The 288,358-nt window shown below is 43.8% G+C and overlaps 2 protein-coding genes and 2 pseudogenes across 3 annotated transcripts; 2 read left to right on the forward strand and 2 right to left on the reverse strand.

Moving 5' to 3' along the window:
• Positions 1-6,868: 6,868 nt before the first annotated feature.
• Positions 6,869-171,695, reverse strand: LAMA1 (laminin subunit alpha 1). Of its 2 annotated transcripts, none has more exons than XM_001118617.5 (63): positions 171,549-171,695; positions 132,666-132,836; positions 132,354-132,466; positions 110,919-111,161; positions 109,275-109,454; positions 106,493-106,582; positions 104,910-105,027; positions 103,373-103,551; positions 102,283-102,388; positions 100,180-100,340; positions 98,916-99,056; positions 97,686-97,859; positions 96,098-96,199; positions 94,571-94,782; positions 93,048-93,159; positions 92,125-92,235; positions 90,006-90,133; positions 88,393-88,479; positions 87,253-87,464; positions 81,167-81,273; positions 80,369-80,549; positions 79,610-79,746; positions 78,248-78,484; positions 76,446-76,589; positions 75,751-75,930; positions 74,595-74,780; positions 73,604-73,731; positions 72,833-72,953; positions 71,510-71,647; positions 66,655-66,776; positions 64,359-64,445; positions 63,901-64,094; positions 62,412-62,554; positions 60,055-60,144; positions 58,327-58,438; positions 57,247-57,406; positions 50,778-50,988; positions 50,181-50,297; positions 49,891-50,054; positions 47,475-47,610; positions 46,874-46,967; positions 44,857-44,973; positions 42,912-43,094; positions 42,443-42,597; positions 40,671-40,814; positions 39,638-39,771; positions 37,455-37,605; positions 36,255-36,379; positions 30,464-30,614; positions 29,605-29,749; positions 28,982-29,123; positions 26,484-26,598; positions 26,125-26,298; positions 23,576-23,727; positions 22,714-22,899; positions 21,166-21,295; positions 19,904-20,016; positions 15,749-15,938; positions 14,123-14,281; positions 13,435-13,588; positions 12,206-12,339; positions 8,221-8,443; positions 6,869-7,286 (listed from the first exon to the last, which is right to left on the reverse strand). In XM_001118617.5, exons 1-63 carry the CDS (start codon positions 171,619-171,621, stop codon positions 7,126-7,128), a joined length of 9,240 nt encoding a protein of 3,079 aa, XP_001118617.5. In that variant the 5' UTR covers positions 171,622-171,695; the 3' UTR covers positions 6,869-7,125. The 2 variants fall into 2 exon arrangements, with proteins under 2 accessions (XP_001118617.5, XP_077830902.1); XM_077974776.1 differs by having other exon boundaries at positions 21,136-21,295.
• A 17,473-nt stretch (positions 171,696-189,168) lies between these two features.
• LOC100423394 (mitochondrial nicotinamide adenine dinucleotide transporter SLC25A51-like) lies at positions 189,169-190,614 on the forward strand (annotated as a pseudogene).
• Positions 190,615-204,492: 13,878 nt separating this feature from the next.
• Positions 204,493-204,950, reverse strand: LOC144336462 (small ribosomal subunit protein eS17 pseudogene; annotated as a pseudogene).
• A 71,301-nt stretch (positions 204,951-276,251) lies between these two features.
• LRRC30 (leucine rich repeat containing 30) lies at positions 276,252-279,783 on the forward strand. The gene has a single exon (XM_077974777.1). It carries the CDS (start codon positions 278,181-278,183, stop codon positions 279,084-279,086), a length of 906 nt encoding a protein of 301 aa, XP_077830903.1. The 5' UTR covers positions 276,252-278,180; the 3' UTR covers positions 279,087-279,783.
• Positions 279,784-288,358: the final 8,575 nt, after the last annotated feature.

A 288,358-nucleotide genomic window follows, 5' to 3' on the forward strand; every position in this document is an offset into this window, starting at 1 on the left:
ACAAGTGTCCCCTGAGTGGTGCAAAGCATCCCTTGGTTGAGAATCACTGAACTAGATATATTATCTCTCTCATGAATGTTTTATGTCTGGTGCTATCATGTTCTGTTCATGTTCTTACTGTTTCCAGAAAGGGAACCACCATATAGATTGACTTCCTTTCTGTTATTTTGTATCTATTTCCTAAAGAAAAGTTTTATAAACTTCAAAAATAAAGAAAAACAACTAAGAAAAAAGACTTAGCTTTGTGTAAGTGCAGAGCCCCCATGATTAGGCTGCCACATCTCAAGGCAGGTCATTCTCCCTTGTGTTTCTTGAAAGGGTAAAGGTGAAAGAAAGGGATTTTCATTTGCAAAGGATTTTTCTCAAGAGGTCTTGTGAGCAACTAGAACAATAAAAACCCCAGATGCTATTAGATGAAGGGCAGGTCTTACAGATCAGTCTATCACACTCAAAAGGGGAAATACAATTTTCTGTTTTAGAAAAAAAGAAAATCTCTAGTGTCGAGAGACCTCACAGATTTAATGACCATCTTGCCAGGCACTGCTTTAAACAAGTAAAAAGAAACATACTTATTTCCAGCCAGGAGCCTGGAGTTCCATGGTGAGGTCACATACATCTAGTTTCTATGTCCCACTTTCTGCCTTTGCTGACATCTGATTGAATTATTGAAAGAGTTCATCGACATTAACCCTGGACAGCCTCTTCTACCTAAGGGAGTAACTTGGAAGTGTGACCCAGTCATGGTCTGAGCTGCCAAGACAATAGCAGGGGAAGAATGCTGCATTGGTGTACGTCAAGGTAATTAAAAGGTGTTTTGTTATCAGCTCATTAATATTGATTATACCTTTTTCCACTCCATTAGAGCCGATAATTGGAGGTGGTGCTAGGTATGTTCAATGTTTCCCAACTACTCTGCTACTGACCCCGGGAAGAAAAACGCTTTGAATATTAAGCGCTTACCTTGCTGTTTACAAGCTATAGTTCATTGGCATCCACCTTGGCAAGGCTGATCCCCAGAAGGATGCCATTTTCTGAGAAGGTACAAAACTCAAATGTGATGTTAGCATCTGACCAGACTCTGTAGCCCTCTTTGACTGAAACATACAAGGACAGCCCCAAGTCAACCTCAGAGAGGCATGGGCTGGGCTGGGTGGCTGCTGTGCATTTGGGCTCTCTGGCTGGATCTAGCTCTTCCTCAGGATCCAGCTGCATCCCCACCAGCAGGTCAGTCCTGCCCTCTGAGCCTCAGCTTCCACATCTGTGTGATGAGGTGGAGCTTTTACAAAAGACTCAAGCACTCAGCTGGGATAAGCCAGACCAGAGCAAGAATGGGCATATCCCTTCATCTACTGCCAGGCAAGCATTGGGTACTTGGCATAGGTTTACATTCTGGACAGCTGCCAATCTTGAGTCTACGACAATGCTGTTCAAACTGTAGTCTGTGGTCTGGTGTCAGTTGGCAAACTGTTACTGGTCAAGACAAGATAAGCAGAATGAATGGGAGGAAGCTTTGGGAAAGTATGTAACAGTCTGACATGTCCTGAAGCCCCCAACATATCAAAGAATCTGCCTCACTGATCAGAGGATAGGCAGCCTGGGTGTGGTGGTACCAGCACTGCAAGGTGGCCAGTGTCATGTGGCAAGAGCTGTGTATTTGTCATGCCCACAAGGACCTCTTTACAATGTGTGATGTTTGAAGGCTTGTCAACTGTAATCCAACACTATATAATCTGTATGTATTTACAATTTCTGTTTTTATAGTCATTCTGATTTTTAATGACTTTTAATATACATATACGCATATATATTTGGTAGCTGCATTAGGCAAGTAAATTTACTGTAGATGGCAAAGTGCGAAAATCATAGTGTCATTTAGGGAAAAGCACTAATGAAACCATAAATGAAACTGGTACTTAAGTGATATTTACTTATTACACAAATTCAAAACAAAGAATTCTTTGTGAAAGAATTTTGAGTTGAAGGCAGATAGAAGCAGATTTTCGGTATTTCACATGCAAACTTTACAGTTTTGGGGAGCTTCACATGGACTTGCTTTTCAGGTTGCTAAAACTAAAAACCATTTATCACTGCTGAGAGATTAGCAGCAGAAGATTGTATTGCAGCTGTCTGCATACACTTACGCACCCACAAAAATTTTAAATAGTCATTTAAAACATTATTAAAACAAATGAATTCTAAATCGGCCTACCAGGAATTTCCACCCGTTGGGTCTAGGCATGCTCTCTGAAGCAAGAAAATGAAAGAGGTGCCTGACCAGATCCTCAAATCCAAGAAGAGAGCCCGCTCGTCCCCAATTCCACACTGAATTTCTGGGGTGTCCCCGCCGGGGCCACAGCCGGGCCCCCACCGTTCTCAGAGCTGCCCTCATCTGAAGACCACAAACCTGGGACCTGGGCTTCCTCCCACTGCCCCGTGACCTTTCGCCCGCATTCCCCGTGACTCAGAAGTCAGGGCCAGACTACCCAGAGCGAGAGCCCTGTAGGGTCCCCGCCAGCATGCCCACCCAGGGTTCCCATCCAGCGTCCCCGCCCAGGTCCCCGCCCAGCCTCCCGGGGACTACACCAGGCCACCTGCGCTCGCTCATTGACAGCACAGCCCCTTCCAATCTTGACGGCCTCCGCCCAGTCGACCCTGCGTGAATACAATTATTTCCCTCTACCTTCCACTCGGAGAGAGCGGCCAGGATGCCAACTGGCTTCTCTGGAAACACCCCGGCTCCCCAGCCCTCCTGGGGCATCTCTAGGTGACACCCCACAAGGCCCGAGGCCGCTACTCCTTCTCTCCCGTCGGCAGTGACCCTGCCTCGCACCTGCCGCGTGGGTCCAGCCACACTGTCCCAGCAGACGCTCTCACCTTAGCCTAGGGCTTTACTTACTGCTTCCAAAAGCGCTGGGCGTAGCCTTTCTACGTCTGACCCCACCCCCAAGTCCCAGACCACCCCATCCAACCGCCCAACGGCCCAACCGCCACTCCAAAGCTCGCCAACCGCTGCTCCAGGCCACGGGCTGCCCCTCCCCACGGCTCTGGGACCCCGCCCCTCCACCGCTGGCTGACCCAGCTCACCTCACCAACGGTCACGCCCACCGCCAGTCTGGCCCCGCCCCACCGTGCTCTCTCCCGGCTCCACGACCCCGCCCCTCAGTGGCAGGTCTACCCCGCCCACTCCAAGAACCACCACTTCCACAGCCAGGCACCGTAGCTCGGGCTGAGGTCCTCTTTGGCTCCTGGCAGCTGTTGCCCCTGCAGCCATCTGTACCGGGTGTCTGCTGTGTTTTGTCCCCCACATGTAGTTCTGATATGTTTTTAAAACTTCATCTATATCTCACTTACTCCGCTCCCTGCATAGTAAGCGCCGTGAGGATGGGCAAATGCCTGTTCAGCTTAGGATCAGATCCTTAGCACGTGATACGGGGGCTGGTGCTCTACACCCACACCTGCTCTGCCGGCTCTCCTGGATCATCGTGGCGAAATGAGATGGTCTATGTAAGAGCACTTGTAAATTTTAGAACTCTTTCCATACCCCTGAAACCCCAGAAACGTAAAGAATTATTTTCATTATTATTGCTTTTCCGTACATTGATCCGGGCCCCATATTTCCAGCTTATGGTTTGGTTACAGCTCTACATGACCCAAATGGAAAGATAAAAATATTCTCCTTTGTTCATCTCCCTTTTAAACATGATTTCTCCTTAAAGGTGCTTAAAAGAATTTTATATGCAATGAGTCCTTTTATCATCTATCTCTAATGTTTTACCTGGCTGTTCATTGGCTATCGTGCAGCAATGTTTCTTAGTATTTTATAAAAGATATTTACATCTAAGTCCATAAGTAAACTTGGTCTATAATTGTTTTATACTTGTCTTGTTTCATACGAAGTTATTCCACCAGTGTTAAATGAGTTGGTCAGTTTTCTTCTTTTTTCTCATGTTTGCCAATGCTTGCCTATAAATCCATGTGGTTGTTGGACCTTTTTGGAAGGCAGGTGTGACTGAGGATTAAATTTCTCTGTGGCCAATGCTACTGGCTTATCCAGGTGCTCTCTTTATTTCTGAAAAAAAATTTAATACTATTTTCTAAATATTGTGATACCTTTTTGAGGTTGTTATCACAATCTCTTTTACAGAGGAAGAAACTGAGGCTTGGAAACAGTGCCGCATGCTACGGAAAACAGTATAGTTCTTTCTCAAAAAATTACAAATAGGGGCCAGGCGCGGTGGCTCAGGCCTGTAATCCCAACACTTGTGGATCATTTGAGGTCAGGTGTTTGAGACCATCTTGGCCAACATGGTGAAACCTGTCTCTACTAAAAATACAAAAGGTAGGCAGGTGTGGTGGCACCCGCCTGTAGTCCCAGCTACTCGGGAGGCTGAAGCAGGAGAATTGCTTGAGCCTAGGAGGCGGAGGTTGCCACGAGCCAAGATCGCACCACTGAACTGCAGCCTGGGTGACAGAGTGAGACTGTCTAAAAAATAAAATAAAATAAAAATAAAAAATTACAAATAGATTTACCATATGATCCAGCAATTCCACTTCTGGGTATATACCCCAAAGAATTGAAAGCAGGGACTCTGAACAGATACTTGTGCATCCGTGTTCATCATGGCACTATTTACAATAGCCAAAAGACGGCAGCAACCCAAGTGCCCATCAAGTGAATGGACAAGTAAAATGTCTGTACATACAATGGGATGTTATTCAGAATTAAAGGGGAGGAAATTCTGACACATGCTAAACACAGATGAACTTTGAAGCTATTATGGTAAGTCACTTATATGAAGTACCTAGAGTGGTCAAATTTGTAGAGACAGAAAATAAGAATGGTGGTTGCCAGGGGCTGAGGGAAAGAAGGAATGGGGCTTACTGTTTAATTGGTACAGGGTTGCAGGTTTACAAGATGAAAAGAATTCTGGAGGTAAATGGTAGTGGTTGTACACCATTATAAATGTATTGAATTTCATGGAAAGGTACACTTAAAGATGGCTTAAAATGGTAAATTTTATATTTTTTATATTTTGCCACAATAAGAAAAAGTACTACATTAACTGACAGACTAAACAAGGACTTTTGGCACCAAAATTAGACTTTGGAAAGAAATCAGATATCTCAGTAAAGGCGTCATGAGAAAAATATGATAGTCAATAGATTTTGTTGCACGTGCTTTAAGACATAGATTTGCTTTTATTTGGAATCACTTGGCAGTGAGGGAAAGGGTGTCATAATCTTTTTATGCCCTTGAGGCTCCAAAGTAGGGTTGCCAGATTTAGCAAATTAAAAACACAGGATGCTGTGCAATATTTAGCATGTGCTTACACTAAAAACATGTCTGTGGTGTTTATCTGAAATTCAGATTTCCCTGGGTTCTGTGTTTTATCTGGCAACCGTCTCTAAGAACCTGAGTCCACACTTGGTGAGAGGAGTTAAGGAATCAGTGTGAGAACCCGAAGTGGGAACCACAGTTGGTGTCTGACCTGGGAGTGCAGGCTCAAGGTCACGGGGACAGATCTACACCCAGGTCACTCGACTCTGTGCTTGTGAAAGGCCAATGGGGAGCTGGTGGGTTTTCCTGAGGAATCCTTCGGAGAGACCTTGTGAACAGCTGTCCTCATGAAAGGCCCATGCTCCGTTTTAACTCTGTTAGAGCGGGGGTGGAGGCAGGGCTGGGGTGTATAGCTCAAGGCAGCTCCACAGTCTGTGTTCTATGTCCTGGTTTTGGTCACTTCCTCACCCAGCATGGTAGACCAGGATCTAGAATGTCTGAGCCTTCATCTCACATTGTAGCTGGTTTCCACAGAAACATGAAACCAAAGACCACCCACGGCACAGCAGAGGTTCTTGGCGCACGTGCACTGCTGCTGAGACGGGCACGTGCCCCTTCTGGGCCCAGCTGCCCAGGAGCTGCCTTTGAAAAGTCTGCTTTCCTTCCATGGCTTGTGCTATAGAACCATCAGCACGTCCACAACTGGCAGCTGCCTTTCTCTAAGGAACATCTTCATGCAGGTATTTAAATGGGAAAGAATTACAAATTTCAAATATACCCATCAAGAGGTGTGAATCCCCCTAAGGGTTCAAAAAACATAGGGAAGGCACAGAACAGGGACAGGGACCAGGAGCACAGCTGCCTTCCTTGTTTATCCAATCAAAATCGCTCAGAGACACAAACTCTGGCCTCCTCCATGTTGGAAAAGCAGGTCATGGCTAAGACAGGTGGAGACCGCTCAAGTGAGCATTTGGAAAATGGGATCATTTTTCTAAACGATTGGATAGTGGCCACTGTGACCTGAGCTGCAGCCACAGAGCAGAACTAAAATGAATGTGGAGGGGACTGAATGCAACTTCAGAAATCTGGGTCTACAGCTGCTTGGTCCATTAAAATAATATACTTACATGGTTTTTAAATGTTCCCTCTTTTCAAATTACACACATTATCCCAGAAAAGTAGCTGATTAAGGCAAACTGTTTCATTCCAAGTGGTGAAAATAAAATTGACAATAAAGGAAGCACTAACTTAAAATGATGCCATCTTTTCTTTTTTTCTGTCCTGCAAAATGCGCTGTTAGGTGAGGTCCTGATAGCACAAGGCCACGTCCAAGGAGGGTCCAGCTCCTTCCTTTGCTCCCTTTGCCCCTGTGACTTGCTGGAGCCTCCTTAAAAGGTTATGTGGCCAACAGCTGGTGTGCTCATCTGGAATTAATCCATGAATATTGCTTGTCTGTTGTAGAAACTGGAGCTTAGAGTTTTCTTGAAGAAATAAAAGGCTTCATACTCTAATCTGTTATCATCTGTATTGACACTTTTTTAAAAGCTCAAAATGAAAAACATAAAACACTATCAAGTAATCAACAGAACATTCAATGTGTATAAAGATTTATTTTTTAAAAAAACATGTTAAAAAAGAGAGCCAGGGAATTCAATGTACATTTTAGACCATTTAATGGAGGTATTTGTTGCACATGTGGTTTTAGTGTAACATAAACACAACATCTCTCCCCAGAAACACTTAACCTGAGTTGGAAATGAAATATGAACTGAGGAGACTCTTAATTCACACAAACACTTCTTTTCAAAATACTAGCAATTACTCCAACTGCGGATTCTGCTTGAAGTTCAGGACTCCGTCCCAGGACAGGAATGAAGGAAAACTCCATGCCATTCAAACGCTCTGCTGAAGTCAAAGGATTGCACCTGCGGCCTCTTAATCAGCACTAGCTTCCTCAAACACCCGCGGAACGAGGTCTGGCTGCTCAGGCATTTTTGCTTCACGCCAGCTGTTCAGGAAAGAAGAGAAGACAAATCTTGCTTAATTTTGTTGAAATGCGATCCATAGCACAAAAGGAACAGAAATAATCTCAAGTGGGTTATTTTGTTTTTAAAATTTTTCACTATTAAAATTAGAAGAATATTTTCCACATATGTGGTGTCAGTGAATAGCAGAATTCAGAGAAAACTTTTTTTTTTTTGAGACGGAGTCTCGCTCTGTCACCCAGGCTGGAGTGCAGTGGTGCGATCTCGGCTCACTGCAACCTCTGCCTCCTGGGTTCAAGTGATTCTCCTGTCTCAGCCTCCTGAGTAGCTGGGATTACAGGCACCCATCACCACGTCCAGCTTATTTTTGTATTTTTAGTAGAGACAGGGTTTCACCATGTTGGCCAGGCTGGTCTCAAACTTCTAACCTCAAGTGATCCACCCACCTTGGCCTCCCAAAGTGCCAGGATTATAGGCGTGAGCCACCACACCTGGCCAAAAACTTTTAATATATAAAATTTTAAGACATAATTATAACTTAAGTCATACAACAGGTGTTTATTTTATTATTTGCAACAATTCCTTGGAACATCTAAAATACATAATTCTAATCCAAAATTGACCAGAGAGATGAGTCACGAGTTTATTTCCTAAAATGATTCCCTAGCCCTAAAATGACTCCCAAGTCTGAGAGTCATGAAATTTACTTTGGTAAAGTCATCCAGCTGCCTTTATATCATGTTCTCACAGTCTTACCCAATGATTAACTTGTGTGTGTAGATTATTTTAAGTTTTCCAAGAATTCTTAAGTATTTGAAATGGCCTTTCTAAAATGGTAAAAGATTTGTCAACCCAAACCATGTACCTTTCTCAATCCCTATTCTACATCCACCTGAACTAAGACTTCCTCCAGGAACAGTGCCCCTTTTGAGTGGAAGAGCAGGTACCCGTACATACCAGGATAGCCACCAACATAAATGGGATTGTTGGTGTCCACCGAGGTAGACCGGGTGTGTGGACTTTCAGCGCCAACTGCATTCCCATCGACAATCAGAGTGATACGGTGTTTGCTTTTGTTAGCTTGAAGCATGTGCCATTTTCCATCACAGAGTGCAGTGGCGGTTTTGGGCTCATACGTGGCTGTTATCCTGCCAGCACCATTGTTGACATGGAACAAGACCTAAACAAAGCAAATATCTTGGTGAGTTTGTGTATTTAAGGAACACAGTCCATTTGTACAAGCTCTTGGAGTGAATAAAATTGCAGCATTATGTTTAAAAGGAGAGCTAACATGAGAAACAGAAAATAATTTTGAAAAAGAGCCTTTTAAAGGATTCAGATGATGGCCGAGCGCGGTGGCTCACGCCTGTAATCCCGGCATTTTAGGAGGCCAAGGCAGGTGGATCACCTGGGGTCAGGAGTTCAAGACCAGTGTGAGCAACATGGAGAAACCCTGTCTCTACTAAAAATACAAAAAAATTAGCCAGGTGTGGTGGCACATGCCTGTAATCCTAGCAACTCGGGAGGCTGAGGCTGGAAAATTGCTTGAACCTGGGAGGTGGAGGTTGCAGTGAGCCAATATCATGCCATTGCACTCCAGCCTGGGCAACAACAGCGAAACTCCGTCTCCAAAAAAAAAAAAAAAAAAAAATTTCAGATGTTATACTATTCCCCAAATTCCAGAAAGGGCAAATGGCCACCTTCAGGACCACAAGTCCGAGCACATTGCATCCTTAAATGCAGGCCTCGTTTTTAGGACATTTTAGGAGTTAATAGCCTTATTGGAGGTGCTGGTCATACATTTTTTTTTGTTTTTTGAGATGGAGTTTCGCTCTTGTTGTCCAGGCTGGAGTGCAGGGGACATGGTCTTGACTCACTGCAAACTCCACCTCCCAGGTTCAAGTGATTCTTTTGCCTCAGCCTCCCGCATAGCTGGGATTACAGGTGCCCGCCACCACGCCCTGCTAATTTTTGTATTTTTAGTAGACAGGGTTTCACCACGTTGGCCACGCTGGTCTCAAATTCCTGACCTCAGGTGATCTGCCGGCCTCGACCTCCCAAAGTGCCAGGATTACAGGCATGAGCCACCACACCTGGCCCGGTCTTACCTGTTGATAGCACCTATGAGCGAATATTTACTAACTCTCTTCTGATGAACTGTAGATGCTCTCCCACAGCGAGTAAAGAGATCTCAGCTTTGCAAAAGATAGGAGGTGTTATGGGCTGAAGACCGCCCCCTCCAAAATTCATATGCTGAAGTCCTAACCCCTAGACCCTCAGAATGTGATTGTATTTGAAGATGGAGCTTTTAGAGGTAACTAAGTAAAGATGAGTCACCGGGGTAGCCCTCATCCAATCTGACTGTGTCTTTACAAGAAGAGAGTAGGACACAAACACGCACAGAGGGAAGACCACGTGAGAACATAGGGAGAACGAGGCATCTGTGAGTCAAAGAGAGAGGCCTCCGAATAAAGAACCTTACCAACACATTGATCTCGGACTTCTAGTCTCTAAAATGGCAAGAAAATAAATTTCCATTGTTTAAGCCACACAGTCTGTGGTTCTTTGTTCTGGTACCCCAAGCAGACTAAGACAGGAGGGAAGATTTCAAATGCACTTTTTGAAGATTGTTACACTATATATGAAGCTTCTCAGTATTATTTCAAGGTGGACTGTGACAATTAAAGATACAGGTCATAAACCCTTAGGCAACAACTAAAAATGTTAAAAAAGAACTATAAATAATAATCCAATGAGGTAAAATATATAATACAACAGAAAATTACATTGTTTGCAGCAGTTACACTTCTGATTGCATTTAAAATTTTTTATTTATCTAAGTAAAATATTTTTCAAAAACAGAGATGGGGGTCTTGCTACATTGCCCAGGCTGGTCGCAAACTCCTGGGCTCAAGCAGTCCTCCTGCTTCAGCCTCCCAAAGTTTTGGGATTACAGGCGTAAGCCACCGTACCTGGCCCCTGATAACATTTTTTAGATATCACATAAAAACATGCAAATAGATACAAAAGTTTTTAAAGTATAGATGAGGGAAAAAGTTGGCTGTAAGTCAGTGTAGAGAGGCAGCAATATGACATCAAGTTAGTTCTGTTTTGATATGAATTGGAAAAGAGGTGAAGGGCAAAAGGTCAGACATGACCTTTCAGATCCTCCCCACCCCCACTCTAGGATACCATAGGGGGTGGTCAAAACCCAGCAGGGAGTAAGTAGGGAAATACTAGAAACAACCACTGAGTCCCGGGGAATCTAGAACATGGAGACTTGTTCCTTGCCTTCCAAGAGGCACTAGTGTTGGAAAATTCAGGCCTCTTACTCCCACAACAACAAGCACTGACCACAGTGCTGCAGAAATGCTGGTAAAACGTAGACAGAGGACCAGAGAGGCACCATCCCTGATTCCCCACGGCCTCTGTGTGGCTTGGCAGAAATCCCCAAGTTTGCACATGACCCCACGGGGAAGGGGGAAGATGAAGAGGTGGCACTGCCCGTGACAACCAGGATGAGAGGCCTGAGCTGAAAGGGACACTGGCCAAACTCTCCAGGAGCAGCCCCCACGCAGGGGCAATGCTGAGACCCAGGACCACTCACTGTAAGAGGCTGCCTGAAGCCCAGGAGACTGAGCTGTGGCTCAGCTGCTGTCCACGAGAGCGCCCACAGAAAGGAAAAGGGTCATCGAGACTCCCTGCCCTGCATCCTGCCTGTGCCCAGACAGCCCCAAAGGGGAGACGAAGGAAAGTGAGAACTGGGAGAAACTGCGAAGGAGGTGGTTTCCAAGCAGGAGACTAAAGGATGAGTACTGCAAATTGTTGACTTCATTTTGTTGCCAGCAGGAGAGGGACATGAGAGGCTGAAAGGCAAGAGCAGATAGTCACAGAAAAAAATAACGTGTTTTACATTAAAAACAATTAGAGCGTGGTACGTCTATCCCATGGAGTAATACTCCACCACAAAAGGGAACGGACTGCTGATATGCACAACCATCCAGATGAACCTCCCGAGGTCAGGCTAAGTGTGAAAAGCTGATCTCAAAAGGATACCTACTGCGTCACTTCATTGATATAACACTGGCGAAACAGAAATTAGAGGGACAGCAAACAGATTAGCGGTTGCCTAGGATTAGGGCAACAGGAGTTGGGTATGGCCATGATGGGGTATTAAGGGGGAACCTTTTGGTATTGATACAATTAAGTATCTTGATTGTGCTAGAAAAATGCATAATGTCTGTAATCTGTAATCCCAGCACTTCGGGAGGCGAGGCAGGCAGATCACGAGGTCAGGAGTTCGAGACCAGCCTGACCAACATGGTGAAACCTGGTCTCTACTAAAAAATACAAAAATTAGCCTGGCATGGTGGTGCATGCCTGTAATCCCAGTTACTCAGGAGGCTGAGGCAGGAGAATCACTTGAACCTGGGAGGCAGAGGTTGCAGTGAGCTGAGATTGCATCATTGTACTCCAGCCTGGGTGACAAGAGCAAAACTCCGTCTCAAAAAAAATGCATAATGCTACCACTGGGAAACCTGGGCCTGGGTGAAGGGTGCATGGGGCCCTCCCTGTACATTTCATTGCAACTTCCTATGAATCTGTAATCATTTCCAAATAAAAAGTTAAAAAAAATTATTAGAAGGGATAGGGCATCAGGTCAGCAGCTTATTCTCAGATGGTTCAGGAAAAAAAGTTATTTGTATTATAGTTGTAATTTTGCTGAAAGCTTACTTTCAAACATATAAAAAGTTATTTTTGAAAAGCTTTTAAAAAATAAACAAAAATGGTTTTTTTGTAGCCATATCTGTTTTTTAAATAGTAATGGGACCATTGTTTGACTCCATAAAAATAGACAGTTGTGAATTTGAATCTGCTGTTTCTCAATTGCTCTGTCTCTGACACTGGGGGGAGGAAGACCCCATGGAGAAGAAGCACCCACCTTGCCGTCCACAAGCTCTAGTCCGATGGCATCCACTTTGGCAGTGCTGATCCCCAGGAGGATGCCATTCTGCGAGGAGGTTCGAAACTCCAGTGTGATGTTCACATCTGTCTGGACTTTGTAGCCCTCTTTGACTGTAACACACAAGGACGGCCCAAGTCAGGGTGAGCGCTGCCAGGCCCAGGTTGAGCATTTGGGCTCCTGGCTAAGGGTCGGGGGACCTGGCTCTAGCTCTTCCTTTGGATCCAGCTCCATCCCCACCAGCAGGTCACTCCTGCCCTCTGAGTCTCGGCTTCCACATCGTGGAGCTTTTAAAGAAGACGCGTGCAGCCAGCCAGGCCAGAGCAGAGCCAGGCGTCTCCTTCATCTGTGGCCGCAGAAGCACGTGGCCCTGCCTCACCCTGTGGACACGTCCTCCCTGTGGCAGTCTTTTCCGTGGGCTGTTGGGATTTGATCCCTGGAATCCCTTTATCATCATCCAAGAATAGTCCACTTTATTTTCCTAGTATCTGTGTACTTGGAGGAATCATCATTTACTGAGTGTATCAGAGTCCATACTAAATTTGTTAAAGGTGGGGACTGAATGGAATGATTTTTTAATTCAGGTGATAAAAAAAGCTGAGCAGCCACACTGGGGCTATTGGCCACAGCAGGCAGCTGTTACCATGACCAGGGCTGAAGGAAAAGGGGGGAAGGTGGTATCCCCAGAGCATACCCGGGGGGTGCGAGGCATACTGAGGCCACGGAGGGCCTGCCCAGCAGGGCTGGAGCCTGAGTCCCAGGAACAGGAGACAGGAAGCGCAGAGTGAATGAGAGATGTTCTGCTGGCTTCCCCCTCTTCCCCACCCAAACTTCTGCATAGCCTCCCTGGCGCCAGCTGGTCTAGACATTTTATGCTGCTGATTTTTAATTCAAAGTCCTTTCTTAACTTGGACACTGAGTGTGCATTACAGAACCTGGGGAAAGCACAGATGAAACTAGCACCCCGTGTCTGGCCTCTGTCAGGAGTCACACTGCTCCTGGCGGGAGACTTTGTCAGGCCATCCAGATAGCACAAGACCTGAGAAGGCTTTTTACGCCAAGAAATTAGGAATCAACTGGAATACTGAACTCAATGTGGTTTTCCTGTAGCCTTGTCCAGTGGGTCCTGTCTCATACTCTCAGATCCACATTGCTTTATAGTCCAGGCTCCGCCGGGGACTGCTTTCCAGAGTGTTGCTAACACATACCAAGAGCTGCGTATCCGCTTCCATCAAAGAACGTTCCCTCCTGGGCTGCTGCGTAGCACCTGTTCACCGTGAAGGTGGACACCGGGCTGTCCTTGTCCAGCTGTTTGCTGTTAACCGTCACATCCCCAATGCAGGCAGGGATGCTGTGGGTGATCTAAGCCAAATGACATGCAAGAGTAGACGGTGGTGACTCTAACGAGAAGGGCCTGGACACATTTTCCTTCCACTTCATCAGATTGGTCTCAATAAAACACATTAAAATGTTATCTTTTTTAAAAAAAAAAACTTCGCCACAATACTTCACATGAATGTCTAAGTTAGAGCTACCATTTGAGTATCTTTGCTAATAATGCCGTGGAAGTGTTTTCTATTATTTTAGCGAAATATCGTGGAAATCAAAAAATGCCGAGTTTACTAATGTGCGAATACGCATTTGCTGGGCTTCCCTGAATTGTGCTGTGGCCATGTGGCCGCGGAAAGGGCGATGTTCATTAACTAAAAGGCTGATCGGGTTCTGAGGGGCGGCGCTGGCACATGATCTGTGGACATGCCTGCAAAGTCAACTTCTTTACGAGCCCCAGGTTCAAACAAGGTAATTTATACATAAAGATGCCGTGAGCTATGCTCTTCTACAGAATAAGCACAACCACAACAAAGGTAAAATGTCAGTACAGAAAATGCTGCTTACATTTCCAATTTTCCTGGCCCGGTACTGGGAGGGCAGGCCTCCTAGGTAGAACAAACCCTCCACATCCAGCGTGGTTCCGTCTCCCACCACGGTCACCATGGGGGACTCTTGGCCGTCAACCGTTATGAGGCCTTTTCTTTTAACATAGTCTGTCTTGACCTACAGCGAAGTGAAAACATGCATAATTTTTAAGGAACCTGAGAAAACTTTAACAGATGTATCAACTTTAACAGATGCAACATCTGTTTCTGAGAGCTGTAACAACCTGAATGCAATGCTAAAGGGTGGTTCAAATTTTTAGACAGTTGGTGATGAAAAGCGGCTGAGCCTGGCAGAAGAAAGGAGGCAGGTATGAAACTGCCTTTGCAAAAACTGTAACAGTGAAAGAAACCTGACATAGAAAAATGATGACAGTAAGAGGAGTCTGACATAACTGACTCTATCTTGCTTCTGACCTCATAAGCTGTCTTTGCTAATTCAACCTAGCTATGGGAGGAATTTAGCTGACAGTTTAAAACAAAGATGGTAACAGTGCCTTCCGGAAATGGGAGGAATTTAGTGGATAGTTTAACTTTAAAACAGATGATAATGGTCCCTCCCTAAAACTGATTCCCTCCTTGCTCAGGGACCAAAATCACCTCTGTAAAATTAAGGAAATGCCACAAGGTTGGAATTGTGATAGGGGCCTGAATTCTGCTAAGATACAGGCATAAACTCTAACCAGCCATTGTTTCTTCTGCTAAGACGTAGGCATAGTTAAACCCTAACCAGTCATTGTTTTATAATTTGCCTTTTTAAACTACTTATTACTTAGGAATCACATAGCCAATAGTCACAAACTTTATAACTTCCCCAATTGCCCCTATAGATAACATTGCTATTGTAAAACCTAAGACTGGCATTTGAGATATTTTTCAGACTTTGCATTCAGTATGAACCAACTGGCGCCACCCAGAGCAGTAACCCCTACCCAGAAACTGACTCAGCACAAGAAGACAACTTCGACCCCCTATGATTTCTTCCCCAATCCAATCAATCAGCATTTGCCATTCCGTATCCCCTGGCTGCCAAACTATCCTTGTTTGCACAAGGTTTAACCCTAGTCTTTGAATTCTTGGGGAGGCAGCTTTGACAATTATCTCCTGGCAAGTTGCCTCTGCAATAATGAAACTCTTTCTTCGCTGCAAAACCTGCCATTCCTAGTGCATTTGCTTTCCTGGGCAGTGGACAAGAACAACCCAGCTGGACAATTACAGGCACAGGTAAAGCCTGCTGCACACCAGAAAGTGGTCCAGAGTCCTGGTTATCAGAAAGCAAATGCCATGAGGGGAGGCTAGGCTTTACATACTCCTTGCCAAGTTGAGAACATGTCTAGTACCTTTTGTTCATCCCGCCAATGTTTGCTGAGTGTCTATTTCACGTCAGGTACTAAGCAAGGCCCTGGGGGTATTTCAGAAGCAGAAAAGATCCCTGCCTTCAAGACTTGCAGTCTCTGGGGGAGATACCAGACACGCACGGCGAGATAGAGATGAACGGGGATAACGTGCCTTTGAGAAATGGAGTGAACCCCAGTGATACATGGAACCAAACTCAGAAGCAGCCAGCACAAGCCTCCTGAGAGCGTACCATGTGCCACTTGCCATCGCTGAGCAGTGCAGGGTGAGAGACCTTTGTTCTGCCTTTGCCGAGGTCAAACATGAAGTGGAGGCGGCCCCCGTGCAGCTGGAGCACGGCGTAGTCTGCTTGGTTCTGATGAGCCATGTAGTAAATCAGGCCGCTGGAGGCGAACGTGCGGATACTTAGCTCAACCGAGAGCCTGGAAAAAACAAGCGCTGAGCGTTGAGAAAGAAAACTTTAACTTTTCATTTTTAAAACCTCAAAGAGAGGACTCCACAATTGTTTCGGCGTTTACACTGAACATCTCAGGAAAGAGGGGAATTCATTCCTTCATCCATTTACACATCCATTCATTTAACTGCCTACCTCTGTCTGCCAGGCTGTTTTAGGATGAGGATAGAGCCATGAACAAAGAGGAAGATCAGATCCCTTTGCTCATGAAGCTAATACAGAAACACACCAGAGAGTTAAAGTGGGTCCTGTAGAGGCCAACCGGTGGCTACCTTAAGTAGTCAACGCGGGTAGCTCTGTAAAGCAGATATTTCAGCCCAGCTCTGAGTGACAGAAAGGGGCAAGCCCCTGCAAAGTAAGGGGCTTGATGACAGTGGGCAGCAGGAAGCCCACCTGAGGCCGCGGGGGAACCACAGCCACTGCAGGTGTGCAGGAAGGCTACACCTGGGTGGGCCCCGTCAGAGGGACCACGGTGCCACGGGAGCACCCCGGGACAGGTGGATGTGGCTCCATCATAGGGAGGAGGGGCTTTGAGAGTTGATTTTCAGCACAGTGGGAAGTCACAGGAAGGCTCTGAAAGGGGGAGTGACCGAGAATCCCTTTCAGAGATCCTCTGTCTAAACTGCAGAACGGGTCAGGGGTCGGGGTGAAGCGGGCCCCATCAGGCAGCTGTTACGACAGCCAATAGGGAGGAGTGGGTGGCTTAGACCAGGGTGGCGGCGGGGACTCAACAGATTCAGGAAACATTCTGGAGGAAGAAGCAAGAGGATGTGCCAATGGACTGGATTTGAAGAGTGAGAACAGGTGAAATAAAAAATAGCCTCTAGGCTTGGGCCTTGGGCAACCAGGTGAATGGTGATCGTGCCCGCGGCAACGGCAAAGAGCAGGAGAGCAGGACTGAGGGAGCCTTCGAATTCCATTCGGGGCGATGAGGCCCAGGAGCCTGTTCCAGTCCACATAGAGGTGTCGAGTGGCTGAGGAACCTGTCCCAGTCCACACAGAGATGTCCAGTGACCCTGGAACCTGTCCGAGTCCACACGGAGATCTCGAGTGGCCGGTGGGCCCACAAACCCTGAGTTCTAAGTGGAGGCCAGAGCTACACGGGTAGGTGCTGCCATATCTAGGTGGCATTTTAAGGTGATCGGAACATAGAAGGCCATCCTGGGAGAGCGTGTGGAAGGGCCCAGCACTCTCAGCTGGGAGACTGAGGAAGGCGGGCCGAGAGAGAGCAGGGAACCAGGACAGTGTGGGGCTGTGACAGCCAAGGAAGTCCACGGGCTGCTGAGAGCCCAGGGCAGGGGGCCCTGTACCACGTAGCTACATGGGGGTCTTCAGTAATTCTCTCAAGAGCAGCTGGGGGTGTGCGGGAGGCTGACCAGATGGTTAAACGAGGAAACAGTCCCTGAGGAAAGGGCAGCTCTTTTGAGCGCCTTGTGGGAAACAGAGCCAGGTACTGCGCATGTGTGTGCAGGGGGATGTGGCGTCTCCTGGGGGTTCTGCTATAGAAGTCAAAGTGAGAGAGGGAGTGCAGCGTAGAGGTTACAGCAGTCCCTTCTTATTCGCGGTTTTGCCTTCCAAGGTTTCACTTTTTAAGGTTTCAATTACCTGCAGTCAACTGAGGTCTGAAAATATTAAATGGGAAGTTCTGGAAATAAACAATGCGTAAGTTTTAAATGGGGTATCACTCTGAGTAGCGTGATAAGGTCTCATACCATCCCACTCGGTCCTGCCCAGGAAGTGAATCCCGTCTGTGTCCAGCGGTTCCACACCATATGAGCCATGTGCCCTTTGGTCACTTTATAGTCGTCTCGGTTCACAGATCGACTGTGGCAGTACAGCGGGGCTTGTGTTCAGGTCACCCTGATTTTACTCAATAATGCCCTCGAGGTACAAGAGGAGTGATGCTGGCATACTGTTATAATTCTTCTATTTTATTATTAGTTACTGTTAATCTCTTCCTGTGCCCAATTTATAATTCAACTTTATCATAGATATGCATACATAGGAAAACGCAGTGTATATGACGTTTAGGTACTAGCCGAGGTTTCAGGCAACCACTGGGGGTCCTGGAATGTATCCCCCAAGGAGAAGGGGAAACTACTGTACAGGCACAGACTCTGAAGCCACAAGGCCTGGGTTTGAATCCCAGCTCTACCATTTACCAGCTGTGTGACTTTGAGCAGATGTCTCAGGCTCCCTATACCTCAATCTCCTTATATGTAAAACGGAGATAATAACAACACCTTCCTCCCAGGAGAATTATGAGGAGTAAATTAGATCATCTGTGTAAAATCTCTGTGTCAACCTCCAGTACAATTGTTTGCTGCTCTTGCTGTCACTGCTGACGATGGGGTGATGGTGGCATCTGTGTGCTGGTGGGAGTGTGCACTGAGGAGTGAGGTGTGGCTGCTGTGCATGTCCTAGGAAGGAGAGGGCGAGTGGGATCCAGAGGACAAGCTGGGGCTGGCTGGGTGGGCTTTGCTAGGAACAAAGACCCCTTCATCTGTGGTAGCAGAAGAAGAGATAGAGGGTCAGGAACAAAAGCAGGGGCTGGTCTTTTTGGTGGTGGACAGATGAAGGATCTCTTTCTTCTCAATGGGGCAAGTCATCAGCTGGGGTGTGAAGAAAGACTGTGGTGCACAGGGCTCTGAGCTGAGAGCAGCTATGAGCAAGTCGTCATGGAGAATAAAAACCATAAGCATATTAGAGCAATGCACTGGTTCTCTATGTTGTCTGGAGGCTCCATCTGAGATTGACGGCCATGATATGCAGCTCAAACCAGCTGGGAAGGAGACGTCCATCTCCTCAGCCTGGTCTCCAGTGTGGGTTCCGGCACAGAGAACGTGGAATGTTGGCTTTTACCTGGGCTCGCAGGAGTGGGAGAGACAAAGGGGTAAGGGAGTTTGCAGAGGAACACCTGTAACACTGGCCTGGAACCTACCTGGAGGATGAATTGTGATGTGGGGCTAGAGAAGAGGGGAGATGGTGGTGGGAGGGCATTAGGGCTAGTGGCTTAGAGGTCTCCAGGGAACTGACAAACTGCAGGAGTGGGGAGGCACAGAGTTGAAACGAGAAGAAAGGGATTGTCTAATAGGAGGCTTTTAAAGTCGAGACTGAGAGGGATGGATACCTGTGAAGAAGTCAAGGGTATGGTGATGGGAGAGGCTGGCTGAGGAGGGAGTAGGGAAGACGTTTCACAGACCACAGTTTGAGCACGGAAAGGTCAGGGGTTAGGCAGCTGCTGAATTCACAGAGAGGGATGGCAGGAGCTGCAGAAGACAGACAGGAGCCCAGGTCAAGGGGTATGACGGGGTGGCACTCACAGCCAATGACGACAAGACAGGCAGGGCATGGCAGAGTCTGCAGGCAAGCCTGGCAGGTGAGCTGGAGGACCGCAGGAGGAGAGAGGAGCAACATGGAGTCTGGGAGCCCCAAGCTCCAGGCCTTAAGCTCTTCCCTTGGCAGAAGGGTCCCAGGGACAGGCAGGTATGAGGGCCAGAAGGCGCACAGAGGGGTAGGTGTGGCACCCAGGACTTTGGCCACCACAGTGTAAGAGTTTGGGTAGACAAAGACATCAGACTAGGGAATGCGTAAAGTGGAATGGGGTTGAAAGTCCAAACAGTAATAGATCCAGGAGGCTTGATTTAGACGCCCACACGCTTAACTTACGTGCACACAGAGAGGGGAAACCAGCCACCCTCCAGAAGGGGAAAGGCAGAAACCACAGACTCCCCCGTGAACCACCGTGAAAGCGTTGTGATTTGCACCAACGCTGAATTCCTATCTCTTTGCCTTCTCTTTGCCATTTGGTTGCAAGTCAAGCACTTCATCATCAAATAGAAGCACCTTCTTTTGGAAGAGACTCTGTGGCTGGAGAACACCCCGTCCATCCAGCAATGAGACACCGCGTAAGGACATTAGAAAGATACCTACCTCTTTCTGACAGCCGACTGGTTAAAAGGCAACAGGAAATGGCTGTTTTGTGAGAGACCAAACTGGTGGGCGCCGGGAACGTACTCCAGAGCTGCATCCACCACACACTGTTCCTGTAAGAGCACAGGAACACTCAGCCGCCACCGCAGCCCGAACCCCACTGACCCACGTGTTCCGCCATGAAGAGCCATCTCCGAAGCAATCCCATCAGAACAGCAGCCACCACCAATGCTTGTTGGTGCTCACTCCATCTTAGGTTTAAATGATGCACTTGCCAGCCCTTCATCCCCCTGAAGAAGGCACTTAGAGCTTCCGTCTTTCACCTTAATCCCACTCAACTTCATACGGACACTGAAGTCTCTCCTATGAATTTTCATCAGGCTTAAGGGGCAAAGGCCTTGCTGTCTTCCTAGGCCCCTGCCATGACCTGAGGCTCTGGGAATGGCCCTGAGGATGCAGCCGCCGAGATCAGCTGCGGCCCAGCACCAGAAAACTGGAGGTGCCCACAGGTGACGTGCTTTGCAGGGCCTCAGAGTGTGAACCTGTGAACCTAGGTCCACAATGACAGGGCAAGGTGCAGACAAGAGGAGCCAGGTGGGAAGGGCCCCTGAACCCCCTGCAACCATCCGCGGGCTGCCCTGACACTGCCCAAGTCACGGGGGTCCCCGCTGCTGTTTTCTGGCTCAGCCTAGGCAGATGCTGCCAAGAAAACTGCCCTGAACTCGAAGCCTGGGCCTGCTCAGAAGGTCCTGCTCTCAAATGCTTCTGCCATCTTCTAAATTATTAGAGCGCACACTTTACACCAGGGCAACAGAGAAAGCACAAGGGGAGAAAATGAAAAAGAACAATGGCTGCCATTCAAACTCTTTGGCCAGAACTGGCTTTTCCTAAATGAATTGAATCTTTTTTTTTTTTTAAAGCAACAAATATGTGCACGATGGCTTTACATGAAGTACTTATTTTCATGCTTTCTCAGCTAAATGTAAATTGATAATGAGTCCTTATGGAAGCTCTGCCAAAAGCATATTCTACATCAGCCTGATGCGCGGCCGGGGTGTTGGGGCCAACAATCTATGAATTGGGCCGTGTCATCCGAGTTGCTTGGGGCACGCTTTCCCACCCTATCCCTGCTCTGAATTTTAGCACAGCTCCAGCTCCAGCTCTCGCAGCACCTTTACAGCAAGGCCCCATTTTAACTCCCTCTGTCCTGGGCCCTCCTTTGCTGACTGGACCTGACTGATAGTAAAGGAAGCCGCTCCTACTGGAAAAGCCCGGGGCTCTGGCAAGAGCTCGCTGTCCTCTGCATCGGGAGCCGGCTTAGGCCTTTCTGACAGCCAGCAGGTGTCCAAGTCGACTTGCTCATGGCCAACTGCGCTGTTGAAATCCAAAAGTCTAGGCAGAAACAAGAGCGTGTTTTCAAAATTAGGCTATCACAAACCAGTCCATGAACCCAAGTCATCTGGTAACTGTACAGTGAAAATCAATTAAAAACCATGTATATATTTCTCTTAGAGTAACCAAAGTGCCAATCCTTCACTGTGACTCGGAGTCCAGACATGTTATCTTAGATAATTCTTATCTGATGCTTCTGCTTGCAGTGGCACCCAGCCTAGCGTATCCCCATGTTAGACCCTGACCATTCCCGAGCACCCCCCAGGTCGGCTTTGATGCTGTCGCCTCCTCCTGCAGCCTTGACTGGACTGCTGCAGGGACACGTTTTTGTCTCTAGTTCCCAAGCGCTGCACGGTGACCTCCACGAAACACTGACTTCTCGTTTACATGCTTCCCCTCGCCAGGAGGTCATGGGTTACGCTTGTCACGTGCACCATCACTCTGCAGCTCCTGTGCTGTGTCCTGTGCCCACACAGGTCCCCCTGGCACTTTCCCAGGCACAGCTGGGAACTTCACAGAAACGTTTCTGCTCTACTGAGTTCACAACCCCATGACTTTCAGGAGCATGAAGATGCCTCATGAATGAATGAACAGACAACTAGGGGAATAAACATAAACCTGTACAAAAATCTAAACCAGAGCTCTGACATTATGATTGTATTGAAACCCAATGCTAGGTTTTACTCTTGCAAATTTCAGGGAGTCCTAAGAGGTAATTTCACAGAGAAGAAGACACTGTGACCATGAAAGATCCAAGTCCTTGTTCAAGGTCACTAGGCAAGTCAGTGACCCAGCCAGGAGGGAGCTTCAATTTCCTGATGCCCAGGGCACTTCCAGGTTCTCCTGGGCAGATGCTGGTCCCAGAGCACAGCTTGTCTCCCATCAGCACCCTGTCCAGAGGCAGAGGGTGAGCAAGGAGGAATGAACTGCTCATGGGCACATGCCAGTTCTCTTCTTCATCATGAGCTCCACACAGGGAATGGAGGCTTCCAGTTCTTAATTACACAGTAATTGTCTTGGGAGAAGCCATTAACAACCTGAAGCTGCTAGTAGCCCCATAGTCAACAGCTCCTTCAAAGCAATGCTCTCAAGACAGCAAGAGACTTACATCACAAAATCCCTACGTTCCTTCAAATGCATGTCAAAAATGCATTTAAATCCCAGCTCTTTATGGACAGTCACAGAGAGCTAATGTTCAGCGATGGTTTTTAAAGTATGATGACCAGATCTGTCTAACATTCTAATCCACTAAAATCCATGTGGGGGGCCTTTCATGATAGAATAATGGGGTTCACTCATTATTTGGGAACTTGCAAAATTTTCAATCTCAAACAGTAAAATTAGATTTCAGATTAATGTTAGCACTCACCATGAAAGATCAGAAAGTGCAAGAACATGCAGAGAGCAGGTACACTTACTCCAAATTAAAGATCAGGTCTTTGATACAGCCATGGAACGATCTTCTTGTTGTGAGCAGCGATGTCCCCTCTCCCTCTGGAATTCCCCCGACGTACAGATTGGACATATTTATCGTCCTGCTTTCTACTAATGGGCCCAACTTCATTTCCACACGATTGTTCTCATCCAATTGGACAGTGATCATTCTAAAAGTCCAACAGAGAAAATAAATGAAAAGCTTTAAACATAATGAAATAATAATTCCATTTTAGTTCATAATTCCCACAAGTTCTCACTGAAAATAAACGTTCCCTAAAGGTGCATTTTAACAAGATGCTGTCTGTGACCAAAAAGGTGAATCTTGAAAATTAAAACTCACAATTGAACATTTTTCAGAAACGAATGGAATGTTATTAAATATCCATTGAATGAGATTGCTTTTTGGAGAGGTTTTCTTTTTTTTTTTTTTAACCTCTTAACCTATGATGAAAATGTCCAGTGTGCTTTTAAAGCATTCAGTCTACAGTTTTGGAGAGAAATATACAGGAATGTTGATATAATGCTATTTACTATTGATATAATACTATTTACTAATAGTGTAGTACTATTTGCCACAGAATCAATCCAGTGTAAAGACAATTTATGCTGGGCCCCAGTAAAGGGCAGAGTTAAAGTTGTTTAATTATAAAAATTCTACAAGTATCTTATTACAAAGCAGATGAAATTGGTTCCCAGGAAACAATCCTAGCAAGGTTCTAGAATTATTTGGATGCCGATGACCCCAGTCATCTAGCCGCCCAGGGCACCACCGCAAGGTTCCTTCCACATTCCCTCTAAGCTCACCACACCCTTATTACACACTGCCTTGCCGCGTACAAGTACCTCCGATTCCTGACCAAGGAGATGGAATGTGCTTGTCCGTCGCTGCATGTACCCGTGGGAGCGTGCAGGAGAGCTTTTCTCAGGCCTGTGCCATCCCCAGGATTGACATGTACCTCGATGTTGCCTCCAATCAGCATGATGGAAAAGAAGGGCTGCGGAGGTTGCATAGAGAATTTCCCGACAAAACACATCACTATGTGATTTAGAAAACTTTCGTCTTATGAAGATAATGTGAGAAGATTAACATCAAGTCAGTAGAGCAATTCCTTAAGAATCTCATCAGCTGTCACAATTTTAAATTTTGTATGTTACTTTCTAATCTCTGTTCATATAATTTATGTTCCGCATTATGCTATTATCACTGAAGATGTCAAAGATTTCCATTTCTGCATTGCCTCATACTTATTGTTTATTGCTACATTAGATACCATCGAGTAGGTATATTGTAATTTGTCTTTTTATCCATGAAATTTAGTTTCCAACTTTTTATTACCATACATATGAATATTTAATTGTTTTGCCTGTGAGGTTGTTTCTAACATTATGAAAAGTAGAATTAAACATTTGAAGGATGTGAAAATATTTAAAGCTTTTAATTTTTTTAGACATTGAAAAAAGGTAGTTTATACACCAGAAGGATTGGAATGTGAGCATCTCACAACACTCTTGCTAGCAATGGCTAATATCATTCATTTTTGCTGACTTAGTAAGCACACTTTGATTTGAAAGTAATTTTACTAAGACTAATGGAGAAAAAGTTTGGCAGTTCCTCAAAAAGTTAAACATAGAGCCAGGCGTGGTGGCTCAAGCCTGTAATCCCAGCACTTTGGGAGGCTGAGACGGGCGGATCACAAGGTCAGGAGATCGAGACCATCCTGGCTAACACGGCGAAACCCCGTCTCTACTAAAAAATACAAAAAACTAGCCGGGCGAGGTGGTGGGCGCCTGTAGTCCCAGCTACTCGGGAGGCTGAGGCAGGAGAATGGCGTGAACCCGGGAGGCGGAGCTTGCAGTGAGCTGAGATCCGGCAACTGCACTCCAGCCTGGGTGACAGAGCGAGACTCCGTCTCAAAAAAAAAAAAAAAAAAAAAAAAGTTAAACATAGAATTACCATATAACCAGTGATTCCACTCCTAAATACACACACAGAAGAACTGAAGACAGGGACTCAAACAAATACTTATCCACCTATGTTCATAGCAGCATTTATTCATAATAGCTAAAAGGCAGAAATGCCCCAAAGTTTATCCATGAAGTAACTGATGAACAAACTGTGGTATGTACATACAGTGGAATGTTACTCAGTTGTAAAAAAGAATGAAGCACTGATCCATACTGCAATGGGGATGAACTTCAAAGAAATGCTAAGTGAAAGATGCAAGACATCCTATGATTCCATTTGTACAAAATATCCAGAATAGATAAATCCATCTATAGAGACAGAAAGCAAATTGGTGGTTGCCAGGGGTGGGGAGAGAGGAGAATGGGGAGTGACTAATTAATGGCACAGGCTTTTATTTTGAGCGATGAAAATGTTTGCAACCAGATAGAAAAGGTGGCCTCATAACATTGTGCATGCACTAAATGCTGCTGAATTGTTCACTTTGAAATGGTTGATTTTAGGTTATATACATTTCAGCTCAATTTAAAAAAAAAAGAGAGCGATCAATGGAGCTCCTTAACCAGTCTTAGTCACTGTTAGCCCTTCCCCCAGTATGTCATGACATGTTTGGGTTCTGCAAACTGGTGTTCCAGTCCTGACTCTGACTCATACCAGCGGTGTGACCTCGAGCAGGTTTACGAGGCTCTCTGAACACATTTCTTCCTCAGCAAAATGTAGCAGCATTCCCCTTGCAGCAAGGTTGTGATGATTACACAGCAATGTCTGTAAAGTACCTTGCAGAGTACAAGGTGGCATTCTACAGATTTTAGCTGCATGAACTCAACTTGGTTAAGACAGTTTGCTAACATTCTGTAAAGTCTCTTCAAATCATGTGATAGACACACATTTGAGCAGAGGATGAGGGAAATATCACCTATGCTCTTGAAATGGAATATAAATAAGGAAAATGGTTGTCATTTCTCTTCTGTCCCATGTTAGTTTACTGTGCTTATTACAGGCCACATTTCTCTTGCTGCTCCTTTCAATCCTATAATAGATAAAGAAAATCTTGCTTCATCCAGCAGTAGACTGAAGACCTCAACAGGATTTAAGGACTGCTGTTTTAGCCTTGGAATGAAGAGAAATGACCACAACATGGGGAAGAAAACTCAGTATATGCTTTCTGAATGAGTTTTTAAAAAATTAGAGGTAGACAGCAAATAACTTTTTCCTCAGTCACTAGACAAGGAAGATGGATTATGCAATATAAGAAATCATTGATTCATAAGGGGATGACATTCAGCAATAATAACTTTTACTTTTTGAAAATGCACATCCATAAACAACCAGGAACACAGCGACAATAAATGTTTATGAGTACGTCATTTTCCATTCATTGTTTCCCGAAGTCGTTTCCTGAGACTGGGGCTCAGGAGCACCTACTCACCACGTGTGACTCCTCACGATCGCGCTGCTTCTCCGCATCCCCGCCGAGGGCAGCCAGGATGATGCCACTGCTGTTCTTGGTGGCAAATGTTACCAGCCATTCCGATTCTGGTGACAAAGACTTGGGTGGCAATTCAATGTAGCCGCCTTTCAAGAAGCTAACACTCCGGATGGGCTGGTCACAGAGGAGATGAAACAGCATGGTGAGTTCCCAGCTGCGGCCAAACCTCCCGTGGGGAGGACACTACTGGTCTCCCCATCATCTCTTTCCTATCCCCACTGGTTTGTTGCGTTAGGATGTTGATAAATCAATGAACACTTAAGGAAACTCATGTGAATATTAATAACAATGTTCCCTACCTCCAGTGAGCAGCCTTTTCTCACTCCATAGGAATTTCGGAGTAAGTCAAAGGTTGATCTGGATATTTCCAGGTTCTTGATGCAGCCCACAAAGCTTTTGGCGGTGACACCTCTCCTGTAGGGAAGGGCATGAGAACAACCACAAAATTTGGATTTTCAAATTCCATTTTTGAACGAAGGAATACAAAGCCACTGGGCAAGGCACAGTGACTCATGCCTGTAATCCCAGCACTTTGGGAGGCTGAGGTGGGAGGATCACCTGAGCCCATGAGTTTGAGACAAGTCTGGGCAACATAGTGAGACCCTGTCTCTACAAAAAATAAAAAATTAGCCAGTCATGGTAGCATGCACTTGTAGTCCCAGAGACGGAGGCAGGAAGATTGCTTGAGCCCAGGAGTTTGAGGCTGCAATGAGCCATGATTGTTCCACTGCACTCCAGCCTGGGTGACAGAGCAAGATCCTGCCCCCCAAAAAAAGAAAAAGGAAAAAAAAAAACCCTATACTTCTGGAAAACTTGTTTCCATGTGTTACTCTGCAGAAATATCTTGGTCTCCCTCTAAGAACAATATCGATAGTGAGAACTTTAGGTCAAACAAGTACTCTCCTACTCTCCTTAGGACTAGAGAAAGGGATCAAACTTAGTGAGTTTGGCTACTTGGATGGCTACCCACAGAAAACACAGGCCAATTATAAGAAAGACAGTGCACAGCGCCTTGCAGCACACCGATTCAAATCCAGTCTCCATGTAGAGCAGAAAGTTTGCTTCCCATGGGGACCAGTGCAGGTAATGCATTTCCCAGGATCTGACTGCTAAAAAAGAAAGTCATTGGCTGTTGTTTACATTGCATATCCATGAACTTTATCCTAAAGGAAGTAACTGCATGTGGTAAAGTCTGGGACTATCCGAAACTCTATTTCTCAATGTTCAAGTCAATATCACGTTTTTCTTACCAGAAGTCTCCACACTCCTGGCTAAGGTCAGGCTATAATGTAGTCCAGCTCTCATTTCCAAATCATGGAGACCACCGAACATCTCCCAGCTGCACTCTTCTGTACCAGCTCTTCACAGGAGAGCTTTGCAATAACATGGTTTCCTGTTACAGTCACAGCTCATTTTTTTTTCTCATGTTGAACAATGAGCTATGGACCGCTAAGCAACTACATGATTTTGGACAAATTTCAGCCTTTCTGGATCTCGAGTTCTTTCCATGTAAATGAGGAGGCTGGCTTTGATGACACCTAAGTGCGTTCTACTGAGAACATCTGTGATATGGGCTTCTGTCCTTTCCTGCATTGTCTACACTGGGCCATCAGGGCAAAGTCCAGATGTACTACGACATAGCTGAGGCTACAGGAACACCCCAGTCCTGGTCCCAGCATGACAGGGCATGAATCTGGGATGGGATCCGGAGACAGCTTCCAGTCCTGGCTCTGTCTTGGCAGGGAGGTAAGACTTAGCAAGTGACAAACTCCACTGAGGTTTAAATGGATTCAGTTCTAAGATCAGGAGGTGGCTGTGGTTGCAAACTGTGTTCTTTGGGACTTTCCAAGATTCCTGGCAAAAAGAAGGGGCACAGTGGAGAAGTGGCTCTCTCTACGAAAGGCTGCTCATCATAGCAACTGAATGGCTGCAGTTCTGTGCCATGTAAGAGGATTCTATAAAAGAACCTGACCTAAAGACGTTGTAGCACTGCTACAAATGGACATTTGCTGACCACTACGCTGAATGGCCCAGTTTGGACATTTAATGACCCCACTCCCGGCAAGCCGTCTTACCTTAACTATCGGACTTTCATAAGTGTCTTTTTTTAATGGTGTGAAAGAACCTTAGAGTTTAATTACAAACCAAAATTACAAAACTGAGGACAATGAACCAGCCACACAAAGTTTCTGTAAATCATTCAAGTCATAAAGCAAGTATGACAGCAAGTGGGGTCTCCAAAGATTGCATGGTAACAGGATTTAGATGTTCTAAAGGCAATACATATAAAATCACTAATATTTCTGCAGAAGGTCTGCTTTACTTCTCAAGTCACACGGCATAGAGTACTTTGAATAAATAAAAGCAGATTACAGGTTGAACTGTGTCCTCCCAAAAGATATGGCAGTCTTAATCCTCCTTATGTGTGACTGTGACCTTCATTTGGAAAAAGGGTCTTTGCAGAGGTAATCAAGTTAGGATGAGGTCATTAGGGGAAGTCCTTATCCAATGTGACTGTTGTCCTTATAAAAAGGGGGAATGTGGACACAGGGCACAGGCCAAGGAATCCGTGAAGCGACCAGAAGCTAGGAGCATGGGACAGATTCCCTCTCGCGGCCCTCAAAAGGAAGCAAGGCCTGCCAACACCTTGCTTTTGGATTTGCAGTCTCTAGAACTGGGAAATAATAAATGTCTGTTGTTTAAGCCACCTGGTTTGTGATACAATCCATTCGCAGCCCTAGCAAGCTAATACGGTTGGAAATCAGGGACATGAAAATTCTGCAGTTTAATATCATACCTTACAACTCTTGACCTTGGTAATCCACCCACATAAATCGGATCCTTGTCTAGACGGTTGAGGTCGGAAGACGCTCCCGGAGTCTCGCCCTGCTTGGTTTCTTTATTACTGGTGTTATAGGCATCGTTAACTGCTAGGACTCCTAAAAGGAGAGCACAGACAAGAGATAAGAAAAGGGAAATCCCTTTCCATGTTAAGGTAAAATGCAAACTTCTGGCAACAAAGTTCATTTACAAAGGCATATTCTTCTAGATTCTATGAATTTGATCAGCTAACGTTCTTGGTTATTGAAGGACAAGTGAAAATCCTCTCTATCAAAGTAAATACCCATTGCTAAATGAGAGCAGTGTGTGTGTAGAAGAAAATAGAATGGATTTGATTCTTGATTCTAATTTAGCATTTAATGTTAAATAACACACTTGGAAATCACAGGCAAATACAAGTATAACACTCCTCCAGCAAAATGTGAATCCTGTTGCTTAGTATTCCAAAGACAACACTGGCTTTCAAGTAGACTATCATCCAATACCCAGGAGACTACTGTGGAATAGAGATTGCTGATTTTGACAAGATTTCTATTCTTATGAGGGTGACCGCCATCTGGTGAGTCCATCTGTCTCTACCTTGCTTCCGGTTTCGCTGGAAGGCAATTTTGTACCAGGTTCCATTGTTATAACGTCTGTCTGTCAAAAGGGTAAGGGGTCCTGAACCCAGGTCTGTCGTAACCTTCACTCTGCCATGGAACAGCTCGATGGATAAAAAGTCTCTCTGTAAAGAAGAGAACACAGTTCCCCAGGTTATAGCTTTATCCCAAGTTTCCCTTTCCCTTCAAGTCAGGGATGGCTGAAACCTTCTAAAGTCAAACTGAGAAAACTGGATCTGGCCCCACAGCCAGAGGTCTATCGGCGATGAAACCAAAAATGCCCACGAAGGCTTTCTAGAACACTACACTAATATAAACGAAACACCATCCGTTGTTACCAAAATCTACAATTCAGTAAGAGAAATGGAATCTCCTTGTATCTTTTTCATTCAGACTGACAAGGGGCCAGTTCTAAAAAACAAAACCAAAAGATTGAAAGACAGAAATCACCAGCACATGAGATGCAAACAAGAACATGAAATTCCCATGGATGGAATTCAAACAATGTCACTGCGGTCACAGTGAACCCAGAACAAGACATATTATTTGAGCTCAAAATTTAATAACAAATGTTGAATTGACATCTATAAAGACTAGAAGGCCAGTTTCTACTCGCTGTTCTTCTATATTTTTCTAAAGGTTCTACAATGATAATAAATAATTTTAAATGAGGAAATTGTTTAGCACACAAATACATTGATACTAGCATATGCGCATAAAAATTGTATGGCATACCTATGTACATATTTAATTAGTAAATCCTCATTAAACATAAACAACCACATAGCAATCTAAATGTGTATATATAGTAGGGCCTAGGGCCCCATAAAGACTCTTACTATGCCGTATGAACCCAGGTAGAGAAGAAGTCCATTAGGTGAAAAGGTATTAAAAAGCATGATTATCTGGGTCACGGTAGCCGGAAGTGACTTCTCCACGACAGAGTACCCACTCCCGTCAAAATGGAAGGAAGCGTCTTCATTCTGGGAGCTGCAAAGCAGAAGAGATGAAATGGAATCCATTCTCAGGAGGGCAGAAAGAACCAGGAACACACTTACTGAGTTCTTCACAAAGATCACCGAGAGCTATTAGTTCCATACTTTCATAACAAGTGTAGATGATAATATTTAAAAATATGCTTTTGCCATGTGAAGATGCAAGACAAATGCCCAACTGCTTTATAAGGAAAATAAAGTTAATGCAGGCAGTATTCATTGTGATAAAAGACATTTCTTTATAGGAGGATAACTGCTATAAATATTTCAGTTTACCAACTGGATTTGTTTGTTCTAATCTCCTTTAATGTAACTGTCCTCTCTTAACTCTGGTGTCTTCGGAATAATTTTTATATTGACATTTTCACTCTGCCAATGAGGTTTTAACTAATACCTCAGGGAAACTAGAGTTACGATGGAAAGCAAGTTTGTGCCCATATACCAGAATCATCACTTCACAAAACAATCACTGACATCCTCAAAAATCTGCAGGATGAGCTTAAAGACCCATATCATACTCAGAGATGAGTACATGGGTTACAACAGGGATATAATACGGCCCAGGGCATTTTCAGGTGAGTGTGTTTCCTGGTCTTCTCCCCCAAGACAGCAAAAGGCTGACTTGACTCGCTGTTCAATTACAAAGCCATTCATCTGGAACAGATCAGAATCATGTATGTTCCAAAAATAATTTCCTGGAATATCATAAGGCTTGAGAGTGAAATTTGGATGAGGATGGTTTTTGGGTAAGAATTTGAACTTCTCCCAGTTAGAGGTGTAACAACCAAACTCAGTGCCACATTTCCAAGCAAGGCAGTCTAACCAAACAGTAAAATCATTTCCATGGATGATAAAACAACACAAAACAAAACAAAAAATAGTGCTTTGTGAAACCTGAGGTTTCAAATGGATAACTACCTACTCTTGCTTTTTCAAAAATTTCCATCATGTGGTCTCTTTGAGGAATTACAACTTAAAAGAAATGCACTCTGCATAAATTCTTCAACTATGGTTTAATTCTTTAATTCTTAAGCCTTTGGCTTCCTAGCCATATGTTCCATTGTTCTACCTCTTGGCCAGCCACAGTGCATGTGCCTGAGGACAGAGACTCTAGAGCTAGACTACCAGGGTTCAAATCCCAGGTCCCCAACATACTAGCTGTGTGAACTTGGAAAACTCACTTAACCTCTCTGTGTGCCCTTTCCTTCATCTATAAAACACAGAAAACCATAAAACCTCTCTGGGAGCGCTGCCCCAGGCAGTTCTTAGAACAGTGCCTGGCACACAGCAGACGTGCTCTCTCATTATTCTGCTGTGTTTGGAGGTCCTCGATGGGCTGGTCCCCCTTTCCGCCTATGAAAAGCTGAGCCTCAAAGATTAAAGTACCTTGTTCAAGGACACACCCCAAGAAATCACAAAGCCAGGTTTCAAACAAAACTCCAGAAATCTGTCCTGGTCCTCAGTGCATGGCCCTTCCCTCCCCAGAGCCCGTGAGCCCTCCTCTCTCAAGAAGGTGGGGGCTGTGCTCCTGGGTTCTCTCCCTCAACAGGGCCTGCTGGAGTGAAGTGGCCACGAAGAGGGGGGCCTCAAATGAAATGATGACTGAACACGACCGAAGGCTGTCCCCATGTCAGTCACTTCCCTGAACTCCTCCCAGAGCCCCTGCCGGCTTCCCCACTATGACCAGAGGCACACGTGCCTCAACAGTCGGCCCAGGTGCCTGTTCCCCAAGTGGGTCCCTGCCTTGGTCAGGGCCCAGGACAAATGAAAGCTCGGTTCATCACAGCACTTCGTGGACAGCTCTGTTCCAGCCTTGGAAATGCCCCCATTACCCACAGGTTCAAGTGGGAGCCTGCAATCAGGAGGGCGTCCGCCCTCCCCAGTGCTCAGCCCTGTGAGTCTGGAAGAATCACCAGACCTCCCCAATCCTCCGAGGGCTCCCTCATGAGGTTTGGATAACCCTGAGCTGACCTACTAGCGTGCCCTGCTGCCACCCCGCGAGGGCGTGAGAGAACCCTGGCTCGGGCTTGGGATGCTGCTTCTCCAGCTCTGGCCCCTTGCCACAGCCCATGCATTTTCTGCTTTCTATACAGGCATTTTCCCCTAGGCCATGAGATGTCTGAGGACACAAACGTGTGATGTACGTGGACACGGCTGGTACCTAGCAGAGGGCCCGGAGCACAGGTAACTGACTCGTGACAAAGGCCAGCCGTGTACCCAGCACTCAGTCACAATGTCCACTTGTAAATAACGCAAGGATTATGCCTGTTAATTACATAAAGGGCCTTTCCATATTGATTTTGATGAGGACTGTTAGAATCAGTGGTTAATTTTGTAGTATCCTTTGAGAACATAAAAGATTGCTCATAATTACAGAGTGACACCATGTACAAGTATAATAATATATTCAAAGAGGAATAAAAAGGTTTCAATTCATTTACTTGGTAATATAAATCACATTTAAGAGTAAACGGTCAAAAATTTTTTTAAAATTTAGAGGACACTGATGGGCTACACTAATGATTTAATAATGGCAAATTATACACAAACTGAAAGGGACAAGGAATGATCATCTAAGTCTGCTAAAATGGATTGTTACTAGAATTAGGGTATTAGCTCTTTGAACTAAAGCTTTTGTCTAACAGGAGAAGGGGCGCAGTGGTGGATGTTACCTAAACTGAAGACAGTTCAATTTACGAACAGACATAAAGCACCAATCTGTGCCTGTACCAGCACTTCACAAAATATGTTTTATGAAGCAGAAGAAACTCCAGATGCCCTTTTTTTTTTTTTGAGACAGGATCTCACTCTGTCACCCAGGCAGAAGTGCAGGGGCTCAAACGCTCCTCCCACATCAGCCTCCGGAGTAGCGGGGACTACAGGCGCACGCCACCACGCCTGGCTAATCTTTTTCAATCCACCTGCCTTGGCCTCCCAAAGTGCTGGGATTACAAGCGTGAGCCTCACCCAGAGGTACCTTTTCAAAAAGGGTTCAAGCTCAAGTGAGTTTGGGAAACGCTGCAACTCTGGCCTCTCCCCAGGACAAGGCTACCATACATGTTAGCATATTAATGCTAATTAAAGGCTCCGATAGCCTCGCAACCAAGGAACATGCTTATTTTTTTAACTCAGTGTTTCCCAAACATTTATGATCAGTACACAATACCTATTAATACCCTACGCCAAACTAGTATTCTTTACAAACACCTATTTTTGGAAATGTTGGCCAATATAATACAAGAATAGCCAGCGGATTTGTTCAGTCCCCAGAAAAACATATTTAATCAGACCCTAGTTTGGTTGAGCTGATCAGTCAATGTGGTTCTACTACTCAGCTGGGTGGCCAGCCCTCCGTCAAACAGCCAGTCTCAAGTTGGCAGGAGGGGAGCATCTTTGACCCAGTCAAAGGTCCAGGTGGGTGGAAATCCGGTGGCAGGCCAGGTATTTCAAGGGGAACAAAACATGCGACCACCTAAAAAGCTGACTATCCTCAACCCAACAAGAAAAGAAGAGCCGGAAATCATTCAATTCATTCGGTGCTGTAGTTTGACCGTCAATGGTTTCAAAACACCTCTGGAAATGACTGATGAAAACAGAGGATACTGTCACAGGTAAAGCAGGGGGACTTTTTCATACTAGAAATGTTTAATTTCTGTTAACCATTTCTCTTTCTATCAGTGAGGTTAATGATCTGGGGTCAGTGGAGGGGACAGAGTCTAGGGGTGGGGGTGTTTCTCATGTTAGAATGTCTAAATTGCTGGAAGAGTTCCTTGCTGGAAACACAGGATAAGGAAAAAGTGACGGATCAGAGAGCCTGAATTCAGGTGCTCATTCCACTGAAGTTCTAGAGCAGGGCATGTCATTACCTCATGAGGCAACAGCATTTTTTATCATAGTTGCCAATTACAAAGCCATGCTTTTTCACATGTTTACTGTCAGAAAAAAATAAAATCCTGTGACATTTACCTACAAAGCAAAGCCACATCACTGTAGGAGACCAGTGGTGAAGACTGGTGAAGTGTTTCCAGTTTATAAAGCACTTTCACACACATCATGTTGTGTGTTCATCCCTATTATTTATAGAGGTGGGTAAGACAAGTACGATGATCATTTTTCTTTTCTGGAGAAAGAAACCAAACCTCAGTGAGGTGAAGAGACTTATTATCCAAAGTCAGGGAAAAAAAAATTGGTGGGAGACCTGGGCCAGAAGCCTGAGAAACCCAAGACTCCAAACCCTATATTCTTTTTCAATCCTAAGGCTACAATCACCAAGCCTCCAAGTCTCTGGGCCCAACTTTTTTCTTTTTTTTTTTTTTGAGACGGAGTCTTGCTGCTCTGTCACCCATGCTGGAGTGCAGTGGCACAATCTTGGCTCACTGCAACCTCTGCCTCCTGGGTTCAAGCAATTCTCCTGCCTCAGCCTTCCAAGTAGCTGGAACTACATGCATGTGCCACTATGCCCAGCTAATTTTTGTATTTTTAGTAGAGACAGAGTTTCAACATATTGATCAGGCTGGTATCGAACTCCTGACCTCAGGTGATCCGCCCGCCTCGGCCTCCTAAAGTGCTGGGATTACAGGCATGAGCCACCATGCCCGCCTGGTCCTAACTTTTTACGGGGAAAAAGAGAAGGCTTAAACTATAGACCTGACAATGACAAAATGAAAAATTCACCCGTGGGTTTCTAAATGTGCTGTAAGTTGCTTTAACTGATCTTGCCACTGCTCACTGTTAATTGCAGATATCCATCTGGACAGAGCAGCCCATTAGACAAGAGAAATTATATCAGATGTTACATTTCTCTAATTGAAAAAGGCAATTTATTGTCTTAATTACTAAAGTGATGGAAAACAGGTTTTATATACTTAAGGGGTTGCAGTTATTTTGTTATAAAATAATGGGTGGGGGGTGAAGATGTTGCACTTGGTAAGGTTAAGTCCTTGAATGCCTTTATATCAATATATGCAGAAAGATACTCGTTTTTCTCTATTTCCTAATGCAGTTTATTTCTGGAATTACAGAACTTGGTCCGGAATTGGGAAGTACTTGGTCCGGAATTGGGAAGTACTTGATCCGGAATTGGGAAGTACCTGGTCCGGAATTGGGAAGTACTTGGTCCGGAATTGGGAAGTACTTATCTGTAAAAATTGACCACACAAGAAAAAATTCTTATCCTTGGAGATGTTTTCAAAATAAAAATGTACAGTGATTTCTAAAGATTTGGTTGTGGCTCTCTGAGACAGAAGGCCGTTCGAGAAATTGTCTGAAACCTTTAGGGTTTATGATTCATGATCAAAGCATACAAGCCACAGGAAAAAGAGCACTTCTTTTTAAAGGATTAAAAATGATACCCGTGCTTCTCTCAGTAACTAATCTACATTATACCATTTGACAATATAATATAATAATATAATGTAGATTGGTAAAATCTACATTATACCAATGTCACAGGATGATTTTTTTTGACAACAAACGTGTGAAAAAAAGCATGGTTTTGTAATTGGCAGCTAAACACCTACCAGTGATATCACAAATTCTGTCCTCCCTTGAGGTACATGTATTAATAAATTATTTCAGCACTTCTCAGATGTTAACAGAATGGCATACTATGTGCTAAACCATGAGGACATCTTACCTTCCAAAGCACCCGTGGCACTTGCCTTCCCTTTCGATATAGTTCCATAGGCCGATGGATTTTCCATTCAGGAAGGCCTCTCCCAAGCAGCCTTTAAAATGAGTAACCTTCACAGCAGGAGATTTCTAATGCAAACAAGCAAACATAACCAATACATAGCTGACGAAGCAAAATACATTCTCCAAGTGCACAAAACTTCTCCCTGGGAGCTTCAATCTAACAGATCCAAATTTTGAGAGAACAACATTAGAAAAAAGGCCAGTTTGTAATCACTGGATTTCCTTCCAGTTATGAAGTGGAATCCTAGAATGAGTGACAACTGGGCAGGATCTTAAAGATCATCTCAGTGACTAGGGTTGATGGAGAAAACCGTGTTGCATGGGTGAGAAAACAGACAGCCAAAGAATGTGATTGGTAGTGAGGGCCCAGCTGGACCTGAGACCTGGACTCCACTTCAGAGCACTGATCCAGGTCCAAAAAATGCAATTATATTTGGAGACAGGAGAACTGATATAATAAAATAAATATGGAGGGCTTTCTTGCTAAACACTAATTAGTATTAATCAACCACTAACTAGAGCTAGACTAGAGATAAAGAAACCTTACAGAAATTAACATGGAGCATTGAATTTCCTGTTCATCACTGGGAAAGAAACCCAAACAGCAAGATGAGCCATTGGCTTTTTCTCCATTTATGCTACTGATTAAGCATCACCCTTTACTATGCAAAACCAGCCTAATTGTGCAGAGGAACTGTCAGGCAGCAAAACAAAAGAAGCAGAAACATCTTCATCTGCCTAGTATATATTCAACCATCTAAACATATGCCTTTTTTTTTTTTTTTTTTTTTTGAGACGGAGTTTCACTTCTGTTGCCCTGGCTGGAGTGCAAGGGCACGATCTCAGCTCACTGCAACCTCTACCTCCCGGGGTTCAAGTGATTCTCCTGCCTCAGCCTCCTGAGTAGCTGGGATTACAGGCACGCACCACCACCCCTGGCTAATTTTGTATTTTTAGTAGAGACAGGGTTTCTCCATGTTGGTCAGGCTGGTCTTGAACTCTGGACCTCAGGTGATCCGCCCACCTCAGCCTCCCAAAGTGCTGGGATTACAGGCATGAGCCACCACGCTCAGCCCATGACTTTTATACATAGGTAAAATCAGTCAATCAGTCCTGTTCAGAAGAACTTTCAGAATGTTACCTTGATTTGTCCTCCAAGACCTCCAACAAACATGAGTGTTGAATTGTTTACATCCAGAACATTAGCTGTCCCAGGGGATTTACTTGTTTTTGCTGGTGGCTTTTGATTTGAGCTCATTTCCTTTACACTCAGTGAACCAATGTTTCCAAATCTAAGGGTCACAAAGAATTGCAAAAGGAACTTTCAGAATTTCCAGTTGGCGCACATACATCCCCATGTTTCCTTCACACCCACCATCTGCTTCTCCCCAAGAGCCCTGCAACAGCGCCCCCTGCTGGCCTCCTGGCTTCCAGTCTTGCCTACTGCCCCAAATCTTCAAGAGTCGCTCTTCTGAAACAGAAATTTCATCATGTTGCGTCCCTGCTTAAAACATTTGACATGAGCTAAACTGTATCCGAGGACATGTCTACTCCGTAAATACTACCCCACTTTGTAAATAAAAAAAAAATCCCAACAAACCATAATATTATAGAAAAGTGAAAACATATACTTAAAGCTGCTCAAAAGTGATTACCTCTGGAGAAGGATTTTAAAAGAAAGAATTTTGCGTTGTGCCTGAATTTTAAGAAAATGCACCCCCCTACCTGCATCATTATTTTCGGTCCTTGTCTACGTGCAATGTGCTGCCAGCCACATGCAATGTCTACCATGCCACACCTTACACCTCTCTCCTGAGGAAGTTTACCAGGTTGGCTGCCTTACACATAGACTTTCCAAAAGTAACATTCTGTATTTTTAAATTTTTTTAGAGGCAGGGTCTTGCTCTGTCACTCAGACTGGAACACAGCGGTGTGATCATTGCTCACTGCAGCCTCGACCTCCTGTGCTCCAGCAATTTCCCGCCTGAGTCTCCTGAGTAGCTGGGACTACAGGCACACTCCACTGTGCCTGGATACATTTTTAATTTTTTTAGAGACAGGGTCTCACTATGTTGTCCAGGCTAACCTCAAACTCCTTGTTGTTCAAATAATCCTCCCTCCTCGGCCTCCCGAAGCACTGGGATTATAGGAGTGAGCCACCATGCCTCGTCTCTAAAGATAACCTAAACTTTTAGACATTTTAGACATTCTAAGGGTAACCTAAGCTTTTCAGTTTTTTCTTCTTCTGATTGTTGATTTTGGTAAGTTTGTTTCTCCTGCAGTAAGAAAAAAATCCAAACCTTAATGTAAAAAAATTTTTTGAATTACTTTTTTTTTTTTTTTTTTTTGAGACGGAGTCTGGCTCTGTCGCCCAGGCTGGAGTGCAGTGGCCGGATCTCAGCTCACTGCAAGCTCCGCCTCTTGGGTTTACGCCATTCTCTTGCCTCAGCCTCCCGTGTAGCTGCGCCTGTACTACAGGCGCCCGCCACCTCACCCAGCTAGTTTTTTGTATTTTTTAGTAGAGACGGGGTTGCACGTGTTAGCCAGGATGGTCTCGATCTCCTGACCTCGTGATCTGCCCGTCTTGGCCTCCCAAAGTGCTGGGATTACAGGCTTGAGCCACCGCGCCCGGCCAAATTACTTTTTATTATATATTGTCAAATTATAGTTGTATATACTTCTGAGATGCAAAATGATGTTATGATTTTTGGATATGATGTAGAATGATTAACCATCAATGGATAAAGAAAATGTGGTTTTGTACACGAATGGATAAAGAAAATGTGCTTTTATACAAATATACACAATGGAATACTATTATTCAGCCTTAAAAAAGAAGTTCTGTCATTTGTAACAAATGCTTATTTCTTCTTTTTCTTTGTTTTTTGAGATGGAGTCTAGCTCTGTCGCCCAGGCTGGAGTGCAGTGGTGCAACCTCCACTCACTGCAACCTCCGCCTCCTGGGTTCAAGCAATTCTCCTGCCTCAGCCTCTTGAGTAGCTGGGATTACAGGCACCTACCACCACGCCCAGCTAATTTTTGTATTTTTAGTAGAGATGGGGTTTCACCGTGCTGGCCAGGCTGGTCTCAAACTCCTGACCTCAGGTGATCCACCCGTCTCGGCCTCCCAAAGTGCTGGGATTACAGGTGTGAGCCACCGGCCACAAATGCTTACTTCTACAGCTAACCTAAACCAAGTATTGTTTGGTTATAATCTGACTTTCCAGAAGTTTCAAAGCCTATTATATGACGTTACAAGCGTGTAATTACTTATGAGACACACTTTAAAAAAGAGAGGTGCTCTGAGAGAACATTCTCTACTACCTGGCCACATAGATACTGTGCCATCTGCTGTCATCAATGGGAAAGTCTGGAAACTCCAAGCGTGTGGAGCCGGAGCCCAGGTCCCACAGGAAGGCCACTTTCCCTCGCCGCATCTCCACTGCAAGGAAATCAGACTGGGGGGCGGGGCATGAACGGGGATCAGTTTACACACTGTTTGCCAACCACCACCACACTTTACAGAGTCAATTCTTACGGTGTTTTCTCTATTCTGAAAATTAAATAAATAAAAAACAAAACCCCCAAATCTATTTTCTTTTGTTTGAAATGGTCCCCTCCCTGGAGCTGGGGCATGACTCACAGCCCCGGGGACATTAGCGCCTCCCTGCGTGCCTGGCCTGGTCCTCCTCAATACCTCCCATAGAGTCCCCGGGAAAATTCGCTGCGGGTCACAGGCAGTCCAGCAGGAGCACCAGGGAAGGCACTGAGCTTGCTTGTCTGCCCAGTGTCCGAGGTAAGAAATGGATGTGAAACATGCATTAACACAGGAGCCATGAGGTCCCACCCCTGTCACAGGCTTGCCTGTGCTTTGCATCTTATCTCCTGAAGACATTTCAGACACTCTATGTGCTTGTTAACATTTTCTGCCCTACACACCCAAGGCTTCTGACCTGTTCTCACTGGCACAGCCAAGGTATCAAAGACCTTCCACAGGCACTTGCCATCTGGGGACCACTGGAATTCTTGGCAAGAAAAACCTGACAGAAGCTTGACAATTCTGATAGTCACTCCAGGGGTCACTGGGGGAATCACAAAAACGTTCCATCCCCAGGGCTTGCAGTTAAGATGGCGTCCTTCAGAAATGTCACTTCCCTTCTCACAGGCTTTCAATTTGGTCGTTTGCTCATTTGTAACCTAATGCTACCATTTTAACAAAGGTTAGTCCCTATGGGAGATTTAGAGACTTCGCTAAGGCCCCCCCCTTTTTTTTTTTTCCACCAAATAAGTGAAAATTCAGAAAAATCTAGAAGTGCATAAAAAATTCAGTGCTGCTTTCCAAATGTCCATCACTTACAGAGGTGCTACTACCGAGGTAGAAGAGAAGGTTGTCGGGTTCTTGTGTCTTAACATTTAGTGTTAAGGTGTTGTAGTTAGTAGAGGAAATCTGAGGCTGGTAGGCCCGGATGCAACCTCTGTCTGCAGACACGGCGACTTTAATCTGTAGAAGGAAAATGCAAGTGTCCTCATCATTTAGTGACGCACACCAGCAGCTCACCAGCAGCTCAACAACGCTATTCTGTCATGAATTTTCACTGAGGCAGGCTTCCTCTCTTGTTAATACACAATGGTTCATGTTTCATGAAGTGACATATCAGATGGTAATAAAAATGATTTCATTTGGTAAAGTGTTTAAATATGAGAAAATCAGTGTTAGTTTTTAATAAGTTATTTTATATAGGAAACTGTCTTGCTCACATAAGATTTAATTCCTTAAAGACAAGGATTTTATCACCTTGGAATCTTTCTGCCTGACACAAAGAGGATATTTGATAATCATCTGGTGAATAAATGGAGAGGTAATATATTTATTCACTCAGCAGATATTTATAGAGCAATTATTGTACTTACTACATATTTCTTTGATTAGTAATTCTTTGCATATGTATCTTACATTAGTCTTAAAGAGTCTAAGTTTGGTATTAACCATAGCATCAAGAAGCATTCCTTGGGCTTACATTTATTTATTTATTTATTTATTTATTTATTTATTTATTTAGGGTCTTGCTCTGTTGCCCAGGCTGAAGTGCAAATGGCGTGATCATAGCTCACTGCAGCCTTGAACTCCTAGGCTCGAGCAATCCTCCTGCCTCAGCCTCCTGAGTAGCTGGGACTACAGGTTCACACCACCAAGCCCAGCTATTATGATTTTTTTTTTAGCAGAGACAGGATCTCATTATGTTTCCTAGGGTCATCTCAAACTCCTGGCCTCAAGCAATCCTCCCACCTCAACCTCCCAAATTGTGGGAGTTATGGATGTGAGCTACCATGCCCAGCCTATATTTATTTAGCAACTGTAACTGAAACAGATGCAAGCCAGAGCTCATGGAAACCAACATTCCTTTTCCAATAGCAAGGACACTTGAGAGGAAAAGACAGAGCGTGTGCTCCTTTCTCTTCCCTAGAAAGCCTGAGGTGGACAAATGCAAGCCCAGAGGCTGCATTCATCCTCTGGAAGTCCCCAGTCACATGACGATTGCACATTCTCTCAAAAGGAAACTTTTTCCCTTAGGGCACAGCCAGTGCCATATGCCACAGGTAAAACATCTTCTCACGTGTGAACTGTTCTAGGTGGCCAGTGCCTCAGGCACTTAGTGACCTGGATTTGTGCAGCCTTTGTTGCATACAAATTGTTTTCTCAGACACCTCAAGGATGACGCCCATACTACACAAACACTTTAAAGAATACTTGGATTATTAAAACTAAGTTGGTAAAATGAAGAAATAACACCATATGCAACCCATAAACTTAGAGTAATGTTAACATGTAGATTCGACATGTTCTGCACTATCCAGTCTATAATGATAAATCTCCATAAAGACATGGAAATCTCTTTGCTAACAACATTTTGAAGCATGTTGAATAAAAGCAGAACTCAAAGAAAATGAAGCTAGTTATTGGCTTTAAATATACCAAGACAGGGCTGTGAGGAAGCCCGGATTATTGGGATCTGGGTCTTTGGAAGGCCTAAGGGACGTAGTGTGGCTGAGAGCCACGTCTGCCTGAATTCCCTGGGATTCCACATGACTGAGAGCCCAGTGATGAAAGCCACGGGGCCCCAAACTCACAGAAGCTGCTTGTTTCCGGGCCTGGCTGATGAGCAGTTTAATTTCTGATAAGTTTCTGCTCAGATTCTCTTCTAACATCTTCAAAGGCTTCAACCGATCAAACAAAAGGTTGGCTTGAGTTTCCACGTCTTTGACTTTTCTTCCAGCCAACAGAGCTAACAAATACAAGAAGGCAAGGGGTGGCAAGAAAGTTGGGGAGAGGGAAAAACAAGATAATTAATTGTCCATTAAGAATGCACTGGGTAAAACAACACCCTAATAATCAAATCCATGACATTTTGGTACTAAGATGAAAACTGCACCAGTAGCATGCATAGACTAAGGCCCTTTTCTTTATAAAGGCTAATCCAGACATTGGCATACTGCTACTTTTCAGGAAAGTTGTGAACAACGCACCACTGTGTACTTAGCTAGCTCCATGTCTGCATGACACAGATGGTCATGACTGGAAGGAAGGGCACTGACATACTGGCCATGGTGGAGTCCTGCAGAAGCTGGTGTGTCTCTTGTAATGTGGCGTTGACCCTGGACAGGCTGGCAGATGTGCTCAGCAGCTCCTGGCTCAGCCCTGCCACGTCCCTCAGCGTGCTCACCGCGCTATGGCTTGCAGACGTGGCCAGCTCTTTGGTTTTGGCTCCTTTGTCTCTTGTATCTAAAATAAATGTATACACAAGCATGCACTTTTGCTGCTTACACACAGAGAAAAGAATAAAACTACCACAAATGTAATTTTGCACAGAAATACATTATTGTCATATTACTGATGCTCAACACAAACTGAGGCTGGCTTGTTTGCTTTTTTTTTCTTTCGGGCAGGGGTCAATGACCTAAGAGCTTCTTGTTTCTAATGGCAATATTAAAACTGCATATCTTATGCTCTACTATCCCCTTTTAGGGACAAATGAAATAATTTTTGTTAATACTTCTCTGGAATATGATTTCAGTACACAATGAGATCACAAAAGTAATGACCAATCGCCGTGTGATCTGTGTCTTACATCTTAATCAGCTACATTTCTTTATTTGGGTCCTTTTCCATCACCCCCTTCTCACCTTCATGAAACATGTTCTCCACCTCCTTTCATGTCTGGATACTAAGGATTTGGATCCTAGTTCTGCAGCTGAGGTGGGAATGTCTTAAGTTACAGGAAGAGGTATTTGCCCATAGCATCAACTGGCTGCTAGAAGTGACAGCAGAATAAAGGCTAAACAGCCACTCAAGGTAAATTAGAATTCAGTTATTCTAGAAAATCTGGGTGAGGATTTTTAAAAGACACTATCATTCATTTTTGAAGCATTTAATCACAAGTGGGGCAAAACATTTACCGCAGAAAAAGCTGGAAAAAGGGTATACAGGTGGCCTTTTTACTTTCCTTGCAACTTTTCTGTAAGCTCAAAATTATTTTCAAATAAAAATGTTATTAAGCATTTAGTCAAAATATACATGGCATCCTTATAAAAAAAGAAAAGGAAAAAAAAGTCTTCCAGATCAGAAAATGCTTCATTGTTTCAAGGCAAGAAGTAAGCCCAACGCAGCATGCCCAGTTTCCCCAGGTGACTCCATGCTTACACACAGAAGCCCTGCAGACAGGACTTTGGGCTTCTTGTTTTTAAGGGCTTTAAAGCACTTTTAAAGTGCTCCTTTGAGCACTTTATAAAACTTTTTCAAAAGATGTTTATTAAGCAAAAAAGGAGGATGGGCACAGTGGCTCACGCTTGTAATCCAGCATTTTGGGAGACCAAGGCAAGAGGGTCGCTTGAGGCCAAGAATTCAAGGCCAATCTGGGCAACATAGCAAGACCTGGTCTCTATAAAACAATAGAAACTTTAGAAGTAAAAGACAACAAAAGAACAAAAGAGAAGTTTGAGGTGTAGCGCAATTCATTTGTATTAGACTTAAAAAAATTAACCTATTTAAAATTTTCAAGAATACCACATTTCTAAACCATCAGTATTAAAGTGATCAGTGAGCCTAATGTTTTACTGCCTCGCTAAGGAAGACGGCCAAGCAAGCAGTCTTCAGTTTGCCACACTGATAATGAATCTGGCATTTTCCCCTTAGGCAGGTAAAGCACATTCCAGCTTCTTTACTTGCTGACTTCTTTCAATGGTCCTTCTTCCTCTAAGCAATGTGTCAAGCATTTCAAAAGTAAGCAATTCAGATGGTACTACGCAATCTCTGTTTTTAAGATTATAAATTCTAGCAGTTTGATGCAAGTATTGTGATGTTATTTTAAAAACCAATGATTTTCATTTCGAAGTCTTATTCCTTTCCAAGTAAAAATTTTGTCAATCTTAGTCTCATTTTTGAGCTAGCGCCTTGACCAGTCTTGAGGCGGGACTTCCTTACGCTCCTGAGTGATGCTTTTACAGTGAGAAGACGTGATTTAAAGAAGAACGTCTTTTCCACTTACCTTCAGGAATTGCTCTGAGTATCAAGACTGATTCATTGGTCTGCCTGGTAATTTCATCAGCATTCTCTTGAAATCTGTTTGTCTTATTTCTCAGTTCACTCAGTTCCAATGCAATAACTATTTAAAGGGAGAAAAATGTTTCCTTTCAGGTTAGCCTACTAAAAGGTTGCCTAGGCAACAGCTTTGTCATTCTTGACCATCTACAGAATTCATAGCTTTCTAAAGAGACTCCCAATATTGACAGTTTTTCCAGCAAGACTGAGCAACATTCATTATAGAAATTAAGAGTGTGGGCCGGACGCGGTGGCCCACGCCTGTAATCCCAGCACTTTGGGAGGCTGAGGCGGGTGGATCACGAGGTCAGGAGATTGAGACCAGCCTGGCTAACACGGTGAAACCCTGTCTCTACTAAAAATACACACACACACACACACACACACACACACACACACACACACACAAAATTAGCCAAGCCTGCTGGCAGACGCCTGTAGTCCCAGCTACTCGAGAGGTTGAGGCGGGAGAATGGCGTGTACCCGGGAGGCGGAGCTTACAGTGAGCCGAGATAGCGCCACTGCACTCCAGCCTGGGAGAAAGAGCAAGACTCCATCTCAAAAAAAAAAAGAAATTAAGAATGTGTTTCTAGCTTGCTCAATCATTTTCTCTACTTCGCTTGTTGACTTTCTCACTAATATTTCTACTTAAATTTCATGTCCAATTTTACTAGAGCTCAAGGACCAAGAGCTGTGTTTAAGTCACTCAGTCTTAATCAGATGCACTAACTTTCTATCCCCATCTGAATCTTGGTCACCTTTCTCCTCTGGGTTGTCAAACCCCTAAGGTGGGCTCCCACCTGGGAGTCTTCCTCATAGTCTCCCACCTGCATCTCTGGCCAATCCTCCATCCCCTTCTATTCCCTTCTGGCCACCCAACTGGAACTCAACTCAACCTCCTTCTCAAGTTTGATCACAGCTTTTGCTTTTAAAATTTCTGTTCATAACATATAATCACATTTTGATTTTGAGCACATGGTGAAAACATGAAATTTTAATTGCCAGCAAGCTCCCAACTTCACTACCTATGAAGTACCTCTAGTTGTACAGACTGAAATTACAGCCCATCAACACATTATGCATTTTCGATACTGTGAGATGCCAACACAAATTTTAAATTGTGTCACTCAATGAGAAAAAAAATTTATGCACATATCCAAGCCTTTGGTTCAGACAGTTGTGGAAGGATCCAGTGTTAGACTTGGAAGTAAGTCACCTGTAAAGGGAATGAGCTGTGAGTATGGCCCACTATTTACTCCTCCAGAAATCTTGGTATTTTTGATCTATTAGAATATATTAAGATGGAAAGCGTGTTATTTGTTATTAAAAAAGTATGCCTACATAGTTTCTCTTTCATAACAGATTCCTGATGCCATTTTGGTTTATGTTTATTGGATGGATTGCTCTTACATATGCCAAGTCATTCTTTCTTGAAACTTTAGGACAAATTAACTGCATAGATATTTTTTTGAAAATGGCTAAATCAATTATGATTTAATGTAATAATTATTAAACGAGAACCTACCATGAGTCTAACATGATATTAGTCCCATGAGAAAGGTAAAACAAATATCAAGCATAATATATCTCCTCAAGGAAAAATAAAGGAGCGCACACAATCAAAGATAACCCAAGAGACACTAGGAAGAACAGTGAAGGCTCCAAGCTAAGGCGACGAGTGGAGGATTAAGGACAGGTTAAAGATAGAGACGACTGCACAATAAAGGAACAGATATCACTAGAATAAAAATGCCAAATTATATGAAGTTGATGTGATAGGAAGTTTATACGATAGGAAAGTTTACATGATAGGAAAGTTTATATGATAGGAAATCGGAATATAAATAGGACATAGAAATGCTAAGTTTCAAGTTGCTGCATGCAAAGAGAACGTTCTTAGAGGTTGCTCAGCGAGATGCTCACGCTCACTCTGCCTGTCTACACCGTCCGAGCCACACGCTGACCTGGAAGCTTCCTGCTGAGGTTGTCGCCTTCATTTAGAAATCTGGAGCTGCGCTGCACGGCCACTTTCCCATTAGAAACAAGGGATTCTGAGAGCTGGAAAACAGAACCGCTTAAGCATGGTGAGAGCAGGGCAGATGGAGTCCTGCTGGAGATGGAGGAAGTGACTCCATCAGAGTAGCCCCCAGCCACATTCCCAGCAAGAAAGTCAGCCAGGTACCAGGTAGGGACAATTTCAAATGGCTGAGGCAAGAGAACACAAAGACATTTTTAAGTAGATAAGGAAGGAAACTAGCCATTCAATAGAGATTTTCACCGTAATTAAAGAAAAATGTCTCCAGTAGGTATCAAGTAGCATTATCATTTTTAGCTCAAGGAAATGTGAGATTGTTCTCATCTCTACGCTGGTTTCTAGTCTGTATAAAGAAGTATTTATGATCTTAAAAAATTAAAGCACAGATCACATGATGACAGAAGCCAGAAACAGATTCCACCAGAAAAGAATGTTAATAGGCAGAATTGGGGGCCACTGATCTCTGTTCAAACCGGGTACAGAACAATCTCCCACAGAGCCCAGAAAAAGAAGCCCACGGCATTTCCTACCAGGCTCATCTCAGTCACAGTCCTGTGAGCATCTTTGGCCAGTTCCTCCGATTCTTCGATCAGGTTCTGGATGTTGTAATGGACATAGGCTGCACTGGTGGCATTCAGGGACACATTTCTGACATTTTCAAGGCCACTATCAAAGCAGCATATTTAGATACGTTATGATAAGCTAAATCAAACTTGCCGATTCACTCACAAAAATCATAAATGCCTACTAGTCTTGAAAGCCTCCTATCTTCTTTCCCCTTAGAAGAGTATCATCCATAAAAAATAACAACCTGTGGGTTCCCATGTAACTTCAAAAGCAATTTTTGAGAAGCCATAGCCACTTTGTCACAATAACACTCAGAACTGCTATTTAATCAATACCCAAGAAGAGACTACTGCTGTTTCCCTTAGACAACCATTCATCACTTTCCACAAGCTGCCCTCAGCATTCCTCAATCTCTGTTCCAACTCCCTGTGCATGTCTGGGGTGCCGTTGTATGTTTGCATTGGTTATAAACTCCCTGCAACACACTTGTTAACCTCCAAGAAGTGTTCCTAAGCATACTTGAGGTCGCTGAATCTTATCCCTCAAATGGCATGACAATTTTACAAAATTCACTAGAAATTCTGGAGGAAGATCAGCTAATATTTCAATCAGCTCAACATCATTCTAACAAGTGGGCACGTCACTTAGGAACTTGGTAACCGGTCATGGCACAAGGTCATCCAGTGCTCTCGATCTTGAAAATAAAGTCTGGCAATGGGCACATCTTTGCCTGCTGAGTAACTCACTTCATTTTCTTTCCAAGGTTATTGAGTCGGGCAATTCCCAGACCAAATATTAGCAGTTATTGCTTGTTACTATTGGATGGGCAAAATTCTATGATTTATAAATAAAATATACTAATTTAACTTCGTGTTATCACAACAAATTGCTTCTACTAGTCATACAAAGTAATAAAGATTTTGTTTTAGCTAGGTATGGAGTCAGAACATGTTTTTCTCTGTGGGGGAAATGATGAAAACTGATGAGAAGAGAGAAGCTAGTATCTCATGCCATTTTCCACTACTGATCCCCAAGACATATTAGGAAGCAGTACTCAATTTAGCACATAATTTATGCAATATTCTATCATATCATTTTTAATTGCTTTTGTTGTGTGAACTAATCTTTTATGTCAGCATTTTTCAAATAAGGAGATACGCATCTATCTTTCCCTTTCCACAGAACACGCACACACAAGAACATACATCTTCCCAGTGTGGCCAGCTTTGTCACCCATAATGCATAGCAAATTTTAAGGAAAGAAATTTACCAATTAACTCACAGTATTGTGTAAATCACTGGTAACACCTAAAACTTCAGGTCCCACATTTGCTGCACATTAGAATCACCTTAGGGTTTAAAAAAAAATCACAAAACCCAGGCTACATCCCAGTCCCATTAAGTCACAACCTTTGTGGGGGAGGCAGCTAAGGAACAAAGGCATTGGCGTCTTACGAAGCTCCCCAGAAGATTCCAGTGTGCAGACAAGTTTGAAACGGCTGGCTAAAATTGTGCTTCTCATTTAAAGGCATTTTTAGCAAGTTGAGTACATATTTTTCAAATATCCAAAAAATATAAGTTAAAGTAATTGTATTACAATGGCAGACTTTCAGGCAGTAGAAAATAATTGGAGGTGGTATCTCTCAGGGATTGGAAAAGAGACTCTCAACACTTCTATAGGAGAGAGTGGACAGCCACATCCTCCACCCAAATAATACACTCCAAAAAGGCCGGATCTGTAAAGAAATTAATAACCTCATTCTGTCCCACCTGCAACCTAACAAAGCTCTGAGCACTCAGTAGGTGCTTAATAAAGACCTGATGGCTTGAAACTGTAGCCTACTATGTTTTTTTTTTTTTTTGAGACGGAGTCTCGCTCTGTCACCCAGGCTGGAGTACAGTGGCACAATCTCAGCTCACTGCAAGCTCCGCCTCCTGGGTTCACGCCATTCTCCTGCCTCAGCCTCCGGAGTAGCTGGGACTACAGGCGCCCACCACCATGCCCGGCTAATTTTTTGTATTTTTAGTAGAGACAGGTTTCACTGTGTTAGCCAGGATGGTCTTGATCTCCTGACCTCATGATCTGCCCGCCTCGGCCTCCCAAAGTGCTGGGATTATAGGCATGAGCCACTGTGCCTGGCCGCATACTATGTGTTTTAAGTCTTATTCCATTATTTGCATTTTTCCATCAGATATGTAGGCCAATGGTAAACTATGTTAGCGGACACGAGGGAATCCAACTTGCCAGGTAAATAAAACAGGAGTGCTCATTTTTACACAAAGGAAGAGTGACCCATCGCTGTGAAAAAAACGTCCATCTTTGTTTTCTCTAATCAATAGATTGCAAACTCTTGAATTCCCACAAAGGCATGTTCCTACCTGTCCAGAACGTCTGCCAGTCTCTGGAACTCAGCGGCATGGTCCTCAGCGCTGTAGACCAGGTCAAGCGCGTTCCTTTGGGACATGTGCATGACCAGGTCATCTACGTGGTGCCTGATTCTGGCAGACCATAAAAGTAGCGTATCCTGGTGATGCTCTAAGTGCTACATGGAGAAATTAATATTGTAAATATATGCACATCTATTTAATAACAGATACAGGTGCACATAGACAAGATGTGTGAAGATTCTTTAAAAACTGTACTGTGGCCGTGCTGAGTGGTAACTCACCTCTAGAGCATCTTGCACAGCATCTGTTTGCACAGCAGCAGTATCTATCAGTCCTCGTCCTTGGGCAATGAGCTCTGAGGTCAGATTTTGTTCTTCTTGAACATGTAGCTTTTTATCCTGCAGCAGAAACGGCATTTTAAGGATGTTTCATAAAAGCAACTCTGCCTCTGACCTTTGGTGCCTAATGCTATGTGCAGAAGTTAGTGCACGGGACTCCCTTTTATTTTATTTTATCTTTTGAGATGGAGTCTCATTCTGTCGCCAGGCTGGAGTGCGGCGGTGCAATCTCGGCTCACTACAACCTCTACCTCCCGAGTTCAAGCGATTCTCCTGCCTCAGCCTCCCGAGTAGCTGGGACCACAGGCGCGCGCAACCACGCCCAGCTAATTTTTGTATTTTTAGTAGAGACGGGGTTTCACCATGTTGGCCAGGATGGTCTCCATCTCTTGACCTCATGATCTGCTCGCCTCGGCCTCCCAAAGTGCTGGGATTACAGGCGCGAACCACCTGGCCAGACCAGGGCTCACTTTTAATTGCTTACGTTGGAGTATTTTGTTACCCGTTATAATTGAGAAGGAGAGAGAGAGTGAGACTCACACTGAATTCTCTCAGGTTAGCATTGACCATGAACAGCAGGTGGTTGCTTTCCTCGGTCTTTGCCTCGGCTTCCCTCACAAGCACCTCAGCCGCCTGTAGTTCACTGTTGTGCCTTGAAAGGAGGTGGCTTGTTGCTTCTTTTAATACCTCCAATTCTTCCAGCGGCTTTTGGTAATTTTCCTGAATTTGTGACAATAAATCTTCAGCAGCCCTGATAAATATAAATGGTTCACATAGTAAGTAAATGACCAACAAAACTCCTCTCTCTGAAATAATAGTGGAAAAAATTTTTACATATTTATGCCTAGTCTCTTTTTGAAATTGTAAGTGATACATCATAACTTCTTAAGAATGGAAACAATTTTTCTAAGATAGCTACTGGTATGGCAGGTTTATATTTTATCCTTAACAAATTGTCTTTTTTTTTTTTAAGTGGTGCATCTCACAGATACATTTATTCATGCCAGGAAGTAAACGGTATTTATACAAGTGCACAGTGACCTTCCATGTTCCCATATAGTTTCCTGAAATGTACAGGCACAGTGACCTTTCATCTCAGGTGTATTTCAAGTTAAGCTGGTTAGGATGACCATGAGCAGGCACAAGTCTTGAAGCTTTCAAAGCTTTACTTCTTTTTTTTTTTTTGAGAGAAGTCTCACTCTTGTCCCCTAGGTTTCAGTGCAATGGCTTGATCTCAACTCACTGCAACCTCTGCCTCCCGGGCTCAAACGATTCTCCTGCCTCTGCCTCCCAAGTAGCTGGGATTAAGGTGCCTGCCATCACACCCAGCTAATTTTTGTATTGTTTAGTAGACACAGGGTTTGGGTTTCACCATGTTGGCCAGGTTGGTCTCAAACTCCTGACCTCAGGTGATCCGCCCGCCTTGGCCTCCCGAAGTGCTGGGATTACAGGCGTGAGTCACCGTGCCCGGCCCAAAGCTTTACTTCTTTTATCAGCTCTGATGATTTTATAAATGATGAAAGTCATTAAACCCCTCCTCCCCAAATTTCCTGGTAAACTGGGGTCCAGTGGGCTTTGTGAGAATCTGAACACTTAAACTTTCTAATACATTTTAGTAATGGAATTAAAAAAGATCATCTCCATGAATCTGGATTCAGGAAATTGGGACAACATTCTGTGTTGATGGGAACTGCCATCTTTCATTATATATAATACAGCAAGAAATTGAAAGAAGGCTATTCAGTGAATTTACCAATTTATATATATGGTAAAAGGATTTTCTGCAGCTAGTTAAGAAGCAGCAGATTTCATAAAAGCTTTCAAATTCAAAGTGACAAAAAGATATGATTTGTACCATGGATAAACGCAAGCTTTAGAATATCAAACGATTTTTTTCCTATGCCTTTATAAATATGCCATCAAACTGCTTATTTAAATCAATTTTGAATTTATAGCTGCATAGAATAATAAAATTTCATACTACAAATCCTTGCAGTGGTGGGGAATATCCTATGAACTCTTCATTTCAATTTGTCAGGAGAACTTTGAAAAATTCTATGGAAAATGCCTTGTAAAACGCCCTCAGCTTTCACAGGTGTCAGGTTACTGGGTTAAGACACGATCAAAAACATTTGTCAAGGATATAAATTTGAACTCTGACATTATTAGAATAACATCAGGACTTATAGTTTTTAATGATATACTTACAATTTTTAATGATAATAAAGACTTTGCATTATGAGCAGGCAACAAGAACTAAAACACATACATAAGAAAACACGAATAAACCCAATATATTTCTAATGTCTGATCATGAATCTGTTATTCCTTTTATTAAATGAGATAGCTCTCTAAGAAAATTTAAAATAAATTAGCCAGGTGTGGTGGCACATGCCTGTAGTCCCAGCTACTCAGGAGGCTGAGGTAGGAAAATCACTTCAGCCTGGGAGGTGGAGGCTGCAGTGAGCTGAGATTGTGCCACTGCACTCCAGCCTGGGTGACTGAGTGAGACCCTGTCTCAAAAAGAAAATAAAGTTCAAAATAGAAACCAAATTTTCATCTATAAGGTAACTCTACTATCTAAACTACAATCATGTGAATGACATACTCCTCAATAATTTGAACAAGATTAAGCAACAAAAAAAACCCACTCAGCACTTCATTAGCTTCTTCTAGCAAAATTAACAGAGGAAACTGGTGTTTCCCAAACTATGTTCCTCTACAACACCAGTGTCCCAAGAACTGCCAGGCAGATTCCTTGAACAAATATTCCAGGGTGAAAGAAGCGTAGCTGGATCCTCCACGGGGCTGCTGATGGGCGTACTAAAAGCTTTGAGTGTACTAAAAGCTCTGAGAAGACCTGCAGTACAGAACTTCTCTCTCCTAAGCAGACACTGTGTCATGGAATGTGCTTCTTTAATGAAGTATCTTTGGTCGGTCACAGTGGCTCACGCCGGTAATCCCAGCACTTTGGGAGGCCAAGGCGGGCAGATCACCCGAGGACAGGAGTCCAAGACCAGCCTGGCCAACATGGTGAAACCCTGTCTCTACAAAAACACAAAATTACAAAAATTAGCTGGGCATGATGGCGGGCGCCTGTAATCTTAGCTACTCAGGAGGCTAAGGAGGGAGAATTGCTTGAACCCAGGAGGCGGAAGTTGCAGTGAGCTGAGATCGTGCCACTATACCACAGCCTGGGAGACTATAAAAATAAATAAATAAATAAAAATATTTTAATAGGTCTGAGATACCAGCATGGAAATCATCTGAAAAACAGCTACAAACAATAATCCAAAGTGTGTAGCAAAGAGTCAACGTGGCAGGCTGGAGCCCGCTCTCCTTTGAAAGGCCTGCTGGTGAGGTGGGCTGTGTTCCCACAGATCCCTAACTGCTAAGAGTAGCTCACTACCTGGGCTGTTTGTGCAAGCAACGTGGTTTATGCTGAACACCTGCTTTCCTTCTGGGAGTCGAGTTCTGCTATGTGCTAGGCAGAGGGTGCCTACCAGTACAGCTCCAACAAAATCCCCGGATACAGAATCTCTGACAGGCTTCCCTGGGCACAAACATCACACACATGGTGCTGCATTTTTCTTGCTGGGGGAGGAGTGCTCTCCGGGATCCCACACGGGGAGAGGACTTCATGGATTCCTCCAGACTCTGCTGTGTCCTTTTGTCCCATCTGGCTGGACCTCCTTAATAAATCTTAGCTGTAAGTACAGTTATATGCTGGATCCTGGGGGTCCTGGTGAAACTCTGAATGTGGTGGTAGTCCTGGAGACCCCCAACCCACCATGCAAAGCAATCCGTCTGTGTGCTAAACTTTTCATCTATATGATTGCCATGCTTCAGCATGAACCACCAATTTTCTAAGAATTATTATTAAAAAGCAGATAATTCCTAAAATCATCCATGTAACTTGAAATGGCATATATATAGGGATTATCTATGGAAAATTGGAAAGTGGAGGCCAGAGAATACATTTTAAACTCTTGACTTTTAAAATAAAAGGTCTCTTTAGTAATATTTTTACTTGCAAATTAGAGAGATCAGCAATCTTATTAATAACTTTATTCCAAGTGAAACCATAACGGCAGTGACAGAGAAAGGGGTCGTAGAGGCCGTCGCCAGTAGGGGAGGGTCAGGAGGCACTGAGGGGAACAGGTGGAGGTGGGGGCTGGCCCTGCCTCTCCCCCTCCTTTCAGGCTATTCAACCAGGTCTTCCCGGAACCATCCACCCTAGAGGCGGCGCCCTAGGGCTGGGCTCCGCTCCCTAACCTTCCTCAGCCACCCACACATCTGAGTTGCTGGGGAGCTTGTTAAGGATGGAGAGTCCCAGGCCCGCCTTGCAGATCCTAGGAAGGTTAATATTTGTTTAAGGAATCTGCCTAGGAGTTCATGGGACACTAGTGTTGTAGAGGAACATAGCTTGAGAAACACCAGTTTCCTCTGTCAATTTTGCTAGAAGCAGCTAATGAAGAGTGCTGGGGTTTTTTTGTTTTGTTTTGCTTTTGGGGGTTAATCTTGTTCAAGTCATTGAGGACTGTATCATCTCATGTGATTGTGGTTTAGATAGTAACATCATCCTATAGATGAAAATTTGACCTCTATTTTAAACTTTCTTATTGTATTTAAAGTGCATATTCAGAAAATAAACTTTCCCCAAATGGACCACGAGTTCCTAGTGGGCAAAAGGCTCTATTGTTCCCCTGTATGTCCCCAACTCCTGGCACAATGCCAGGGTTCAGGTCACTTTGCTGAATGAATGAATGAATGAATGAATGAATGCACTGATCTCAGATGGGTAACGGTGGGAAGGGACAGCCTCACAAAATGATTCTCTAGGATCTGCAGGGTGGGCCTGGGAATCTCCATCCTTCACATGCTCCCCACCAACTCAGATGTGTGGGGGGCTGAGGAAGGTTAGGGAGCAGAGTTCAACCCAGGGGCGTCACCTCCAGGATGGGCAGGTCCTGGGAAGACCTGGTTGGAGATGCCCAAGAGGAGCACAGCTGAAGCCTCAGTGTGCAGTTGGGGCTGCAGGACTAACGTTCAACTTGGCTTCTGTGACCACTCCCCATTGCCTCTCAAATTCGATGCAAACTTCAGCTGAGCTTCTTTGGCTCCAGTGTTCCCTCACTCAATGGCTCTCCACCTATGCTAGACTGAGATCTCGTTTCCCTGCCCCTGAAAGGCCCTCGATGTCTCTGACTGTCCAAATTCCACCTGCCCATCTTTTATGGATTGGGTCTCAAATGGTACTTCCTTTTGTTCTGGGTGGGAAAATAATAGGGTTTAGACTCAAACAGATTCAGGTTTGTGGTCAGGTTTCATATTGTCCTGGAGGCTTAATTAACATAGGGCAAGTTACTTATATTCTCTGGGCCTCAGTTTCCTCAACTGGATTCTACCCTACCTGGAAAGACTGAGATGATCACAGAGCACAATGTGAGAAGAGAAGCTGGCACTCTCCTGGCACAGAGGAGGGGCTCCACAGACAGCTGCTCACGCCCGTCTCCTGGCACCACACCCTCCTCTCATTTCCCCCCAAGGCCTTTAGATCTTAGTTCTCTCAGAGCCCTTTCCAGACCCTATTATTCTAGTAATTAGATTACTAGTCCTCTCTCCAAACTCCATCCAACCGTAAACACCTCCTTTTGTTTTTCACCTAACAAATCAACAACGTCAAAAATTATGTTCTACGATGAAAAAGGCCACATGCCCAACCCTCTAGTGTGTTGCTGGTGGCAGTGCACATTGTTTTTAAAAAATATTTAAAAAATTATTTGGAAGCGCATGTTAGGAATCCTCAAAATGCAAATTCTTTGACTAAATAATTCCACTTCTTCTTCTTCTTTTTTTTTTTTTTGAGACGGAGTCTTGCTTTGTTGCCCAGGCTGGAGTGCAGTGGCACGATCTCAGCTCACTGCAACCTCCGCCTCCCAGGTTCAAGCAATTCTCCTGCCTCAGCCTCCTGAGTAGCTGGGATTACAGGTGTCCACCACTATGCCAGGCTAATTTTTGTATTTTTAGTAGAGACGGGGTTGGCCTTGTTGGCCAGGCTGGTTTTGAACTCCTGACTTCAGATGACCCGCCTGCCTCAGCCTCCCAAAGTGCTGGGATTACAGGTGTGAGCCACCGTGCCCAGCCAATAATTCTACTTCTTAATATCTACCCTGATAATAATCTGAAATACAGAAAAAGATGAGATATATACAGTATAAATAAATATTTGATATTTCAATATAGAAAAAGAGATAAAGCATTTGCATAAGAAGTCCATCACAACATAATTTAAAATAGCAAAATATTAAAGTTTAAATATCTCACAGGACTATATCATTTCATCTGATTGTAGTTTAGATAGGAAATTCAAGAACAAAGTTTTAATGAAGTGTCAAGTAACTATTTATAACAGCACTTCAGACATTCATTACAACCTGGCAGAAACACAGCCTGTGCTAGTAATACCTGTATGGAAATGCTAAGATAAAAGCTGGAAAGGAAACTCCAAACTCCTTGTGACTGTATGTAAGAATGTTTTGTGATCTCTGTGTCACTTCACATCATGGGTTTCAATGTAACTGTACTTTCGTATAGAACTGAGTTCAATTATTCTGGCATAACATTGACCTGTCTTGGAGTTCATGGTATTGGTGGCCACCAACGATTTTTTTCTATGAGAGTTTACTGCCTTATCCTTGGTCTATAGTACCATGAGGCTCTGCTGTTTGTGCTAGGTGGAAACATCCAGAATCACAGAAAAGGACAGAAGCCACTGCATGATAGCACAAAGATAGATTATATGAGCTGCACAGATTACACCGTTCTATATTTGGAGGGGTCAGTAACCACCTCTTCCTTTACTTGACCACAGGGCCCCTTCTCCTCTCTTAGGATATTCCATTCCCAGTGAGCACTTTTCTTCCAGGATGCCTCCTTCTCCTTTGGAGATAGCATGCAAGTTTCTCTCTCTACTTGGTTGCACTGTGAACGGTAATTGGGAACTTACTTGAGTTCAAGAGTGGCATTTTGGTGCGACTGTGTGAAGTCTCTTCTCTGCATGATTTCCAGCAAAGATGTCCCGTTCTGTTGCATGCTCTGAAGTGTAGAATTGAGTAGCAGGAAATCTTCATCCAAAGTCTGATTTAAAGTGGTCTTTTCAATAATTTCTATGGAGAAAATTCACCAATCATTTAATAAGCCTCTGAAAAGTGGCTAGTAGCAAGTGAAAAACTTAGACACTTCTCTGCTGAGGACTGCTCTGTTTACCTAAGCTGAGTTGGACCTCCATGCCAGGCCAGGCCACCTGGTGTATCCCAATGTACTCTGTACATCCCTTAACTAAACATCCATGAACTTGGGATTACTGGCCTATTTCAAAGTCTTTCCATGCACCAATAAACTCCCTAAAGGCAGGGACATGGTGTCAACCTCAGCATTTCCTTGTACCTGGCAAAGACATCTGCACATGAAAAATAAATGTTCTCAATAAATATTTACGACATAAATAAACCACCAATGCTTGATCCTACTTTTTTAATTAAACATAATTTGTTCTAATAATTTCCTTACCTTTTGCCCTATAAAGTCTGATTTGCATTGGATTCTGTACTTTTTAAGCCCTTACACTATAATTCAAAAAGAAGAGTGATCATATATTTCTGGTAGCTGGAAAACTGAAAATAGCATGCTAAAAGCCACAGCACACCCAACTGAGAAATGATTAAATTATTCTAATACGATGGATATACTTGGTACCAAACTGAAGTCCCAAATACCATCAGCTCCTATTCTGGGCAAATGGATGGGGAGCTACCATACTAACTTTACCATAACGCGGCTTGAGAATTAGGATCTAAGTTTCAGGTGTAATGCACAAAATTAAAAAAGAAATATGCATTTTTTAAAGCTAAAGCTCTCAGTGAAAGACTAAAGCTTACACATTTCAGGATCCCCAAACTATTGCAGTCCCTCTGGTTCCAGAAAGCCCAATGCAAGGGATATACATCTATTCATATGTTTAAAAAAGCGACAGTGACTTCTTACTAGATAAGGACAGACACTTCAAACTAGACGCTGCCCACACTACCTGTGATGTTCATCCGCAACCTCTCAATGGCTATGGCCAGGTCTCGACTCTCCTTGAAGATTCTCTCAGTTGCCCTGTTCACCTTTTGGGTACTTGCTAACATTCTAGTGAGCTGGTGGAAAAATAAAGTCTCAGGTTAGTTTGACTTTAAGGAGTCTGACTTTAAATAATATGCAAACTTTAGTGTTCCGTGGTTGTCGCTTATCAGCAACAACATATATTCCAGAATATAGAGTAAAGATGAGCACTATTATGCAAGCTGAGGTTCATATTTTGGGGTTATAAATGGACTCAGTAGTTAATGAAATAATCTACAACTCACTCAGCGTAAGAAAAGATGGGTATGTTTTCAAAAGCAGGCTAATTGTGTATTAAACTACAGAGTCTCCTAGTGTCTATACTGTGAAGGCCCTCGATTCACTTTAAAACCCAAATATACAGAATATAGAAAGCAAACCTTACTGATTTGTATGGCCTATGAAATGTTAGTCTCTAGGAGTTAAGAACACGGAGTCAGGCAAGCTGATTTTAGACCTGATTCTGCCAGGCTGTGGATAGGCCCAGACATCTCCAAGCATCGTGTGTAACACTTGGGAAACAGTAATGCTTACCTCCCGGGGCTGCTACGAGAACTACGCAAGACGAGAGCCAGGAAGTCAGCAGCCCAGAGGCTACCACTTAGCTGTCCTCAGCTGTTATTTTTACTGGGATTTTTACTATTTGCAAAAGGAAAGGTTGTTTGTAATTTCCAAGAATGTAAAGTAACTCAGACTGGGTCTAAAAGTATTTTCTAGTCAAGACCAAGTAGAATCTTCTTTAATGGATACAGAGAATTTATTTTAATCAGCTTATCATTTCCAACCAAATGTTTGCTTGATGAGGTACTTAAACCCAAACTTAAACCCTTCAACTCTTTCCAAAACATCGTTAATTCTCAATTAACAGGAGCCAAACTATACTTTCTAGGGTGATGTTTGTGTATGTGTGCATGTGTTGATGGAGATTAGACATCCATATGTATAGATACAGCATCACAGTACACACAGTACACACACACACACACACACGCACATACAAAATTCATAAATGAAAAAATAGTAAATTTGACAGTAATCCTTCCTCACCATCTGCAGAGGGCGAGATTCTTTTTTAAGTCACTAAATGCCATTCCTGTCACAGGTTAAACAGAATAAATAATTCCCTGATGACATAAAAACAAGCTCACTTGCCACTCGGAGCCCTAAAATCAGAACCACCCCAACCTGAAGGCTGAAGGTTGCACAGACACCACGTCATGAGGTCTGTGCGCTCCCTGCTCCACCCAGAAAGTTTTAGAGAGCATTACTGATGTTCAGTCCATGCTTTTGGGCTCACCATGTGCTTGATTACTGAATGAATTTAGGAGGAGGAAGAAACCTCAGCGATCTTTTCATCCCCGCCCCACCCGTTGTTTCAGAGGAGAAAATGTAAGTCAGAGCTAAGAGACTGCCCAACTCTGTCCTCAGCAGAGATGACAACAGACATTAAGTCGGGAGCCTTTTCCCACTAAACCACAGAAACTGGCAGGGTCAAAACCAATTTGATGATTAAGTAACTGGAGCACAGCTCGTGGGAGGAAGAGGCTGGCATGATCTAATCAGAACCTTGCGGACAGCCCCAAGGCAATTGTTCAGGAGGGCTGATGGGAGGGACCTGCAGGAAGGTTGGTTCGTTATGGAAAGAATTTACCTTCTTTTGCAGGTTGTCCGTTTCTTCTGCAACACCTTCAAGCTTAATTCTTCCCAGGTCCTTTTGCATATTTTCTCTTAATAAAGATTCCTAGGAAGAATGGAGGAAATAAATTATAATGCTTCGCAGTAAAATGTTCTGATTCTTAACTAAGAAGCACTTGTTATTTCCTTTTTGTTCACAGAAAGAAATTCTTTCCTTGGAACTGTCATTTAAAAAAAAAAAATAGATCACATTTACTTAGGTTTCGATTATAGCGACATGATTCCATACTGCCATCCTTTGCATTATATTTCTGATATAGATATAAATTTAAAATCTGGTGTGATAAGCAGAATCTGATACTGCTGCAATTCTCAGATAAAATTATGGCTTTATCTCAATAGCAGAGTCACACAAATTTAATTATAATTGCAACACCTAAGAAAAAAACGCCTTTAGGCTAAACTACAAAAGAATTCAATAAAGAAAGATTTATAAATACAAAAAAAAAGAAAAATAAAGTGCTTAATTTATGCCAACATCCTTCTAATTTCTTGTATGATTTTGTTTAAACCTTAAAACTCAATGAATACTTTACATAAACACAAAAAGTTATTTAAAGAAAACGGACAAGTGGTTTATTTAGAGCAAATCATTCAAAATGAGTTAAAATTTAAATCAAATATTTATTTGATATATAGAAAATTGTTATATCCCTGGGACCCATACTGGCAGATTAATATACTGATTGTATATGTAGTGATTGGAAAAAACATTTAAATATTCTTTTTTTAATAGATTTAAAAGCTCTCATTTTTCAAAAACACTTTGTGACATTTGAGGAAAGTATAACATAAAAACATCTCTTAGCGGTCCCTAAAAGACCACTGCAAATCAAGATGGATCCAAGAACCAGCCCCATCCCAACACGCACACACACACACACACCCCGCTAAGGAAGTATTAAGTTTGAGGAAAGCTCTTATCTAAGAAAAGGCATTTAGAAATGGCCATCCCTTTTATTGCTACCTGGCACACTGCATAGATTATGTCAAATTCTAACACATATATAAAGCAAAATTTAAGAATCACATTGTTTTCCAATGAGAATTAAAAGTGGGTCAGGGGCGGTGACTCACGCCTGTAATCCCAGAAATTTGAGAGGTCAAGGTGGGAGGATCTCTTGAGCTTAGGAGTTCAAGACCAGCCTGGACAACATAGCGAGAGCTCATCTCTATTAAAAATAAAAATAAAAAACTAGCTGGGCATGGTGGTGTGTGCCTGTAGTCTCAGCTACCTGGGAGGCTAAGGCAGGAGGATCCCTTGGGCTATGGAGGTTAAGGCTGCAGTGGGCCATGACTGTGCCACCGCATGCCAACCTGAGTGACTGAGGGAGACCCTGTCTCAAAAAATAAAAAAATAAAAAAATAAATAAAATAATAAAAATAAATAAGTGCTACAGTAGGACACTGTCTACTAAGTTAATTTCTTAACTCTTCATCCTTTTTTGACCTAGGCCCTGTTGATGAAAACATAAAACTATGATTTACTGCCAGACATTTAATGCAGTCTTCCAGGGAGGAGAGATTCTGTGCCCTGCAACTCTCGTGAAGTGAATAACAATATACTTAAAACGGTTCATCTTCAGTATGAGCCAACTTTAAAGAAGATACTATTCAGATTTATTTTCTGCTTTTCTTTTTCTTTTTCTTTTTTTGAGACGGAGTCTTGCTCTGTCACCAGGCTGGAGTGCAGTGGTGCGATCTCGGCTCATTGCAACCTCCATCTCCCAGGTTCAAGCAATTCTCCTGCCTCAGCCTCCCAAGTAGCTGGGATTACAGGCGCGTGCCACTGTGCCCAGCTAATTTTTGTATTTTTAGTAGAGACGGGGTTTCACCATGTTGGCCAGGATGGTCTTGATCTCTTGACCTCGTGATCTGCCCGCTTTGGCCTCCCAAAGTGCTGGGATGCTGGGATTACAGGTGTGAGCCACCGTGCCTGGTCTATTTTCTGCTTTTCTAATAGGGCAGCTGTTTTTAAACACCCAAAGTTGTCTTACAGAAGAGCAAGTGGATTTGGTCTTATCCCAAAAGGCAGAATGAGGGCCACAGAGGACAGCATTGATAAGGAGTCCTCCAGGGAGCACTCAAACAATGAAAGCTGCCAACTGTGAAACAAGCTAGCATGTGAGATAAGTAAGTAAGTGCCCGTCACTGGTCACAGTCAAGGAAAGACTGGAAACCTGTCCGCAGGGGCCGATGGAAGTTGGGCTCTCACACTGCGGGGAGGACACATGCAATGACTCCCACCATTCCCACTGACTATATCCCTCAATGATACACGTATCTGTTCATCTCCATATTTCCAGTACCTACCTGGAGATATTTAGTTGTATTTTCCAGGTTTGACAAAATTCCATATGGGACAGGGATAATGCCAGTGAGGTTCAGAGAAAGAATGGCACCACCAATCTCATCCAAGTCATTCAGCAGCACACCTACACATTCATCATCACAGGCTACAAGACAAATTTTTAAAAAGGAGAGTTAAAGTTAATGCAGTGTGGTCTGCCCATTTTTTCATGGGGTTGCATAAGCTGTTTTGTGAAAATGACATATGCGGTCAGAGTACACTCCAAGACCCCGTGCACCATATCTGATCTCATTCTCACTCCAACTGTGCCATAGGTGGCACGGCAGGAAGTGCTAGGCCCCTATTCAATGATGATGCCAAGACTCAGATCAGATACGTAACTTCCCTGAGGTCACACAGAAAGAAACGGCTGAGGCCAAGAGTGGTGCCCAGCTCTGGCACACATTTCGTTCTTCTGCCCCCATCATTATGCTGCCTGGTTCATCTTTAACTAGGACCCACTGCACTGAATCCCAGCATTCCCTTCCACAGCCTGCTTGTCACCTCCCCAGACAGTTTGCAAATGCATCTTTCGCAAGTACAAGTGAAGGACACTGGATAGAATAGTGGGGGTGTTTGTGCCTATAATCAACACAAAAGTCAAAGCAAAAAAGACCTCCAATGCCATGATCCTAACAGGCCTCCTTATCTTCCCCATTAACCCCTGAGAAGACATCCCAAGATGACTATCTCATGCACTTGCTGGTAAAATAAATCAGAACAACTGGAAAAAAAGTTTACAAAAGTCCATGATAGGCTGGGCGTGGTGGTTCACGCCTGTAATCCCAGCACTTTGGGAGGCTGAGGCAGGCAGACTGCCTGACGTCAGGAGTTCAAGACCAGCCTGGCCAGCGTAGTGAAACCCTGTCTCTACTAAAAATACAAGAATTAGCCAGGCAAGGTGGTGGACACCTGTGATCCCAGCTACTTGGGAGGCTGAGGCAGAGGAATCACTTGAGTCCAGGAGGCGGAGGTTGCAGTGAGCCGAGATTGCGCTACTGCACTCCAGCCTGGGGGACACAGCAAGACTCCATTTAAAAAAAAAAAAAAAAAAAAAAAAAAATCCATGATAGCCAAGAGCAGAAGCGCTCATGAAATTGGGGTAACACAAATGACAACCCCACAAAGCTGTTTCCTCTCCTGCACTAAATCACTCCCGGCTCCACTAAAGGAAATATTAATGCCACTAAACGAGAAAGTTGAAATCACTGTGCCACTCTGAGTGCCAGAGGAATAAACTGGTATCTTAGAACCTCCTGCCTCAGCTGGAAAACACCGGATGAAAGGTTCAGTTCAGCAGATGCAACAGTGATCTATGATTAGAAAATAACAAAATCAAAATAAAACAGGAGGTTGGTATCCTGCGGACATTTTAGTGTGCCACCACCGCTTCTTTCCCAACACATTTGGGAGGAAAAACCATCTTTACACATTTAGAGGAGAAATACTCACAAACACAATCCGTTTCCATCAGAATGTGCCTCGGTTCACACTCATCGCACCGGAGCCCCGAGGCCCCCAGCCTGCAAACGCACTGCCCAGATGTGCGGTCACAGTCGCCATGGACAGAGCCGTGCAGGTTGCAGTCACACTTCTGGCAACTGCCACCTAGTGTTTGAGGGTTCCCATAATAGCCCAAGGAGCACCTACAGAAAGGAAGGAACATACGTACAGATAGGATGGTCAATACCAGCTTCTAACTCACGACAGTAATCATTTGCACCAAATGAAATGCAAAGCACAGATCCATTCACCTTGGGAAAACTTGTTTTGGAACAGTAATGAGGTCTTATTTCAATCAAGCAATGCAAATTGTTAATGGCTCCCAGATCACTATAGTAAATATGCCCAACACCTTATAAAAGAAACAGAGTACCCAGGGATTTCCACGTGACAATCCACCCATGTACCTTTCACAATGTTGTCCTTCATAGCCCAGGAGACAGGCGTCACAACGGAAATTGTGGTCACCTTCCAAGACACAAGTGGGACTAAAACTGGAGGAAAAGAATTTCTTCTTGAATTTTCAGATACACAATTTCCAGCTTTCCTTAAAGTGCTTATTCATTACTCTTAGGATACACTATACTGGTCTCAAAGTTACGTGATCACACATAGCTTTTTAGAGCTTACAATCTACTGGGCAAAAGGAAGGAAAATAAATGTAATCAATAAGTGCATGCACATCTTGTATCCAAAAGACATTCATAAGACCCTGTCCGGGGCAATCATGTGAATGTTAAGTGGAAGAAGACTGACCTTAGGGATTATCACTAATTAGCCACCCAACAAGAGAGTGTCCCAAGGAAAAAGCGTCTTTGCTTACTAAGTGATAAGGTGGTAAGAGAGTTGAAACAACTATGAGCAAGCATGAAAACCCGCAGGGGAAGATGGATGAACACACGCTGACGAAAAGAACTTTATTGACTGTAATGTAAGGCGAGGAAGGCAAGCCAGGGAAGCAAAGGCAAGGAAGTAGGGTGGAATTGGAGAATCGATGAACCTAAAGGCAGGCAGGGAGTTATGTGGTAGGCTACCAGAAGCAAAATGACAGAGCCTCTCAAAGTGTAATTATCGACTGGGATTTGATCTCCTCATTCATGGATTTCTGCTTTTGTTTTACTCCTTTTTCTCAACATCCTCTACCCTCTGCCTTCACGTTTTAAATTACCAATGCGCCATCTAGAGGCTGAGCTGGGTGCATGCAAACTACTGGAGACAATAAAAAACAAAAACGGTTAAAGCCAAGCCTGGTTCCTTCTGGTTAGCAAGATGAAGTTTCCAGCATCAGTTACCAGCCCCATACCACTTCTGACTCTTTTTCCTCCTTAAAATAGTAAAGGGACAGACTTCAGTGGAAACAAAATACGTAGAAAATAAAGCATGTGTTTTAGGGCATCTCAGATTCTGAGCACACACGAATGTTCACATCCTCACAATCTCTTCCTGATAGCACAATTTTAATTTATTAATGTGGACTTTGGGGACGTTTATAACCTTTTTATTATTGAAGAAGTAAACTATTCAAACAGTACGGAAATGTGCAGAGTAGTAGGGTAGAATGTCCTTCCCAATACTTCTCTGGGCACATATAGCCACCTATAACATGGGTATGAATAGACATGTGGATATGAATTTTTTCCAAAATGGCATCACACTACATATTCCATTACATACTTCAACTGGCCATTTCTCTAATTCTGTGCCTACAGATATACCTTATTCTTTTCTCCATGTTTGTAAAATATATCACTCTAGGAATGCAACACAATGTATATAATCAATTCCCTGTAAGTAGATATTTGTTTCCCCTATTCCTCATGAGTACAAGCAATGCTAAAACACATCCAACGTTACACACGCGAAAGTATTTCTATAGCATAGACTACAGAAATGGAATTGACAAGTCAAAATTCACATATATAGATTTAATATAAAAAATAAGCACTAGTAACAACACATTTTAGGATGCTTCATAGCTTGCCAGGGAAGTGAACATAGTGCCTCTCATTCAGTACTCACCATCAGGCATGATTTACTTGGAGGCAATAAAAAACAGAAGATTCAGACAAATATTAAAAGGAATACTTTGCTGCAGTAAACCAAAAGTTAACATTTGATCTTTACATGTTCAATACCTTGCCAAATATTCTAAGTGATAATAAAATATTGTTGACGAATTATAATTTTCATTTGAACCAAAGAGGATTCTTTGATATTCTAATTCCCACTTAAAATTTCTGGTTCCCTTTTGCATTCAGATAATTCTGTACAAACATCATGAGTACAAGATAGAAACTAGTCCCAATTTTATCACCATGTGCATTTCAGCACTTAGGCACCAGCTTATATAAATTCTAATCCTATTCTCTTAAATGGTAATTGGGTTCTTTTGTATCATTATTAATAAAATTAATAACAATTCATCTCCATGCAGATTGGATACATATGCTGTGGGCTAAAATGAGTCTTAAAAAACAAAACGTAAAAGTCCTTCCTTTAACTGGTTGCATCCAAACATCCAGTACCAACACAGATGCTTTGCTTTTGGAAAGATTCTCTTCCAATGCTTTTGAGAATGAACACTTTTTCTTAAAATTAACCTTTTGCAACCAAAGGAGAATATTCATTAACGCAGACCACTGAGGGTGAACTGGAAGCAGCCCTGGGCAGCCCAGCATGCCAGCTGCACCTGTGGGGGCTCACCTGGCGGGGGGGCTGTGAGGACAGACACACAGAGCACAGTCACTTGCTGAGCCAGTCACCTTCCCATAGTAGCCAAAAGCACACACATCGCAATGGTCACCTGCTGTGTTATCGCCGCAGTTCTGGGAGCCCACATTTAAAGGAAGAGGGAAAAAATGGGAGATTGTTAGAAATCATTCTTATCTGGTAATAGCTAAGCACTGCCACGTTTTATATCAGCGAGCTTTTAAAAACATAAGGGGAGCATTTTCCTCCATATTCTTAAAAATCCTGAAAACATTTCCAGCTCTGGGGCTTTCATTCATCATAAGGCTGCATTCATCCAATAAAGCCAAGAAATTACTAGTATATTCTTCTTAAGGAAAATAGACATAGGAGCCCTAAAAGCAGTTTGCAGAACCTTAAAACACAGATTTAAAATATTTAGTGGCCCAAAAAACAATCTGAAGCACCAGTTTTGCACATAGTCAGGGTTCAACAACCACATGCAAGGAAGTGAAGAATGGATAGATGATTTAGGAAATAGAGAATGAGGGAAGAAAACTCATGGTTTTAGAGCACCACTGACAGATTACTGCAATCACCAACTAACTTTCAGTTCATTTTTTTTTTTTTTTTTAGAGACGAGGTCTCCCTGTGTTGCCCAGGCTGGAGTGCGTGGTGCAATCATAGCTCACTGCACCTTTGACCTCCAGGGCTCAAGTTCAAGTGATCCTCCTGCCTCAGCCTCTCGAGTAGCTGGGACAACAGGCACACGCCACCACGTTTGTTTAATTTTTCACTTTTTTGTACAGATAGGGGGTTGCTATGTTGCCCAGGCTGGTCACAAACTCCTGGCCTCAGGTGATCATCCTGCCTCAGCCTCCTAAGTAGCTGGGACGACAGACACAGGCCACCCCATGTGGCATTTCCAGTTAACCTTTACATCATCCTTTGGACCTATAGTCTTTCTATTAAAAAGGGTACACATTTTTAAAGCTAAAAGAACAAGCAGTTCTTGCCATCTGACTCCAATTTGAAACTGGCATTTGCTCAATTCATCTCTATTTACTCAGTCCCTGGCCACAAGATTCCATGTCTGATGCAGCTGAGTCGAAAAACCAGGATGGCTGAGGAACCCCTGAGCAAACTCCCAGGCTGACTCACACTTTTCTCCTTGGCAGTGAGAGGTGATACAGAAAGACATAATTTACATGTTAAAAAAAAAGACTATTTTAAGTTCATTTAAATGTTTTAAAAATTCTAGTATTTTTCATTTTAAAGTTCTATTCCTATTTTTTTCCCTGATGGGGACAAATTTTACTGGGATCTACCTGACCTCTCAAACTGATCTCTCTTTAGAAGTAAAATTTGTAATCTCTCTCTTGAAAAGTAAATGTGTTAAAGACATGTGTTAATGGCATGGCCTAAACTTGACAAGGAATAAATATTAGACGATAAGGGAGAATTGAAGATTTTCAGGTTTTCCACGGCTAACACCAGCTCCCCCTGACACACGACGGACTCTGGGCTCCCTAGAGAAGCAAAGACAAGCTGCCCCAAGAGTGGCCAGGAAATAAGGACCTCCTGATGAGAACTAAAGTGTGGGCTGAACTCGTTGCTATGGGAAATGCACAGAGAATGCCTGCCAATTTTTTACTGATGTAAAAAGGTTCCGTCGTATCTCCCAGAAGGCGGTGGTAGGGGGTGGGTAACCAGGAAGAGAAGCTCCCAAGCTACCAACCGCCCTTGTCCTCTGTCTCCCCAGCCCCTTCCAAGTCATACTTCCAAAAATCAATCACTTTTTTTTTTTTTTTTGAGATAGAGTTTCACTCTTGTTGCCCAGGCTGAAGTGCAATGGTATGATATCAGCTCACCACAGCCTCTGCCTCCCAAATAGCTGGGATCAAGCGATTTTTTTGCCTCAGCCTCCCCAGTAGCTGGGATTAAGAGGCACACGCCACCACGCCCAGCTAATTTTGTATTTGCAGTAGAGACGGGGTTTCTCCATGTTGGTCAGGCTGGTCTCAAACTCCCAGCCTCAGGTGATCCGCCTCCCTCGGCCTCCCAAAGTGCTGGGATTATAGGTGTGAGCCACCATGCCCGGCCCCAATCAATCATTTTTATGGTAACACCAAACGCCCAGTGACCTGAACATCCTGTATACTAATGACAAAATCAGATCCAAAACGGTCTTCATATCTACCTGTACAATAAATACAGAGGGAGTGCTTAGGAGATTATGTTGAAGGGAAATGAACTGCACTAAACCACAAAAGGATCTGAAACACTGAGGACGGAAGGGAAGGTCCTGGGCTTAAAGAGCAAGGAAGAAGGGACGGAGGCGCTATATTGGTGAGAATAGTGCAAGGGTCTTATGTCTAGTCAACTCTGTGAGGCAGCAGTGACAGGGCGGACATGACTACCCTGTCCAGGCTGTGCCGTGGAGACACAGCACCTCGAGTTAAGGAGAGATGCTCCCATCGACTCCGGGAGCAAAGGCATTAGGCTCAGGGCAGGATACCAAAGACACACAGTGACATGCACACCCCAGACTGGTGAATGGACCCATGACCACTCCATCCGGCCTCCAGCCATGTGAGGGTGTGTGACTTGGAAGGTTGAAGATTCAGGGCCTTTGGACATGGGAAAGAGGGATTTGATCAAGTAGTTTCGCAAGGTATTTGTTAAGGTCCTACCACCAACAGATGTACCAACAGATGCATGGTCCAGGGGCACCGGCTTCAGGAAGAATCAGGGCTCCCAAAGATGAGCTGAGCTGTTCTGGAGTGAGCTCCCCATTGTTGCAGGTGTGTAAAACGTACACTAAATTACTGCCTGGCATAGCTGTTACAGTTCAGACTTCATATCTGAAGGGATAGCCGGGTGTGGTGGCTCATGCCTGTAATCCCAGCACTTTGGGAGGCCAAGGCAGGTGGATCATTTGAGGTCAGGATTTTGAAACCAGCCTGGCCAACATGGTGAAACCCTGTCTCTACTACAAATACAAAAATTAGCCAGGCATGGTGGCAGGCGCCTGTAATCCCAGCTACTTAGGAGGCTGAGGCAGGAGAATCGCTTAAAGCCAGGAGGCAGATGCAATGAGCAGATTACATCATTGCTTTCCAGCCTGGGTGACAGAGCAAGCCTCCATCTCAAAAAAAAAAAAAAAAAAAAAAAAAAAGATCTGAAGGGACTCTGACAAGAATAGAAGGACCACTGCAACCCTGAAATCCCATCCTCTAAGCCCAGACACCATTTTTTGTTTATAGTGGGTTTCAGTGACAAGAACTGTCAATAAGTGGTGACCATGAATGAAGTCCCTAGGGACAAACACAGAATACAGATTTGTAAAAAGAGGGAAAACCAGAATCAAAATGTGGTGGGAGGCAGGTTGGGAGCCCGCAGTCCTAACTCCTCTGTTTTGGCTCCAGTGTTTCCTTGTGATTGGGCCACACCCAGCCTCTCCAAGGCTTCGGGTGTGTCCTTGGTGGGCAGCGCATTTCCCTTCAATGCATTATTTTACCCAAGGCAAGTTAATCTGGGAACAATTTCTACCAGTAATCAATGTTTCCACCTGAGTGATTGTAAAGCATGAGCCTTCAGGAGCAGGAAACAAGTATCAGATCATTTTGTTATCTGCCTCACTGGCTCAAGCTAAATCATGGGCACGGGAGTTTGTCCTCAGTCAGGGCTGCGAGCCTTCTGTCTGGGTCGCTTAGTCATTTACAGTGGTCAGAGTTCTCCATGTGTCCCTGAGACCAATCTTTTTGTTTGTTTGTTTGTTTGTCTGTCTGTTTTGAGACGGAGTCTCGCTCTGTCGCCCGGGCTGGAGTGCAGTGAGCGATCTCAGCTCACTGCAAGCTCCGCCTCCCGGGTTCGCGCCATTCTCCTGCCTCAGCCTCCTGAATAGCTGGGATTACAGGCGCCGCCACCACGCCCGGCTAATTTTTTGTATTTTTAGTAGAGATGGGGTTTCACCATGTTAGCCAGCATGGTCTCAACCTCCTGACCTCGTGATCTGCCTGCCTCGGCGTTCCAAAGTGCTGGGATTACAGGTGTGAGCCATCACGCCCGGCCCCCGAGACCAGTCTTGGCCTAGGAGAAGGTGGCTGAGAAGCAAATACGCACTAACATGTGAATAATGTGCTGTTATCATCCCCTAGAGAATATGCATTTTTTAAAAAATGCAAGGAGAGGGCAATATTTTACATAGAGAAATACATTTGCAACACTGGCATTAATTTATTTTAAAATTCCCACGTGAGCCCCCAGACTTTATCATATATAGTTCTCATCTATTTTGACTACGGCAACCAGTACTGCAATTAAAAACAAGGCATGCAACTACAGTCATGCATCACTTAAAGATGGGGATACTTCCTGAGAAATGCATCCTAGCTGATTCTGTCATTGTGTGAACATCATAGAGTGCACTTACACAAACCTAGATGGCACAGCCTACTACACGCCTACGCCATATGGTAGGCAATTGCAACACAACAGTAAATATTTGTGCATCTAACTATATCTAACATAGAAAAGGTACAGTAAAAATACAGTGTTATAGTCTTATCAGACCACTGTCCTATATGTGATCTATTGTTGATGGAAATGTCATTATTTGGTGCATGACTGTAATTCCCAAATTGATGCCCACAGATAAATTCATCAAGAAAGTAAAATTTATAAAAGAATTTCCACTGATAAGGTCAGAACCACTAAGCTATTCCTTCCTTAAAGAAATACGTTTATATTTTACATTGAGCTAACCTCTCACTAAACCAAGGCACAGCTATGACTTTGACCAGAAATCTGACACTCAGCATCCACTTTACTTCTAAACTCAGGCAAGCACCCCCACAAACCAGCATACCAGACACTTCCCGGTGTCGGGGTCACAGGTGTCACTATGGTTGTTGCAACTGCAGGGCACACAAGGAGCAACCAGAGGGCGCGGTCCCCTGCCACTCCCTGCTGGGAGCTTCCCTCTGTGGTACCCAGGGGCACAGTCCTGAGGGGATGCAAAAGGGAGGACAAAAAAGTCTGATTAAATAGTGAGTGAGGGACTTGAATAGACATTTCTCCAAAGGAGACATACAAATGGCCAACAGGTATATGAAAAGAAGTTCAACATCTCTATCATCAGAGAAATGCAAATGAAAAAACACAAGGTGATACCACCTCACACCTGTCAGGGTATCAACTATCAAAAAAAAAACAAAACAAAACAGAAACTAACAAGTGTTGGTGAGAAATTGGAACCCCGTATACTGCTGGTGAGAATGTAAAATGGTACAGTAAAAACCAGCAGCTATACCATTTCCATCTCTCCAAAGATGGAAAATTGAAGTACCATGTGATTCTGCAAGTCGACTTTTGGGTACACATCCAAAAGAACCGAAAGCAGAATCTCAAAGAGATAGTTGAACCCCTATGTTCACAGCAGCATTATTCACAATAGCCAAGACTGGGAAGCCACCCAAGTTTATTCATTGACAGATTAACGAATAAGCAAAATATGGCATGTATATACAATGGAATACTATTCAGCCTTAAAAAGGAGGGAAATTCTGACACAGGCTACAACATGAATGAGTCTTGAGGACATCATGCTAAGTGAAACAAGCCATTCACAAAAAGACAGATTCTGTATTACTCCACTTATTTTGTTTATTTATTTTCGAGACGGAGTCTCTCTCTGTCACTGAGGCTGGAGTGCAATGGCTCGATCTCAGCTCACTGCAGCCTCTGCCTCCCGGGTTTAAGTGATTCTCCTGTCTCACCCTCCTGAGTAGCTGGGATTACAGGCAGGCGCCATGTATTACATATATATAGAAGCAGGCCCTACAGTGGTCAAATACATAGAGACCAAAAGAAGAGTGGTGGTTGTGGGGGACTGCAGAGAGAGGAAATGGGGAGCCAGTGTTTAATGAGTGCAGAGTTTGCATTTGGGATGATAAAAAGTTTGGAGAATGACAGTAGTGACAGTTGTACAACGACGTAACTGTACTTAACACGACTAAATGGTACACCAAAGAATGGCGAAGATGGCAGATTTTGTTACGTACATTTTACCAAAATTAATTTCTTTTTAATTCAAAAAGAGAAAAAAATGATATAGTATATACACATAAGTTCTGTTCGTCTCTTGGAGTTGCTATAACAAGGAAATAGATTTTGACTAGAGTCTGCCTACCTGACACGAGAATCCCACAGTGCCAGGAGGACAGACACAATTCTCTAAAAGAGATGCAACCTCTTCTTCTGGGTGTGGCTTTTCAGCCTTTCTGCCAACCTCCATTGAAATGTCTGAGATTCTGTGCAGCCATCATGTTAAGAAGAGAGGAAATGCTAACATTTGAAAAACTTTCTAGAAACACAGCACATGACCTAATATTTGCATATATATGAAACCAGAGCTTCCTTCCCTGTTTGGAGTAGTTCCCACTTGTGATTATAAGTGAAATGTCTTAAAGCACATTAGTACTGTCATGACACATTTTAGACATTTAAGAATTTAAAAATAATGTGACAGAAGTACACCTAAAAGACCTTTTGAAGTGCTGATTTGGCCAAGACTTAATGGCTTTCTTTATGGGCTAAAGTATTAGATGAGTTGGTGACCGCATTCTTTATACATCATTACAAAGACGTGGGCATTTCAGTTTTCACGGCAGAAATGGCAACTGTTTCTTTTCTTTTCTTTTCTTTTTTTTGCATTTTATCTTCAGCCAAGATTCCACCATTACGTCCTTATATTTTATATCGACATTAGCATGCTAGGTGGATACTTTAAGTTATAACTCACACATTCCATAATGATATTAATATTTAACAATGTTTTGGTAAGGAACTGAACTACATGTATTAATAAAAATAGTAGGTAATGGAAGCGGAATGAGTCAAATTCTTTCAGTTTGCTTTCAAATATGAAAATAACGGTCAAAATTCTAGAAGCTCCAAGTACCTGCTCTGCTGTAATCCTTGACCATATGATGCCTTGATGAGGATGTACTCAATGTTGCTAAGGACAGACATAAAATCCTCTCGCGTGACAGGTTTTTCCGAGACGGAGTTAAAATATTTCCAAAAATGCTGTAGAATGAGAAACACATTCATTTAAGCTCAGAGGCCAAATTCTGACAGGCATAAAACTTATAAAGAATAAATTCTTTTATAAATTTCTCCAGAAATGAGCCATGTTCTGTGCACGCCACTGAGTGTAACTGACAAAGACCTCCTGAAACCTCCACAGGCAGGTGCAGCGTCAGTCCCATTTATCAATAGATACGCATTACCTAAGGCAGTGCCAGCCACACAGCGAACATCCAGTAAACATCTGCTGGGAGAATGGACACTTCCCAAATCTGAGCAAGTCCAAAGTCTCCTGTACCACTATCTCCATGCAGGTTGAAAATAGTACGCCAAGATAAAGAATTTAAGATGCAGTGCCCACTAAACTGACATATGCCTAATACACATTTCTTGAGAATTTGAAATTCAAATTGTTTTTGGAAATCCTGCTAATCCCACTGGAAATTTGATCCCAGGGTCTTCTTGCTCAGTCTCTCTCTCTCTTTTTTTTTTGAGACAGTTTCGCTGTTGCACAAGCTGGAGTACAGTGACGCAATCTCGGCTCACTGCAACCTCTGCCTCTTGGGTTCAGGCGATTCTCCCATCTCAGCCTCCCAAGGAGCTGGGCCTACAGGCGTGCACCACCATGCCTTGCTAATTTTTGTATTTTTAGTAGAGACGGGGTTTCACCATGTTGGCCAGGCTGGTCTCAAACTCCTGACCTCAGGTGATCCACCCACCTCGGCCTCCCAAAGTGGTGGGATTACAGGTGTGAGCCACCGCACCTGGCTGCTCATTCTCTTATTAATGGCTTTCATCTTTCACTACATCCATAGCAAAGTCAATGTCTTTAAGGAACTTATATAAAAAGATCCCATTTTCACCTCTCTCATTGCTACTTCTTGTTCCTGCCTCACTCCATTCTCTGGTGCTGGTGTATCCATGTAAATGACTTGCTTTCTGGTCCGACCACCTTTGATGAGAACTTGAGGCTCAAAATTGGAGGTGCCGACGCCGTCCAAAGAATAGAAGGCCACGCTGTACTTCAGTTTGCCACCATAGGCCATGAGCTATCAAATAACACAGTGTTTACTTCTCTGACAAAGCTTTCGCTTAAAAACATTTTATTGCAAGCCTACCACCATATGAGAGAAATCTTGTATCTTCAAAATACATGCGTGAAATATGTTGTCTGGAATTTGTTTCCTTCTAATTCCATTTAATTATGGATTGTTAAGTTGACCTAAGTTACACAGTTCCTTTTAAGAATACAAACAAAAGTGAGCTCCAAAATAACAAATCAAGGTGGTAATGATGCAAATTATTTTCAAGCTCCTTTAAATTAAAAATTTCTCTGTCTCCAGGAGCACTGGATGCATATTTGCAAATTGTAAAGATCAGGGTGAATTCATACACAGACTCCAATGTTTATATAAACAAAAATCCAAGTGATGCCCTTCATGATCTTTTATAGTAGTTCCGCGCCCCGCCCCATATGAGTGATAATTTCTTGAAAAGGGACTCCCAGGCCATAGCACCTAGGTTTGTTCGACGGGCATATTAATAAACACAGTCCAGTCCCACACCACGTAATGACATTTCAGTCAATGACAAACCACATATACGACCATGGTCTCATGAGATGATGATATTAACATTCGCACCTAATGACACATTCCCACCTAATGACACATTCCCCCCTAATGACACATTCCCCTAGAATGTCTCTCCATCGTTAAGTGACAAATAACTGTATATGTTTGTTGAATGACTGCTTTAGGAAGAACCAAATTAATATAATGTGAACTTAAAAAACTTTTAAAATTAATGAAAAATTTTAAGGAACCATATACTTGACGAGATTTTTATAAGTATTAAACTTCTCTGACCTCACTTAAAAGAGGAAATTAATAACCACTTCTTTAAATGACAGGCTGGGCCAGACTGTGGTGATTTTAAACGATTTCCATATCTGCCAGGAAGCGGGGACCGGGACTGGCTCTCGGCTGGGCGTGCCCCTCACCTGGGCGTGCCCCTCACCTGGGCTCCCTGGAACTGCCGCGGCAGCCGCCAGTAAAACGGCTCTGCATGGACGTGCTGCCGGACGGTGGCGGCATCCAGCAGGAAGTCGGGGGCCTGGTAGTAAACCCCCTCGGTCGTGCCCCTCAGGTTACTCTGAGAAACCACACGCAGAAGAGGCTGATCGGAGCCCAGCGTTACCTAAACCACGAAAGGGAGGGAAAGTGCACTTCAAAATACGAACTTTCCACGCCAGTTTCATCCTTTAGATTCCATCATTGTTTCACAGATGAAACAGCTTCATTATTAAAACAGAAGCAGTAAAGACTTTTCCTTTAAACTAAACATCCGGATGAAAATGAACTGAAAGCGCTTTAAACGACTGCATTTAAGGCCAAACTGTTGCTGCACTGGGGAAATGTTCGATGATATGCAGAAGACGGTTAAGATTTTGCAGTTCTATCTTCTCTCCAGTGAAAGCTTTTCATAGATTAGCTAAGGAACAACACGGACAGCCTTTAGTTCAAGCTCCATTTACTTCCTCGGCCAGCAGAAGCCGAGCTCTGATCCATGCTCTAACCCAAATTAGCTTCCTAGAATTTCTGATGCCATAAAAGCAAAATTTAATGTGAACACTTGGCTGTGTGTCCCACCCCCACCCTCCTCCCAAGGGGAGTGGGGTTAGAAGCAGAACGTCTTTGCCGTGCGTGACTTACTGGGGTCCTCACGTAGCCCTCCAGCTCTGAGCAGAGGTGGGACAGCCCGGAGCAGAAGCAGGGGCTGCAGCCCACGGCGTTGTCTGCGCGGAGAGCAAAGCTGCCCTCTCGACACTCGTTGCACTGAGGGCCAGACACATTCTCCTAAAAGGAAACAAATACAGGACTCGCGTTTGCCTAAAAACGAGATGTGATTTCTGAACAGAAACAAAATAAAACACAAACATAATTTTAAAAGTAATTATAGATGCACAAACATCAGTTTCCGTTAGCCGGGCCCTGAGCTCTCTGCATGTCAGTTTTCTCAAAGATCCAATCAGTGATTCTCAAACACAGATGATTATCAGAGTCATCTTGGAAGCTTTTGGAAAATACAGATTCCCTGATGAGAACATTCCATGGCAATTCTGGAAGCTGCCTCGAGTCCCCAGGTGATTCTGATGATCCCTGGGCGTGAGAGCCACCGGCAGGTATTATTATTATTATTATTTAAGACGGAGTCTCGCTCTGTCACCCAGGCTGGAGTGCAGTGGTGCAATCTCAGCTCACTGCAACCTCCAGCTCCCAGGTTCAAGTGATTCTCCCGCCTCAGCCTCCCGAGTAGCTGGGACTACATGTGCCTGCCACCATGCCCGGCTAATTTTGTATTTTTAGTAGAGATGGGGTTTTGCCACGTTAGCTAGGCTGGTCTCGAACTCCTGACCTCAGGTGATTCACCCGCCTCGGCCTTCCAAAGTGTTGGGATTACAGGCATCAGCCACCGCGCCTGGCCCAGGTGATTATTAAGACAGGGCCTGCTGCTCTACTCGTCTGTCATCACAGCTGTTATCATAAGATGTGGCAGAGTCCAGGTGTGGTGGCTCACACCTGTAATCCCAGCACTTTGGGAGGCTGAGGCGGGCAGATCACCTGAGGTCAGGAGTTTGAGACCAGCCTGGCCAACATGGTGAAACCCTGTCTCTACTAAAAATACAAAAATTTAGCCAGGCATGGTGGTGGGCACCTGTAGTCCCAAATACTTGGGAGGCTGAGGCAGGAGAATTGCTTGAACTCAGGAGGCAGAGGTTGCAGTGAGCCGATATTGTGCCACTGCACTCCAGCCTGGGTGACAGAGCGAGACTCCGTCTCTAAATAAATAAATAAATAAATAAATAAATAAATAAGGCCGAAAACAGGGAGACTAATGCTTCTATTACTCCCAGGCCATGATATCTACATGAGTTTTCCTTCTTATCTCCAGTCACCCATCAGCCCATTACCATCATCAAGCCAGAGGGCTCCCATCTCACCACCCATGGGAAAAGGACCAGAGGAGGTGGCTCTGACCTCCTAATAGCAAAGCACATTGGGAAAACTAACGGAAATACACAAAACTTATAATGACATTGAAATCTTACCTCTTGGGAAAATAATAAACCCTGATTTCCTTCAGTGTGGCCAGCACCTGCGGGAGCCCAATAACCTCACAGGGATCCCATCACAAATCCCAAAGCCCTGAGATACCTACTTCACCTGCATACTCAAAATACACAGCCACTCAGCCTCTGGGATATATGATCAAAAACTCAGGGCAGTTTTCAAATCGGTTCCATCATCTGACACTTGTAACAGTAAAAATTCAATTTCAGAAATCATCCATCACTCTAGAGGAGCACAAGAGACTTTGAACTCGGATGCGGAAGGCAGCGTGAAGTCACTAGCGAAAGCATCTAAATACTGGTTGCTGAGGTAAGTAGTCAAAGCCCAAGAGTCACGATGAGGAGGCAGAGAGAGGAAGAAGGAGGAGGATGGATGGTAAATACCTTGCAAGGGCAGGCCCCGGTTTCCTCTGCACAGCCGCAGAGACCCTGCTCCAGGTTGCAGGCATCCCCCGACGTCCCCCTCAGGTCACAGTCACAGGGAACACAGTCGGGAAAGTCTCTGTAACCCAAGGAGCACTGATCACAGGCCCGGCCGCCAAATTTCCAGTTGCACTGGCAACGGCCGGTGACCACGTCACACTGATGATGAGACGACCCCACGAGACTGCAGTTGCAGGCCTGAGAGACAAGAAAATCAACTCAATAAAAAGACAGATTTGATGCTTCCAAGTATGCACATATTTGAATGACAGGAGAACACTACACGTGGGGAAGATCTACAAATGAACCATCTCCCTCTTGCTATTGCTCCATGGATTCACTTTGCCATGTGCCAAGAGGAGATAAGCATTGTGTTGCTGGACATTTGTGCATCTTAGTGGCACATGCGCATGGGGCCAAAATTGTGAAGTGAAATGAAATCTACTAGATCAAAACAAGTCTCACAAAATTACTGTAGAAATCAGGCCAGGCACAGTGGTTCATGCCTGTAATTACAGCACTCTGGGATGCAGAGGTGGGAAGATCACTTGAGCCCAGGAGTTTGAGACTAGCCTGGGCAACACAGTGAGGTGCCTGCCACCATGCCCAGCCAATTATTTTTGTATTTTTAGTAGATACAGGGTTTCACCATGTTAGCCAGGATGGTCTCGATCTCCTGACCTTGTGATCTGCCCACCTCAGCCTCCCAAAGCGCTGGGATTGCAGGCGTGAGCCACTGTGCCCGGCCAGTTTTTGGATTTTCTAACCATCAGTGTAACAACTAGGTTCTTGAAGAAAACCTAGAATAAGGTGTCTTCAGGGTGTGGTGTCTTCCACTTTGACCCCTCTCATCTGCACTGAGGTGTATTGTTTTTGGTTTTGATTTTTAAGATAGAGTCTTTCTCTGTCGTTCAGGCTGAAGTGCAGTGGTGCGATCACAGCTCACTACAGCCTTGGATCCCTAGGTTCAAATGATCCTCCTGCCTCAATCTCCCAAGTAGCTGGGACCACAGGCATGTGCCACCACACCAGGCTACGTTTTTTTTTTTTAACTGCTATTTTTTGCAAAGACAGGGTTTTGCTTTGTTGCCCAGGCTGGTTGTGAATTCCTGGCTTCAAAAGATCCTCTTGCCTCAGCCTCCCAAAGTGCAGTGATTACAGGTGCGAGCCACTGTGCCTCGCCCACATTGAGTTTTTTCTTTTTTTAAACCCACAAAGCTATTCAACAGATTAAAGTCCAGAAAACATATAGAAGAAAAGGCCTGCAACTTGCTAGAGCAAAGCAACTCTCAGTTACGCAAAAGCGTGGATGACAGCGCTCACCTGGCACCCCACCTCCACATCATAGCCCCAGTGCCCATCCTCACATTCTTCACACCTCGCACCCTGTGTGTGAGGGGGGCAGACACACTCTCCAGTTTCTGGGTCGCAGGTATTCCGAGTGTGTGGGCAGTCACAGGCTGAAATAAAGATGAAGGCTGTGTTACAGATCTGGGTGACATCAGTAAAGGGCTAAGAGCTGACGCTGTTCTTTCCCTTTTATGAAGAGTCCAAGCCATTCTTCTCCCTCCTAAAAGATGCCTCACAATTCTGAAGATTGCTCCATGTCCTCATGGAGGTGGCCAGCCCTCGGTCTCAGGAGATGCTGGGGGAAGAGGGAAAATGGGGACAGGACAGGGGAAATAGAAGAGTGAAAAGGCCCTCACTAGCTGATCACAGAGGGAGCCAATATTTACTTACTACAGGCCCAACGCCACGCTGAAGACTTTATATAGAACACTTACACTAACTTCTCAATGCAGACTCGCATTAGCATCCCCATTTTACAGATGAGGAAACTGAGGCCAAGCAAAGTTAAGTAATGAATCTAAGCTCCCACAATTAGTAGGCGGCAGAGCCATGACCAAAACTTAGGCTTGTACCCTGAGAGGAATAAGAAACCAGAAAAAAAGTATGAAATCCTCCAGGGAAAGAAGAGAAAAAGTAAATGCACTTAACCGAAATTAGTTGGAAGTAGAGGGAGGGCCGAAGGAAAGGTCCAAGAATGACTATAAAGTCTCAAACAAGGAAATCAAGGCTTACGTGTACAGCTGCCATCCTGGTAGGCGTAGAAGCCACGGGCACACCTGTCACACCTTTTCCCTGCCACACCTGGGACGCAGTGACACTGGCCTTCATCCGTGCAGTCATCTGACACGGAGCCTGCCACGCTGCAGTTGCAGGGCCGGCAGCCATGGCCTGAGTCCAGCCCATAATAGCCATGCTGTTTCACCAGAGGGGGAGACAGTGCAAACCAACATAGGTTTTAATCAATGACTCCTCATATTAGTATGTTCCAGAACACACACAGGGTATTTCATAGAATCATAAAGTATTCATGACACCATCCCCATCCCTTTATAGTGAACGTCACTCTCTAGACAGGCACGGCACTTGTCAGCCACACTTTGTGACATGGTTTGACTCTGGGTCCCCACCCAAATCTCAAATCCAATTGAAATCCCCATGTGTCAAAGGAGAGAGGTGATTTGATCCTAGGGGCAGCTCCCCATGCTGTTCTCATGATAGTGAATGCTCATGAGATCTGATGGTTTTGTAAGTGTTGACAGTTCCTCCTTCACATGCTCACACTCTCTCCTGCTGCCTTGTAAAGAAGGTGCCTGCTTCCCCTTCCACCATGATTAGAAGTTTCCTGAGTCCTCCCCAACCACGCGAAACTGTGAGTCAATTAAACCTCCTTTGTTGATAATTCCCCAGTCCTGGGTAGTATCTCCATAGCAGTGTGAGAACAGACTACTACACTTGGGGACTTAGCTCCTTCGAGTCATGGATTCAATCGCCTCTGTACCAACGCTAAGGTGTCAGTCACACGCATCTTACCAAACACTGGTCACACTGCTGTCCAGTCACGTTTGGTTTGCAGTCGCAGAGTCCGGTCTCAAGATGGCACACGGCAGAATGGGAGCCTTTCGCATGGCATCTGCAGGCTAAACACATGCACACAGACACATATTAACCCTCATTTCTGAGGATGGTTATAAGATCCTTCATCCCCAAAGGAAAAAAAATGTAAACCTTCAGCGTTTCAAATCACAAAACTAAAAATGATATTATTGGCAATAACTTTAGAAGTTTAGCATTCTTCTGAAGAGTAAACTAAAAGAGGGTTAGTGGAAGGATCCATCACAGGAAAAACATATTGAAGCTATTAAGATGATAATTACAAATTCGCTTAACCAATTTCATGAATTCCGTGACATTTTAAAAATAAGCTACAAATTCCCGTGAAAAACATGCAATGGAGATTTTCAAAACCAACTTAGCCATTTGCTCTGATTTCAATCAGGTACATATTTTTTATATATATACACATATATATACACACATATATATACACACACACACACACACGTGTATATATATTTTTTATTTTTTTTTGAGACTGGGTCTCGCTCTGTCGCCCAGGCTAGAGTGCAATGGTGCGACCTCGGCTCACTGCAAGTTCCACCTCCCGGGTTCACGCCATCCTCCTGCCTCAGCCTCCCAAGTAGCTGGGACTACAGGTACCCGCCACCACACCTGGCTAATTTTTTGTATTTTTAGTAGAGATGGGGTTTCACCGTGTTAGCCAGGATGGTCTCGATCTCCCGACCTCGTGATCTGCCCACCTTGGCCTCCCAAAGTGCTGGGATCACAAGCGTGAGCCACCGTGCCAGGCTACATATTTAATATTTTAAAGCTCAGTTAAAACGTAATCTAAATAAGTACATATTAATATTACATTTCATAATTTAATGAAAAACATCTTTTCATTAAATATGATACATCCCAGTTCTAAGTCATGAGTCATTTGTAGTTTCAGGCCAGATGGTTCCATTTTATCTACAGTTGCAACACTGATAAAGCTACAAAGGCCCCTACCTTTGCAAAGTGATATAATCTTACGGGTTCAAAATACATTTAATCAATATTCACAGGGGAACCCTCAATAAGCACTTCAGTTAGAATATTTATATGTTGACTGGGTACAGTGGCTCATGCCTGTAATCCCAGCACTTTGGGAGGACAAGGAGGGCGGATCACCTGAGGTCAGGCATTCAAGACCAGCCTGGCCAACATGGTGAAACCCCGTCTCTACCAAAAATACAAAAATTAGCCAGGCATGGTGGCACATGCCTGTAATCCCAGCTACTCGGGAGGCTGAGGCAGCAGAATCTCTTGAACCCGGGAGGTGGAAGTTGCAGTGAGCCAAGATCACGCCACTGCACTCCAGCCTGAGTGACAAGTGAAACTCCAACTCAAAAAAAAAAAAAAAAAAAAAAGAACATTTAATATGTTGCCCGACACTCTTTTTTTTTGTTTTATTTTTGTTTTGAGACAGAGTCTCACTCTGTCGCCCAGGTTGGCGTACAGTGGTGCCATCTTGGCTCACTGCAAGCTCCGCCTCCCAGGTTCATGCCATTCTCCTGCCTCAGCCTCTCAGGTAGCTGGGACTACAGATACCGGCCACTATGCCCAGCTTATTTTTTGTATTTTTAGTAGAGGCGGGGTTTCACCGTGTTAGTTAGGATGGTCTTGATTTCCCGACCTCGTGATCTGCCCGCCTCAGCCTCCCAAAGTGCTGGGATTACAGGCGTGAGCCACCGCGCCCGGCCCCCAGGCACTCTTTATGAATGCGTGGACTCAGAACATGTCCCGTGTGTGTCATGATATAACGATATAACAAAAAAGAGAGAAAAACTTCACAAATAATGGAAGGCCCAAACACAACCCGGAGGCTGCAGCAAGAGTGCCGGACACGGGACACGGGAAGGTCAAGGGCAGAGGAACCATGCTGGGATCCGCCTCCTTCATGATCTAGGCCAGGCTGGCCATCTGTTTTCCCGGGGTGGGAGCCTTAACGCTGAAGTCCCACAGGAGGCCCCATTCACTGGCGCCCTTCAGGGACTTACTCTGTCAGCCCATAGCTGGACCGTGCAGACTCTACTGCTAATTCCCCAGCACATCCTTCTCTACTGACCCCATCAAACACAAGACACCCCTCCCCTTGACCCTCCATCGGAACATCCACCTCCCTGGCACGTCCGTTCAATCCAGCTTTTGCATAGTGTCTTCCTGGCCCCTTGTCTGCTACAACTGTTCTCCCAGAAGTCTCCAGGGATTTCCCAGGCACCAAATTCAGGGAGTAGACTTCGGTCCCCCTCTGACCCCATGGCTCTGTGGAAGGGACCCCGTGACCTCCCTCTCCCTTTTGCATCGCCCTCCTACTGAGGTATTTGGGACACCCACTTTTCAGCCCCCCTTGTTTCTTGTGTGTCTCCCCTCCGTGTTTCATTTAAAGCTGCCTCTTTCTCTGGGGAATATTTAAAGTTCAATGCAAGTATGATCAATACAAACTATTGATGATAATTTAAAAAATCATATTCACTGTATGATGTGTCTGTCAGTCTGTGCCTGTCAATTCAGTATTTCTTTGTACTTTCATCAGAAACCAAGGAGAGAGGTGAAATAAAAATAATGTTCTCTATTTTTGGTGTGAAATCTACAAAATCTACAACCTGGAAAGACTAGATACCTTTCCATAGGTCACACAGCTATTACTAGTTCTCCCTCTGCAGTAATAATTATTATGGTGATTCTTTTTTTTTTTTTTTTTTTTTTTAGACGGGGCCTCACTCCATCACCCAGGCTGGAGTGCAGTGGCACAATCTCGGTTCACTGCCACCTCTGCCTACCAGGCTTAAGTGATTCTCCCACCTTAGCCTCCCAAGTAGCTGGCATTACAGGCACTCACCACCACACCCAGCTAATTTTTGCATTTTTATTAGAAACGGGGTTTTGCCATGTTGGCCAGGCTGGTCTCGAACTCCTGACCTCAGGTGATCCACTGGCCTCGGCCTCCCAAAGTGCTGAGATTACAGGTGTGAACCACCATACCCGGCCTATTATAGTAATTCTTAATTAAAATAGTATTTATGTTATAGATAGTACTAATTTAAAATAGTATTATTTTAGGCCAATTACTGAATAGCCAGGTACTTTATATATATTTTAATTCTCAGGAGTAGCTCACAATATAAAAATTATACTCATTTAACTTATTTAATATAAGATTTCTTTAATATTAGAGTTCTGTGAGGTTTCTCACCATCCTCATCTCCCCAAGCGCCTACTCTACCTGGACGGCCTGTCTACACCTCCGGCTGCAGCCACTGAAGGTGAACCTGATGATCAGTTTCTCCTCCTACCAAGCTTCAAGTGAGTCAGAGTTACGGGCGAGTAAACAGATAAATACCGGGTTGAACTATAAGCACTTGCTTTAGAGAAGGTCAATCACATACAACACCGGCACTTTCACCTGGTTTAACCTAACAGACTATAGTATTATACAAGAATGGGGGGGCCCTATGGGAGGTCCATAGAGGGAAGCCTGTTACAGAAACGGAAGGATTGCTCGTGAGATACGCAGAAACCGTTCACAGGACTTTGTCTCATGGAAACCAGGGGATGCGAGGAGGGGATGAGAAAGCGAGAGAGGAACAAAAGCTGTGAAGTGCTGAGAAACTAGAGAGAGCCTGGACAGCATCAGCCCCACCAGCCCAGGCCCAGACCCAAACCCCAGCTGCTCTAACCGGCCTTCCTCCACCTTCCAATCTGTCACCAACACCTATTTTATGTCTTCTCTTTTATCTCCATGGCAAAGGCCCTATCTGAAGCCCTCATCAGCAAGATTCATTTCCGGTCTTGTCTCCTAACCCAACACCCCGGCAGCCAGTCTCTCCTCAACGCTGGCCGCAGGGCACTATTCAAACACACAGCTCCAATCACACCCTGGTGAGTCCTAGGACAGTGAGGATGAAGTGACCTCGGCACCTCAACACTGCACACGAGACCCCGCCGACGTGGCTGCTTCCCACCTGTCAGCCCGAGACCCCTCCCTGCCTCTGTCTTTTCCATTCTGCTCACTCTCTCCAGCCTCTACCTCGGGCAGGGCCTGCCCGCTTGCCTGGGCCCGTCTTCCCACGCTGGTCACTCTTCTTGGGGTTCCTCTTTCCAGCCTTCAAGTCTCAGATGAACAGCACTCCCTTCAGAAGGCAGCACTGGCCACCCTAGGCTGATGGGCCTGCCCGTCCTCTGTGCCTTCAAGTGCACCCCCAGACAGTCATTCATCGCCTTCACCTTCACAGTCCTGTCCTGTGGCCGCCAACCACACATGTCTACCAAACGCTGGAGATGTGGCTGATGCAACCGAAGAACCAAATCTCTGAGTTTAAATTTAAATACTGAAGTGGTTTTGTCAACGTGGATGCCAATATTAAAGAAAATAATTTTTGGTACAGGATGGAAAAATTTTAAATACGTTTGAACTACCTTTTCAACTGTAAATTTTCTGTAATCTGCATGTAGATCAAGTATTTCTGATGAAAATTTAGCAAACTGAGCTGGGCTATAAAATATACACTCAATTTTGATGACTCAGTACTAAAACAGAAAGTAAATATTGCTTTAATACTTTTAAAACCTGATCACATGACAAAATGCTAATTTTTAATATATCAGCTCAGGTAAAATATATTATTAAAATACATTTCACCTACTTCTTTTTACTATTGAAAAATGTGGCCACTAAAAAATTTTAAATTACATGTGTGTTTACATTATATTTCTATTGGACAGCAGTGGTGTGAAAATATAATAAAAATGATTGCTTTATTACTAGTAATTATAATAGCTACCATTTATTTCATGTCTAGAACTGTAAATGTTTTTGCACTGACTTCTCAGAAAGGCTTTAATATACACATATAATTATGTCCATTTTATGAATAGCAAAATAGTGGCTCAGAGAGGCTAATAAATTAGCCCAATGTCACACAGTTGGTCCTGGAATCAAAGTCACATTAGTCAGACTCCAACGGCTGGATCCGCAGGTATGTTTTTTCCCCATACCATCATCATGTGTAGCTTCCCAGTAGATTCGAACCACAATTTCCCAACTACGAGTCACAGTTCTTAGGATAGTGTCTGGGAAATATCAGACACTTAATAAACAATGAATGAGTGGAGGAACGAATCACCAAGGCTTGCAGTAATGATGAAAAGAAATGACATGAAAACGATAAAAACATTCTGTAAACTGTGAAGCACTGTAGAAATCCTGTTATCATAATTATTCTGGTATGATAGCCAGTCAAGGTGGCCACCTGCCGGAGCCCAGCCTGATTGGCCCAGGGCTAAAAACATTTCCAATCTCTCCATGTGTGGCTGGGAAAGTACGTTTTCTGTATAGCTGGCGCCCTCTTGTGTCCCCACATTGTAATACCATAGTATGACTTTGGCATTTATATGAAATACTCAAAATAATTTGTAATTGCCAGTTTTGTTCTTTCACTCCTTCAAAATCTGAGGGCTGAATCATCCCTCTGGCCAGGTCATCTGCTGTACAGGAGAATCTAGTTTTCTCCACGATCCGTAATTTCAAGACTCAAATTCAGCAGAGGGACACAGGGACGGGGTAGTTTCGGCACAGAGGACTAAGATGCACCACACGGTGCTTTACGCAGTTTCTGGAGTTACAGTCTTACCATTTCCCACCCTTCATCTTGGAATCTCATCTGCCTCATGCAGCCCCCGAAGCATCTCCCTTATGAATGTGACAGGCTCTGAGCTTCCCCACTTTCATTTCAGTCACTGGGAGCAGAGCCAGAACTCTCTCAAGTCACACTGGCCGCTCGAGTGGCAGGCTGTATCTTTCTAGGCCACTGGCCCCTATGGGTTGTGACTAACCAAGCTCAGATAGGGTAGCCAGGGAAGAACCGGGTCGTGGGTCTGTGTTTGATCGGAGACCCAGCATTAATGCAAGTAACCCCTCAAGAGAGCGTGACCTCCTAGGCTGGGCCCTGTGTGACCCATGTGACTTCCTACGGCGATAAACAGCCGACCTGACTTCACGCTCGCGCACTCACCGCGGCAGTTCTTGGCTGTCACAGCGTCCCCGTAGAAGCCGTCAGCACACCTTTCACAGTGGGCGCCATCTGTGTTCCCCAGGCACTTCAGGCACTCCCCGGTGACCGAGTCACAGTGACCAGCCTCCGAGGGGTCCACGTTGCCGCTGCAGTCACAGGGAACACAAGATTCGCCAGGCACTGTTGGGTTTCCATAGTAACCATCTGCACATCTGTATCAAAGATTGAAAGTGGGATCAGACAAATGCAATTACTTAAGGCCTTACCGCACTATCCAGGGGCTCCCTGAATGGCCAATAAATCAGACTGACTCTGTTTCCTGAGATTTACTGTGAAAGGGATACGACTCCACACTCGGGCATTCCCAGATCTCCTTCACCTGTCGTGATGAAGGGGGAGAGTGTCCAAAATGAGGCATAAATCCAGTGGACGTGCAACTGTGTCCAGCGCCAACTCTGACCCACCGCTGACCACTCCAGATGCCACACAGCCTCTTACAGGCTCGGCCAGAGCTGGGCACTGAGGTGCACACGTGGGTAAAACAGCACTGGCTTTCAGAAGCCAGGAGACAGCTACTAAACCAAACCACCTGTCATCTCCAGAATAGCTGGGAGCAATGGAATATTCAAATGTGTGAACCACAGGTACGACTATCTCCACTCACTGCAACCTCCAACTCCCAGGTTCAACTGATTTTCCCGCCTCAGCCTCCAAAGTAGCTAGGATTATAGGCACCCACCACCATGCCCAGCCTTTTTTTTTTTTTGTATTTTTGTAGAGACGGGGTTTTACCAGGTTGGTCAGGCTGGTCTCGAACTTCTAACCTCAGGTGATCTGCCTGCCTCGGCCTCCCAAAATGCTGGCATTACATGTGTGGGCCACCACGCCCGGCCTATTGTTCTTGATGAGAACTCACATTAGCCAGGAAAAGAGTACCGTTCTTTAAAAATTCCCAGCAAGGTTTAACATTAATTTTAAAACATGAAATATTGATTTTTCTCAGTGATTCTATGAAATAACAATTATGCATCAAAACTCCAAAACCACACTTAACTATGCATTTAAAAACAAACACACAGAATTTATATTCAATTTTGAAAATGTGAACACAGCGTTTTGAAACCAGTGGATGCAGAGTACCTCTCACACCAAGCTCCTGAGTATCCCGGGGCACACTGGTCGCAGACCACCTCATCCCCATCATTGAGGTGGCAGGTGGGGCTGAAACTGTCAGAACAGAAATGAACAAAATTTTCCAATGAATGAAGTCGAATTTCTAAATATTTAAAATGCTTAATTTCTACCACTCCTGTGCTTACAGACTGTCAGTGAGATCTCCTTAGCTCAGAACCCGGGGCCTCTGGTCACCCAGCCCACCCTGTGAGCCTCCACCCCTCATCGACTCTTGGTCCCATGATCCAGGCACGGACACTCGCGCCTCGCTCCCTGCTCCCTACTCCTCTTGTTCTCAGCCCACAGTGCGCCAACTTCTCCCGCTGTCTGCCTGGGTTAACCCAGCTCAGCCCCAGTGCCCACCTCAGGTGACGCTTCCTCCAGGAGGCCTACTCGGGTGCTCCTAGGATGCTGGGTTCCCCACCTCGGGTTCCCTGGCACTGACTTCCCACGTCAGAGCCCTGCCCATACCAGGGCAAAAGTGAGCTCGCTCAAACACAAAGTGGTCAGGAGTCTCTCGCACCTCTCCAGGGACCCCCTGCTAACTGATGCCCCTTCCAACCCTATTCCTAAACCTTGAGGAGCCTGCAAAGGGTGGATGACGGTAAACACCCCCAATTTCATCGCGAGTAACCCTGACTGCATCCTTTTTATATACTGGAATTTCAAATAAAAATCCCTGGGGGAATTCTTTGAGAGTGGGTGGAGGAAGAGTTCTAAAGGTTAAACCAGCGAGAGAGAGAGGCTTTTAAGCTGCTGGCCTGTGGGATGCACTTGCCCCAGAGTGACTACAAGGCCTTGCCTGGTACATCTCCTTCCACCTCCCTCCATGCCTTCTGTTCCATGGCCTGCTGCAATTCCTCAAATGGGCGATGCCTGTTCCTGCTGCCACGCCATGGCACGCCCAGCTCCATCCGCCTAGAACGCCTGTCTGTGCTGCCTGTGGAATTCCTTCTCCTGCAGGTCTAAGAGCTTCCTGCACCCACCTAGGTAGGCTGGACACTGCTCTCCCTCCATCCCACCATCTGGTGGACAGGTCTCACTACACTCACGACCACACTGCGTCCCCTGGGGCCCACGGCCAGGTCAGAACAGTTTGCTACTCAGAACACCTGCTGTAAAACCCAGGCCACAGCAGGCACTCCATAAACATCTGTTGAATCAATGAATGGATTTAGACTATTCTTGTTTAGGCTCATACGTACGTATTTTGGTCATTAGATCAAAAACTCCCTAAGTCGAGGGACAATGTTTTATTCCTCTCTGTATCCCTCTACCTCCTAGCCCACTGGTGAGTAGACAATATATACTTGTGAAACAACTGATGACCAAGAGGAACCAAGAGGGAAAACGGCGTGCATAGGTCCTTGCTGGCACACACCTTTTCTTGCTTGCTTTAATAGCCAAGCTTTGGTTTAGAAGAAAATAACCCACCCCTCTGTCTTTAATCCAAATCAATTGTTACTGGCAAAATTCACACACTTATTACACACAAAGTCTTGCTCCGAAGACATTAGTACACATCTGGGTGGGAATGCTGGCCATGCCGGCAGGAAATGCGGATGAGGTCCGAGGCTTACTTGTTGGAGGCTATGGTGAGAGGGCAGGCGCAGGGCTGGCAGTCCCCGGGAGTCCCTCGGGAAGGCTCCCCGTAGAAGCCGGGCAAGCACCGCTCGCAGTGGTCGCCGGTGGTGTTGTGCGCACATGCCTAGGAACATGCACCGGAAGAATCGGCTCAGGTTGTCTTAAAGGATTTTCAGATTTATCTATAAGTAACTTGAAGTCCAAGTGGAAAAAAAAAAGACAAAATGCTAAAACCAGTCACAAAACTCTGAGCTATATGAGGAAGGCCTCCTGTTTTCAGATTAGTATCAGCAAGTGTAGTTTGTATAAATGAGAAACCTGAGAGCTTTCTCTCTGACTGATGAGCATGGACAAGGGCAGAAGCTTTTGCAAACATGACAGCAAGTGCTGCTTTGGCCAGAACCTTCCGACTCCTACCTCTACGGGGAATTCTGATGAAGAGTGGGATATGCACATGGTCTCACAGTGTCCTCCTCCAACTGTTTTTCAGTTGCAAAAGGAAAGAATCGTTCATATATAGTGGAAAAACTGACTGACACCTTGCCTGTGTAATCAGAATTAACATCACCAGTGAGGGCCAGAGAGACACTGGGCCTCCCATTGGCAGTGTTTTGAGAGACTCATCCTTGACAAAGTATTCTGGCCTGAATAATCCATGAGAAACAAAAGAAGGGCCCAGAACCAAGGACGTTCTTTTTTTTTTTTAATGATTATATTCGGCCGAGCGTGGTGGCTCATGCCTGTAATCCCAGCACTTTGGGAGGCCAAGCCGGGTGGATCACGAGGTCAGGAGATCGACACCATCCTGGCTAACACGGTGAAACTCCATCTCTACTAAAAATACAAAAAATTAGTGGGCGCCTGTAGTCCCAGCTACTCAGAAGGCTGAGGCAGGAGAATGGCGTGAATCTGGGAGGTGGAGCTTGCAGTGAGCCGAGATCGCGCCACTGCCTGGGCAACAGAGCGAGACTCTGTCTCAAAAAAAAAAAAGATTATATTCTTCAAAATGCCAATAGCATAAAATACAAAGAGAGGCGGTAGAAATATTTCCTATTAAAAGCCTAAGAAGACACGACGATAAAATTCAACATCTGATCCTAGATGGGGGAAAACAAAAACTTTACTTACAGAATAAAGAAAAATTAAATTCTAATTCTAGAGCCAATAAGCCATCCTGGGCATCATTCTGAGATCTTCTCCCTGGGTCTGGTAATTAATTTTCCCTAACTCTGTGACTAGTCAATCCCTTTTGGAAAAAGCGTGAAGCTTTCCCTGCCAGGTGACCAGGGTACTGCTGGTTAGCGTAGGCAGTCACTCCACCTCTGAGGATCAAACCCATGAGACCACAGAGTGTGGCCTGGCTTCAGGGCATAGGGCCTAGAAGATTCCTGATTGAAGTTAAAAAACAAGTCCTGCCCCATGTCTGCCCTAATGTTCATTCTCAAGATTAACTACCTATTTCTTAAGCCCTGTTTCAACTCATATTGCATGAAAGAAGTACCTGTTTGATGAATTTATCCCAACTAACTATAAAGCATGGCATATAAGTGGGGTGATTATACTTTATTCGTCTTCTTATGGCATATTATGTAATATCATGATTTTTAAAAAAATACTAGCATTGTCTGTGGCCTCAGCTGCTTGGAGGGTTGAGGCGGGAGGACCATTTGCGCCCAGAAGGTCCAGGGCTGCAGTAAGCACTCCAGCTTGGAGTAAGACTCTGTCTCAAATAAATAAAGAAATAAATAGTGGCACTGTCATCTCAAAGATCCTATCCTTTGTATTTAGTAAGTAGACAATATTTTCTACCTTTCTACTGCTTTACAGTCTTAGCAAATAAAAACAACTACTTTATATTATTCTAATAAAAAGAACTGTAATGAAATTGTATATCCCTTTTCTACTATTACCAAAGTAACTTTTTTCAAAAAAGAAAAAAAACAACAAGAAGAAATATTTCACAGCATGAGCTTAAATCTGTAAATTTTCTTTGGGGTCTGTGAGGCCAGGGTTATTCCGTGGAGGAAGCACTCAAAAAACAAAAATTCACTTGTACACAGCAAACGGCTCTGAAGTGAGTAGGAGAGGGCGCCTGAGCTTCAGTGAGAGACTCACAATGCAAATGCCGTGAACGTCGCACTCAGCTGCGTGGCCGCGGCATTCACAGGGTTGACAAATTCCTCCGAAGAGTATTCCATCCACGCGGTAATAGCCAGAGAGGCACAACTGCAAGAGAAGGGAAGTCATCCTCCCTCCACTACGTTACAAACAAGAAACCGCTCAGTTGCCCATGCGTACAGAAATGTCTTTCTTTTTTCTCAAACATCCTAACTGAGGTGTCATTCACATGCTACACAATTCACTCATTTCAAGCGTACAATTCAATGACTTTTAGTAAAAAACTTACCGAGCTGTGCAACCATCACCATAATCCAGTTCCTTATTTCTTTTTAAAGGTAGAGACATACACACAAAAATGTAACGGTTGTGCAACAAGTCTTATGGCCCCTTCTTGTTATGGTATTAATATCAATACGTTTGTCCAAGTAATTTCAAAATAGTTTTAGCAACAGATTACTTTCATTGAGGATTGCAAGTGCATTTTCATGTATTTCACATGTAAGGTGGAGCCCACCAAGTAAAACACCCAGGGGCCATAAAAGGTCTCAAAATAGGGCTGGCTTGTATAAAGCCACCCAGGTCACATGCTGGTGATTTGTAAATGTTCAAATATGATCAAGTTCCATCCTCCTTAGAAACACAGTCAGTGGCATGGGTATTGCAAGCTTCCTGTTGACTAAGGCAGGAGGGCAGCACTACGTCAGAATATTGTCCAGGGCTTCAGCCCATTCCTGGTGGAGGAATCTGATTTTTTTAAACAATGTGATTTCTAATATTTCTATTGCCCAAAAAAGACTGAGCCAAATATCGGGTTGCTAAAGCTAAAATTCAAATGTGTGCCATGACATCCCCTTCAGTGCGCTGTTTTCCCCTTAGGAAGGAACAAAAGGAAAAAGGCAGGAAGAGAGAAGCGTCACCTCACAGGAGGTCCCCGTGTAGCCTTGTGGACATTCACAGTGCTCCACATCGGCGGCCACTGCCAGGTCGATGGCATTAGAGCTGGCTACGTCCAGAGAGACGGACTCCAACCTACAAACAGACAGATTGTTATGTGACTCACACGCTCGCAAATACATCTCACATCTCAGTGAAGACAGGCTCCTAAAAGATTTAAATCTAGCCGGGTGCGGTGGCTCACACCTGTAATCCCAGCACTTTGGGAGGCTGAGGCGGGTGGATCACGAGGTCAGGAGATCGAGACCATCCTGGCTAACAGGGTGAAACCCCATCTCTACTAAAAATACAAAAAATCAGCCGGGCGGTGGTGGCGGGCGCCTGTAGTCCCAGCTACTCGGGAGGCTGAGGCAGGAGAATCTCTTGAACCTGAGAGGCAGGGCTTGCAGTGAGCTGAGATAGTGCCACTGCACTCCAGCCTGGGTGACAGAGGAAGACTCCATCTCAAAACAAAACAAAACAAAACACATTTAAATCCAGTAAAAGAGTGATGTGATTTTTGTAAATAACTGAAGGTCTTTCACAACAATACATTCTCTGGGAGCCATCATTATTCCCTGGAAATGCCTTCAATGTTTGGTACAAAGTTGTGCTGTTGCCCATAGACCACTGTGGGAAACGTCTGGTGTTGCCTATTTGGAGTTGAAGCACCTCAGAAAAATTAATCCATTCAATGATCACAAATAGAAAGATTATCCTTAAATGTGTCATGCTATGTTTGTGTTAGATGCATACAACATTTTTGTTGTTGTTGTTGTTGAGACAAAGTCTCGCTGTGTTGCCCCAGCTTGAGTGCAGTGGCACGACCTCAGCTCACTGCAACCTCCACCTCCTGGGTTCAAATGATTCTCATGCCTCTGCCTCCCAAGTAGCTGGGACTACAGGCATGCACCATCACGCCTGGCTAATTTTTTGTATTTTTAGTAGAGATGGGGTTTCACCATGTTGGGCCAGGCTGGTCTCAAACTCCTGACCTCATATGATCCACCTGCCTTGGCCTCCCAAAGTGTTGGGATTATAGGCGTGAGCCACCATGCCCAGCCTAGCTGCATACAACTTTGATGCTTGGCACGACATTGCCACAAATTGTCCTCCTCAAAGTAATAAAATGAGCAACGATGGATACATTCACTTAAATGGACTGAGTAAAAGCTAAGACGGTTAACATTAGGCTGGTGAGAACCAGGTGCAACATGGTCCAGACGATCGCTAACTCATCATGCGTTTCCCAGAAACCCCCTTTGAAAGTTTCTCATCCTAATGTCAAGTCTGTCTTCTACTGGATACAGCTGACGTGGACAACTGTTCTTATGTTTTCAATAAAACTACATTTGTAAACTTAGTAATTTTTAAGCCAACCAGTTCCTTTAGCTGTGTGCATAACATAATGAATGTAAAACATGTTGAACTTTAAATATATATTAATAAATGAAGATAAAATTGGAGTACCTTCACCATAAGTTTTTCCTCCATTTCCAATACATACCTGTAAAGAGCCATTTTTGCAGAATTGTAGTTGGCTCTGATCAAAAGATGTGTCACATTGGCAAGGACAGTCATCAGCTGGTCACGATCGATCTGCCTTTTGCTGTGAAAATCTCGGAAGTTTTCGGGCACAAGTCTAACCACATTTAGGTACTCTTCGTAAGGCTGCAATGACAGACCCTCAGCCTGTGTGCTTAAAGTGAGTCTGTTTCCCTAACATTTAAAAACAAGAGAAAATACATTCATCGTTGAATTTAATGATAAAATAAAAAATCAAATCAAATTTTGTATTCAGCAGCGCGGTTTTTCATTCGTGCCTAGCTTCTTGTGGCAAACATGTAATGGTGTATATAGCTCTTGGCCCAGAATTATCAGAGAAAAGGTGTTTCATTGTATTCTTTTCGAAGGGTTCCAGTAATAAAGTGAAAGTCCGTGTACTTTGCTGGGATCTTGGAAAAGAAAGAAAGTCATGCAGTTGCCCACAGCTTTTATCAAAGCAACCCATCTGACACCTCTAATCTTTAACTAAAGTACAGAGGTAGAAAAAGTACATGAACATAGCTCCAGCTTTTCATCAAATTGCTGTTAAGCAAAGTGATTTACCGTGTATGGTCTGCAATTGTTCAGGCTGGAGATGGAGGTGCAGATAGCTCCAGATGAAAGGACATGAGAGACAAGAACCTGGAGCGGTTTCTGCCCAAACGTGCCCTGGACCCTGGGACATGACCACTTGGGGAGCCCTCCTGACTGAGCTGGATCTTTTTGTGGAGACCGAGGAGGTGGGGATAGGGACAGAGGCTGAGGACAAGAATGGCAACACGTCTGCTGTCCTCAGACTGCCAAGTACTGCCTAATCCATTCATCTGAGAGGCAAAGTGGCACAGGGAAGAAGAGACTTAAAAGAGAAGATTCAAGGTCAGAGCAAAATTTTGTCTCCTTTTGATTTAATTTTTTTTCTTTTTTGAGATAGGCTCTGTCTCTGTCACCCAGGTTGGAGTTCAGTGGTGCAATCACAGCTCACTGTAACCTTGAACTCCTGGGCTCAAGCCATCCTCCTGCCTCAACCTCCCGAGTACCTGGGATTACAGGCACATGCCATGGTGCCTGGCTAATATTTTTTGAGAGATGGGGTCTCACTATGTTACCTAGACTGGTCTCAAACTCCTGGCCTCAAACAATCCTCCTGTCTCAGCCTCTCAAAGCACTTACATTACAAGCATAAGCCACCAAGCCCTGCTTCATTTTTAAATGTGAAAAGATGGGTACACCCTGGTGATGAAGAGAAGAGCGGCAGGTGCTGTCCAGAGGCAACTCCAGAAATGGGCTCAAAGACAGATTCTCACACTCACTGCCTCAGCAGTCCCTGCCCAAGTCCAGGGTCTGCTGAATGGCCACCTGGCCACCAGCTCCTTGCTGAGATGGCCTCAACTAGTCACTTTCAGTCATAAACTATCAGCCCACAAAGCCCTAAGCTCTATAGCAGAATCAAAAAAACAAAAAAAAAACAAAAAAAACAAAAAACAATCACCTTAATGATGACATCAGCGTGCGACATGAGGTTACTGTCTACCGTCTCTACTGGAATATCGTAAGACACCGTGTATTTCAGGAATCCACCAAATGCAGTTAGCTGAAATGTTTAAGTGAGAATTAAAACGAAAGGGGAAAACAATCACAGCAACAATCAAGTAAGAGGAAGTGGTCACTGGGATCCATCTGCAAACAACTAGGCTACAACTATCCCCTTGACCATGACAGACAAGGAAATTCACACTAAAGGCAGTGAAAGGGAAGTGTATTTAGAAACACTTTGGTTAATCCATATCACCAAAATGCAGCACATTGTTTGAAAGCAGAAGAAAAATGTACTCTTTGTTAGAGACCACAAGGCAAATTACTATAAACTTTTGTTAATCACACATAGATATTTACTTCACTTAAGTAATTTAAGGGATGAGGAGTTTGACCCATGTCTACAATATCCACATTTTCATTTCAGCATCCTCCTCGTAGGACAATAAAGGACATGTTTGATTTGCTAGTTAGAGAAAGGACTAAAGGTGTTTCTTCTGATGAGATGTCCTTCAATTCAATACAAAATAAAGATTTTCTTTCTGATGGGTATGTGACAGCAATATATTGTTCAGAACCCAACTCTGCACCATAAATTTGCAGAAGTGATATCAAGAGAAAAAAAATCATTGAACTCTGTTGATAAAATCATATAAATAGAGCACATGTTCTAGGATTATAATTTGATGGAAAAAACAATAATTTTCAAAAATAAATACTCCTTAAAAATATACAAAACAAGCTTTAAAATGAAAATATAACCATCAAATTAAATAGCAGCATACCAACCTACAACACTACACTAGCATGCCCGTATGCCATTACTTTAAAACACACAAACAAAAAACCCTGGGAAGGCAAGCAGGGAGCTATAATAATTGAGACGGAGTCTCGGGAATAAATTTTCAACTCAATCAGAATCTGGAGAGACGTGCCATAACAGGGGAGGGGGAATGGGAACACATCATTGCAAGGAGGGCTCAAGCCTACAAACCAACCTCCACATTGCAGAATCACCAGTTTGCATTTTCTTGAAATATAACAAAAGCAGAAAGTATTTCATCTGTTCCTAAATGTTAGCTTCAGATGAGCACAGCCTGCCATGGTACTCAAAGTGAGGGAGCAGCACAGCAGTCCCATTGCTGGAACCTTCCCTGGGTTGTTTTTTGTATGCCAGGCCCTCCACAAAGCCACAGAGGCATTAAGCTGAGCCTACGGCAAACTAAACAAAGTGGGAATGTGATGAACACTTCATAAACAAGCGATGCAGGGACCCGGAAAGCTTCTCTCAGAGAAGGGGATGAGACTTCAGCAAACACACTGCTCAGGAACCAGACCAGAAGAGCAGAAGTTCTTATTTGAATAATACAACGTAAAGTCTAACAAGGCTAGAAAACCTTCTTCGGATCAAGTACAGGCTGTGAAATGCTGTCCGACACTCAGGTGCCCTATGAGACTACCTAAAATGCAGGCTGCACAAGTTCTTTCTCAGTGTTCCCCGAGATCTTCGTCTGAGACATCGCTGCCTGCAGGGACACACGCACCTTATTTCCAAGGTAGGCCTCGGGGGCCGCCCAGTAGTACTTGGGAGCCAGCCTCTGCATGACCGCGGTGTTGTTGATGCTGACCTGGTGGCGCCCACCCAGTGCATCTTGCTGAGACGGAATCCTCCTGGGACTGATCAAGTCGGTGACCAGCCACCCCGACATATTGCTTACCTTAAAAACAAATTCAAGAATTTTGAAGTATGAAATAGAACTTACCTTAGACTTCACCCCGTGCAGCAGTAATGTGTTCACAATGAAGAGGTGGGCCAGAAAGCTTCTCTAGGGATGGTATTAACATAACACCCATGGCCGAACCTCATGACCCTTGACCCTTCCACTTGTAAAGGACCAGGAGGATCTGAGAACAAGTCTCACTACCCCAAATCCAGATCCAGTATAAGCAAATAAATGAGCAAAACCACAAAGGCCATGGGTATAGACTTCAGATTTAAAACAACAAAAGAACATCATAAATGTATTCAGCAAAATGTCTCTTGCTAGCTCTGACTCCCTCTTCTTCGTTGCCCCCTGCTTTTTACCCAAATGCTGAAAAATGTACAAAGATAAGCTCTAGATCTTATACTCCCAGTGTGTCACCTACATAGAGGTGATGGTACTCCCCCCAGCGTGGTGGCCATGGCAGTCACCAGTAGGTAAGTCCCTACTGAGCAGCTCCTCCCTTGCCTGCAGCCATCACACCATCTCCACCTCTTCTAGCCACCCCTGGAGACCCCTGTTGAACCCATCACCCCAGTTCTCCTGGTTCCCGAAACAACTTGGCCTGCATTCATTAACCCTGCACCACGTGCTGCTGTTCCCACCCTTGCCACTGGAGGGCGTCCTACTCCTTAGCCTCTTAGCTGGAAAATTCCCATGGTCCCATGGCCAGCTGCGCTCCCAGGCCTGAGGGCAGCAGGGGCAGATAGGGGGAACGCTGACCTCCCCACCTAATCCATTTCCCCACAGAAGAAATTGAAACATGACGTGTTCTCTAGTGCCACATCATCCTGTTTTTTCTATAGAGAAATGTATGTGGGAGTAAGCACATGACCTATAAAGAAACTTGAGGAGCAGAGGGCTGCCTATGACCCACGTCAGTGTCACTGCAAAGCGATGAGAGTGGTGTCACGGGGGAAGTCATCCTCATTTCCTCCTCACACAGCTTGTGCCAAGCTTGTGCAATACGACCTGCTCATGAAATCCCGCCTCGTAGATGGCGCCTCCCACCTGACCAACAGGCCAAGAGAGGCTGCTGCAGACATCGGAAACGCCAAAGCAGAAGCACTCGGAGCAGCCCTGGGGGTTTTTCTCCTTCAGGTTGTAGAATCCTGGCTTGCAGCGATCGCAGGCTTTCCCCTCAACATTTTCCTGTAAGTTAGGGGAAAAGATTAGCTTTGAAACCAATGTGTCCAGAGTGAATAAAATGACATTCACAAGACAGGTGTTCAGTGATTCACAGAGACAGGAAAATAAATGTCCAAAGTAAAGGTGAGGCCTCATAAAGTCAATATTTCCAGAATAGAGATTTTGAAATATATATAATTTGATTTTGTAGCCAAGAACAAGGCTGGAGGTCTTAGAAGTTGGTCATTCTATTTAAATTGTTTTGTTTTGTTTTAAATCTTTCATTTTTTACTGATCTTTCTAGCATCTCAAAATCTGAAGACAGCTATAGAATCTTCTGTCTTATTCATAAATGCTCAAGATTATTTCCAGTCATATATAACACGTGCCTAAGACTGCACAGGTGGGAATAAGTACATAGGTACAATGGAATATCCTATGAATTATGAAGAAATTGTTATTAATATTATAAGGCCAAATAAAACCCCTCACTGGCACCACATTAATGCATTTCTCGTGACTATTCAACTCCCTTTTAAGAGAAACTCAAAATAGCATGTCTGCCTTTAACTGGTGTTCTCGGAAATGTAACGTTAACCTGGTTCTCCTCCAAATACAAAGCTGGAAAAGAATATCACAGAATTCAGGTAGGGGCCAAGAACATCTCTTTTCCAACTACTCAACTCAGCCTTTACTGGTTGAACATAGTCATAAAAATACATAAGCAAATGGATACAGCTCTGTTCCAATAAAACTTTATTCACAAAAACAGGCAGCGTGTCGGATTAGGCCCACGAGCCATAGTTTACCAAGTCCTGGTTTAAAGAAAGAAAACAGAGATGAGGCCCACAGAGGGAGGTGGGAATATAAAGGTATGCAGTGCTTGGTGTCCTCTAAGAAGTCACAGAAATGCCTCTGGAATATATGACCATTACCACAGGTACAAAAAAAGCCAGCCAGATGCCCACGTCAGTCCAAACATACATAATACAGCCAACTCGGTGTGGCTTGGAGAGAAGGGGCAAGGGGAGCTCTGCTTAAACCTTACCACTTTGCTCGAGAACTGATCATTGGAGCCAATGGAAAACACTCCTTTTCCAGAGAAGCTCAAAGGAAGTTCAGGGGCATCTCTGACCTCCCCACTTACCTTACAAACACAGGGCCCTGTGCAGGGCTCGTCACTGGCACTGCCCACTGGGTTGCACCCACAGGAGACACAGGCCGGGTAATCCTTATAGCCAAGTTGGCAGCGATCACATTTTTCTCCTGCATAGCCTTCCTTACATGGGCACTGACCCGGCCCCTTCCCTAGAAAGACAACAATGGCAATGACCCAACACGAAGGCAAAAGAGGTTTAAAGCAGGGGTTGGCAAATGTTTTCTGTAAAGGGTCAGAGGTGTCTATTTTAGGCTTTTTGGCCTCAGAGAATCATCTGCAGCTGCTCAGCTCGGCCGTTATCATTTGAAGACAGTCGTAGAGAATACACAGGCAAATGGCTACATCTCTGTTCCAATAAAACTATATTCAAAAGGACAGACAGTGTGCTGGATTTAGCCCATGGGCCATAGTTTGCCAATTCCTTGTTTAAAGAAAGAAAACAGAGATGAAACCCACGGAGGGAGCTGAGAATATAAAATGGTAGAGTGACTTTGGAAAATTCTTTGGTGGTACTTCAAAACGTTAAGCACAAAGTTACTGTAAGATCCAGCAATTGCACTCCTAAGTAAACACCCAATAAAATGAAACATACATCCACAAAACGCTTGTACATGAGTGTCCCTAGTAGCATTATTCAGAATAGCCCCAAAGTAGAAACAATTCAAATGTTCATCAACTGATGAATGGATATATAAAATGTGGTATGTCCATACTATGAAATATTATTTGGTAATAAAAAGGGATGAAATACTGATACATGCTACAACACGGATGATCCTGAAAAAGGGTCATTATACTAAATGAAAGGAGCCAGTCACCAAAACCCAACATATATGGTTCCATTTCTATGTAATGTTCAGAATAGGTAAATCTGCAAAGAAAAAGCTAATTAATGATTGCCAGGGGCTGGGAGGAGGGGCTGGAGGAAAGTAGGAAGTAACAGCTAGTTTGTAAGGGGCTTCTTTATGGGGTGATGAAAATGTTCGTCTCTTAGATTGTGGTGATGGTTGCACCAATACACCAAAACAATGAATTGTAGACTTCAAATGGGAGAATTGTATCGTTGTAAATTATAAAACTGTTTGTAAAAAATAAAAAGCACAGATGCAAGTGGCAGAGAGCAGTAAGCACTATCTTTGCTTTTAATGTCAGCTCTGAAAGCTTCAGGCCGTGTGATCTCAGGCACGTTTCTTAACTGCTCTGAGCTACAGTTTCCTTGCTTGTAAAGTGGGCTAAGTAATTTCTATCTGCTGTGGTTGAAAAGTTTAAATGATATATATTTTTAAATGAACTCAATTGATGGTAAATGTCACCACCACTATCACCATCATCATCTTCATTATCATCATCATCATCCCCTCACCAGTTGCACGTCAGAATCAATTCAGTTGGGTAATTTACCGTCCCCATTGCTGGGGGGCCCATCCATCCCTGCTGGTCAATATCCACTTTAACTGCCAGTGGCTGAGAACTTGATGGAGTCACAGGAGTCTCTGAACAGATGCAACCTATTCAGGAGACCCTGGTATTTGCAAGTCAATCTGCCAGTTTTTGAAACGGAAAGAAAGAACTCTGGCATTTACCAAGTTAACGGGAGGACTTGCTTGCTCTGTGAGATGAGGTATGCAAAAGCCCTCCGAATGTCTTCTAAAAGCTAAGCAGAGCAATTGCTATTTACTGTGTTACACACATGGCTTTAAAATGAGCCTTATTTCTTCTTTCATCAAATGCTCAATTATCTGCTCAAACGTCATTTTATCACCCCAACATTGTCACCTCATTACCCCATCTCCCTCCATTTTGCTTTATGTCCATGACACTACCTCTTGACCTGGCATTACATTACCCATGTACTTGTTTGTTTAGTGTTTTTGAGAGCAAGGACTTTGACTACCTTGTTAAGTACATATTCCCAGGTCCTCAAAAACTGCCTGAGACACAGTAGGTGCTTGATACATACTTGGTGAACAGAAGAATCAATAAAGAATAATGTTACCAACTGGCTATATAATGGTAATAGTTCCAGTATGTGCACATCTTCCACACACACACAAAATCAACTACAAGCACAAAAGTGAATCAAGTGCTTACCATTGCGTAAGTCAAAATGAAGGTCATCCTTAACACAGACAGAACTGAGGGACCCCACAGGGTCACAGTCACAGGGGCGGCAAGGCTCATCCTCATAAGGAGACACCTGAAAGGCAGAGGTTGCCCTGGATTCTCTTACTAGAAATAACAGCAATGTTGGCAATAGTATCAATAAGAAGGTATTGACTTTTTATTCAAGATGAGACTATTACGATGATTTTGTGCATGGGGGTGGGAGTTAGGTTTCAGGAAGATAAGGTGATCTCAAGCCAGGAAGCCCAAACATCTTTTTGATGGTGACAGTAGTTAGTACCATTAGCAAAGTGGCGTCTTTTTCCATTATCCCTGCTATCCAGTCCCCCTCGCTCTGCTGTCTCTCAGAGCCACGTTATAACCAGACCTCCACAAGGACCCATGCAACAACTACACATCAAGTCAATTAAAGATTGGCTGAACACAGCCGGGCATGGTGGCTCATGCCTGTAATCCCAGCACTTTGAGAGGCCAAGGCAGGCAGATCGCGAGGTCAAGAGATTGAGACCATCCTGGCCAACATGGTGAAACCCTGTCTCTACTAAAAATACAAAAATTAGCTGGGTGTGGTGGCACACACCTATAATCCCAGCTACTCAGGAGGCTGAGGCAGGAGAATCACTTGAACCCGGGAGGCGGAGGTTGCAGTGAGCCAAGATCATGCCACTGCACTCCAGCCTAGTGACAGAGCGAGACTCTGTCTCAAAAAATAAAAATAAAAATAAAAATAAAAAAGATTGGCTGAACACCTCCTACAGGCAAGAGACAGCTGCTTTAGTTATGGCTGAATTTTCACATCTGTAGCTAGTATTATGACCCAGGATTACATAGCTAATGGGCCCCTAAATTCAAGTTAAATAACAATGACTGACATCCTACTTTGAGCAAGAAAAGCAGGACAGATAGAGTAGGAACTATATATATAAAAACACTACTAGTGTAACAAGGATATAAATGAAATATTACAAAAGTCTCCAATACAGAGGTTAAGACTTGACAAAGTCTCTTTTCTACCTGGGGAAGATGACGATCGACAATGGCAAAGAAATACTCTTACTTTGTGTGGTCTATAATATCCATCAATACAGGTCTCACAGTTGATTCCCATGGTGTTCTGCAAGCAGTTTGTGCAAACCCCTCCTCCTCTGAACTGTCCAGCAGTATTCAAACTCTTCTTCTGCTTTGCAACACTTTCATCATAGTAACAGTCTTTGGCTTTATTGTGACAATTACATGCTAGGAGAATATTTTAACATCTCAGTTCATTGATGTAGCATGCCTTATACAAAGAAAACTCTCAACCTCCCTAAGTAAGTTCTATGACTTCAGATTAAATTAAAATCCTAGAATAAGTCATGTTAATAAGATATGGGCAATATTATGGAAGACAATTGGGAAGAGCTATTAATATCAAAATAATAAATGCACATACCCATTTGACCCAGGAAACCATCTCCTGGGATTACATTTTGCAGAAGTATTTACCCACCTGAGAAGGACCTATACAGGGTTAATCACTGCATAATTGTTTGTGTGGACAACAGACTAACAACCATCAAAATAACCATTGATAGGTGGTTGTTTAATAAATTATACTACATTTGTATAACGAAATTCTGTGCAACTGTTTTTAAAAACAGCATTTCTAATTGCTAATATGGAAAGAATTTCACGATACATTGTTAAATATAAAAAGTGATGTGGACCATGCGCCGTGGCTCACGCCTGTAATCCTAGCACTGTGGGAGGCCAAGGTGGGCGGATCACGAGGTCAGGAGATGGAGACCATCCTGGCTAACACAGTGAAACCCATCTCTACTAAAAAGCCAGAAATTTAGCCAGGTGTGGTGGCGGGTGTCTGTAGTCCCAGCTACTCAGGAGGCTGAAACAGGAGGATGGCATGAAGCATGAACCCAGGAGGCGGAGGTTGCAGTGAGCTGAGATCGCACCACTACACTCCAGCCTGGGCGACAGAGCAAGACTCTGTCTCAAAAAACAAACAAACAAACAAACAAACAAAAAACAAAAAAAGGCAATGTATACAACGGCATGCATAGTACATTGTCTTCTGTGTAAAGAACTGTATTGGCTGGAGGGATATGTTAATGTATACTTTATATGCATAGCAATTTTAGGAAGGGCATACTAGAAAATGATAAAAAATGCAAAGGAAAATAATAAAAAGTGCAAAATAAAAAGCAAGTGGAAGTCATGCTTTTTACTACGTACTTTTACATATTGTTAGCTGTAGGACTCTTGTGAATATATTGCCTATTTAAAACTTAAATCCAAATCAATACGGAATATACAACCTGGCAGATCCCATGGTAAAAAAACAAAAGCAAAAACTAAAATAAAATTAATACAGAATAATAAACTATATGGGAAGGGGGACTTGTAGATAAAACAGCAAACCCATAAAGATACATTTAGGCCACAATAGTAAAAATTTTAAGATACTTTGCAGCTTTGGCAACTACTTAAATTTCTAAGAAAACAAGTTACTTGCTAACTATAAAAGTTGTTAAGACACCATAAACTTAGACGTAGTAAGAGGAAAAGTGCACTGACAGTCAGATTCTAAGCATACTGACCTTCACATGTATTGCCAGAGGACACGGTTCCAGGCCTCCAGGGCCGCTGATGGTACCCAGGACAGCACCTGTTACAGCTCTCCCCGCAAGTATTATGCTCACATTGACACTGCAGTTTCTATACAATAAGGAAGCCAGAACTGGATCAGAAAATGTATCTGCTGATTTTTCTTAATTTCATGACAGAAAGAACCTATCTGTCAAAACCTATCTGTCACAACAGAACCTCTGTTGTGGCAAGACCTCACGACAAAGGATATATGAATATCATCAAAGCAAGCTGGCATTTAATTTTTAGATGCCAATATATACAAATAACCTGGTTACAAACAGAAGTAAAGAGGAAGAAAGCAAAACCAGAATACGACTTAGCTAATAAAAACTTTTTTTAAAAAGATGCATGGACATTAAGGGTTTAGAAGCTCCTGTTAATAATTTTCTTAGTGTTCATCTATATATTTTTCGGCATCGATAATAGAATAGTCCTATTCAAGAGGTAAAGAATTACAAAGATTAGAAGAAAATAAGAAGTAACTTCACATAAGTGTTTTAAAAGGGAAGATGTCAGGACCAGCCTGGCCAACATGGTGAAACCCCATCTCTACTAAAAATACAAAAAAATTAGCTGGGGATGGTGGCACGTGCCTATAATCCCAGCTACTCGGGAGGCTGAGGCAAGAGAATCCCTTGAACCCAGGAGGTGGAGGTTGAAGTGAGCCGAGACTGTGCCACTGCACTCCAGCGTGGACAACAAGAGCGAAACTCTGTCTCAAAATAAATAAATAAATAAAATTTTTAAAAAATAAAAGAAGATGTCATATTATTCATTTAATGTAATGCTAAAACAGATACACTTTTAAATCTTTTTCTAAATTTTTTTACTGAGAAAGAGTCTCGCTCTGTCACCCAGGATGGAGTGCAGCAGCATGATCTCAGCTCACTGCAACCTCCGCCTCCCGAGTTCAAGCGATTCTCCTGCCTCAACCTGTCGAGTAGCTGGGACTATAGGTGCACACCACCATGCCCCACTAATTTTTGTATTTTCAGTAAAGATGGGGTTTTTCCATGTTGGCCAGACCGGTCTCAAATTCCTAGCCTCAAGTGATCCACCTGCCTCTGCCTCCCAAAGTGCTGGGATTACAGGTGTGAGCCACCACGCCCCTTTTAAATCTTGATTTAGTACCAACAAAATGGAAGGGGAGAAAATAGGAACAGAAAACCCTTCTTTAAAAAAATGTAAACATAATTTATAATTGCACATGTTTTTTGTTTGACTTTCTTATAGACAGAAGGGCTTCAAAATTAATAAGGCCCCTGAACTGTACACTTTCAAATGGTTAATTTTATGTTAGGGATATTTTATCACATAAAAAAATCATTGTAAGAACTTAATTAGAAACATATCCTCCAAAGCAAAATGAAATTGTTTAAAAATGATACCAGTTAAACTTCTGAAAATCTGTTTTTTTGCAACATAATTTTATACCTTTCATGTTTGTTTTGAATAAAAAAGAGTAATGCAAATATTATAGGTACAATTTATTTTTTGAAGTTTTAGTGAAATGTAAAATACTAGAACTCACCTTTGTAGTTTCATCCCATGGACAGCTACTAGCATGACCATAGCAGATACACATGCCTCCAACAGAAATGTCCTTTATTGAATAATAATACTAAGGAAAAAGAAAGTCATGAACAAAAATTAAAACCTAGATTTCAGTGAAATGAAAATGTTGGCACACCAACAAATATCTCATGTGGTTTAAGAGTTTTTACTGGCAATCTAAAATATAATTACATGTACATTTAAAAATTATATTTCATGCACAAAGAATCCTGTGCTCAATTAAAATAAATTAGGCTCAAATTAGATCATCAGAACCCAAAGAAGTCTAGAAGAATTCCCCAACTTGGCTGCATCTTAAACCAAGTCAGTATTCTTTCAAAACTCATTACTGAAAATCCTAAAAACATTGGTAAATTGAATACAGCGCTCTCTAGAAAAGATCATGAACAACTAAGAGTTACCTTAGAATGCAAAGTTAGTCTGCCACACAAAAATCAAGAAACGTCAATCACATTAACAGAACAAAGTGCTTGCCTCTGAAGAAATGCACTCACCACTTCTCTATGTTTTTACATGTTAGTGTTAATAGACTTCCTTTTACATTTCCTTTTCCATTATTCATTGCTAGTGACTAAAAATGTGATTCACCTTTGTTTATTGATTTTGTATATTGCAACATTGCTAAATTCACTTTTTATTTCTGGTAGTTGCTTTGTAGATTTTCTACATACATAACCATGTCATCTACAAATAATAACAGTTTAGTCTTACTATGCGTGCCTTTTTTTTTTGATAAGGCGTCTCAGTGGTCTATCATCCAGACTGGAGTGCAGTGGCGTGATCTCGGCTCTGCAACCTCCACCTCCTGGGTTCAAGCTATTCTCCTGCCTCAGCCTCCTGAGTAGCTGGGATTACAGGCATGTGCCACCACACCCGGCTAATTTTTGTATTTTTAGTAGAGACCGGGTTTCACCATGTTAGCCAGGATGGTCCTGATCTCCCGACCTCGTGATCCACCCGCCTAGGCCTCCCAAAGTGCTGGAATTACAGGCATGAGCCACTGGGCCCGGCCTTCTTTTTTCATTATTGAACATTATTGAGCATTATTGAACAAGACCTTTTCAAATAATAAAACTCTGCCAAGGCGAATTAAAGAAGATTTAGATAAGTGAAAAGTTACAGCAGGTCCACAGATTGGATGACTCAACATTGTTAAAATGTCTTCCAAAATTCTTCCCAAATTGGTCTAAAGAATCAGTGGAATCCCAACGAAAATCTTAGCAGGCTTTATTTTTTTTTTTTACGGAAATTGACAAACTGATTCTAAAATTTATAAGGAAATACAAGAAACCTGACCTCTCAAGACCTACTATAAAGCTACAGTAACCAAGAAAGCTTGTTATTGGCACAAGAATAGACCAATAGATCTATAGAACAGTAGAGAGTCCAGAAATAAACCCACAATAATAAGGTTGAATAGTTTTCAACAAGGACCCCAAAACAAGCAAAATATTCTCAACAAACGGTGCTAGAACAATTATATATACATATAGGAAAAAAACAAAAAACAAAAAAACTCCGACTCCTTCCTCACATCAAATACAAAAATTAATATGAAATGAATTATAGATGTAAAAGCTAAAACTATAAAGCTACTAAAAGAAAGCATACCATGATATCTTGGTAAATTTGGGATAAGCTAATATTTTTTGAGGTCATAGAAAGCATTAATCATAAAAGAAAAAATGGTCAATTGGGATTCATCACAAAACCTCTGCTCATCAAAAGTCACAGGAAACTGAATAAGCAAACACCAAGTAGAACGGATATGTTTGCAATATATACATATCTGATGAAGGATTCATACAAAAAATATATAAAATTATGTTATAAGTCAGTAACAAGGAGGCTTATTTTTTGTCCAATTTAAAAATGAACAAAAAAATCTGATTGTATACTAGTAAGCACATTGTCAACATTAGTCATCAGAGAAACACAAATTAACATCACAAAATGCCAATACATGCACACAGGAACAGCCGGCATAAAAATGACTGATAGCACTAAATATCTAAGAGTGTGTAGTGCAGCCAGAACTCTCACTCACTGCTGGTCAGACTACAAAATGGATACAATTACTTTTATTTTTATTTTTTAAATAGAGTTGAGGTCTCCCTCTATTGCCCAGGCTGGTCCCAAACTCCTAGGTTCCAGTGACCCTCCCATTTCAGCCTCCCAAAGTGTTGGGATTACACATGTGAGCCACAACACCCAGCTGGATACAAATACTTTTTATATAAGTTTAGCATTTTCTTAAAAAGGTAAACATCCACCTATCCTATAACTTAGTAATCCCACTCCTGGGTTATTGAAGGGATATGAGGATTTTTGTGACACCAGTCTTATACACTTAACTATATACTTAAAATCTGTATGCTTTCCTGAATGCAAATTATTTCTCAAACTTTAAAATTTGCTATGAAAGAAAATCCTCAGTTGCCGAAGATCAGATGTGGAACCAGACTACAATGTGATGAATAAAGACCATGACATTCACCACATTATGGCACTACGGGGACAGGGTGGGTGAGGGACCTGAGGACACGATTTTGGCCCATCACCTAAAGGTAGCATCTGTAACAACATAGCAATCTTACATGAAATAAGGATATAGCCACTGGCAAGAAAAATGGCCAACACGTGGGGGAAAGAACAACCAAAAAGGAAAGAAGAAAAATAATAGTTCCCTTAAATAAAATTAATCTTTCATAGTGGCAGGACTGCCGTCCCATACTCACGCGTCTGGTAACAATAGGATCCAGGTCTTTAGGTTCCCGGTGGCTAAGGGTCATGAGATCTGCATTGAGCGTTCTAATGCGCTGTAAGCGAAGGCGAATATATCGCGCAGAAGTGAATTCCAACAACTTGGGTGAAAGATCGTCAGCGCTTGGTCTGCCATTGATGAGTGATGTATGAATCTGAAGATGAAGGCATCAAAATAGATGAATGTCAATTTTTTTTTTTTTGAGATGGAGTCTCGCTGTATGGTCCAGGCTGGAGTGCAGTGGCGCGATCTTGGCTCACTGTAACCTCCACTTCCCAGGTTCAAGCAATTCTCCTGCCTCAGCCTCCTGAGTAGCTGGGACTATAGGGGTGCACCACGATGTAGAGCTAATTTTTGTATTTTTAGTAGAGACGGTGTTTCACGATGTTCACCAGGTTGGTCTTGAGCTCCTGACCTCAGGTGATCCACCTGCCTCAGCCTCCCAAAATGCTGGGATTATAGAGGTGAGCCACTGCACCTGGCCACAAATGTCAATTTTAAGCATGCAAAAACATAGCCCTGATTGTCCAATGTCAGGATAGAATCTTTAAGAGATACTATCTAAAATCAAAACAAAACAACTAGCTTCTTGTAAAAGTATGTCTAACATTTGTTAATTACTTGTGAATTACCATGATCTCAGTGTCTTCAGTTTATTGAAGTTATCTATTTCAGTGTCTCAGATATACTATATACTTAAAATCTGTATGCTTTCCTGAATGTAAATTACGTCTCAAACTTTAAAATTTGATATAAAAGAAAACCCTCACTTGCCGAAGATCAGATGTGGAACCAGACTACAATGTGAAGAACAAAGACTATAGCATTCATCACATTATGGCATTATTGCTGCAGATCTTTTAAGAGGACTGTTTCTCTCCATGTGGTTAGAATATTTCAGCATCTGTCCCGGGGCTACACCTTCTCTGAAGCAAATTTTAGATGTTATGAATAGGCTTCGAGAAGAACAAAGAAAAAGTGCCACAAAGCCTGAATGATACAGGCTGCCTTAATTAATCTCTGCCCTTGAAACAACACACAGCTCACTGCAGAGTTCCCGCCGTGAAGAGCACTGGAGAGTTTTTGTAGTTTCATCTCTTCGAGCCAGGTGCTACTAAAGAATGGGCTGTTTCTCATTACACCCTGACTTTAAGGAAGTGTATACAATCTGGGCACGCTGGGAACTAAGCTGCAAGACTTCAAGAGTCTCCAGCGCTCACCACCTACCGAGGAGAACATTGAGAAAACTGAGAACTACAACTCTGGGGGACATTTTAGCTCTCTAATATTTCAACAAACGTTCTTGCCAGGGTGCTGTGGGGAAGATGCTCTGAAGGAGGATCCAAGGGCATCATTAAATCAGAGCAGAGTGAAGACTGAGAGCCTCCTTGAAGAGAGGAAGTCAACAAGGTAAACTACATTGTTTGTGAAATTACTCATAACAGACTTGACTCATGGCCACTTTAAATAGAGCTAGATAGCTATGTTAAAGAGTTTTGTATTGACAGAGATCAATTTTGCGTCTTTAATGTTGGCCATGACAACGGCTGTCTTAACATCTGAGACAGGGAGACTCTGATGAGGAAACAGATCTTGCCGCAGCGGGCACCATACCCACCTCTCCATGCTCAAGTGGCACCAATCTGGAATAATAGGAGGTGCAGATCACTTCATCATCAGCCCTGTAGGTGGGCGGCCCTCGTCTTGGAGTTACATTGTAACGAGACAAACACTCTGAGTCGCTGACTGCATAATACTGCCAGGGGCTGAACGTGGTGCCGTCTAGAGAACGCTCCAAAATCCAGTTTCCAGGTCGAGGGGCATTGGCAGCTTTAATGATGACATATGCAACTTGAAAGATCTGAAACAAAGACACTGAAAAGTCTCAGTCCAGAATCGATATAAGCCAGGCACAGAATGAGAGCTACTGCATGATCTCACTTAAAGGTAGAGTCTAAGATAGTTGAACTTAGAATCAGACAGTAGAGTGGTGGCTGCCAGGAGCTGTGGGAGAGGGGAATAGGGAGATGGTGGTCAATGCATACAAAGTTTCAGTTATGCAAGATGAATAAGTTCTGGAGATATAATGGATGATAACAATACTGTACAGTATACTAGAAATTTATGTAGTAAAAGGGTAGATCTTATGTATGCTCATCATATACACAAATATATTAGTTATCTGGATTGTGATGGATGATTCTTTCATAGTGTATACGTATGTCAAATCAAGTTGTATACCTTAAATATATACAATAATTTTTTAAAAAAATAGAATCAGTAGCAGCTGTTTAAAAACAAAAGTGCATCTTGAGAGAACTGGTATACATTGGTTGCCAAAATTGAAGCTCTGGAGTATAACTGCTCATACATGTTAATCAGAAACGTGTCTTGTGAGTAATCTCTTAGTAGCATTTGTTTTCAGAATAAACTCAAAAAGTACAAATAAATTTGTATTATTATTATTATTAACAATATTGGTATGAACATAAGAGCTTGTTCTTGTTTCCAGTGTATGTTATTTGGATCTTGAAAGATACTTGTGTTATGTTACATTAACAGTAGTGTTAAAAGTATTTTTATAGTGATTTGGAGATAACACAACTAAATATGAGAAAAAAGTCAGCCCACTACACATCTCCAGAATGGCTAAAATCCAAAACACTGACAACACCAAACGCTAGGGAGGATGTGGAGCAACAGGAATTCTCATTCATTTCCGGTGGGAATGTAAAATGGTACATCCTCTTTGGAAGATAGTTTGGCAGTTTCTTACAAAACTAAACATGCTTGCCATACTCAGTAGTAAAAATGCTCACCATACTCAGCAGTCATGCTCCTGGGTGTCTACCCAAATGAACTGAAAACTTAGGTCCTCACAAAAACCTGCACCACCATTGCCAAAACTTGGAAGCAACCAAGATGTGCTCTAACAGGTAAATAGAAACACATGCTATGGTGCATCCAGACCATGGAATATTAAGATAAAAAGAATGAATTCTCAAGCCACAAAAAGACATGAAGAAACCTTGAATGCATATTACTGGCTGGGTGCAGTGGCTCATGCCTGTAATCCCAGCACTTTGGGAGGCCAAGACTGGTGGATCTCCTGAGCTCAGGAGTTTCAGACCACCCAGAGCAACATGATAAAACCCCATCTCTACTAAAATACAAAAAAATTAGGTGGGTGTGGTGGCACGTGCCTGTAGTCCCTGCTACTCAGGAGGCTGAGTCATGAGAATCACTTGAACCCCAGAGGCAGAGGTTATGGGAAGCCAAGATTGCGCCACTGCACCCAGCTTGGGCTACAGTGTGAGACTCTGTCTCAAAAAAAAAAAGAAAGAAAGAAAGGCTAGGTGCCATGGCTCACGCCTGTAATCCCAGCACTTGGGGAGGCTGTAAAAAAAAAAAGAAAGAAAAAAGGCTAGGCGCCGTGGCTCACGCCTGTAATCCCAGCACTTGGGGAGGCTGTAAAAAAAAAAAGAAAGAAAAAAGGCTAGGCGCCGTGGCTCACGCCTGTAATCCCAGCACTTGGAGAGGCCGTAAAAAAAAAAAGAAAGAAAAAAGGCTAGGCGCCGTGGCTCACGCCAGTAATCCCAGCACTTGGGAAGGCCGTGGCAGGCAGATCAGCTGAGGTCAGGAGTTCGAGACCAGCCTGACCAACACGGTGAAACCACATCTCTACTAAATACAAAAAAATTAGCCAGCCATGGAGGCGCATGCATGTAATCCCAGCTACTTTTGAGGCTGAGGCAGGAGAACCGCTTGAACCTGGGAAGCAGAGGTTGCAGTGGGTTGAGATTGAACCATTGCACTCCAGCCTGAGCAACAAGAGAGAAACTCTGTTTCAGAAAATAAATAAATAGGCTGGGCGTGGAGGCTCAAACCTGTAATCCTAGCACTTTGGGAGGCCTAGGCAGATAGATCACGAGGTCAGGAGATCGAGACCATACTGGCTAACACGGTGAAACCCCGTCTCTACTAAAAATACAAAAAAATTATCTGGGCATGGTGGTGCATGCTTGCAGTCCAGCTACTCGGGAGGCTGAGGCAGGAGAATCGCTTGAACCCGGGAGGCGGAGGTTGCAGTGAGCTGAGATTGTGCCACTGCACTCCAGCCTGGGTGACAGAGCAAGATTCCATCCCAAAATAAATAAATAAATAAATAAATAAATAAATAAATAAATGCATATTACTAAGTGAAAGAAGCCAATCTGAAAAGGCTCCATACTGTATGATTCCAACTGTATGACACTGTGACAAACGCAAAACGATGAAGACGGCAAAAAGATCAGTGGCTACCTGCGTCTCAGGGGGAGGGAAGGAGATGAATAGGTGGAGCACAGGAGATGTTTAGGGCAGTGAAACCACCCTGTATGATACTTTAACGGTGGAAACATGTCATTACACATTTGTCTAAACACACAGAACGTACAACACCAAGAGGGAACCCTCATGTAAACTATGCACTCAACAATAATAATGCATCAATATTGTCTCATCAGTGATAACAAATGTACCATTCGAATGAAAGATGGTAATAGTGGGAGAAACTGGAGGGGAGGGAGAGAGTGAGGAGTATGCAACTTTGTACTTTCTGCTCATTTTTCTATAAATGTAAAACCGTTCCAAAAATGTCTATTAATGGAAAAAAATTAAAAGTCAGAGTAATGAGGAAACAAACTGGGGAAAAAAATGAATGTAGATGACTATTATCAGCAGGAGGAGACTAGGCAGACAAATCCTGGATTTGGAAGGGACCCTGGTAGACATCTAGCCCAAAATCTAGCACTGAGAAGGAATTATCTCTCCAAAAACCCCAGGCCTTCTCCAAGTACTTCCAGTGACAGGAAATTCATTAGCTCCTAAGACAGTCCCTTTGTTTTAAGACAACTCCCTCATTAGAGGATTTTTTTTTTTTTTTTTTTTTGAGACAAGGTCTGACTCTGCTGCCCAGGCTGCTGGAGTGCAGTGGCACGATATCAGCTCACTGCAGTCCCAACCTCCTGGGCTCAAGTGATCCTCCCACCTCAGCCTCCAGAGTGGCATGCATCACCACACCTGGCTAATTTTTGTATGTTTTTGTGGGACAGGGTCTTGCTACATTGCCCAGGATGGTCTCAAACACCTGGGCTCAAGTGGTCCACCCACCTCGACCTCCCAAAGTGCTAGGATTATAGCCTTGAGCCACTGTGCCTGGCCAGACAATCTTATTTTACATTGATTCAAGCTCCCCCATAATATTCTACAGGCTGGAGCTGCAGAAAAGATCTTGGATTCCACTTTCATGTAACTGTCCTTCAAGTATCTGAACACAGCTATCATATATCACCTCCAGAATCTCTCATTTTTATCCTTAATATTCTGGTTTCCTGAAAACATTCATCATTTAACAAGACATCCTCGCCTTGTCATAAGGCTCTGGACATAACCTTATTTTAAAATGCGGCTCCCAGAAATTGAATAGAGAACTCTAAATGTTTTCTGAACTGTGAAGAACGTAGTGAAAATATCACACCCCTGTTTTAGTTATTCAGCCTTAGCAAGCACTCACTTTTCTGAGAGTAAACTTAGATTACTAACTCAGGTCGCGGTAGCAAGCAACAATAACCAAAACATGCCTTCCTCCATGTGAACCTCTACTGACTCCAGACTTCCTTTAACCCAGATGGATACAGGTGATTTTTTAAAAAACCAAACTCTAGTACTTTTAATTTGTAAAATAGATACGCAATACATGTGTGTAAATGTACCTCTAAACGTGCGTGTGTACAGTTGACCCTTAAACATGTAGTTTAAACTACATAGGTCCACTTATAAATGAACTTTTTTGTGTGCTTCTGCCACCCCTGAGACAGCAAAACCAACCCCTCTTCCTCCTCCTCCTCATCCTACTCAATGTGAAGATGACAGGGATGAGGACCTTGATGGATCCACGTCCACTTAATAATAGTAAATATAATATTGTCTCTTCTTTACAATTTTAATAACAATTTCTTTTCTCTAGCTTACCTTATTGTAAGAATATACCATAAACATATAACACACAAATACATACATAATACATAATACAATACATACAACACATAAAATATGTGTTAACTGTTTATGTTGTCAGCAAGGCTTCAAGTCAATAGTAGGCTATTAGTAGTTAAGTATTTTAGGGAAGTCAAATGTTATTCATGGATTTTTTGACTGCATTGGGAGTTGGCACCCCCAACCCTCAAGTTATTCAAGGGTCAGCTGTGTGTGTGTGTGTGTGTGTAAATATATATATATATATGTATATATAAAAATTTAGGCCAGGTGCGGTGGCTCATGCCTGTAATCCCAGCATTTTGGGACGCTGAGGTGGGCAGATCAATCGAGGTCAGGAGTTCGAGACCAGCCTGGCCAACATGGTGAAACCCCATCTCTACTAAAAAAATACAAATATTAGCTGGGTGTAGTGGCACATGCCTGTAATCCCAGCTACTTGGGAGGCCAAGGCCAGAGAATTGCCTGAACCTGGGAGGAGCCAAGATCGCACCACTGCACTCCCAGCCCGGGTGACAGAGCGAGACTCCATCTCAAAAAAAAAAAAAAAAAAAAAAAAAAAATTTACCCATGTACACACACATACACCTATATGTGTATGTCTTCGGAAGGAAGTTGTTAATTTACTGAGTCTTATTGCCTGAGTTTTCTTGGGTTTTATTTCTTTGCTTTTCTTTTCCCTGATTCTGGAATTCCATAGAATCAATAGGGACTAATAATTCTATCTCATTATAGTAATTCTTTCCACCTGCCAGAAACGTTCTCCAGTGGACTTCAGTGTGCGAGTGATTTCAGGGAGTTGGATGTTTTGGCTATCTCTGCGCTTGTGCTGCTTTCCTTTCGAAGACAACTGCCGTTTCTAAAGCACATTAGAAGTGAAATAAGGGCGGGGTGCAGTGGCTCGCGCCTGTAATCCCAGCACTTTGGGAGGCCGAGGTGGGCGGATCATGAGGTCAGGAGATCGAGACCATCCTAACTAACATGGTGAAACCCCGTCTCTACTAAAAATACAAAAAATTAGCTGGGCGTGGTGGTGGGCGCCTGTACTCCCAGCTACTTGGGAGGCTGAGGCAGGAGAATGGCTTGAACCCGGGAGGCGGAGCTTGCAGTTGAGTGGAAGCTTGCAGTGAGTGGAAGCTTGCGCCACTGCGCTCCAGCCTGGGTGACAGAGTAAGACTCTGTCTCAAAAAAAAAAAAAAAGTGAAATAATGTGTTCAGGGGCTTTGACAAGGAGGACAAGGGAGAACATTCTCATAGCTACTCAACACTGTCCAATGTTTTTGTAAATGTTTGCATCATAAAGGTTGAACTCTGTGAATATGTGGGTTGTGATCATTCATCACTGCTGCACATGTGAAACGACTTCACACAGCAGAGGCGCCACATAAGCCAGGATGATCAGGCAGCCCATTTGGGAGGGAGAGAAGGCAAGGTCATTTACAAAGACATCTGAAACAGAATTACTTTCTGTCTTCCAGTTTCACATTTGAAAATGGAAAGAACAAGTTTACCACGTGCATGTTAAGAGCTTTACACATGTATCATCACATTTAATCCCAAACAACCCCGTTATTGTTTTTGTGCCCATTTTACACATTTGGAAACTGAAGAAAAGAGAGGTCAAGGAACAAACTACTGAGTTGCAGGTCCCCAAAGAAACCAGGTGGTGTCAACTCCAGAGCCCTTCAGCCACCCTGCGTACTGCCTGCCCCCAAATCTTCACACACACATAGGGTCACTGAACTTTCGTTTTTGTAATGCCAAGAAACAAACAAACAAAAAGATTCCTACATTCACCTGGAGACCAGATTCATGTGTTAAGTACCGTGGCAGCTCTTCCAGATATTCTGCTGAGTCGGGGAAGAGGATGGAGAGTGTGCAAGAAACAACAATTAATGACTTCTAATGCCACGAAGCACTTTCTGCGGCTAGTGCCAATGCCACATGCTTCATTAGAATTATTAATGCTTTGAATTTTTTTTTTTTTTTTTGAGACAGTGTCTCGCCCTGTCGCCCAGACTGGAGTACAGTGGTGTGATCTCGGCTCACTGCAACCTCCGACTCCTGGGTTCAAGTGGTTCTCCTGCCTCAGCCTCCGGAGTAGCTGGGATTACAGGTGCACGCCACCACGTCCACCTAATTTTTGTATTTTTAGTAGAGATGGGGTTTTACCATGTTGGCCAGGCTGGTCTCAAACTCCTGACCTCAAATGATCGATGCCTCTCAAAGTGCTGGGATTAAAGACATGAGGTACCATGCCTCAACAACTCTTTGAATTCTTACAACTACATTCTTCTTACGAAGTAAGTACTGTCATTTCCCCCCATTACAGATGAGGAAATTGGGGCACAGAAAGGTTAGGTAATCTTCCCAGTATCTTACAGGTGCTGAACTGTATACAGCAGGGCTTGAACCCAGGCAGTTTGTATTCTTAAGCACTATGCCGCGCTACTTCTAGATATTGCAAAGAAAAGGAAGGCCAGGCGCAGTGGCTCAAGCCTGTAATCCCAGCACTTTGGGAGGCCGAGATGGGCGGATCACGACGTCAGGAGATCGAGACCATCCTGGCTAACACGGTGAAACCCCATCTCTACTAAAAATACAAAAAATTAGCCGGGCAAGGTGGCGGGCGCCTATAGTCCCAGCTACATGGGAGGCTGAGGCAGGAGAATGGCGTGAACCCGGGAGGCAGAGCTTGCAGTGAGCTGAGATCCGGCCACTGCACTCCAGCCTGGGCGACAGAGCGAGACTCTGTCTCAAAAAAAAAAAAAAAAAAAAAAAAGAAAAGGAAAGAAATCCCAGGCTGAGACAACTGGTAAGTCCTAATCCAGTTTTTCCACCCTTTTACTTCCACCACTGTCATTCCTTTCTTTCCTTCCTTCTTTCCTTCCTTTCTTCCTTTTCCTTCCTTCCTTCCTTTCTTCCTTCCTTCCTTCCTTCTTCCTTCCTTCTCTCTTTCTCTTTCTCTCTTTCTCTCTCTCTCTCTCTGTTTCTTTTTCTTTTTTTTTGATATAAGATCTTACTCTATCACCCAGGCTGGAGTACAGTAGCATGGTCACAGCTCACTACAGCCTTGACCTCCTGGGCTCAAGAGATTCTGCCACCTCAGCCTGCTAAATCACTGGAACCACAGACAAGCCACATGATGCCTGGCTGATTTTTTAAAATTTTCTTCGTAGTCATGGGATCTCACTACGTTGCCCAGGCTGGTCTTGAACTCTTGGGCTAAAGTGATCCACCCACCTTGGCCTCCCAAAGTGCCGTGATTACAGATGTGAACCACCGACCCAGCCCATAATTATTTCAATACCATGTGCCAGTATTTTATCAACCTTTTGCCAGCTTTTATTCTGAGAGCTTAGTTGTATGTTAGAAAATGATACCAAACAGAAAAACAATCACAGTGAAAAACTTCAGGATGAACTTTCAAGGGAGGAGTTAGTTAACTTTTATCTTGATCAAAGCCTTCCTTAGGATGTTGGCCATTGTTCCCACAATCTCTCAATAGCCCTCAAGGTCCCCAAACTGGAGACCAGGACACAAACTAGGGGTCCTGAGAGTGGTGAGTCTGATAAAGAGGAAGAGGTGCTATGAAGACTCTAAATACAATTTGTCTTCATTTTGCCCCATTTTGGGCTGAACTATTTCCCCCAAAATGCATACATTGAAGTTCTAACTTCCAGTAGCTGAGAACATGGCTGTATCTGGTGACAGGGTCTTCAAAGAGGTGATTAAGTTAAATGAGGTCATTGCAGTGGGCCCTATGTCAATATTTTTGGTGTCATAGGAAAAGCAGATTAGGACACGGACAGTACAGAGGGAAGACCCTGTGAGGACTCAGGGAGGATAAGCCACTATGAGCCAGAAGAAACCGACTCTGCTGACACCTTTACCTTACACTTCAGCCTCCAGAACTGTGAGGACGTCAGTGTCTCTTGCTTGAGCTGCCCAGTCGGTGCTACTTGTTACAGCAGTCCAAGCTGATTAATACAGGCCCAATTCACCAATCCTGTGTTGACAAATTGGTCTTACACATAATGTAGGAAAACTGAAGGATTTTCTGTTAGTATATAGAACTTTTTTTTTCTTTTTGAGACAAAATTTCTCTCTTGTCGCCCAGGCTGGAGTGCAGTGGCGCAATCTCTGCTCACTGCAACCTCTGCCTCCTGGGTTCAAGCGATTCTCCTGCCTCAGCCTCCCGAGTAGCTGGGATTACAGGTGCACACCACCATGCCCAGCTAATGTTTGTATTTTTAGTAGAGACGGGGTTTCATCATGTTGGCCAGGATGGTCTCGAACTCCTGACCCCAGGTGATCCACCCGCCTCGGCCTCCTAAAGTGCTAGGATTACAGGCGTGAGCCACTGTGCCTGGCTGGTATATAGAATATTAAACCCTTGTCCCAATAAAATCCACAATATTTCTTTTGCCCTTTTTTTGCATGGTTGACTAAACTGCCTTTTCTCTGGATTTAAGGTTGGCTGAACACAAACTGATGATGCAGGGGTTCTCACTAGACTCACAGTCAATGTAGTCTTGCTAAACCTGCAGCTGATACAGCCACTTTTAAATCCACTTTCATCACGATTTTCCACCAAGTAGCCTTTGTTAATGATCACTGGAATGCACATAAACAGTGTCACATAAATAAAGTAGGCACACATCAAACGCCACTTTCTAAAAAGGAATCCAGACAGGAATGTTCATGTGGGCCTCAATCTTAACTTAAATATATAAAATCCATCTCAGGCACAGATGTCTAAAAAATACAGATAACTGAATTTTCCAGCATCAGAGGTCAACTTCCCATGTGCAGAGAGAAGGGAAACCTCTCCTCTCCACGAAGTGCAGCTGTTCTCCGCAGGCTCTCAGGAAATCTACAGGGCTCAACACCAGGCACGACTCCCCTCCGAAAATTCTCCATGGAAGAACCTACCTGCCTCCATGGGGGTAACTGGACAGTGAATGAAGGCATCTTTTCTCTCTTGCATGAAGGAAATGAACTTTTCCCAGACAAAAGAGATTTAGATGAACAGCTAAGTGCGTTTGATAAATAATATTGCTCAATTATCCCTGTGAAAGTGGCGATTTTGGGCTAAGCTTTATGTCTCATGAAATTATTAGAGAATGAAATGTAAAATGACCATTTGAATTAATACTTACTACTCAGGAATAAAGAAGCAGTTATTTAATAGGAAGCTAATTACTAACGCAGATATGGCTCACTTCCAGTTTTATAGTGTGTCAATCACCAAAGCACTTCAGTCAATCGATCAGCACGTGAAGTGGCAACAAAAACTAGGAAAAACAGAGATGCTAGGGAGCTGAGAGGGAAGGAAGGATGCCTGGATACACATTTTAAATACAGTTCTCAGAGCAATTACTTGAAATGTCATTTATATTATATTTCAGTTAGCAGTTTTAACTGTTATCTCCTCATTTTAGGAGTAGTATACTCAATTAACAGACCAAAAAAACCCAGCTTCATAAATGAGAAGAACATTTTAGAATAAAACATGATTTGTTTCTCTTTAAATTTGGTGCTGCCATTAGATGTGCAAAATAAACATGTCCCAAAATTAAAACAAAACAAAACATGTCCTTGTCCAGTAACTTTTCTCTTTTTTCCCCATTTTCTTTTGGCTTTTTGTTTTGATTAGGGGAGGAGGGACAGGCTGCCAATAGTGATAAATTTAGATCAAGCAGATTTCTTTCCTTAAAATTCTTAAAATTCATGTCTCAGACAGGACAATCTAGGAATGCTCCCTTCAGAACTATGCTGAGATACTTAAAGTGGACGTTGAAGAAAAGTCAAAGTAAGAAAGACGATTGCTGACAAATAGAGGGCACAGAGATACCAGCCCATTTAAAACGTAAATAGTAACCCATGATAGTAATCTGGAGATAGGAAAGGAATACTTCAAATACCCATCAGAAGCAGTTTTGTCTTCTATCAGTTAGAAAAGCGATTTCAGAAGGAGCCCACCCGCAAGCTGACCCATGGTCCAGGTGCCACCGTTTCCATTTGAGGGTGACTAATAGAATTGTTGTTTTAAAAAGCATGCAGGCTGGGGGTGGCGGCTCACGCCTGTAATCCCAGCACTTTGGGAGGCCAAGGTGGGCAGACTGCAGACTGCTTGAGCCCAGGAATTGAGACCAGCCTGGGCAACACGGCAAAACCTCATCTCTGCAAAAACTACAAAAAAAAAAAAAAAAAAATCATCCAGGCATGGTGGCGCATGCCTATAGTCCCAGTCATGGAAAGGCTGAAGTGGGAGGATCACTTGAGCCTGGGGAGTCAAGGCTGCGGTGAGCCGTGATGGTGCCGCTGCACTCCAGCCTGGGTGACAGAGTGAGACCCTGTCCCTCATCCCCCGCAAAAGGTGCTGAACCGCTTTATCTAAGAAACAGAACAGACAAGTAAGAGGTTGGTTTCCATTCCTAGTCCCGATGTATTTCTCCCTATAATTGTTCCCATTGCTCAAGCTGACCAAGTGTTCTTGGCGATTTTGCTAAATTTGTGGAAAATTAGCTGGAACTACCTCAAAACCACAGCCAGACATGTCACCAAATGCTCTTGGTGGGGATCTTCATTTATTTTCCCCACCTTGTAAGATCCACATGACAGCCAAGTGCCCCTAGAATGATATAAACCCACTTGTGAAATGCAGTTATAGGCCATTTTCAGACCTGAGAAATCCAAAAAGCACCTTTTCTATTCCCCAACTCCTAACCATTCCCTTGGCCGGAACTATTGAGTTTTCACCTAGGAGTATCTTCGCCTTTGAAATCACACTAGGCTTTTCTCCAAAATGCAGTTCCCCATTTGTTCATGTTGGGACGGTGGTGGCAATGAATGGCATCCCTGCCTTCCTCTTCTGGCTGTGGAAGTAGGCTCAGAAATCTGTCATGAAGATTGGAAAAAGCAGTTTGCAATATTCCAGAAAAAAGCAAACCGGAGGATGTGGTGTAGATGGGCGCAGCAGAGGCCTGCTCAACACACTCCCTCCTGTGTCACAGCCTGAGCGGGTGCTTGTGGATCCACCCTGGAAGTTCTGTCCTGTGGGCCAGAACCTGTGCATCGGAGAACAGCCTGCACAGGAAAAGAAGAGCGCACACATGCCCTGGGGGAGAGAGTCAGCTGTCCCCGAGTGAGGACAATGACTGCTCCTCCCTTGAGGACAGGTGGGGGAGGGGTGAACAAAGGAACACTCCACAGGGACACAGGAGACTGGGGACAAGGGACACCCACTAACAATTTTTCACTGCAGCTTCGTCCAGTCATCATTAACTGAGCATCTGCTTTGTCACAGGGACTACGCCAGGTGCCACAAATATGGCAGCGGATGGAAGGTCAATGTGACCCAATGCCCTGGTGGGAAAGCCAGAGGCTGACCAAGTCACCAGGGAGAAGGACGGAGGCTACGAGAGTGTCTGGGTGTTGGGGGAAGGCCCATTAAGTCTGGAGAAGGCAGATAGTCAGGGAAGGCTTCCCTGAAGGTATCTCTGAAGCCAGATGGGAGATGTCCAGGTAACTGGAGCGAAGGTGAAGAAGGACAGAGTGGAACCCTGAGGGCAGAGCACAGAGGAAGGAGTGCAGAGACGGCAGGAGAGAGCCAGCGGGGGCCTGGTCAGGGCCATGGGCCAGCACGCAGATCTTTGTGCACCGTGGTAAAACCCTTAGACCATCCAGGACCTGAAACCAAGGAGCTACGGGGTCACCAGGGCTGAAGGTCACAGAATTGGATGTTGGTGCCTGGAAATCATGAGAGATGGTGGTGCTGACTGTAAACACCAAGAGACCAGAGCAGAGAGAAAAGAATGGGTCTTACGGGGTTTTCTAAAAGGTCGAAACGTGAGTGAGAAGGAAAACACAAAGAGGCCAAGCAGGGCCTTCCAGCTCTGATCAGATCCCTCTCTCCACTGTAGGAAGAGTGCAGAGTTCTCTCCCACGTGGCCCCAAAGCCCACACCTCCCCCCTCTTGCCTCCGTCCCAGAGAATTTCTGGCTAAAAACTCAACTTCTTTTCACCTCTTCTCCTAGTCCTCACATTGACCTGGTTTTGCCCCAGTTGATGGAGCGATGGTGAAGAGCTTACAGCTTGCATCCCTTCTTCTCATGCCTTATTATGAGAAAACACACAGGTATCACACCCAATGACAGTAAAAGGGGCCCTTAATCATTAAGCCTCGAAAATCCAACAGGTGATACTGCCCAGAAAAGCTGTGCAAATCCGTACTTAACGAACTCCATTAAACATTAACCTATTAGTTATACATTTACAACACCCAGAAACAATAATTATGTGTTCTTTCCTTCGGGCACTAAATCCAGCCGAATCGTTGATAGTTTCAGCACCAGAGAGATGAGAAAGTATTATTTTGTGTGTGTGTAAAATTTCACTTTTGATATGGATCTTTGGTCTATATTCTACTTGAAGATTCTCCTTTTTCTTTAGACACATCTAACTTCATTGAGTATCTAACTGACAAATCATCATATTTAAAGCTTATTTTTAAAAGAGAATATCCAAATATGTAGGATACATAATATATAGGAAGGCTTTTGTTTATTTTTTTAAAACATGCAGTGAGAATGTAAAATGGTGCGGGTACTACGGAAAACAGTACAGTGGCTCCTCAAAAAATTAAGCATAGAATTACAATATGATGCAGAAATTCCTCTTCCAGGTATACATCCAGAAGAATGGAAAGCAGGGACTCAAACGCACATACACACCAATGTTCACAGCAGCATTATTCACAATAGCTAAAAGGCGGAAGCAGCCCAAGTGTCCATCAATGGATGGATGGCTGAACAGAGTGTGGTCTATGCATACAATGGAATATTACTCAGTCTTAAAAAGAAAGGACATTGTAATACATGCTACAACATAGATAAACCTTGAGGACATTATGTATGCTGAAATAAGCCAGACAAAAGGACAAACAGAGTACGATTCCACTTATGTAAGCGTGATTACCCAGAGTAATCAAATTCATAGACAAAAGGTGAATGGAGGCTACCCAGGGCTGGGGGAAGAGAGGAACATGGAGTTGGTGTTTAAGGGGTAAATAGTTTCCATTTGGGAAGATGAAAAAGTTCTGGGGATGGATGGTGGTGATGGTTGCACAATATACTTAATGTCACCGAACTGTACACTTAAAAATGGTTAAAATGGCTCCCACGGCAGCCTCGAGTGCCCCGTCCCATCTGGCTCCCCCTGCTGATGTCTAGTGTTTTTTTCTCTCTCCTGTCCTTGTGTTGAAGGCAAGAAACAAGGTGTCAAGCCCCCATTCCCTCCCTACTCTGACAGCACGATTGGATGGTGTGTATTGTAAATTTTTTTTTGTTTATTTTGTTCTGAAATTAAAGTATGCAAAATAAAGAATATGCCATTTTTATACAAAAAAAGGTTACAATGGTAAATTTTATGTTATGCATATTTTACAACACTACCCCCTCCAAAAAAAAGAGATGAAAAGTGAATGGTATGAAGATTCAACCTTGTGAAAGACTGAGCTGTCTAAGTTGCAAATGAGTAGGAATGTAGTATTTCTAGGCAGGGGCCAACTCCATAGAAACCAATTAAGTCAGCGGAGGTCAAGCAAACAGCTCCGAGGGGATGTTTGAAATCTTATCTTTCTCATGACCTGATTTCGGTCACATTCTTTCTGAGCTCTGGCAAGGCATGATGATACTTCACAAAATACAAAATCAGAGCCCCAAACTCAGGGCTTTACCACTGTTTACACAATGCTTTCTCCTTGGTGGCATTTCCTGAACAGCACAGTGACCTCAGGCAGCCCCGTTTCTTGCCTGGCTCAGTCTATAAGACTGATACAAGACTGGATAAAGTTGTAAATGATCCTAAATATTGTTCATCCCAATGGAGACCTACTACGTGGTTATTTAACTGGCATTTTTTGGTGCTTCTGTCATATGGAGAACACAGATAAATATCTTCTGATTACATACCATTAAATAGTAGGTAAAGTAAAAATTCTTAAATTATATTGACAATTCTCATGATAGTCTTGTAAATACTATGGAGGAAAAGGTCTTAGAAACTGTTGAAACTGCACTGGATCAGTCACTTGCTCTTAAAAGGGTGATAAAGAATAGCCAAGGCCAGGTGCGGTGGCTTACGCCTGTAATCCCAGCACCTTGGAGGGCCAAGGCGGGTGGATCACAAGGTCAGGAGATCAAGACCATCCTGGCTAACAGGGTGAAACCTCGTCTCTACTAAAAATACAAAAAAATTAGCCAGGTATGGTTAATTGGTGGCACACGCCTGTAGGCCCAGCTAAAAAAGGCCCTTGAGTCCCACCAGACCAGAAGGCCCTTGAGACCTGGAGCCTGCCTTAAACACGCAAAGAAAGTGACCTGCTCATCACTGCTAATAACCGACGTAGTGAAGGAACCGACCATGTGTTGTGCACTTTCTCTGCACTAAGGGCTTAACGTGGATCTGATCATTGTCTTGTTCATCGACGAATCCTGAGATCCCAGTATGCACAAGGCAGAGATTCCGTGATTTCTTAAATATATTCAGTGTTCTCAGATATGATGCAATGGAGCAAAAGGTCACCCCTGGTTGTAAGAATCACAGGGGATTTTTTAAAATAACTTTTTTCTTACATTTTTCTACAGTTTAAAAAGTTTCTGCTATTATATGTTACCAGTACATCAAAATAAAGGAAGTTCTGTGTAGAGAAAAGGTCCACTGAAGACATTAAAAACACAAGAGATATTTTGAGATCTAGCTGAGGTTTTTATAAGCCATTTTAAAAAAAAATGTTGTTACAGCTCTGTTTTTAAAGATGGAAATGCTACAAGCTGAGTAGAAGCTAAGTCAATACATAAAAAGAAAAGAAAAAGCTAGAATGGACACCAAACTGCACTATATTTTTCAAAGAAAAATTTCTTGAGAAATTAAAACTTATCCCTTTTTTTTTCAGCTTCAATATAACAGGAAGAAATAATTTCAGAACGGACTTCCCTCTTTTCCCATAAATATACAAAAATCTTTACTTTGATGCCAAAACAGTTGGGGATATGAAAAGCATATTGTGATCCAATCCTGCAAAACCGTCTTCACGGATTTCCCTGAATCCTCCCAGGCCCAATGCAAGAAGTCCTGCTGGGTAGAAACACTGAAAGTGTGCGGCCAAACCTTGGCAGCTCAAAATCTAAAGAGAACTGAGCTCTGCCAAATGGCAAAATGGTTATCCTGAACTATTTGGCAAACCCCACCAATAATACATAAGTGCGAAAGCTTAAATATAAATCTTAACAAGAAACAAAACTCCATCTTGTTCCTAAAGCCTGGCCTCAATTGTTTTCACTTACTCAGCTCACTTACTGTGAAAAGAACAGTATCTGCATTCCTGTTCGGTTCCTATAAGCTCTTCACCTCACCTAAAGACAGGGGTGCGGCCCCTACAAGATAAGATATGCAAGGCTGCAAAGATTAAAGCCTTCCAGAGAAAGACCCTTTCAGAAGGCTAAGGTAGTAGTAGTTTTAAAACAGGCCTCAAATTCTTCACCCCTCCTCCGGTTGACGGGTGAGGCTGGTCTATCTTTCCCAACTTGAATCTCTGCCAACCTGAGTGACTGGGTGTCTCATAGAGCACAGGGAAACTGGCACTGTGTGACTGGAGACCAGGTCTAAGAGGCGACACAACTTCTGCCTCCTGCCCCAAGCTGCCCTATAAGCCAGCTGCCTTAAGGCCGCCATGCTGTGAGGAAGCTCTGGCGTCCATGTGGAAAGACCACACAGAGAAGCCCTGAACCCTCATGAACATAGCCTCCAGCTGCCCCAGGGACCTTCTCCCAGCTGCTCCAGCACCCTCTTCCCCAGGTTCCCCAAACCCCCTCTTCCAGCTGCCCCAGAGACCCTCTTCCCTAAGCTGCTCCAACTTTAGCCCCCATGGTCTGCAGCCTTAGACATATCCACTCAGGCTGTTCCGAAATCCTGACCCCACTGAAATCAGGAAAGGTATAAAATGAATGTTGCTGTTTTAAGCCATAAAGTTTCACAGTGATTTCTTCCACAATAGATAACCAGCAGAGAAGCTATGCATGAGAAAATAAAACGAGGTAATGAAAATGTGAAAATGAAAGAAAGACCTATTTCTGAGGCTAGCAGCTTCACAGAGAACATGACAACAAAGATAAAAATGTCTGAAGGGCAGGAATTTAGGGTGGCTTCCTTCCAAATCATAATGATGAGCTTAAGATTTCTTCCAATCTATTTATTTTACCAGGCAAATCAAGAAACCTTAATATCTGAAATTGGTGGAGGCCAGTATGAAGTAATAGAAACTGGAATAGAATCATTAGAGTACAAACAAGCATACAGTAAAAGTAATTTCTATCTGAGTGCTTCTAGGAAGGGTTTCTGCCTAACCTCTTTTCAGGAACAGCCAAAATTCACTTGTAATGAGACGCTCCAACTTACATGCAATTCTTGCAATAAAAATCTTTAAAGATTTTATCTTAAGAATGTGAAATTTGCCTATTTTCTTGTTGACCTTGTCGATGTGCTTAATAAACACTTTACATTTGAATGATATAATAATAAACCTCACCTAGTACTGGTCAATTTTTCAGAAATTTGGGGGAAAAAAACAACTGACATCTGAATTAATGAGGTTTTACAAAACCCGGCAAACAAGCAGCTCTTGTCTAAAGGTTTGCATAAAACAAAGGCCCCTCTGTGATTATGTTCCCACAACAAAGTGCTACTTCCTAATTAAACCTACACATAAAATAAAGCACGGCTCCAAAAGGCAGCTTTATTTTCAATGCCATAGGGAACTTTCCTTCTTTACAAAACAGATCTTATCTTCTAAAAGACCATTACACAGTTTTACTCACACATCTGACCCTCACTCCCAGTGAAATGTTCTCTGGGTTTAAAAGCTTTTTAAGGAAAAGAGAAGATACTGATTTATTTTCCTCCTTCTTCGTAAAAAAAAAAAAAAAAAAAAAAGGCTAGGTAGCACCCAATTCTATCAGCTACTGCAAAAGCATGAAGAAAGTGTCAATACCCTACTGGATTCATGGGGGAGAGGACCCTACTGAGTAGGCAAACAGAAGAGGGAAGGGGATAGAATCTGAACACTCCCAACATCAGGAGAGAATTGCAAGAGCTCTTGCCAGTCACCCCATAAAGTCAGAACAAAGGAAAACAATAATTGGAGACCAAAGACAAGGCGACAGCGTAGCATGGTGTAGAGGGAACCAGAGGTCCTGGTTTCCAGGCCTAGCCTGAGCACATGCAGCCATAGGCCCTGGGCAAGCCTGTGACCTGCTTGCTCTGTGCTGTGATTTTTTGTACCTGTAAAGAGGAGATCATTTGCATTCCAGAACTGTTGGGAAAAGCAGATGAAATAATACGGATGAGGAAAAAAATGCTGAATAGTCTATAATTCATATCTATAAGTTCCTATATGTGTAGCTGTTAATAACATTCCTCTTTCAAAAGATGCTCAAAACAAAATTAACCATAAATTTGTCATATAAACCTCAAACGTGATTGATATTCACTGCATTATTTCATGGGTATATGTACGAAATGAACCTTTTTTCATCGATAGCTCAAGTTATCACCCATAACAGAAAAAGCACCAAAATGTTAGGCCTGAGGATTCTTGGGCAAATGATGGGTAAGCCATATATATAGAAACTATTAATACAGCTTTAACAATGATTAATCTTGAGTTTTAGTTATACTGGGAAATGCTCATGATATAAAATTACATAAAACATTCAAACACGAATTTATATATCACATCATCTGTCTCAGCTGGACGGTCAGAGTGGTGCAATGATGCAGAGTCCAGGCTCTTAAGCTTCAGTGAGTCCCACCCTTGAGCAAGCCTCTTTAAACTCTCTAAGTCTCAGTTTTGTCATCTGTCTAAAGGGGATAATAACAGGAGCCAACTCATAGGCGATTATGAGAATTCAATGACATAATCCTCATCAAGTGCATAGCACAATGTCTGGCGCAGTAAGTATGTAATACATAATAGTACTGTCGTAGCATTATTAAATGCATAGAATTGTAGGCAAATGGCACAGTCAATATTCCAAGATACCAATTAGCCATTGCTACAAGGTGAAGAGATGATGTGTTTCTGCCCGTTTACGCTTATCTGTATCTTCCATTTTTCTATGATGATTCCATCTTAATTTCCTAATCAGAAAAACAGAATAATTATTGACTTATGAATTTCTCAAAATCGGCATAACTGCACTCCTTAATCCTGTTAGCTAACTGTGATTAGATTCTATTAAGCCCTTGTTTAACATTTCCCTTGGTGATACCTGAAGATCTTTGGGAATCTAAAGTAATTTGCGTATTAGAAATATGACAGAGGGAAAAAAACTCAGGTTTATTAAACGTGAGGAGTTTGTTAGGTACTCTACATCCTTCATGCTATCACATTTCACTTTGTATATATCACCCTACCACACTTCATGCATCTCCACCAAATCACGCCACCAAAACCCAACAGTTCATACACAAATGGAACTGCTTCTGTATTTCCTCCATCCTTATCCTGAAGGTCTCGGGACCAGTGCCCTGATGTAGTCTCTCGGCTGAGAACCAAGAACACCTGGTCTGTGATGTACTAGACAGCAGTCCATGATTTCTCCGGGAGAATTCACTGCAATATGCTTTCTACATACTCAAAAGTATTTGTAATAAAAAGGCTCAATAAATAAAAAAATCTGAGAAAGACTTGATCAGATATAAGCATAATGTGCTTTGTTTAAAAACAACAACAACAAAGCACAAGCAGAATTTTTATACTGTGTAAATGGTAAAGAAATTTCTGAATACTACTTATTTTAAGTGATCTTATTTTAAAAGCCTACCCTAAAACACTAAAAATTACCTAAAGCAGTCTGTAACTACATGTGTATGTTTATTTTTTAAAAATGCCTTAAACATCTAAAATGGAGACTGCCTTCTGGAATTCCTCAGACTAACTTAGTCCATCCCTTCAGGATGAAGTCAAGCATGACAAATTTCAAGACAAAGGATGGACTTACAGAGGTTTGAAATCTCTATGTAAAATATCCAGGTCTTAATTTGGCCAAACTCATGTAATACCACATTCCTAATAATGAACACAGTTTTACTTTTTCCTTTAGAAAAAGGAAAATACGTTAGAAAGGTGATGGGAAAAACCAAAATCTTCCAGAGAACCATTCTTACGACTGAGATAAACACAAAGGCCAAGGTAAAAAAGAAGCTCTTGGCTGGGCGTGGTGCTCATGCCTCTAACTCCAGCACTTTGGGAAGCCGAGGCAGGTGGATCACCTGAGATCAGGAGTTCGAGACCACATACCTGTAATCCCAGCTACTCAGGAGAATCGCTTGAACCCGGGAGGTGGAGGTTGCAGTGAGTCAAGATCGAGCCATTACACTCCAGCCTGGGTAACAACAGCGAAACTCCGTCTCAAAAAAAGAAAAAAAAAAGAAAAGAAAAAAGAAGCTATTTTCTTTTTTCTTTAGGGGGATTTGAAAATATTAAGGAGTGTCACATTAATTCATGTCCTACACCTGAAAGCTATTAAAAGTGTTATTTTACTTTCATAATACTGTGAACCTGAACTTGGAAAATGTCTTCTGAGCTGCACATCTTGCTACCTTATTTGCCGTAATTATTACAGAACACAAGTTCCTTGTACATCAATATATGAAGTATCACCTTGTCATGTTAAAATCCTGCACATTTGGCCAGGCATGGTGGCTCACACCTGTAATCCCAGCACTTTGGGAGGCCGAGGCGGGCGGATCACAAGGTCCAGAGATGAGACCATCCTGGCCAACATGGTGAAACCCCGTCTACTAAAAATACAAAAAAATTAACCGGGCGTGGCGACAGGAGCCTGTAGTCCCAGCTACTTGGGAGGCTGAGGCAGGAGAATCGCTTGAACCCAGGAGACAGAAGTTGCAGTGTGCCGAGATCACGCCACTGCACTCCAGCCTGGGTGTCAGAGTCAGACTTTGTTTCAAAAAAAATCCTGCACATTTTAAAACTATCACTTATTCAAAGAATTATGATTGTCATTAAATCTCCATAATTCCTATGTAAATCCTACAATGCACATTACAATTATTTGCCTCTCTTAACCAATCTCATATTTTACATGAAATTTATGAGTTCTAACACAAGAGAATGGAAATAAATAAGAATTAATGCGATGGCTTTTCTGAAAAGCTCAAATCAGAACCAGGACAATGGCTCCAAAACACCTGCTAACAGCTCCAGAACACCTGCCATCTCTCTTCTCCCCTCCCCTCCCCTCCCCTCCCTTCTCCTCTCCTCTCCTCTCCTTTCCTTTCCCAGGAACATCAGGGCAACTGGGGCTCATCTCATATTTCTTCGCATCCTCCTATGTGGCCTTCAAGCAAGGGAAGAGGATGCAAGTGTGGCTGGAGCCAATCATACCTTCCCTTTCCCCACTCATGCTGAAGGCACTGCTTAAGTTAGTATTGGGCAACTCCAGCTTACCTGGCCCAGACAGACTGCATCTGCCAGGGGAGACACAGTCAAGAGGTTTAACACTGTCTTGTTTTGTTTTCTTCTAGCCTTATATAATCCTTATAGAATAACTTGCGCAAAGACATTAGCAAGACAGTAAGCTAAAAGTTAGGAAATACGTGTGTTTTCCCCCCTCCCTCCCCACGCATCTGTCGGCAGCCAGCAAACAGCCTGACATATCCTGGATGGATGGGTGTGCCCTGTTGACACAGCTTCAAAGAACATCAACCACAAGGAAGCAATTTCACCCATCTCCCCAAAGACACCTGGGAATGATAAAAGTGACAAGAAATGGCACCAGGGACTCCTTCTGTATACCACTTGCCTTCACTTGGTGGAAAATAGACCAGAATGTAAATGTGTTCAGAAAGAAGCCAGACTTTCCCAAAAGTCATTGGAAGACCACAGTTGAGCAGCCCATAGACACTCTTCGATGGTGGTGGCCTGACCTACCTGTCTTAAGTCCAGAGTGATTGTGACCCAGTGATACTCTCTCCCATTCTGAATGCTGGGACTTTGCCACCAGTTATTGGTGCCATCTATGGCATGTGATATTGGATGGCGTTCTGTTAAAAGGAAACAAAAAACATGAATTCCTCTCAGCTCTTGCTTTACATTTCTTAAGTTCTAAACCGTAATGCTAGTGGAAACAAAGAGCAGTGAAGGTGAACACAATGTTTATGGCTTCCTAATAGAAGTCTCAGTCCTCATTTCACAAAGTGTACATTCCCACGGGAACTTCAGAAACGAAGGCGCGACACTTGCCTCTGGGGTTCACACTGTTGCCATCACAGATCCGGCACTGTGGGTTTCGGACGGGCCGACCCGGCACATGCTCCACAAGTTTGCAGAACATCTCGGGCCCCTTCTCGCCACAGGTGGCATTGGTACTGATGTCAGCGTTGCTGGCAAGATTGAGAATGGCAGGAAACAGGCCTGAAAGTGAAAATTGACCAAATCAGCTGAGCCACTTGAAATCCAGAGAATGAGCTTACCCCATCCCACTTGGTAGGTGAATCAAAAGGAGACTGAAAGTCTATGTGCTGAATGAAGGAATCCTTACACAAACACAGGATACCAGCATGGTTACATGAAATTCTAGGAGAAGCAAAATTCATCTATGGGGAAAAGTCAAAACATTGTTGCAGGGGGTAGGGATTGACTATGAAAGGACAGAGGAACTTTCTAGGGTAATATGTTCATATCTCGATAAAGCTTTGGGTTTCACAGGCAGATGCAGTTGTGAAAAATCATAGAATGAGTACACCTAAGATTTGGGTAGATCTGTGTATCTTAGTACGTGTACATTCTACCTCAAAAAAACAAAATAAAAGAATCATAAACAAATACCAATGTACATGGGGAAATGTTTAGGAGTAAAGTATACTTATGTCTCCAGACCACTTCGAAAGGCATCACAAAGTAAGCTGGCTTCCAATGATATGCCATCTCACACTAGTCAGAATGTCTATTACTAAAAAGTCAAAAAACAGATACCGGAGAAGCTGTGGACAAAAGGGATGCTTATATACTTTTGGTGGGAGTGTAAATTAGTTCAGCCGCTGTGGAGATCGTGCCACTGCACTCCAGCCTGGGCAACAGAGCAAGACTCAGTCTCAAAAAAATAAATAAATAAAAATCAAGGCAAGAGTATGGGTGTTCACTGTACAATTCTTTCCGCTTTTCTGATTGAAAACATTTACAATAAAATGTTGTGAAACAGGCTTTAGGGGAAGTTGCAAATGACCAATGCATATATTTATCAATGCAATTCAAACGCCTATCACTGGAAAGAAGGGCATTTATTCTCTCCTCACTTTGGTCCAGTTGCCTCTGGTAGTATTTACAAGGTCTTTTCTATAATTATCTAGGATTTTTTTTTTTTTTTTGGTCTCTCTCTCTTCTCTTTCTTTACTCCTGTTTTCTTTGGTGAATAAAATTTTAGAACCCAAAGATCCAGTTTTCAAAATGCTTTTCAAGTCATTATTGATCTCCGCCTTTGTACAGTTTCTTTGTCTCAGCTGATTTTATCTTTAAGCAGCCAAGATCAGTACCAGGTCCAAACTATTCAGGAAATAATTTCCGGGTGACTGTGAGAAAAGTCCCTCCATTTGGTTCTTTGGAGGTTTAACTTTATCTTGGTAAAAGGGGATAGCAGCAGTGAAGACTACGAAGATACAGAAACGATGGTGTGACGCGACGTCGAAGAGACGTTCCCCAGGCATGGACACTGAGCTGAGAGCATACTACGACGGTCTCAGCTCAGTGGCGTTTCTCTAATATACTACGACTCGATCTTAAAAGATCACAGAATATAAAATCTTTTCTTTGTAAAAACCATATAGAAATACCATTACTGAAATGTTTATTTTTCAGTGAAATTTAAAATAGCACAGTGTAATTTTAGTTACACAGAAGGAATTCATGGCTTCAATTGTTATTTTTTAGGCACTGCCTAATACATTCAATGATCTTTTCCATTATAAATATTTTAAATTTTAAATTATAAAACAAAAATGGTTCTTTTTCTAACACTTGCTACACTAAAAAACTTACCATGCATCTATTTAAAAAAAATTAGGTAGTCTTTCAAAACCTTTTTACATAAAACAGAACTACCTATTAATGATTCTACTCAAATAGAAGGACCCCATCCTGTCAATAAGTCCTTACCCTCTCAAGATAAAATGGTTATTTAATATTTGTACTCTAAAGCATTATTCTTAATTTTGAAACATAACATGGACTTACATCATATACTATGTTTAATATATTTATTTTCATTTTTAACTTAAACATGCTTATTTTTATCATATCCCTGTCAAGGGACTTCTTTTCTTAATATAAACTAAGAAAAAAATGCTTTATGAGGAAACAGATGAGGTATTATGTTTAATCATGTAGCTCCCCAATTTATTATTTGCATCAAGCAGTAGTTAGACAGTTATATTTTATGTAATAATGGAGCTCCTACAGTAACATATACATTCTTATTTGTGGTACTTACCTGTAGCAGGGGCTGACATTTATTCTATTTGGTACTAAGATAAATAATAATTTCCTCCATCCTTTATGACCATAACATTCTAGTATTCTGATTCAAATTTCTCTTATGAGCTCATCATTTAAAATAAGATATGCTTTTAAACTATGGTGTTTTGTCCAAACAGCTAAAATGACATTTTTTGGTTCTGTATTACATACATGCATTTAGATTTACAGTACAATCAACTTTATCCATTCCCTTCACACAGACTAGTCAAGCAAGAAAAAGAAACCAAGGTTACAAGAACTGACTTCACAAGGCATTTCTCGATTAAAAACAAATACCTCACCACTTAATGAATGTTCCCACTTTCTCCTTATTCACCCCCACCAGTTGCAGGACATCAAAAGAACTCCCCACTACCTCCCAATCTGAGTAACTGCAGGGTCTTGTTATTGAGGAGGGGGAGGGGGCCAGGGAGTCATGGGGGCCCCACACACTATCTCTGCCGGAGTCTTTGCCCTGAACCACTGAGGAAAAGCAGCTCAAACCTCATGAACATAAATTTAACCGTTTTTGGAGAATAATATCTCAGTTATAATAATCAGCATCAGATAGTTCTTTGCACTGGACAGGTTTCTTATCTGGCTGTTCTCTCTCTCTCTATATATATATATATAATTTTTTTTTTTTTTTTTTTTTTTTTTTTTTTTTTTTTTTTTTTTTGAGACAGAGTCTCACTCTGTCGCCCAGGCTGGAGTGCAGTGGCACGATCTTGGCTCACTTCAACCTCCACCTCCTAGGTTCAAGCGATTCTCCTGCCTCAGCCTACTGAGTAGCTGGGATTACATGCGCGTACCACCGCGCCCGGCTAATTTTTCTATTTTTAGTAGAGACGGGGTTTCACCATGTTGGTCAGGCTGGTCTCGAACTCCTGACCTCAAGTGATCCACCCGCCTCAGCCTCCCAAAGTGCTGGTGAGCCACCGCGCCTGGCCCTAAATGTACTTTTAATAAAAAGAAAGATTGCTTTTTTTATTGAAAGTATATTTAGAAGAAATATACTTCATTAGCATGCCTATGCAAGTAAAACCTTCAAATAATTAATTTCATAAAAATATCTGTGTTGTCTTTCACTAAAACTAAATCTTCCTTCTCAGATAAGCTAATATTTGGGAAAAAAATCTCCACTAAAAGTGATGTCTTACATATTATATTTACTCCCTTTTCATAGTTACAATCACTATCCTTTTGTTGCAAAGAACCACATCTGTTCAAAGATGAAAGAAGATGAAAGAAGGTTAGGTGGGGCCAGGCGTGATGACTCACGCCTGTAATCCCAGCACTTTGGAAGGCCGAGGTGGGGTGGATCACTTGAGGTCAGGAGTTCGAGACCAGCCTGGCCACCATGGTGAAACTCCATCTCTATTAAAAATACAAAAAAATTAGTGGGGCGTGGTGGCGCACGCCTGTAATACCAGCTACTCAGGAGGCTAAGGCAGGAGAATCACTTAAACTTAAGAAGCGGAGGTTGCAGTGAGCCAAAATCATGCCACTGCACTCCAGCCTGGGCAACACAGAGAGACTCTGTCTCAAAAAAAAAGAAGCGGGGGTGGGGGGGAGTTAGAAATGTGCACTAGAGCAAGCACATTTTAAACATAATCTTTTTTTTTTTTTGAGATGGGGCTTCACTCTCTTTGCCCAGGCTGGTAAACAAAAATTTTTTTTTATTATTATTATACTTTAAGTTCTAGTGTACATGTGCACAACGTGCAGCTTTGTTACAAATGTATACATGTGCCATGTTGGTGTGCTGCACCCATTAACTCATCATTTACATGAGGTATATCTCCTAATGCTATCCCTCCCCCCCTCCCCCCATCCCATGATAGGCCCCAGTGTGTGATGTTCCCCTTCCTGTGTCCAAGTGTTCTCATTGTTCAATTCCCACCTATGACTGAGAACATGCGGTGTTTGGCTTTCTGCTCTTGTGATAGTTTGCTGAGAATGATGGTTTCCAGTGGCATCCATGTCCCTACAAAGGACATGAACTCATCCTTTCTATGGCTGCGTAGTATTTCATGGTGTATATGTGCCACATTTTCTTAATCCAGTCTGTCATTGATGGACATTTGGGTTGGTTCCAAGTCTTTGCTATTGTGAATAGTGCCCCAATAAACATATGTGTGCATGTATCTTTACAGCAGCATGATTTATAGTCCTTTGGGTATATACCCAGTAATGGGATGGCTGGGTCAAATGGTATTTCTAGTTCTAGATCCCTGAGGAATCGCCACACTGTCTTCCACACTGGTTAAACTAGTTTACAGTCCCACCAACAGCATAAAAGCATTCATATTTCTCCACATCCTTTCCAGCACCTGTTGCTTCCTGACTTTTTAATGATCGCCATTCTAACTGGTGTGAGATGGTATCTCATTGTGGTTTGGATTTGCATTTCTCTGATGGTTAGTGATGATGAGCATTTTTTCATGTGTCTGTTGGCTGTCTTCTTTTGAGAAGTGTCTGTTCATATCCTTCACCCACTTTTTGATGGGGTTTTTTCTTGTAAATTTGTTTGAGTTCTTTATAGGTGCTCGATATTAGTAGATTGCAAAAATTTTCTCCCATTCTGTAGGTTGCCTGTTCACTCTGATGGTAGTTTCTTTCACTGTGCAGAAGCTCTTTAGTTTAATTAGATCCCATTTGTCAATTTTGGCTTTTGTTGCCATGGCTTTTGGTGTTTTACACATGAAGTCCTTGCTGATGCCTGTGTCCTGAATGGTATTGTGTAGGTTTTCTTCTAGGGTTTTTATAGTTTTAGGTCTAACATTTAAGTCTCTAATCCATCTTGAATTAATTTTTGTATAAAGTGTAAGGAAGGGATCCAGTTTCAGCTTTCTACGTATGGTTAGCCAGTTTTCCCAGCACCATTTATTAAATAGGGAATCCTTTCCCCATTTCTTTTTTTTTTTTCTTTTTTTTTTTCAGGGTTTTCAAAGATCAGATGTGTGGCATTATTTCTGAGGGCTCTGTACTGTTCCACTGGTCTATGTCTCTGTTTTGGTACCAGTACCATGCTGTTTTGGTTACTGTAGACTTGTAGTATAGTTTGAAGTCAGGTAGCGTGATGCCTCCAGCTTTGTTCTTTTGGCTTCGGATTGTCTTGGCAATGCGGGTTCTTCTTTGGTTCCATATGAACTCTAAAGTAGTTTTTTTCAATTCTGTGAAGAAAGTCATTGGTAGCTTAACGGGGATGGCATTGAATCTATAAATTACCGTGGGCAGTATGGCCATTTTCACAATATTGAATCTTCCTATCCATGAGCATGGAACGTTCTTTCATTTGTTTGTGTCCTCTTTTATTTTGTTGAGCAGTGGTTTGTAGTTCTCCTTGAAGAGGTCCTTCACATCCCTTGTAAGTTGGATCCCCAGATATTTTATTCTATTTGAAGCAATTGTGAATGGGAGTTTACTCATGATTTGGCTCTCTGTTTGTCTGTTACCGGTGTATAGGAATGCTTGTGATTTTTGCACATTGATTTTGTATCCTGAGACTTTACTGAGGTTGCTTATCAGCTTAAGGAGATTTTGGGCTGAGACGATGGGGTTTTCTAAATATACAATCATGTCATCTGCAAACAGGGACAATTTGACTTCTTCTTTTCCTAATTGAATACCCTTTATTTCTTTCTCCTGCCTGATTGCCCTGGCCAGAACTTCTATTCCAACACTATGTTGAATAGGAGTGGTGAGAGAGGGCATCCCTGTCTTGTGCCAGTTTTCAAAGGGAATTTTTCCAGTTTTTGCCCATTCAGTATGATACTGGCTGTGGATTTGTCATAAATAGCTCTTATTATTTTGAGATATGTTCCATCAATACCGAATTTATTGAGAGTTTTTAGCATGAAGGGCTGTTGAATTTTGTCAAAAGCTTTTTCTGCATCTATTGAGATAATCGTGTGGTTTTTGTCCTTGGTTCTGTTTATATGCTGGATTACATTTATGGATTTGCGTATGTTGAAGCAGCCTTACATCCCAGGGATGAAGCCGACTTAATCACAGTGGTTAAGCTTTTTGATGTGCTGCTGGATTTGGCTTGCCAGTATTTTACTGAGGATTTTTGCATTGATGTTCATCAGGGATATTGGTCTAAAATTCTCTTTTTTTGCTGTGTCTCTGCCAGGCTTTCATATCAGGATGATATTGGCCTCATAAAATGATTTAGGGAGGATTCCCTCTTTTTCTATTGATTGGAATAGTTTCAGAAGGAATGGTACCAGCTCCTCCTTGTACCTCTGGTAGAATTCGGCTGTGAATCCGTATGGTCCTGGACTTTTTTTGGTTGGTAGGCTACTAATTATTGCCTCAATTTCAGAGACTGTTATTGGTCTATTCAGAGATTCAACTTCTTCCTGGTTTAGTCTTGGGAGGGTGTATGTGTCCAGGAATGTATCCATTTCTTCTAGGTTTTCTAGTTTATTTGCATAGAGGTGTTTATAGTATTCTCTGATGGTACTTTGTATTTCTGTGGGGTCGGTGGTGATACCAGCTTTATCATTTTTTTATTGCATCTATTTGATTCTTCTCTCTTTTCTTCTTTATTAGTCTTGCTAGCAGTCTATCAATTTTGTTGATCTTTTCAAAAAATCAGCTCCTGGATTCATTGATTTTTTGAAGGGATTTTTGTGTCTCTCTATCTCCTTCAGCTCTGCTCTGATCTTAGTTATTTCTTGCCTTCTGCTAGCTTTTGAATGTGTTTGCTCTTGCTTCTCTAGTTCTTTTAATTGTGACGTTAGGGTGTCAATTTTAGATCTTTCCTGATTTCTCTTGTGGGCATTTAGTGCTATAAATTTCTCCCTACACACTACTTTAAGTGTGTCCCAGAGATTCTGCTATGTTGTATCTTTGTTCTCATTGGTTTCAAAGAACATCTTTATTTCTGCCTTCATTTCGTTATTTACCCCATAGTCATTCAGGAGCAGGTTGTTCAGTTTCCATGTAGTTGAACAGTTTTGAGTGAGTTTCTTAATCCTGAGTTCTAGTTTGCACTGTGGTCTGAGAGACAGTTTGTTATAATTTCTGTGCTTTTACATTTGCTGAGGAGTGCTTCACTTCCAACTATGTGGTCAATTTTGGAATAAGTGTGATGTGGTGCTGAGAAGAATGTATATTCTGTTGATTTGGGGTGGAGAGTTCTGTAGATGTCTATTAGGTCCACTTGGTGCAGAGCTAAGTTCAATTCCTGGATATCCTTGTTAACTTTCTGTCTCGTTGATCTGTCTAATGTTGACAGTGGGGTGTTAAAGTCTCCCATTATTATTGTATGGGAGTCTAAGTCGCTTTGTAGGTCTCTAAGGACCTACTTTATGAATCTGGGTGCTCCTGTATTGGGTGCATATATATTTAGGAGAGTTAGCTCTTCTTGTTGAACTGATCCCTTTACCATTATGTAATGGCCTTCTTTGTCTCTTCTGATCTTTGATGGTTTAAAGTCTGTTTTATCAGAGACTAGGATCGCAACCCCTGCCTTTTCTTATTTTCCATTTACTTGGTAGATCTTCCTCCATCCCTTTATTTTGAGTCTATGTGTGTTTCTGCATGTGAGATGGGTCTCCTGAATACAGCACCCTCATGGGTCTTGACTCTTTATCCAATTTGCCAGTCTGTGTCTTTTAATTGGAGTATTTAGCACATTTACATTTAAGCTTAATATTGTTATGTGTGAATTTGATCCTGTCATCATGATGTTAGCTGGTTATTTTGCTCATTAGTTGATGCAGTTTCCTCCTAGCATCAATGGTCTTTACATTTTGGCAGGTTTTTGCAGTGGCTGGTACCGGTTGTTTCTTTCCATGTTTAGTGCTTCCTTCAGAAGCTCTTGTAGGGAAGGCCTGGTGGTGACAAAATCTCTCAGCATTTGCTTATCTGGAAAGGATTTTGTTTCTCCTTCACTTTTGAAACTTAGTTTGACTGGATATGAAATTCTGGGTTGAAAATTCTTTTCTTTAAGAATGTTGAATATTGGCCCCCACTCTCTTCTGACTTGCAGAGTTTCTGCCAAGAGATCCACTGTTAGTCTGATGGGCTTCCCCCTGTGGATAACCCGACCTTTCTCTCTGGCTGCCCTTAACATTTTTTCCTTCATTTCAACTTTGGTGAATCTGACAATTATGTGTCTTGGAGTTGCTCTTCTCGAGGAGTGTCTTTCTGGTGTTCTCTGTATTTCCTGAATTTGAATGTTGACCTGCCTTGCTAGGTTGGGGAAGTTCTCCTGGATGATATCCTGCAGAGTGTTTTCCAATTTGGTTCCACTCTCCCCATCACTTTCAGGTACACCAAATCAGTAGATTTGGTCTTTTCACATAGTCCCATATTTCTTGGGGGCTTTGTTAATTTCTTTTTACTCTTTTTTCTCTAAACTTCTCTTCTCGCTTCATTTCATTCATTTGATCTTCAATCACTGATATCCTTTCTTCCAGCTGATCGAATCAGTTATTGAAGCTTATGCATTTGTCACGTAGCTCTCATGCCATGGTTTTCAGCTCTGTCAGGTCATTTAAGGACTTCTCTACATTGGTTATTCTAGTTAGCCATTTGTCTAATCTTTTTTCAAGGTTTTTAGCTTCTTTGTGATGAGTTCAAACTTCTTCCTTTAGCTTGGAGAAGTTTGATCGTCTGAAGCCTTCTTCTCTCAACTCATCAAAGTCATTCTCCATCCAGCTTTGTTCTGTTGCTGGCGAGGAGCTGTATTCCTTTGAAGGAGGAGAGGTGCTCTGACTTTTAGAATTTTCAGCTTTTCTGCTCTGTTTTTGTTTTACCCCATACTTTGTGGTTTTATCTGCTTTTGGTCTTTGATGATGGTGACGTACAGATGGGGTTTTGGTGTGGATGTCTTTTCTGTTTGTTAGTTTTCCTTCTAAGAGTCAGGACACTCAGATGCAGATCTGTTGGAGTTTGCTGGAGGTCCACTCCAGATCCTGTTTGCCTGGGTATCAGCAGCGGAGGCTGCAGAAGAGTGAATATTGCTGAACAGCAAATGTTGTTGCCTGATTGTTCCTCCAGAAGCTTTGTCTCAGAGGGGTACCCAGCGTGTGAGGTGTCAGTCTGCCCCTACTGGGGGGTGCCTCCCAGTTAGGCTACTTGGGGGTCAGGGACCCACTTGAGCAGGTAGTCTGTCCATTCTCAGATCTCAAACTCCATGCTGGGAGAACTACTACTCTCTTCAAAGCTGTCAGACAGGGACATTTAAATCTGCAACGGTTTCTGCTGCCTTTTGTTTGGCTATGCCCTGTCCCCAGAGGTGGAGTCTACAGAGGCAGGCAGGCCTCCTTGAGCTATGGTGGGCTCCACCCAGTTCGAGCTTCCTGGCCCCTTTGTTTACCTACTGAAGCCTCAGCAATGGCGGGCGCCCCTCTCCCAGCCTCGCTGCTGCCTTGCAGTTAGGTCTCAGACTGCTGTGCTAGCAATGAGGGAGGTTTCATGGGCGTGGGACTCTCCAAGCCAGGCGCGGGATATAATCTCCTGGTGTGCTGTTTGCTAACACCCTTGGAAAAGCACAGTATTAGGGCGGGAGTGACCCAATTTTCCAGGTGCTGTGTGCCAAGGTTGCCCTTGGCTAGGAAAGGGGATTCCCTTACTCTTTGCACTTCCCAGGTGAGGCGATGCCTCACCCTCCTTCGGCTCTCACTCAGTGGGCTGCACCTGCTGTCCTGCACCCACTGTCTGACACGTCCCAGTGAGATGAACCTGGTACTCAGTTGGAAATGCAGAAATCACCTGTCTTCTGTGTCCGTCACGCTGGGAGCTGTAGCCTGGAGCTGTTCCTATTTGGCCATCTTGTATTTATTTCCCAACAGATTTTTTTTTTTTAAAGGCCCTGAGGTTGTGGACTCATTGCAGACTACTGAAATATTTCAATAAAGGGGAACCACATGAGCATTGAGCAGGAGGTGGGATAGGAAATCAGAGAATGAGAAGGAGCATTAGGATCAGGACAGTACCAAGAAGGTATGTTTGGTTTTACACGTAACAATCAAGGGTAGAATGAGGACTGTAGCTATGTAGTGTGATACAGTTTTCCCAGTACTTCATCAAGGACTTAATAAATTAGTCTGCATGTTTTTTGTTGAGAAATGTTACTCACTTTAGTTACTGTTACTGTGATACTAATTTCTACTTTTTTTCTTCCACTCAGGACACACAATGGAACCATTCCTCTATTGTGGATTTAACCAGCAGCTAAAAAATTTATAAAGCCCAACTCCATCGAGCATGAAATAAATTCCTTCTCATTCACTAGTAGTTATTGTTTTTAAAACTTTCCTGTATACTTGGCCTTTTGAAGTGCATTTCAGGACCGTGTTAACCTACTGGAAGATTCCCTTATAAACATTAGGTGAAAAATTGCAACCAAGATGACAGACCACAATGCTACTACCATAATTACCACACCTGAGACACTTCCAGATAGTTTAATAATTCATTTTTCGAGGTTTTCGGGTTTCTTCCCAGCAGAATATATCTTCCCTGTCTTAAAACTAAAGCAGCTAAAATGTTGGCTAGGCCTGAGGCTCATTACAACAACTTCTTTGCCAATATTTTTCAAATGATTCAGAAGCCAAGGGTTCAAAGTCTTAATTTATTTGTATGTAAGAGAAGTGTGAGGGTTTTTTTTCCATTTTGGAAAAACAAAAGAGTTTTTGAGTTTCAGAAAATGTTGTATTTGCTTGATCCATACTCAAAATCAACATGATGTTCTGAAAAGAAAATGATTTGCAATTCTTAGCTACAGGATCTGGGGCAATATTTCCAGATCATTTTTTTCAGAATGAAACAAGAGAATATGAATATTTTATATGGTTGAATAATCAGGGTGGTTTCTGGTGTTGGGAGTTTTTATTTTGAAAAACAAAGCTACTTATTCAATCTATGGAGAAATTTGGAAAAGGAGGAATTTAAGTTTCTAAACTTCTCAATCTAAATTGAGGAATTTGTGATTTTTAAAAAACATTCAAACCCATTTTGTTTTCCATTTATTTTACTCTTAATTTTACCCATTCGCCCAAGTGAACATCCATCATTTGATCAGAGAAGTCTGGTATTAGAAAGAAGCTACCCTGTTAATCAGCACTTTCTTTGAAACCTGGTAGTCACCTGACTCAGCAATAAAAACAGCACCTCTAACAACTACAAATAGCATGATTCAGTGAAAAATCCTAGAACTATTTAATAATATTCCAGGATAATAATACCAAGGTATTCTAATAACATAGTATTCCAGGTTAATAAGATTAAGGTATTCTAATGACATGAATTTTAGGAGGGTGGCTGGATTCCTATTCAGTAACATATCTATGATTTACACATATGCATCAGAAAAAGCGGGTGAGAATTGTGCCAGGCACCTCCCAGGGCACTATGATGAATGACTGAGCTTTTCCTGACGCCAGGGTTCTCACAACCAAGAAGAAAAGAGAAGCTTCTACTCACTGATGTAGATAAGTGTAATATTAAAACTGCAGCAATATTTGAAAACAGATTTGAGAAGACATTCTAGAGTAAGAGAAATGATCAGGCACCATCTAGGCAGAAACAAAAGTGTATGCATTCAGACAGGGACAGATATAACATCTTTCATTGACTCCACTCCATGCTCTTTAGATCCATTTCAATTTCCCTCCCTTTGTACCTTTCACAGATCCATTCATGCCCTACTCATCCTTCCAGCCAAGTCCAGACCTTTCCTGAAACCCAGGCAAATGTCTTTCATTCTACCTCAACTCAGCATGCCCCATTGTGCTTACCATTCATATAGAGATCATGAATTTACTGGCCTGTCTCTCCCCGATTCTTCTCCCCCACTATCCTTTTCCAAAATATAAAAACAAAAATGGTCCCAGGTCAGCATCTGGCTCACGTGAATGCCGATAATGCCTGAGTGGAAGAATGAGTGAGCGAAGGAAGGAGATCCCTCTGCCTCTCCCTCATGGACCACACAAGTGCACCGGACCCAGAGCCTAAAATCTAGACTGAGCCTGCTGCCGACTCTGTGTCTTTGGGCAAGTCAAATTCTCAGCCTCGATTTCCTTAGCTATTAAATGAATATCTCTATGAGTACTTTTTTCCTGAGACGCTGTGATTCTTAATAAACTACCTATTAAGGTAAAATAAACTATTTTACCTTAATAAACTACCAGCTAAATTGACCCACCATGATCTCTCTCACTACTTGAAAAAGGAGGAGAGAAACACTTTTCTCCATTCAGTGTGTGCAAGGGTGAAGAGAAATAATTTGGTAATTCTTTGATCTTCTTGGACAAAAGAACCAAATAGAAATAGAGAGAAAAAATATTATTATTTGCTTCTTTGTGCTTTGGATTGAAGTTGACCCTTTCATCTAAAAAAAGAAAGGTCTACAAAATGTCCTATAATGACTTTAGAAAGCTGACAAAAGTGTCACAATGACTGGGAGTTTTGGTAGCAGTAACAAGTCCTGGTTGAGGTATTGCAGGTAAAATTAAAGTTCATCAGGTCTTTAAATCTATCCCTTCATAGGTTAACCTTCCAGTTCTTAAGAGCCAGATTTCATCACTACTTTCCAGGAGAGGAATGGATGAATGAGGGGTGGAGCACCGGCAGGAAAGTTGCTCCTGCACAACTCCCACCATAAGATGAGTTGGAAGAGAAACAGATGATGCTCCACGCCATCTTGGCTCAGGAAGCCAGAGGATCCTGGAGGATGGCTTTGCTTCCAGCTGATGCCCATGGCACAGCTCTTCCTTCCCCTGGCCCATTCTCCAGGATGTGGGTAAACCTACATCATGTGGAATTATTTCAAGACACTAAGCTCTATTTAAATATGGCATGTTGAGGGTCTAACCTGTGTGTCCAGTTTCAAATGGAAATGTTGATTCTAATCATGTATTTTATATCAACTCTGTTGGAATCCAAACCCTGAAATCGCTAGTGTCTAGGAAAGATGGCATTGGTAAGGAGGAAGAACACAGGCTTCACGTCAGGCAGTACCCAGTGTGAATTCCAGGTCTACCGGCTGCCATCAGTGTGACCTTGGCCAAGGGCTTTACCTCCCAGTCTCTCTGTCTGAACGATGAGAAGCACGGCACCCAGGCGTTTTTGTGAGCAATCAACAAGATCATGTAGGTAAAGGGTTTCATACAATGTATTAAGATCTCAACAAATAACTGCTCTTATTATTTTCATATTATCAGTGGGTGTCACTATGCTTCCTGAAAAATAATTAGACTTTCATGATTATAGCTCATATATTTGGATCTCTGTTTCTCTTAAGTTTATGAAGAGAAGTGGGTTAGCCTTTAGGGGTCACTGGGTATGAAAAGCACATACCTCGAAATAGAAGAAACACTCCTAGCCCAGAGAGGTATGCACGGTGAGAGGCCTAAAGGAAAGGCTGGCCTCAGCTCAGCTCAGGGGCTCGTCAAGGCACGGCCACACAGCACGATTCCCCCGTTCCCCCTTCCCTTCCTCCCTTCCTCTCCTCCTTCCTCCCTGCCTTTTTCTCATTTTATCTTATTGCTCTTGCTGCTGTTGGCTTTGCAACACTGAGTACTTGCGCCCCTGTAAGTTAACTGCATACTTGTAAATCACAACCTCTCCTTTAACTGTCATGTAAGCCGACAAGGGAAGGCATCTCAGGAGGTGACATTGAACGGGTTATGTAAAAAATAAGAAGGAGCTAGCCATGCACGGGTAACACTGAATTTTAACGTACTTGGCTTTCTTTTTTTGTTTTAAAAATTATTTATTATTATTACTATTTATTTTTTGGAGACTGGTCTTGACTGTGTTGCTCAGGCTGGAGTGCAGTGGTGCAATCACAGCTCACTGCTACCTCGAACTCCCACGCTCAAGCGATCCTCCCACCTCAGCCTCCCGAGTACCTGGGGCTAGGGTGCATGCCACCATGCCGGGTTAATTTTATTTTATTTATTTATTTTTCTGGTAGAGACAGAATCTCTCAATGTTGCCCAGGCTGGTCGGACTCCTGGCCCCAAACAATCCTTCCATCTCAGCCTCCAAAACTGCTGAGATTACAGGCGTGAGTCACAGTGCCTGCTGTCTAATATATTCTTTATGCATTTAAAAATAAGTCGAGAAGCTGGACACGGAGGCTCACGTCTGTAATCCCAGTTTCTGGGGAGGCTGAGGCAAGAGCATCGCTTGAGCCTAGGAGCTTGAGGCTGCAAACTATGATCTCACCACTGCACTCCAGCCTGGGAGACAGAGTGAGACTTTGTGTCTAAAAGAAAAACAGCAACAAAAACTATGCTAAGAATAGGTCCACAAGCTTTGCCAAAGGGATTAATTGGGACCATAAAGGTAAAGAACCCTGGTAGGGGCCAGGGCGGTGGCTCACGCCTGTAATCTCAGCACTTTGGGAGGCCAAGGCAGGCGAATCACTGGAGGTCAGGAGTTCGAGACCACCATCAGGAGATGATGGTGAACCTCATCTCTACTCAAAATACAAAAAATTAGCTGGGTGTGGTGGAGTGCCTGTAGTCCCAGCTACTCGGGAGGTTGAGGCAGGAGAATCACTTGAACCCGGGAGGCGGACATTGCAGTGAGCCGAGATCACGCCACTGCACTCCAGCCTGGGGGAAAAAAAAAAATAAAAATAAAACAAAACCCTGGTGCAAGGAGTTAAGGGCAGAGGAAGATTTCCACTTGGTGGTGAGATGACTCTGCTAGTTTCCTTGCCCTACCTCCTCTTCCAGGATCCCATGCATCCCTGGAATAAGGCAGCCAGAAGGCCCATGACTTTTTTGCCCACATGGATTGTGAAGGTGAGTGTCATGGGCTCAAGCCAGGCCAAGAGCTCAGGCGAAGGCCCAGTGACCTGGGGTGGGCCTGGCAGCAGCTGCCTCCAGCCCCGGTCCTCAATGCACCCCCTGTTGCCTGAGCAAGATTTTATTTCTCCTGGGGAACAAAATCACCCTCTTCAAACATAATTATTATCTGATTTCTTGCATTTGACGCTCCAGCGTGTTTTCAGGGACATGTTCTCTGTGAATGCCGAGGGCTGTGAACACATAGGAAAGAGGTGAGGGGTGGAGATGGGGGGAGGATTAAAGGATTAAACTGAAATGATTTGGAGCAATGCATCCCCAACAGGTTCAGGAGGCTGTTTACAAACTGTGGCAAAATTCACCTTCACTCAAACCTTTTATTTCCCCAGAAAACAATACAAATATAGCCAGGTGTCATAAAGTAGGTGTGTTTGAAAATTAATCATATGTGAACATGTATTCCCAATACTACATAGTTCCAAGAGGCCTCAGCTCCGCTTCTCAGCCATCAGCAAGTGGCAATGGCACCGTAAAATAAGTACTTCCTTATTCCTGGATCCTCTCCCCTGGGAAACCTGCCACCAAACATGTTCCCATAACAGGAGTACCCTGCTTAAAGAAACTCTGTTTCCAGTTACTTGTTATAAGTTAAAAATTATTTTAAACCACTACTAAATGAACTCGTTTTGTGTCTCAAAGACCAGTGTTCTCAGTAAGTTTAAATACTGAAAAATCAAAGCTAAGGCTTAAATACGTGAAATACATCAAAGTCTTGCCTGCTTAATGTAAAATGGGACGCTCATTTCCAAAGAGAACTATTTAAAATAACCAAGCAGCTATTTTATGACTCTAATAAAGAGATCTCTAACACCTGGGAGTAGTTTTTTTAAGGACGGTGACTTGAGTTCCTCTAAGCAGGGAGCTCTTTCAGCTTGATGCAGAAACACTAAGGGGAGAATAGCCCCCTTCCTTCAAAAGCAAATTCTTGGGTTTTGGACTAAAGCAATTTAATCATTGATGGCTGTTAGTAAAAGAAAAGCTTTAAGATAGTCTAGAGATTCCACCAGGCAAGCACTGAAACCCTTTCCAGCACAGGACAAGAAAATATGTGGGTGGTGAGAAAGAAAGACAGGGAGAGACACTGAAAGAAAGAGAACAGAGAGAGAGAGAGAGAGAGAGAAGGAAGGGAGGGAGAGAGGCAGGGAGGGAGGGAATAAAGACCCCATACAAACAGTGAGAGAAAAGTCAAATCCCAACTCCTGGGAGTCTGGTATTTAACACACTTGATTTCTTTTCACCCCCTTATGTGGGAAGATGAAGAGAAGTTTAATCAGAAAACAAGAGGGGGTGGTAAGCAAAAGGATTTAGCAGGGTTTTGTTAAGAGTTCCATTTCCCTAGCAATGCGCTCAGGGTGTCCTTGAAAAAGACAGAAGTTTTGATTGTAAGAGAAACACATGGTATGAAGAAGTTAGGCACAAATATCTCTGCAGAAGACCAGTGTGTTACCAGTATCCGCCTACTCCTCTCACAATGGTTCATTTAGATACTTACATTCAATGGCACCGTGATGTTTTCATTTAGTATACAAGTTTAGTTGCAGAGAAAAGAACTTTCATTCATTCATCATGAAGCAGTTTTCTCTTTCGTTTCCAAGGACAACAATTTAAATATTCTACCAGATTAAAATTATTTTTGTCCTTAGGCAAAACACAATAGCACCACAATATGCAACATATTTAAAATTTCATATCATTCCCATTGTCCTGAGAAGTCACTGTACCTCTCCCCTAAATCGTTAAAGGTGAAAAACAAAAAAGCAAGTGCAGCCTTTAAGTTGAATAATGACAACCCTTTTGGATGAAAATGCAGCTATATTAAATTTTGCTTATGTCGTTTATAACACTTGCACTACTTATATCCTTTATTTAAATACTTAAAACACCAGTTTTCTAACCAGCCCAAACACTTCCGAAGGCCATGAACTTTTCTGCAAAACCCTGGAGGTCTTAGTTATTTCTTCCCCTTTCTTCTGCCACTTCTGCACTTGGTTGTACAGATTTTACTTGCTTATGCTTTAAAACTTTAGCGTCCTTGTTTCACTATCCCGGGGCATGTGCTAAGGACCATTTCATGCACAATCACTTTTGGTTTAGTGCTATGCTGAAACTGTCTTGAAATGTTTAATAATTTAAAGAAAGAGTCCCACATTTCCACTTTGCACTGGCTCCTCAATTTACATGACTGGTCCTGCATGTGCCTAGTGGCAGTGCGATAAGAAACTGTCCTTAAAAATGTCCAGGGGCCAGTACCTCTGATCAAATCATTTGGCACTTGAGATGTCAAATGCGTCACCACCTCTAACAGAACACCAGCACGAAGACCCCAAGGTGGCTGGATCCACAGGATTAGAGCTACTTTTATTCCACTACATATCTAGAGGGTCATCTTACAGACAAAGAAATCATGTGAGTTACCTTTTACCTTATGCACCAACGGTAGACAAATATATTTAACAATAAAACACTCTGATCGCAGGTGCACAGAGTTAAATTACCTTGGTGTCATTCTCACTGGGATTGATAACTATATTTTCTCAGTTCTAGCACTATATTTTCCCCCAAAATTAAACCGCCTCTTTATAAACACATATACATTGAACCTGGTAGTTTTTCTCTTTTTTCAAAAGGCTATTACTAGATTAAGGCTGTATATAACAATAATTGTCTTCATTGTCTCCAATTCTTTGCCTCACATTCTCTCTTCACTCAGCTCCGACTGAGAAGCTGTTCCTTTTCATCACTAAGAATGCCGGCTGGGCGCGGTGGCTCACGCCTGTAATCCCAGGCATTTGGGAGGCCGAGGCAGGTGGATCACGAGGTCAGGAGATCGAGACCATTCTGGCTAACACGGTGAAACCCCATCTCTACTAAAAATACAAAAAATTAGCCGGGCGCTCAGGTGGCATGCACCTGTAGTCCCAGCTACTCGGGAGGCTGAGGCAGAAGAATCAGTTGAACCCGGGAGGTGGAGGTTGCAGAGCTAGGATCGGGCCACTACACTCCAGCCTGGCAACAGAGCAAGACTCTGTCTTGGAAAAAAAAAAGAATGCCCTTTGCAAGGTCTCCATAGCTTCCATCTTGGCAAACCCAACAAGCAGTTTACTTTCAGTGCACTTGAACCTGCAGCAGCTTTTGTCAAAAATGATCTTTCTCTCTTTCTTAAACCCTGTTTCTTTTGATCTCCACACTACATATGTCATGCTGCATACATACATCATACATCATACTACAGACTCGCAGCCTCCCTCAAGCAGCTTCTCAGTCTCTTCTGCTGGTCATCCCAAACGTCTCCATGTGAACCGACTTCCTCTGGCGGCAGCACATGCTCATTCACCACACAGGTGCAACTGCATGGGGAACGCCTGGGAAGGAGTGTATTTTCCCAAAAAGCGGCCTTTAAAAAGGGGCAAGCAACATAAAGTATACCGAATTGAGGAGCAGAGGCCTGCCTGGGTTTTCCATCCTGTAGACCCAACACTTCCTTGTTCCATATTTTAAATCCTGACTTAGACAATGATATTAAAAAAGCATCAAATGGCCGGGCGTGGTGGCTCACGCCTGTAATCCCAGCACTTTGGGAGGCCGAGGTGGGCGGATCACAAGGTCAGGAGATTGAGACCATCCTGGCTAACACGGTGAAATCCCATCTCTACTAAAAATACAAAAAATTAGCCAGGCGTGGTGGTGGGCACCTGTAGTCCCAGCTACTCGGGAGGTTGAGGGAGGAGAATGGCGTGAATCCGGGAGGCGGAACTTGCAGTGAGCCGAGATGGCGCCACTGCGCTCCAGCCTGGGCATCAGAGTGAGACTCGGTCTCAAAAAAAAAGATATTAGACGATCTCCCTGGACTTTTTTTCCAGCTCAAACACCCTGAGTTTAACCAATTCAGCCAAACTTGGCACAAGATCATCAGACTGCTTCATAAGATCTCACTCCTTCCAGCAGCTTTCTGTCACTATTTAACCAGAACTCCATATTCCTCAATCTTCATTCAAGTCTTGGAGACCTTTGGGAACAATTTTTAAAGGCAATGTGGTACTTCAGTTAAAACAAAGGTTTTTGGCTTACTGTTAAGAGGAAAAACTTCAAGGGTTCCAAAATTAAAGACACAACATATGAACAAGTTCAACTCAGTAACAACCTGGGAAATCTATTAAGTCAAACCAGTGCAGTTCAGGCTCCATCCACACAGGCAGTGCCCAGAACCATAAATTTCTCAGTTTTATTCAAAAAGAATAAAATATTTAGTAAAAAAAACTTAACCAAATAAATTCAAGACCAATACACTGAAAACCTATAAAATATTTTTGAGAAATTAAGTTCTAAATGAATAAAAAGATAATTCTTATTTGTAGATAGGAAGATTCAACATGGTGAGAGAGCAATTCTCCCCAAATTGATCTATAGATTCCATCCGAGTCCAGCAATATCCCTTGGCTGTGTTTTTTGTTTTTTTTTTTTGGTAGAAATTGACAAGCTGCTCCCTAGTTGCCTCAGGACCTTTCTCTTTCTCTCTCTCTCACTCTCTCTCTTTCTGCTCTCATGAAAAAATTAAAAATTTGTTTCCTTTGATTTCCTAAGTTCTTCCCTATATTTTTATTATGATAATACAGTGTGGGAAAATTTACTTTATGTCCAAACTTTGGTAATGAAGGAATCAAAACCCAGGCTGGACCACACTAATAGATCATTCTCTTAAATCACATTTATGTGAGTCTTGTTTAATGTATTTTCTTTTAAAACAAACTGGTCATACTCAAATGGTCTATCCTCACTACACACCCCACTATGATGTACACACAGAACAGTGAGTTTTCTCCCTTTCAGTTCTGGGTTGCACTTTCTACCCCCTCTCCTCCGGGAGCCCTCCCCTGCCTGTCTCCAGCCCCCAGGCTCCAGCTCTGAAGAAGGCTGGCAAGTTTAAGGGCCTCACTGGTTTCCAGGAGAGTGCCAGCTCTCTTTCAGCTCCTGGGGCTATGGGCCCAAGCAGCCCAAAGAGCCCTTCTTTGAATTTGGCATCTGTTTCCTCTTGGGGACTGCAATTCCCACAGAATTCTCCTTTGAGTGTGCTGACAATTACTCAAACTGGAGCTATTAACTGAGGTTTGACTAAAGGTGAAAATCCAGTTAAATAGCTTGAAAATACTTCAGTAGGCTAGGCGCGGTGCCTCACGCCTGTATCCCAGCACTTTGGGAGGCCAAGGCGGGCAGATCATGAGGTCAGGAATTGGAGACCAGTCTGGCAAACATAGTGAAACCCCATCTCTACTAAAAATTCAAAAAATTAGCTAGGCGTGATGGTGGGTGCCTGTAATCCCAGTTACTCGGAGGGCTGAGGCAGGGGAATCGCTTGAACCTGAGAGGTGGAGGTTGCGGTGAGCTGAGATCACGCCATTGCACTCCAGCCTGGGCAACAGCGCAAGACTCCGTCTCAAAAAAGTAAGAAAAAAAGAAAATACTTCAGTCTAGACTGTGGTATGGTATATGTTTGTGTGAGAGACACAGGTTAAGCAGCTAGTATTAAAACAGGTGATGTGTCTTCCTGGGCAGTTAGCTGGTGGTACTCCAATCAGTAATACTGCCCACATTCCAGGGGCACACTGCTCTGTCTGTCTCCATGACACCAGCACTTTGTTAATTACCAGCGAGAATATAGCAATGGGATATAAGTAAAATCAGTGGATTGTTAATGGCATGATGACTAATAGAAACAGATTTCCACTGGTGAAATTCATGATAGTCAAGGTCTCCACATCAACTACACTTTAGAGCTAGGCATCGTGGCTCACACCCATACCCAGCATTCTGGGAGGTCAGGGCAGGAAGACTGCTTGAGCCCAGGAGTACAACACCAGCCTGGGCAACAATTTTTTTTAATTAGCTGGGCATGGTAGTGCATGTCTGTAGTCCCAGCTACCCAGGAAGCTGAAGTGGGAAGACCACTTGAGCCCAGGAGGTCAAGGCTAAAATGAGCCGTGATCACACCACTGCACTCCAGCCTAGGTGACCAAGCAAGACTCTCTCTCTCTCTCTCTCTTCCCCCCCCCGAGCCCCCTCTCATTCCATATGTACATATATAAAATGTAGAGCAACTTCTGTCTATAGCATAATAAAGAAGTTGACAAATTCTCTCCCACCCAAAAAAATCAAGTAAGTGAACAAAGTTTTCGAAAGCAACCATTTCAGGACTCTGAAAATCACCTTAAGACAAACAACAAACTGAGAAGCTTTTCTTTAGGAAAAGCTGCTAGAGTTTTGGGTAAGATGCATGGAAGAGAGCGGCCTTCCAGCAGAGGCGGCTCCATTCTCACCCCAACCCGTCGGCAGGGGCATTTCCTAAGGCAGGGCTAGCCGCTAAAGCCAGCAGCTCCACTGATGGAGAAGGCTGGCTTGACTCAGAGCAGAGCGGAAGGATATGCCTAATGATCTTATCAGCAAAAGTAGTGAACTTGGTAGAAAATGAATGGGGAAAGCTCACAGTCGGGCTAGCCTGAGGTTTTTGTCCCAGTAGGGTGCATGCAACTGTACAGCTGGGCCAACCAAAATTGTAGTAACAAGATCCTGGAAACAGGAGAGCCACAGAAAGGCTGGATCAGTTCTCCATCCACACCAGGCTTCTTTATTCAAAAGGAACAAAATACTTGAACAACAACAACAACAAAAAAATGAATGAAAGAAATTCAAGAAAATTCAAGAAATTCAAGAAAAATTCAATGAAAGAAATGTTATACACTGAAAACCTTTAAAAATTTTGGGGGAGAAATTAAAGAAGATTTAAATGAATGAGAAGATATTTCTTATTCATGGACAGGAAGACTCAATATTGTTAGACAGCAGTTCTCCTGAAATTGATCTATAGATTCCATCCGATTGCTATCAAAATCTCAGCTGGCTTTTTTTCTTTCTTTCTTTCTTTTTTTTTTTTTTTTTGTAGAAATTGGCAAGATGATACAATTGGAAATACAAATGACCTAGAACAGTTAAAGTAATTTAGAAAAAGTTAACAAAGTTGAATGACTTACACTACTGTTTCAAAATTTACTATAAAGCCAAAGAAGTCCAGACAGTGTGACATTAGCATAAAAACAGACACATAGATCAATAGAACAAAATAGAGTCCAAAAATATACTTACATTTATGGTCATTTGATTTTTGGCAAAGGTGCAAAGGTGATTTTGTATTTTCAACAAACGTTGTTGGGACCACTGGATATCTATATGCAAAAAATGAACTTACACCCTGACTCCTTACCATACACAAAAGCTAACTCAAATGGATCATAAGACCTAAATTTAAGAGCTAAATTACAAACTTTCCAGAAGAAAATCTGTGATCTTGGATTAGGCAAAGAAATTCTCAAAGATGACACCAAAAGAATAACCCACAAAAGAAAACAACTGATCAAATAGAGCTCATCAAAATAAAAATAAAAATAAATTAAAAAATTTTAAAAACCTATGGCACTGCAAAACATACCGTTAAGAAAACAAAAAGACAAGCATAGACTGGGAGAAAATACTTTCAAATTACATGTCTGATAAAGGCTATGTATCCAGGAAATATGCAAAACTCTTAACTAAGAAAATAAATAACTTGATTAAAAATTGGTCAAAATACTTGAATAGACATTTCACCAAAGATATATGAATGGCTAAGAAGCATTTGAAAAGATGCTCAATGTCATTAATCATTGGAGAAGTACAAAATAATACCACAAGATACCACTCTGAACCCATTGTACGTCTATCATCAGAAAGGTAACGCATAGTGTTGGTAAGAATGTGGGGAAGCCGGAGCACTCAGACACTGCTGGTAGGGCTGTAAAACTGTGCAGATACTTTGAAAAACACAAACTTACCACATGATCCATATTCTAATCCTAGGAATTTCACTCAAGAGAAATGAAACCTATATCTAAACAAAGAATTGTATGTGAATGTTTACAGCATTCTTCTTGATAGCTCCAAAAACCTGAAAACAATCAAAATGTCCATCAACTGATGACTGAATAAATAAAATGTGGTGTATCTACACACTGGAATACTATTCAGCAATAAAGTAGAACATTATTGATATACACTTCAACACAGATGAACCCAGAAAATACTAAGTGAAAGAAGTACACACAAAAGACTCCATTTTGGTTGGGTAAGGTGGCTCACGCCTGTAATCCCAGCACTCTGGGGAGGCCGAGACAGACAGATCACTTGAGGCCAGGAGTTCTAGGCTACCCTGTCCAACATGGTGAAACCCTGCCTCTACTAAAAATACAACAATTAGCCAAGCGTGGTGGCAGGCACCTGTAATCCCAGCTACTCAGGAGGCTGAGGCAGGAGAATCACTTGAACCCGGGAGGTGGAGGTTGCAGTGAGCCAAGATCACACCACTGCACTCCAGCCTGGGCAACAGAGCTGGAGTGTGACGGAACTGGACTCCATCTCAAAAAAAAAAAAAAAAAAAAAAAAGACTCCATTTTGTATGACTCCATGTATATGAAATTTCCAGAAAAGGCACTTCTCAAAGTACAGAAAGCAGATGATTGCTGGACGCCAGAGTAAGGGTGGGAGCAGTGGCTGGGCACAAACGAAAATGACGACACTTCCTGAAGTCTTGGAAAGGTTCACACCAAATTGTGGTGACATCGTATAACACTCTAAATTTACTAAAAAGTGGGAGCAGTGGCTGGGCACAAACGAAAATGACGACACTTCCTGCAGTCTTGGAAAGGTTCACACCAGATTGTGGTGACTATCGTATAACACTCTAAATTTACTAAAAAACATTCAACTGTACACTTACAACTGGCAGAAGTTTAGGGTATATAAATTATACTACAATAAAACTGTCAAAACAGAGATTCTCCTCACTCTTGTAAGTACATGGTGGCCTGAAACTCACATCCTGAAGGAATGTGATGGAACCTGACACTTGATCCCTGAAATGTCCCGTATCTAGTATTAGGAAGGCTGCCAATCGCCAAGAGAGAAGTCTGAATACCCAAAAAGACAGAAAGCTGTGACTATCAGTTTGAGGATATGGCCTAGGACTTGTTATGAGTCTGCTTCCTAGCAAAGGTATGTTCATAATGTGTACTGCAGAAGTGCATGTTGGATTCAAGTTATTCTCTTGTGAGTGTCTATGCGGTCAGATTGTAGGGAGTAACCAATCCTCGTGTATCTCCATCTTCTTCAGTGGCTTCCATTATCCACCAAAAAGTAGATAGACATTTTATTTATATTTTTATTTTTAGAGATGGGGTCTCACCCTGTGGACTAGGCTAGAATACAGTGGTACAATCAAAGCTTACTGCAGCCTTGACCTCTTGGGCTCAAGTGATCCTCCTGCTTCAGCATCCTAAGTAGCTGGGGCTACAGATGCATGCCACCACACCTGGCTAATTTCTATTTTTTTTGTAGAGAGAGAGGTCTCCCTATGTTGCCCAGGCTGGTCTCGAACTCCTGGGCTCAAGGGATCTTCCTGCCTCAGCCTCTCAACGTACTGAGACTATAGGTGTGACCACCACATCTGGCCCCTACAACAGTGACCAAGGCGTTATTTTCTTTGTTAGCCAATTCCTTCAAATATTATTTTGGATTTATTTTAATATTGAATTTGAAATTATTCCCTTTACTGAAAACCATCTTATATACACATTTTCAAGGAAACTTTGATCATCTAAAACACGGCCCATTTAAATTCAGTCAATTATAATAATTAAAAGTAAACCAACAAAGTTAGAAACCACCAAAGACACAGGAGATGTTATGCTCATATTTCTAAAGAGAATGGGTCATTCTTTTGTTTAGTAATAAGTGATTTTTGTCAAACAAAAAATCCATCTGTGACATAAATTCTGTATGCCTTTGTTCTGTTCCAGAGAGGAGGAGGAAGTCTCAGACCAGAACGCCTGGAGGAGAACAGCTGTTCTCTCACTTAAAGAAAGCCCTTTAAAGCCATACAGGTACAGTTCCCTTAAAAACAAAACAAACCAAAAAAAAACCTCTGCTATATGTAAAAATATCACTACTCAGCAAATGCCAACAAGTCTGCAGTCACACTAGAGTATTCTGAAGTCATATTCTTTAAAAGGAGACTTCATGCAGTAGAAATGTAGTGTTTAATTACAATTCTCTTTCTGTTGACAATGATACTATCCCACAGCAATAAATGGAGTGACATAGGTGTCTGAGACTTTCAGAAACAGAAATCTCTCCCAAATCTGTACTGAGGAACACACTTAGTAGGATCCTTGGACATTTCTCATGCTTGACTCCTAGCACTGGGGTCTGGAGTACAAGTCACCTGTATGGATGGCACTTTCTAGAAACTCAACAAATACTTGTTGACTATGTGTGTTAATGAATTTCTGGCTTGAGATGCCTAGAGATCAATGGCTCTAAAGCTAGAAATAAGTTTTTGTTGAGTATAATGTAAGTTTTAAGGTTGGATGGAATACTCATCATCAGTAAATAATCCTATTACAAAAAATGTAATCCATTTCTTCTTTGCCTTGACTAGGTAGATGAGAATATGCCAGATTAATAATGTCTTCAAGTCATCAGGGTCCTCCTAGTTACTAGATTCTGCGGATTTTCTGTATCCGTACTTGGACTCCACTCATGAGTGCAGAGAGTGTCTGAATTTCTTGTTTTTGCTGCTAGCTTGTTCCTGTCCTTGTATTCTGGTTTAGAATGTGAGTGGAAGCCTGCCGGTCGCTGCCGGTCGCGGTGGCTCACACCTGTAATCCCAGCAACTTTGGGAGGCCGAGGCGGGTGGATCACGAGGTCAGGAGATTGAGACCATCCTGGCTAACACGGTGAACTAAAAATACAAAAAATCAGCCGGGCATAGCGTGGTGGCGGGCGCCTGTAGTCCCAGCTACTCGGGAGGCTGAGGCAGGAGAATGGCGCGAACCCGGGAGGCGGAGCTTACAGTGAGCTGAGATCGCGCCACTGCACTCCAGCCTGGGCGACAGAGCAAGATTCGTCTCAAAAATAAAAAAAATAAAAAAAAAGTAATGTGAGCGGAGGCCTTGGTTCCAAAAGGTCTATCCATTCTCTTTCTTAGTCTGGTTACCTGGATTCTTCGTTGTTCCCTGTCTTTAAATCCTCCCTGGGGCTGGCCATGGTGGCTCACGCCTATAATCTCAGCACTTTGGGAGGCCGAGGCCGGCGGATCACGAGGCCAAGAGATCGAGACCATCCTGGCTAACATGGTGAAACCCTGTCTCTACTAAAAATACAAAAAATTAGCCGGGCGTGGTGGCGGGCGCCTGTAGTCCCAGCTACTGGGGAGGCTGAGGCAGGAGAATGGCGTGAACCCGGGAGGCGGAGCTTGCAGTGAGCTGAGATCACATCACTCCACTCTGGCCTGGGGGACACAGCAAGACTCCATCTCAAAAAAAAAAAAAAAAAAAAAAAAGTGAGCGGAGGCCTTGGTTCCAAAAAGGTCTGTCCATTCTCTTTCTTAGTCTAGTTACCTGGATTCTTCCGTGTTCCCTGTCTTTAAATCCTGCCTTAGGCCGGGTGTGGTGGCTCACGCCTGTAATCCCAGCACCTTGGGAGGCCAAGATAGATGGGTGGTGGATCACCTGAGGTTAGGAGTTCGAGACCAGTCTGGCCAACATGGTGAAACCCCATCTCTACTAAAAATACAAAAAAAAAAATTAGCCAGGCATGGTGGTGGATGCCTGTAGTCCCAGCTACTCAGGAGGCTGAGGCAGAAGAATCACTTAAACCCAGGAGGCGGAGGTTACATTGAGCCGAGATTGTGCCACTGCACTTCACCCTGGGTGACAGAGTAAGACTCCGTCTAAAAAAAAAAAAAAAATCCTGCCTCGGTGACTGAGGTCTCCTAGCCTTCTGGAGCCAGCCCCTGCCCTTCCCCAGGAGATCTTCGCTCTGCTTCCTCACTAGTGACTTCCCTAACCCCCTCTGCCCATCTGTCTGATCTCTAAATAATACCCACTATTTTTTTTTTTGAGACAGAGTCTCACTCTGTTGCCCAAGCTGGAGTGCAGTGGCATGATGTCAGCTCACTGCAACCTCCGTCTCCTGGATTCAAGTAATTCTCTGCCTCAGCCTCCTGAGTAGCTGGGATTACAGGCAACCGCCCCCACGCCTGGCTAATTTTTATATTTTTATTAGAGACAGGGTTTCATCATGTTGGCCAGGCTGGTCTTGAACTCCTGACCTCATGGTCCACCCACCTCGGCCTACCAAAGTGCTGGGCTTACAGACGTGAGCCACCGCGTCCAGCCAATACCTACTATTAATAGATTTCCATTGCTTGTCTGTATTTTGAATTTGTTCATTCAACAAATATTTACAGAATCTACTCTGTATGTCAGGCACTGTGCTAGGCACAGCAAATATAGGCAAACATCTTGGCCCTTAAGGAGAGACAGGCAAGTTAACAAATAGGTGCAAAATGATGTACTGGTCAGATGTACAGAGAAATCACTATGGAAACAATAAGAAGGATGACAGGGTGGGCTGGAATAAGTCAGAGTGCCATAGGTGAAATAAAGATCACGTGATGGAACTACAGCTGTCACAGAATGGTCAATATGTGGTTAGCAGTGGGAGAAGAGGCTGTGGAGAGGTCTGAGCAGGGCCTTGGAAGTCCCACTCAATAGAGAATGAGATGCCACTGAAGCAATTCAACAGGCATGGGATGACACGGTCAACCTCACCGTCCATTAACTCAGGGGGAGCTTCCAATGCCAACAGCTTTCCGGGCTCTTGGAAAACTGTTACATTACATGCTACGTGAGACTTCATCCCACACTTGCAGCTGGACTGGCCCTTCCAGAAGAACCTGCTCCACCCTGCGGACAGGCCCAGTTCCAGGTTCTGGCTCTGCTCAGTTGGGATCAGTGTGATACTTCTCCAAGTGCCTGTAGCAGGGAAGCCAGGTAAGCAGCTGGTCTGTAAGTCAATATAGGCAGATGTGTAAGGGGTGTGTGTGTGCATGTGTGTCTGTGTGTGACAGGGACATGGAAAGGAAAATGGCTCTTGTTTTGTTGGGTGGAAGAGAAATAACAAGCCAAATATTGAGGAAAACTTCTGAAGGAGGCCAGAAAAGCAAGTGCATAATGAATTATCAATTAAAGATAAGAGCAGGCCAGGCACACTGGCTCACACCTGTAAGCGCAGCACCCTGGGAGGCCAAGGCAGGTGGATCACCTGAGGTCAGGAGTTCTCAAGACCAGCCTGGCCAACATGGGGAAACCCCATCTCTACAAAAATACAAAAATTAGCCGGGCATGATGGCTGGTGCTTGTAATCCAGTTACTTGGGTGGCTGAGGTGGGAGAACGACTTGAACCCGGGAGGTGGAGGTTGCAGTGAGCTGAGATAGCGCCTCTGCACTCGAGCCTGGGCAAGACAGTGAGACTTCATCTCAATAAATAAATAAATAAATAAGCAGAAGAGGACGGGAGCAGTAGGTGAATAAAGACAGCCAGACCCTGGAGTCACCAGACATGAGAAGGTGCAAGAGGAGATCAGCAGGTTGTATCGGGGAGAAGGGGGTAGCCCAGTTAATCCCAGAGAAAAGGCTCCTGTGACCTGTCCATGTAAAGGCATTGAGAAAGAAGGGATGCAGCACAGAATAATGTCTGAATATGGAAGACACTTACTAAATTTTGGATGAATTTGTTAAAGAATGAACAATTCAGTGCAACACCAGATCAATCAACACCCAATTCTGCAACACGAGACTTTATCCCAAAACATGAGGACTGTAAATGTCATACATGATCAAGAGTATTTTTCAAAGAAAGAAGGGTCTTGGTGAATGACCAAGTCAGCAAAGCAAGACTCAACTGTGGGGAAGCCCCTTTAAACACAAGTGCAACAATGATGCGTTGGGTGAGACCTTTCCAAGTGAAAAACGCTACACAAAGGACAATGGGGACACAGAAGAAACCGGCTTTCCCTGAGCCACGTCACTGATCCAACGTGATCTCTAAGTGCACGGACTGCTCACAGCTCTGAGATGTGTGGGTGTTGTTATCCCCACTTCACAGAGCTGTGAGAATATCAGGAAATAGACATGAAGTGAGGAGAGTCAGTTGGGACCCGAGTATTCCACATCTGTTATGTACAGAGCACTAGCCTGTGGGCCGCGGTGGGCAGGACGGGATCAATGCCCCAACTTCCACCCTACAGACAAAGCAAGGGGTGGTGGCAGATCCTGCCTCCTTGCGTTGCTGTGTAAACTGCATTCACCTACAAAATTTATGATATTACCTGAGTGGTTCTCAACCCTGGCTGCACAGTGGAATCACCTGGGAAGCTTTTTTTTTTTTTTTTTTAGACAGAGCCTTGCTCTGTCACCAGGCTGGAGTGCAATGGCGCAATCTCAGCTCACTGCAACCTCCACCTCCCAGGTTCAAGCGATTCTCCTGCCTCAGCCTCCCAAGTAGCTGGGACTACAGGCGCGCACCACCACTCCCAGCTAATTTTTGTATTTTTAGTAGAGACGGGGTTTCACCATGTTGGCCACGATGGTCTCGAGCTCTTGACCTTGAGATCTGCCCGCCTCGGCCTCCCAAAGTGCTGGGATTACAGGCATGAGCCACCACGCCTGGCCAGAAAACTCCTTTTGATATACACACTTTTCAGTTCCTTGGACTTTCAAAAACAAACACACCAAGAAAGTCAAGAAGTGCCATGGATTCACAGTGAGGAAGGCAGCCAAGAACAGGGCTCTCCAGACACACTAACTTTGAACATCCTTGACCCAGGGCCTGGAAGAGTGAAGGTCCCAAAGTGTCTTCAGTGCATGAATGAATGAGTGCATCAATGAATGAGCAAGTGCATGAAAAAAAAATTTAAAAACTAAATAGAAATGACAGTACTCCTACAAGGAAATACTATTCTCCTCTCCAATGAGGTGTTAACTCTAAAATGCTAACTCTCGTGGCTCACGCCTGTAATCCCAGCACTTTGGGAGGCCGAGGCAGGCGGATCACGAGATGGGGAGTTCGAGACAACCCTGACCAACATAGTGAAACCCTGTCTCTACTAAAAATACAAAAATTAGCCAGGCGTGGTGGCATGTGCCTGTAGTCCCAGTTACTCAAGAGGCTGAGGCAGGAGAATCGCTTGAACCTGGGAGGCAGAGGTTTCAGTGAGGCAAGATGGCGCCACTGCACTCCACCACTTCAGCCTAGGCAACAGAGCAAGACTCCATCTCAAAAAAATACATATAAAGGCCGGGCATGGTGGCTCACGCCTGTAATCCCAGAACTTTGGGAGGCCGAGGCAGGCGGATCACGAGGTCAGGAGATCAAGACCACGGTGAAACACTGTTCCCTACTAAAAAATACAAAAAATTAGCCAGGCATGGTGGCGGGCACCTGTAGTCCCAGCTACTCAGGAGGCTGAGGCAGGGAATGGCATGAACCCATGAGGCAGAGTTTGCAGTAAGCCAAGATCGCGCCACTGCACTCCAGCCTGGGCGACAGAGCAAGACTCCGTCTCAAAAATAATAATAATAATAATAAATAAATATAAAAAATAAAATGCTAACTCCCAGCCAGGCATGGTGGCTCATACCTGTAATCCCAGCACTTTGGGAGACTGAGGCAGGCGGATCACTTGAGGTCAGGAGTTCAAGACCAGCCTGGCCAACACGGTGAAACTCTGTCTCTACTAAAAATACAAAAATTAGCTGGGTGTGGTGACAGGCCACTCCCAGCTACTCAGGAGGCTGAGGCAAGAGAATCGCTTGAACCCGCGAGGCAGAGGTTGCAGTGAGCCGAGATTGTGCCACTGCACTTCAGCCTGGGTGACATAGCCAGACTCTGTCTCAAAAACGAAAAAAAAGAAAAAAAGATAACTCCCTTTTAAAGAAAAACACTGGGAGTTTCCAAAAGCATTCATATGTGGATGCATTATCTCCAGTTCTCCCCATTCCAAACTTGTAGAATGAACAAAAGTATGCCCATGAAGCCAGGAGTGAAGCTGCAAAGAGTCGAAAAAACTCATTTTGTACTGAAGTAAAGGTAAAAATGGCAGAGTTGGAGATTCAGATAAAAGGGCTGAAGAGACAAACTGTGGATTTTGAGGGGCGGGGAAAGAGTACCGGCCCACCAGAGGACACAGCAGCAGGGACGGAAAGCAAGCAGTGGCAGGAAGAGCTCTGCAAACAACCATTTAGACCAGAAATCCAAAGGGTCTGCTTGAAGACCAACTGAAAAGGTCCTTGTGCCTCTGGATACAAAATGGGAAAAGGTTTTCTGAAGCACAGATTTTGGTTCCTACCCAGATCAAATGAACTGCAATCCACGTGATTGGATGACGCAAAGTCTAAGAGGCTGAAGGACCTCATACCCAGAGAGGGGCCAGGGCTGGGTTTGTTATCCAGAGTCCGAGGAATGGCTTTATGGTTCCTCAGACAACTTGACTACCTGTGGGGAGTTCCTCGGTGTTACTGTCCTCCCGCTTCTAATGACCCAGGTTTTAACACTAGAACGCCCCCTGGAGTTGTCTGTGTAGTCAAAGAAATGCTGGGAGCTAAGGTTTTGATCTTCGAAACAGATATGTCCCTTCTTTTTGACACTGCTTATGGCATTCTGGACCAGCCATTCAAAGGAGGAGCGGATGGCAACTCTGGCTGGGTGGAAACCCCAATTTATCACAAAATACAATGCATATTCAGAAGTGAGACAGTTGAAACAGGCCATCACATCAAGGTTGTCCTGGGGTTGGTATGTTGCAGCCTGTGCATGAGTTGTCAGGTGAGGTTTTCAGTGGGAAATGGGAATACATTTTGGGTGAGAGAGTCACGTAACCAAATCACACAGCTGCAAGTCAACATGCCACGTGAGGTTAGACAGGAAGGAGACCCCTGCAATGGAAGCTAATAGTTCAGCTACAGAAAAGTGTGGAGAAGGGCAGGGTAGCTGTGACCGAACTTGGAGGGATCACACAGGGCCACAGCAGGTGGGCAGAAGCTGAGGCAGCACATTATGAAGGCGGTATTTTGGCGGGCTTACTGTAACTGCAGTGTGGGCCTAGATTAAACGAAAGGACACAGGCTAGCATCAGAGACCCGATAAAAAGCAGCCGGCTGGCCGGGTGCAGTGGCTCACGCCTGTAATCCCAGCACTTTGGGAGGCCGAGGTGGGTGGATCACGAGGTCAGGAGACCTAGACCATCCTGACCAATATGGCTGAGGCAGGAGAATTGCTTGAACTGGGAGGCAGAGGTCACAGTGAGCAGAGATTGAGCCACTGTATTCCAGCCTGGGCAACAGAGTGAGACTCCGTGCCAAAGGAAAAACAAAGAGAAAAGCATGGTGTATCATAATCAACACTGTGGTCTGAGGATTTTTTTTCCCTCCCCCCGTCCCAACTTCTAATTGTTCTCTTTTAACTAAAAATCATCTGCTAAATTTAAGCATCTTCTTTAACGCTGCTATTGTCATAGAGAACCTCCTGAGGTTCTGGCAGGAAACTATGGAGCAATGGAACAAGATGCAGGAAATACTTTTGGGAATGAGAAAAGATGGCACTTCCCATAAATACTCATTGATCTAAATCTGACATTCCCACCAGCAATACAGGAGGTTCTCTGGCACAAGAATGTCAGTCACACTGCCTGCTGGGCCAGCAGATCAGACTTCAAAGATAACTTCGGAATGAGGAGATTCAAACTTCAAATGGTTGATTTTAAAAAAATGTGCACACACACTGAAATCACACTGGTGATTTTGCAGTAGTATTTCTCCATCACCATTTCTGAATGAACACTTCGAGATAAAAGCTTACCTAGGCAAGAATGTTACCCACCCAAGCTGATCTGGAATCTCACTGCCTCCATTGTCTGCCTCTTGCCCCCAAGCAAGATGAGGAACAAGTTAACCCAAAGAAAGCTGTCCTGAGCCAGCCTTAGAAAACAAAGACACAAGTGGGAAGACTCTGTGCTATTTATTATCAAATGGTTCCTCTGGACACTGTCACCCCCAGTATAAAGGGGGGTGAAAATACAATGAACCCTGCTATCGTGTGGTGTTTTATGCTGAAATAGCTCCCTGACAGACATGTTCCAACAGAACCAAAGTTCATGACCTTAACTAAATTACTTCTATGCAGGGTTTTTTCTCCTCATTAATTTTGCAATGCCTTGGTTTATTCTATTGTCCATGGATGCATATTGATATTTTAGAAATAACACAAGTAAAAGAATTATTTGCAAACTTGTAAATAACTACATACATCATTCTTAGGAGACGATAGTTTATGTGGTTCATCCAAACATTCCTGAGGAATGTAACGAAAAACTTCAGCTAAAGTCTAAGTTCCAGAGTGCTGTCCAGTTGCTATCAATTAATTTTTATATTCAAGGTACAGATTTAACTTATTCATTAGAAATTTTTTTAAATAAAGATTTTCTGTACCTGCCATAGTGTTCCAGTAATAAGTCATACATATCGGTCAATACATTAACTTACCCTTAACGTGTAATAGAATTATTCTCAAACTCAACTTCTCTATATCATAAATCATAAAGTTCTAAAATATATTTTTAAAAATTCTCTATGGCTTAAAAATAGCTTATTAATACTACAGTAAACAATACTTTTAGAAGTAGTACAATGCCATGAAATCAATCAAGTTTTTAAACCCCAAAAGATCTAGGAAACACTGCTCTAACAATACCTTTCTGTCAAAGCCCTACTTGGAAGGACAAGTTGCAAGGTGAAAAGGTTGCAAGTATATACATTTACTAAATGATATGTTAATATCCCGCACAAGGTCTAGTAAAGAAGTTAGTATGAGGGGAGGGCGGTGGACAGAGGGATACTGTTCCATGCATCCATGTTTCCTCAGAAAATCACTGGTGCCCCTCTTACACTATTAGAGAAGAAGTGGGTTTTATGATGTAGCTTGCTTTTAAAAGTTACCTGAAGAAACATCTTTGGAAGCTTACCCAATAGCTAAAGCCAGTGGTTACCTCAAAAGAGAGTAAAAAAGCCAAATCTTAACTTTTTTTCTATCTATACTACCTTTTGCATTCTGTACCATAAATATGGACTATCTATTCAAAATAAATATATATACATATATGTATTTACATATGTGTGTGTGTATATATATATATATTTTTTTTTTTTTTGAGACGGAGCTTCGCTCTTGTTGCCCAGGCTGGAGTGCAATGGCGCAATCTCAGCTCACCACAACCTCCGCCTCCAGGGTTCAAGCGATTCTCCTGCCTCAGCCTCCCGAGTAGCTGGGACTACAGGTGCGTGCCACCTGAGTGCCCAGCTAATTTTTTGTATTTTTGGTAGAGACGGGGTTTCTCCATGGTGGTCAGTCTGGTCTTGAACTCCTGACCTTAGGTGACCCACCTGCCTCAGCTTCCCAAAGTGCTGGGATTACAGGCGTGAGCCACCGCGTCCAGCTATTCAAAATATTTTTAAAGTTACTTGATTCCTAAATAAAGATGTTCATTTCAACTCAGCTCAGCAATAAGAAGTGGCTACTAACTGCTAAAAACACTGTAAAGCAATGAACCGGCAGATATGAATAAAGCAGTCCCTGCCCTTGAGAAGCCTGAGAGAGAAGGTGAGACAGATAAGCAAGCCAATTACTGGCCCCATGACAGGCAAGACAATAGGATTGAGCAGGGAAAGCCCTGGGAGTGCAGGGAAGGTGGTCTAACAAATACTTCAGCAGAGAGAGAGCTGGGAAGATTTTCCAGGGTTCTTTAGAACCCAAATGAAAGACGTGTCCAGCACTTAATAGCACATGTTCCAGGAAACACTGGTTAGCTACAAATAGGTGCAGGCGTGTCCCACATAACGCCTCTCAGCTCTGAGACAGCAGGCCAGCTGGGGTCCCAGCCTCCTTGCTTTACCCACAGTGTGACGCAGCAGGACACTGTCATTTTGTGCATCTGATAAAGCGAGGGGTTTGGGGCACATAATCTAAACCCAGACGGTGGGTCCAGGAGAGGGATGTGGAGTGAAAAGGGCACACCTTGGAAGAAGACCACTTGCTTAAACACAAAGGAAGGAAAGTCAGTCACATTGGGGAACATTAAGTAATTTGATAAAGAAGCGGTGAGAAATGGGAAGAATTTTAAACAGGAGTAGGAGCAGTTATGGAGATGGTGTGTCTAGAAACATCGCAGTGATGGCACTGCTGAGGAGGGAGAACAGGTGAGGCTGCTGGCCTGCTGGGTGAACCATCGCACTATTTCCTGAGAAAAACAAACAATTCCTAAGCCTGGCCAGCGGTGAGGGGAAAGAGACTGCACAGATTTTCAGGAGGTAAAATCAACAAGTCTTAATGACCAAACGGATTTCAGCAATGAAAGAGACAGGATGTCCAGGATGATGAGCAATGAGTAAGTACAATAGGCATAACAGTAATAACCATCATGCACTGAGTACCTGACACGCCTTACACCGTGCCAATATGTTTCACATATTATTTAATCATATCAATGCTATCCATTTTATAGATAGAAAGCTGACATTCAGAGAAGTTAAGAAACTTAGCCATGGCCGTAGCTAATCATAGTGACAGGTCTGGCATTTGAGCCCAAGACTATTTGATTCCAAATCTGGACTCCAAATTTCTAGACAATTATGCATTTTGGAGAATACAGTTTAAAAATATATAGTTCTTTATAAAATAGTAATAGTGATGAATATAGATAAACTTGCTTGTTGGGGGTTAACCCTGTACTAGGTACTGGTCTAAGAACTTTTCTCACGTTATTTCATTTAATCATTAACATCCCTTCCAGATAGGCACTATTATTATTCCCATTTTACAGATGGTGAAACTAAAGCACAGGTCATGTCCCCAATTTGCCATAGCTAGTAAAGCCAGAGAATTAAACACCTGAAGCTTAAAGATAGAGCTTGTGTTATTTCCCCATAACAATTTACTGTACATGAAAATGAATATCCATAGGATTTTATGAATGAATTAGTATAAAACGGTAGGGTGTTTCAAGGATCATTACCCTGAAATAAATGGTCCCAGAAACATTTTATGATATGAGTTTATAAAGCAGTGCAATTATAAAGCAGTGGCACAAGACACTAAAGATCAGTATATGTATTTATTCTAATATTCTTGTTGCATCTGAATTCTCAATCACACTAGATTAACTACAGGTGTAGGCTTCATATTTAATGTCTGGAAAAAAAGAGGGAAAAAAAGAATGGACTAAAGTCCAGGCTATGTAGGAGGTGGGCAGTGATGCTTCTATTACACATACCCTTGTTTCCAACTGCTACAATCAGTATTTTTCATGGGCCCTTAGTTAGAGAATACAGCAACAGAAAAGAAAAATATACCTTTGAAATGCATTCAGGCTTGCATACTTTACAGTGGAGTATATACTTGCTAAATTTGAATACTATGTCATATATGAGAATGAAGTGAATTTTCTTTTATTCGTAGATTTTTTTTCTGTACTTAGAATTGTCTATTTTATTCAGAAAAAAAGAGGGGCTGGTTTCCAACAAAAGTGATGAAGCTGCCATAATTTCCTGTGATTTGCCAGCCATGAATTTAACACATTATTTTTACAAACACAATACCTCCTATTCAATACTTAGAAGGAGCTCACTTGAAACTGATTATATTTCAAAGGAAAGTGAGCCATCAGGTCATATAGTATAAGTTGTAAGGTAACCCAGAGAGACTGCAGAAATGATAGGGAACGTCTAACAATCTGAACGTCAATAGAGAATAAGTTATTCTAAAAACTAACACCAGACAGCTAACTAGCAGGTGATTTGCAGGTCAGGATTATTGTGTTATCACCAAAACACACAACTTTACTAATCATTCATGCTATTCACGGGGCACAAAATCGTTTCTTTAAAAAAAAAAAAAAAATCAGGCCGCGCGCAGTGGCTCACTCCTGTAATCCCAGCACTTTGGGAGGCCGAGGCGGGCGGATCACGAGGTCAGGAGTTCGAGACCACTCTGGCCAATATGGTGAAACCCTGTCTCTACTAAAAATACAAAAATAAGTAAATAAATAATAGCCGGGCGTGGTGGCACACGCCTGGCAAAAGAATCGCTTGAACCCGGGAATGGGAGGTTGCAGTGAGCGGAGATGGCGCCACTGCACTCCAGCCTGCAGCCTAGCGACAGCAAGACTCCATCTCAAAAAAAAAAAAAAATCAAAACTGCTCAAGGAGGCTCGTGAGGAAGGGTGAGGGCTGGTGGGGTTCAGAACGCAAACAGGGAATGCGATATGCAACATTAAAGGGCTCCTGCCCTGGGAGGTTTTCCGCAGCATCTCAAAGCAGGAAAGCCCCATGAGGTCCCACTTTCTCCAAACACCACTCATAACCGGCAGGCCAAGTGCCGAGCCCCGAGGGGCCAGGACAACCTTCAGGCCATCTCCCCAGCCTAAGACTTTCAGTTTCGGGGAACAATAAGCTGAGGCAAGCTGCTCTTTCTCTACCCTGTGGGAAACTGAGACTTGTTCACTTTCAGCAGCCTGATAGACAGGAGTCCGCTCGAAGTCCTCTAAGGCTCCTCTCCCTCCCCAAAGGCTCCTTTCTTCTGGCTGATAACTATGTAAATTCCCTCTTCCCAGCCCGGCTCCGCGCAGCAGACTCGCAGCTATTCAAAGCTGCGTTTCCAGCTCCGGTCCAGTGCTTCCATCATGAATGCTTGAATGAATGAGATGGTCGCGTTTCTGCAGAGCTCAAAACTCAGCACAATGCCCAAACACACGTTTCCCACGAGGGCACTGCGAACTCCGCCCACTACTTTTGACCTGTACTTTTTTTTTTAATGAAGTTTGTATTTGTGGGAATACGCCCATTGTCAACTGCTGTATACTTCCAGATGTTTTCAGCAAATATTTGTGACTGTCTAGCCAACACGAAGCCACGCCGCGAAGACTAGGGGTGGCGTGGGGACCGGGTTTGTCCCCCCAAAGGGAAAAGAATTCTCTCCTTTCTTTCTCTCTCTCTCTCTCCCGCTTCGCCCGCAAAAACAGAAACTGAAAATTCGCTTTGAGTTTGTCTTCTCAATCCTTGCAACGCGCATGCAAGGTGCTCCCTTCTCGGCCGGTCCCTCGCCCCGGCGCGCCCACGGTCAAACCTGCGCGGGGAATGAACGGGTTTGGCCACTTCGCCGATTGCACAAAGAGCGAGGGTCGGGAAGGCGCATCAGTGCCCTGAACGCCGCCTGCGGGTCCCCCTGCCCGGGGCCGCCGGCGAGGGGCGCGCTTCTCGCCGCGTCTCTCCCCACCAGCCCGCCCGGCAGCGAGTGGCCCCGAGGAATCCGCCCTTCCCCGACCGCGGCGACCCAGCTTGCGCAGACGGACAGTGAGGGCGATTCGGGGGAGCTCTTTCCCCATTCATTCCCCGCGCCCGGCCAGCAGCCCCGCCACCCCTGCCCGCGCAGCCGGGGCACTGAAAGCACCCCCAGGCGCCCGCTCCCGCCACCCCCAGCACTGCTCGCGTAGATGGCGCTCCTGGGTCACTAAGTTCCGCAAAAGCCAGAGGCGAGGCTGGACGACCCCCGAAGCCCGAGGAGGTTAAAGCCTAAGCTTGCGAAGAGCGGGCAGCGTCCTCCAGGAGCGGCGTCCCCATCCCGCCCTCCCCGGCCGGCGCGGGAGACCCACGTGTCAGAGGCCCCCAGGCCGAGGTGCACCAGGATGCGCGCCCGGTCTCCAGCAGCTCCAACGCGACGGGCTTTGTCCGCGGCCGCCCCCGCCCGCCCGCCCGCCTGCGGGGAACCGGGACCCGAGGACCCAGGGACCCGGGCCGGGCTCACCTCTCTGCTGGCACCGCGCGGCGACCCACAGCAGCGAGGCCAGGAGCACGCCCCACGCGCCGCCGCCGCGCATCTCGCCTCTTCGCCGCTCGGTGGGTCTGGGGAGAAAGCCGCGCGCCCGCCTGGAACGCTCCGCGGGACGCGAGTCTGAGCTGCCGCGGCCCCGCCGCCCTTGGCGTCCCGGCCGCCCCTCCCTCCAGCCGCCCTCGGACACACCCCCCGGCTGCGCCCCGCCCCGCCCGGCCTGGCCCAGCCGCCCAGACCCCTCCTCCGGGGGCGCCCAGCTTGGCCGCCGGGATCCCGCGCACGCGGACCCCTGGTGGGGGAGGTCGGGCTGACCGCGGCCGCCGCCCTGGCTCCGGGTAGGAGGTGGGCGGAGAAGGTGGGCTGAGGGGAGGAGAAACTGGGCTGTGGGGGCCCGGGAGGGTGGATTCCGAGAAAGTATGTGCCCTGCTGACCCTGCCCGCCCCGCGCGGCCCTGCAGTCCCCGGGCCAGGACCCACGCGCCCCTGCCGGGAGCTGGGCGAGAGGCGAACCCTCGGGACGCCACCCAGGCTCGGCCGACCCGCCGCCGTGGGCAGAGGACTTGAGGATTTGTTCTGAAAATCAGTTGCAACTTGTTCCCCACTTTGTTTGCCTAAAGAAGGCAAGGTCCCTTGGACTTAATTATTATGATTAGATACCCTCACCGCTGGAGAGAGGAAGCGCTCCTGACACGCGATTTCAACTGCTTTGTTATTATAATAATAATAATTATTATTTTTAAACTATGTCTGGTCCCCGTTAAAGAATTTTTAATTTCCTCTGATTTTTTTCTTTCTCTCTTTTTGTCTATCAAAAGTATTGGCTGGGCACAGTGGCTCACGCCTGTAATTCCAGCACTTTGGGAGGCCGAGGCGGGTGGATCACTTGAGGTCAGGAGTTCAAAACCAGCCTGGCCAACATGGTGAAACCCCGTCTCTACTAAAAAAAATCCGAAAATTAGCCGGCCGTGGTGATGGGCGCCTGCAGTCACAGCTATGGTGATGGGCGCCTGCAGTCACAGCTATTCGAGAGGCTGAGGCAGGAGAATCGCTTGAACCCTGGAGCCAGGTTGCAGTGAGCTGAGATCACACCGCTGCCCTTCAGCCTGGGAGACAGAGTGAGACTCCGTCTCAAAAAAAAAAAAGTATTCATAACACTTTGCAGATTTCACATTTTCTCAATATAAATATACAGGAACAATGTCCCATATACTCTCTCTCTCTCTCTCTCTATATATATATATATTATATAAATATACAGGGACAATGTCTCATAATACTATTATGTTTTTTAACACTTAAAAAAAGCTTAATTATGACCGTTTTCAAAACCAGGGCTCACACAGGCTGAGATGAGTTAGACCCCAGGTCTGGTTTCTAGTCCATAGTCCTTTACAATACCACACTGAAATCGCAGAGGATGTTGATATCATCCCACTATCTCATTTTGTCTTTTTTTTTTTTTTTTTTTTTGCTTGATAGGAAGATAATTTCCTCTCACTTGTGTGAATCGATTTGACAACTCTATCAATTCCTGTTTTTCTGAGGACACTTACACATCTAGTGAGTAGAACTTAGTTATAATACTTAGCCATCGATTAATTTTTAAAAATCATGGAAGTACAGAACAAAATGATAGGCCGTTTTAAAAGGATGCAATATAGTTCAGTGAGTACTCCATACAGTACTAAATTTAAAATGCAGACGTTCTTAACTATGAAAATGTTACTAAGTAATTATTAAATAAGTAAATTTAGTACTTAATAAATGATCAAATATTATAGTATTAGGCACATAGCTATTAAAATGCAGAATTATAAGCATTTGTGCGCTGAAAGAACTGCACACAAATGTATACACTAGATATGTATCTTTTAGAGTGTCTTAAAGACACTAGCATTCATATAGATTATCTTTTGGGATCTTCACAGCTCTATGAGATGCTTCCCAAGAGATAAGGAAGTGAGTTCTCAGTGTCAGCAAATGTCTGGTCTAGAGCTAGACCCCAAGTCTGGTTTCTAGTCCATAGTCCTTTACAATATCACACTGAAATCACAGAGGATGTTGATCAAAAGCAAAGTGGAGGAATCACAAGGGGTGTCCCCATATTCTGGGTCTCCCCGTATCCTGGGTTCCTAGATATTCAGGGAGGAGGTTGATGGGACCTTATCTTTGAACTGCAAGCAGGGATCTCACATGTGTAATTGCAAGGGAGGCAAGTGGTCAGCACTTCTGGGGAGTGAATAGTAAGCATCAAACGTTGCAAAATGGCACTATTTATCACTGCTCAAAATTAAGCGGAAAGATTTCAACTAAAAGAATTCAGAACAAACTTGGATAAAATGTAGCAGTAAAAATGTCATAATTCTACACATCTTCTAAAAACCCTGCAGTAAAAATTTTTCCAATCTTTAGCATGCTTGGAAAATATCTAAATTACCTAGAGCATCATGAAAGTGCAGGGCTGGCTTGTTCAAGTTGAAAATTAGTATAACAAGAATGTTCATGTTTTGTGAGAAAGTAAAAATTCAACTTAACTGTACACAAAAAGATGCGTGCCTCAAAGTCACCTATAAATAATGAACAATTGAAAATGCCTAAATGTCAAGCAATAGTTTAAATGGTTAAGTAATTTATAAATCAATGTGATAGGTTATTATGTACTACTTTTATATTATGAAACTTTTGCAATTAAAAAAAAACTCATGTTAAGAAAAGCAAAATTCCAAATAACATAGACATTCTGATTGCAATTATGTACATAAAATAAGCACATGTGGCCAGGCATGGTGGCTCACGCCTGTAATCTCAGCACTTTGGGAGGCCAAGGCAGGCAGATCACCTGAGGTTAGGAGTTGGAGACCAGCCTGGTCAACATGGTGAAACCCCATCTCTACCAAAAATATAAAACTTAGCCAGGCGTGGTGGCAGATTCCTGTAATCCCAGCTACTCAGGAGGCTGAGGCAGAAGAATCGCTTGAATCCGGGAGGTGGAGGCTGCGGTGAGCCGAAATGCCATGGCACTCCAACCTGGGCAACAAGAGCAGAACTCCGTCTCAAAAAAAGTAAAAAAGTAATGTATTTTTTAAAAGCACAGTGACTCATGCTGCCACACTCGGCTAATCTTTGTATTATTATTATGATTACTTTTCTTTTGCGGGGGCAGAGATGGGTTTTGCCATGTTACCCAAGCTGGTCTTGAACTCCTGAGCTCAAGTGATCTGCCCACCTCAGCCTCCCAAAGTGCTGCAATATGAATTCTTATTTCAGTAATTTCACTAATACTATTATGTTTTTTAACATTTAAAAAAAAAAAAAAAGCTTAATTATGACCATTTTCAAAACCAGGACTCACACAGGTGGAGATGAGCTAAACTGGAGCTTTCAAATCCCTTGGGTGATCCTGTTGAAATCCAGATTCTAGTTCAGTAGTTCTGGGTTGGAGGCCTGAGCTCCCCATGACACTGATGCTGCGGACAGGCAGAGCACATCTTGAGCAGCATGTAGCTTGCTTGCTTGTTCTCCATCTTGTCTGCAAATTGAAATCAGTGGAGGAATTTAAAAAATACTGATGCTGGTTTCCACCCCCAGAGATTATGATTCAATTAGTATGGGGTACAATTTGGACATCTAGATATTTCTAATGATCTTCAGATAATTCTAATGTGAAGCAAACTTTCAGAAACACAGCTAGACTGACCTGCTCCTGCATGTAGACAATCCAGGTTCTGGTCACTGGTGGCTGAGCAGGCTGGGGGAGCCACATTCAGTGTGTGATCACAGGCTGTATGAAGAAGCCTGGCCTGGTAAGTGTTTTCCCTCATATCCTGACACCCATATAACAGGGATCCAGCCACGGTGCCCAGAATACGGGACAGGACTGTTTCTCTGGAGAGTTAGTACAAGCAAGACTGACTCCTAGTTCTAAAGGGACTGAGATACAAAGCAGACACTTGGGCACAGGAGCATCACACCAGGATCCAGGCAGTAGGCCTGGATGTAAAGCTGGGGGCTTGGTTACAAGGACAGAGGCAAGAGGTCAGTTACTAGAATTGGTTATGGTGTCAGAGTCTGATCTAGGACAAAATTAGAGGGGCTGACCATAGGAGAAGCTCCTTAAGGTCTCATGGCTGGAAATAAGGTGGTTGAGACCCTTCGCTTTAGACAGGGGTGAGGGCTGGAAGGACTAGCAGTCAATGAAGGCAAATTGGAGGTGGGCGGCAAAAATGGTCCCTCAAAGGTGCATGGCCCATGTCCTAGGCTGGAACCTGGAAATACATTGTATTACATGACAAAAGGTACTTTGCAGATGTGATTAAATAAGAGTCTTAAGATGAGGAGATTATCTAGGATTCACCAGGCAGACCAAAGTAATCAGTAGAAGTCTTCATAAGTGACAGAGAGAGTAGGAGAGGAAGACTCAGTGATTCATTGTGAGAAGGACTCAAGCAGCTATTGCTGGCTTTGAAGATGGGGGCGGGGATCATGAGTCCTGGAATGTGAGCAGCTTCTAGATCCTTGGAAAGCAAGGACGCAGATCTTCCCCTAGAGCCTCCAGAAAGAGCCAGCTGTAAGGACACCTTGAGTTTGCCCAGGTGAAACCCATTTTGGACTTCGGAATTCCGGAACTATAAGATAACAATACAAATGGTTATCTGATAGTTTGTATTGTTTTATGTCAAGGAGTGTGTGATAATTTGTTACAGTAGCAGTAGGGAACTAATACATTAGGCAAAGACTACCTCCCAGTAAGTGGAGATGAAGTTGAGGGGAAAGTGAGTATCTGTATTAGGATTGAAGTAGAGCCTGAAGATTCCATTTGTGCCCATGATGAAGAGCAGAAGAAGGAAAAATTTGAAAAAATTACTTGAAATACTGGAAAAAAGAGAAGGAAGAATAGAGGTCTCAGAGGATAGCAGTAGAGAACCTGGCATCTGGAGAGAGACAAAATTGCTATTCATGAGGTATATTATAAGCTTTGGTTTTCATGCAAGATGTGCCATAAACTCTGCGAACAATTTGGACAAAGTGGCTATAAAGTGATAGGCTGAACTCTGTTTATAGCCCTGGTGACAGACTGCAAGTTGCCTCCCAAAATGCAGGCTCCTATCCTTCTGAGCATTTGGTCACCCAGGTAGGTCACCCAGGTGGGCACTGCATTGCCAGCCTCCCTCAAAGCTAGGTTTAAATCTGTATTAGTCTGCCCAGGTTACTGTAACAAAATGTCACAGGCTGGGAGGCTTAAACAACAGAAACTTACTTTCTTAGAGTTCTGGAGGCTGGAAGTCCCAGATCAAGGTCCGGCAGCATTCAGTTTCTGGTGAGGGCTCTCTTCTTGGCTTGCAGGCAGCCACCTTCTCACTGTGACCTCAAGTGGTGGAGACAAAGAGCAAGCTTTCATAAGTTCTCTTCTTACAAGAACACAAATCCTATTGGATCAGAGCCCCATTCTTGCTACCTCATTTAACCTTACTTACTTTCTCAGAGGTCCCATTTCCAAATTCAGCCACACTGGGGAAAAGGGCTTCAACACATGAATTTGGGGGGAATGTAAACATTTGGTCCATCACAGGCTCTGACGAGGTTCAGGTCAACAGGATGTGAGCAGAGGTGAGGTGTGAAACTTGAGGCCCTGCCAACTCAACATGACCTTCTTGCTCCAGACACTGGGTGTGTCCTCTTTCACCTTAAACTTAAACTCAGATGCTGTTCTGCCATGCTCCTTCAACCCCACGAGTAAAGACCCTCCTGGAGGATGGTGAAGCAACAAGATGAGAGAAAAGTTAATAACTTTATGAAAAGGTGGCTCATACCTGTAATCCCAGCACTTTGGAAGGCTGAGGTGGGTGGATCACCGGAGGTCAGGAGTTTGAGACCAGCCAGACCAACATAGAGAAACCTCGTCTCTACTAAAAATACAAAATTAGCCAGGTGTGTTGGTGCACGCCTGTAATCCCAGCTACTCGGGAGACTGAGGCAGGAGAATCACTTGAACCTGAGAGGTGGAGGTTGCCGTGAGCCAAGATCATGCCATTGCACTCCAGCCTCGGCAACAAGAGTGAAACTCTTGTCTCAAAAAAAAAAAAAAAAGAAAAGAAAAGAAAAAAAGTCATATGGCTGCCTACAGTGCATAATGGCTGAAAGAGATAAAATAGTATTTGATTTAAGCCATTGTATTTTAGAGTCCTTTAAAAGGGCAACCTCGCCTTAGCCGAAAATACCCTATAACCTGAATAACCAGGCCCTCCTTTGTGCAGTTAATAAAAGTAAATTGTGATGGCTTTTCAACAGATTATGTACTTTAAAATAAAAATTAGAAATGTATGAAAAATAATGAAGTAGCTACTTCACAAGAGTCAGTTTCAGAAGAAAACAAATCTTCCCTCAAAGCTGAACGTTATCCTGAGTGTGTTCCAGGCCTGAGTAGCCTGCCTCTAACTAATTCTGAATCTCTTAACTTTGAAATAATTTTGGTTTAGATATTATGTTCTCATTTTAATATTTCTCACAAAATTGTTCTTTTTCTGGGTATCCATGGCTTTTCTTTGCCTCAGATATTGTTGTATATCTGCTTCAATGTCAGGGGAATTTTTACTCTTCAAAATCCCATTGCTTTTACTTGTTTGCAACAGTATAGAACCATGCGAGTAAAATGATTAATATCAGAAGCCTTACACGATTTGCTTGGCCCTGAACAGCCTTATTAAATGAAAATGGTTATCACCATTTGATTTAGGCCTTTACCCTTGACAACATTTCTTAGAGAACATGTTTAATAGAAATTTCCTAGCGTGTCTGTTGCACAGAACATCTGTGGGATGGTGTAACTACATTCCCACTTACTTTCTCAGAATCACCTTCCTGTGGCTCTGTGGTTAGCAGGAGAATATCCAGGCCAGGTGTGCTGGCGGGCGCCTGTAATCCCAACACTTTGTGAGGCTGAGGCAAGTGGATCACCTGAGGTCAGGAGTTCAAGACTAGCCTGGCTAACATGGCAAAACCCCATCTCTACTAAAAATACAAAAATTAGCCGGGGTGGTGGTGTGCGCGTGTAATCCCAGCTACTCAGGAAGCTGAGGCAGGAGAATCGCTTGAACCTGGGAGGTGGAGGGTACAGTGAGCAGTGATCATGCCACTGCACTCCAGCCTGGGCAACAGAGCAAAACTCCGTCTCGAAAAAAGAAGAAGAAGAAGAAGATCCAATTTACACAACATGACCTTATCCCTAGGACACTGCTCCCACTCTGGCTATCACCCTCTGTCTTGACAAATCACAGTCACCATCTTAGACCTTTATTTAAGGCAGAGGTTATCTGAGCCTCAGCACCATCTTCGTTTTTCAAGTCTTCCTTATATGTGCATGCCCTACACTTTCCTCTCTCTTTAACTATTTTGAGTTGGGTTTTTGTCACTTGAAATTGGGCACTTTTTAATATTAGTATATCTACCTTCCATTAAGGACCATAGAGAATGTCAGATAGCATCTGCTTTCTTATTTTTTACTTAAAACTCTTTTTTTCTTTTATTAAAGAGATGAGAGCGGCCAGACACAGTGGCTCGTGCCTATAATCCCAACACTTTGGGAAGCTAAGGTGGACAGGTCACCTGAGGTCAGGAGTTAGAGACCAGCCTGGCCAACATGACAAAACCCTGTCTCTACTAAAAATACAAAAATTAGCCTGGCATGGTGGTGGGCGCCTGCAATCCCAGCTACTCGGGAGGCTGAGGCAGGAGAATTGTTTGAACCCAGGAGGTAGAGGTTGCAGTGAGCCAAGATTGCGCTATTGCATCCCAGCCTGGGGGACACAGTGACACTCTGTCTCAAAAGAAAAAAAAAAAAATATATATATATATATATATATATATATATGTATATATATATATATATATATATGAGGCCTTGCTACATTGCCCAAGAGGGAGTGCAGTGACTATTCACAGTGCAGTCCTACTATTGATCAGCACGGGAGTTTTGGCCTTCTCCATTTCCTAACTTGACCAGTTCACCTCTCCTTAAGCAAACTGGTTGTCCTCCACTCCTGGGAGATCACCATTACTGCAGTGGAACTTAGTGTGGACACCTGATTGACATAGCACACTCCAGGCCAGAACTCTTGGTCTCAAGAAAGTCTCCTGCCTCAGCCTGTGGTGTAGCTGAGTCTACAGGTATGTGCCACAGCAGCAGGCAGCATCTGCCTTTTGACATTTAATCTCTTCTTAAGGGGCTTGTAGTATTTTACATTTACATAGCTGAATTTCCAGAGCATAATGTAAAAAAATACATTTAAATAGGACTGTTTCACAAGAAAAAGCAGTAGTTAAAAAATTCAGGACTCAAACTGCCTGGGACCAAATACTAGCTCTCACATTTACTTGATTGGGTGATTTGTGGAAAATTACTTCACTTTCTCGCCCTCAGTTTACTCATTTTACTATAAAATATCCCCATTTTACTATTAAATGGAGATAAAAATAAGATGTACATCAAAAGATGAGAATCGAATGACATAATGAACACAGAATTGTTAGCATTGTTCCTAGCATCAAGTAAACATTCGATAGTAGTTTATTCTATGATATCATCTTCATGGCCGTGGGTTAGGAAGAGTGTTGTACAGCTGCCATAAGATGATAATGTGGGGCTCTAATGGAGCTTTTCAACACATGCTTACAAAAGGCAATTGGACATTTGCAAAGAGATGAACTATTATCTGTCCTCTTATTTATGTAGCAAGAAGCACTAGAGACCCAGAGGGGAGATGTGAGCTAAGAAAGAGCATCTCCCTAAAGCCAAAGAGTGGATGGAGGCTACAAGAAAATAGCAACCAGCTATATCAAAAACTAAAAAGACTTTTAAAAATTGGTTTTGGCAGGGAATTGGTCCTCAGGGAACTTGGTGGGTGTGTTTTTCTTTTACAGAGGAAGAGGAAGCCAAATTGGAGGGGTCTAGAAGACAGCTGTTCATACGGACATGTAGATAGCATTTGTCCCCAGGACTCTGCAGGACATGCCTGCCTGCTGGGTATCTCTAACAATGCAGCCTTTCAACAGGAAAGTCAGACTTCGAAAGCAAAGTTTGCAACAGTAGCAGCAAATACGAATTATTTATTTATTTATTTATTTATTTATTTATTTATTTATTTATTTTTGAGATAGAGTCTCACTCCGTCACCCAGGCTGGAGTGCAGTGGCGCGATCTTGGCTCACTGCAACCTCCACTTCCTGGGTTCAAGTGATTCTCCTGCCTCAGCCTCCCGAGTAGCTGGGACTATAGGCGTGCACCACTGTTTCCAGCTAATTTTTTTTTTTAAGAGATGAGGTTTCACCATGTTGGTCAGGCTGGTCTCAAACTCCTGACCTCGTGATCCACCCGCCTCAGCCTCCCAAAGCCACTGGGCCCAGCCCTGCAAATAAAAAATTTATAGCTGGACACCAATTATCTAGAAAGTGAGAAATACATGTTTATAAAGATACTTGTCATTGTGTCATTTGTATTACACCACTCACTATTATTGGAGCTTCCTTCAGCAATTTTTTTTTTTGAGACAGAGTCTTGCTCTGTCGCCCAGGCTGGAGTGCAGTGGCACAATCTCGGCTCACTGCAACCTCCACCTCCCAGTTCAAGTGATCCTCCCACCTCACCCTCCCGAGTAGTTAGGACTACAGACATGCACCACACCCAGCTAATTTTTGTATATTTAGTAGATATGGAGTTTCACCTTGTTGGCCAGGCTGGTCTTGAACTCCTGACCTTGTGATCTGCCCAGCTCGGCCTCCCAAAGTGCTGGGATTACAGGCATGATTCTAAGCGCCCAGCCTTCCTTCAGCTTTTTACTAATTTCTTCTACTATTTGTTCCCGATGGAGGCAAATATTTTACAATATTTTACACTTTAGGTTCTCCAAGGGCTTCTTTTCTTCATGTTTGCCTCATGATCCCCACTTGTGTCATTTTATGACACATCTCCAGACCTGTCATCAAGAAGCGAAATTTGAGTTAAATAACTCGTAAACCTGGCATTGGCTTAGTGGCAAGGACAATATTCAAATTGTAGGAAGAAGATGTTACTAAGTAATAAAATCAGTTGCCTGAAAAGACAGTATTTTTTTTTTTTTATCAAAAAGCATTTTACAGGATCTCAATCTTGAGAAGCAACACATTGGATATATGAAGGTCAGAAGACTGAAATTAAAATTGTAGCTCCAGAAATTGTTAGCGATTTGACCCTTCAACAGGTCAGTTACCTTTTCTGAGCCTCAGTTTCCTCCTCTGTAAAATGTTAAGTAACCGAATCTTTTGCTAGACGTAGTAGTCGCTGGCTGGGCAGTGGCTCATGCCTGTAATCCTAGCTCTTTGGGAGGTCTAATGGGCGGATTGCCTGAGCTCAGGAGTTCGAGACCACCCTGGGCAACATGGTGAAACCCTGTCTCTACTAAAATACAAAAAGTTAGCCACGCATTGTGGTAGGCGCCTCTAGTCCCACCTACCTGGGAGGCTGAGGCCTGAGAATTGTTTGAACCCGGGAGGCAGAGCTTGCAGTGAGCTGAGATTGCTCCACTGCATCCCAGCCTGAGCCACAGAGCAAGACTCTCTCTCCAAAAAAAAAAAAAGAAGAAGAAGAAGTAATGACAATGATAATAACAACTGTTACCAGGTACTGAATCTTCAAATCGTACTTTACACCCATTGTCTCACTTATGCTGCTTAAATCTCCAACTCCACCTTTACCATGAGAGAGTTGGAGATTTAAGCAGAATATGGGAGAAGATGGACTGCACCATGGCCACTGAAGGTGGCTAGAGAATCATGCCAACCCGTCTCATTTCAACTCCTGCCCACGGTCATTAAGGGGCCTTTAGAATTGCCAGGCAAACACACCGCCTACCCTAAACTGTTCACTCTCCCACTTAGCACCCCATCCTTTCAGAGCTCAGCTGCGTTTCCCCCTATCTATGATGCCCAGCCCTTCCTTTCCCCACCTTTGAATTCCTGATCTTTCTTGAGCACCCAAGTAAAAAATCTCCTCCCTCAGGAAGCCTTCTATGATTGTTCCAGAACTCAGCAACCACTTGCTCCCTTGTGGCCCCGATGCGCTCTGTAATACAATCTCGGTTGCAACTGCTGTTGATTTTATAAACATGTTTTTCCTATTAAATAAGAAACACAGGCTCCTTCTCAGTTTATTTTGTTTTCCCACTCCCCCACAGTGTCTGAAACCTGACAAATATTTGTTGATTTTGACAAAAATGTAGTTTGGTTGCAGTCGTGTGTTTGCTATGTTCCAGGCATTATGCTAAGCATGTTTCATAAACTAGCTCCAAATGGTATAAAAGTCCCAAGGTGGCAGAAAGTAATGTAAGCGGCTACGTATAAACAGTTCTGAGTCACAAGCAACAAAAGCTGCCTCTGGCCACCTTAAACAAAGGCAAGTTAATCAGAGGGATATCACAGCAGGGAGAATGGGGATCATAGAATCCATGGGAACTTGTAGACGAGGGCTTGGAAAACAGGAACCAACAGGGTCACAGATGCTATGCAACAGAATCCACGGCCAAGGTCACCCACCGAAAACAGTCGAGCTGAAGCAGACTGCTGCACCCGGAGCTGTCTGACCTTCAAATGTTCACTGCATCTTTGTTTCACCAGCTCAAGGCTCAAAGCATGGAGAGCCAGTAACTGATTGGCTGAGCTTACATTGTATGCCCCAGGTGGGCAGTGAGGAAGCCTTGACCTTCCCTTCTCTTCCACAGGAGGAGCTGGGAGTAAGAAAGAGGTTTCACCCGTGGGGAATCCTCCCCCGGACAGAGAAGGGAGTGCTGAGAGGAGGAGAGTGCTGCTGGCCAACAAGCAAGATGGCACCTGCCTTCCACAGGTGGACAGGAAGAGCTCCACGAAGCGGGTGAGATGCCAACAGTCAATGCAGGATAAGTCTAGTTTTGAAAGGGGCAAGAAAACAGAAAAAGCTGTGGGGAATCACTTTGGCGGGGGCGCAGAGACAACACTGGAAATGTGTGGATGGGGCAGAGCCATAGGCAGGCTGTATGAGGGCCGTTGGGCTCTCCTATCTGGCTTCTTCCTGGCTGTTGTTGGAGTTTCTCCTCCTCCCTGCACTTCTGGGCTTAGGGGAAACACCACGCCACACTGTGTACAATCTGGCACCCTAAGTAGCAATTGAGGGGGACAGATGATGAAACCCAGAAGCGGGGGTCAGTTTACTCCCCATGGGATGAATTCTGACCAATGAGAAATAGAAGAGGGAGAGAGCTAGACAGGCTCTCCTCCTGTCTCTCTCTACTATGCACCTCTGCCAGGCCCAGTTTCTCCTAGTAGCCCACCTGGACAAGTCCAGGGTGCAGATACGCCGCCAAGCCCGTGCGGGGTTTCTTCCCGGTGAAGCAGTACCAGGCAGTCACACATCACTCTAGGTTACTCCCCATCTCGCTCTTCATGTTCTTCTTTGTTGCCATGAATTTGCATGTCTCAAAGCATAAACCATCAGCATGTTCATCTTTGCTTCAGGATCTGTGTATGGAGATATTGGACTGAGAAAGGACCCTTTGCATGGAGCAATTAGTGAGACGTGGGAGATACGTTTGAATCCTGCAGGCAAGGGGAAATTATTATCAATTCCTTTTTTTTTTTTTTTTTTGAGAAGGTGTCTCACTCTATCACCCAGGCTGGAGTGCAGTGGCATGATCTTGGCTCTGCCTCCCGAGTTCAAGCAATTCTTCTGTCTCAGCCTCCCAGGTAGCTGGGATTACAGACACGTGCCACCACACCTGGCTAATTTTTGTACTTTTAGTACAGACGGGTTTTCACCATGTTGGCCAGGCTGGTCTCAAACTCCTGACCTCGAGTGATCCACCCGCCTCAGCCTCCCAAAGTGCTGGGATTACAGGTGTGGGCCACCATACCTAGCTTATTATCAATTTTTAAGCACAAGAACAAGGCAGCAATCTTTTTTTTTTTTTTTTTTTTAATGAAAATCTACCTGCTAGCAGTAAACAGAAAGAGCGGAATGAAAAGAAACGGAAGTGGCCATATGGGTGGAGGTGGGGGACATAGAAGAGGAATGTGCAGTGAGAATGAAGAAAGGGGACTCAGCTGAGATTTCAAACAAAGAAACATGACTTAGTGACTAATTGGATGCAGATGATCAAGGAAATTGTAGACTTAAAATTTTCTTTCTGAGAATGAAAAAAAGAATGGTTAGATGGAAGATGAACCGACGGGAGAGGAAATCATGAGCACAGTTTGATTGTTGTCATTTCGATGTTACCAGTTAGTCAAATGGCAGTGTTAGAAAAACGGCTGGAAATTCAAGACAGATGGAGATTGTGGCTGAGGCCAGAGAATCGAGTCTTCTCTGTGTGACCTCAGAGTCACTGATGTGCAGGAGCTCACCAAGTTGAGACTGTGCAGAGAAAGGTCACAGAGAACTGAAGTGAGAGCAAGACAAGACAAGAGGGCTTCTAGAAAACAGCGGGAGCCTTCCCGGAAAAGGGGATCCAGGATTGACCTACTGAAGGTGAGAGCTGGAGTAGGGACACTTGAGGAAGGACAAAGGACAAAGGAGGAAAGAATGGTCATGATGAGGACACCAGAAAGTTACAGAGAAGATAAGTGACATGCCCTTTGCTGAGCCATTACTATGCCAGCTGCTTAATCCTCATATGCAAGGTAAATTTTTGTGGTTTTTTGAGGCAGAGTTTCACTCTTGTTGCCCAGGCTGGAGTACAATGGCTCAATCTCAGCTCACTGCAACCTCTGCTTCTCGGGTTCAAGCTATTCTCCTGCCTCAGCGTCCCAAGGAGCTGGGATTACAGGCTCCCGCCACCATGCCCGGCTAATTTTTTTGTAATTGTAGTAGAGATGGGGTTTTGTCATGTTGGCCAGGCTGGTCTCGAACTCCTGACCTCAGGTGATCCATCCACTTCAGCCTCCCAAAGTGCTGGGATTATAGGCGTGAGCCACTGCGCCCGGCTTATGCAAGATGAATATGATTCCCATTTTCTGGGTAAAACCACAGAGATTCACAGAGGCTGGCTAACCTGCTTGAGTTTGCAGAGCTAAAAAGTGTACTTTCATTTTTGCTGTATCATAAATCAACCCCAAACTTAATGGTTTAGAGCAGCAATCATTTATTTTCCTCAAGATGATTCTGTGTTTTGCCAGCTACACAGGCTCAGTTGGATGCTTTTTCTGCTGGCCTTCCTGGGCTCCTTCACGCGTCTGCAGTCAACTCTAGGTTCAGGATGAGTGATTTAGGGGAAGCCACAGCCTGGATGCATGGAGCTAAAACACAGGAGTCCTCCGTCGTCAAAGGAAGCTGATAGATCAAGAATTAGAAATTTAAAACAAAATTAGAATTAGAACAAAATATCCAAAATATCAAGAATGGAGAGTGTGGTAGAGAGCGGTTGCTGACAGCACATCATAATGACAATAATGATTAGAGCAGGCAGCTCCCGAGCGCATGTCATGTGCCAGAGACTGGGCCCAGGGCTTTTGTGCTTTGTCTCACTGAACGCCCACAGCAGCCCTAGGAGATAAGGTGGGCTGATTAGCATCGTTTTTCAGTGACGAAACAGGCATGCAATGCCTTAAGTAGCTTAATCCAGATGAATCCAGGCAGAGGGGTGTGGAGTTTGGAATTTGGAAGAAAGGTTTGATTTAGTGATTTTGCTGATACGAAGAAGAAACCTTCCACAGGTAAGGTGGGCAGGAACTGATTCTAAGATGCTAAAGGTCGTAAACATGGATGTTGATGTCACTAAGAATAATGATGGATAATAAAGTGTAAAATAAAAAAAAGAAGTTAAACTTAGTCGTGAAATATTCAATGAAATACAGGATGTGAAAATATTATACAATCCTGGGAAAACAGAAAAATTAAAGACCAACCCAGGAGAGGACATAGTACAGGGACAGGCTAGGTTATACTGCAGTAACAAAGTAGTCTGAAACCTCTGAAGCATAAAACAACAGAGATCTCTTTCTCGATTATTGTGGGTTAGCAGTGGGCTCCGTTCACTGTTGTAACTCAGGGATCCAAGCTGATGGAACCTTCGTTTCAACATATGCTTCCAACTGAGGCAAGCAAAGAAGTAAGTCCCACACTGGCTCTTAAAGTTTCTGTTTATATTCCATAGGCCATGGCAAGTCACCTGGTCATAACTAACCTCAAGAAACCATGATAGTGGGGTCCTATTATGTGTCTGTAAGTAGAGGAGAACCAGAAATATTAGGAAAATAGTGCTAATGAGGACCACTGAGAAATTCTCATAGACTATGCTAGGACATTGTCGGGAGACACATGAGAGCTGGAACTCAGGTCTAGGAATTCCAGCTGAGCATGGAGAAGAAGAAATGGAGAGCAAGAGAGACGGGGATGGGCAAGATCAAGCCATGCCAGCATCCAAAGCACAATCAGGACCGCTCTCCACAAGGTAGCTGTTCAGATGGAGTTTGCGGCAAACAGGGAAGCTTATTATTGGAGCAGCTTGGGGTTCTCTTGAGGACCCCAATTCAGGAAACCCTAATCCATGCTAGGATGGGGAGGTTCTTTTCCTTCTGCTCCAGACATTCTCCAAGTGTGTCCTGAGACAACGCACTACCAATTCCAGGTGTGGAATGAGAACTTTACTAGGAGCAAGAAGGGCCTTAAGAAAGAAATGAGTCTACAGTCATGTTATCTAGAGGGCCCAGGTCTCTAGAGCTGAGCCTTTGCCGGGGGCTCTTAGGGAGATCATTTATAAAAGCAAATATTTCAGTTGTATCTACGCTACACTCATCATTATAATTCTGCGATAAGTTTCGCTTTTGTGTTTCCTGACAACTAAGGGCTGCAAGGTTTTCATTTTCTAATGAAAGAAAACATGGACATTTATCTGCAGAGACAAACACTGAAGCATAAATAATTTCAGGAGTGAATGTATTTGTGGATTATCAGCATAATGGACAATACTTTTAGTTACAGGTTTCCAAGACACAGTGCTATTCAAACAGATTCTCATATTAACCTTCTTTAGAGCCCAGGGCACAGCTTTACATCTTTATTAACTCAGGGAGGGCTTTGACGAAGAAAAGAGACTGAGATAATGAGGTCAGGCTTGTTTGTTTTTTGATTATCTACATTCCTAAGGTATCTAGGACCTAAAGAATCTCAAAGAATGCATCGATTATTTTTCTATTAGATTGACTTTCTTAAATATCAGATGTTTCAAGTGAGCTGATACCAGATCTTAGTTAATCTGTGCCTGAATTCCATAAGTACCAATAATGCATCACTAGTAGCAGAGCAGAAGTTATGCATAGCTCTGGAACTCACACATAAAATGCGAGGGAGAAGCTGGGACCACCCTAGATCCATTGTAATGAGAACCATCAGTGCAAGGCAGACCTTCTTAAATTTCAGTACAGACGTTAGACAAGGAAGCAAAACGTATGTAGTGGAGAAAAATAAACATTTCAAGAGCTAAGCAGCATATGCCTTTCCTCTCTGATTTAGACCAAAAATGACCTCCCTTCAGAGCCAGAAGGACAAACGAAGCAGCCAAGGATTGAAAATAAAATAACCCATATGGAGCGAAGGAAAAGAAGAGTTAAAAGAAGGTCACATACCACATGTGTTGGTCACAGTGTCACAACTTGTTCCAGGGCAGCTTAATGTACTCTTCCTTGGTTGCCTGCTCATTGAGCTGGAGGTTTTGTTTGATATGTGACTTCTAATTGACTGGCTATTTTTCATTAACATTCTGCACAGTTTTGATTCAATAGGTAATTAGTACTGTGAAAGATTGGATTTTAATTATGAGATGAAGAGTCCATCATTTCAATAAGGGTATTTGTGTTCTCCAAAGCCTGCATGTAGCTGACCCAGGGCAGAAGACACTGCTGGTTGTAACCCTGCCTTCCTTCCAGGTTGAAGACAGGCTGCTTTGAGGGAAGAGGAGCTCTTTTTCACCCTGGGGGCGTGAATCTTGATAAACTGAAGTTGGTCAAGGTAATTCTATTCTGTTTGCCAGTGATTGGCTCAGATACAAGCTCGTTTTCTAATCAGCATTATTGAGGTATGTTTTATGGATAAGAAAATGCAGGAATTTTAAGTTTGCAGTTTGGTAAGATTGACAAATGTAAACAATTGCAGCCACCCCCATATTCATGATAGAAAACATCTTCCTCACCCTTGGAAAGTCGCCTACTATCTTTTGTAATCAGTTCCCAGCCACCTATTTCTGGAAACCACTGTCTTGCTTTATGTCACTACAGGTTAGCCCTTTTACATTTTTCATATAAATGGAATTGTAGGTGCCTGCATGGGCCCTGGCTCACTCACTGGCCTGCGGGATGCCTTGGCAATGGGAAATCCAGTTATCAAAATTGACTCCAGAAGAGAGAACCTAACAGAACAATAACAATGGAAGAAACTGGGAACATTATCAAACAGCTATCATCCTGCAAAACTCTAGGCTCAGATGGTGTTACAGGTTAAAAAAAAAAAAAGCCTTTCATGAAAAAGAAAGATTTTTTTTTTTTTTTTTTGAAACAGAGTTTTGCTCTTGCCCAGGCTGGGGTGCAGTGGCGCGATCTCGGCTCACCGCAACCTCCGCCTCCCAGATTCAAGCGATTCTCCTGCCTTAGCCTCCGGAGTAGCTGGGATTACAGGCATGCGTCACCACACCTGGCTAATTTTATATTTTTAGTAGAGACAGGGTTTCTCCATGTTGGTCAGGCTGGTCTCAAGGTCCTGGCCTCATGTGATCTGCCCGCCTCAGCCTCCCAAAGTGCTGGGATTACAGGCGTGAACCACTGCACCAAACAATTTTTTTTTTTTTCTGAGACGGAGTCTCACTCTGTCATCCAGGCTGGAGTGCAGTGGCGCGATCTTGGCTCACTGCAACCTCCACCTTCCTGGTTCAAGCAATTCCCCTGCCTCAGCCTCCCAAGTAGCTAGGATTACAGGTGCTCCCCACCACACCTGGCTAATTTTGTTGTATTTTTAGTAGAGACAAGGTTTCACCATGTTGGCCAGACTGGTCTCAAACTCCTGACCTCATGCAATCCACCCACCTCAGCCTCCCAAAGTGCTGGGATTACAGACATGAGCCACCGTGCCCAGCCCCAGAAAGATCTTAAGCAACATGATGGATTCAGAAGCTCATGAAAAGAGGCCACCAATACTAACATCTTCGAAATAAGATATATCGCCTCATATTATAAATGTTGATGAAATGAAGCATGACTTGTGTGGCTGCTGTGCAGCCTTCAACACGTAGTAATCACATTTCCCATTCAGAAGGTCCTCTTTCAACAACAGCTGTATGCCATCAAAACCCGGGATGCAATACTTCAGTTGAGAAGGGATGGATTTCGAAACTTGTATCCTGGAATCCTTCCCTCATTGATGTAAAAGATAACTAGACTTGCACTTATGTTGATCTGTAGGAGGATTTATCCTGCCTTCTCCACAAGTGTGTCAGTGCTCTAGAGTTTGCAACCTGTGTCGTGGCAGCAGTGCTTGCAGGGACAACAGAAGCAATTTTCACTCCACTGGAAGGAGTTCAGACATTGCTTCAAGGCCACAGGCATCATGACACATTTACCAGCACTTATAAGGCTTTCAAGGCACTGAAATTCCATGGAATTGGGGAGCGTTGTTGAGGCTTGCTGCCCATTCTTTTCCGGAATGGACTCAGCAATGTCTTTTTTTCTTTTTTTTTTGGCCTGGAGGTGCCTTTAAGGAGCATCTGTCTACAGCAACGACTCCCAGTGCTCATCTGGTCAATGATTTTCTCTGTGGAAGACTATTGGGTGCCATGTTGGGATTCTTGTTTTTTCTAGTTAATGTTGTAAAAACTAGCACACAGTCTCAGACTGGTGGGGAATTTCAGTCTTTCCTCAAGGTTTTCCAAAACATCTGTCCGGAATGGGACAGAAAACTGATAAATCTTTTCAGAGGTGCTCATCTGAATTACCATCGGTCCCTTACCGCTTGGGGCATAATCAGTGCAACTTAGGAGTTCTTGTTAGAGGTTATATGAAGAAAACCATCAGTTAAGTGCCATTTATTAACTGAATAGACCTTCTAAGAAGAATGCGGTTTGGCCTCTTTCGTAATTGGTCACAATAAGTTGGTGTCATGACTCCAGGCCACAGTAAGTTATGGGCAAGGCTGTTTTCTTTTTTTTTTTTTTTTTTTTTTTTTTTTTGAGACGGAGTCTCGCTCTGTCGCCCAGGCTGGAGTGCAGTGGCCGGATCTCGGCTCACTGCAAGCTCCGCCTCCCGGGTTTACGCCATTCTCCTGCCTCAGCCTCCCGAGTAGCTGGGACTACAGGCGCCTGCCACCACACCCGGCTAATTTTTTTTGTATTTTTAGTAGAGACGGGGTTTCATTGTGTTAGCCAGGATGGTCTCGATCTCCTGACCTCGTGATCCACCCGTCTCGGCCTCCCAAAGTGCTGGGATTACAGGCTTGAGCCACCGCGCCCGGCCAAGGCTGTTTTCCTTAAGCATCAACAAAACAGAGTAAAAGGTTCCAACAGAAAAAATGAATGAACAAATAAATGGAATTATACAGTGTTTTGTCTTTATCTTCTTTTCTTTCACTTTACATAATGCTATTGAGATTCATCCATTCTGAGAGTCAGTAGGCCATTCTTTTTGATGGCTGAGAAGCTTTCCATTGTAAAAGTATACCTCTACTTATTTACCGATTTAGATGACCCACAGTTTTTGGCTCTTATGCATAAACCTGTTATGAACATCAAGTGCAAATCTTTGTGTGGAGCTGGATTTCTGAATTGCATTGTGAGTATATACGAACTCTTTAAGAAGCTGCAAAAGTACTTTCCAAAGTGATATTCCCATCAACAATATAAAATTCCAAGATTTCTTTTTTTTTTTTTTTTGAGATGAAGTCTCGCTCTGTCACCCAGGCTGGAGTGCAGTGGCGTGATCTTGGCTCACTGTAAGCTCCGCCTCCTGGGTTCACGCCATTCTCCTGCCTCAGCCTCCCGAGTAGCTGGGACTACAGGCGCCTGCCACCACGCCTGGCTAATTTTTTGTATTTTTAGTGGAGACGGGGTTTCACCGTGTTAGCCAGGATGGTCTCGATCCCCTGACCTCGTGATCTGCCCACCTTGGACTCCCGAAGTGCTAGGATTACAGGAGTGAGCCACCACGGCCAGCCTAAAATTCCAAGATTTCTAGTAGCTTCACATCCTCACTTATATTTGGTATTATCAAGGTTTTTGTTTGTTTGTTTTTGTTGTTGTTTTTTTTTTTGAGACCAAGTCTTGCTCTGTCACCCAGGCAGGAGTGCAGTGGCGCTATCTTGGCTCACTGAAACCTCTGCCTCTGGGGTTCAAACGATTCTCCTGCCTCAGCCTCACCAGTAGCTGGGACTACAGGCATGCACCACCACGCCCAGTTAATTCTTTTTGTATTTTTTAGTAGAGACTGCATTTTACCATGTTGGTCAGGTTGCTTTCAAACTCCTGATCTCAAATGATCCATCCACCTCGGCCTCCCAAAGTGCTGGGATTACAGGCATGAGCCACTGTGCCCAGCCTATCAGTTTTTTTTTTTTTAATAGCAACAGGATGGTCTCGATCTCCTGACCTCATGATCCACTTGCCTTGGCCTCCCAAAGTGCTGGGATTACAGGCGTGAGCCACCGCACCCAGCCTGCCCACTCTTAATGGGTAAAAAATGATGACACCAGGCCACCAACTGGGCCCAGTTCAAGTACATGCTCAGTAATGGTAACAAGAATAGTTCACAATTTTCTTTAACACTTTACAATCTACAAAGTTTTTTTCTACATTCATTCTCTCATTTAACCCATCTAGTGTTAGTGTTCCTGTTTTATAGACGAGAAAACAGGCTCAGTGGAATCCCAGTAGCTAGTGCTGTTTAAATAGCGATAGGATAAATAGGTCATTGTATTCGTATTCTGTTGTGTGTAACAAATTGTCACAAACCAGCAGCTTAAAAGGACACTCATTTATTAACTCACAGTTAATAAGGTCAGAAGTTTAGGTGAGCTCATTTGGGTTCCCTGCTTAGGGTCTCAAAGGCTGGGTTCTTCTCTTTGAGAAGGGGGAGAATCTGCGTTCAGCCTCATTCAGCTCACTGGAAGAACTCAGTTCCACATGGCTGCGGGGTGAAAGTCCCCATTTCCATGCTAACTGTTGTCTTGGGACTGCTCTCAGCTCCTAGAAGCCACGCTCTGGTCCTCCTCACATGTGATCTCTTCTATCTTCAAGCCGTCAACAGTGAGCTGTGCTTACACTTCAAATCTCTTTGACTTTCCTTCTACCACCAGCCTGAGAAAGCTTTCTAAGCTTAAAGGGTTTGTGTGGTTAGATTAGGTCCACTCACAGATTCTCTCTTTGACATATAGCATAACGTAATCACAGGAGTGGTAAACATGTTCTGTTTTCAACCACAAGGAAGAGGGCCCCGAGGATTACTCTTTTTGGCCATCTCTTCTCTCTCTCTTTCTCTCTGCAGGGTGAGAATGCTTTTTTTTTTTTTTTTTTTTTTTTTTTTTGAGACGGAGTCTCACTCTGTCGCCCAGGCTGGAGTGCAGTGGCCGGATCTCAGCTCACTGCAAGCTCCGCCTCCCGGGTTCCCGCCATTCTCCCGCCTCAGCCTCCCGAGTAGCTGGGACTACAGGCGCCCGCCACCTCGCCCGGCTAGTTTTTTGTACTTTTTAGTAGAGACGGGGTTTCACCGTGTTAGCCAGGATGGTCTCGATCTCCCGACCTCGTGATCCGCCCGTCTCGGCCTCCCAAAGTGCTGGGATTACAGGCTTGAGCCACCGCGCCCGGCCCAGGGTGAGAATGCTTAATGTGATAGACAGAACTCGGGAGGCAGAGGTTGCAGTGAGTCGAGATTGTGCCATTGCACTCCAGCCTGGGCAATAAGAGGGAAACTCCATCTCAAAAACAAAAACAAATTGTAGTGCGCACACACACACACACACACACACACACACACATATATATACATAATCGAATATTATTCAGACTTACGAAGGAGGAAGGGAATTCTGACACGTTATGGTACAACATGGATGAACTTTAAAGACAGAATGCCAAGTGAAGTAAGCCAGACACAGCAGGACAAATACTGTGTGGTTTCACTTATCTGAGGCACCTGGAGTGGTCAGATTCCTAGAGACAGGAAGTAGACTGGTGCTTACCAGGGGCTAGAGGGAAGGAAGAAAGGGGAGCTATTGTTTAATGGGTACAGAGTTTCAGTTTGCAGTGATGAAAAAGCTCTGGATGGCGGTGATGACTGCACGACGGTGTGAACGTACTTAATGCCACTGCACTATACACTTAAAACAGTTACAATGGTAGATTGTATGTTATTTATATTTTACCACAGTAAAAAGTACATACATTCTTTTACAATTTGATGTGTTTTGCCAAACTGTCCTCCAAAAAAGTTATACTACTTTACCATCTTTCCAGTGTCTTAGAAAACTGAGTCTGATACATAGCTTACATGTGAATAGTCTATTGGGGGTTTGCTGTCTTGAGAGAGCAAGAAAGAGGGAAAAAAGGAAATAAGAAGGAAAGAGAGCAAATTAAAGAAATGTTTTACACAGCTGGTCATAGCTTCTTGCAAAACCTCAGTTGCTTTGCAATGAGAGTGTTTCTGGAAATGTCATAAGGAACCACTGTGCCTTGGAACAGTCTGTTGGAAAAAATGAGGGGGAGAAATTACCAGCTGTTGCCTCCCATTGACCATGGGGTGTTAACTTCCCTTTCCTTGCAGGTAGAGGGCAACTGCTAGGGAAGCTAGATCCATATGCCAGAGGCTGGCCTTCAGAGGGCAAGCCAAGATGAGCTGCAGTGCTAAGAAATAAAGCTACTCTTGTGGTATCTGGAGCTTTTGCAAGCCCCCAAAGGCCTGGGAGGCAGGTGGAGACAAGCCAAAATAAGAATGTGCACTACCAGTGTATGAGAACAGCTACTTCCTCTCCACTCTCACCCACATTGACATATTGTCAACATTATAATAAAGTGTTGCCTTTGCTAACATTGTAATAAAAAGTATACATAGTTATTACATTTGCATTTTGTATTGCATAATGCTAAGAGGTGTTAAGTAATAAATTCAGTCAGGCGTGGTGGCTCACGCCTGTAATTGCAGCACCTTGGGAGGCTGAGGCGGGTGGATCACCTGAGGTCAGGAGTTTGAGACCAGCCTGGCCAACATAGTGAAACCCCCTCTCTACAAAAAATACAAAAAATTAGATAGGCGGGGTGGCACATGCCTGTAATCCCAGGTACTGGGGAGGCTGAGGCAGGAGAATGGCTTGAACCCAGGAGGCAGAGGTTGCAGTGAGCCGAGATCTTGCCATTACACTCTAGCCTGGGCAGCAAGAATGAAACTCCCTCTCAAAATAATAATAATTGGGCCAGGCATGGTGGCTCATGACTGTAGTCCCAGCACTTTGGGAGGCTGAGGCAGGCGGATCACCTGAGGTCAGGAGTTCGAAGGCAGCCTGGCCAACATGGTGAAACCCCGTTTCTACTAAAAATACAAAAAATTAGCCAGACGTGGTGGCGCACGCCTGTAATCCCAGCTACTCAGGAGGCTGAGGCAGGAGAATCACTTGAACCTGGGAGGCAGAGGTTGCAGTGAGCCAAGATCATGCCATTGCACTCCAGCCTGGGCAACAGGGGTGAAACTCCATCTCAAAAATAAATAAATAAATAAATAAAATAATAATTAAGTAATTGCCCATATGTATGTTTTCTTTTTTGAATAACTTGTATGGCTACTTTTCTATGAGGATATTAATTAATTATTAATGTGCAAGGGTTTACTGTCTAAGCAATATTAACACTTTGTCATGTGTATCAGGAAGAGAAATGGGAATCACGAGTCCTGGGCCCCTGCTCTGGCCATATGAAAACAACAATGTTCCGCTGACTGCTTCCACTTAGAGGGAGAGTGAAACTGCCCAAGTCTGAGATCTGACTCCAGTTAAAAGAAACCTTCATTTCAAAGCTTTAGCCTGTTCTTTCATGTTGCCAGGATGGAGATTTGGGATTCAGGTCCCTTTTGTTTTGTAAAACACCATAGGAGCCCTTTGGCTGTGATGAGTTCTCCCGCAGGTAATCTGCACAGGCCAGAGTTACAACAAAGAAAACCAAATTTCCCTGCTCATGATAATAGTTTTTAAAGTAATGATGCAACCCTTAAATTTTTCCCTAATAGAGAAGCTGGGAAGATGAGGTTGTGAGATGGCCTGGACTGGACGGGAGAGTCGACAGAGGAGAGGACAGGGTCTTGGCAGGGAGAGAGGTTCAAGCAAAACGACGGGAGGTCGGGCCATGAGGGAACTGGTGTAGAACGTGGTTTCTTGTCCAGGCGCGGTGCCTCACGCCTGTGATCCCAGCACTTTGGGAGGCTGAAGCTGACGGATCACTGGAGGTCAGGAGTTCGAAACCAGCCTGGCCAGCATGGTGAAACCCTGTCTCTACTACACACACACACACACACACACACACACACACACACACACACACACGAATGTGATTTCTTTGTAGTTGTAGGTGGAGAAATTGTACAACAGGGGTGTGTTCTGTTGCACTTCAAAACCTCACTCCGCTGAAATCGCCTTGTGTTAGAGAAGTTCCGTGGGATGAGGCAGGAGGTGAGTCACTTCAAAACCTCACTCCGCTGAAATCGCCTTGTGTTAGAGAAGCTCTGTGGGATGAGGCAGGAGGTGAATCCAGAGTGAGGAGGTGAAGAAGAAGAAAGGGGCAAATTGCTGCCTGGCCCCTGAGAGGTCCTAGGCCAGGGATTCTGAACAAGAAGTGAGCAGGGACCATGGTGGAACCCTCCAGGAGACGCTCTGGAGATGGCGGCAGGCACAGACTTCCCATGGTAGGTGAGGCAGATGGGGTGGGGACCGATGCACTTCAATTTGATCTTAAAGGAACAAGGGGTTTTTAAAGGAAGGTGGATTTGAGGACATCACCTTGATAGCCATTCAGTCACATGTATCAGAAATACCTTCCTCCTTATTGCGTGTCTTTTAACCTCCAGCAAGCTCTAATTCCCTGGCCCTGTTTGCAATTGACAAGTTCACCTTCTGGCCTCTCTTTTCTTTGCCATTGACTCTGTTCACTTTTATATCAGTTCATATAACATTCAACTGCATATAAAAGAAAATCCAATACAATCATGGCTTAAACACACAGGTGTTTGTTTTCTCACACAGAAAAGCTCCACAGGTGGCTAGTCCAGGACTGATAAGGACTTTCCAGAAAATCTTCGGGAACCCAGGGTATTTCGTTCTTTCTGCTCCATCATTCTCGCTTAGAGGCTTCACCTGAATATCACTCAGGGCCCAGTGTGACTGCTGGAGCTTCAACCACCACGTCTGCATTCGGGGCAACAAGCAGGAAAAGAACGAAAAAGGCGTGACTTCCAGATTCAGCTTCTGCTAAGTTAATTTATTTCCAAGTTCCACATTTTTACTTACATCTCTTTGGCCAGCATGTGCCCTGGCCTGGCATCAAGGGAAGCTGGGCAATGTAATTTGTTAGGTGGGGGATTTATTCACACGAAATAAAATCAAAGTTCCTTACCTAAGCAATGATTTCAAGGTGAATAATTGCCAGGTAGGCAAATAGCAGTCTCTGCCATAGCTCTATGACATTATCCCGTCCCTAAATATAGGACTTGTCCAAGGGTCTTCCTCTAACCCCATTCCATCTCCTCTCAACACCCACCCTTCAGTCTTTCTGCTCAAGACAGTAACTTTTCTTGTCTTTCTTTTTTTTTTTTTTGAGACACAGTTTCGCTTTTGTCGCTCAGGCTGGAGTGCAATGGAGTGATCTCTGCTCACTGCAACCTCTGCCTCCTGCGTTCAAGCGATTCTTCTGCCTCAGCCTCCCGAGTAGCTGGGATTACAGGTGCATGCCTCCACACACACCCTGCTAACTTTTGTATTTTTAGTGGAGACAGGGTTTCACCATGTTGGCCAGACTAGTCTCGAACTCCTGACCTCAGGTGATCTGCCCACCTTGGCCTCCCAAAGTGCTGGGATTACAGGCATGAGCCACTGCACCTGGCCCCATTAACTTCTTTGACATCCTGTGTCTCGTATCTCTTTCAGTCTCTCCTGTAAACTGTTGCCAGGTGCATCTCACAGAATTACCCCCAACCTCAGCCTTCCAGGTAAGTTGAAACTCCCCTGCCTGGCTCTGACCCCCTGCAACGAGGCCTGACACACCTTTGGTGTCTGTTCCCAGAGTCCCTCTGTGCCTATGATGACTTCTAGCCCAACGGAGCTTCTGGTTTGTTCCAAATATATTTTTCCTTTCTAGCCTATTTTTTCTTTACTTGGAAAGCCCCTACTACTAATTTCATCTGCTGAAACCATATCCATCTTTATAAAGGCGGTGTAATCATGGGAGGACAGAGCTAACAACAGGGTACCACAGCAGGGAGGGAGCCAGGAAGATGTAACCCTGACCGCTCTCTGTTCCTCACTCCTCTATCTCTTGCTGGTGCCTCTGCAGGCTGAATCCACCAGATGCAAGCTGGACAGGGAGCCTGGGTGAGGCATTCATGGGGATCCTCCTGGGGCAGGGAGCAGGCAGAGGAGGACAGAGAAGGAAGCTGGGGGCAGGTGGAGAATGACCAGATGAACAGGCAGTCCTGAAGATTTAATTTAAATGTTTAACCGTTGCTTGCTGTTCTCTCCCACCTGTGGTGCAATTATTTGTCCCACGTAAAACTCATGTTGAAATTTAATCCCCAAAGTTCCATTATTATTGTTATCATTATTGAGATGGAGTTTCGCTCTTGTCACCCAGGCTGGAGTGCAATGGCGCAATCTCAGTTCACTGCAACCTCCACCTCCTGGGTTCACGCGATTCTCCTGCCTAAGCCTCCCAAGTAGCTGGAATTACAGGTGCCCACCACCACCATGCCTAGCTAATTTTTGTATTTTTAGTAGAGATGGGGTTTCACTATGTTGGCCAGGCTGCTCTCAAACTCCTGACCTCGGGTGATCCAGTCTCCTCAACCTCCCAAAGTGTTGGGATTACAGGATGAGCCACCACACCCGGGCCCTCAAATTCCCGTTATTGAGAGGTGGTTTTTGTTTTGTTTTGTTTTGTTTTGTTTTTTTGACAGAGTCTTGTTCTGTCACCAGGCTGGAGTACAGTGGTGTAATCTCGGCTCACTGCAACCTCTGCCTCCTGGGTTGAAGCGATTCTCCTGACTCAGTCTCCCGAGTAGCTGAGACTACAGGCATGTGCCACCACACCCAGCTAATTTTTATATTTTTAGTAGAGACAGGGTTTCACCATGTTGACTAGGATGGTCTCAATCTCCTGACCTCGTGATCTGCCCACCTCAGCCTCCCGAAGTGTGGGATTACAGGTGTGAGCCACCGTGCCCGGCTGAGAGGTGGGGTTTTAAGCGGTGATTGCCCTGCCCCACCTTGGGACTCCGCAGACAGTCTCCACCAGATGTCCTTGACCTTGGACTTCTCAGCCTCCATAACTATAAGGCATGAATTTGTCTTCTTTATAAATTACCCAGTTTCAGGTTTTCTATTACAAGAAACAGAAACAGATTAAGACACCCCTTAACATTAAATACAAGAGTGCAATTGAGCTATCCACTGGGGCGTAGACTTTATGGTTTCCAGGACAGACTAGTAGGAAGTTTGAGTTATGTATCAGTAACTTTTTAGTGATGGTGTGTCAAGCAAAAAGAACCAACACATTGATGAACACGTTGTTTCTTCTCCCCATTCCCAAGGCTAAGTTTTGGATAAAAACGTCAGTCATTTAGTTAGAAAGTTAGGGGGTGTCACATGAAGAAAGGACCTGATTACTTGCTGACGTGAAATGAAATGTAAACATACTTGGGAAATGTGAGCAGTTTTCTTTATTAAGGTGTAAGGGTGACCTTTAATCAAAGTACTATTTAATGTTAGGCAAGGAAAAAAAAAAAGAAATGATTAAACTGTAAGCAAGAGAGATACCACTTTAACTACTGTGTTTCCCTGAGTGTTTGGGGCATTTAGTTTTGTGCCAGAAAAGAAGCCATTGAAGAACTCCATCTCCATCACTTCCTAGGATTTAATTAAATTAACTCACATCTGACTACTAAATAGATACTTTGCAAGGGAGCAAATCATGAAGACAGGTAACAGAACAAGGGAAAGCGAATGGCAGAAGGGTGGTAGGTGGCTCGAGGGCACTAACGTGGTGCTCTTTCGGGGGCCTCCCAAGTGTTCCAAAGGGGCAAAGAAATAGACCTTACAATTCCTAGTTTGCATCACAGAGCCAGTTCCGGGCCCCACCTGGGACAATTTCTCCATCTTCTGAGACTGTTACTGCAGAGCCTGCTCATTTCTGAGCAGAGAGAGGAAGAGGGAGGAAGAGGAAATGGACATGTCCTCAAATCTGTTCATTTTCCTGCTCCCTGATTTCTAGCTAAAGGAAGCCGTCAGGGGAAGCAGTCCGCCTGTCCTGAACCTATCAGTGTTAGCAGTGGTGATCCCTACAACCTCCACACAAGTCGGCTTGCCTTATCTTTTGATAAAAGCCTCAGCAAAGCAAAGCAAAGCAAAGCAAACTAACCCAAAGTCTTTCTCTTTCAAGATAACAAGGCAAACTTTATCAAGACTACAGCCAGGGGGGTAGTGTGGCTCTGATTTCCGGAGGCGTGGGCTGGACCCCAGCAGGGCTTTGTGGTGCTGTTGACTCCTTTTACCACATCTTCTCAAAAAACCTCCAGCTCTTGCTTTTACACTGCTTCCTCCAGGTTCTTTTGAACTTTGTAAAAAGCAATCATCACCTGTACATATTACCCTTAACCCTTTAAAAGGGAACAGTTTTGGAGAACTTGCTCCGGTGGTAGTTCCCGATGTCCTGACCTTGCTGCAGTTCTATCGGAACTGTAAACTCTGGGATGACTTTAGGTAGCAGTGGTGGCTGGAGGGCTTCATTGCAAGGCTGGGTTGGAATGAACATATTGGGTGTGGCATGGGAGTGAGAGGAAGACCCAAATCAGGAGACTGAGGCACAGGAGGGAGCAGGAGTCCCGGGCTGCGTACGGAGGGGGAGGGCAGGCATTCCTCAGAACTTGACACTGTTTCTAGAAGGGATGTTTGTCCACTGACTCACAACGAGGCTCAAACTGTCTAAATCTCCCCTCTTTCTCCTCCTTTCAGGTTATCAGCCATGGTTCCTTGACTTGCATCCCAGGATAGAATACTAGGAAGCTCTGGTACTCTGGCTTCCCAGGCTGGATTACTTGGGGATATTCTCATAATAGAGGCAATAAAGTGGACCCAGAACAGGCCTTGGATGGCCCAAGCTCAGATCCCCACCCTCCCCCTTACTGTCAGTTCCACTCAACATCTCTGAACTGCAGTTTTTTTAATCTGTAAAATGGGATCCCTAATGCCTGTCTGGAAAAGTCGTTATCATTAAATATAACATCCTTAAGTACCTAATATATAGTAGATAATCAGGAAGTTATTTTTGTTATTACCTCTGTGTTATTTTCTCTCTGTATCTGTATTTGATTCTATGTTTCTAGCTATGTGTTATAGCTATATCTACATGAATCTATATATGAAGTAAACTTATGTTAAAAGCTTTATTGAGATATAATTTATATACAATTAAATCCATTTATTTTTTAAGAGTACAACTCAATGACTTTTAATAGTAAATTTACTAGTTATGCAACCATTGCTACAGTAATGTTAAAACATTTTTATCACCCCCGTAAAAAAACCTCATAGACATTTGCACTCACTAGAGTAAATTCTTCACCAAGATGTTTACACTCATGAAAAGTATTGTTAGAATTTTCTGTGAACCTTTTTTTTTTTTGAGAGGGAGTCTCACTCACCATCGCGGCTCACTGCAACCTCCACCTCCTAGGTCGAGCAATTCTCCTGCCTCAGCCTCCCGAGTAGCTGGGACTACAGGCGCCCAACACCACGCCCAGCTAATTTTTGTATTTTTAGTAGAGACAGGGTTTCACCATGTTGGCCAGGATGGTCTCGATCTCTTGACCTCATGATGTGCCCACCTCAGCCTCCCAAAGTGCTGGGATTACAGGCGTGAGCCACCACACCCAGCGAAAAAAATTTTTAAGTGATTAGTTTTATTTTGTCTTCATGTGAGATGATGAACTTAATACAAACTCCAAAGGGAAAAAGGAGTGTACAAGTGATGTCTCCCTCAGGGTTTCTTTCAGTTAACATTGGTTGCCTCTAAAAAGAACTGCTTGAAACCCCAGAGAGATGGACCTAGATTTTAAACTCAAGGACATATGCTGATTTTTTCAGATTCTTTTTCATCATCTAGAAGTGTGCTGTTCAATAAGGTAACCATTACCTCCTGTGGCTGGCTTGCGAACACTTGCAATTTGGCTAGTGTGACTGAGGAACTGAATTTTTAATTTAATTTTAATTAAACTAAGTTTTAAGCTGATAATTCAGTTATTGAAAAACTCGAGTACGTTTGCAACTTGGATATATACATCTACTTTTTTGTATCATAAACTTCATTAAATCTTAATGCAGATCGAGCTTTTCCAATGAAAATTTTATGTCTGAATTGCAGTGAGCTGGGACAGTACATTTTAGATATATTGGGTTAAATAAAATATCATTAAAATTTGTTTTGTCTGTTTCTCTTTACTTTATTTGAAATACGGCCTCTAGAATATCTAAAATTACCCACATGGCTCCCTTTATCTTCCTATTGGACGTGCTGCTCTAGAGAGATAGCATATGTTTTTTCTCATTTTATCTATTATTATGGTGAAATATACTAATGTATTTTCTAATATATTTTCTTTTTTTTTTTGCATTTCTGGCATAACCACCACTTGGTCATGGCATTCTGAATTATTTACCATAATTCTTTATTCTTTACTTAGCTCCTTTGGCTTTAATATTCATATGTAAGATTGGTCTTCAGTTTTATTGGGCTGTCATCACACATCTGGAAGCTGTTCTTGTCTAGTCTTGAAATTGTTTAAATAACATAGCAGATATTGTTCTTTGGGCCTGGCGTGGTGGCTCACGCACTTTGGGAAGTCGAGGCGGGTGGATCACTTGAGGTTGGGAGTTCGAGACTAGCCTGGCCAACATGGTGAAACCCTGTTTCTACTCAAAATACAAAAATTAGCCGGGCATGGTGGCTCACGCCTGTAATCCCAGCTACTCAGGAGGCTGAGACAGGAGAATCGTTTGAACCTGGGAGGCAGAGGTTGTAGTGAGCTGAGATCGTGCCGTCACACTCCAGCCTGGGCAACAGAGCGAGACTTCGTCTCAAAAAAAAAAAAAAAAAAAAAGATACTGTTCTTTGTAGAGTGGTGGAATTTCCCTCTGTAAACTTCTGGGCTGTGTGGTTTTGGGGATATTGAGGGGTGAGGAGAGAATAACCTTGCCAACTTTGTGAAGCATACACATACTTATTTTTTGAAACATAAATTATATACATTAAAACAAATAAGGGATTATATCTTAAGTGCATAGTTCTGCATTTTTACATACTTACACCTGTATAACTATAACCCAGTCGAAATACACATTTCCCATACCCCAGAAGTTCTCAATACTTTCCCAGTCAGGACCTTCCCCAACAGATGTGACTACTATTCTGACATCCATTACTAGGAATTAATTTTGCCTGTTCTTGAATTCATATAAGTAAGATCATATATTACTTCTGTTTTCTTTTCTTTTTTTTTCTTTTTGGGACAAAGTCTCTCTGTCGCCCAGGCTGGAGTGCAGTGGTGCGGTCTCGGCTTACTGCAACCTCCGCCTCCCGGGTTCAAGCGATTCTTCTGCCTCAGCCTCCTGAGTAGCTGGGATTACAGGCATGTGCCACCATGCCCAGTGAATTTTTGCATTTTTAGTAGAGACAAGGTGTCACCATGTTGGTAAGGCTGGTCTCGAACTCCTGACCTCGTGATCCACCCTCCTCGGCCTGTGAATCACCACACTCGGCTACTTCTGGTTTCTTTCATTCAACATAATGTCTGTGATTCATGTTAAATATAAAAGTAATTTATTCTTTTTTATTGCTGAGTAGCTTTCTACTGTATGAATATCCATAATTCATTTGTTCATTCTCCTACTGATGGACATATGGGTTATTTCTAGTTTACTGCTATTATGAATAGAGTTACTATGAATATTATTATACATATCTTTCTATGGACATAGGCACTTATTTTTCACGGGTATATACCTAGGAGTGGAATTGCTGGGTCATAAAGCAGGTGTGTGTTTAATTGTGGGAGATACTGTCAAATAGTTTTCCAATTTATACGAGACCAGTCACATGAGAGAGTTCCAGTTTCTCTATATCTTCACCACTATTTCGTATTATTAGGTATTTTAATTTTAGCTTTTCCTGTGAGTATGTAAAACATTTTGATTTTAGTTTCATTTTCCTGATGAGTAATACATGCACCTATTCAGGCATGTATTGATTTTTGGATGCCCTCCTTTGTCTTTTACTTATTGATTTATGAAAGTTCTTTATTTTTGTGTAAATCCTCTGCTTGAGTATGTGTGTGTGTATGTGTGTGTGTGTACATATATATATATATATATATATATATATATATATATATATATATATATATATAGCTGAGTAGCTGGCATTACAGGCATGTGCCACCATGCCCGGCTAATTTTTGTATTTTTAGTAGAGACGGAGTTTCCCCATGTTGGCCAGGCTGGTCTCAAACTCCTGAATGCAGGTAATCCACCTGTCTCAGCCTCCCAAAGTACTGGGATTACAGGCATAAGCCACCACGCCCAGCCTTTATTATATATATTCTATATGTAGAATGTATATAGACATATATCAGAAAATGTTTTCCTTTTTTTAAGGCTGTTGTCCCAGGTTTATTGAAAATATTACAACATCGCAGAAAGATTCAAATACTCCCCGAGGCATTTTGAAATTCATGCCAACTGTAGGCTGAGTGACCTGCAGGTTGGACAGACTGCCGAAGTCCAAAAGCTTCAGCATTTCCTCAGTGTCAGGATCTACTTCAATGATCTCCTATCCAGGGCTGAGACCTCGGGAACGTAATTGTCTCTCTTTTCTCTCTCCTCCTCCTGCAGCTTGATGGAGATACCTCTCACTGGGCCCCTCGGAATCCGCTTCTTCAGGTGCGTGACTTAGCCTGCCATCTTGTTGTGGAGCTACTTGCTGGGGATAATGGTGACCCCTTCACACACGCGCTAGTTCTTGTGGAAGTCGTTGCCCAGGCACGTGTTGTACTTTTCTGTGATGACCCGGGCCATCTTCTTCACAGTTTTGGTGCAAACGCAACTCATGTTGGCAGGTCCTTGGTAAAAGAGCTAGAAAATATTTTCTTACCTCAAGATCCTAAACATGCTCTTCAGTTCTATTCTAGAAGCTTTACTACTTCACTTTTCACATTTAGGTCCAGGATCTATTGCATATTTGTAAATGATGTAAGAGGTCATGATTCATTATAGGTGTAGACACAAATGCAGATACAGATAGAGATGTTAGAGATATCCAATTGCTACAACATTTATAGAAAAGACTCTTTCCCCCACTAAACTACAGTGTTGCCTTTGTTGTAAATCAAGTGATTGTGTTTTGGATATATTTCTCAAGTGTTTTCTTCCTTGTGGGTCAATTGCATCTTCTTTGCATCAATATCTCACGTTGATTAATTAACATTATAGTAATTCTTAAAGTCTAGTAGTGTATGTCCCCTAAATTTGTTTTTCTCTTCTTGATTACTCTAGGTCCTTGGCATTTCCATACACATTTTAGAAAAGCTTGCCAACTTCCACAAAATCCTTTTGGGATTATGATTGGATTGCATTGAATCTACACATCAACTTCGGGGAACTGACATCTTATCAGTATTAAATTTTCTGATCCATAAATACGGTAGGTCACTCCATTTATTTAAGTATTTTAAAATTTCTCTCGGAACATTTGTTTTCAGTGTAAAGTTTTAGTGTAAAGATCTAGAACATTGTTGTTGATTTATTACTATCTATTTAACTTTTTGATACTAGCATAAATGGCATTGCTTTTAAACTTGTTTTCCAATTATTTGTTGCTAGTATTTTCTTTGTATACAAGTCTTAACACTTGCAGATAAAGATAGATTTACTTCTTCTCCAGTCTTTACTTTTAAAATTTAATTTTCTTGGTTTATTACATTAGCCAAGACCATCAATAAAATGTTGACTAGAAACTCTAACAAGTGACACTCTTTTCTTATTTTGAAAAATCAAGGGAAATGTTAAAAATTTAATAATCAATTATTAGCCAGGCATTTTCAAGATATATTTTATCTGATTTAAGAAGTTCCTTTACACTTGTTTTGAATTTCTATCATTAAAAAGTGTTGAAGTTTATTACATCATTTTTCTCATCTATTGAGATTCTCATATAAGTTTTTCCCCTTTATTTTGTTAATGGCATGAATTATATCAATTGGTTTTCAATGGTCAATTTAACCATACCACCTGGTATATTCGTGAGAAATATTGATCTGTGACTATCTTTTCTTCTACATTACCACTTCTCAAACAATATGAGAATCTCACAGCAAATAAATTCTCATTTATTCCTTCTTATTTTTTGTGGCATTGTAGCCAAATATTCCCCTTTTTATAGTTATAAAGCTCATAAACCTCATTATTATTGTTCCTTTTGAACAATACATTTTATAAAAACTTTATTTTTAACATTTTTGGATTTACAGAAAATTAAAAAGATAGTAGAGAGTTCCCATATGCACCTTACTCTGTTTCCACTCTCATTAATGTATTACTTTAGGAAGTCACATTTGTTACAATTAATGAACCAATGTGGATCCATTACCATTAACAAATTCTGTAATTTATTCTGATTTCTTGAATTTTTACCTGCTGCCCTTTTTATGTTCCCATTCAGGATACCACATTGCATTTACTTGTCATATCTCTTTATGCTGCTATTGGCTGTGGCAGTTTCTCAGACTTTCCTTGTTTTCGATGACCTTCACAGTTTTGAGGAGTACTGGTCAGGTTTGTTTTTTTTCTTTTTTGAGATGGAGTCTCACCCAGGAGTGCAGTGGCACAATCCTGGCTCACTGCAACCTCCGCCTCCCGGGTTCACGTGATTCTCCTGCCTCAGCCTCCTGAGTAGCTGGGATTACAGGCACACACCACCACACCCAGCTAAATTTTGTGTATTTTTAGTAGAGACAGGGTTTCACTACGTTGGCCAGACTGGTGTTGAACTCCTGACCTTGTGATCTGCCTGCCGCAGCCTCCCAAAGTGCTAGGATTACAGGCGTGAGCCACCACGCCCAGCCTGGTCAGGTATTTTGTGGATGTCCATCTATTGGAATTGTTCTGGTGTTTTTCTCATGATTAGACTGTGGTTACAGATTTTTGGGAGGAAGACCACAGAGGTCTGTTATATGTTTTTTGCAGGATTCCCCTCCTCCAAGTGGAATCTGTCTCCCAAGCTAAGTGAGATTGTGAGAGATTTTTACTACTGCTTTCTAGCTTAATCCTGTAGATTCACCCTCTAGTCTAGCACTCAGGAAATGGAAAGCCTGACATTCATTTGGTTCCACTCTAGGTCTAAACCCATTAAGCCCATTCATATGGCCATAGAAAACTCTGCTTCTATTTTGTTCCTTCAGCAAATTCCTCTGCCTAGGCCAGTCCTAGTCCTCAGCCTGTGCCCAGACTTGACATCTACCCCTCAGTGAAGAAAACAGGGACATTCTCAGCACACACTAAAGTGGTCTGTTCCTTTTTAGCATTTAGTTCCATTCAATTTTTCTTTCTAATATTCACAGCTTTCCAATGCCTAGAACCACAGTGAATGGATTGAAATCTGACTCTTCCACTTATCAGCAGTGTGACCTGTGACTTAGGGTTTTCTTTTTTGGTTTTTTTGGTCTTATTTTGTTTTGTTTTGTTCGCGATGGAGCTTTGCTCCTGTTGCCCAGGCTGGAGTGCAATAGTGCAATCTTGGCTCACTGCAACCTTTGCCTCCTGGGTTCAAGCCATTCTCCTGTCTCAGCCTCCCGAGTAGCTGGGATTACAGGCATACGCCACCACGCTGGGCTAGTTTTGTATTTTCAGTAGAGATGGGGTTTCTCCATGTTGGTTAGGCTGGTCTTGAACTCCTGACCTCAGGTGATCTGCCCACCTCAGCCTCCCAAATTGTTGGGATTATAGGTGTGAGCCACCGCGCCCACCCAGGGTTTTCATCTACAAGATAAATATAACCATAGCACCTACTTGCTACAGTTGTGGTGGTGAGCATATGTAAAGCATTTTGGACTGTGCAAAGCTCTATAGGTATTAGTCATGACTGTAATGATGATAGAACCCTCTCATTGTTTCTGAGAGGCCAACCCATGGCAGTTCCATGAACATGCTGCCCCACAGCTGGAGCTCTGAAGCTCTCACTGTTTCCCTACAAAGAGTTACAGCATTTTCAATTCCCACATGCTATGGTTTGAATGTCCCCTCCAGAACTCATGTTGAATTTTTTTTTTTTTTTTTTTTTTTTGACAGACTCTTGCTTTGTTGCCCAGGCTGGAATGCAATAGCGTGATCTTGGCTCACTGCAACCTCCGCCTCCTGTGTTCAAGCTATTCTCCTGCCTCAGCCTCCTGAGTAGGTGGGATTACAGGTGTGTGCCACCACACCCGGCTAACTTTTTGTATTTTTAGTAGAGACGGGGTTTTACCATGTTAACCAGGATGGTCTCGATCTCCTGACCTCGTGATCCACCTGCCTCAGCCTCCCAAAATGCTGGGACTACAGGTGTGAGCCACGGCGCCCAGCTTCATGTTGAAATGTAATTGCCATTGTGACAGTATTAAGAAATGGGACCTTAAAGAGATGATCAGGTGAAAAGGGCTCTGCTCTCATGAAGGAATTAATGTCATTATCTCAGGAATGGGAGATTCATAAGTTGGGGAGTTCTGCCCACTTTTTCTCCCTCTCTCCCAGGGTCTCTCACCACATGATGCCCTTCTGCCATCTTACAATGCAGCAAGGAGGCCCTCACCAGATGCAGCTCTTAGTCTTGGACATCCCAGCTTCTGTGAACCAAATAGATCTCTTTTTAAAAATAAAATTACCTGGCCTGTATATTCTGTTTTAGCAGCAGAAAATGAACAGGGTGGCTGAGTTTGAGTATCACTGCACCTAGAACCCCGAACCAGGCTTCTCTAGCTCCACCCTCATGCTCAGTTGCTGACTACACATTCTCTCTAGGGTTTCCACTATCCCTTCAACAATCTGGCTTCTGTCAGAGGCCACACAAATTCATTCAACAAATTTACTCATGTGTGAACCCCAGTGATTAATAAGCTCAAATTGTTTGCTAGGTGTCTCTCTAGCCGCTGTGCAAATCCCTGGGCACAAATGTTTGTCCTGGAGACAGGATACTGGCCAACTTCACTCTCTTGAAGCCATATTCCAAATGGAAATTGGAGGAAGGGTCATATCCTCCCGCTCCCACCAAACTAATATACCCTGTTACAAAAGAATATGGTTACTCAGTCTATCAGCTTTGCTTTGGATTCAGGATGTTGCACAACATACTGGTGAGATGTTAGAGGGAAAAGAAGAGACAAGTTAGATACTAGAAACCCTCCAAGAGGAATTATTCTGAAGAGGGATTCTTCTGTAGCTCTACAATTATTAGGGCCTTAGGCTTGAGAGTCAAGTGAGTTGATATATGTAAAGCACTTAAGGCAGTGACAGGCACATAGTAAGAGCTATGAAAGTCTAGTTATTTATTTATTTATTTATTTATTTATTATTCTTATGTATTTATTTATTTTTTTTTTTGGGAAGGAGTCTCTGTCACTGAGGCTGAAGTGCAGTGGTGTGATCTCGGCTCAGTGCAAACTGTGCCTCCCAGGTTCACGCCATTCTCCTGCCTCAGCCTCCCGAATAGTTGGGACTATAGGCGCCCACCACCATGCCTGGCTAAATTTTTTTGTATTTTTAGTAGAGACGGGGTTTCACCTTGTTAGCCAGGATGGTCTTGATCTCCTGACCTCGTGATCTGCCTGCCTCCCAAAGTGCTGGGATTACAGGCATAAGCCACTGCGCCTAGCCAAGTCTAGTTATTTTTAGCTCCATGCTTGGCATCACTGCCCCCTGTCCTGCCACCATGGGAATGTGGGCCCATCCCAGCACAGCTTCCTCCCACCTGCTGCCAAGGCTGCTTAGGTTCCACACCTGAGTCAGGCACCAGTCCCGAATGCCCCATGTTCAGAGAATATACTTCCACTCCCCATCCCCATGGCAGCCATTAGGGTAGTTCACAAATACTCTACTTTGCCTTCTTCAGGGACCTGGTAGGGTTGTAATTCCTCATGTCTTTTGATGTCCCATGTGGGCAGGCGACTCTTTTGGCCAACAAAACCTGGCAGGAGTTACTTGTGTTGGTTCCGGATGGAAGTTCTAAGAGGCCGTGTGTGAGTCGCCACACTCCCTTATCACTGCTGCAGCGATTGTGTCCAGCCGGAGCCTCCATCAGCCCAGGATCCCGAGAGATGGCACTGAGCTCTGCCCCAGCTGACCTGCACTGATGTGTGGTGTCAGTGAAAACAAACCTTTAGTGTATGAGGTCCCTGGATTTGGGGGTTGTTCCTACAACATAATAAACCTGCCATGAATGACACACCCCTAATGAGGCTTGAATGAAATGTGATAGGCTTGGGTTAAATCCCACACACTGGGATTGAGAAACGGGAGACTCAAACTAATGTTCATCCTTCTCAACACAGTGCAGGTCCCTGTGTCATCTCAGACATATGTGAGTATATCCCTGTCCTTGGGGAGCCTTCCACAGGCCCCCATTACAGCACTTCCACACAGGTGGCTGTTTGCTGCCCGTCTGATTCTCTTCTACAGTTATGAGCTCCTAAAAGGCAGCAATGATATATTTTTACCCAACTATCCAATGGACTTTTTGTTTGTTTGTTTTTAAGATGGAGTCTCGCTCTGTTGCCCAGACTGGAGTGTAGCGGCAAGATCTTGGCTTACTGACACCTCCGCCTCCTGGGTTCAGGTGATTCTCCTGCCTCAGTCTCTGGAGTAGCTGGGATTACAGGTGCGTGCCACCATACTTGGCTAATTTTTTTATAGTTTTGAGTAGAGACAGGGTTTCACCATGCTGGACAGGCTGGTCTCGAACTCCTGACCTCAAGTGATCTGCCTGCCTCGGCCTCTGAAGTGCTAGGATTACAGACAGGAGCCACCACGCCTGGCCCGGTGAACTTTTAATCAAGTTTCTTAACAGGTCTGTGCCTCAGTTTCCTTATCTATAAAACACAAATAATAATCATACTTAGCTCAGAGTTGCAGTGAGAATTTGATTGAATAAACGAACCAATACATTTGAATGGTAGTTAAATCACTATTAGGGCAGTGCCTGCCACATAAACCACTCTATGTAAGTGTTAGTTTTTATTTTATCATTTCTGTTTGAAGGACTCTTGATTCCTGAATTATCTGTGTAAACCATTGCACTCTGCATAGTCCCACCACTGTGCCTTACGGATGAAGCCGCTGTGGTTCAAGGGATAAAAGAGTCAAGAATGAGTGGTTCCAGGATTTCTGGCTTGGGGAACCTGGTGGGCGTTATGCCTTCGGCCAAGGAAAAGAAAGTAAGAGGACAGATTTAAGGGGGATACTGAACTGACTTTGGATATGTTGAGTTTTAGGTGCCTGCAGGTCATCTGGATGGAGATGACTGATAGGCATTTAGGCAGGTGGATTTGGAAGTAAGCCAAGAGATGGGGTGTTGGGGGAGCAGATGCAGACACATGTATCATCAGCATGTCCATGGCAGGTGAAGTCATGGGATTCGAGGGACAAGGGCTGAGGACCGCCCTCATGGGGAGTACCTACAGTCAAGGAGAGGTGGGAGGAACAAAAATGAGCCTGCCACTGGGATGGCAGAGATAACATTTACCATTAACTCAAAATAAAAAGAAAAACATGGACTTTTGAGTGTTCTGGGAAATTGCATAAACTCAAAGTTCTCTCCCTATCATCTCTCAGAATGCGTGTATGAAGAGATTCTCTACAACACGGGAGTGTGCACAAGCTGCTCTGAGCTTTCCACACCGCATCCCACGAGGGCAGGGTGGTGCCTGTGCTGACCTCAGGCCTGGGAGGCACATAATTCTCATTTCTGAACGATAAAATGTTGTTCAGAGCTAAAGAACACAGTTTTCTCCCTTCACCCCCCCAACCATTTTAAATGAAAAAGCGGCCGGGCGCGGTGGCTCAAGCCTGTAATCCCAGCACTTTGGGAGGCTGAGACGGGCGGATCACGAGGTCAGGAGATCGAGACCATCCTGGCTAACACGGTGAAACCCCGTCTCTACTAAAAAATACAAAAAACTAGCCGGGCGTGGTGGCGGGCGCCTGTAGTCCCAGCTACTCGGGAGGCTGAGGCAGGAGAATGGCGTGAACCCGGGAGGCGGAGCTTGCTGTGAGCCGAGATCCGGCCACTGCACTCCAGCCTGGGTGACAGAGCGAGACTCGTCTCAAAAAAAAAATTAAAAAAAAATAAAAAATAAAAAAAAATAAATGAAAAAGCATTCTAGCCATGCATAATGTCCTTTCTCATTACAGTTTAATCCTAATCTGCAATAAGTCATACTGAACACATACTAATGCAGTAATTGTGGGTTTGGGCGTGAAAGAGGATTCAGTCTTCATGCGTTCCAGACCACACAGTTTACTCCAAGCCCCAATAGATGGCACTGCTGATCTGTGCAGTGGGAGAAACCACGCATGGCTTCCTGCGTGGAACCAGAGTGATTCTACTACTTCATCTGTCTTTGGTAATAATCTATCACTCCCCAAGAAACATTATCTCCAGATCAATTTCTTATTCTGTATTCCATGTGGCACACTTAGAACCTGCTCCCCCACCACACCCTGTGCCCCACCTTGGGTCCTTCTAAGGTTTTGGGCAAAAGAGCTCCTCTTCCTTTTCAGTGGTAGCTGCCTAGAATTCCCTTCCCCTCCTTCTTTTCCTTCTTTTTCCCTCTTCCTCACAACCCTACTGCTGTCCCAAAACAGCCAGACCCGTGACCCCCATCATTTCTCCTCCCAGGTGCCCTGCCTGGCAGACGTCCCCTGCGGACACCTGGCCTGCACTCTGGAAGCACTCGCCCCCTACCATGTGGGAAGATGATATCTTCTTTCAGATACCACACTGTTTGGCCAGTCATCAAATGCAACATTTTACTTCAACCAGATCAGGAGTTCAGTGGTTCTGGGGGGCTGGTTGGGAACATAGCCTCCAATCCTAAAAGCCTATCACTCAGTGAGTCCCAAGCCCAAAGTGGGTGATTGGCTGAGTTAAAATGCGATCACAGCTAGGTAACAGGTAACTGTATCTCACAGTAAATGCTGTGACAGGGCTCTAAGGAAGATGCTGTGGGAGAATTCCTTGTTCCTCCAGGTGAAGGCTAAAGCAAGGCACAGAAAAGGAGGTGATAGTGAGCATGATCTATGAAGAGCTCCTCATCAGAAGGAGTGGGGAGTGTGGGGACAGGAGGCAGTGCCCACCAAGACCATAGTGTGCTTCTGGCCTGGGAGGCCAGGAAGCTTGATGCAAAGTGAGTAGGAGATTGACCAACGGGAAGAAGGGAGAGAGGGCTGAGGACAGACTGAGCGACCCCAAGTGCCCCTTCGTCCTTAGACTTGAACTCTAAGCTATGAGGAGCCAGCAAAGGTTTTCCAGGTCAAGAGTTGAGTGTGTTCCCCTCAAAAAGAGATAAAGTCCTAGCCTCCATACCTTAGAATGCGACGTTAGTTGGAAAAAGGGCTGTTGCAGATGTGATTAGTTAAGGTTAGGTGAGGTCGTACTGAAGTATGCAGGCCCCTGATCCCAAACAACTGGGGCTCCTATGAGAAGACAAAAGACCCAAACACAAGGCAATGCAGGCGGAGGCTGGAGTGGTGCAGCTGCACACCGAGGAAGGCCAAAGGTTGCTGGCAACACCAGAAGCTGGGAGAAGCAAGGAAGAAGCCCCTATGGGTTTCAGCAGGAGCATGGCCCTACTGACGCCTTGACCTTGGAATTCTAGCCTCAGACTCTGAGGTAATCAGCTTCTGCTGTTTAAGCACCCAGCTGGTGGTGCTTTGTTATGGAAGCGCCAGGAAAATGAGCCACAGCCCTCCTCAATCCCTGCTTATGTCCCTGCTAGCCACCTGCACCTGAGCTAGGAGATCCCGCCCGGAGTCACCTCCTTGTGCTCCTCCACGCGCTCCGGTCTGTGCTTCCATGATTACCTCAAAGCCCTCCTCCTCCTCAACCCACCACGACCCTCAGTTCCAGTCACTTCCCTCTTGCCACTTACGGCCTCCACTGCACACTTGTCCCTGCTGTTCCACAGCCTCCCCTGCTCTCTGTCTCCCAGATATTTGTTACTTCCCCAGTGAAGCCCTAAGGGCCTTGAATGCTCTCCCGAAGCTTAGGAGCTATGTTTAACGTCAGGTCAATCTAAGCCATCGTGAACACATTTACTGATTTGATTGATTTGCTCAGGGCTTTGGAGGAAGAAGCAGGAGACAGAGGTGACAGCAGCCTCAAGCACTAGCATAAGGGATATTTTCATAATAATTATCAAGCCAGAGGGTATATGATAAAACAAGCTTTGAGACAGAATAGCTCTGAGGTCTGACCTCAACTCTACCACTTAAAAGCTGGTTAACCTTGGGCAAGTCACATGATGTCCCTGTGTCTGCTTCCTCACCTGGAAGATAATGTCTGTGACTCCAGATTGTGAACTGAATGTCTATAGAGGATCAGATGTTCATGAAAAGCCTTTGCACAGTGGATGTCCAACACTGTACATGGCCATGGTGATTCGCACTCCAGCCAGATACTCCTTGACTTCCCGTATCAGTCAATGATATCAGGATGTAAAGAATTTGCATTCTGTGAATTTGCACTATGAAGAATTTCCCTCAGATCATAATAGTATAATTTCATACATTATGGGCTTTCCATGTTATCTAAGAATTTCAAGTGAGGCCCTGAAGCTGAGAACCATACGTCACCATGGCCTCTGTGTTCTAGAAAGTGGTGTGAGGTCATCTGGGCAGAACTTGCTGAGGGTGGGCCCAAAGCTGATTCTGCAGCCCCTGCATGTCACTCACTTTTCATCTACTTTTAATCTAAAAGAGATGAGAATGGGCTGGGCACGGTGGTTCACGCCTGTAATCCTAGCACCTTGGGAGGCCAAGGTAAGTGGATCACCCAAGGTCACGAGTTTGAGACCATCCTCACCAACATGGTGAAACCCCATCTTTACTAAAAGTACAAAAATTAGCCAGGTGTGGTGGCGCGCATCTATAATTCCAGCTACTCCGGAGGCTGAGGCAGGAGAATCACTTGAACCTGGGAGGCAGAGGTTGCAGTGAGCTGAGATTGCGCCACTGCACTCCAGTCTGGGTGATACAGCGAGACTCTGTCTAAATAAATAAATAAATAAATAAGAGATGAGACTGGTAGGAGGAAAAGGTGATTTCTTTGAGAACAGCGGTCAGTGTAAGAGAATAGACTGCAGTCCTGGCTCCCACTGCCCAAGGATGTGTTCTGCTGCTGGGATGTTTGCTGGGGAGGGGAGGTCCCCAGGCCCTGGGGCAGAAGAACAGGGCAAGATGAAGGGCCTTGTGGGAGCTGCAGGTGAGCCCCCGGGTCGGGTGCCCCCCCACCCCGAGACCACCCCCTGGTTCTCACCTGGAAAAGTCTGAAGGCAAGAGATGGCGGACGCTGTCCCCAGCAACAGAGAGTTGGTGCTTCAAGGGGTGGCACCTGAACCGCTGGAGGGGAGGGGAAACTGTGAGCCAAGGCGGAGCCGACTTCAAAGACGCCTCTGCCCAAGAAGATCTTTTTCCAGAGAGGGAAAAGGATCTCTGCGGCGTGGAAGCAGGGCCTGTGGGCCAGCCCTAGGAAGTGAGCCAGAGGCTGCTTTGCTCCCACCAGGGAGGGGCCCCGTCCAATGTCCCCAGCTGTGTGTGCGCCTGAAGAACCCACAAGAGCAGCCCTCCAGACCATCATCATGACACCACTGCCACGGCACCAGATGGCCACAACCTCATGCAAGAAGCCCCTTTTCCCTGTCTGTCCCACCCTTCACCCTGCCCTGGAGAAGCCAGAAATGAGCTTAGAGCTGCCAAACCCAGCTCAGGCCTGCGCCGTGGAAGCTTTCCATCGAATGAGACGTTTGCATTTTGAGTCAGAGGGTCTGGACTTTTTAACATCTGAGAAGGAGATTGCTCTAATCCCTGAAAGTCACAGGGAAAGCTTAAGTACATCTTCCTTGCCTTAGGAATGGAGATCAGGGGGTGCAGGTGTGAAGACAGTGGTGGGAAGAACAAAAGTTCCTTTTTCCTTGTTCTTAGCAAGGTCAGTTCATCCAATAAACCCTTTGAACACATAGTATGTGTTCTCCCGCTGACTTTATTGTCTTCAGTTTTTGAAGCGTTGGCATTTTAAATGATCGTAATGACACTGAATCTATCTTAATTATAACCTTTCCTCTCAGGGCACAGAGTTGTCTGTGAAAGAATCTTCTAAATTTCTTAATTAACCTGCAGTGGCTTTATTTTGCCAAAGACTCTGCTTGCAGCCATTATGAGATATTCTCTATGTGTTGCCCCAGTGTAGTTAAAAATTTAAAAACTACCCTATAAAGCAGAAAGCTTGTAACAATAAACTGCTCGGCAATGAAAGGTCAGGAAGCCTAAGCAAATAGGCAACAATTAGATTAAGAATTTAAAGTCCAAGGTCTCAGAGATTAACGTTCACATCCTGCACAATCGTTTCCAAGGGAACATTTAAGGATAAACTGTATTTTATGAACCTGCCTGAAATCCCATTTTTGATGACGAGGTTTTTGTAAGCAAGCTTTAATTCATTAATATGCAGCTCTTTACTACCCAATCTACTTTATCTTTCAAAGCAAGTGGTTAAGTCTTCCTGTAAATGGAGACCAGACCTTAGGTTCAGCAAACAGAATTGGGCAGAGATATAACTGGGAGGAAAATTCTTCATATCCCCAGTTTCCTTTTAGATTTCAGCTCTTACAAGTAGACAAGGACTTACGGGGAGACCAAAGAATCTTTAGGCTCCCCACTCACTTGAGTCTCTTGTAAGGCCTGGGAGGGACCCCGGTAATATCATCACAGGGTCATCTGTTTTTATCAAGTTGACAAAATGAAGATAATTGAACTGCAGTTTGTCCAGAGCATCCTATCTTTCTACGCTAACTTGTCCTTTCTAAAACTTTTTTCAGATTTGGTGGCATTGGGGTGTCTATGGGCATTTTGGGGACTTGGCTAGAGCAAAGTTGAGCTAACTGGGTTCAAGAATGCAGTTCTGAGGTGTGGATGGGGGTTCCCTACTTCAGGGGATCCTTGGAGGGTGCTGCCCCCCAGGTGCTGTCCCTGGCATGGCCTCTCAGTTGTTGGGGCTGCAGGCTACGTGGCCATCTGAGAACCCACACAGCTCGGCTTGCTGAGCTGGGGCTAGGGGCTGGGGGTGTCCCTGCCTCTTCTGAGACACCCCCACCCCCAAAACCCCTGCCACCACAGGCCTGAGCCTCTCTTCGCCTGCTGGGCTCCTAGGCGCCTTCTCTAGAGCCTCGTGGGGGTCTCTGCGCAGCTCCAGGCCATGGCAGCCCATTCTGCACTCCCCGCCAGGGCCTCCAGGGCACAACTGCCCTGCATGCCTGTCTGGAGCAGCCTCCACAGTCACCCCACTCTGGAATCACTGTAAATGCTTTCCTGTGTGCGCTTTTCTGGAACTGCTCCCCGGGGCACAGGGATGGCTGGTGGCTGGAGAGCGATCGCTCCTCCCTTTGCTTTCAGAGCGTCCCTGAGAGAGGACTGAGGAGTCCTACTTCTCTTTGCCTTTTTCGAGATGTCGCTCCCATTCTCTCCCCTATGGCAAATTGTAGCCCCACCTGCCCCATGCCATGATGGTTCATGTTTATGAAGTGCTTAGCAGGTGCCCAGGGGGGAAGATGCTGATATTGACCCATTTAGCCTTCACACATATTTTCTCTAATATCCTCTCCTCCCTATGGATGAAGAAACCAGGGCACAGGAGCCCAAGTGGCCCGAGCCACCCAGGCTACTCTCAGCCCAGCCCTGGCACCCAACCCTACCTGGAGGCTCGCCGAGCCCAGTGATTTGCTCTGAGCAGCACAGCCTTCCTTGCTGGTTGCTGTGCTAAGACAGGGCTGAGGAATCTGGAAACTTTTCTCTCAAGACAACAGCCAGGCTGGCCTTCAAGCCTATAGTTTTGCTGAAGAAAAGAAGACATGTCCCTTGTCAGTGGGAAGGGGAGAGGCCGCTATGCCTTCAGGGGCAGGAACGTGCATCGCTGAATATTTCCTTGGTTCAGAAAGCGCTGGGGAGAAGACAACTTCACCTTGCACTTTGGAATGTTGCACTGTTTTAAATTGCTGGATCCTTTGGAGCCCTGGTTGGTTTTCTGTGAAAATTGTGGCTCACAGCCAGGCGCAGTGGCTCACACCTGTAATCTCAGCACTCTGGGAGGCCGAGGCAGGAGGATCGCTTGAGGTCAGGAGTTCAAAACCAGCCTGAGCAACATAGTGAGACCTGGCCCCAGTTACTTGGGAGGCTGAGGTGGGAGGATTGCTTGAACCTGGGAAGTGGAGGTTGCAGTGAGCCAGGATCACACTACTGAGCACCAACCTGGGCAACAGAGGGAGACCTTGTCTCAAAAAAAAAAAAAAAAAAGTGCTCAGCAGCTGATGTAGAATTGTAGGTTATGAGGGCCTGACTTTCCTGATACTGTGATTAGTCTCTGGGAGAGTCTTTATAAGCCCTGTTAGCTAAGAAGAGGATATGTGTGGTGGGAGTGGTGGGGGAGCCTGTTTATCTCAATCACATGCAATCTGAGCACTCTCATTGCATCCTGCTAAAGTATTTTTTTGAGACAGAGTCTCGCTCTGTCACCCAGGCTGCAGTGCAATGGCATGATCTCTGCTCACTGCAACCTCCGCCTACCAGGCTCAAGCAATTCTCCTGCCTCAGCCCCCCAAGTAGCTGGGATTACAGGGCTCACCATCACACCTGGCTAATTTTTTGTATTTTTAGTAGAGATGGGGTTTCACCATGTTGGCCAGGATGGTCTCGATCTCTTGACCTCATGATCCACCCGTCTCAGCCTCCCAAAGAGCTGGGATTATAGACATGAGCCACTGCCCCCAGCCTAGTCACTGCATTCTTTGTCTTTTCCTCATGGTGCTGTATTTGGCCTGTTTATCTAGACTCACCCAAAATAAGAAAAGTCCTGGATCAATTGAACACTAGGGAGAAGGCCAAAACCCTTCTCCTATGGAAAGTCCCTTGAAGTAGTGGGAGCCTTCAAGTTCACTGCCAGGCAAGCTGTCACAGACACCAAGGAACAGAGAGACTCACAGGTTAAAGTACAGTGTTTGAAACACACTGCTTATTAAATGAATTGGAAACACAGGACAAAAAGCAAGGAGAAAGAGATAAGATAGGTAAGAACCCTGGAGACATGAGGCTACCAGGGCAGAAGAGCCACACGCCTGAGCCCTGCCCTCTTCCCTCACTCCTAGCCCCCACCGCCAGCCTTCTCTATGTTGCTGTGCTTCTGGGAGCCAAAGTAGAGGATGATCAAGTGCCTATGGCAAACGCTTCTTGGGCAGAGGAGCCATGGAAGCAGAATGGGTCTCCCCAGTAGATGCAGACTTCGGCTTCATTAATACTGGGTACCTTCCGAATATACGAGCTTCCAGAATCTCAGCTCTGAAATAACACATGACTTACAAAACAGGAGGGGCCGGGCATGGTGGCTCATGCCTGTAATCCCAGCACTTTGGGAGGCCGAGGTGGGTGGATCACGAGGTCAGGAGATCGAGACCATCCTGTGAATGGCAAAACCCTGTCTCTACTAAAAATACAAAAAATTAGCCGGGCGTGGTGGTGGGCACCTGTGGTCCCAGCTACTCGGGAGGCTGAGGCGGGAGAATGGCGTGAACCCGGAAGGCAGAGCTTGCAGTGAGCCGAAACCGTGCCACTGCACTCCAGCCTGGGTGACAGAGTGAACAACAACAACAACAACAACAACAAAACCAGGAGGCCAGCCTGTGAGCTGTAGTTTGCTGATAAGATGTTTAGAAAGACTGCATTAAGATATTATCCAGCTTGATTACAGAGATTTTGGTGGCCCCTTAAATTTTGTGCCAAGTGGAGCTCCTCTGCAGCCTCACTAAACCTGGCCCTGAGGGATGGAGCCACGACTGGGACACAGACAGCCTGGCCCACTAATCCAATAAACCCCAAAGCCACCGACAAAGTAGTTCCTGTGATCCCAGGAGAGCTTGGGAGGTGAGTCAAGCACTCCTCCATCTGCCTGTGCCAGCCAATGTGAAAACACCTGTGTACACAGCAGGCACTGTGTCATTGTTAAGATGTGGAAACAGATGGCGCAGCATTAGGTACCTTACCTCCATCTGCACAGCTAGCTAGTCTGGGTCTGACCCCAGGACTCGGTTGCTAAAGCCAAGCTATGGTAAACGTATCTGGCGTCTTCACCTGAAACTAGACAAATAAAGGCCTGGAATAAGGGTTTTCCCCTGAAAAGAAACCAAACATACACAGAAGGCACAGGCAGGGAGGGGAGAAACAGAAGAGGCGTGGGAGGGGAGCAACTGGCAGAGGAGTGGAGATGGAGTGGGTAAGGGGAGGTAAGAGAGATGGGGGCAGTGAAGGGGAGGCCCCTTAGGGATGCCTTTCATAGCAGAGGGCTCCAGAATTGAGCGTGTGAGTGATTTTCCATGCGCCCTCCATGACAGCCCTGTGAAGCATACGCGAGAGACTGCAGGCGGGGAGCCGTGAGGCTGGATGTGCGGCAACCTGCTTGCCCAAGGACACGCCAGGAGGTGAGCCCGGGTCTCTCAGGCCACGTCTGCTGCACATCTGATTTCTCCATGAATGCTGACGTTCTTTGAGGGCTGAGAATAGATTCTGATAAGATTAGTAGCAAGAACTTGCTATCTTCCAAGCATTGAGGTGAGGCAACTATCCCCAAATCTCACACACCATAAGCGGCAGAGCCCTGGCGAGCCCAGGCAAGCCAGCTCTGCTTGGACACGCTGCCTCATCTGCCTCTGGACCAGGGCTTTCTCCGTACCAGATTGAGAACCGGGGCTGTCTACACCACACAGCTCACGGTCTACATTAACGTGACTTCATTGGCCTATTGTCCTCCTCAACATGAGTTTACTATTCCAGCAAACTTGCCAGAGAGCTGTTGATAACTTTATCTTTCCAACATCTTCTGGAAAGACCCATCAGCTTTTCAATACAAAACATCAAACCGTCCCAAGACTCTTTTTACCCTGCCTCAAAATCACCGATTTGCTGTGTCATCCCGCAGTCCTCACCGATTACAGCATGGTCCTCACCCAAGCCTAATCAAGGCCGCATTCAATGGGAAAACCCACCTGGAATCAGACTTGAGCATCTCAGTAAAGATGCCAGCTTTGTCCTCCTCCCTCTGCCTCTTCTTCCCTACAACCAGAATCTACAGGGCTTTGTGGGCTGATCAACAGATTGTTTCAGTGACACTCTGGGCAGTTAGCATTTGATAACACAGAAAGAAAAGAGAAAAGGGAGATTAAAAAAAAAGCGGGGGGCGGGCACAATGGCTCACGCCTGTAATCCTAGCACTTTGGGAGGCTGATGCAGATGGATTGCCTGAGGTCAGGAGTTCGAGACCAGTGTGGCCAACATGGTGAAACCCTGTCTCTACTAAAAATACAAAAAAAATTAGCTGGGCATGGTGGTGTGTGTCTGTAGTCACAGCTACTTGGGAGGCTGAGGCAGGGGAATTGCTTGAACCAGGGAGGTGGAGGTTGCAGTGATCTGAGATCATGCCACTGCACTCCAGCCTGGGTGACAGAACGAGACTCTATGTCAAAAAAGAAGGAGGAGGAGGAGGAAGAAGAGGAAGAGGAAGAGGAAGGAGGAGGAGGAGGAGGAAGAAAGAAGAAGGAGAAGAAGAAAAGAGGAAGAAGAAGAAGAAAAGAAAGAAGAAGAAGAAGGAGGAGGAGGAGGAGAAGGAGAAGGAGAAGGAGAAGGAGAAGTATCACCACCACCACCACCACCATGGGGACATTTCACGAGGGACAAGTGATTATGCCATCTCCCAGTAGTGAAATTCCACCATTTGGGCATGGTGCCCAGATGACACCTGGGACTTTTTTGCAGTTTAGCGGGAGAAGTGGTGGCCAGTCCCGGAATCCAGGGCTACATTTGCTACCCTTGGGCTCCTTGCATGGGAAGTTGCGGATTCCTAGGAAAGCTGTAGTTTCCCTTCCGTGCCCCGAAGGGAATGTTGCATCTGCTGCAGTTTGCCTTTGACAGGAAAACACTCCCTCCTTCAGCACCCCAAACCCACACCCTCTCCCTTGTCTTCCAGCGATGCCTGGGCAAGGAAGCCTGGGCTCTGCAGCCAGGGCCTGTGCTGCTCTCGGGGTCCTTGACCTCTCAGCTACAGTGACTGTCACCCTGGTCACAGATCACTGCTGCCATCTGCTGTCACCATCCTCTCAGGTCAGCTGGCCTGGACTCCCCCCCGCTGGCCTGGCCCCACCTCCCTGCTCCAAGGAGCAGAAGCCAACTGTGACTCCGTGCACTCCCCAGCTGGGGCAGTCGCTCTGCTGTGTCGGCCTACAGGGCCCAGGTTTTTCCCTCGCAGCAACCACTGCCCCCCTCAGCTCATCCTCCTGCATGTGAGTGGCCTTCCATGTGGCCCACACCAGGATTAGGGACCTGCCGGGCACCCCAGGAGCTGAGGGAGAACTGGGCAGCTGAAGATGTGTCCTTCCATGCCCAGCGATGCTACGGATTGCACACTAACAGGAATCTCATGTTGGATCAAGAACGCTAAGAGGTTTTCCGCCTAGAATCCCGATGGGAAGCAGGACAAGGGAGCTTCTGCCCTCAGCGCCCATCAGCCTGTTCATAGTCAGCTCACAACCCGGTGGCCAGGAGGGACAGACAGGGCTGTCTCAGTCTGCTGCAGGTGCCATAGCAAAGAATCATGGGCTGGGAGGCTGAAGCAACGGAAACTTATTTCCTCTCAGTTCTGGAGGCTGAAGTCCAAGACCAAGGTGTTGGCAGGGTTGGGTTCTGGTGAGGCCTCTCCTTGGCTTGGATGGCTGTCTTCTCCCTGTGTCCTCACATGGTCTTCCCTCTGTGTGGGTCTCTGTGTCCAAATTTCCTCTTCTTAAGAGGACACCAGTCAGACATGCCTTCAAATGAGGCTGAGGATACCCACAGATAAGCCTGGAAACTGAGTTGAGGTAAAAGGAGGTTGATAAAAAATGGAGCTTGCAAGAGCAAAAATGGGGCCCCTGAGAGCAGATGTGCTCCAAGAAGATTCTAGAATAGGGAGAAGACATACAAATGCAGCTGAGATTCTGGTTACAAAACAGGTTTATCAAGCCAACAAAAATTCATCTGTCAGTATTCACATGACCTCCCTTACACCCTTTGGCTAGTGAGGGCTGGGTATTACCAGGTTTTTTTAATTGGATTGAAAAAGAGAAAAAAGGAAAAAGTAGGCCTGGTTGATTGACAACATTTTCATGGGCGTTTATTCTTTAATAAGCAGTTTTGGGGCCATTTATCATGTAACTCTTAACCTACTATCCTTTTCAACTTTAATGAAATGTGTTCTTTGTATGGAATTTTCATAATTTTACTTTCTCTGTTAGAGAAGTTGTTAGGATTTGATGATGAGCTCTAAGCCAGCTGAGTATTCTTTAGAAGTTTTCAAGGTATCTGATTGAGTTTATCAGCTTCTTTTTCCTAGCTGCTTTGGTGCCTCTCTGAATGATTACAGAATTCTTTCATAATTGCGCCAAGCATGAAATGATAATGAACCACTCCTAATCAGAAAGTAACTTCACAGACCAGGCAGAGGCCAGCACTGGTTTACCGAGTAATGAAGGACCAACAGCTCCCCTTAGCGACGTAATGGGGGTACTACCTGCTCACACTAGCTAACAGGAGCCCTGTGAAGTGAGCACAAATTCAGATTTAAACCTCATTTTATTGCAGATTTTCACAGGCAGAATAAAAAACTGCAGGTGCAAATATTAATTATCAATTAGGAAGAAGTTACATAATACATTGGTTATTCTTTTTGTAACTGAAAGACTTTATACTATCATGCATACATTTAAATAATGGAATCTGAATAAACACAGATAAAAGAGAATTTAAATTATCTTAAAACACTCACTCATCTTAACGTCAAGATATAATCCCCAGGGTTTATTAAAAGAATAGCTTGTTTTGCTAGACTACTGGTAAGAACAAAATATTGTAACTGAATTTTCATGAGAAATTAAGAAATATGGTTCAATAACTGCCACTAATACATTTGGGGGAAATGATAAAATGCCAAGAAAAGAAAAACATATCCAATTTTTCTTTTCAAAACTTTCTTTGAGTCTGAATCAGGCTTAGAAGATATTTGTGACATCAGTTACTGCCTTTCCTAGTTGCCTCACTCATCTAAATGGAAAATTATTCTGCATCATTCTGAGTTAATGTGAGACAAGAGAAAAAAGATACCCAGAAGACTTTGAAAGTTAAACTGAAAGAGACCCAAAGGCCAAATTACTCAGAGCCACAAGTTGCATAGAGAAATCAAATCAATAAAGATTTGATGGCTGGGCATGGTGGCTAATGCCTTTAATCTCAGCACTTCAGGAGGCTGAGGTGGCGGATCACAAGGTCAAGAGATCGAGACCATCCTGGCCAACATGGTGAAACTTTATCTCTACTAAAAATGAAAAAATTAGCTGGGCATGGCAGCGTGTGCCTGTGGTCCCAGCTACCCGAGAGGCTGAGGCAGGAGAATCACTTTAACCTGGGAGGCGGAGGTTGCAGTGAGCTGAGATCACACCACTGTACTCCAACCTGGTAACAGAGTGAGACTTTTTTTTTTTTTTTTTAAAAAAAAAAAAAAAGATTGTGGAGGTTTGACAGAGGAGAAATCATGTCTTCAGACTCTACCAGTACTGAATATGAACATATGTTAATGTTATTTATCCACAGTCTAATTGCATTCACTTACCGTATTAGATGCAAGCTACCACCAAAGCAAATTGAGAAAAGTAAGCCATCAAGAATTGGTTAACATTTAGTATTAACCTACCATTTTTCACATCCAACAAAATGATCAAAGAGAAGATCAAGCGTTAAACGAGAAACTGAAACATTCACAGTTGTTTGATTTTGGAGGCAGAAATACAAATCCAATAATTCAGGGTTAGCTACAGAGTTTCTGATACAAACACGTAGAAAATGAGTTTCAAGGCAATTAGTTTTCATTAGCAGAATCTGATGGATCAAAAACAAATTAAGTCTTAACGTGTGTAATTTCTGCAATAGGATCCAAATTTGGAGTCCTGGCTACCGCCAGCAGTGATTATTTGGGACTGTCTATCCTGCCCAAGCCTTTTAAATGCACCTGTGGTGGCCACAGAAATGTATGGCCATGTGAGACAGTCACCATCTCTGGCTGAAGAGTTAATTCAGTCCATCTCCCATTTAACCCTCTGTGCCTCATGGAAGACCTTAGTTCCTTTATTCTGTTCTTTTTCCCTCCCTACATATGCTTTTAAAAACTTACCTGTGGTGGGCCAGGCACGGTGGTTCACGCCTGTAATCCCAGCACTTTGGGAGGCCAAGGCGGGCAGATCATGAGGTCAGGGGATCGAGACCATTCTGGCTAACACGGTGAAACTCCGTCTCTGCTAAAAATACAAATAAAATTAGCTGGGCATGGTGGCGGGCACCTGTAGTCCCAGCTACTCGGGAGGCTGAGGCAGAAGAATGGCATGAACCCGGGAGGCGGACCTTGCAGTGAGCTGAGATAGCGCCACTGCACTCCAGCTTGGGTGACAGAGTGAGACTCCGTCTCAAAAAAAAAACAAAAAAACAAAAAAACAAACAAACTTATCTGTGGCGATAAAGGAAGTATATTTTCAAAAGTAGCATCTTAGCATCTTTTCAATTATTGTAAATGAGCCTATGGTGATGTGATGGGATACCGCAATTGTTCAGGTTAAAATGAAATGACAGTGAAGGACTTGTGATTCCAACAGTCTGGGTACTAGATACCCTGACCAGTTCTTCTGTTTGTATAAACTAAATATGCTGAACAAAAAATTCTAATACATTGAGAAACCAGTATGAATATAAGGCATGCATAGAGGCCAAAACTAAGTGAAAGGAGAACCTGAAATTGGAAGTAGATAGGAGAGGTTTAGTCCTGAGCACATCTGCCAAACCTGATACCTTGGTCTCTGGTTTTCATGGGTAGCCCAAGAAAGAGACTCTTGTAGGAGACCCCCCTTATGGTAAGCTGGAGCCTTAAACAGTTACCTACTTGGTGTCAGGGTAGACTAAGGATATGTATACCCTACCCCAGGGACTGTAAGGCTAATTGCCTAGCTTACATCCTTGGGTTAGAGTGAACAATAAATCTTCCTTGAAAATGTATCATTACCAGGTGGTCTTCTATAGACTTTTACTTTGAATTCATTCATTTTTTTGTGGTCCCAAACTTTTCCAAACCATCATTTAGTTTGTAGTAGTCCAGGCCTGGTGTGCTCTGAGATAACTGGCAAAAGCAGATGAGCATTGTCTCTCAGGCATTTACCTTCAGATGAGGCCTCCAAGAACTCCCTCATACAAAATTCCAAGAAACACAAACTTAATGTTGAAAACCACAAAACGCACAAGGAATCGAGTCACCACGCTCAAGAGCTGGCAAAAATAAAGACAGCCGAATTAGACCCACAAAGACAGCGAGTATTGGAATTATCAGATACAGAATATAAAATAAGAATGTCTAATATGTTTTAATGAAATAAAAGTGGAAGCTTAAAAGTTTTTAAAAAAGCAAGTTTAAAAGTAAAAGTAAGGCCAAGCCTGGTGGCTCACACCTGTAATCCCAGCATTTTGGGAGGCCGAGGCAGGCGGATCACGAGGTCAGGAGATCGAGACCATCATGGCTAACATGGTGAAACCCCATCTCTACTAAAAATACAAAAAATTAGCTGGGCGTAGTGGTGGTCACCTGTAGTCCCAGCTACTCAGGAGGCTGAGGTGAAAGAATGGCGTGAACCTGGGAGGTGGAGCTTGCAGTGAGTCGAGATTCCACCACTGTGCTCCAGCCTGGGCAACAGAGTGAGACTCCGTCTCAAAAAAAAAAAAAAAAAAAAAAAAAAGTAAAAGTAAAATTTATAGACAAGATATGTATAATGATTGACATGAAAACTGTTGAAAAGTTTTGGCAGCTGTTTATTTGTACCTAGTGAGAATTAGCAAAAAGAACATTATTTCTGAAGAAATTATTCAGAGTTCAGTGCCTGAGACAAACAGGGAAAACAGGACAGAAACGTTAAGAGATGTGGAAGCTACAGGGAAAAGGGATAATATATGAAGGGACCAAAGGCAATATTTGAAGAGATAATAGCTGTGGATTTTTCGGAACTGATAAAAGACATTGACTCACAGATGAACTAAACACAATTTTCAAGCACAATTGAAAGAAACAGAAATCCACCTGTAGTTATATCAGAGTGAGACAAAGACAAAGAGACCTCTGTGAAAGCCAATGAGAAAACACAAATTAACTACATTTGAATGATATTTAGTCTGAGATCTGATTTCTCACTGGTACCAGTGGGAGGCCCAGGAGAGGGAAATAGTATTTTCCATGTCCTTAGAGAAAATAGATGTCAGGCCAGATGCTGTGGCTCATGTCAGTAATCCCAGCACTTTGGGAGGCCAAGGCAGGTGAATCACCTGAGGTCAGGAGTTTGAGACCAGCCTGGCCATAATAGTGAAATACCATCTTTACTAAAAATACAAAAAATTAGCTAGGCATAGTGGTGGCTGCCTGTAATCCCAGCTACTCAGGAGACTAAGGCAGGAGAATTGCTTGAACCCAGGAGGTAGAGGTAGCAGTGAGCAGAGATTGTGCCACTGCACTCCAGCCTGGGCAACAAGAGTAAGACTCTGTCTCAAAAATATCAAGAAAATAGATGTCAACTTAGAACTGTATTCATTTAAATTAATAAAAACAGAATTTTCCAGCCACCAACCTTTGTTAAGGAAATTGTGAAAGATGTATTTAATGAAAAGGACAGTGAGTCCAAGTGTAGATCTAAGATGTGAGAATGATGGCTGAGAAAGGGTCAATTTATGTGAGCACTGACTATATGAAGTAATGTCAACAAATCCTGTAGGATTAAACAAAAACAAAGAGGAACAAAAATGCAGTACACAAAGAAGAGTGATCAAAGTGATAGTGTTCCAAATTCCTTGCATCATTTAGGAAAACTGTGAAGCTATTGATTAACTTTAGACTTGGGTAAGTGGAATATTTGTGTTAAAATGTCTGGGTTGGGGTTGCTTCCAAAATGGTCAAATAGGAACAGCTCTGGTTTGCAGCTCCCAGCAAGACTGATGCGGAAGACGGGTGATTTCTGCATTTCCAACTGAGGTACCTGGTTCATCCCATTGGGACTGGTTGGACAGTGGGTGAAGCCCACAGAGGGCAAGCCAAAGCCGGGTGGTGTGTCGCCTCACCCAGGAAGTGCAAGGGGTTGAGCAATTTCCCTTTCCTAGCCAAGGGATGCTGTGACAGACTGTACATGGAAAACAGGTACACTACCACCCAAATATCGCTCTTTTCAATGGTGTTAGCACCAAGCAGACCAGGAGATTCCCTCCTGTGCCTGGCTCAGAGGGTCCTATGCCAATGGAGCCTTGCTCACTGCTAGCACAACAGTCTGAGATCAACCTGAGAGGCTGCAGCCTGGCAGGGGGAAGGGCATCCACCACGGCTGAGGCTTGAATAGGTAAACAAAGCGGCCAGAAGCTCAAACTGGGTGGAGCCCACCACAGCTCAGCAAGGCCTGCTACCTCTGTAGACTCCACCTCTGGGGGCAAGGCATAGCTGAACAAAAATCAGCAGACAACTTCTGCAGACTTAAATGTCCCTGTCTGACAACTCTGAAGAGAGCAGTGGTTCTCCCAGCATGGTGTTCAAGCTCTGAGAACAGACAGAACTGCCTCCTCAAGTAGGTCCCTGACCCCCGTGTAGCCTGACTGGGAGACACCTCCCAGTAGGGGCTGACAGACACCTCATAGAGGCGGGTGCCCCTCTGGGATGAAGCTTCCAGAGGAAGGATCAGGCAGCAATATTTGCTGTTCTGCAGCCTCCGCTGGTGATACCCAGGCAAACAGGGTCTGGAGTGGACCTCCAGCAAACTCCAACAGACCGGGAGCTGAGGGCCCTGACTGTTAGAAGGAAAACTAACAAACAGAAAGGAATAGTATCAACATCAACAAAAAGGACATCCACACCAAAACCCCATCTGTAGGTCACCAACATCAAAGACCAAAGGTAGATAAAATCACAAAGATGGGGAGAAACCAGAGCAGAAAAGCTGAAAATTCCAAAAACCAGAGTACCTCTTCTCCTCCAAAGGATCGCAGCTCCTTGCCAGCAACAGAACAAAACTAAGCAGAGAATGACTTTGACGAATTGACAGAAGAAGGCTTCAGAAGATCAGTAATAACAAACTTCTCTGAGCTAAAGGAGCATGTTCTAGCCCATTGCAAGGAAGCTAAAAACCTTGAAAAAAGGTTAGACAAATGGCTAACTAGGATAAAACAGTGTAGAGAAGACCTTAAATGACCTAAGGGAGCTGAAAACCACAGCACAAGAACTTTGTGACACATACACAAGCTTCAATAGACGATTCGATCAAGCGGAAGAAAGGATATCAGTGATTGAAGATCAAATGAATAAAATGAAGCAAGATGACAAGATTAGAAGAAAAAAGAGTAAAAAGAAACGAGCAAGTCTCAAAGAAATATGGGACTATGTGAAAAGAGCACATCTCCGTTTGATTGGTGAACCTGAAAGTGACGGGGAGAATGGAACCAAGCTAGAAAACACTCTTCAGGATATTATCCAGGAGAACTTTCCCAACCTAGCAAGGCAGACCAACATTCAAATTCAGGAAATACAGAGAACACCACAAAGATACTCCTCGAGAAGAGCAACCCCAAGACACATAACTGTCAGTTTCACCAAGGTTGAAATGAAGGAAAAAGTGTTAAGCAGCCAGAGAGAAAGGTCGGTTTACCCACAAAGGAAAGCCCATCAGACTAACAGCGAATCTCTCAGCAGAAACCCTACAAGCCAGAAGAGAGTGGGGCCAATATTCAACATTCTTAAAGAAAAGAATTTTCAACGCAGAATTTCATATCCGCCCAAACTAAGCATCATAAGTGAAGGGGAAATAAAATACTTTACAGACAAGCAAATGCTGAGAGATTTTACCAGACCTGCCTTACAAGAGCTCCTGAAGGAACCACTAACCATGGAAAGGAACAACCAGTACCAGCCACTGCAAAAACATGCTAAATTGTAAAGACCATCGATGCTAGGAAGAAACTGCATCAATTAATGGGCAAAATAAAGAAACTGCATCAATTAATGGGCAAAATAACCAGCTAACATCATAATGAAAGGATCGAATTCACACATAACAATATTAACCTTAAATGTAAATAGGCTAAATGCTCCAATTAAAAGGCACAGACTGGCAAATTGAATAAAGAGTCAAGACCCATCAGTGTGCTGTATTCAGGAGACCCATCTTACGTGCAGAGACACACATAGGCTCAAAATAAAGGGATGGAGGAAGATCTACCAAACAAATGGAAAGAAAAAAAACAAAACAAAACAAAACAGGAGTCGCAATCCTAGTCTCTGATAAAACAGTGTAAACCAACAAAGATCAAAAGAGACAAAGAAGGCCATTACATAATGGTAAAGGGGTCAATTCAACAAGAAGAGCTAACTATCCTAAATATATATGCACCCAATACAGGTGCACCCAGATTCATAAAGTAAGCCCTTAGAGACCTACAAAGAGACTTAGACTCCCACACAATAATAATGGGAGACTTTAACACCCCACTATAAATATTAGATCAATGAGACAGAAGGTTAGCAAGGATATCTAGGATTTAAACTCAGCTCTGCACCAAGTGGACCTAATAGACATCTACAGAACTATCCACCCCAAATCAAGAGAATATACACTCTTCTCAGCACCACATTGCACTTATTCTAAAATTGGCCACGTAGTTGGAAGTAAAACACAACTCAGCAAATGTAAAAGAACAGAAATCACAACAAGCTGTCTCTCAGACAACAGTGAAATCAAATTAGAACTCAGGATTAAGAAATTCACTCAAAACCACACAACTACATGGAAACTGAACAACCTGCTCCTGAATGACTTCTGGGTAAATAAAGAAATGAAGGCAGAAATAAAGATGTTCTTTGAAACCAATGAGAACAAAGACGCAACATACCAGAATCTCTGGGACACATTTAAAGTAGTGTGTAGAGGGATATTTATAGCACTAAATGCCCACAAGAGAAAGCAAGAAAGATCTAAAATGGACACCCTAACATCACAATTAAAAGTACTAGAGAAGCAAGAGCAAACAAATTCAAAAGCTAGCAGAAGGCAAGAAATAACTAAGATAAGAGCAGAACTGAAGGAGATAGTGACAAAAAAAACCCCAAAAATCAATGAGTTCAGGAGCTGGTTTTTTGAAAAGATCAACAAAATACATAGACCACTAGCAAGATTAATAAAGAAGAAAAGAGAGAAGAATCAAATAGATGCAATAAAAAAATAAAAAATGATAAAATGATCCTACAGAAATACAAACTACTATCAGAGAATACTATAAACACCTCTATGCAAATAAACTAGAAAATCTAGAAGAAATGGATAAATTCCTGGACACATATACCCTCCCAAGACTAAGAATCTCTGAATAGACCAGTAACAGGCTCTGAAATTGAGGCAATAATAAATAGCCTACCAACCAAAAAAAGTCCAGGACCAGATGGATTCACAGCCGAATTCTACCAGAGCTACAAAGAGGAGCTGGTACTATTCCTTCTGAAACTATTCCAATCAATAGAAAAAGAGGGAATCCTCCCTAACTCATTTTATGAGGCCAGCATCATCCTGATATCAAAGCCTGGCAGAGACACAACAACAAAAAAAAAGAGAAATTTAGGCTAATATCCCTGATGAACATCGATGCAAAAATCCTCAATAAAATACTGGCAAGTCAAATCCAGCAGCACATCAAAAAGCTTATCCACCACGATCAAGTCAGCTTCATCCCTGGGATGCAAGGCTGATTCAACAAATGCAAATCAATAAACGTAATCCATCACATAACAGAACTAATGACAAAAACCACATGATTGCATCAATAGATGCAGAAAATTCTGCATCTGTTGACAAAATTCAACAGCCCTTCATGCTAAAAACTCTCAATAAACTAGGTATTGATGGAAAATATCTCAAAATAATAAGAGCTATTTATGACAAACCCACAGCCAGTATCATATTGAATGGGCAAAAACTGGAAGCATTCCTTTTGGAAACAAGCACAAGACAAGGATGTCCTCTCTCACCACTGCTATTCAACATAGTGTTGGAAGTTCTGGCCAGGGCAATCAGGCAAGGGAAAAAAATAAAGGGTATTCAATTAGGAAAAGAGGAAGTCAAATTGTCTCTGTTTGCAGATGACATGATTGTATATTTAGGAAACCCCATCGTCTCAGCCCCAAATCTTCTTAAGGTGATAAGCAACTTCAGCAAAGTCTCAGGATACAAAATCAATGTGCAAAAATCACAAGCATTCCTATACACCAATAAACGGAGAGAGAGAGAGCCCAATCATGAGTGAACTCCTATTCACAATTGCTACAAAGAAAATAAAATACCTAGAAGGGATGTGAAGGACTTCTTCAAGGAGAACTACAAACCACTGCTCAACGAAATAAAAGAGGAAACAAACAAATGGAAGAACATTCCATGCTCAAGGATAGGAAGAATCAATATTGTGAAAATGACCATACTACCCATGGTAATTTATAGATTCGATGCCATCCCCATCAAGCTACCAATGACTTTCTTCACAGAATTGGAAAAAACTACTCTAAATTTCATATGGAACCAAAAAAGAGCCCACATAGCAAAGATAATCCTAAGCAAAGAGAACAAAGCTGGAGGCATCATGCTGCCTGACTTCAAACTATACTACAAGGTTACAGAAACCAAAACAGCATGGCACTGGTACCAAAACAAACATATAGACCAATAGAACAGAACAGAGACCTCAGAAATAACACCACATATCTACAACCATCTGATCTTTGACAAACCTGACAAAAACAAGAAATGGGGAAAAGATTCCCTATTTAATAAATGGTGCTGGGAAAAGTGGCTAGCCATATGTATAAAACTGAAACTGGATCCGTTTCTTACACATTATACAAAAATTAACTCAAGATGTATTAAAGACTTAAATATAAGACCTAAAACCATAAAAACCCTAGAAGAAAACCTAGGCAATACCATCCAGGACATAGGCATGGGCAAAGACTTCATGACTAAAACACCAAAAGCAATGGCAACAAAAGCCAAAATAGACAAATGAGATCTAATTAAACTAAAGAGCTTCTGCACAGCAAAAGAAACTATCAGCAGAGTGAACAGGCAACCTACAGAATGGGAGAAAATTTTTAAAATCTACCCATCTGACAAAGGGCTAATACCCAGAATCTACAAAGAACTTAAACAAATTTACAAGAAAAAACAAACAACCCCATCAAAAAGTGGGCAAAGGATATGAACAGACATTTCTCAAAAGAAGACATTTATGCAGCCAACAGACACATGAAAAAATGGTCATCATACCTGATCATCAGATAAATGCAAATCAAAACCACAATGAGATACCATCTCATGCCAGTTAGAATGGCAGTCATCAAAAAGTCAGGAAATAACACCTGCCGAGGAGGATGTGGAGAAATAGGAATGCTTTTATACTGTTGGGAGTGTAAATTAGTTCAACCATTGTGGAAGACAGTGTGGCAATTCCTCAAGAAGCTAGAACTAGAAATACTATTTGACCCAGCAATCCCATTACTGGGTATATACCCAAAGAACTGTAAATCATGCTACTATAAAGACACATGCACACATATGTTTATTGCAGCACCATTCACAATAGCAAAGACTTGGAACCAACCCAAATGTCCATAAATGATAGACTGGATTAAGAAAATGTGGCACATATACACCATGGAATACTATGCAGTCATAAAAAAGGATGAGTTTATGTCCTTTGTAGGGACATGGATGAGGCTGGAAACCATCATTCTCAGCAAACTATCACAAGAACAGAAAACCAAACACCACATGTTCTCACTCATAGGTGGGAATTGAACAATGAGAACACACGAACACAGGGCAGGGAACATCACACACCGGGCCTGTCAGGGGGCTGGTGGCTAGGGCTGGGATAGCATTAGGAGAGATACCTAATGTAAATGACGAGTTAATGGGTGCAGCAAACCACCATGGCACATGTATACCATATGTATCAAACCTGCATGTTGTGCACATGTATCCCAGAACTTAAAGTATAATTTAAAAAAAAAAAAGTCTGGAGTGACCACTATACACTTCCTCCATGCCAGAGGCTCCAGAAAGTCTATCTTCAATCCACACCTCTGCCCTAAACACCAAACTCACAGATCGAACTACTTACTTGACATCACCACTTGGATGTCCGTTGGACAATTCAAATTTACACACAACCTAAACCCGTCTTTCCCCTTCAAAAGACAAGCAACAACAAACAAAACAAAACAAAACAAAAATAAACCTTGTTGCACTTGAACGCGTTTTCATGTCTTTTGATGGCAATGTCATCAAAACTCCAGTTGCTCAATCCTAACACCTCTTTCTCAATCTACCAGGAAATGTGAATGACTCTAAAAACTCTCTCCAGAACTCACTTCCCACTGCCAAGGTGCCGCTCTGAGCCGGTGTCACTTCTCACCTGGATCACTGGCTTCTGTCCCCCCATTTCTATCAATGACCCTCAAAATCGTTTTTCTTACAGCATCCAGGGTGATCCCTTTAAAACGTTGAGTCAGACCATATCGGTTCTCTGCTAAAACAATCCTGAGATGCCTTCCCATTTCACCGAGAGTAAAAGCTGCAGTCTTTACAATGGTCCTTAAGGAGCATCCATCCCTCCAACCCCTTGCGTCTACTGCCCTGCCCTCCTTCTGCCCTTGCTCTTGTCACCACTCTGACTTCACCTCCTGTGCTCTCCACTGGCCTCCTGACCATTCCTGCTGCTTTAGAGCATTGTACTGGAAGTTTCTGCCACCCTACAGGCTCTTCTCTCAGACTTCTATTTGGCTAAATCTCTGCTGCCCTCCATATTCACTATGTGGTTTTCTCTAGGAGACCCCACCCTAGTGAATACTGCAGCTCCCTCCCTAACCCTGCGGTCCTGAGCTCCCAGCTGCATCGCTCTGCTCTATTTTCTCTTTCCCTGGCATTTGTCACTTTCTAGAATGCTACTTAATTTGCTTATTGTATCTATTGTTTATTGTTTACCTCTCTCACACACACATACATACACACACTCACATACATACACACACTCACATACACACAAATATGAGGTTCACAGGAATAGGAACCTTTTCTTTTTTTTCCCTTTCCTTCTCTTCTCTTTTTTTTTTTTTTTTTGAGACAGAGTCTCACTCTGTCGCCCAGGCTGGAGTAGAGTGGCACGATCTTGGCTCACTGCAACTTCTGCCTCCCAGGTTCAAGCAATTCTCCTGACTCAGCCTCCTGAGTAGGTGGGACTACAGGCATGCATCACCATGCCTGGCTAAGTCTTGTATTTTTTTGTTTGTTTGTTTTAGTAGAGACGGAGTTTCACCATGTTGGCCAGGGTGGTCTCGAACTCCTGACCTTGGGTGAGCCCCCAGTCTTGGCCTCCCAAAGTGCTGGAATTACAGGCGTGAGCCACCATGCCTGGCTGCAGGAACTATTTTTTATAAGCATCTAAAATATACAGGATCCAGAAAGGGTGAAAGTAAAAAGACAGAAAAAGATAAACCACATAAACACCAACCAGAAGAAACCTATTAATAGTAAGTACAACAGATCTTATGGCAACAAAACCCTCACAACTGGTAAGACAGGGTGCTTTTTTTTGTTTGTTTTTGTTTTTATGTGAGACAGAGTTTCTCTGTTGTTGCCCAGACTGGAGCGCAATGGTGCGATGCTGGCTAACCGCAACCTCCGCCTCCGGGGTTCAAGTGATTCTCTTGCCTCAGCCTCCCAAGTAGCTGGGATTACAGGCATGTGCCACCATGCCCGGCTATTGTATTCATAAATCATAACATCACAAAATACAAAATTAGCACTTTAGCACCAGGCTGGAGTGTAATGGTTACAGGCATGTGCCACCATGCCCGGCTAATTTTGTATTTTTAGTGGAGACAGGATTTCTCCATGTTGGTCGGGCTGGTCTCGAACTCCTGACCTCAGGTGATCTGCCCACCTCAGCCTCCCAAAGTGCTGGGATTACCGTGCCCAGCTGACAGGGTGTGTTTTTTGTTTTTTGTTTGTTTTTTGGTGAGTTTTTGTTTGTTTTTGAGACAGAGTTTTGCTCTTGTCACCCAGGCTGGAGTGTAATGGCATGATCTCGGCTCACTACAACCTCCTCTTCCCAGGTTCAAGCAATACTGTTGCCTCAGCCTCTCGAGTAGCTGGGATTACAGGCGCCCGCCACCATGCCCGGCTAATTTTTTTTATATATATATTTTTAGTAGAGATGGAGTTTCACCATGTTGGCCAGGCTGGTCTTAAACTCCTGACCTCAGATGATCCACCTCAGCCTCCCAAAGTGCTGGGATTACAAGCGTGAGCCACTGCACCTGGCTGACAGGGTGCTTTTTTATGTTTTCTTTTTAAGAATTTTATTTTATTGTAAATTGACAAATTATAATTGTATATACTTGTGATGCACAAAGTGATGTTATGAATACAATATATTCATAATGTAACAATTAAATCAAACTAATTAACATATCCATTCCTTCAAATGCTTTCCTTTTTTGTAGAGGATTTGAAATGTACTGCCTGAGCAACTTTGAAATGTACAATACACTATTATTAACTGTATTCACCATGCTGTGTGCTAGATCTCCAAGGAAAACATTTCTCCTAAGACTTGGTACCCTTTGACCAATATCTCCTCAAGGCCCCCAACCCCAGCCTCTAGTAACCGCCATCCTATTCCATTCTGCTTCTAGGAGTCTAAGTGATTTAGAGCCCGCCTATAAGTGAAGACATGAATTATTTGCCTTTCTGTCCCTGTCTTTTTGGAAGTTTTTCAAAAAACTAAAAATAGTCTAAATATGAGTCAGAGATCCCAATTCTGGGTATTTATCCAAAATATTGAACTAGGTATGTCGAAGAGATGTCTGCACTGCCATGTTCATTGCAGCATTATTCACAATAGCCAACTTATGGAATCAACCTAAATGTCCATTAACAGATGGATGGATACAGATGATATGGTATACAGTGGTACACACGCACAATAGAACACCATACAGCCTGATAAAAGAAGGAAATTCTGTCATTTGTGACAACATGGATGAACTTGGAGGGGGCTTCTTATTGATTTAAGTTCCAGTTAACTAGGAGTATATAACAATTCAAAACTTTTATGCATCTTTTGCAACGTCTACACTATAGCTGTGAATATATTTTTAAAAGCTGACATAAGAATATACACCTCTCTCAGGAGATGATAAGCATGAAGAAATTGATAGTGATACAGAAGACTTGACCGTGACACATGTAATGATTTGACCAAATATATACACTTGCAACACCAGACCCAACTGTGCTGGAAGACAAATTATTTTCAGTACACAAGGACATTTGCAGAAATTGACCACACACTGGGCCATAAAGCAAGTCCCCATATTTGCAAAAGGTTGAAACTATACAAAACATTTTCTCTGAGTATAATATCATTATGTTAAGAATAAATCACAAAAGGATAACTGCCTCTGTTTTTAAACAACTCAGGTCAAAGAATAAGTCAAAACAAAAATTAGAAAATATTTTGAACAAAACAAAAATGAAAATAATGCATATTAATAATGTGGAGTGCCTGGGTGCGGTGGCTCACGCCTGTAATCCCAGCACTTTGGGAGGCCGAGGTGGGTGGATCACCTGAGGTCAGGAGATTGAGACCATCCTGGCCCACATGGTGAAACTCCGTCTCTACTAAAAATACAAAAATTAGCTGGGTGTGGTGGCACGTGCCTGTAATCCCAGCTACTCAGGAGGCCGAGGCAGGAGAATCACTTGAACCAGGGAGTTGGAGGTTGCCGTGAACTGAGATTGCGCCACTGCACTCCAGCCTGGCGACAGAGAGAGACTCAATAATAATAATAATAATAATAATAATAATAATAATAATGTGGAGTACAGTTAAAGCAACACTTAAAGGGAAATTTATAGCTTCTAAACAGATGCAATATGAAGGAAGCATGAAGTTTAGTGAATTAAGCATCCATTTCAACCTCAAAAAGTTTATTTTGAAAGAAAGGAACTAAAAATGGTAAGAGCAGGAACTATAAAATAGAAACAAATGTTTAACTGGGAGGATCAACAAAACCAAAAGCTGACTCTTTGTAAAGACTAATAAATTTGATGAAATAGATGAAAACGGGAGGAAAAGTATGGAAAACCATATCAGAAAGGTAAAGATGGACACGTTTGTCTGGGTCCTCCAAGAATCAGGCACCAAGGCAGGAATACATGGGCACGAACATTATTTGGGGAAGCACCTGTGAGAGAGAATGGGAGGAAGCTGAGAGAGGCTGGGAGGTGGCAGGCCAGGTGTAGGTCTGATTACAGGGGAAGGAGAGAGGGAAGGAAGGAATTTGGGTGGGAAATGGCAGGGCAGTGCTAGTGAAAATTTGAGAAGCCCATTGAGGAGTCCCCGGGCCATAGCCATGCATGCAAGGTGTTCCCCTTCTCCTGGGAGTGGGCCTGCCTTCGTATCCCTGCCAAGCTCCGTCACAAGTGAGAGGAGCCCCCAGGAAGTATGATCTGGGGTGCTTGCAAAACGCGGTTCAGAGCCCAGCAGTGGGGTGCTGGACAAGTACAGCTCTGAGAGGTATCTTCCCCAGGCTCCTTGGCTCACTCCTCATGCTGCACGGATGCAACTGCCCCTGGCCCTTGGGACCCTCTCCTCCTTGGGGGAAACTGACAGCAGGGAGGCTGGTGGTATGGCCCCAGCACTGCCGTTCATCTCCTTCCCTCCATTCTGCATTCCTTTCCCCCTCAACGACCACTTCCATTCACCTGCTGGCTTGCCTGGTGGTACAGCCAAACTTCACTCCAAACTTCACTCCTGCACCTTGGCAGTCACCCCTTCTCAGTTCAAGGCTGCTCCCTGTATCCGCTCACTGTTCCAAAGGCAAGAAAGGACGCCCAGGTGCCTCCGCGGATCACCTGAGTTCCACTCTATTCCTCCTGCCATGTTGAGGTGATCAGGTGATTACTCTTGGCCATCAGGTGATTCCTCTATTTGCCTGCTTGTCCAGAGTGTCCTGGCGGCAGTGGTGACTTGCAGTTCAATGGCCTGAGTATGCCACAAGCAGCAACATGCAAGAATCTTAAGGAAAATATTTTGAATTAAAAAAAAAAGCCAGTCACTACAAAATACACACAGCATGGCCCCATTTTTATATAAAGCTCAAAAGCAGGCAGAATTTAATGGTATAGCAGTTGGAGAGATGAACATATATGGTAAAATGTGTGGAAGAGCATGGGAATTATCAGCCTACAATGTAAGATAATGGTTATGGCTAAGGGAAGAGGGAGAGGACGGGATTGGGGAGGGGTGCACGGGGCACTTCCGTGGTTGTGACAGCATGCCTGCTGCCTCTTAATCCAAAGTGTGGCCACACAGTTGTGAGCTGCATCTATGTTTTCCCTCACACCTCTTTGTATCTGTTCCATATTACTGAATTGCCCAGATGAGAGGTTTCGTTTAATCTATAAACTTGAATGAAATCTAATACTGCTTCAAGTGCCGATTGTCAAATGAAGGAAATAGACGGGTCCTTAAATGATGATAGTAAGGGCTGGGCGCGGTGGCTCATGCCTGTAATCCCAGCGCTTTGGTAGGCCGAGGTGGCTGGATCACAAGGTCAGGAGCACGAGACCAGCCTGACCAATATGGTGAAACCCCATCTCTACTAAAAATACAAAAATTATCTGGGCGTGGTGGCGGGTTCCTGTAGTCCCAGCTATTCGGGAGGCTGAGGCAGGAGAATCGCTTGAAACCAGGAGGCAGAGGTTGCAGTGAGCCGAGATCATGCTGTTGCACTCCAGCCTGGGTGACAGAGCGAGACTCCATCTCAAAAAAATAAAAAAATAAAAATAAATAAAAAAGATGATAGTAGCAGTTGGAATTGATAAGCAAATAGGAAACTTGCACTTCCAATAATGTGAGAAGGTAGAAGGACAGAGAACTAAATGGGCTCATTAACTAATCAAAAGAGAAGATTTGTAAAAGATTTAAAATGGAGTTTGAAGAAAGAGTGCATGAAATGGGACCTGTGATTTTGGATAAAACCCAGTGAGGAGAGCGCCTGGATGAGACAGGGCTGAGGCCAGGGTCAGGCGGGGTGACCAGAGAGGGGTGAGGAATAACCCAGTTTGCGTGGAGATGAGGAGGTGTTACTGCAGACAGGATTCCAGCTGAAAACACAAAGAAGGAATGAAAATTATGTCTAGCTCAGAAATTTTGAGAATAACAGTATAGGGTAGAAAATTGAAAATAAAAGCAATAATTTGAGTGATCATCTATACACATTTCTTAGAAAAACTTAGAGTGGAAGACCAACACTGTTCCATACATAAACATTATCTGCCCTTAGACGGAATGTGAAAATTGGTGCTCACGTGAAAGTCTTGCCCTGAGGCATAAAGCAAGGAAATAGAGTTTTGTGGTTTTTTTTCTTTTTTGAGATGGAGTCTCCCTCTGTCGCCCAGGCTGGAGTGCAGTGGTGCGATCTCAGCTCACTGCGAACTCCACCTCCCGGGTTCATGCCATTCTCCAGCCTCAGCCTCCCCAGTAGCTGGGACTACAGGAGCCCGCCACCATGCCCGGCTAATTTTTTTGTATTTTGTTTAGTAGAGACAGAGTTTCACCGTGTTAGCCAGGATGGTCTCGATCTCCTGACCTCGTGATTCACCCGCCTTGGCCTCCCAAAGTGCTGGGATTACAGGTGTGAGCCACTGCGCCCGACCTAGAATTTTATGGTTTTTTTTTTTTTTTCATGTATTCAAATCTTACCATGCAGAGCTTGGATTGCTCTTGGAAGAGCAATCCATGTCCTTCTCTGGTTGCTGGACTTATTTGAGATAAAGGAAAAACTCAAAGATATATTTGGAGAGAAAACATAACCGTATATTTTGATCTAGTAACAAGATAATGACTAGGAATTCGAGACTTTCTAAGGAGACTGTGTTACAAGGAAAACTTCCTTTCATGGACTTCTGCTTTCACTGGGAATTACATGTGCTCCATTACACAGGCCTCACTCTGAGAGCTCTGGGGATTCCAGTGATTACCCAACATGATCAATAAACTGGCCAATAACTCATCTGGGGTGGCTGGAGTGCAACACACTTTGCATTTTGTGATTGAAAGTTCCTTCAAACTGTCACTTCTAACTTTGGTTTTATTCCAAATCCAGTAACCCATGAAAGTACAATGATATTGGAGATTTATTGGCTGCATTGCAGCTGAGGAACAGAATCTCTGACAGGCCAATTGCAATGTTCCCCATGAGACTTGTAACTAAGCAGAGGAGCCACTGTGATTACTCCAGGAGCCAGCAAACCTGAACTGTGACCGTGATTCTACCACCATCGCCAAGTCGTGTGAACTTGAATAAACCAGCTCACCTCTGGGAGATTAGCCTCATTCTCTAAACAGGGAAACAGCAACATTTAATCTCCTGAATTCACAGCATTTGTGTGAAAATCAGAAAATGAAAGCACTATTTGTCTAAAAACTTAAGCATTTCCATTAAAAAAGGAAATACTTTTTTTCCTAAACAACTGAGATGAATTTACTTTAAAAAAAAGCTTTAATAAGATGTAACTAACATAAAATAAACTGTATGTTTTTAAACTATACAATTTGGTAAGATTTAACATAATGTGTGTATATGCATATGAAACTGTCACCATAATCCAATCATGAACATATTCAAAATCCTCACATTTTCCTCATAGCCTTGGTAATTCCCCTCCAGGCCACAGAATCCCAAGGCAACCAATGGTCTGCTTTCTGTCCCTATTGATTAGCTTGAATATTTCAATAATTTTGTATAAATGGGAAAATAAAGTATGTACTCTTTATTTGTTTTTGTTTCTAGCCTGGCCTTTTTCCTTCAGTGTAATTATTTTGAGATTCATTTATTTTGTTACATGTATCAGTAGTTCGTTCCTTTTTAATCACTGTATACTATTCCATTGTGTGGATTATACCAGTTTGTTTACCCTTTCACCCGTTGATGGACATTTGGCTTGTTTCCATTTTTTGGCTCTAACAAATACATTTGCTATGAATTTTAATTTGTTAGGTGCTGGATATTTTCTGTCACAATGGATGTTTTTGAGCTTTGTTCTGGAACGCCATTTAGCTACTTGAAAAAAGTTCAGTCCTCTTGTAGCGTCTCTTGAAGCTTTGTTGTCTGGGTCAAAGTAGACCTTGTTAAAAAGTTCCCCACTGCAGAGACAATACCATGGAAGTACTATGACTGATGTGCTGTGAATTATGAGGTTTTCCACTCGGGATCACAAACTGTTGCTGGGCCTGGGTGAGTTGAAGCGATTGGCTTCTGTAATCCCGTCGGGATTTTTTGGCTCTTTTCCAGGACTTGGGTAGTCTCATCACATGTATACACCCATCGGTGCTCACCCGCTGGCTGGAGGGCCCCTTAGCAGGTCTCTGGTGCTCTCCTCTCTGTGTAACTCTCATCTCTGCGGTTCCCTCCCCTGCAAACTCCAGCCACTCTGGCCTCCCCACACTCCCAGCACTGTCTCCTGAACCATCTGTTTCTGGTTCCCTCCTTTCCAGCAAGTGAGTTTGGCAAGCAGGGCTCACCCTGTTGGTGTCCTCTAGCTCAGGGGTCATTGTCCTGCACTGTTTGATGTCCAATGTCTGAAAACCATTGTTTTGTGTATTTTGTCCTATTTTTTAGACATCCCATCTTGACTAGAAGTGAGAGTCTGAAATTTACTATTTATACCGATTCTGCTTTACTCAATCCTGTCTTTTTTTCTGCTTGCCTGTCCACTTCTAATCAGGTGTTAGGATTTCCTTAAGCCAAAGCCATATTCAATGGGAACCAAGGATTGGGAAGAAAGAAAGAACAGAAAATTAATGAAGCTAAAACAGTGTGACACACCTTCACTGGGTAACTTCCACAGGTGAGGCACTGTGCTGGGTACCAAGCAGATGCGCCACACGTGCATAAGCCATAGTCCCTGATAAGGATTCTGAGTCAAGTGCTGTCATGGAAAGCTTTTTTTTTTTTTTTTTTGAGATAGAGTCTCACCCTGTCACCAAGGCTGGAGTGCAATGGTGCGATCTCAGCTCACTGCAACCTCCGCCTCCCAGGTTCAAACAATTCTCCTGCCTCAGCTTACCAAGTAGCTGGGATTACAGGCACCTGCCCCCATGCCCAGCTAATTTTTTTGTATTTTTGGTAGAGACGGGGTTTCACCATGTTGGCTAGGTTGCTCGGGAACTCCTGACCTCATGATCCGCCCACCTCGTGACCTAAAGTGCTGGGATTACAGGCGTGAGCCACTGTGCCTGGCCAGAAAACAGGTTTTCCACGGCCTTAGGATTTCTCTGTGAAACAGAAAGTACATCCATCCTGTTTCTTTTTTTTCTTGCTTGTCTCTCCATTCATTTCCCAAGCCTTTAAAAAAATGTGTCCAACAAGAGCACCTGTGATTGATGCTTGCAGTTCTGTGTGTCTGTGATCTTCCCCTCATTGCTACCGGCTTCCCAAGGCTGCCTACTCAACCATTCAGCCTTTATCTGAGAAGAAATGATAAAGCCATTAGCTGCATCCACTTTAGGATGGTCTTACAAAACCTGACTCTTGTCCTCATCTCAGTTCAATTACGCTTTCTGTTTTCCTGAATCTGCTGATGCTTTATTTATGTTGGACGCACACGGGCTGCTGCACTGGCCTTGTTAGAGCAGTTTGTGCCCTTGCAGGAGCATTTCGTTCTGCTACATTTGTGTCACACGTTTGTTACACAATGCAAGGCTGAAGTTAGGCAGTTCAAGGAAATGTCAGTCTGTGATGAGTGTGAAACCCAGCTGCACTCCTCCATTAACCAGAAGAAACATTACTCTAAATTGATTTGTCATTTGCAAAACCACAATCCGAATAAATGTTTCATTACAAGGTGCTACCAGCTTTTACTGGGACCCTGGCTGTCTCTGCAGACTCCAAATCTGATCTGAGTTGATTTGTAGACTTCTGCTTATTTTTTAAACTACCAACCGAATCAAACAGCAACGTTGGAATAGAAGCCTAGCAACAGAGGGCTAGACTTCCCTGTAGGGGGAGGCTAGGATGCCCACTCACGCACTCCCTAGTGAGAGGGAAACCTGGGAAGTTGTGTAGACAGCATAGTGACAACTACTATCAGGCTGTAGTTAATGAGAACCTACTAAGTGCAAAGAAGAAAATGCTTCCCTTCTCCAACTATTCACGCTGGGCTCCAGTAGGACCGGGCTCTTTAACCGTGTTCCTTGTACTTATGCATCTGGTCTGTCTCCTCCTCTATTTCTTTTCTTTTCTTTTTTCTTTTTTTTTTTTTTTGAGACAGAATCTCGGTTTGTCACCAGGCTGGAGTGCCATGGTATGATCTCGGCTTACTGCAACCTCTACCTCCCAGGTTCAAGTGATTCTCCTACCTCAGCCTCCCGAGTAGCTGGGATTACAGGTGCGCACCACTACACCCAGCTAAGTTTTGTATTTTTAGTAGAGATGGGGTTTCACTATGTTGGCCACGATGGTCTCAATCTCGACCTTGTGATCCACCCACCTCGGCTTCCCAAAGTGTTGGAATTACAGGTGTGAGCCACCACGCCCAGCCATTTTTCTTCTTTTTTCGAGATGAAGTTTTGCTCTTGTTGCCCAGGCTGGAGTGCAATGGTGAGATCTTGGCTCACTGCAGCCTCTGCCTCCCAGGTTGAAGCAATTCTCCTGCCTCAGCCTCCTGAGTAGTTGGGATTACAGGCGCCCACCACCACGCGTGGCTAATTTTTTTGTATCGTTAGTAGAGATGGGATTTCACCATGTCAGCCAGGCTAGTCTGGAACTCCTGACCTCAGGAGATCTGCCCACCTCGGCCTCCCAAAGTGCTAGGATTACAGTGAGCCACCGCTCCCATCCTCCTCCTCTACTTCTAAGACAAGACCTTATACTTAGAATATGGAGCTTTACCAGAGGAGCAGCAGTCACCAGTACACACACACAAACACACACACACACAAACACACACACACAAACACACACAAACACACACACACACAAACACACACACACACAAACACACACACACACACAAACACACACACACACACACACACAGACTCAGCTTCACTCAAGAGGAACACAGATGACCGGGTGTGGCCTGTAATCCCAGCACTTAGGGAGGCCGAGGTGGGCAGACCACCTGAGGTTAGGAGTTCAAGACCAGCCTGGCTAACATGTGAAACAAAAATACAAAATTACAAAAATTAACCGCATAAGATGGCAGCCGGCTGTAATCTCAGCTACTGGGGAGGCTGAGGCAGGAGAATCACTTGAACCCAGGAGGCGGAGGTTGCAGTGAGCCAAGATCACGCCACTGCACTCTACACTGGGTGACAGAGCAAGACTCCATCTCCAAAAAAAAAAAAACAAAAAAAGATGGCGTCCCCCGCATCTTCCAGATGTCTCTACACATGCTGTCTGTATCCCCTGAGGCAACATAAATGTCTTCCTAGAGTTGGGGCCACAGCACTAGTGAGTGAGGTAAGCTCTGTGAGCATCAGGTGGGGATGTCCAAGGAGGCTGTGCCACCTGTTTCTCTGCAAACAACTGGAACATCTCACCCAGACCTTTTTGTTCTCCAGTCACTTCTCAGCCGTACAACTGCTGGCATATTGTCTGTCATCTTTCCAGTAACCCGTCTCAGCCTTTCTGACTTTCCCCCTCACTCTGAGATTTCTTCTCAGAGGGAGCTTCAAATGCCTCTTCCTTCTATTATAAAAAAACCCTTAGCATTGTAGTAGCAACCGTCCTCCCAACCCGCAGTCCCAAACTTATCACTGTACTATGCAAAAGTATGGGCTCGCCAGGTAACAGGTTCCAACCTCCCTAGAAGGCAGTGTGGTGGCCATCTTTGTTACTTATTCATTCACTTTGAGTCTTTTTTTTTTTTTTTTTTTTTTTTTTTGAGACAGAGTCTCGCTCTGTCTCCCAGGCTGGAGTGCAGTGGCACCATCTCTGCTCACTGCAAGCTCCGCCTCCCGAGTTCATGCCATTCTCCTGCCTCAGCCTCCTAAGTAGCTGGGACTAGAGGCACCCGCCACCACACCCAGCTAATTTTTTGTATTTTTCGTAGAGACAGGGTTTCACCGTGTTAGCCAGGATGGTCTTGATTTCTTGACCTCGTGATCCGTCTGCCTCGGCCTCCCAAAGTGCTGGGATTATAGGCGTGAGCCACCGCACCCAGCTGAGTCTCATTTTCAATCCAAGATTCTCAAAGTATTGTTTTCAGTGATTTTCCAAAAGGGAATTCTGGTGGAATAAATTTTCTCCATCACTTCTGCATCAGAGTTCAGACACGCAAGAGCAGATCACCATGAATGACTAAAGAAGGCTTTAAGGAGAAGGTGTCAGTGGAGCTGGACCTTGACATGAGTAGGCTTAATAGGTGGGGGCTGGGGGTGGGAAACAGGGATCATTTCGAGCTGTTTTCTGAACTTCCAAGCTATTCGTATGTTAACGCTTCCTACGTAGACTCACCAGAGAAAGAGCTAGATCATCTTGTCATATTCCCCATAGAGCTTGGCTGCAGCAGTTTCCAAGTTGTTCAGGAAGATGTCAAATCCTGCCCTCCAGAGGCCACCTGGAGTAGGGCACAAGTGAGAGAATGTGGGAGGTAGGGATGTGTATTGTGTAATTGTGGTCACTGCAGTAAAAACTGTTACACTCAACAAAGTATACGCAGCATAGGCAAAAGTGAATTAATGTCTCCTGGGGGTGTGAGGCAGAGTCCCACATTTATACACACACACACACACACACACACACATATATACTTAGGTATAAATCACGCATACATTTCATAAAATTCACCAATTGTTCATGAGTTTTGCTTGATAAATGTATATGATCGTGTTACCACCACTGCAATCACAATAGAAAACATTTTGCTCACCCAAAATGTTCCTTTGTGCTCCTTTAGAGTCGGTCTTCTTCCCCCACACCTGTGTAACAGCAATCACTAATCTTCGCTCCATCACGGTAGCCTTTCCTTTTCTAGGATAAACGGAACTGTACAGTATGTAGTCTCTTGTGTCTGTGTTCTTTCACTTAACACAATGCTTTCAAGATTTATTCATGTTAAGTTGGCAGCTCTCTGAATAATTAATTGTATAGCCCAAGTACTACTGGGAAGGAAATCAGACAGGAGACAACAGAAAAGGCCCCAGCATGAGATAACAAGGATGTCTGAACCAGTTTGCTGAGGGAATGACAGGAAAGACACAGAGAGCAAAAGAAAGAAAGAGGAAGGAAGGAAGAGAGGAAGGAAGGAAGAAAGGAAGGAAGGAAGGAAGGAAGGAGAGAGAAATAGAAAGAAAGAAGCAAGCAAGCAAGAAAGAAAGAAAGAGAAAGAAAAGAAAGAAAAGAAAGAGAGACCAGACGCAGACGCAGTGGCTCACGCCTGTAATCCCAGCACTTTGGGAGGCCAAGGCAGGAGGATCGCGAGGTCAAGAGATCGAGACCATCTTGGCCAACATGGTGAAACCCCATCTCTACTAAAAATACAAAAATTAGCTGGGCATGGTGGTGCACTCCTGCAGTCCCAGCTACTCTGGAGGCTGAGGCAGGAGAATTGCTCGAACCCGGGAGGTGGAGGTTGCAGTGAGCTGAGACCGTGCCACTGCACTCTGACCTGGGGACGGAGCGAGACTCTGTCTCAAAATAAATAAATAAATAAATAAAAACAACAACAACAAAAAACAAAGTGGAAGGGAGGGAAAGAAGGAGAGAAGAAGAGAGGGAGGGAGAAAGAATTTAGAAAAAGAACGTTCTGGTGATGGATTGGATGGAGGAAGAGGGAGGGAAAAGAGTTAAGAATGGTTCATAGTTAGCCAGGGTTCCTTCCTGGTAGAGTGATAATTTTTTTTAAAAAGGAAATCTGGGCTTAAAGAGAAGAGGAATAAAGTTCAATATTAACTATATTCACTTTGAAATGCTTCTCTGAAGTCCAAGTGGATGTCCAAAACTGAGGGCTGAAAATGTGGTCTCGAAGCTTTAGACAGCAGGCCGGAGGGGTTGGTTGCTTTTTCAGAGTCATGTGTGCAGTGCTGACAGTGAAAATGGAAGTGAGAGACATGGAGAGAAGGGCACTTATGTGAGGAATGAGAGTTTCCACAGGCCACTCCGCAGGGGCGGGAGGAAATGGGGAAATGCAAGGAAAATGAGTTTCCAGGCAGTGAAGAAAATCAACCTAGTTCTGGAAGCCTAAGGAATCTAAGTGTTGAGGAGAATGGAGAACCTATAGTGGCAATTACCAAAGAGAATGGACCCCAACACGCAGACATGGAACTGGGCAGGAAGAGGGGCAGGACAGCCTGGCCACAGCTGCTTGCTCAGTGGTGTGGGCAGGAAAAGTGAGTTGGAGCGAGAGGTACAAATTTGAGCCAGCCTTTTAGTCCTAATGGTCCAGTGGTTTAGTAGGAAAATAAGGTGAAAGAAGGATGGTGTCTATGTCACAGAAGCCAAGCCAAGAAATAAGAAACATGCCCAGGGGAGACTGAAGTATGAGAGGGCAAGAGGGAGCATTCTTGGTAGAGCTCTCTGCTCGCACGATCAGGGCCTCTGTTGGCATCACGTTTACACTCACAGAATCTAACCCTTATCCAAACATTTGCTCTGCTTGCAAGAAAACAGAGGTGCAGAGAAGTAAAGTCACTTGCCCACAGTTAAAAAAAAAAAGAAATCTGGGACAAAGCCAAAATAACTGTAACTATGTCACAATTTCTTTTAGAATTTGACAGAAGGATTCTTAATTTCACCATTAGAAAGAAAATACTCCTAATTTCACCATTAAAAAGAAAATACTCTGTAGTAAATACCTATGCCATCTAAGACAAATTATTTTTTTCTTTAAGTACTGGTCTCCATTTTGGCAAAATGGAAATAACTATATTTAAACAAAGATCATGTGAAAAGAGACAAAGTTCCCAAAGGCCCTGGGTGGGAATAAACACAGAAGACATAGCTGTTGTTCTGTTAATGATCATCCTTATTATTTATCTGCTCCAGCCATACTGGGCTTTTCCAACTTCTTGCACACAATGTATTCCCTCGTTTCAATTTTGCCTTCACTCCTCACCTGGCTAAATCTCTCCCATCAGCCTATCACTTCCAATATGGCTAAATCTCTCACATCAGCTTAACTGCCACTTCCAATAGAAGCCACCCTTAATGCTGCCAGACCATGTCAGACATACTCACTGCTTCTTCTTCTTCTTCTTTTTTTTTTTTTTTTTTTGAGACGGAGTCTCTCTCTGTCACCAGAATGGAGTGCAGTGGTGTGATCTTGGCTCACTGCAACCTCCGCCTCCCGGGTTCAAGCTATTCTCCTGCCTCAGCCTCCCGAGTAGCTGGGACTATAGGTGCCCGTCACCACACCCAGCTATTTTTGTATTTTTAGTAGAGACAGGATTTCACCATGTTGGTCAGGATGGTCTCGATCTCCTGACCTCGTGATCTGCCCACCTCGGCCTCCCAAAGTGCTGGTATTCCAGGTGTGAGCCACCATGCCTGGCCCCACTCCTTCTATTACACTGTACGTGTTACTCTGTTCATCCTGCTATAACAAAATACTTTAGACTGGTACCTTATAAACAACAGAAATTTATTTCTCACAGTTCTGGAGGCTGGAAAGTTTGAGAGCAAGGTGGTAACAGATTGGGTGTCTGGGGTGGGGGGGGTCCTCCTCATAGACGGCACCATCTAGGGGACCTCACATGGTGGAAGGGGCCAATCAACTCCCTCGGGCCTCTTTTATAAGGGCATGAATCCATTCGTGAGGACTCCATCTTCATGACCTAAACACCCCCCCCCCAAGAGCCCCACCTCCTAATACCATCATCTTGGGGGTTATGATTTCAGCCTACAAATTTTGGTGGGACACAACTAGTCAGACCATAGCATTGTTGAGTCACATTTTAAATGGAAATCAAAGTCTAAAGCTAGCCTATAAGGCAAAAATTACATGTGGATAATCAAATAATATATAAAAGACTCACACAAGTATATATACACACACATTTTTTTTTTTTTTTTTTTTTTGAGACGGAGTTTCACTCTTGTCACCCAGGCTGGAGTGCAATGGCGCGATCTTGGCTTACCACAACCTCCGCCTCCCGGGTTCAAGTGATTCTCCTGCCTTAGCCTCCCAAGTAGCTGAGATTATAGGCATTCGCCACCACACCCAGCTAACTCTGCATTTTTAGCGGAGACAAGGTTTCTCCATGTTGGTCAGGCTGGTCTAGAACTCCCGACCTCTGGTGGTCCACCTACCTCAGCCTCCCAAAGTGCTGGGATTAAAGGCGTGAGCCATTGCACCCAGCCAATATACACACTTTTTAATAATGTACTGTTAAAACTGACCCAGTAGTCCCAGAGACAGTTCTTTTGGATAAACATAAAAATTGACCCTTCTGCTAGTCAAGCTTGAAACTTGTATTTGTTTTATTTGAGTTCTTTCCTGAGCACAGGACCTTTAGGCCTCTCAAAAAAGTTTCAAAGAACTGAAGCCTCACAAAAATGTATCAACGACCCCGTCTCTACTAAAAATGCAAAAAATTAGCCAGGCATGGTGATGGGCTGGACCTCTCACTCATGCTTCATTGCCCCTCCCTAGTTCCTGTTTTCGTACACGTTGTTACATTTCTTCCCTGCTAAATAAACCCCAGTTTTAGTCAGGCAGGGAGATAGATTTGAGACTGAACTCCCATGTCTTTGGTTGCAGCACCTGCTGAAAGCCGTCTTCCTTGGCAGTACTCACCGTCTCAGTGATTGACTTTCTGTGTGGCAAGCAACAAGGACCTCGGCTGAACCCCTGGTGTCTCAGCAACATTATCAGTATGTGCAATGCAGCCAAGTTTTCTTCCAGTATTGGAACAGCAATGCAAAAATGGAAAATAATCAGACACATGTTGAATTCAAAACAGGGGTGTCTGGGCACAATGGCTCATGCCTGTAATCCCAGCACTTTGGGAGGCCAAGGTAGGAGGATTGCTTGAGACCAGGAATTCAAAATTAGCCTGGTCAACATAGCAAGACCCCATCTCTACAAAAAAAATCGTTCAAAAATAGCTGGGCATGGTGGCACATGCCTGTAGTTCCAGTTACTCAAGGGGCTGAAGTGGTGTGTCTGGAATTGGTTCCTTCCGGTGGGTTCTTGGTCTCGTTGACTTCAAGAATGAAGCCACGGACCCTCGACGTGAGTGTTACAGTTCTTAAAGATGGTGTGTCCAGAGTTTGTTCCTTCAGGTGTTCAGATGTGTTCGGAGTTTCTTCCTTCTGGTGGGTTGGTGGTCTCACTGGCTTCAGGAGTGAAGCTGCAGACCTTTGCAGTGAGTGTTACAGCTCATAAAGGTAGTGCTGACCCCAAGAGCCAGCAGCATCAAGATTTATTGCAAAGAGCAAAAGAACAAAGTTTCCACAGCCTGGAAATGGACCCCAACGGGTTGTTGCTTTTGGTTCCACGAGGCCAGCTTTTATTCCCTTATTTGGCCCTGGCAGATGTCCTTCGCCTGCTAATTGGTCCATTTTACAGAGCGCTGATTGGTTCGTTTTTACAGAGTGCTGATTGGTGCGTTTACAAACATTTAACTAGACACAGAGTGCTGATTGGTGCGTTTACAAACATTTAGCTAGATACAGAGTGCTGATTGGTGCGTTTACAAACATTTAGCTAGACACCGAGTGCTGCTTGGTGTGTTTACAATCCTTTAGCTAGACAGAAAAGTTCTCCAAGTCCCCACCCAACCCAGATGCCCAGCTGGGTTCACCTCTGGGTGGGAGGATTGCTTAAGACCTGGATGGAGATCAACGGTGCAGAAAGCTGTGATCATATCACTGCCGTCCAGCCTGGGTGACAGAGACCCTATTAAAAAAAAAAAAAAGGCCAGGCACGGTGGCTCACACCTGTAATCCCAGCACTTTAGGAGGCCCAGATGGGCAGATCACGAGGTCAGGAGATGGAGACCATCCTGGCTAACACGGTGAAACCCTGTCTCTACTAAAAACACACACACACAAATTAGCCGGGCATGGTGGCAGGCACCTGTAGTCCCAGCTACATGGGAGGCTGAGGCAGGAGAATGGTGTGAACCCGGGAGGCGGAGCTTCCAGTGAGCCGAGATGGCGCCACTGCACTCTAGTCTGGGCCACAGAGCGAGACTCCGTCTCAAAAAAAAAAAAAAAAAAAAAAAAAAAAAAAACCCACAACCAAACAAAGCACAGGGCCATCGAGTTACTCTGCATGACTCTCCTCTCCCTTGGCACAGTGTCCTGAAATTTACTCCAGACCATTCCATTCTAGTTAACATCTCCCACCTGACCCCAAACAGCAACCAGACATAGGAGGCAAGGTGGTCTGAAAATTTTGTCAGCATGGATGTGTCCCACGGAGGAACACTAACAGATTTTAAAAGCCTAGGTCATTTTGAGTTAGGAGGAAAGTGTTTTCTATTTAACAAATTATGTTGGAATAAATAGTTATTTGGAAAAAAAGTACTAAGTTGAATTCTTACCTCACGCCATAAAATCTGTTTAAAAATAAACATTTCAGGCAGGGTGTGGTGGCTCACAGCTGTAATCCCAGTACTTTGGGAGGCCAAGGTGGTAGGATTGCTTGAGCGCAGGAACTTGAGACCAGGCTGGAAAACACAGTAAAACCTCATCTCTCCTAAAAATTGAAAAAACGAGCCGGACGTGGTGGCACGCACCTGTTGTCCCAGCTACTCAGGAGGCTGAGGTGGGAGGATGACTTGAGTCCAGGAAGTTGAGGCTGCGATGAGCCATGATCACAGTGCTGCACTCCAGCCTGGGAGTTCACGTGATCACAGTGCTGCACTCCAGCCTGGGAGTTCACGTGATCACGTCACTGCACTCCAGCCTGGGAGACAGAATCCTGTCTCAAATAAATAAATAATAAACAGATTTCAGTTGAGTAAAAAATGTAGGCCAGGCACAGAGGCTCACGCCTGTAATCCCAGTATTTTGGGAGGCTGAGGCAGGTGGATTACTTGAGGCCAGGAGTTCCAGACCACCCTGGCCAACATGGCAAAACTCTGCCTCTACTAAAGGTGCAAAAATTAGCCGGGTGTGATGGCAGGTGCCTGTAATCCCAGCTACTTGAGAGGCTGAGGCAGGATAATTGCTTGAACCTGGGAGATCGAGGCTGCAGTGAGCTGAGATTGTGCCACTGCACTTCAACCTGGGCGACAGAGCAAAACCCTGTCTCGGAAAGAAAAAAAAAAAAAAAAAATGAAGGTTTAGAAGGTTAAAACGAAAATGCAAATGTAATATATTTGAAGAAACATGGGAAAAAGTGTTATGGTTTCCACAAAGAGAATGAAATTATACAAAAAGTATGATTGAAAACTCAGAAGCTGTAAAAGAAAAGGTTGCTATCCTTGCTACCTACCTACAATGAAGTAGGTAATTTGTCACGTCTCCTGTACCACGGCTTTCCACCTTCCCTCCCATTTCTTTTATCTCATGTAGTCTCTCACTAATTTGTGAAAAGTGTTTGCTTCTTAGGAATTCTGAGGGCACAAGAGGTCAAAAATGAGGAGCACCTTCGGGACCTAAGGCCACACAGATCTCAAGCCAACCGCTGATCTTGTACAGAATCTAACAGAACAGATCAGACCACTGTTCAAAGGAATTGTTTAGCGTACGGAGTAGCCACTGTTTCATAGATAGCATATACTCCAGTGAAATCTGTCCAGCGGAAATCTAGTGAATGTGCACAGAGGCTTGTTTCCCTCAGCTAGTTCTCCTGTACCTCCTCTCCATCATTCCAGTCTCTAGCTTTACATCATCTGCTGCTATATATTTATACATTTTCTTTCTCATTTCCATTTCATACATTTAAAAAATCATGGCTTTGAATCTCTAACCTCTGTTTCCCACCCCAGTGATTTTTTTTTTTTTTTGGACGGAGTTTCACTCCTGTTGCCCAGGCTGGAGTGCAGTGGCATGATCTCGGCTCACTGCAACCTCTGCATCCCAGGTTCAAGCAATTCTCCTGCCTCAGCCTCCTGAGTAGCTGGGATTGCAGGCGCACACCACCACTCTGGCTATTTTTTTTTGTTCTGTTTTGTTATTTTTAGTAGAGACAGGGTTTCACCATGTTGACCAGGCTAGTCTCGAACTCCTGACCTCAGGTGATCCATAAACCTCAGCCTCCCAAAGTGCTGGTATTACAGGCGTGAGCCACTGCTCCTGGCCAAAAACTCTTAAGTGGTTAAAAAACAGCCCATGAAGAACACTAAAAAACTGACATTACTAAATAATGATTAAAACAAAAGTAAAATACCCAAAGTACTCAGGTCAACTACTCAAAACATTACAACTTTTCATCCAAACCCAAATAGCTCATGATGGGTAATTTCTAAAATATATTTAGCCTTTACTTGGCACTTGAGGCTCTAGAAAGATCACAAAGTCAGAGAAATCCAACTGAGAACGCAAACATCCATGTCTAAGGGGAGACCTACGTATGGGGTTCATGAGCATTACCAGGGCAGAGGGGAAGTTGGAGGTGAAGGCTTTCCAGGTGGCTGAGGTTAAGCGGGGCACGCTCCCTGGGAGAAATGGCCACAGCTAGCAGAGAGTGGAAGAGCAGAGACCTCAGGGGAATGGAGGGACCAGCTGGCATGGGGCCTGGTGAAGCACTTTCCTCTTTATTCTGGAGGCTGGAGCAGCTTTCTGATGAGCAGCTGCACATTCACATTTGATTCCAGCTGTCACAGAACACTGTTATCATTGCTCCCTGACTCCTGAGGCAAAATACCAGCATCTTTTTTATATGAAGCACAAGTGTGTGCATGCAAACGCACACACGTGCACACACACGTGTGCACACACAAACACACCCCAGAAAGATACAAGGTGCCAGTCTGTTAGCATTTCTCAAAAATTCCGTTCCAATCCTGGTGCAAAATATTCAGATTATAAGCAGGGATTGAACACTTCACAATGACATTCCCATTTTCCCCCGTAGGGTTGCACTAATTTACAGTAAATCATTGAATAATGATTAATAATAATACAGCTTAAAATGCTGCAATGATAATCTATTTAAGAAATAAGTGTGGCCGGGAACGGCGGCTCACGCCTGTAATCCCAGCACTTTGGGAGGCCGAGGCGGGTGGATCACGAGAGCAGGAGATCAAGACCATCCTGGTGAACACTGTGAAACCTCGTCTCTACTAAAAATACAAAAAAGCCGGGTGTGGTGGCGGGCACCTGTAGTCCCAGCTACTTGGGAGGCTGAGGAGGAGAACCCGGGGGGCAGAGCTTGCAGTGAGCGGAGATCATGCCACTGCACTCCGGCCTGGGTGATGGAGCGAGACTCTGTCTCAAAAAAAAAAAGAAATAAGTATGTCCTTCTATTTAAATTAAAATCACCCAATAATAAATATCCAAGTGAAATAATATACCCAATTAAATAATATGAATACAACTTAATTTATATTCCTGATTTTATTGTATGAATTTCCCAATTACACTGTATGGGGGCCACTAAACTCTGCTCTGTGCTGAGTAGCGAGAATGGGGGGTTTCTAGAGTGGGCACTAGACTTAGGGGAGTTTGGGTCTCCAATCTCACAACTTTCACCACATGGGCACTGACCATATCCTCTGCTAAATGCCATGGAAATAGCCCAGTGCATGGCATGTGAGCCTCTTGAGTCGCATCTGCTTGGATTTTGCCTTAGTTTTAGTCTTCAGGAACAAATTCTGTCTGTTAGTCCCATGGAGAAGAAGATTTTAAATTTCTTTTACTAATAAAATTAGTTAACATTTTTTAGGGCAGTTAGGAATGTCCAGCCTTGAATAGAGCACTGCACATGTGCTGACTCACTGAATCCCTACACTAGTCTGAGAGATACAAAGCTTGTTTTGCCATCTCCACTTCACACATGAGGAAACCTAGGCTTAGAAAGAGTGAGGAACGTGTCCAATGCGCCATAGTGGGAAGATGGTAGAATGAGGATTAAAACCCGGATTTGTCAAACACCAAAGTCCCTTCTCTTAAAGATTACTTTATACTAACTTGGTCACACTGAATAGTCCCATCTAAGCATTTGCTAACTTACTAGGGGTGCCAAGAGCCAGAGGAGGGATCCGTGTTTGAAAAAGTGTCCCAATTAATAATAATAGCAACTCAAACGTGTATGGTGAATTTTGGTTTACAATGGGCGATCGTGTCTGTTATCCCACTGAATTGTTTCCATTAACTCTACTGTAGATGGCCTCTCTAGTTTTTTTTTTTTTTCAGACGGAGTCTTGCTCTGTCGCCCAGGCTGGAGTGCAGTGGTACCATCTCAGCTCACTGCAAGCTCCGCCTCCCGGGTTTACACCATTCTCCTGCCTCAGCCTCCCGAGTAGCTGGGACTACAGGCACCCGCCACCTCGCCCGGCTAGTTTTTTGTATTTTTTAGTAGACACGGGGTTTCACAGTGTTAGCCAGGATGGTCTCGATCTCCTGACCTCGTGATCCGCCCGTCTCGGCCTCCCAAAGTGCTGGGATTACAGGCTTGAGCCACCGCGCCCGGCCGCCTCTCTAGTTTATAAAGAGGAACTGGAGGCTCAGCGCGAGAGGCAAGTTGCCCAGACAGTCACTGGGAGAGCTGGCCTCAAAGCCAAGTCTCCCCACTGCAGAGGGAGTTCTCCATCCTTCACCCAATGTCATGATGGTGCCCTTCCTCCAGGGCCTCCTTCCCATTCCTGTGAGGAGAAAGAGGGCTAAGAGGCTCCACATAAACACCAGGATTCTGCACACCACCCCGCTTCTCCCTTTTCTCTCCCAAAGTTAATCTAACTTGTAGGGAGAGCAGGCAAACACCTTTCTTCATGGGGTGATATCAGAGGCACAAGGGAGGCCACACTGATGTCCGGACTATTTCTCCCTATGACTAAAGCCTGAAGTCAGCCACTTACAGCATCATCCCTTTCATTCTGAAGGTTTGATTCCGCTTGAAATAAAATATCCCTGAGAAGAGGGTTACTTTAAAGTGTTTTCAGGAAAGGGCTGTGGAGTGGGGTGAAATGTTGCTGAGGCAGGAGTCTGACGTGGGGGTTCAGTTCAGCTCTGGCTTGCCCACGGCTGTGTGTGTCTGGGGGCAGCACCCAACAGCTCGGGGTCTCAGTTCAATTATCTATGAATTCAGAGGCAGTAAACCAGAGATTGGAGATTCCTTCTGGCTTAATGTGCTAGATTTTTGCAAAGCTTCATTGTATGTTCTTTGTGGATGTTTAGACATTTCAACTGTTCTGAATTATGACATTAGAATCAACAGTGGAAAAACACAGACTTCTGTTTGATGACTTACTTCAGAGAGTCTTTAGAGTCTACTGGTTAAAAATAATTTACTTGGCTCCAAAAGGATGGCTGTGAAACATTTTGGCAGGACTTTATATGTAAGGACTTGACTGTGGTTAGCCCATTTTAAACAGTATTTGTTAAGTTGCTGAAAACAAAATCTTTCCTGAATACTCTTCTAAAAAAAGATGATGCTATGTCAGCTGGATTCTAAATGTTGTCATACTCCTACAAGGTCTTTCAAAGACCATAACCTTCTCCAGTCCCTCCCAGACTCTACTCTCATTCAGTCAGCAAACCCTATGTTCTTTCCATATTTCCTTCATTCCCTCTCTCTCTGCCTCCCTCCCTCCCTCCCTCCCTCCCTCCCTCCCTCCCTCCTTCCTTCCTTCCTTCCTTCCTTCCTTCCTTCCTTCCTTCCACCTTCCCTCCCACCCTCCCCTTTCCTTTCCTTCTATCTCTGTCTCTCTCTCTCCATCTCTGTCTCTATCTTTCTCTCTCCCTCCATCTATGTTTCTATTCCATTCACTTTCACTGTCTTTTCTAGTCTTTGGAAGAATGCCCAGGGCTCAGTGTCTTATAAACTTTCAGTAAACATAAGAGTTTTATTGTGTCATTGGGGGTAATCTAGCCAGTTGATAAAACTGCTGAAAGCATTAAACCTGCAAAATGTCATTCCTGGGATTATGCTAAGCCTGGCAATCAGTCAGTAAAAATCACTACACTGCAAAAAGTCTACTCAGCCCTCCTAAATTCAAGTTGCATCCTCAGTTGTCCACCTACCCTGCTGCATCTCCCACTCCTCCTGGCTGCTGCTTCGGGGCAGAGCTCAGAACTTTGCACCTCCCCCCATAGCAATCATGACAGATTAAATAAGAGAGAAATAGAAACACCAGGCATTTAGCTCACAAACAGATCAGAAAGGGAGAGTAAGAGAAGACAAACAGATTCAACTCCTGTGACACCGACTGTCTAATTTTTTAAATAGGCTTCTTGATTTCCATAGTGCTTGCCCTGATTTCATTTAATTAGATGAAAAAGAGGTGATATGTACCTGTATATTTTTCTATGGAAAGGGAGAAGAAAGACAATGAACATGATGGCAGCTTCATGTTTTGAGTGCATCTTATGTGCCAGACTCGATGCTAAAGGCATGCAGGACCCTTACCATCCTCCCATTTGCAGAGAGCAAACCCAGGCTCCAGGAATGGAGGACCAGCTCCTTCCTGGCTAAGCCTCTTCTCTCCCATTATGCTTGAAAAAGGCAATTTCCTTGAATTAGGAATCAATTTATACAGAAATAATTCTCAAAGGGAAAGGCAGGACATACGAGCACTTGTGTGGATTTTTTTTTTTTTTTTTTTTTTTTTTTTTTTTTTTTTTTTTTTGGTGAGACGGAGTCTCGCTCTGTCGCCCCGGCTGGAGTGCAGTGGCGTGATCTCGACTCACTGCAACCTCTGCCTCCTAGGTTCAAGTGATTCCCCTGCTTCAGCCTCCCAAGTAGCTGGGACTACAGGGGCCCGCCACCATACCTGGCTAATTTTTTGTATTTTCAGTAGAGATGAGGTTTCACCGTTATTAACCAGGATGGTCTCGATCTCCTGACCTCGTGATCCGCCCGCCTGGGCCTCCCAAAGTGCTAGGATTACAAGCATGAGCCACCGCTCCCGGCCCCCCACTTTTTTTTTTTTTTTTTTTTGAGATGGAGTCTCACTCTGTCACCCAGGTTGGAGGGCAGTGGCACGATCTCCACTCACTGCAACCTCCACCTCCTGGGTTCAAGCAGTTCTCCTGCTTCAGCCTCCTTAGTAGCTGGGACTGCAGGCAGGCACCACCACTCCTGGCTAATTTTTGAATATTTTATAGTAGAGATGGGGTTTCACCATATTGGCCAGACTGGTCTCAAACTCCTGACCTCATGATCCGCCTGCCTCAGCCTCCCAAAATGCTGGGATTACAGGCATGAGCCACTGTGTCTGGCGGATAATCTTCTTTTAAAAGAAAACTTTCCCCATTTATATGTAAAATACATTCTCCCACATCTCATCCTTAACTCTCCCATTTCCACCTCTCCGGCAGCCTTTTTACTAAAAGTCAGTACAAGTTCTTTGGGGACAAACATCGTGAGAGGGAGATGGTAGATGAGGAAGGAGAAGTTCACACTGCCCTGAGCCACTGTCGGTGACAGAGACCTCTGCCTCCACCTTGTTTCACGTGAGGACATGTGGGAAGGCATCTGGGACATGAGTGATAAGGCAATGCCAGTTGTCCCAGGAAACAAAACCCCCGAGGACTCTAACAGGCAGCCCTCCCGTGTGGCCAGCCATGGGCTCTGGCTCTGCTGCTAAACTTGCCAGCCTGAGATTTTACCAGTAAACTTTTCTGCTTAACGATACAGCTCCCCTACTAAGCAAATTAGCCGCTCCAAGTTACAGAGGAGAAATGTGGCCCAGATTTTGATGCCAACATGAAACAGCCTCCTCTTCTGCTCCCCTCCTCCTCCTCTTCTTTTCTCTGGGCTCTGCTGAGTCACTTTCAAATATTTTTTCTAGGTTTTTTAATGTTTTCTCCCCTTCTCCACTTTTTTTAAATACTACATTTTAAAGCAACAGCATCGTGTTGTTTAAGGAGAATGATAAAAACAGAGGAAACAAATTCATAATTTCTTTTTCCTATGAGGGCTTGACTTGAATTCACCTTTCGTGACAGGTTCTGCCCCATGGGCCTCCCCTGTCTCCACACACTGCCTTCAAGTCTCCCCCAGTCCCACACGCGGGGACGGACAGGTAGCACTTCTGAGAGCTTGAAGATCAGGTGCGCAGAACGCACTGGATGAGGAGCCAGAGACTTGGCCCAGCTTTGCCGGTCACGGCCTGTTTGACCTCGAGTGATTCACTTAACTCCTGGAATCCCCAGGCCCCTCAGCTATAAAACAGAGGGCTTGGCTGAGATGGCCCTCAGAGTCCTTCTGCCAACACTAAAATTCTCCTCTCCTGGGGTCTCTGGTTCAAGACTGGTGAGTAAAGGCAAACCCAGCATGTTCTAGCAGAGGCTGAGAGGTTTCATTCTTTCTTTCTGACTGCTCTGTTCAACTACTCTCTTCCCTTCCAGGTGTGGCAACACACAGCACTTCTTTTTTTTTTTTTTTGAGACAAAGTCTCGCTCTGTCGCCCAGGCTGGAGTGCAGTGGCACGATCTCGGCTCACTGCAAGCTCCGCCTCGTGGGTTCACACCATTCTCCTGCCTCAGCCTCCCGAGTAGCTGGGACTACAGGTGCCCGCCACCAGGGCCCGGCTAATTTTTTTTTATTTTTAGTAGAGACAGGGTTTCACTGTGTTAGCCAGGATGGTCTCGATCTCCCGACCTCGTGATCTGTCCGCCTCGGCCTCCCAAAGTGCTGGCATTACAGGCGTGAGCCACTGCGCCCAGCCTCAAAAAGATTTTTTAAATTAATACTTTAATTTGAAATAATTTTAGACTCAGAAAAGTTGCAAAATGGTCGAGTTCCATAAATTCTTGACTTAGTGTTTCCAAATGATAAGCTACCTGTTCATGGTCAGACGCAGTGGTGCATACATATAATCCCATCTTTTTGGGACGCTGAGGTGGGAGGATAACTTGAGGCCAGGCCACATAGTAAGATCCCATCTCAGCCTGGTGCTGTGGTTCACACCTGTAATCCCAGCACTTTGGGAGGCTGAGGCAGACAGATCACAAGGTCAAGAAATCAAGACCCTCCTGGCCAACATGGTGAAACCCTGTCTCTACTAAAAATACAAAAATTAGCTGGGGATGGTGGTGGGCGCCTGTAGTTCCAGCTACTCGGGAGGCTGAGGCAGGAGAATCACTTGAACCTGGGAGGTGGAGGTTACAGCGAACGGAGATTGTGCCACTGCACTCCAGCCTGGCAACAGAGTGAGACTCCATCTCAAAAAAAAAAAAAAAAAAAAAAAAAGGCTGGGCACGGTGGCTCATGGCCTGTAATCCCAGCACTTTGGGAGGCTGAGGCAGGCAGATCACGAGGTCAGCAGATGGAGACCATCCTAGCTAATACACTGAAACCCCATCTCTACTAAAAGTACACACAAAAAACTAAATGGGCATGGTGGCACATGCCTATAATCCCAGCTACTTGGGAGGCTGAGGCAGGGGAATCGCTTGAACCTGGGAGGTAGAGGTTGCTGTGAGCCGAGATCGTGCCACTGTGCCACTGCACTCTAGCCTGGGCGACAGGGAGAGACTCCATCTCAGAAAAAAAAAAAAAAAAAAGATCCCATCTCTACAAATAAAAAATAAAAAATTACCCGGCATGGTGGCACACATTTTAGTCCCAGCTACTTGGGGGGCTGAGGCAGGAGGATTGCTTCAGCCCTGGAGTTCCAGTGGTTACAGTGAGCCCGATGGCACCACTGCATTCCAGCCTGAGTGACAGAGCAAGACCCTATTTCCATAAGGAACAGAAAAGGCTAGCTGGCCTCTTATGCCCTCAGCAAATTACTCACCTGGAGAAAATGGGATCTACCACTTCCACAAGATTCTGTTGGTCAAGTCAAGCCCAAATTCTAGCCTAGATTTGAGGTGTGGTGAAATAGAGGGGGCTCTTTACGGAAGACACCGCAAAGACTTTGCAAACAAATGACAGTGCAGTATGGAAGTAGTTTTTGCAGCCAGCTTTGCAAACAATGCACCACAACATCTGCCAAGCGGCAGAATGTTTCACAAGTTAGCTTCTGGTGCTAGGAGCCATAGGACTCATTTGTATCTCAACATGTCCTCTGGTTTTGAACCTTCATGTTATGCCACCAATTGAGATACATGGTAGGTGGTAATAATTGTCCTGGAATATATTCTAACACCAGAATGGCCAAGAAAAACTTCATTATCCATGAAGGTGATCACAAATCACGTACATACATCCTACCTAACCCAAAAAAGATGCATTTCTTATTCAAGTTCCCTTCGGCTAGACCCCAAAAATGCTTGGCCACTCTCATGCCACCTAAACCGAGGGGATGTGTGACAGAGAGAATTCCAAGTGGATTGTAGCTAAAATGCCTAACTTTTACACAGTTTATTTTTGATGTGAACATAGACCGTGGCCTCATCTAGTGCCTTGGGAGTGTCCCGGGCATGTGAGGGGTGCTAAAGTTTAAGCTGTGTTAGCTTCACAGTAAATCCACCTCTGCCTGGAATGGAAATTCATCAGAACGCCTCAGGGTGAGAATGAAGTTTGGATTCTTCTATGTCCGTGTACACAGAAAACAGAAGCCTCTGAAAGAAAACATAACTATACCTGGGTATTCCAGATGCCTACAGAGAGAAAAGATTTTGTGGGGCATAAAGTACCTTTCTAAACTTCCTCTGGTGGGGGCATATTTGCTTATTGAAGGGCAAATATCCTTACAGGGATGTGAACGGAACCAAAGCTAACATGAATTCTTCCAAGTTACTGAACCCAGGACAAATTGAATCCAAATATACAAAGTTTTGTAGCGCCAGGAACCATGGCAAGGGTTGATTTTCTTTCCCTTTCAAAAAAGTGTGTTTTGCTTTCTTGCCCATAATGTTTTCATTAACTGTGTTTTTGAATTTTAAAAAGCTCTGTAAATATAGTATGCATGATTTTCAGTAAAAAAATTGTTATTTATTTGAGTTATGCAAAAAGTGTCTTATTTTCTTACAACTAAACCTAAATCTATCTCAGGCTCTCATAGCTGCAAGTACACAAAAACATCCATAAAATTGTAGTTAAATTCAGTGATTTTACAGTAATTTTTGGTTTCAACTCAATTGAATTCAAAACTTTTTCTTTCCCCACTCCTTGGTTAGCTCTGAGCTCTCTGTTCTCTCTGTTGGGCTTACACTTTATGGGGTTTCCAGATAGGACGTTGGGCAAAGCATTCCTGTGCTTTCAGCCTCCAAACTGGGTGGTTGAGGTCCCAGCAATTCTCAACTCCCCATGCAAGTCCCACTCTCGGGCACTCAGTTGGGCAGCACGCAGGAGTGCACAGACTCCTTTCTCCTTTACTTGTTAGTTATTATTATTATTATTTGAGACAGGGTATCCTTCTGTGTCCCACGCTAGAGTGCAGTGCCATGATCATAGCTCAGTGCGGCCTCAAACTTGTGGGCTCAAGTGATCTTCCTGCCTCAACTTCCTGAATTGCTGGGACTACAGGCACGTGCCACCACACCTAGATAATTTTTCAAAAAAATTCTGTAGAGACAGGGTCTTGCTATGCTGCCAAGGCTGGTCTGAAACTCCTGGCCTCAAGTGATCCTCCCACTTCATCTTCTCTAAGTGCTAGGATTACAGCTGTGAGCCACCACCCCTGGCTATCTCTGGGACTTTCAAAAATGAGTGATCCATCAGCAGAATATGGGGTCAGTCTGATGTGCCTGAGAATGACACCAGCGTGCTACAAACAATGTGTTAATGTGGAAATAGAGTTTATTTAATTAGACATAATACCGAACTACAAAAATTTTAAAGCATTTTCAGTACTTAATCATGACTTCTTTTCATCCCCTTTTAATTATTTTTGGGAGATATTTAAAATCCATTGCAATATTAAACCATTACATCTTGCAAATGCCTAAATGCATAGTCATTAAACCCCAGGGGCCCATAAACAAAGCCATGTATTTTCTAAAAGTATGAAACCAGAACAATAAAATCCTCTTGAAGCTTAAGTTGAGCAGAATCACCATTACATGAAGCCAAGTCATTAACTAACTCAAATCGAAGAACTCTTTCAAGATTATTCCAAGAACAGTGACACGGATGGAGTGCATGTTTCATTTGTCTTCTGTGATATTCAGCCTCTCCACTCTTCCTGCCTGCTCTGCTGCCTTGCCTTTCACCTGTTTGCATCCTGCCCTCCAGGCTTCCCCAGGTGCTTGCAGTCTCCAGTGCTCTCTCCATCATCTCCGCCCTTATGGCCACTCAGCTTGCCAGGCTCAATCCTCTGATTCTCCTTGGCCCTCTCACCCCAACTTACGCCTCCTCTGAATCTTATTTATTTATTTATTTAATTTTTGAGATAGAGTTTTGCTCTTGTTGCCCAGGCTGGCGCAAACTCAGCTCACTGCAACCTCTGCCTCCTGGGTTCAAGCGATTCTCCTACCTCAGCCTCCCAAGTAGCTGAGATTACAGGCACCCGCTACCACGCCCGGCTAATTTTTGTATTTTTAGTACAGATGGGGTTTCACCATGTTGGCCAGGCTCGTCTCAAACTCCTGACCTCCGATGATCCATCTGCCTCAGCCTCCCAAAATGCTGGGATTACAGGCGTGAGCCACCATGCCCGGCTGCCTCCTCTGAATCTTCTGCTGTTCCCATCCCCAGCAGAGCGTCTGCCTTCTTTGGTCTGTGCCCATCACAACTTGGACATGCTTCTGTTACAGCATGTATTTAATACAACCCTACACTAAAATACTTCGCTTAGATTTAGAGTAGGAAATCATTGAGAACACGGTCTTGGTCTTCATTTTCCTTTATTACCCCAGTAGCTTTCTTGTTTGGCATAGGACCTTATGCCTGGCCTCGTGCACAAAAAGGGCTTTATAAATGCTTGTTGAGTGAATAGACGGAATGATGTGTCATAAACACACTGGGTTTGCTTCTGATTACTTTGAGCCAGCTGGACATTTCCAGTTGAGCCAATCCTTTTTATTTCCTGTTTCCTACTCCTCACCTGCTTATTCTAGGTCACTTTTATTGCCTCATTTATTCATGAAAGTTATTATATTTGGCCGCAGTGCTGACTTGAATTTTCCATCATGATTATAAAATAAATTGTTCATAGGGAAGGTAGATGATAGGTGTATGGGGATTCATTATACTTTGTATATAATCAACCTATTTAAAGCATTATCATGACATACAGTTATAATATTAGTAGAAATCAAAGAAAAGTTTAAAACTTCATCCACATGCTGAACACCCAAACAAATCAATTTCTATTCTTCCCTGTTTTCTTTCAGTCCTTGCCTGTATACATATATAATTTTACATTTATATAATATATACATTTACATGGATGCTTTTAAACATAGAAGCATCTTAACTCCCTTTCTTTCAGCTAAAATGCAATCACTTAAAAGTCCAGAAACCACCGAGATGCTGATGTCCATGGTAATGAAGATGATGATGATGATGATGATGATAACTATTACTTACGGAGTTCCCCCTCCACATCCCCCAGAACAAACTGAGGCTCAGCAAGGCTGAAAACTTGCCTAGAGTCTCAAAACTAGTAGGATAATAAGAGTAATATTAATAGTAATCACATCATTAATACTTACCTATTACTTTACTATATGCCAGGATCTATGCTGAGCAGTTGACCTGCTTTGTCTCTTTTAAACCTCAAAGCATCTCCCAGAGGAGAGAGGATAAGTAATTGGCCCAAGATTGTGCTGCTTGGCAGAGCTAAGACTGACAAGCCCAACTTTTTTTTTTAAGTTTTATTTTGTTTTTAATTGACAAATCATAATTGTACATATTTATGATGTGATGCTTTGATGCATGTATATATTGTGTAATGATCAAATCAGGGCAATTGGCACATCCATCACCTGAAACATTTATCATCTTGTTGTAATGAGGATTTTATTTTTATTTTTTTAGATGGAGTCTCCCTCTGTCTCTCAGGCTGTAGTGCAGTGGCTCGATATCTGTTCTCTGCAACCTCCACCTCCCAGGTTAAACAATTCTCCTGCCTCAGCCTCTCAGCCTCCTGAGTAGCTGGGATTACAGGTGCACACCACCACTCCTGGCTATTTTTTTTTTCTTTTCTTTTCTTTTTGTATTTATAGTAGAGATGGGGTTTCAGAATGTTGGTCAGGCTGGTCTCAAACTTCTGACCTCATGATCCACCTGCCTCAGCCTCCCAAAGTGCTGGGATTACAGGTGTGAGCCACCATGCCCAGCTATGATGAGGATATTAAAGACTCTCTTTTCTAGCTATTTTGAAATATACAATACATCATATTAATTATAGTGACCCTACTGTGCAATAAACACCAGAACTTATTTCTCCTGCCCAACTGTAAATTTGAATGTGTTCACCAACCTCTCCCCATTCTTCCTAACTACCTTCTCCAGCCTCTGGTAACCACTATTCTACTCTCTACTTCTATGAAACCAGGTTTTTTAGAGTCCGTATATCAGTCAGATCATGTGGTATTTGTCCTTTTGTGCTTGGTTTATTTCACTTAACAATGGTCCTCTAGGTTCATCCATGTTGTCACAAATAACACATTTTCATTCTTTTCTTATGGCTAGATAGTATTCCCTTGTGTGTATACACCACACTTTTTTTGTCCATTCATTTATTGAAAGATACCTAAGTCAATTCCATATCTTGGCTATTGTGAATTGTACTGCAATATACTTGGGGGTGCAGATAATCTCTTTAACGTACTGATTTTGTTTCCTTTGGATATATATCCAGAAGTGGGATTGCTGGATCATATGGTAGTTCTATTTTTAATGTTCTGAGGAACCTCCATACTGTTTTCCTTAATGGTTGTACTAATCAATAGTATATGAGTTCCCCTTTCTCCATATTCTCTCTAGAAATTGTTACTTTTTGTCTTTTTGGTAATAGTCACTCCAATTGGAGTGAGGTAACATCTTATTGCAGTTTTTCTTTCTTTTTTTTTTTTTTGAGACAGAGTCTTCCTCTGGGTTCAAGTCATTCTCCTGTCTCAGCCTCCCGAGTAGCTGGGATAATAAGCACCCATCACCATTCCCAGCTAATATCTTGTATTTTTAGTAGAGAAAGGGTTTCACCATGTTGGCCAGGCTGGTCTCGAACTCCTGACCTCAGGTGATCCACCTGCCTTGGCCTCGTATTGGGGAAACCCACCCCCAATATTCAACGTGGGTCCTTTTCTATTTTCCCTAAGTGTCGGCTGGTCTGAGAAATAAAGGGGAAGAGTACAAAAGAGATAAATTTTAAAGCTGGGTGTCCGGGGAAGGCATCACATGTTGGCAGGTTCTGTAATGCGCCCTGAGCCGTAAAACCAGCAAGTTTTTACTAGCGATTTTCAAAGGGGAAGGAGTGCACGAATAGGGTGTGGGTCACAGAGATCATATGCTTTAAGGGCAACAAAAGATCACAAGGCAGGAGGTCAGGGCGAGATCACGAGGTCTGGGCAAAACTAGAATCACTAATGAACTTCCATGTCCAGCTGTGCACGCATTGTCATTGATAAACAAGGTTCAAGAGCAGAGAACTGGTCTGACTAGAATTTGCCAGGCTGGAATTTCCTAATCCTAGCAAGCCGGGAATTGCTGCAGGAGATTAGGGCGTGTTTCATCCCTGTCTGCATCTGCATGAGGCAGATGCTCCTAGGGCAGCCATTTTAGAGGCCCTGCCCTGAGAATGCATTCTTTTCCTAGGGCTGTTAATTATTAATATTCCTTACTGGGGAAAGAATTCAGTGATATCTATCTTACCCGTTTTCGGTAATAAGATAAATATGGCTCTGTTCTGCCCGGCCAACAGACAGTCAGACTTTAAAGTTATCTCCCTTGTTCCCTGAAAATTGCTGTTATCATGTTCTTAAGGTGACAGATTTCATATTCAAATACACATGCTCTACAAACAGTTTCTGCAGTTAACGTGATCATCACAGGGTCCTGAGGCGACATTCATCCTCAGCTTATGAAGATGACAGGATAAAGAGATTAAAGATAGATGTAAGAAATTATACAAGTATTAATTTGGGGAACTAATAAATGTCCATTAAATCGTAACAATTTATGTTCTTCTGCAATGGCTTCAGCCGGTCCCTCCATTTGGGGTCCCTGACTTCCCGCAACAGCCTCCCAAATTGCTGAGATCACAGGCATGAGCCACCACACCCAGCCTGATTGGTGACTTTTCTACATGGATACTTATATCTTTCTTCAGGTTTGAAAAGTTTTTGTTGTTGTTGTTGTTGTTGTTGTTTGTTTGTTTTTTACAGAGTCTTGCTCTGTCACCAGGCTGGAGTGCAATGGTGTGAACTCGGCTCACTGCAACCTCCACCTCCTGGATTCAAGTGATTCTCCTGCCTCAGCCTCCTGAGTAGCTAGGACTACAGGCACGAGCCACCATGCCCAGCTAATTTTTATATTTTTAGTAGAGACAGGGTTTCACCATGTTGGTCAGGATGGTCTCAATCTCTTGACCTCATGATCCACACATCTCAGCCTCCCAAAGTGCTGGGATTACAGGTGTGATCCACCACGCCCAGACTTTTATTTATTTATTTATTTATTTATTTATTTATTTATTTATTTTTGAGACAGAGCCTCACTCTGTCACCCAGGCTGGAGTGCAGTGGTGCAATCTCGGCTCACTGCAAGCTCTGCCTCCTGGGTTCATGCTTCTCCTGCCTCACCCTCCCAAGTAGCTGGGACTATAGGCACCTACCACGATGCCTGGCTAATTTTTTTGTATTTTTAGTAGAGACGTGGTTTCACCATGTTAGCCAGGATGGTCTCGATCTCCTGACCTCGTGACCCACCCGCCTCAGCCTCCCAAAGTGCTAGGATTACAGGCGTGAGCCACTGTGCCTGGCCCCCCCCTTTTTTTTTTTAATTATTTCTTTGAATAAGCTTCCTACCCTTTTGTCTTTTTCTCCTTCTTCTTGAACTCCAATAACCCAAATACTTGCTTTTTTGATGCGATTCCACAGATTATATAAGCTTGATTTTTTTCATTTCTTTTTCTTCTTTTTCTTATGACTGTATATTTTTGAATAGCCTGTCTTCAAGCTCATTGATTCTTTCTTTTACTTTATCACTTCTCTGTTTCTACTTTATCTTTTATTGCTGTCTGTTGGCTTTTTTCCTTTCATTCATTTGTAGTTTTTCAGCTCCAGAGTTTCTGTTTTTTTTGTTGTTTCAGTTTATCTGTTAAATGTATCTGATGAAATTCTGAATTGTTTTTGTGTGTTTTCTTGAAGTTAATGGGTTCCTTACCATGACTATTTTGAATTTCTTGTCTGTCAGATTAAACATCTCTATCTCTTTACATTCTGTCACTGCTGCCTTGTTTTGTCCATTAGGTAAGGTCATAATTCTCTGACTGTTCTTGATAATTGTAGATGTACATTGATGTCTGTGCATTCAAGAGTTAGGTATTTATTCGGGTCTTTGCAGTCTAGCTTTATTTGTGCCTATCCTTTAGAGAGCCTGTCTAGAAACCTAAGTGGATTGACCGTTGTCAGAGCCTGTGACTCCTGCAGCCATTTAAGCACTAGAGGGAGCCATAAGCCCAGGCTTACTGTAAGTCTCACAAAGACTCCAAGGTTGGCTGTTGCAGTGTCCCAGCTGGGATGGACCTGGGGTAGACTTAAGGAGGGTAACCAGTCTATGTGGGAAGGCTGGCCAGGGACCAAGTATAGAACCCTGTCCCATTGACCCAGACAGGAGCAAACTTCCTGGCAGATCCCTGGATCGCTGGGACCATTCCCTGACTGCCATGACAGGGGCTGGAGTTGAGAATGGGCCCCCTCAGAGTTTGTTGTTGGACAGTGGTGGGCAAGCCTGCCCCAGTGGCACAGATATGTATGCTACCAACATTTTCCGCATGCACAGGGGAGTTCCCATGAGAGGGGCTGTAGCCAAGACGGTGCTCCCTCAGAATCCACTGTGAGAAAGAAGCTGGAAAACATTCCCCAGTGGCTCAGACATATGTGGACAAAGTCCAACTCTTAACCAAGGATTTTTTTTTTTTTTTTTTTTGAGACGGAGTCTCACGCTGTTGCCCGGGCTGGTGTGCAGTGGCGCGATCTCGGCTCACTGCAAGCTCCGCCTCCCGGGTTCCCGCCATTCTCCTGCCTCAGCCTCCTGAGTAGCTGGGACTACAGGCGCCCGCCACCGCGCCCGGCTAATTTTTTTTTTTGTATTTTTAGTAGAGACGGGGTTTCATTGTGGTCTCGATCTCCTGACCTTGTGATCCACCCGCCTCGGCCTCCCAAAGTGCTGGGATTACAGGCTTGAGCCACCGCGCCCGGCCTTAACCAAGGATTTTAAATTGAATTTGGAATTCCTCTTACTCTAGGGCTCAACTCTTTTTAACTTTTCCTCACCAATTCAATGAAGAGGGAAAATTTATTTTTGTTAACATAATCTAGACCAAATCTGAAATTAAAACAATAGTAAGTAGTTGGGGGAGTTTTCAATAAGATTCAAACTTATAATTTATTAAACAGATAAGTTTTATACACACTATGCATATTTTAAACTTTTTATCAGAGAGGCCTAGATCTCAGATATTTCACTTGACTGAACTTAGTGTCTCTTCTTTGCTTTTTAAAAATTTTTTTAGCCATTTATCAATTTATTATCCTGAAATGTCACAATAATTTAAAACTTCTTAAAAAGAGACTTGATCTTTAATAAAGCTCTGCTACTTTGGTATGTGGATATTATATAGAATCTCATTGCTCTTAAATTCATGACCTTGCTTTCTGATATAAACTTAATATGCAGAAGGCTGAATTGGTATTTAATTACTCTCTCAACTTTTAATCAAAGCATCTTTTTATTTCGCCTTTCCTTCAGTGCTGTAAAGCACGAAGTGTACTTTGATGGATTAGGACTGAATGAACAGGACTATAAAAGCCTTCACTGGTTACCCAGCTCCACTGAAGACAAATAGGAAGATGCAAGGAAAACTGATACCTGAAGGCTAGGTTTAGCCCAGCAAATGGATTTCCCGAGAGGAAAAATATGCAAAATAACAAAATGGCTGTCTTTCTAGAAGCAGCCTTTTAAAAAGCTAAATTTGAATTTGCTGAGATGATTTAATAAAATGCAGCTGGCCAGCAAAAGTAGACTCAATGCTTTCTTAGAGTTGCACCAGTCCTATAATTTCTGTATCTTGTTCGGTGACAGGCAAGAGCTATTGACATTAGGATTTCAAAGAGATAAAATGGCCTTGCTTGTAGGTTTTCTTTCCCCGAATGAATTATGTCAGCAGTGTAATTTTGGATAAATAGAAGTCTGATACCAGTTGACAAGCAAGGCAATTTTATTTATGTTTCTGGTCATATGGGTCACATAATAGGATACAGAGTCAGTAAGCCTCTCAAAATAGAGTAGGTTTGATTCATAAATAAAAGGATACAGTGGGGAGGAACCAGGGCTCATTGAATAGTTACCACATATGGGGCAACATCCTACGCTCAAGGAGAACAAACGGTGATGAATAAGATTTAGCTCCAGCCCTAAGAAATGTATTTATAGTCTAATGGAGGAGACTGGCACAAAAACTGATGATTTCTATGTTTTGTTTGTTTGTTTGTTTGTTTTGTTTTGTTTTGACACAGAGTTTTGCTGTTGTTGGTCAGGCTGGAGTGCAATGGCGTGATCTTGGCTCACTGCAACCTCCGCCTCCCGGGTTTAAGCAATTCTCCTGCCTCTGCCTCCCAAGTAGCTGGGACTACAGGTGCACACCACCATGCCTGGCTAATTTTTGTATTTTTAGTAGAGACAGGGTTTCACCGTGTTGACCAGGTAGTCTTGATCTCTTGACCTCGTGATCTGCCCACCTCAGCCTCCCAAAGTGCTGGGATTACAGGTGTGAGCCACCGCACCCATCCTATGTATGGGTAGTATTATTATCTCCACTTTATATATGAGGAAACAGCACAGACAAGCTAAGTAGCTTGCCCTAGTCACACAGCCTTTGACTAAAATTTCCAGGATTGAAACCCAAGATGGTCAATCAATCAGAGCTTATGACATTAACCACTAGATTATGCTGCCTCTTGCTGCAGTGTCTGTGTGCTAGAAGGCTGTGGGATCCTCTAACTGGAAAAATAATCGGCCACCTTACTAAGAAAAAATTGTGCAGAGGAAGACAGGTTTCCATGTAGTGGAAAGAGAGCCAGAGTCAGAATCAGAAGACCTGAATGTTGATTCTGATGCTGGTAGTAATTTGCTTTGCAACCTGGAGAGTCATTTAACTTCAGTGAGGCTCAACTTCCTCATAGTTAATATGAGGTTAATAATATCAATCTTCCAAATATTATTTGTGTCAGATAGAATGTATGAAAGTGTCTCAAACAGCTTCTAGCACTAACTAAAGTTTTGCGTGGAAGATGAATGGGAGATAAATGAGGGATGCTGCAGAGTTACAGGTTTGATTGGGTTTAAAGAAAGTGTAAAGTTCATAAAGAAGGACAAAATAAAAATCAAACACATGGAGAATGTTCTCTCAATGACTCCAGGGGCATGTGTGTGTGTGTGTGTGTGTGTGTAATAGCTACCATTTTTAGAGTAACTATCATTGATAGAGTTCTTACTCTGTCCTAGTACTGTACTATGGGCCATATGTCTTCAATAACCATGATTTAGGGACTTTATTTTTATGTGCTTTGGGCTTTACTATTGCATGCATTTCATAGATGCTTAACCATGGACCATTCTGAGCTACAATAGTTTAATATAGCTTCTCTGCAGATCTCTGCAAAACCTAGCAACAGGCTGTGTTTGATGCAAAGATGTGGCAGCTCAGAACACATCACTTGTGCTTGCTCCCCCTCCTGCTGCTCCTCCCCATGTGTCCCTCATTCTTGCTTACCCACAATTGTGCTCCTTAATAAAATATTAGCCCCATAAGCTTTTGCCTGAAGGTCTGCTTTTGAGGAAACCTAGGCTAAGGCAGATCTTGAAAAAAATTTTTTTCTGTGGTAAAGGAAAACAGATAGAAGCCAATATGCATAGGTACAAGATCTAGCTTTATATATGCAAAATGTTAACTGGATTGTCTCTTTTCATACTTTTCTGTATTTTCTATTTTAATTATTATTATTATTTTTGAGATAGTGTCTTGCTCTGTCGCCTGGGCTGGAGTGTAGTGTGTGATCATGGCTCACTGCAGCCCTGCCCTCCAGTGCTCAAATGTTCCCCTCACCTCAGCCTCCCGAGTAGCTGGGACTACAGGCATGTGCCACCACGCCCAGCTAATTTGTGTATTTCTTGTAGAAATGGGGTTTCACCATGTTGCCCAGGCTGGTCTTGGGTTCACGTGATCTGCCTGCCTCAGCCTCCCAAAGTGATTACAGGTGTGAGCCACTGCAACTGGCCTATTTTAGATTTTTTAAACAGTAGAAAGTTTATTTTAATAAACTATTTAGAGGTACACATTTCTTTCTGAAATTAACATATGATGTACAGACATAAGCTGAAAAGTCATAGTGAGAATAAAAAATATTCTTTTCTGTAGATATTCCGTTAGTGTGAATTCAGGAGTAGCTTCAGATGTTTTCATAACCTACTATTTTACACTCTCATTATTTCAGTTTTATATTACTTAGGTTTAAAGAAATAATCCATATTGATTTTCATATGTTGGAACAATCAGCTGGAACATACAGCAGTGTAGTAAACATGTCAGCCATATTAAATGCATTTCAATTATTCTCCAGGCTCCTTAGGTTTTAAATATAATCACATTACTTACAATGCCCTGGAATTTCAAAAAATTGTCCAACAATGTTCTGAGAGTTATTTCAATCTGCATTCCATTCAGAGAGCCCTGAAAAGTCTCTTTTGGTAAAGGTCAAATGTGTGGTCTACACAGTATAGAGAACCCCAAAGTCAACAACATTTCCTTGTTAGTGTTTATTCCCCAGGACGAACATTAAAGTTACAAAAATGAAGGCTGTCTTGGATTTTGCATCCTTTTACCAGAAAGGGGATTAAATGTGACTTTCACTTTCTCACAAGTGGCCTCATCTGTAGTGAGAATCAGACTGGGAGACTGGGAAAGGGGCTCTCGGCCAGTATCTCCTCCAAAAGACCCATTTCATAGAGGAGAAAACTGAGACCAGAGACAAGGCATGTCCTCTCAGAGAACTACGTGCTGACCGGATAACTGACAGTCACTGAGTGGGCAGCATTTACATTTCTTTTTTTTTTTTTTTTTTTTTTGAGACGGAGTCTCACGCTGTTGCCCAGGCTGGAGTGCAGTGGCACGCCCGGCTAATTTTTTGTATTTTTAGTAGAGACGGGGTTTCACTGTGGTCTCGATCTCCTGACCTTGTGATCCGCCCACCTCGGCCTCCCAAAGTGCTGGGATTACAGGCTTGAGCCACCGCGCCCGGCCTAGCATTTACATTTCAAAAAGTTAGAAGAAAACAAGTCAGCTAGTGACTCAGCTCGTCCATTTGATACATGAGAACCTCTCTGGAGAAGACCTGAACTGTTTTTGGAGGCGCTAAATCCATCACTCTGAAGTTTTCTGGAATGATAGTTTAACTTTTGCTCTTCCTGGTTATGCTGGCATAAGGTAAGCAGGGTTGCTATCTAGCTGTGTAGTTCTTTCTTTCTTTCTTTCTTTCTTTCTTTCTTTCTTTCTTTCTTTCTTTCTTTCTTTCTTTCTTTCTTTCTTTCTTTCTTTTTTTTGAGACAAAGTCTCACTCTGTCGTCTAGGCTGGAGTGCAGTGGGGCGATCTCAGCACACTGCAGCCTCCACCTCTTGGGTTCAAGCGATTCTCCTGCCTCAGTCTCCCGAGTAGCTGAGATTGCAGCTCTCTGCCACCACACCCAGCTAATTTTCTGTGTTTTTAGTAGAGACAAGGTTTCGCCATGTTGGCCAGGCTGGTCTCGAACTCCTGACCTCAGGTGATCCACCCGCCTCAGCCTCCCAGTGCTGGTATTACAGGCGTGAGTCACCACCCCTGGCCCTGTGCAGTTACTTCTATGCAGGGAGTAATGTAGTCATTTTTTGACCCGTGCTCTGTCAATCCTACACCCTGGCACTTGAAAGCAAGGGACCATGTCCTAGCCAGAGTTGCTTTGCTTCTCTACAGAGATAAGACCAGCGTCTTCTTGTGGTTCCCAGTCTGAGCTCTGTGCGGACCAACTAAGATTGAATCCTGGTTCTCCCATTGACTAGTTACTTGATCTTGGGTCAGTGAGTTGATTTTGCATAAGTAACTTACCTTTGTCTATCTTCCTTTCCTCATCTGTAACATAGAGATAATTTTAATACCTATTCTGCATATAAAGTGAGGGCTACAGTGACTTTTACATAAGTAAACATCTGATGAATATTGGCTATTGATAAGTGCTCAATAAATATTTATTAGAAAAAATGTATTAAGGGGGAAGAGAGAGAATTGCCACAAGAAGAAAGTTATTGATATTTTTCTCAAATCATCCCAGGTACTGCAATTCCCCACATTTCAAGTACTCTAGCATAATTTCTCAGGCTCATGGAAGGAAAGAGGAAGCACAGCTAGCTTTTCTTTTTCTGTTTTTTTTTTTTTTTTTTTTTAACAGAACCATGTGAAATTTACATATATAAGGCATGGTCTGCTCCAAAAACTTAGGGTCTAAATGTAGCCACATTGATCCCACGCAAGCCACCACAATTGTTAACTACAACACTCAAGTGCCTCATAAAAAGCATCTGCAAAGTCTCCACCTTTGTCCAGAATCCCTGGGGCTGACTCAGTCAGACGGGTCAGATCTCTTTCAAATGGCGTGTGGAGAGAGAAGTGGCCTCCCCTCGTTTCTACCTCTGCTGTCCTCCTGGTCAGATCCTGCACCCTGGGTGTGGATTTTCTACCTCTGCTGCTCCTCCTGGTCAGATCCTGCACCCTGGGTGTGGATGGACGTCCAGGCTCCCCAGGCAGCACCCAGCTAGGACCCAGTGACAACTCTTGGGTTGGTGGCAACATCCCTGTGAGGTCAGGGTCCCAGGAGCAGCAGGGGTCTCCAGGACACATAGCAGTAAAAACCCCACGCTTCCAGGCCAAACCAGCCCTTGCCAAGGGCCACAAGCCCTGTGCTCAGAACCTAGGTCAGCACCTTGATATCCCTTGTCTTCTCACTACGTATTTTTAGGATTTTTCACCTGTGCAGACGTGTGTCCGCCTCCTCCCCAACTATGTTAGTTTGCCAGGCCTGCTCTAAGAAACTGGGTGGCTTAAACAGCAGACATGTATTTTTCTCACAATTCAGGAGACTGGAAGCCTGAGATCAAGGTGTTGGTTTCTTCTGAGGCCTCTCTCCTTGGCTCGCAGGTGGCTGCCTTCTCCACACGTCTTCACTTGGCCCGATCGCCAAACCCAGCGCCTTCTGAGATACTGGGAGTTACAATTTCAGCATACAAAATCTGAGGGCAGGGTGAGGGGACACAGTTCAGCCCATAACACCAACAATTAACTGTGCAAACTTAAGGTATAAGTTAACTTTTTTAATTCAAGAAAAAGGGAGGCCGAGGCGGGTCCGCCCGCCTCAATCAGGAGGTCAAGACCATCCTGGCCAACATGGTGAAACCCTGTCTCTACTAAAAATACAAAAATTAGCCAGGTGAGGTGGTGGGCGCCTGTAATCCCAGCTACTTGGGAGGCTGAGGCAGGAGAATCACTTGAACCCAGGAGGCGGAGGTTGCAGTGAGTCAAGATCACGCCATTGCACTCCAGCCTGGGTGACAAGAGCAAAAACTTCGTCAAAAAAAAAAAAAAGAAAAAAGAAAGAAAGAAAAAGAAATAAATAAAAAATTAAAAATAAATAAAAAGACAGGGAGGAGAAGAGAGAGAGAGAAAGAGAATGGTGCGTAGCGAGGGGGGCCTCATTATATCCTTCCAGGACAATGCATGGCCCGTGCTTACCATACTGAGGTGGCCACTCAAGTGTCTGTTCAAACATTTAAAGCGCATCCTACTAAATACAGAAGGTCTCTGTAAGACAGATGAGCCCAGAGCTTCTCTGGCTGAAATGGGAGTGAGGGGCTGAGATCCGTCCCAACCCCCTTCTCACTAAATCACCTCTGACAAGCACAGGATAAAAACCTTTGACCTGGACGATTCCAGGTATCCGGGCTGCTTTTGTCATGTTTTCACAAACATACAGTTCATCCAGGTTTGGAACGGGGACCTACGAGATCATCTGCAGATTCTTAGCTTTGGAGACATAACTGTCGCTAGCACGGAGCCCAGGTTCACTGTGAAGTTGTCTGGCTGAGCTCCCGCAATCCTGCCACCAGCCGGTGCTCGTGTGACCTGCTCTGTTTTTCCACTTTACTTCTTTTTAGACATGGGCTTGTTAATCACCCTCCTCAATTGTGACACCCAAGAAAAGCTGAGAGAGTAAAGTTATATGCAGCCTTCCTGTGACCTGTTTGCATGTACCCGGTCAATAAAACTCAGGCAGAGTGACAGTGACAGCTGCCTTGTGGCATTCAGAGGGAATCGAGCAGTTTAGCAGCCTCCTGGACAAGTATATCATTACAGCCCAGCTGCTCGGAGAAAAAACACCTAAACGCTGGGGGACAGGCACAGCTCCTGCAGCCGCCCAGGGACCTGTCTCGGATACCTGCTAGGCCTGATCAAGACTCTCCGGGCAGCTTTCTCCACGCTAGGACCGCCTAGTCCCAAGTTGGTTCTCACCCGGACGCAGGCTCCCTGCCTGCAGCAGCCTGGCTTTTAGCAGCTGAGAGGACACAGTCCCTGCTGGGAGGTGGCAGAGGAGAGTGAATAGAAGGGAAGGTACGATGGGGGCCAGGCAGTCAAGGGCCAGCTCCAAGGATAAGGGCCCCAAGAGGATACTGTTCACGGGGAGGAGACAGAAGTTTTCCCCGTGGGACGATGCCCTGCTCCCGGGAAGGGACCCGCGGTCTCTGCTGAAGCGAGGCATGCACCACGTCAGCTTCAGCCTGGTCACCAGAGGAATGACAGACATCCCCGACTTTCTGTGGGGCTTGTCCGAGGTCCAGAAACTCAATCTGTCTCACAACCAGCTCCGGGTTCTCCCTCCCGAGGTGGGGAAACTGACCCGGATCGTGGTCCTGAACTTGTGCGGGAACCGCCTGAAGAGCCTGCCCAGAGAAGTGAGCCTCCTGCAAGGCCTCAGGGTCCTGTTTGTCAACATGAACTGCCTGACCGAGGTGCCGGCCGAGCTGAGCTTGTGCCGAAAGCTGGAGGTCCTGAGCTTGTCGCACAACTGCCTGTCCCAGCTCCCTGCGTGCTTCGCTGACCTCTCCAGACTGAGGAAGCTGAACCTCAGCAACAACCTCTTCGCGCACATCCCCATGTGTGTGTTCTCCCTGAAGGAACTGATTTTCTTGCACGTGGGCTCGAATCGCCTGGAAAACATCGCTGAGAGCATCCAGCACCTGACCAGCCTTCAGATCTTCATCGCAGAGGCCAACAATATCCACTCCTTCCCGAGGTCGCTTTGCCTGGTCACCAGCCTGGAGCTGCTGAACCTCAACAACAACGACATCCAGACCCTCCCGAGCGAACTCCACCTGCTGTGTAGACTGGTGAGGATCGCCTGGAATCCCATGGACAAAGGGCTCCACATTTCCCACAACCCTTTATCCAAGCCTCTGCCAGAGCTGGTGGAGGGGGGCCTGGAGATGCTCTTCGGCTACCTGAAGGACAAAAAACACACATGACGTGGGTCCTGGAGGCCTGGATGGGAGGCAGCTCACCTGGACTCGGTCAGCCGGGGTACTTCTCTCGTCTCAGCTTTCTACTCTCACCCTTAGTGTCTGGCAATGCTTTTGTTAATATTTGCTAAGTCGCTGTTGAACATCCATGTTAAGGAGGTGTTTGCTTTTAACTCTGTATGTTCTTAATAACCTCTGGATTATCATGTTCATCTCATCCTAAACATAAATTGAAAGGGGGTTGGTTTTCCCCAAAGAGAACTAACAGTTCTGATTCTTCTGAGGAGCAGTAAGATTCAGCCCTTGGGAGAGTGGACACCTAACAGGTCTGAATTCCATGTAATTCAAAAGGCAAATATTTGCTAAGTACTGTGTGCCAAGTACAGTATGAGGTGCTGAAACCTGGTTTCAGATAGTTTCTACCCTTGAATCAGCAACCTGTGGCCAGGTGGCAACGGCAAGACACATTCCTCCATCAGCCTCCATGAAGCATCACTTGGGACCAAAAGGCAAACCACAGTGGGCTCTGTCCCCAGTGACCAAAACAGGCAGAGCTTTCTCCTTGAGTTCTGGGGGACAATCATAGGAATTTTTCTTTCATGCGGCTGTAGAGGAATAACCAAGCCACTCATGCTTATGTCTGGTGGTGAGTAATGGGTAGAAGGATGGCTTTCAGATAATAAATATGAACTGATTTAATGTGTATTTCAACCTTCCTTCCCAGTCATCTTCCACTCATTGTCATGTCCTTGAACTTCTTTGCTAGACACTAGACAATCATCAGATGATCCCATTCTAATTTCACTTCTCCATGACTACATCTGCCCTCTCAGAGATAAACTACTAAATGGGATAACTTGGCCAACAATGACCAAAAGGCAGCAAAGAGGGGGAAAGACATAGACAAGTCATGCAAAAAAGTAATTACCCTTTTACAATTTAGAGGAGGGTAATATTGACTTTCCCATGTTAACATTTTAAAAAAGTGAGTTTAATGACATTTAAAAGCTCCTTGGAAAAAAGGCTCTATAAAAACATGAAGCTTGTTTTTTATTTTAAGAGTACACAGCTGTTAGTGAAATACAGACACCAGGGCAAGCAGTGACAGAGTTCCGGCACCAAAGGTCACCGGACCTTACTGCTATGGCAGCAGCCAAGAGCCACACGTTAATATTGATTTAGAACTAAAGAATCAGAATGAAAATATGACACTGAAGAAAATCAAGTACCTTCAGGTCTACGAAGAGCCAATTGTTCTGATTTCTTGGCACATTTGTCTACAAAGTTATAGCAAACTATACCAAGACTTAGCATTTGGGGTTGCTGCCAAGACTTGTATAACTTCTCAGTATTCTTAGTTTCATTCAATGTAACTTATATTTATTAGCACCTTTTCCAGTCTGGACACTGGGCGGGAAACCTGAGAAGAACAACACCTGCTCCTCCTACCACGGAGCTCCCAGGTTGGAGGAGGAGACAGACCCACATGGTTTCTATGATGTGCAGCAAGATGTGATCCCTGCTCAAGAAAGATACAAAAAATGGGCTGCGGCAAGAATAACACACTGTAGGGCGTAGACTAGACTCAGCTCCAAAGTCTCAGTAACCAGAGAACAGTAAGCAAAGAGCACAGCTGGGATAAATCAGTTAACCCCTTCATTCCCTGCAGCCATCAAACCCTAATTCCTCCCCACCTCTGCACTTGCCTGATTTGGAAAGAACAGCAAAGCGTTGAGGCAGTAGCCAGCTCACTCTCAGGTTCTGAGCTTAGGCAATTTTACTGTGAAAAATACTTGCTTTTTCTAAAAGCTGTTCAAAGGGGATCCGTATAGCTTATTCATAGAGCAAGTGATTTTTCCCAACAGACCCCAATTCAATTTTCCCACCCATAAAAGAAGGAAGCCAATTTCTGCTGTTATCACCAGATACCATAGTTCCATTAGCACATTTGTGCATGAGGTCTTCTGTTGAACCATTGCACACAGACCTTACCAGTGTCACTTGGAGGCAGCTAAGGAAGTCTCCTCCGAATTCCCCCTCCAGCAGCAACTGGGGACCTGCCTATCACTGCCAGGCACACCCGGGCACACTCCAGAATCCTCCCCCATGTTAGCTTGTTGCAACCAAGACTATTTAAAGACATCAGTGGAATTCTCACTTGACCTCCTGACTCAATGGGGAATGGTAGGGCCAGGCTTCCTCCGCAGAACCCAGTAGGTCACTTACTGCAGCCGTGGCTGAAGCACACGCAGCTGTCAGACAAACACCGGCGAGTGCCAGGATCATGTCCATGAGTGTCTGCTGCTGAAGAACCACTTGGGCTCACGCTGAATTTCCATGACCTTGCTGTGGGCAGAGACACAGGCGAGGACAGCAGCACCACACTTGTCCTGCTGAGCAATCGTTTTATTTCCTCTCCTCGCCTTTTCAGTCACTTGATCCCACAGTAACTCTACTCCAGGGAAAGAATGTGACCATATTTTGAAGGTGACCCAAGAGCTCATTATACTTTTTATAAGAAAAAAATGATATCAATTTGGTTGTCAGCTTCCATTGGTGTCTTTCAAAAGTATAGTAGCAAGGTTTTCTTTGTTAACACTCAGCATTGAGGAAATCATAAAAGCGTAGTAGTTGCCCGATGTGCTTTAGATATTGATTCTTTGTGAATACTCCTTTTTATTGATAAAGGGAAGTGCTGAGCACAAACCTGGTTAATGTGCTTAGTTATTCAAAATGCGAACGTGGAAGGAATTTGATGGAACCTTCAATGTCTTTGCTGTCAAGTCCTATAGTTTGCTGGCTGATTGTGAAATGCTTCTTCCTTATCTTTTGTATTTTGAATACTGCCACATTCAAGTAACTCCAGGTATTTCTAAAGCTTCTGAAATCAAAGCACTGAGGTGACTGGATTGGCTGCAGAGTATATTTAGCCAAAGAATACGAGCTAATTGGGTGCTTGATGTGGGGAGCTGGCTGCTCCCATTCTTGATGATGTTGTGGTTTTCATGTCACTTGGCTCTCAGCACGGAGGGATCTCAGTGTGTGTTTAGAAGCACCTTTCAGAGCAGTTGCAAGCTCACAAGCATACAATTAAGAAGAAATCCTGTGTTCACAGGAAAGGAAGACGACTGTGAAAAGACACATCTGTTCAAGGAATAATATTGCTAAATGCATAATACTGCAGGCTCATTAGAAAGAAAAATGTAGTCATTACTTAGCTTGTTGACTTAATAAATGGTTAACAGAGAAATGCACTCCCTTCTTGGGCTTCAGTTAATAGACTGCCTTTCCGGAGTAAGGAAAGACACAGCGACTACACGACTGCACCTGGATTTCACAATAAAGTCGTGCTTGTGCTGGAAGGAGATAAGAGAGGGAATGCTGTCACTATTTGTACAGATTCACTAAACTGAACCTTTTTCTTTTGGCAACGAATATTGCATTTTGAAAGTGTATTTCATATGGCTCAAAGCATATACTGAATATGCATTTTGAGAGCCGTTCATTAAAAACAGAGGAAGATTAAAGGAATGTGGGTTCAGCTACTGGAACGCACATGCAGGTATCAACACCTGAGATTATTGGGGAGACGGAGGCCCAGAGGCTGGACTGGGGTGTATTTCTCATATGCTAGGGGGAGTCCTCTGTCTAGATGGAGTCACCGAGATTCTGGTACCAATGGTGAAAAAGAGAAGATGAAGTCAGGAAATGGTCTAAAAAAATTAAAGCTGCTAAATTAAACCACTATGAAGATACTAAATACTAAATTATGGCATCATTATCTGCCACTTAAGTATCCAAATGCTCTTGATTTTCTCATTCCACAAAAGAATTATTTTCAGTACTCTGTAAGATATACTTGAGAAACACAAAATACCCAGCTAGTGTGCAATGAAGTACCAGTACCCTTGAGGTACTGTCTTAGTTGTAACTAATCCAAGAATACCAAAATACAACCCCTTCCTATATTTCAAGAAAACAAAATAAAATTAAGAGGAACATGAAAGTTATTGTAAACAATAATGGGAACAATCTTGACCTTGTTAACTTTCTACAAGTGTTTCTTTTAAGTTTCCTGTCTAGTTACATGTTGAATCCAAAGTATTACTGATTTTTTTTTTTTTTAAAGAACAGCACAGTAATAAAAAGAGGATGAATTTGTAAGAGCTTGGGCATCATTAGGCAAGCATAACTGAAAGCCATTAGCATGAAGCTTGCTATGCAGATTTTTTTAGTAGTGCCATAGGAATCTACTTGCAGGGAGAGAGCTGATTTCCTATATGCCTCTAGACTCACTCCTTATTTCAGCACAGGACAGAAAATAAAAGGCAAACTGGAGTACCATCAGGGTATTTCTTGAAACTCCGCTCTGTCACCCAGGCTGGAGTGCAGTGGCATGATCTCGGCTCAACGCAACCTCCACCTCCCAGGTTCAAGTGATTCTCCTGCCCCAGCCTTCTGAGTAGCTGGGATTACAGGTGCCCGCCACCACACCTGGCTAATTTTTGTATTTTTAGTAGAGACGAGGTTTTGCCACGTTGGCCAGGCTGGTCTTGAACTCCTGACCTCAGGTGATCTGTCCGCCTCGGCCTCCCAAAATGCTGGGATTACGGGCATGAACCACCATGCCTGGCGAAACTCTTAAGAGACATAGATTATGAAAAGTGTAAAGTGATACAGGCTTTGAGGGTGTGAGCTGCAGCTGCTGATGGGACATCACTTACTCACCCGTGTTCTTTGGTCTTGAGTGACTTGGGTTCCTCAGAAGTCAGTGTGCCTGGCCATGACACTGTGGGGAAGTGTCTGTTATCTTCCTGTCTCCTAAAGGTCACGCCCACCACCCTATGTATGCCCATAAGAAGAGGCTCTGCGGGGTCCTGGGAAAGCTCTGGGCTGACAGCAGGCACGTGGATCACGTGGCGCTTACTGTGTATGTGTGTGTGTCCTGAGCCTGAGCAGATGACATCGGGACAGGATGATGGGACATGGGGCAAAGGAGTGAGGCTCAGCTAAACACGATGCAATCCTGTAACAGCACTGCCTGAAGAGATGTGTAGACAAGTGCAAAGGCATTTAGGTGAAATTATGGGATGGCAGAGATGTGGCACGACTGCAATGGTTTGGGGAATGCACAGTCCAGCACGACAGTTACAGACATGATGGCTCCTTTGTTTTGCTTTGTCTTGAAGGGAAATTTGTGAATCCCACTGTCTCAGAGCAGGCTGCTTTATAACACCTTGATAGGCAGGCACATGGAAGGAGTCATGATACCTGGAGACACTGTGTGTCCTGTCTTTGAAAAGTGTTCCCAAGCCTCTCCTTTACCACATTATGGACCAGGATCCTTCCTGAGGTTTCAGAAAGGACCCAGGGCTGGCAGTGGTTCTCAATGTTGGCTGTTCATCAGAATACCTCCTGGTATTTCAAAAAAAGATTTGAAAGATGTTAATATAGTTGGTCTGGGGTAGACCTGGGCTTCTTACTTTGCTTAAAGCAAAGTAGGTAATTCTGTGGCTCACTCTGGGTTGTGAATGCTGATGCCAGTTCTTACCTAAACAGTCAGACATAGGACCATGAAGCCAATGGGGATGTGAGCCTGGACATTGAAAGAGGCCAGTGAAAGAAGCGGGGCTCTGACCCTGGTCAGCAGACGGGAGCCCTGCTGGTGCCTGGTGATAAGACTCATCTGTGCATTTGTTAAAAGGGTAGAGCCACAGCTCCTTTGGCATGCTTTCAGATTCAGTGGGCCGGGGTAGGGCCTGGCATGTGTGGGCCTAACAAACACTCTAGGTATCTCCTATCGTAACACAAACAGGAGAAAACCTGGTCTTGCGGAATGTGTGCCCAATGGAAAATGAAAGCTCTGGTCTCCAGATTCAGCTGCTCCCGGCTCTCTCTGCCACTGGAGACTGCACGCCTTGATGGCTGTTATCTCTGCACACAGCATAGGGGAGATAAGAATAATGTATCAAGTGGACAAATGAGAAAGTGAAAGAGCATGTGAGATCACCTCACCTCTCTGGGCCTCAGTTTTCTGTAAAGTTAGACAATTACACTCACTTTAAAGCAAACTTACTTCATGCTCCTTTCAGCTTTGAAAGTCTATGACTGCATTTTTTTTTTTTTTTTTTTTTTACTTTGTCTCTCTCATTTAATGCCTTGATAAATAGATAGTGGGCTTATGATTACTGTGATTACTCAAGAAAAGCAAAAACCATTGTGGAGATGGGTCGAGATCAGTATGAGTGCTTTGATATCCCTTCCAGCACACCAGAAAAGGTAATTTTAATTTTGGTTGATGTTCAAAAATATAAAAAGAGTGGGCAGTATTGTGGGTGAATCTAGGGGTTTATATCCCTCCAAACTGCCTGGATTCCATCTGTAATTTTTTATTGGATTGGAAGCTCAGAGGGAAAAGCCTCTGTTTGGCTTTTTTAATTGACTGATTAACAACTTCTCTGATTCATGCTTCTGGAAGAGATGAAATTCCTAGTTATGCTTTCCCTTAAAAACAAACAAACAAACAAACAAATACTTCTGGATTTGATTCAATTAAATGATGTGGGCACTTAAAAAGCTGAAATCTTTCCTCTTTTTTGAAAAAGCATAGTGTATTCCAAAGTGTGAGTTGAGGAAATATGATAATAAAATTCATACCTCTTCCATAGCCCTTCCTTGTCTACCTGCACATGGGAATTAAATTTGATTTTTGTTATACATTTTCAAAAGTAACTTCTGTAAATGAACACACATGAAGCTGCAAAATAACTCTATGATATCTTTGGTATCTTTGATTCTTAATAATGTTGTTCCTCTCTCCACCTGCACTGTTTTAGTCAAAGCTAAAAATTGTTGTTATCTACACTGTGGAAATCAGAAATTAAGGACTTAATTTGGTTTTGATTAACCTTAGTTATGAAAGGGTAGATTACAACTGCACATGATAAAAATTCTTAAATAATATTGCTGTCATATTGTTGCCATATACTTTAAGAATTCAAAATCTAGTTCTGGTATTATCCTCTTCAGCCACAATATATGAGAAAGTTAAAGATTTTATTTCTGGAAGTCACAGGAATAGTATAAACAAAAAATCTATCCAAGAAGGATAAAAGTCTTCTGTATGTTTAATTTTTATGCTCTTTTGTTTTCATAATTAAACTTCTATTATAAACAATTTAAAGAATTTGTTTATTTCTCAGAAATACATAGGATATGTTTTCTATAGAAATGTTTTATTGTTCATTTGATTATATAACATGTTGATTATAGAAAATTGAGTTTACATGGTTTGTGAATGAACTTGTCATGCTCTTGTTGATTAATCTGCCACAACAAATATCGTTTGAGCTAGCTTTCTTCTACAGCTGGAGATGGAAAGTAGCTCCATTTCTGAGAGTCCGAATGAGCCTAGCCAATGTGGTGAAACCCCATCTCTGCAAAAAACACAAAAATTGGCTGGGCGTGGTGGTGAGCACCTGTAATCCCAGCTGCTTGGGAAGCTGAGGCACAAGAATTGCTTTAGCCTGGGAGGCAGAGGTTGTAGTGAGCCGAGATCATGCCACTACACTCCAGTCTGGGTGACAGGGTGAGATTGTCTTAAAAAAAAAAAAAAAAAAGAATGAGCAGATTTATCTTTATATCATGTGAGCTTGGTTTCTTAATAGTCATCACCTATTGTGCAAAGGCTGAGGATGAATTTGACAGAATTACACAGTATATGTGCATCAAAAGTTTGGCCCAGCAGGTCTGAATGCTCAGTGGGTGCTCAGATCCTGCACATTCTAAAGAAAGGCTTGGGTTTTGAATGGTTCCTGGGAGATAACGTCTAAGCCCTTGGAACATCCTGCTTGATAAAAGGGTGTGCTTTCCTGGGGACTTGAGCCACATCAGATAGTCTATCCTATCAGTGTCATTTATGGTCTGGGCCTTGGGTAATATGTTAACCATCTGACCTCTGGAGAAACTGGAGTCTGAAGTACTAAGGTCAGCCACATGGGCACTGCATGCCCACATGAGGGACTCCCAATAAAATCCCTGGACAGCATGGCTCGGGGGGCTTCCCTGGTGGGTGGCACTTTATACATGCTGTCATACATCCTTGCTGTGAGAATTAAGCACCATCTCTGCAACTTCATTAGGAGAGGACAGCCGAAACTTGTGCCTGGGCTTTCCTTGATTCTGCCACATGCTCCTTTTATTGTTGCTGATTTTGATTTATATCATTTTGTAGTAGTAAACCATACCCATGAATAAACAGATTTCCTGAGATCTGTGAGTCCTTCTAGCAAATTATCACACCTGATGATGGTCTTGGGAACTCCTCAAAACCATGAATTAAAGAATAAACTATATTAAGAAAGCAGAAACTTACAAGCCAAGAGTCATCAAGGAGCAGAAGCCACAGGTTCCCAGATTTCCTCTTGATGCGGAGCGGGTCAAAGCAGGCCAGGGACAAGGTATTTGGTTGGCCATGCATGGGAGGTGTGTCTGTCTAGGGGAGAACTCACTTCTCTGGTATTTCTCCCTTTTTATATGGAAATCATGAGCACACTAATTAGATCCCTGTATTAGTCCGTTTTCACGCTGCTGATAAAGATGTACCTGAGACTGGGCAATTTATAAAGAAAGAGGTTTATTGGACTTGCAGTTCCACGTGGCTGGGGAAGCCTCATAATCATGGCAGAAGGTGAAAGGCACGTCTCACATGGCAGCAGACAAGAGAGGGGCTTGTGCAGGGAAACTCTCATTTTTATATAACCATCAGATCTTGTGAGACTTATTCACTGTCATGAGAACAACATGGGAAAGACCTGCCCCAATGATTCAATTACCTCCCACCAGGTCCCTCCCACAACATATGCGAATTCAAGATGACATTTGGAAGGGGACATAGCCAAACCATACCACTCCCTTTGATGGCTTCTTGGCTGGTTTTTGTGTTAGGAATTGTCAAAGAAAACCAGCTACTGAGCACTGAGAGATCTTGGGCATCATTAGTCCCAGAGAAGACAATCTGGAGTTTCATTCACTCTTCTGGAAAAAATAGTGAAACTCTGGTCCCACAAGCTCATTATGTAGGCAGCCCAGAGTGAACTCCCACATTATTTTTGGGTACTCTAAAGCACCTTTTGACTACATGTTAGACATATTGCAGTTTCCTTCTGAATGATACAATGCTACTCTACTAGGAGATCATTTATAAGTCAATCTCAGTTATTCCAAGTCTATCTGAGATCCCAGAGTTAATGTCAAATATTTTATTCAGGTATTCATAG

Source organism: Macaca mulatta, chromosome 18 (genome assembly GCF_049350105.2).
Source record: "Macaca mulatta isolate MMU2019108-1 chromosome 18, T2T-MMU8v2.0, whole genome shotgun sequence".
In the NCBI taxonomy this organism is placed as follows: Eukaryota; Metazoa; Chordata; class Mammalia; order Primates; family Cercopithecidae; genus Macaca; species Macaca mulatta.

What these genes read in the sequence shown, in the direction of transcription:
- LAMA1 (XM_077974776.1), bottom strand. Translation starts at nt 171,621, where the DNA reads ATGCGCGGCGGCGGCGCGTGGGGCGTGCTCCTGGCCTCGCTGCTGTGG. An exon ending in CAGGGCCCTGTGTTTGTAAG is followed by an intron (nt 99,057 to 100,179) that starts GTAAGTGGGGAG and finishes CCTAACTTACAG; the next exon opens with GAAAATGTTGAGGGGAAAGC. An exon ending in GGCAGTTCCAGGGAGCCCAG is followed by an intron (nt 74,781 to 75,750) that starts GTGAGGGGCACG and finishes GTTATTTGATAG; the next exon opens with CTCATGGCCTATGGTGGCAA.
- LRRC30 (XM_077974777.1), top strand. Translation starts at nt 278,181, where the DNA reads ATGGGGGCCAGGCAGTCAAGGGCCAGCTCCAAGGATAAGGGCCCCAAG.